The sequence below is a fragment of the Aethalodelphis obliquidens genome, unplaced genomic scaffold (genome assembly GCF_003676395.1).
Source record: "Aethalodelphis obliquidens isolate GAN/ISIS:26980383/991018 unplaced genomic scaffold, ASM367639v1 scaffold37, whole genome shotgun sequence".
NCBI lineage: Eukaryota > Metazoa > Chordata > Mammalia > Artiodactyla > Delphinidae > Aethalodelphis > Aethalodelphis obliquidens.
In genome coordinates, this window is record NW_020837981.1 from 526,650 (window position 1) to 815,007 (window position 288,358).

Below are 288,358 nucleotides of genomic sequence, written 5' to 3' on the forward strand. Positions count from 1 at the left end.
TAACATTTCTATTAAATTTCTCTTGCATTTCTACCATTATAGTTTTAATTTCCAAGGGTTCTTTTTTGTTCTCTCAGTGAGAGAACAAAAAGAAGCCACTTTTTAAAGTGGCTTCTTTTTCTTGTTTCTGGAACGCAGTAAGTTCTCTTATCAGTCTGGGAATATTAATGCAAATCTGGGGGGAAGTTCTTTTCTCCCTGCACAGTCTTGGTTTTCTTCAAGTTGATTTTCTTACATTTGCTCGTTTTGACCTCCCACTTTTGTAAGAGATTTTCCTCAGGGGTCATTCTTGGATGTCTGGCCGCTTAAGAGAAGAGAGGCTGGGAAGCTGATTGGAAGCTGGGTGGATGGGTGATCTGTTTTGTTATAGGATGCTCTGCTGGGCTAGTTCATTGAGGGGAACCCCTGGTGTCAGTGTCTTTAAGTCTTTCCCCTCAAGTGGGGTCAATTTTCTGAGAAGCTTTTTCAGTCTGCTGCCAAGAGGGTAAAGGCCAGCTGCCAGGCTTCTGGGAGCCAAGTGGGAAGGCAGGCTGCGTGGTCTCAGCACTCAAAATAGATAGAGTCACTCAATCCCCCTCAACTCACCCCACTGCCGTCCCCAGCAGTATCCCTGTGTGATGGTGCCTGGTGGGCCCGGGGCAGAGATCAGCTCCAGAGAATTAAATCGCAGCCTGAGAGCCACTCCATCACCAAGGGCCCTGAACGTTGCCTCCCAACATCTCACAAATGTGGTCCTTTCTCCTGAAATCCACCACCATGGTCCAGTCAGTCCACGCTGCCATTATCTCCCACCTGACACCACCACCTACATCTTGCCCCCTCCCATCCTTTCTGTACCCAGGAACCAGGGTGGCTCTTTCATGTCACCTCCCTGCTTAAGCTCCTCCACGGCTCCGCATGCCTTCAGGATGGAGCCCTGTCCTCAGGGGGCCCTCAAGCCCTCCACGGTCTGGCTTCTCCTTACCCCCATCGCCTCTCCTTGGCAGCCTCCTCTGCGCTCCCAGCCTCCGCAACTCAGTGGGGCCACATACCTCTGTCACAGCTCCCGGTGCTTCACCTCATTCCCTCCACGTAAGATGCAGCCTAATCATCCCCTCCTCCCCAAAGTCTCCCCAGGTCCTAGCACCTATCACACCATCTGAGATCACCCACTCTCCCTTGGGACCCTGAAGAGAAGGTCTGAGCCTCCACATTGGCGCTGAGCCGGAGCCCAGCACCCGCTCTCACCAGGTGCTACATCGAACAGAGCCATGGAGGTCATTACCACTTGCAACGCTGGAGAGCTCTGCTCCGAGAGCTGACTGCGTGGAGAAGGGCCCTCTGACCTCTTGCTGAGGGCATCAGCTCTGCCACCAGATCTGTGAGCTGGGGCTCTGCTAGCAGTGAGCAGCCCTCCACCCTGGATGCACGGCAGCACACGCTGGTGGAGGGCACAGGAGGCAGGGTGACCTCCCGGGTGTTCAGGATGCCGCGTGTGACCCCCACACCACTCGTTACAACCTCAGTGTGGGTGGCCTTTTCCACAGAAGGAACTGCTCGGCCTGGCTACCTTCCCCTACAACTGTTTGAAAGTCCATTTCCACAATGGCCATGGTGGGGCACGACCAGAGCAGGCGCCCTCCCCGCAGCCGGGTCTCCGGTGAGGAAGGATGTGGGTGGTAATGGGAATGGGGCAGGCTGCCAGGGCCGCCAGAGCGGGCAGGACAGCAGTGTTCACTGGGCACTCGGGAAGAGCCAGGCACTTGATACTCCTTTGCCCACTTGGAGGAGAGTATTATGATCTCCATCGTGTAGACGGGAAACGAAAACTCCCTAAGTGCCTCACTCAAGGTCACACAACCAGAAAATATGAAGGATTCGAACCCAGGACTCTCCAGCCCCAGCAGCGCCATGCTGCCTCCCTGGCACCAGAAGAAACAGAGATCCCTTCCTGACTCTGGTGGTAACTCTGTGATTGGGGGGGCGGGGCTCCTGAGCCTCTCTGTGCTGACCCGGGAGTGAGGGGCGCTTCCTGGAAGGCCACGGAGCAGGTGCCCTTGCAGGCGGGGTCTGTGGGGCTTTTGCTCTGGAGCAGAGGAATGGATAATGCAGAGCGCTCCCTTCTCAGGCTAATGGATTCCAGAATCCCCCAGACTGGGTAGGGCAGAGAGGCAGGGGCGGTGGAGGGGGCGGGGCGCTCGGCACTGGCTCCCTGCTGACCTCTAGAAGTGGGGGGCCTGGGTGTGGCTCAGCAGCCCTCTCTTCTGGCTTTTTTCCAGTAACTGGTGTCCCTACCAGAAGTCCAGGCTGGTCACCTTCGTAGCTGCTTGCAAAACAGAGAAATTCCTCGTCCACTCACAGCAGCCATGTCCACACGGGGCTCCAGACTGCCAGAAAGTGAAAGTCATGTGAGTCGGGGTGCAGCAGGGTGGGCTATTCGTCCAGGCCCTGTGCCGGCTCCCCCTAGAGTCGCTGAGCCAGCCGTCTTCCCGCAGGTACCGCGTGGCCCACAAGCCGGTGTACCAGGTCAAGCAGAAGGTGCTGGCCTCCGTGGCATGGAGGTGCTGCCCGGGCTTTGTGGGACCCGACTGCCAGCACCACGGTAGGGTTCCCTGTGATCCCCCTTCCCCCTTGACCTCTGACCCCAGAGGTCATGCAGCCCCTCTGACCTCTGGTGTCAACATCTGATGCTTCTCTGCAGATCCCAGGGCGATTCCTGAGCCTGAAGATCCAGGTGATAGCCTCCAGGAGCCTTGGGATGGGCCAGTTGACTTTGAACCTGGTATGCTGCTTTCCTGGAAGGAACAGGACGGACAGGCGGGAAGAAAGAACCCATGTGCCCAGGGCTCTTCTCCTCTGACAGGGTAGTGCCATTTCAGAGAAGCTATGTCCCCAGAATCAGCAGGGGTCCCTCTGTGGCCCTGTGTCACCCTGCCCCCACACCAAGGCAGCCAGGTTCCAGGGCCCTCAGTGACTTGCCTGCTGGCCAAGCACACGCACCCTTTCCCTTGACCCCATTTTCTGGGAAGGACAGCTTCATCTGGCACCCTCCTTGCCCCCTGAACTGCATAAGCTCCCATGTCCTGGGAGAAGCCTCCCCACAGTCCCCCTAACCAGGGCCAGGAAGTCATGCTGTCCCTGGTGATGATCAGCACAGCAGAACCACCAAGTGACACCACTGGTGAGGCTTTCAAGGCCGGGCCATAGTTGGGATGGGGAATAAGTTCCATCATGCGGTGAACTCCTATCTATTGACAAGGGCTGACTAGAATGATGTCGAGAAGCCGTGCCCCTGTGACTGAGGAGGAAAGTGTGCCACGGTGGATTAGTCATGTCTGCTGTGGGTTTAGGGGGCAGGGTGAGGGCCCACTTGTCATGCATTTGCCCTTCTGGAGTTAAAGGCTTCTAAGCTCCTGCTCAGAGGACATCAGGACACAGCTCCCTGTTTCAATCCCCAAATTTCCTCTCTGCACCTCATGTTCTGCCCAGGCCTGGGAAGTTAGACACTTATGTCTCATGTGTATTCAGGCCACCGGGATGCAGACATCAGCGACATGGTGGAGCAGCAGGAACGCCGGCTGGGAGATCTCCAGAATGACATTCACCAGGTGGCAGACAGCCTCCCAGGCCTATGGAAGGCCCTGGCAAGCAACCTCACAGTGGCAATAACTGAGGCAAATCAGACAGAGCTTGGTGAGTGGCAGGTTCCATGGGCTGAGGAAGAGCCCAGTCACATCCTAGGGGATGAGTGGGAGGGCAAGCAGGAAGGCCCATACCTCAGAGCCCCCGCCCCCCCCGCCTCCTCAGTTGCCCCCTGGGGAGGCTGTCTGCTCCCAAAGGGCTTGTGGAAACACGTGCATCTGTTGTAGAGTTTCCCGGCAGATCCTTGGAGCAAGTGCTACTGCCCCACATCAACACCTTCCTGCAAGGACATCTCAGCCCCATGTGGAGAAGCTTCAACCAAAGCCTGCACAGCCTCTCCCAGGCCATAAGAAACTTATCTCTTGATGTGGAGGCCAACCGACAGGCCCTCAAGAGGATCCAGGAGAGCTCTGTGGCCAGAGCTGACTTCCAGGATCTTGGTGCCAAATTTGAGACCAAGGTCCAGGAGAACACCCAGAGGGTGGGCCAGCTACGGCAGGATGTGGAGGGCCACCTGCATGCCCAGCACCTGTCCCTGCACCAGTCCCTCTTGGAGGTCCAGGCCGATGTGGACACCAAGCTGAAGAAGCTCCTTAAGGCCCAGGAGTCCCCGGGGGTAAATGGCAGCCTGGTCCTGGTGGCAGCAGGGGCAGCAGCGAGGCCGGAACCAGAGAGCCTACAGGCCAGGCTGGGTCAGCTGCAGAGGAACCTCTCTGCACTGCATGTGACCACTGCCCACAGGGAAGAGGAGTTACAGAGCACCCTCGCAGACATGAAGGCCACCCTCGCCCAGCACGTGGATGAGATCAAGGAGCTGTATTTGGAATCCGATGACACCTACGAACAGATCAGCAAGGTAGAGCGGCAGGTGCAGGAGCTTCAGGTGAACCACACAGCTCTGCGCGAGCTGCGGGTGATCCTGATGGAGAAGTCACTGATCATGGAGGAGAACAAGGAAGACATGGAGCGGCAGCTCCTGGAGCTCAACCTCACCCTCCAGCACCTGCAGGGCGGCCACGCGGACCTCATCAAGTACGTCAAGGACTGCAACTGCCAGAAACTCTACTTTGACCTGGATGTCATCCGGGAGGGCCAGCGGGACACCACGCGTGCCCTGGAAGAGACCCAGGTGAGCCTGGACGAGCGGCGCCAGCGGGACGGCTCCTCCCTGCAGGCCCTGAGCGGCACGGTGGCTGCCCTGTCGCTGGCGGTGGATGCGCACCAGGCGGCGGCCGAGCGGGCGCGGGCCGACGCGGCACGGCTCCGGAGTCAGCTGCGCACGCTGGGCAGCGAGGTGAGCGCGCTGCGGGCCGCCGAGGGCGAGATGCGACGCGAGATCCGCCGGCTGCACGGATCCTTCGCGGCCCTGCTGGAGGACGCGCTGCGGCACGAGGCCGTGCTGGCCGCCCTCTTCGGGGAGGAAGTGATGGAAGACATGTCCGAGGAGGCGCCCAGCCCGCTGCCCCTGCGCTACGAGCAGATCCGCACCGCCCTGCTGGACGCGGCCAGCGGGCTGCAGGAGCAGGCCCTCGGCTGGGACGCGCTGGCCGCCCGGGTGACAGCCCTGGAACGGGCCTCGGGGACCAGCGGGCAGGCCGAGCGCCTGGAGCCCAATCGGGACGCGTCGCCAGCGGCGGCCGGCGGGCCGGATCTGGCTGGGCTAGCGCAGGAGCTCCAGCGCCTGAGCTCCCACATGGAGAGCATGGGCGAGTGCTGCGAGGCTTCCTGGGCCTCCTCCTTCAACAGCTCCCTCGAGGGTCTTCGCGGGAAGCTCTCCACCACCGAGCACGGCTTGCAGCGGCACCAGCGCCTCTTCCACAGCCTCTTTGGGAACTTTCAAGAACTCTTGGTAGCCAACATCAGCCTGGACCTGGGGAAGCTGCAGGCCATACTGAGCAGGAAAGGGAAGAAGCAGCAGAAAGGTCTGGAAGCTCCCAGGAGGAGGGAACAGAAGCAAGTGGAGTCTTTGGAGGATGCGCATGTCAAAGGGCCGGTGCTCTGGGACGCAGGTGAGTTGTCCAGCCTGGGAAGGAGGCTGGGGGAGTCTAAGACTGTGCTCTCTGCCAACAGCGCTTCTGCCTCAGAGGGGGCCGGGGTGAAAGACAGCAGGATGGCCATCAGTCACCACTACTCAGGACTGGCTTTGCCCTTAACCCACCTTCTATTTAGGACTAGGGAGGGGCCCCTTAAGCCACCTGGAGTATTAGGAGGCAGAAGTCACATGACTGAACTGTCAGCGAGCAGGCAGAGCCCCAGCACGGAGATGCTTGAGGCTCCTATATACACCAGTGGTTGCCCGCCACTCTTAACTGTAGAGCAGGGAGGGGGGATGCCTCTCTCTCCTCCATAACGACACCCTCAAATCCCTCCAGCTCAGCTCTTTGCCCGACCCCACTTCACCCCCCATGTTTCTTTAAGCTTTCCCCTGTATACAAGTGAGTGTGTGGATAGGGGCTGGTGTCCTCTGCCATGGGCAGCACCCCACAAGAGGTGAATACAGGGGAAAGCCATGGGCCCCAAAAGGAGCTCGTTCTGCTAACATAGTGGACCCGTGCTGCTGCTCTGAGCCAGGTCCCCCACAATGCCTTTCTTGGGCTTTGCCATGTTGAATTATCACAACAGCTCAATGACGCGTTATCACTGCTGCCATCTTACCTGAAACAGGGTTAGTCAGGCAACTGTCCTGCTCACACATCTAGTAAGCGGCACAGAGGAACCCAGTCTGGCTGTCTCTAGGGAGCTGGCTCTTCGCCCGTGAAAGGCCCTTGACTGGCCTCTGCAGGGCCCTGGGAAGCTGCCTCTGAGGCTGAAGGGATGAGCAGCTAGCCTTCCCAGCCCCTCCCCGAGTATGGCCCTGAAAAGTGGACCCCTACACTCTGTGCCTCAAGTGACTCTACCCTGCCGGAGAGGCTGGCCTTGGAGCTACGGCCGCCTTCTCACCCAGACCTGGGGCTAAGGTACAAGGCCACCATCTGGGCCGTCTATATCCTCGTGTAGCCTGGCACGTGGGCAGTCCGAGGCCTTGCTGAGGATCCCGCCGCAAGCCTGCCCTGCTCCCACTCACTCCTCACTATGGCCCTGAGGCCAGTGTCTCCCTGGGAGCAGTGGACATGGCACAGGCTCTAGCACCACTTACGTGTCTCAATTTCTTCCTCTGTAAAATGGAGAACCACTACCTTCATCAAAGGGTTGTCAGGAAGACTAGCAGATAAATTTACCAAAAACCTAGCACAAGGCTTAACATTTGGTAGAAACCAGTCAATGTTTCCCCATTTCTCCAGCATTTTCAGGGCTGAGGCTGTATCTACCTACACTCTTACATCTTTTTCTCCCTTGTGAGTGGTGCAAGGCCTCAACTGCCTGATAGTTTAGGTATCTGGATTTACCACTGCAATATTTTGTTACTTAAAAAAATTTTTTTCCTTAAAAGTAAAAATCCCCCCTTATTTGTCTTATGGGAAGGCCAAAGGGCTTGACTCTGCGCCCTGCAGGGAAGACCACTCTCAGTCCGCCTGCTGGCAAATCAGTGAAGCACAACCCTTCCACCAAGGAGCACGTCGGGCCCCTGGCTGGCCGTGACGCTCCACAGAGGGCACGCTAGGCCGGCCTTGCTTCGGCAGGGTGAGCGCGCCATCTCCTGGGTGCTGGGGTAACTGCAGAGCCAGTCTTTCTCACACAGATGGGAATCCCAGCTATTCGGAACTAACTCTCAGAAAATCTTCCAGAACTAGAGAAAAGCAAAATTTTGTCATTCACGAGGATGCTGTTGGACCGGGAGCCAAAGAGCGGGGGCTCTAGTTCTGGGACCGAGGTCACTCACTGCTATGCAAATTGCTCCTCTTTTAGGCCTTGGTTTCATCCCGAGAAGTGGGGAGCTTGGTCTCAACAGAGAGGGGTGTGTGTGTGGGGGGGGCACAGAGAGCCCGCAGCTTGAGGGAGCAACAAGGGAGCACGTGAGGAACATGACCTCATCAATGCCAAGGCCAGGGTCGTGGCCGGAGCCCAGCAGGACTCAGCCTTCCCATCCCATCTCCTGGCCAGGCAGCCCGGCTGGCTCCTTCCTCTACACTGAGTGTCTTCTCTCGCTCCAGGCCTGTGCGTGGGCCTGGCGGGCCGCTCGCCTGTGTTCTCTGTTTCATCCTCCTTAGATTGGCTAAAGTGCTTCAAGTGGGAAGAGTACCAGAGGTCAGGAGATCCACAGCTCCCAGCTTGGTCATGTGTGTCGTCTGGGGCAAGCTTTCCCTTTCTGGGCCTGTTTCCCCCTCTGTAATCCCAGGGCTCTGAGCAACATTTTGAAAACATTAAAATGACCAGCTTGAAAAGACTTTTCTTCCCTGGTCCCACCTGCATTTTCCTTCTCTCTCTAGGGTCCTGTGCTAAACATCCAGTAGGAGCTACCCTTCATTCCTTAACTATCTCACCAGGGTTAGCATTACTACTTTGCAGATAGGTAATATTTTCTCTCTTTCCCCTGGTATCTCAAGATCCCTAGCAGGTGGCAGGAATCTGGGAGTCAGAGACCTGGGTTCCAGTCCCCGCCTGCCACTGATAAGCCATCTAGCCTCGGACGCAAGTCAACCATGCAAGACTCAAAGTCTCCTCAATCAGGGTACTTATCTCTCAAGGATGTTGGAAAGAAGGATCAAACAAGAAAGTGCTTTGTTAAAATGTGCACCAGTAGAGACAACAGACTTGTATTTTCCTTTCTCTCAACTAGTGAAATACTGAGAATTGGCCAGTTAGCTCCCAAGATACATTGCTATTAGGAATATCTGGGTTATCTAGAAATGGGACCTATTTCTAATGTTAAGAAGGTGAGGAAGGCAGGTATAATTTTCCACCTGAGGGAGTGAGGGGCTGAGCCACTAACACTTTCCTCCTGCATTCCAGGCTCCCCTGTGGCCTTCTACGCCAGCTTTTCAGAAGGGACAGACGCTCTGCAGACAGTGAAGTTCAACACTACTTACATCAACATCGGCAGCAGCTACTTCCCTGAACATGGCTATTTTCGAGCCTCTGAGCGTGGGGTCTATCTGTTTGCAGTGAGCATTGAATTCGGCCCAGGGCCAGGCACCGGGCAGCTGGTGTTTGGAGGTCACCGTCGGACCCCTGTCTATACCACCAAGGAGCAGAGGCGTGGGAGCCCAGCAACGACCTTTGCCATGGCTGAGCTGCAAAAGGGTGAGAGAGTATGGTTTGAGCTAACCCAGGGATCAATAATGAAGAGAAGCCCTCCAGGCACTGCATTCGGGGGCTTCCTGATATTCAAGACCTGAGTACAAGGCACAGCTCTGACCAGACATTGTGGACTTATCCAGCTCACCTTGGCCTGGGGCTCAGGCCAGGGTTGGTCTGGAGACCATGCAGTTGGTCTAGCTCTTCCCTGGAAACCTTCTGCAAAGACAACGTGGTATTTGTGACCTCCCTCTAGACGCACTGGGTCTGGCTGTTTTTTAACGATGAGAAGGACTGGAATGCTTCTCTCCGGGCAAGACTTGGTCCGGGGACATGTGAACCTTGGGTTGGCGTGCCTTCCGAGGCGGCATGGCTTGGATTCCAGCTCTTGGCCGTACCCTGTGTTCTATAGCTTCTTTGGTGTTTTGCTCCTCCTGTGGTTGGAAACTTCCATATAACACTTTAAACCTTTCTCCTGCTTCCTCTTCTCCTTCATCTTATGCTAGAAAATCATTCTTTCCTAGAAAGAATATGTTTAAATGGAAGTGACATTTTGGCCAATACTGGAAGCCAGTCTCCACGCACTGCAGGGCAGTAGGAGAAAACCAACCTGTTTTGGTATCTGTCAGTCAACAATGGAGACAAAGACCTGGTTGAGCTAACCAAGCGAAACAAACTTAGTATCTTTTCCTTAGTTTCAGTCCTTCCTTGAATTTATCTGTAACTTTAATTTGACTTCTTTTTCTCCTTGCCTCATGCTGGGTAAAGGCCAAGACATGCCAAACACGAACTAAAATGTGTATAGCCTTCACCTTTTTTGCTTCCTCCAATAGCTTATGACCACCCTAGTTCTTATTAGCATTTCTAACCAGGAAGGGAGCTGAGGGAAGAGAAGACAGACTAAAAATCTCCCTCAACAATTATCAACTTTGGAGTAAAGTGAAGTCCTTCAGATCTCTGCCTGGTTTGCAGAGCAAACCAGGATGGCGAGCAAAAGGATTTGGTAAAGTAGCTAGAAATTTGGGACAAAATCAAACTATTTGGTATGTGATTTTCATTACTCCAGGCCATATGTGACTTCACAATTCCAGTTAATCCGACATAAAACACTCAGAGGCTTCCCCAGTATCCACAAGAATACTGGATTAGACAGTACGGCTTACAGTGGTGGTTATTCCTACAATACCAGTACATGGTTTTCAAAAACTTACAGGTCCTGATGCAAACAGGCTTGAGAAAGCAGTCATCTACTTGTCAGGAAACATTTTTATTTTGGTAGTAGGTATTCAGTATTTGTTGAATATACCTCTCTCCATACGAAAATCAGATTGGTCTGGGTGACGAAAAAGGACAGAGTTGGTTGTCAGGGTTCCCAGCCCTTCTCATTGTTTCCCTGGGCTCACGGATTCAAAGAATTGTCCCTTAGAATTTATTTACCACTAAGCTTGGTGTGCTTGAGGTGCTGAAATATTCGTGTTAAAAGGAACAATATGCCGGGCCACTCTGCCATTGATGGTTGACCTTGGGGTAAATCACGACCTCTCTTGAACATCTCCATCTGTAGTATGAGGTGGTTAGTCTGACAGCTCTAAGTATCCTGGTATTTTATTTTCTTGACCACAGGTTTGGCTCTTGCCTACCTGCCCTTCCCTCTGGCTAGGGCCTCCTGCCCGGTACAGCTCAGCTACAAGACCAATCCTGACCCAAGGCGTGATGTATCTGGGCCACTCCTGACCAAAGGCTGGAAAGCCAGTACCAGGTCACCCTTGCTGCTAGAAAGACAACGCTGTGTCTTCTGCTCAGTCCTGCTATTACTGGTCAGGCTGTGCTGATGACTAAATGGAAACATGCGGGTAAATACAGTCTTAGCATTTAAGACTTTCATTTGGAATTTACTGCATATAATAAGCAGAGTGAACTGATCTCCTCTATAAGGGGCACATGTCTTGCAACCCTCATATGGCTAGTGTTATTCAATAGGGAGGTTATAAATGAAAATGCTAACTGGTAAACTGGCCAGCAGCGTGGATAAGTCACTCCAGAATTTTCCGGGGTGAGAACTAGAGAGACAACGGTTCTTTTAAATAGGGTGCTTTCACTGCAAATTTTACAAAACCTTAATATCAAGTTTAAGTGTAAATTTTCTGTTTAAACACTTCAATAACTAGGACCCCAGATTAACAAGAATTCTGAAGTTCATTTGATAGATTTCTTATCTCCATTAATATCTCTGGGTGGAGAATCTGTTTGAGTGCGCCGTTACCCAGGTGTCCAGAACAAGACAATGACTGAGCACAGAGTGGTATCAGACTTTCCCAAACCCAATGGAAAAAAAATACACACAAAAATACTCCAAAATATCATTGGAAAACAACAAAGAGTACCATAAGCAGGTCAGGAAATTTTAGTAATTCCTGGAAAATAGGAAGTAGAAAGGAACAAGCAGAAAATGAAACAGCAATAGGAAATCATAACTCAAAACATCTGAGAGATGGGAGTGATTTCAGGGGAGCTCAAACTCAAACTCAGCCCCTAACACACCCGGAGGGGTCCGTGGAGGAGAGGCAGTCAAGGCAGTGGGCAGTCAGTCCCAGCTGCCCCTTGTCTGAGCTAAGCAGCAGGCAGCAGTGGCCTCTGTTTTGAGCTAGAGCGGTGCCCGTCAATCCCGAGCTCTCAGTTACAGGGCAGCTACTGACACTTGGAGGCAAGAACCTCCCACACCCAGAAGACACATGTAACCTTATCACAATCAAGACTCCCAGGAGTGAATCTAGAGCTGTGCCTCCACAAACTAGTACATGTCAAAATAACTCCCTATTTCAGAAACACCGTGAAGAGGATATATGGTCTATAAAAAATGCTTCTCAAAACTCCCCTTTCCTCTCATACTCTGAAGCTCCTCTGGTCTCCCATGATGTTTCTCTCGAAAACATCACCAACTCCTCTCCCAGCTCTAGCCTAAGCACCATTCCTCTATCCTCCTTCATCAAGGAAGTTCCCCCAAACCTAGCCCAACAATGACAAAACTCTTTTCTGGGGAAGGGGAAAGGTACACAAGCAGAGTGAGGAAAGCCTGAATCCTCTCGAGTAGGTAAGAAGAGAGCAAAGGATTACTTATTTTTGCTCTAACAGCTAGTCCCATCACTCCTTGATAAAAACAGGAAGCTGAGGAACACAGAATTGGGGTGAGCAGGGGTTGACGAATACACAGATGAGCAACTACTCCAAACTGCTAAACGTCTGTGGAAAACTAGTCTCATGGACAAGAGGTTCCAAACTGAAAACTTTGGAATATATAAATCTCTAGAAAAAATACAGGAAACTGGAAATGTAAATTGATTATTTGCCACCCAGATCCTGGTTTCCAAATATCATCCTCCCTAAAAGGAACCAAAGTGCCTTGGAGAAATGGCTGACTCAATGGCAGGGGCAAGGAAAGTACCAGATGAGCTTGGAACACCTTCATGTGCCCCAAAGTGAGAAGTGCTCAAAAATGATGGGCACGCGTCAAAAGGACTCAGGCGCCACCTTGATGAACTCCCAGTAGCCAAGTCTAGGTCAATTTGAGCCTCAAAACAAAAAATGACCTAATTGACTATAACTTATTGAATAAGAGTCCATACTGATAATAAAAAATAAACGAGAACAGAAGACTTACTCCTTGTAGCAGAATGCCAATTAATAAATGTAAATGTAATAACGGAATCAGAAAATCACCACTTTGTAACCACTGATTCAGGTAGAAGTTATCAATGGATGTTAAAACAGTCTCAAAGTATCTCTGGTAACATATTAATTACAAAGGGAAAACAGTAACTTCACAGTAGGGAAACTAGGTGAGTATCACCTTAAACAAACAATCGACAATGACACCATCAGTAATGAGACACACTGCCGCTGTGGCCTCCTGGTGGGATGCCCTGAGGACACAAACATCATGTCCCCCAAATCACTGGCCTTTACTCTAGAAAATGTTGGTACCGAAAGAGACAAAGCTGGAGAACTGTTTCAGATTAAAGGAGAATAAGGAGACAGGACACCTAAATGCAATGCGAGATTCTAGGCAGACTCTGGACCAGGAAAATGTGCTCAAGGACTTTACTGGAACAACTAGCAAAACTTGAATAAGGTCTTCAGACTATGGTATTGCTGATAATTGTTATGGTATATTAACTTTCCTGATTTTGAAAATTGTACATAATTGGTTATATTAACTACCTGAAGTATTCAGAGATAAAGAGGCCTGAGCTCTGTAATTTACTCCAACTAGTTCAGAAAAAGGTATGTGTATGTATGTGTTTGTACACAGACATTCCAAGATGAGCTTTTGTAATTCTTGAATACACACAGAATGACAAAGCAATTATGAAAAATGTAAGTTTATGAATCTGGATGAAGGGTAAATGGCATTCTTTATACTATTTTTGCAACTTTTCTGGAAGTTTGAAGTTTTTTCAAAATACAAATAAAGTTAAAATAAAATCTGGTTGTTGAAATAAAAACACTCAGTAGGTGGGCTGAAAAGCACAAGGCAGGATGAAACAAACATATGAAAGACATGTTAAGAAATATGGAAGCAACATCCACTGGACCTAATATTTGTCTAATAGCAGTTCTAGAAAGAGGAAAGTAAAAAGGGAAGGGAAGAGAGTAGAGAAGTGATGGAAGAAAAGTTCCCAGATCTAAGGAACGATTAAAAGGACCCAATTAGTACTAAGTAACAGAATGAATGTATCTAGACATGGCAAAACTTCAAAACATCAAAAACAAAATTTAAATTCTATGTTCCTTGAATTAAAAAAATAAGTTAAACTAAAAAGGACTGAATTAGTCACATATCAGACTTCTTACTGGCCACAGGGATGCTGGAAGATCACAGAGTAGAATCTTCAGTTAGATTCTCTCTTCAACCTAACTACTAGCCAAGTATGAAGACAGAATCAAATAATAAAAATTACTTTTAAAGTGCTCAATTGAAATGCTTTTCCCAACAGCGTTGGTCTTTTTTTTTTTTTTTTTTTTGCCAGAGCCTTTCCATTCTTTCTTTTAGTGTTTTTCAACACTTATTTGGACTTCAGTCATACAGGAGAGCAACACAGAACAGAGCAGCAGCTGTGCTTCAACCTGATTCTAAAGTTGCTTTCAAAAAAGATTCCTCCCCTAAAAAAAACGCCCAAGTTCTTTCTTTGTCTAGCTTAAAAATACTTTCAATATAAGAATTTCACATTGACTTCTAAACAATGGTAACATTTCAGGTTCCCTGGATAAAACCTAGGCCATGACATTTTTCACAGAACTAGAACAAAAAATTTCACAACTTGTATGGAAACACAAAAGACCTCGAATAGGCAAAGCAATCTTGAGAAAGAAAAACGGAGCTGGAGGAATCAGGCTCCCAGACTTCAGACTATACTACAAAGCTACAGTAATCAAGACAGTATGGTACTAGCACAAAAATAGAAATATAGATCAAGGGAAGAGGACAGAAAGCCCAGAGATAAACCCATGCACATATGTCACCTTATCTTTGATAAAGGAGGCAAGAATATACAATGGAGAAAAGACAGCCTCTTCAATAAGTGGTGCTGAGAAAATTGGACAGCTACATGTTAAAGAATGAAATTAGAACACTCCCTAAACAAAAATAAACTCAAAATGGATTAAAGACCTAAATGTAAGGCCAGACACTATAAAACTCTTAGAGGAAAACTTAGGAGGAACACTCTATGACATAAATCACAGCAAGATCCTTTTTGACCCATTTCCTAGAGAAATGGAAATAAAAACAAAAGTAAATGGGACCTAATGAAACTTACAACCTTTTGCACAGCAAAGGAAACCATAACCAAGACAAAAAGACAATCCTCAGAACGGGAGAAAATATTTGCAAACGAAGCAACTGACAAAGGATTAATCTCCAAAACACACAAGCAGCTCACGCAGCTCAACATCAAAAAAAAAAAACCAAAAAACAACCCAATCCAAAAATGGGCAGAAGACCCAAATAGACATTTCTCCAAAGAAGATATACAGATTGCCAACAAACACATGAAAGAATGCTCAACATCACTAATCATTAGAGAAATGCAAATCAAAACTACAATGAGGTATCACCTCATACCGGTCAGAATGGCCACCATCAAAAAATCTACAAACAATTAATGCTGGAGATGGTGTGGAGAAAAGGGAACCCTCTTGCACTGTTGGTGGGAATGTAAATTGATACAGCCACTATGGAGAACAGTATGAAGGTTCCTTAAAAAACTAAAAATAGAACTACCATATGACCCAGCAATCCCACTACTGGGTGTATACTCTGAGAAAACCATAATTCAAAATGAGTCATGTACCACAATGTTCATTGCAGCTCTATTTACAATAGCCAGGACATGGAAGCAACCTAAGTTCCATCAACAGATGAATGGATAAAGAAGATGTGGCACATATATACAATGGAGTATTACACAGCCATAAAAAAAGAACGAAATTGAGTTATTTGTAGTGAGGTGGCTGGACCTAGAGTCTGTCATACAGAGTGAAGTAACTCAGAAAGAGAAAAACAAATACCATATGCTAACACATATATATGGAATCTAAAAAAAAAAAAAGGTTCTGAAAAACCTAGGGGCAGGACAGGAATAAAGATGCAGACATAGAGAATGGACTTTAGGACACAGGGAGAGGGGTAAGCTGGGACCAAGTGAGAGAGTGGCATGGACATATATACACTACCAAATGTAAAATAGTTAGCTAGTGGGAAGCAGATGCATAGCACTGGGAAATCAGCTCGGTGCTCTGTGACCACCTAGAGGGGTGGGATAGGGAGGATGGGAGGGCGACACAAGAGGGAGGGGATATGGGGATATTTGTATACGTATAGCTGATTCACTTTGTTATACATCAGCAACTAACACAACAATGTAAAGCAATTATACTCCAATAAAGATGTTTAAAAAAAAAATCTAGGCCATGAATAGTGAGGTGGGTGCAGGGAGCACTGGGGTATCTGGAATTTCATTCTGAGCAAGTAACCGGACAAAGACCAGAAAGATAAAGTTCAGAGAAGTAACAGGTAGGCCACATATATTGCATCTAAAAAAGAGAACAATTCAGCAACAATTCAATAACCTTTCAGCCCTAGTCTCTGCTTCTATCTGAAATATTTCTTCATGTACCTTTGCACTTGAACTAAGTTTCCTTTTACTGATTCCCAGCTTCAGGGTGACTTGCCCATTTGCTCTCACCCTGAGCTCACAGTGTTTAACTCCCCATGACTAGAACAGTGCCACTGCCATTAGGTGACCTCTGCCTACACTCCTGGCCAGTCACCTGCAGTGGACTGTGTCCACTTAGGCTGTACTGCTCCAGGGCTGAAGCCAGGCTTTCTTAGGAATATGCATCCAACTGAAGTATGAAGTGCAAGAAATGGTCCATGCATTAGCAACAGGCAGATAAATATTTCTCCAAGAGAATGAAGACTTAATGACTGAATCAGCAGCTGCTTAAAATTACCTACAAGGATTAGACTATTCTGGAAGAACAGTATCTCATTTCTTAATGTCTACTCTATTAATGCTACTAATAATGTTAAAGAAACCTTGGAAATAGTCACTTCCAACTAAACAGGGAGAGTAACATTATGCTGAGAAGGAAGAATTAATATATTTACCCAGTTTTTGAGTCAGCTTTTTATAGATGGAAAAAAAGCTAGGAAGTATTTGATAGGCCCAAGAAATCCCTGAGTCTTCTTTATCAAGCTGCACAAGAGTACATGCTATTGTTTCAAGAAACTGTCTTACAGTGACACTAAATGCGGATTCCAGTAAGGAATCTATAATAGGCTATCTCCAAACGTTTTTTTTGGCGGGGTGGGGTGGGGTGGGGGTGGGGAGACATCAACTAGTAACAAATCTTTTATAAGGATTTAACATGTTCAAATGCCTACAAAAAGGCATCACAAGGCACACTGAGTGAATTTACACACAACTGAAAACAGCTCTGACAGGTGGTGAGAACCATATTGCTACAGAACCGAAGGAAAGTTACCTTTACTTCCATGAAGTTTAAGCTTTTAAAACAGCATTTGTTGCAGCAGGAACACCATAAGGCCAAATAAATGGATTACACTACTCTAACTAAAAGAAGCCAGTTACAGGCAAGAAATCAGGCACTCTATTAGCAGAAAGAGAAAAAACTTCGAAGAAATTACCTGGCCAGGTAGTGAGATGAGCACTCTCTTACACTGCTCTTAGGAGTGTAAATGAGAAACCCTTCTTGGCAGCAAGATTGCAATATTTAAAGAATCTCAGATTTTTTTTTTTTCATCTTAAAGAATCTTTAAAAAGTTCATATCCACTGGTTCCATTTTTAGGAGTGTAATCTAAGAAAATAAATATATGAAGATTTATGTACAAGGATGTTCAACATATTGGTTATATTCTCCCAAACAATGAAAATAACCCAAATATTCAACAGGGAATTATAAAAATAAATTGTTCCATCTACTTAGTGGAATGTTATGTAGTCAATTTTTAAAAAAATGTTTTCAACGGATATATAATGACATGCTCTATCTTAACATTTAAAAAAAATATGCAGCAGCAAAAAAGATCAAAAAGAAACATTCAACTGTAAATAGTTGTACTATCTGCCAATAGGATTTTGAATGATTTCATTTGCTTCTTTATTCTTTCCTATGTTTTCCAAAATTTCTGCAATGAGTACATATTTTTAGAATTAGAAAAAATGTTTTGTTCTTTTTTTTTTTTTAAAGGAAAATAACCCTTGGCTATAATAGGCTTATATAACTATTATAACTTCTCTATCTACACAAAGGAAAGAGTGTGTGGCCACTTACCCGCCCTGTGTCCACACTGGGTTTCTGGTGGCTGAAATGCACATCTGAGGGACATCTGTATGTACACTAACTTATTTGTTATAAAATTTCACTGGATAGGTGACTTCTAATACACAATACAGTCCAAGCACAGTATCACAAAACACATCACTAAAGTATACTAAAATAAGGTTATTTACTTAAAAATGATACACTGGATGTAATCTATATATAGAACAAAGCAATTAATGGTAAACTTAATAAGGCACCTTTTAAACCAGATGCTGTACAAAATACATTTAGTGTGTTACATATCAAAGATGAATCTATATTTTTGGTGTTTTACAAATGCATAATAAAACTGCTTGTTTTTAACCTTCTTTCAGCGTATATGTACAACTTTCCTAATTAAGCTATAATGATACTTTCATTTTATACAATATATACTACATTTTAGTTTTTAAATGGGCAAAGACAACAGTCACTAAAAGGGCTTAAATAATTCCATTGAAAGCATAGTACAGAGCACAAGGTAAAATTACAATATATTTAATCCTTGGCAAAAGCAGTATTCACATACCTTCCTTATAGGATGATTACACACAGCTTCATGTGATGCTGCCCTAGATTTAATCTGCTCTTTATGAATGTATTAGCTCTCTGCAGTTTTCACTGTGACTCTCATAACAGCACTGAGGCAAGAAGATGAACTGCTACACTGCTATTTTAACATCTGACCCAAGCAAATAATAAATATTACCACTTTTAAACAGTACAAGAGCTGCAACAATCTTTTAAAAAAAAAATCAATTCGTATTTCTGCTGTTGAAATTATTTTAGATATTTAGAAACATTTCAAAACATGTATGAAAAGAAAAATAAATAATTTAATTTATAAAATCTTGCCTGGAATAAATTATTCAATATCAAATTTGATCTTGGGCCAACTTAGAGATGCATGCTTCTTTAAACATTGTATTGCATTTTTGTTCTAAACAGAAGCAAAGCATCTGGGGAAAAAAAGGTACTGAATAGAGCGAATAAATAAAAAATCTGGCACATTCTAGGAAAACATAATTTTCAAAAACTATAGGTCACTTTCTAAGCTCAAAAAACACTCCTGAAATTGGAAAGGCAACACAAAATGTTGATTGAAATATCTTTTGTGAAAACATTTCCAGAGAAACCAGATTTGAATTTTATGCTTCAGAAACTTGTCCAATAAGAAAGCACAGGGAAAGTTTAGACTAGACACACTGAAGCCAATTCCTAGCATGCATGCCCTTAATTCTAAAGATATTGATATTTACCAGTATAAAGACAACTCATAAGGAGAATTTTCTTTGAGGGAGGATTAACTTCTGTTATATTCAGGTAGTTTTGGTTTTTTGTTTGTTTTGATGTTTTAATTATTTAAAGGGATGACAGACAGAAGCTACACATTTTTAAGATGCTAAGTTGTAAGCAGGACCAAATAATGGCTTCCAGGGTTTTACAAATTATTATTTATGGTACTATGTAATACTTCCTCTTTTACTCTTTAAATATTTAAATATGAACTTAGAAATTTAAGAGTAAGAATAAAAGGAGAGAAAAAATAGATTTCATGCAACTTTTTTTCGACTTTAGGATTTCAAAAATGGAATCATTTGCTTTGTAAAGAACATGTAATATTAGAAAATTTTTTATTGAACAAGTTTCTTGGTATCACTTTTAATAGACCAATTTAATTAAAAAATCATTATAATGCTCTTGTACTTACATATTATCTGCAATTGTCTGCTTCCACATACTATTTTAACATTTCTAAGAATAGAGTTTGCCTTTCCTTACATTTTTTTATTATTAAGATGACAAATTATTTTCAAGATTTACAGTTTATCAAATAAAAAATAAATCAAGGTTAACCTTACACTAAGTAGAGCTCATAAGTATTCTTAAATCACTTGGAAATTTAGATAAAAATACCTGTACTTCTCAGTTCAGAGATGGGGAAAACATTCTCAAACAGGAAGTTATTGGGTACTATATATATCAATATATAAATTTACTTATCTTGATAAACACTTCAAGCTTTAGTTATGTAAGATGAAAATTATTAAACTTGGTCAAAACTGTTAAAGCAAGTCTCAAATTTGTGATTGATGTATAGACAAATATGTAAGCATTTCATCCTTAAATGTCAGTCGCATTTTTGGCAATGGATGGATACATGCTCTGATTCCTCCCCTTCAAAGATTTTTTTAACTATGTTGCGATATAATCACATTTATTTTATGCTATATTCAAGAAAACTGTCTCACTTTACGCACCCATGAGTTGTTTGTTCAGAATAAGATATTAATATTTAAAAGGCATTACAGAAGTATAGTTAGTTTAAGTAGATCAGAATTACTCCTTGGGGAAACAAGGCATCCATAAATATGTAGCATTTTATTGAATGACAGCTATATGGTATAGATATAGGTACTGACTAGATATTGAACTTTTTGCCTGATTCTTCACTGTCTTCACAAACTTACGGAACAGAAATCATAAAACCAAAAATCTCAAATGATTTAAATGTCTAAAACAGTTGTTGACAAATGTATATTAACTCTGTGACAGAAATTTCTAATTGGAGGATCATTTCATAAAGGAGAACTGAGATGATGGCATCTTAATGAAAGTCTATACCTATGGTTAGTTCTTGATATTTAAACAAAGTCCTAGACTTGATATACTACTTTGAATTAATTCTGAAAATTTACATGTAGTTCTTCTACTTTACGTTTTTTTTCTGAAGATCTTTTAATTTTTTTTCCCTTAAGGATGGGATATGAGGTACACATGAGCTGGTTTCTATAGTATGAATGTATGTACATATATAAAATATGGTTGTAAAGGAGCAGGTGTTTTGCAAGTAAAGCATATTACACGCAAAATATAAATAACTTCCCTTTTAAAAGTTACTGAGAATAAAGAATACAGAACATAGTTATAGGCACTTAAATTGCTATCAAATGCAGTAATTAGTATTCACTTCAATAAGAAGTGTTTTCTTTAGAAGGTTCATGGCATTGGAAGTTCCAACTTTGGATAGGATGCTTTTCATGACAAAAATAATAATTACAAAAAAAAAAAAAAGAGTTTGTGGTGGGAGGAAAACAGTCCAAATTTACATACACTTTAAACTCCTTTTGGCCTTTATATCAACTTTAATGTTAAAAAATAAAGTTGGTGGAGAAGCTAGCTCACTTGCAAGGTAAATGGCTTTTATGTGATTGGCAAATCTTGGTCAGATAATGCATTTTTAAAGCACAAAACCAACAGCCACCAATATCTTCCTGTGCATTCATAAATTATTTTCTTCTAATTCAAATGGCAGCAGAGGAATTCTGGTATGCATGTATGTACACAGACACACACACACACACACACCATTATCAAGGCATGACAAACTATCATAAACTAAGCAGTATCCCAAACAGATCATGATCCATAGGCTGTTTACAAAGGTAGAATACAAATAGATTAAATTTTCTCAGGTAGAAGGTAAAAGTGTACATTTCTCCATCTCTGCTGAATTCATTTATCTTCTTAAGGCTTTCACAGAAAGCACCATTTTATGAACAGGTAATTCAGTACCCAGAGTTTGACTGGAGACATTAATCAGGATTGAAGTCTTGATGCAGTTCATAAAAACCCAATAAAAAAAAGGCATCAAAAACCACATTTATAATAAAGCTGTCCACATATAAAGAACGAAGTGTTTAGAAGTTCCCAGCTTGTATTCTACAGAGTACTGAAAGGTTTAATATTAGCAGCCTGTGAAGGTGTAGTGAGGAAAGAGTCTGAGAACCAAGTTAACATCCTTATTCTATTCTAATTCCACCCGTTCCTTGGGTGAAAACAGTTCTTGCAGTCTACAATTTCTCCTCATGATTATTTGTCTGTCAAATCTTTACATCTTGAGATTCAACCATCTTGGCAAGTGTCTTCTTGATTCTCAGAGCTGTAAGTCTGGAGGCTGGATTGTGAGCCCAGCATTCTGACATTAGCTTCAAAACTGCTCGTAGACACTGAAAAGTAAAGAGAATGTAGTGAGTAGGTAAATATCGTTGGCAACACTCAGCAATCACTTCCTAAGGGGACTGAATTCCACTTACTTCATCACTGTTCCATCGATTAGACACAATTGGCCGCAAACGTTTGACACACACAACCTCACGCATATCTTCATATGATGGATCATTGGGTACCATGTTATAATATGGCAATTGGTACTCTTCTACAATTCCTGTAGTGAGTTAGAAGGTATAGTGGGCACAAAAATGGTGGCTGGACAAAATACATCAATCCATTCAGTACCTTCTACTGAACTATGGAACTGAAACAAATCCCTCCACAAAGAAGAAAAGACTACAGAGTGGATGATTCACTTTTAATAGTAAATGTATGTTCTCTTTTTTTTATGTCTAATTATCTTCTCTACCCCCACCATAGCTGTCCATATTGGACATACCAATATCCCTTAAAATAAGCAAGGTGAACCACTCACTTACCCTAAATTTTCAGTCTAATTATTTATGTACACAATTGTTTCTACTAATGAATGAGGTTTTAATTTTTTTAATTATTTTTTTTTCTGCAGTAGAAAGACAACATATATGCAGAAAAGAGTTAATAAAGCAGACCTGAAACTGCTATTCTTAAAAGGCCTGCTTGCAAGACTGGCACTTGACTGGTGTCTGAGAACTTGCCTGGTAAACAGCTCCCTACACTCATATAAAACTAATGAAAAGGTGAGTCACTGTGCCTAGACTGTTTGTGCCAACAATATGGTTTATGCTGGTCAACTGGCTTTCTTTCTAGAAGTTTGGAATTTTGATACATACTAGACAGAGAATGCCCACGGGACCAGCCTCCAAAAAAATCTTTGGGTATTAAATCTCTAATGAACTTCCCTGGATGACAATATTTTACACAGTATCACAATTCATTGCTGGAGTAACTTAAAGCAAATCCCAAGCGACTCCACTGGGAAAAGACTTTTGGAAGCTTTTACCTGATTTTCTCTAAACTTTCTGCCCCATGCACCTTTTCCCCTTTGCTAATTTTGATGTGTAGCCTTTCAGTGTAACAAATTTTAGCTGTGAAGACAACTATATGCTGAGTCCTGGGAGTCCTAATGAAATCACAGACCCGGGGAGGGGTTGATCTTGGGGATCCCTGACACACACGACATCTAAATTATACAACTGGAGCTGTTATTTTTTGAATGATGAGTATACAAACATAACCAGAAACATGCTACCTAAACTCCTACCTCCTGTGATACAACGACGAGCCATTTCCCAAATAATCAGGCCAAAGCTATAGATGTCAGCCATTATGTAGGGCTGGAAATGGTTTTTATTCAGGCTTTCATCTAGCACTTCTGGAGCCATGTAGCGTTTGGTACCCACCCTAGTATTCAAAGGTACATCAACTTCATTTGTATCACTGAAACAGAAGACAGACAACGTCCAGGTTGAGGGCCAAGAACAAAATCGTTTCTCATCTATTTTTGTCTCATATTGTAAAAGTCAGGGTCTCTCTCTGTATGTATATAACAAAATAAAATAAAGATCTATCTATCTATCTAATATGTCTACATCCCCTTAACAGAAATCCTTGGGGTCAGATGTATTTTGAAATTCAGCATCTTTCAGATTTAAAGAAGTAATATACCCTTTAAATATATACTATATATTATATAAATCTCCAGCAGGGTCTGCAGCAGTACTCAATCAAAATCATTAGTAAGTACACAGTGAAAAACTAAGTATGAATGTTCATACTAAGCTGGATAAATAAAGACAGTAAATACCTCACATCAGTTCAGGTCAATTTTTGTCACCAAACAAGTTTTGTGCCTCTCTAAGAAAGAGAACAATACTGAATATAAAAAAAGTGGTACATAATTATATCCCAGAACAAGTGAATGTGAAAATTAATTGAGAGGAATCATTTGCTTTTATCATTCTCATGTGATCCTTTGTGACTTAGGATTACATTTTTTTTCTTTATGGATCCAACCAACTTAGTTCTACTGTGAGTAATGTTTACATAATCATATTGAAATGATGTTTATTGTTTTTTTCAATTTTTGGAGTAAATTTTAGAGTTAGAAGACATGAATGGTTTGTTTTTAGGTCTCCAGATCTATTAGGTTCTGAAAACTACTCTGAGGCAGAGATTAATATAATGTATTTTATATTTTCTTAAATTAGCATCTGATGAATATTTGAGCCAATAAACACTCCACTGATTAAAAACAACAGGATTAGAATACTGTAAAAATGATGGAAGAAGATTAAAAATTTTTAATGTTTGCTTTATTATGGACTAGTACTTCTATTTTATGGCCTGAAATGAGTTTTGAAATGTGAAATGGCTGCTGTATTCCAGAATTATAACATTAAAACAATTTAAATGGTTTTCTAAAAATCTGATATTCTCATTGTTTAAAAATATTGACAATATCAAGTAGTGATGAAGAAATGGCATACTTATATCTTGTTTATGGGAGTGTAAACTGATGCATGCTTTCTAAAGGGACAACCTACAACATACTATTAATAACTTAATATGTACATACTCTGTTTAGCCCCTTCTCTAGCAATCCATCATGAAGAAATACTTGTACAAGTATTCAAGGATATTATATATGGATAAAATACAATATTCATTAAAGCATTTATAAAATAATAGAGATAAACTGGAGGTAACTTTAATGCTCGTCAGTTGAGTCACAGATGAAATAAATTATAGTACATCTATAAAACGGAAAACTTTCCTTAACACTGTTAAAAAGAATGAAGTAGATCTATATATACTGAAATGGAAGGATGTCTAAGACAATAAAAAGTAGGAAATCAAGAATTATGTAGAATAGGATGTAATTTTTGTTAAAAACAGAAAACACAATGACAACAAAACACGAAGACAGGGCTTCCCTGGTGGCACAGTGGTTGGGAGTCCGTCTGCCGGTGCAGGGGACACGGGTTCGTGCCCCGGTCTGGGAGGATCCCACATGCCACGGAGCGGCTAGGCCCGTGACCCATGGCCGCTAAGCCTGCGCGTCCGGAGCCTGTGCTCCGCAACGGGAGAGGCCACAACAGTGAGAGGCCCGCGTACTGCAAAAAAAACAAAACAAAACAAAAAAAACCCCACGAAGACAAACCCCCCCCAAACCCAATTTATATAATTATATAAGCACAAATACATGTTTGGAAATCCACTGTCCTGAATACAAATACAAACAAGTAAATATCTTTAGGAGATTACAATAATTTCAAAACAATAGGTAAAGAACCACTCACCTGTTGAATTTAACAGCAAGGCCCAGGTCAGCAATACAGCAACTTCCATTTTTCTTGATGAGGATGTTTTTGCTCTTTAGGTCGCGATGAGCAATTGCAGGCTTTCCTTGAGTGCCATAAATTTCTGTGTGGAGATGGCACAGACCACAGGCAGCTGAATAAGCCAACTTAAGCAGGGCTCTGGTGTCTAGTGTAGCACATTTCAGGAAATCATAGAGAGATCCGTTTTCATGGTAATCGGTAATCAAATAGAGCTGAGTCCAGGAACCTGTACCTTTAATATCTGCTGCTATAAAACCTGTTCAATTAATGAATTTAAAAGGTTAGTTATCAGATGTAGCTAGGAAGAATAATGAATGCTCATTTAGGATACTGAGAATAACTTAGGTATAATCTACAGGTAATAAAAATTTAACTTGTCTGACAAAATCTCTTGAATATATTACCAAAACTTTTATTTCTGTCATTTACATATAAAAGTCTATAATTTTGTAATTAATTTAAAGTAATCTTAATAATCATAAAAATGATAATATGACTAAGAAAAAGATCATATATATAATAACCTAGGGAAATGCTATTAATCTACATGATTCTGTAAGGATGAAGAACTATAAAGAAGGAATGTGGAAAAGGCTCTTCATTTCAAACCGAAAAGTGGACCCATTAAAATAATAAAGTTAGTGCTTCCCTGGTGGTGCACTGGTTAAGAATCTGCCTGCCAATTCAGGGGGCATGGGTTCGATCCCTGGTCCGGGAATATCCCACATGCCTCGGAGCATCTAAGCCCGTGCACCATAACTACTGAGCCCGTGCTCTACAGCCGGAGAGCCACAACTACTGAAGCCCACGCGCCACAAGTACTGAAGCCCGTGTGCCTAGAGCCCGTGCTCTGTAACAAGAGAAGCCACTGCAATGAGAAGCCCGCACACTGCAATGAAGAGTAGCCCCCGCTCGCCGCAACTAGAGAAAGTCCGCGTGCAGCAACGAAGACCCAACACAGCCAAAAATAAATAAAATTAAAAAAAAATAATAATAAAGTTAAATATGTTCAACTAAGAGTTCGCTCCTAACTAAGCCAACTCCCACTTGCCCATCAATGCCTTATCACATTTTCCTTTTCAGCCTGGCTCACTGACAAGCAAGTTCACAATACTGGCCTCCTTTCTTTCTCCTTTCTCTTCTCCCTCTCTTCAGAAAAAGGTGAGTGCTGAGTTGAATAATGTCCCCCCCCCGCATTCATGTCCACCTGGTACCTATAAATGTGACCTTATTTGGAAACAAGGTCTTTGTAGGTATAATCAAGTTCAGATGAGGTGATACTAGGTTAGAGTGGGCCCTAAATCAACGACTGGTATCCTTATAGGAAGAGGGAAATATGGATACAGACACACAGGAAGAAGGCCATGTGCCAACAAAGACAGAGACAGGAGTGTGGTCTCCCAAGCCAAGGAATGCCGAAGATAGCTGGCAATCACCAGAATCTGGAAGAGGCAAGGAAGGGTCCTCCCCTAAAGCCTTCAGAGAGCATGGCCCTGTCAACACCTTGATTTTAAACTTCTGGCCTCCATAACTCTGAGAGAATTAAGTTTCTGTTGTTTTAAGCCACCTAGTTTGTGGTACTCTGTTACGGACAGTCCTAGGAAACGAATATAATTAGTATAGGAAACTATACTCTTAGCAACATGTTATGCACTCTCTAAATTAAAGGGCAAGGAAATAGTACCTGAATAGAAAGTCAGGGAAGGTAGATGAGTTTATGTACCCTACTGATCAGATCATACCTAGGTTATTTTGCTACTGTGTGAATGGGGGTGAGGAGAGAGACCTACTAAGCATAGAACATAATAAATGAAGCTACATCTTATGAGGGAGGGGGGTGATTTAATCTACAACAGGCAAAGGTACATATAGTTCAAGTTACCCTAGAAAATTGCTTAAATTACCTTTAAAAGACTTGTTTTTTGTTACTATATGACTAAGTCCAATAAACTATATTACTTCCACTTTGAAACTCACTGCTGTTTCTCCTCAGCTGGGTAGTAAATATAGACATACTTTGTTTAACCGAGCTTCACAGATACTGGGTTTTTAACAAATTGAAAGTCTGTGGCAACTCCTGCCACAAGTCTATAGGAGCCGTTTTTCAAACAGCATTTGCTCACTTCACGTGCCACATTTTGGTAATTCTCACAAACCTTCAAACTTTTTCATTATATTTGTTATGGTGATCTGTGATCAGTGGTCTTTCATGTTACTATTGTAATTGTTTGGCATTTTTTAGCAGTAAAGTATTTTTAAATTAAGGTATGTACATTGTTTACTAGACATAATGCTACTGCACACTTAATAGAGTATAGTACAGCTTAAACATAACTTTTATATGCACTTGGAAACCAAAATATTTGTGGGACGTGCTTTATTGCAGTGGTCTGGAACCCAACCCCAAAACATCTCTGAGCCTTGTCTGGAAAGTGGTTGGTTGCCATTCAGGACTGGGTTGTATTTAAACTGTATATTCCACTAGATTTCCTTTAGCCAAATGCACACAACTGAACTCACATATGTTTTCAAAACCCATGTGCCAGGCTTCCACCGGCATCCCACTAACCTTGAAGAATATGGAACTGACTAAAATCAAACGTGTACTCACCGAGTATGTTTTCATGGCGCATTAGCACGGTTTGATAGATTTCCGTTTCTCGAAACCAGCTAGCTTCTTCAGTGGTAAAAAACACTTTGACTGCCACTTTCTCACCACGCCATTTACCCATCCACACTTCTCCATATCGGCCTTTACCAACTTGCCGAACCATCTGAATCTGTTTGGCAATAGTTCGCTGAACCTTCATAGTAAAAAGTAAAATGAGAAGAACATATTAAGATTGAAAAAGTGGTTTAATAGGCCATCCCATCAAAAAGGATGGTATGGGGCTTCCCTGGTAGCGCAGTGGTTAAGAGTCTGCCTGCTGATGCAGGGGACACGGGTTCGTGCCCCAGTCCGGGAAGATCCCACATGCCACGGAGCGGCTGGGCCCGTGAGCCATGGCCGCTGAGCCTGCGCGTCCGGAGCCTGTGCTCCGCAACGGGAGAGGCCACAACAGTGAGAGGCCCGCATACCACAAAAAACAAAAAAAAAGGATGGTATATACAACCAACCAACTCAAAGATTAACATATATACAGTCAGCCTCAATATCTGTTCCGCATCCTTGGATGTGGAAGGCCGACTGTAAGGGACCCGAGCATCTGTACGTTTTTGTATCTACAAGGGGTCCTGGAACCAACCCCTGAGGTCTATCCTGAGGGAGGACTGTACTGTAATTCAAAAGGAGATGAAACAATGTACAATATATTCTAAAATCACAAAATAACAGGTTAGTCAATGTGGCAGACTGTTTGCAAAAATGGACTATATAATTCCCCTCCCAGTACACACACCCTTGGGTAGTCTCCTCCAGACTCTGGGCTTGGCTACGTGTCTTGCTTTGGGCAAAAGAACAATAGCAATTGTAAAACAAGTGAAAAGTCTTTGTGCACAGGGGCTTGCCCTTTCTTGCCATTCTAGGGCACCCTGTGACCCAAATGAGCAAAACCATACCAACTGTTGGCCATGTACATAAACTATACCATTTGGCTCTAGCTGAGCAAATTCAGAAAAAGAACTGCCCAGAAGACCCACAGAATCGTGAAAAATAACAAATGTTTGTTGTTTCAAGCCACTGAGCTTTGGGATGGTTTATCATGTAGCAAAATCTAAATGACAGTTAAAAATACTCAACTCAGTCTGTAAGACCCTACATGATCTGGTCCCTGCCTAACTCTCCTGCCTGATCATTGACTCTAATCCCCTCTTATTTACCTTGTTTCAATTTTTAGAATTCACTCAAGCTCATTCCTGTCTCAATCTTTTTGCATGTGCAGTTCCCTTTACTTAAAAGTGTTGTTTCTCTCTTAAACACCTTCATAGCATACATATTCTCAGTTGCTGCACTTATCACAATTATAATTTTATTATTATTTATATACATATTTGTTTGAATTCCATCCCCCACTACTCACAGAATACAGATATTTATTTAGGACAATATTTGAAGTACAATGCTGCTTTCATTAATATTTGTTGGATGAAACAGGCAGGTAAATTGCTACCTTTCATTTTCAGAAGCATTAGCAGCCATTCTAAATTAAAAAAACAACACTAAGGTCCCGGTTGGAAATGTAGTTAAAATGGGCTAGATTTTATGAGCATCTAAACTGACTTACTTTATGTATCACTTATTACAAATTCCTTTTGTGATTTCATTTTAGAAAGCCAGAATTATTGAGGTCTAATTTACATATACTAAAATGCACTCTTTTCGAGAACTGTGTTTTGACAAATGTATACAGTTATGTAACCACCAACATCACAATTAAGATACAGAACATTTCTATAACCCAGAAAAGTTCCCTTTACCGCTTGAAAGTCAATCACCTCCCCACCTACCTTGAGTCCCTGGCATGACTGATCTCTTTTCTTTCCCTACAGTTTTGAACATGACATAAATGGAAACATACAATAGGTAGCCTCTGTATCTAGCTTCTTTCATTCAGCATAAAATACTTTGAAATTAAAAAAAAAATACTTTGAAATTTACCTGTGTTGCTATTGCATGCATCAGTAGTTTGTTCCATTTTACTGACAAGCAGTATTCTACTCAATGAATGTACCACAATTTGTTTATCCATTTACCAACTGATGGACTTTTGGGTTGTTTACAATTTATTATGAATAAAGCTGCTATGAACATTCACAGTCAGTCTTTGCATAGACATGTTTGCATATTCCTTCTGTAAACAATTAGCAGAAGAACTGCTTCACTGTATAAAAAGTATACGCTTAACGTTTTAGTCAGCTATCAACCTGTTCCCCAAAGTAGCTGTATTCTGCATTTCAATCAGCAATATATGAGATTTCCAGTTGATTTATTTTATTTATTTATTTATTTATTTATTTATTTATGGCTGCATTGGGTCTTTGTTGCTGCATGCGGGCTTTTCTCTAGTTGCGGTGAGTGCGGGCTACTCTTCGTTGTGGTGCGTGGGCTTCTCTTGCTGCGGATCACGGGCTCTAGGTGTGCGGCCTTCGGTAGTTGTGGCACACAGGCTCAGTAGTTGTGGCTTGCGGGCTCTAGAGCGCAGGCTCAGCAGCTGCAGTGCACGGGCTTAGGTGCTCCGAAGCATGTGGGATCTTCCCGGACCAGGGCTCGAACTCGTGTCCTCTGCATCGGCAGGCAGATTCTTAACCACTGTGCCACCAGGGAAACCCTGATTTATATTCTTTTCCACACTTAATATTCTCAGTTTTTGTCATACTAGTGAACGTGTAGTATCTCACTGTGTTTAATCTGCATTTCCCTGATGATGCTGAGCATCTTTTCATGTGCTTATCTGCCATTCTTACATCTTCTCTGGGCAAGTGTCTGTTCAAATCATTTGTCCATTTTTAAACAATTGGGTTGTCTCATTCCTGAGTTGTAAAAATTCTTCATATATTCTGCAACACAAATTCTTTACCTGAATTTGTGTTGCCAGTCTGTGACTTGTTTTTTCACTTTCTTAACAGTGTCTTCTGAATAGGAAAAGTTTTAAATTTTAAGAAAGACCAATTTATCATTCTTTAAAGTGACTCTTGCCTTTTGTGTCCTAAGAAATCTTTACTCAAAGTCACAATAATTTTCTAAAACATTTTCTTTTAAAGGTTTTATACTTTAATTTTTACATTTAGGTCTATAATCCATTTCAAGGTAATTTTGTATATGGAGTAAGATAAGGGTCAAGATTCACCTTTTGGCAAATGGATGCCCAATTTTTCCTGCACCATTTGTTGAATGGACTCTTTCCCCCACTGAATTACTCTGGCATCCAAATCAACTGATCACACATGTGTGCGTCCATCTCTAGACTGTATTCTGTTCCACTGATGTACATACCTATCCTTATGCCAGGATCACATAGTGTTGGCTACTGTAGCTGTACAATAAGCCCAGAAATCAGGTAGAGAATCCTCTTTATTCTTCTTCTTCAAAATTGTTTTGGCTCTTCTAGGTCCTCTGCACTTCCAAATAATTGTTAGAATAAGCTCATCAATTTCTACAAAAGTTTGCTCTGATTTTGATTTGGATTGAATTGAAACTATAAATCAGTTTTAGGATAACTGAAATCTAATACTGAGTCTTCTGATTCAAAAACAGGTTAAAAACCTTAACGCTTATTAGGGGTTTTGTTCATTTCTTTTGGCAATGTTTTCTGATTTTTTTTTTTTTTGCGGTATGCGGGCCTCTCACTGCTGTGGTCTCTCCCGTTGCGGAGCACAGGCTCCGGACGCGCAGGCTCAGCAGCCATGGCTTCACAGGCCTAGCCGCTCTGCGGCACGTGGGATCTTCCCGGACCAGGGCATGAACCTGTGTCCCCTGCATCGGCAGGTGGACTCTCAACCACTGCACCACCAGGGAAGCCCCATGTTTTCTGATTTTAAGTGTACAGGTCTTACATAAATTTTAAGTTTATTCCAAAATATTTCACGTTTTTGATGGTATTTTAAATGATAGTGCTTTTAAAATTTTAATCCCTAATTGTTTATAGCCAGTGTACATAAATTCAATGATTTTTGTACAATGACCTTGATAAACTCACTTATTGGTTGTTGTAGCTTTATGTTATCATCTTTGAGATTTTCTACGTAGACAATCATGTTGTCTGCACTGTCCTTTCCAGTTCAATTACAGAATTACCTGATTCAATGAATTTTATAATTAGAGACCAATGTATTTACTTTAAACAAACCAACTAAACACAGAATTTAAAATCTATCTAGATATCTAGTATTTATCATAAGGGTCCCCTTGACCCCTAAGTCTGAATATTTCTATACATGTAATTCTCTTAGAATTATATACAACTCGCTTTAACATCAGTTTTATGAATTGTGTTTTGGTAACATAGTATTATATTGAGGGAAGTATCCTCTCTATGAAGATGATCTGTGGGAGTAACTTCCTTTTGATTTCAGAATCTGAAATAGTTATACTTCTCCCAACCAATCAGTTTAACCTTACAGATGCAAGGTATTTTACACCTGATTCCTCAAGTTGGCTGTTAAAAACCTGTGAGCTGGGCTTCCCTGGTGGCACAGTGGTTGAGAGTCTGCCTACCTAATGCAGGGGAGGCGGGTTCGTGTCCCAGTCTGGGAAGATCCCACATGCCGCGTAGTGGCTGGGCCTGTGAGCCATGGCCGTTGAGCCTGCACGTCCAGAGCCTGTGCTCCGCAATGGGAGAGGCCACAACAGTGAGAGGCCCGCGTACCACAAAAAAAAAAAAAAACAAAAAAAACCTGTGAGCTTATGTTAACACTTACATAGCACTTCATGACCACATTTTCTCTCTTAACCTTGCTTGTGACTCTACCTTATTCAATTTTTCTTATTTCATATTTTAACTAATTTCATCTTGCATTACTGTAACCATCTTTCTAAATAAGAAGGGAAAAAAGTGTGTCTAGTAAAGTTCCCTAATATGTAATTATTAAGCCGTCTACCATCATATGACAACACATTCTGTATTAATAAACCATTCATGTTTATATGACATTTCAGCTTACCAATAAGGGTAGTCCAGATCCACTACCAGAACTTTGTGACTGGTCAATAAGGTCTTTTAATGATTCCCCAACTGGAATAAATGCTTCATCCTGTTCCAAGTCACGATTGTAACGGCGTCTGCTTGAGATGCTCTTGCAATAATGTCTTTCAAAAAAGCAGAAAATAATCTACATTAACATTCTAAAACTATAAAATTCTAAGGTAAGAAAAATCTTGAGGTTGTTGACACTATTATCCTTCCTTCATCACATGGGTTCATATCCAAATTAGTCTTATCATAGAAAAATATATCCTCTGTTAAAATAATGTCCAGAAATGGAGTTTATGAGGTAGAGAGATATATACTATCTTAAAACGGAAAGACGTCCATGGTACATTGGCAAGTGAAAAAAACAGATTAAAAAACAGCATGTAAAGTATGATCCTAGCTATAAACATTTAAAAATTATATGTATCTATACTTGTCTAAAAGGATCACAAATATATCAAGTTGTATATAAGAGTTATTGCTGGGAATGTAGGAATATTTACTTTCTACTTTACATATGTATTTTCATCTGAATTTGTAAGCATGTAGTTTTATATCAAAATGAACAATAAATATACTTCCATTTTAAAAAAGTTTATGGAAAAGAAATCAAATAAGTTCACTTAATTCATTCTAATATTTTCAAAGGCTTTTTAAAAATTTTTCAAATTATGAAATGTTTCACACATGTAGGAAGGTAGAGATTAATTTATTTGGCACCCATGTGTAAGCCATTTAAATTTAATAAATATTGACATTATGCTATGTTTATTTTAGATATATTTTAAATAAATAAACATTAAAATATTTGCAGCTGCAGCCATTTCCCTCATAATTCCATTTCCCTCATTTACTCCTAAGAGACAAACACTATCCTGAAGGTGGTTATATCCTTCCTATCTATGTATTTATACCTTTACCATATAAGTATATACACATAAACAACATCGTTCCTCTGGACACAAATGGCATATGTTGTATTAATATTTTACATCATGCTTTAAAAAACTCCTTATGTATTACTTATTTACCCATGTTGATACATGTTAAAAACAACAACAGCTCATTTTTATTGATCTTGAGTGTGTGTCAGGCACTGTTCTATGACTTACTTCATCTTTATTAAACTCGTAAGAGGTAAGTACTATTGTTTCCATTTTACAAAAGAGAAAACCATGGCCCAGAGGCTCATCATTTGTCCCAAGTCAGACAGCTGGCTAATTATTCTCCAATACTGAGGCAAGACCCTTCTGGGTACTATCACCAAAACCCCATGAATTATGAGGTTTTCAAGTCACATAGCTGGTGGGAACAGATACTATCCCCAGCCTTGTGTGAGCACTGAATACTGCTTCCTTCAATCTTTTCAGCCGTTCTTTCCCAGCCTTAGGTGGTTTCCTCACTTTAACGCACTGATCACGATTCAGCTGAATATTCTATGGGAACGTTCTGAAGATGTCTGGAGTTCTTTCTCTGTGAAACTCTCCTTTCCAGTACTCTGTACCTATGAACTATAGCTGCTGCTCTCTCCCCAGACTCTCAGCTGTATCTCCTCGATTCAGTGTCTGCTGGGCTACACCTGAGTTCTTCCTGTGTCCCGCAGCCAGAAACTCTCTTCAGGGAGTAAGCTGGGCAATCACAAGACTCACCTCATTTGTTTCCTGCTTCTCAGGGATCAGTGCCCTTCACTGGCTGATTGGCAGCTACTAGTATGCGACTGGGGCTTACTGATTACAGGTTTCACTGTAAGACAATCTGCTTGGGCCATTTCACTGGACTTACTAGAGACAGAATACTCAGGTCTTTTTTCTTGGGCTAGATGGATTTTCCCCTAGAACAATCTTCTTATATGTTATCTAGAGGGAACATGCTTGGTTAGCAGGGTTCTGGAGGGTAGGGGGGCCCACAAATTAGTATGTAAATATTCACTTTACCTCCTTATTTTTATTATAATACCTCACCCTCAATAATGGGATACCATAGCTAAGAACATTTTTGTTCTTTTCAGAGACTACACTTCTAGCCTTCTGTTAGAGAGATGGTGGAAAGTCACATCATTATTCAGAAAAAGAGTAGGGATCTCAACATCTGTGGTACTTGGCATCCAAAATGGCGCACAAAATTTCTCAACTCCTGGTATGCCTGCCTTGTTTACTTCCCTTCCATAAGCAGAGCTCACCTCTGTGACCAACAGAATATGGTAGAAGTGATGGTGTCACTTCTGAGTCTAGATCATAAACAGCACTGCAGCTTCCACCTTGGTCTCCTGGATCACTCACTCTGGGGGTGCGGGGGAGCCAGGCCTCATGCTGTGAGGAAGCTCATGCAGGCAGCTCAGTAGAGAGCCTCACATCAGAGGAACTAAGGTCTCCTGCCAACTTGTGAGCCTCCGAAGCGAGTTATCTTGGAAGGGGATCTACCAGCTCCACTCAAGCCTCCAGGTGAGCGCAGCCTCTGCTGACATCTGAGCCACTCAGTCAAGTCACTCCTGAAGTCCTGACCCACAGAAACAATGAGAGATAATAACTGCTGTTTCAAGCCACTAAGTTTGGGAGTGATTTCTTAATGCAGTATTGCACAACTAATACAGCATCTGACTTTCTAAAAACAGACTTTCAAGCAATCCTCTTGGTTTTACTGCCCCCCTCAACTGTACTACCATAGATAACTGCTACTGCCAATTGAGCTTCTTGGGGAATTTTATAGTATAAACTGGTTGCTGTTTGTCTTTCTCATTTTCTAGCCTGGGATTCAGATTTCTTAGGTCTACAAAGTCACTACTCATCCATAAGCTTCACAGGTTCTACAGCTTTTTTGCTGTTATCTTGTCTCCTTGTCCTAGTTGGACAAAAAAGTTAAAAACTCTTTATTGCTGTTTTAGTGGGGCACAACAAAAGTAAGTATGCTCAATCTACTTCTTTATCTAAAAAGTCTATTATCAAACATTTGTATCTTTGCCAGTATAATGGGTAAAAAATATCTCAGTACGATTCTAATTTATATTTTTCATATTATGAGTATTCTTAAGTCATCTTTTTATTTTTCTTTTAAGAGCCATATGTATTTCTCTTTAGGTAAAATATATGCTCATTTTTTGGGGCCTAATTTCCCACTGAATTGATTTTTTCTTTTTGATTTATAGAAGCTCTTTATATTTGAGAAATCAGCTCTTTGTAATATAAGCTGCAGATATTTTTCACTGTTGGTCTGTCTTCTGACCATTTATGGTGGTTTCTACCACATAGTAAAGTTTTATTTTTATGTAGTTGACACCATCAATCTTTTCTTTTTTAAGGTTTTTGGTTTTTTTGCTTGTAAGTTTTGTGTCAGACTCAGATTATTTAAAAAAATTCTTCCAAGGTTTGTTCTAGTATTTTAATCAATTCAGTTTATATATATAGTTTATATATATATATATATATATAGAGAGAGAGAGAGAGAGAGAGAGAGAGAGGGAGAGAGAGAGAGGGAGAGAGAGAGAGCGAGAGAGGGAGAGAAAGGGAGAGCGAGCACCCCAACCTGGCTAAAATTTATTTCAGTGTACGGAATTGATTCAACTTCATTTTCTGCCATATAGCTATCCACTCCCAAATCCATCTACTGAATAAGCCAACTTTTCCTCAGAGATCTGAAATGTTACCTTTATCATATACTAACTTTCTTTATATACTTGGGTCTACTTATGGGTCTAGTAACAAATTCCACTGATCTCTCTGTTTATTCATATGCCAGTAAGATAATATTTTATTATTGAAGTTTATGCCCTCCTCTTATTGCTCTTCTGGCAAATGTCTTCTGAAATCATGACTAAATGCAAACAATTCTGAACTGCCAAATAACTAAAGAATGATAATGCATACAGTTGATTTCTTGGGACAGGTTTTTAAATTTAGATATAAGGAAGTTCAATATTCTATAAATAAGAAAATCTTAAGTACTCATGAACATAACAAGAAGTATAATGTTGTGTCCAATTAATTGATTAGTAGTAAGGTCTTCTGTTCCCTTAAGAAAACTATAATATAGTTAATTAAAGGAGATAACCAGAAAATACAAGTTAATGGTTCCTGAAATACATTCAGTGTCAACGGTTTCTGCCTACTGGCTTTAAGAACAACTGTTTATATCTAATAGTCAACAAAATATTTTGCATCAAAATAATTATCTTACTTGTAACAAAAGCAGCTGGAGAAGATGATCATAGCAATTATGCAGACAGCCATAGAAATGAGCAAAGCCAGCCATCGAATGTTGCCATCGAAAAATGGACCTGATAATGGAAGTAAACAATGAAAAAGACATTATCTTTCGATCACATCTTAAAAGGAAAAAATAACTTGTAGTGTTGAACTCTAGAAAGCTTGCTTATTGTTAAAACCAGAGAAAATATTTTACTGAGAATCATGATTGCACTATTCTCTGCTAACCTACCTATAACAACAGGGGGCAGTGTAGGTTGTAAATACTGGTTACATAAGTTGGTCCGACAACATTCTATTGTCCGGCGTAGCTGGGCTTTTGGTGAATCCTAAAGGAAGAAAGTTAGAAAAAATTGATACACGAAACTGATAATTAATTTTTAAAATATTGATAAAATACAGTTTATAATTCAGTGAGTGAAAAGGACCTGCTAAGTTTGTGTGAAAGTGATTATTGAAAAATTTAAATCTATGGTGAAATAGTGTTGTAAAGACTCTAAAATGTTTTTTCTTAAGGAGAATGTATGTATATGGATGGTGTGTTAGAACACTAAACTATAACTTAATTACAGATAAACAAAGGTTTATATATATTTTTCACCCAAAATGTGGCATATCTTAAGATATGACTATTCATTTGTTTTTAGTAAAAAAGTATTTAAAATCATGAGATCTTTTCCTAAAAAACATGGGTAATACATTTTATTACAGTGATAAACTAGCAGGGTAAATATAATCTCATAGGAGTATTGAGACTTAGTTGGATGAAACTTAAGATCTGACTAAAAAGTGGAGCGTGTCCTAGGCCAAAGAAATGACAGGTTAGAAAAGGTAGTCAAGTAGGCAGAAGATACAGTTGATGCTGCCTATAACAACAATGTGGAAACTAATGAACCTGATACGGAAGCAAGTTGAAGTGTACGTGGTGAGGATAAGGTCAAAATATAGAAACAATATTTCTGAGAGTTTTTGGGAGACCACCAACCAGATATGTGTCCCTAATACATCAGAAAATGAGCACAGGGAAAGACTGTAGTCATGGGAACAGATACCAAAAATTATATGTGAAGTTTTATTTGATTAAAAGTACAGTATTTGAGAAGTTCTTAACTTGAATGCTGACATTTCAGCACTACCTGCAAGAAGTGCCATTCTAGACCAAAACAGTAACAGAAAGGAATTGTTTGTCATCACAGAAGTAGCAAGAATATAAGCAGAAATCAACCTTCTTATTCTTAAATATCAGATGGGCAGAAAGGAGAAACCTCGGTATAATCAGGTATTCCTTTAAAAATGTGAAAATGAGATTCCATAGGGGAATCTATATGGGATTCTATAAGGGACTTGAGATTATATAAGAGAAGAGAAGATGGGTCAAGAGTACTTGGAAACCTCCAAAAGCACAAGTTTTACATTTTACCTAAATTTTTAACTTTCTAACAATTGTTTTTACTTTTAAATGATCATAAAAAGAAAGAGAAAAGAGAGACATGTCAGAAGTTACACAGGTGACTCTGAAAAAAATATCCCAGATCTAGAGAAAACTTACATGAAGGATGGAATGAAGAGTATACAACTAAGATGAATAAAAGAAGCTGAAGCATCCAAGAATAGTCCAGTATGGCTAAAGTTCAAAATGAGCTCAGCCTTGCAGGACAGAAAATGGAAAGAAAAATCAGGAAGGGGTTTTTGGCAGTGCTAGAAGGAAGACCACCAAGCAATGGATGTAGTATTGCCGACAAAATACTAGGTAATGGAGGACAAAGAAAATGAACACTTCCTTAACTCTCGTTTTGTTCCAGTCTTCTCTATCAAGGATGATTGCAGGAATGAAGAAGGCAGACCAAACGCTAGTAAGTGGGATTGGTATCCCAGAAGTATGCAGAGACCCTACAATGTTTCTGTGTTCTGTCTGAATTCCCATCTTCTCAGCTAGGTGAATTACATCACAGGAAGTTGAGAGCACTTGGGAGAAGGCTGAAGGTGGTATGATTTAAAGATTTTAAAAACGAGGAGTGCTGTAAACTAGATAGCTAAATGTTGTATTACTTTTAAAAGGGAAAGAAAGACTTTGCCAACAACAGATTGGGGGCAGCACAGTATTATGGAAACAACAAAGATTTGGGAATCAAATAGCTTAAATCATAGCTTTGTCATTTATTAACTTTGTGACCCTGAGCAATGAACTTACTTCTCTCTGGGCTTTAGTTTCCTCTGCTATAAGACGGAGGATAAAAAATACCTGCCTTATAGGGTAACTGGGGGAAAATGAGGTAAAATATACCAAGCACTCAGCATATTAAATGCAAATAGTAAATGTTCAATAAATTAATTCTTCTTCCTCTAGTGAATGTGACACAGATCCCAGTTGACATTCTAGAATAAGCCACAAATGTTTGTAATCTCCTGGAAGACTCAATGTGGCTTCACTGAGAACAAGCAACATGAAACTCACATCTTTCTTATGTAGGTTAACTACGTATCTGGGTAGGCAAAAGTTACGTGTGTCTAGATTACGAAGTTGGGTGACACAACCTTTCCGGTTCCTGCACTCCCTACTCCCATGCTCCACCCAAGTCCATTTGTATCTCTGGATTTAGGTGGGCAATAAAAATCCTTGTGGGGAAAAAACTCACTTGGCATTCACAAAATAGGAGATTCTAACTTATTTAGTGAGCTTGAATGGGGGGGTTGCAGGTGAGGGGGAGTGGTACACGATAAAGGAACTGAAACCAAATTACTACAAGAGATGGCAGTGCGGTTTCTGAGAAATAATTCATCCTACTGGAAGAAACAGAATAAGCCAGATTTACCTACAGAGACTGGACTGTGTGAGGGAAAATCAAGGTCTGGGTGAAGCATGGTGATTATCACTTGAACTCGTTTTGATTCAAACCTGACAGTATGTGAAAGCACTGGGAGGAAAAAGCTTAGGTAAAAGTAGCAGAGCTGTTCTGCTCAGATGAGGTGCCAGGTAAATTAAGAGCGAGGTAGAGCAAGATACACAGAAAGTGAGATAAGTGGTGGTCAACATGTTTTGTCTGTGTAACCCCTAAATGAATTCTGAAAAACAATGTATCCCCTCATACATTTTTAGACTGACACCTAAAATTTTTCATCATAAATAGCTGCAAAGAACGTATTGATAATTCCTTGCATATTGCACATGATATTTTAAAATAAAATTAAAATAACTCTTAAATCTATTCAGTAGAATCTAAATAATATAGCAATTCAATACCCATTATCATTATTTAAAAAAATAAATGGTCAAAATGCTTCTTTAACAATTGAAAATTTTATAGTGTTCCTTTTGCTCCTTGAGCTCCTATTCCGTTTCCACATTTTCCACAATAATTACGTCCTAATGTTCATGGAGAGGGGGAAGGGTAAGCCGGGCCGAAGTGAGAGGGTGGCATAGACATATATATACTACCAAATGTAAAACAGATAGCTAGTGGGAAGCAGCCGCACAGCACAGGGAGATCAGCTCGGTGCTTTGTGACCACCTAGAGGGTGGGATAGGGAGGGTGGGAGGGAGACGCAAGAGGGAAGAGATATGGGAACATATGTATATGTATAGCTGATTCACTTTGTTATAAAGCAGAAACTAACACAACATTGTAAAGCAATAATACTCCAATAAAGATGTTAAAAAAATTGTCCTAATGTAATATGTATCTTGATAAATAATTCTCCACATGAAAAATAAACATATATAATCTATTTTATTTCCTGTGATAGTATGTCTTTAAGTCAAAAAATTATTTTGGTTTGATTTATCATCACAATTATTATTAGTATAAAATTAATCAAAACTGTATATATATTATAATCTTTATTAAAATACTAATATAAAAAGAAAATTTTATTGGAGAGGCATGAGATGAATGACACTTTTAAAAAAACTACTTCATAAATTCATGGATAATTACTTATTGCTAGAATGCGAAAGTCTGGCATTAACTTTAATCCTATTTTTATCTTTTCCTTTTTTGGGATCAGTACTAAGATTCTTTGTTCACATAAACAAAAAGATGATAATGGAAGGAACTAGTTATACCATTGTCCCATAATTCTTTAGAGACCTTCCAATCGTATGCTAAAACTCCTATAATGATCCTATTAGGAAAAATTATTTTACATGATCTAGCAAATTGGTTGAAAGCAAAAAATGAAAAACGACCAGATACGCAAATATATCTGCTATCCCCGAGTTCCCCACACTGATACTTAGATTTCGAATTATAATACTGTTTGGAAACTTGAGTATTTACATTCCAGGCCACTAATCTGGAAACTGTGACAAGGCTGATGGTGAAAAGGAAGGAAGGAAAAGAGAAACTGCTTAAGAAGCTCTGGTCTCAGGCAGATCAATATTAAGCAATAGGACCTGTGGAAGTTCATGATAGGTAAACCGATCCCCTTAAAACTATCCATGTGCCTATGCGATCCTTGTGTAATGTAGTCTGTGTGCACCCAGGTATATGCGTAACCCAGTTTAAAGCCTGCTTGGTTACATCATCAATATGGTAAAAGCTAACATTTACTAAGTCCTTACTATGTGCCAGTTGTGCTAAACTCTCTGCATATATGCTACCTCTCATTTGACCCTTACAAGAACTCCTTTGCTGATGAGAAAACAACTTAAGAGAGTAAAGCTCCCGGCTCAAAGTTCCACAGCTAGCAAGAGGCAGCACGTCTATCTGAACACAGATTGTCAAGCTTAACAACTAAATTACATTGATAAATTCATTTGGGACACATCTAGTTGAGGGGGCCTGCGAGACACTGGTTACTACTGTCGAGCTCAGTGCTTTAACCACAGAGAGGTCTTTCTTCAACATTTTAAAGTGATTAAACAGTGTACTGTAGTGCGGTTGATAAATATGCAGAGAGCATAAAACTGGAAGAGACAAACAAATCAGCATCCCCCAAATCCTGACAAATTAGAGCAAAGGATTAATTTTAATACAATGAAATTTAACTTAGACAAGTATGTGACAATTGTGTAACAAAACTCATTCCATTCCCACCTACTTGTTTGTGTCAAGAAACCAACAGCACCAATAAAGAATGGAAGAGAGAAGGATGAGTAGAAGCATGAGTGAAAGACATGGGGACTTCAGCTGACAGAAAACTCCATATATTTCAAGAATATGGTATGACAATCAAACCTCTAACATGAGATTTGGCTGCATTTAGGAAAAGGGAAAGGAGTTACTAATTCTTGTTTTTTCTTCTTTTCTTCTGGCCAGACCACAGTCAATTCTGCATCTTACATTGAGAAACTGAAGAGTGAGTAACTCTAAAGCTGATGATTATAAGGGGCCGTCGAAGTCATTTTGAACTACTATTTTCACTGGGCAAAGACTATAGGGTATGGGGAGTAAAGCGGTACAAAAAAAAATTTCTTCACATAGTAAAGGGCTACCATATTAAAAAGGGAATCAATTTGTTCTCTATGGTCCAAGGAAGTACAAAGGAAGAGAGACTTGCAGTCATTCAGAGGAAAAGCTTTCTAAGGATAAGGTCAGGTCATTACTACAGATGAAAAAGGTGGGCTTGGGAGGTAATGAGCCCCTGTCACTAGAGGTGTAGCAAACAGATGGGATGCAATATGTGTGAGCGTGTATGTATGTGTGTGTGTGTGTGTTCGCGTGCGTGCATGTGTGGTTTCTATCAACCCTGAGAACTTCTCATTAATTGGAATAATTTTCTAAAATAGCTGAGGCTTAAATTTGTTAACAAACAGCTCTCTCTGGAGCTGTTTTCAAAAACATTGGAAGGATCCCCTGGGGCAAAATTACTATACAGGATTTTGAAGAGATTAGGTTTATAACCCAAAGCCATCAATATGTTCATAAACTATTACTGATCCTCTGATTCCTTTGCTGTGCTGTTAAAGTAACTCCACTGAGATCTCCTTACAAGGACTTAAGGTCTCTAAGTTGTCTCAGAGAGATGTAAAGGTTATTAACCTGTCACCTTAAAGTCTTTCCAGTCACTTTTATAATCCAGAAATAAGTGTGACAGTATCATTTTTTACAGGCTTGACAATTAAAAAAAAAAGATGATTTAAAACTTATTTTAAAGTAAAATAATCCGTAATTTCAATTGGCACAATCATATAACGTGAAGCAAGAGCTAAGCTTCCTCCAATATATTTGCTTCCAGAACACATAGCAATGTGCAGACCAGGCATACTTCTCCTTGGGGAATCAACGTTTTTCTTTTCCTGTGGTCCCTCCCTTCTTTATTTCATAGGCCTCAAATTAGGTCTTACCTTGCACTGAAAATCAGATCCTTCATATTTCATACACCCTGAAGCCAATGTGGTTTCTCCCTGGTCATCTTCTTCTATGATGGCAAAGCAATGTCCATTAGTTCTAAAAGAAAAAAAGCCAAAAAACCAAAAACCAACTTCACATTGGAAAGTACTAATTAAATCTCAGTATGAATGTGACCAGTTACTGATCTGATGGCTTTTAGTTCTGAATTAGAATTACATTCACATTTGACTTACTGGCAAAACCGTACGTGTTTTAAGGCAAATGAAAATTGTCATATCTGAACTAAAACCTAAAGGTCTAATAAAAATCCTGTGTTAGGTAGAAAAGGATTTTCTATTAAACAAGTCCCACCAAATATGAAATACTATGTAACTTCTCTTTGCTAATCATAGTCATGTGATCACAGAAAGATGATTTATACAACTTTATAAAGTAAATAATCTTAACGTTTAAAAATATACTTAGGGGCTTCCCTGGTGGCACAGTGGTTGAGAATCTGCCTGCTAATGCAGGGGACACGGGTTCGAGCCCTGGTCTGGGAGGATCCCACATGCCGCGGAGCAACTAGGTCCGTGAGCCACAACTACTGAGCCTGCACGTCTGGAGCCTGTGCTCTGCAACAAGAGAGGCCGCGATACTGAGAGGCCCGTGCACCGCGATGAAGAGTGGCCCCCGCTTGCCACAACTAGAGAAAACCCTCGCACAGAAATGAAGACCCAACACAGCAAAAATAAATAAATTAATAAAAAAATATATATATATACTTAAAAATAACTATCTCTTTTCATCCATAAGATTTTCAGTATTCCCATACTGTACACAATAATAAATAAAAACAAACTTTACTGTGAAACATAAAAATAGATTCAATGACAAAGAAAAGTATATTTGGGAAGATCAGACTAACTAAGATCCTGAGAGGCACTTTTTATTTAACATGATAGGAAAAAAGGGAGAACTTTTGAATAGCTGAATTTTCAAGAAATTTATATAAATGGATTTGTATTTAATAAAATGTTATCGGGACTTCCCTGGTGGCGCAGTGGTTAAGAAACAGACTGCCAATGCAGGGGACATGGGTTTGAACCCTGGTCCGGGAAGATCCCACATGCCGCGGAGCAACTAAGCCTGTGCGCCACAACTACTGAGCCTGCGCTCTAAAGCCCGCGAGCCACAGCTACTGAAGCCCGTGCACCTAGAGCCTGCACTCCGCAACAAGTGAAACCACTGCAATGAGAAACCTGTGCACCACAACAAAGAGTAGCCCCCGCTCGCCACAACTAGAGAAAGCCCACATGCAGCAACGACTACCCAATGCAACCAAAAATAAATTAAAATAAAATAAAATAAAATAAAAAATTGGAAAACCCCAGAGGGGAGTATCTTTAAAAAAAAAAGTTATCATTTTAGTACTAGTATGCCAGAATTTTCTCCTAATATATTCATTAGGCTTTCATGGGTAGGAAGAAACATCTAAAAGATTTTTTTGTGTCCCTCCTTACTGTTCATATCAGTAAGTATACTGCTTACAGTTAAAAGAATATTGCATAATTATTCATTTTCTGAAATGAGAAAATGTTAAGTGTGAGGTGAAACTCTGTTAAAATTGATGATTCCCAGTTTTACTCTGGGTTACTAAGCCTCTAACAAGTAGCCCACACAGATCAAGCAAGAACTACAGACAAGAAGTCTGGCAAGAAGTCTCTTGGTGACAAAGGGAACACTCCCCTAACAACAGATCACCCAGTCTGCCACAGTAAAGTCAACCACCACCAGCACAAACAACAAATCTAAGACATGGTGAACCATCATATAATTTCAGTGTTTTATATGTATACATTTTGGCTTTATAGCTGGTCACATTCAAAGAGCATAAAATTATTAGGGAAATACAAATCAATAATTATTGGTTATTACACCTTTATAACAGGGGAACAACTGACTGATGAGATTGAGTCGTTCAGGGAATTTTTTTGGCTAGTAAGTCAATTCTTCAATGTCCCCCAAGAATATGGAATAGAATTACATGATCATATATAAATATTAATTAGTTAACATGAAATTAAGTAGAAAAATTAAAGTGGTTATATAAATCAGATTTGGATTTGGGAGTTCACATAAGAAAATAACACAAAATTAATTAAATATCACAATATCATTCTTATAGACCTGCAAAATATTTCAACCAATTTATTTATTTAATAGGAAGGTTTTTTAAAAAAAATAACTTATTTATTTATTTATGGCTGCATTGGGTCTTTGTTGCTGTGCACAGGCTTTCTTTAGTTGAGGTGAGCGGGGGCTACTCTTCGTTGCGGTGCGTGGGCTTCTCATTACGGTGGCTTCTCTTGTGGAGCATGGGCTCTAGGCATGCGAGCTTCAGTAATTGTGGCACGTGGGCTCAGTAGTTGTGGCTCAGGGGCTCTAGAGCACAGGCTCAGTAGTTGTGGTGCATGGGCTTAGCTGCTCCGTGGCATGTGGGATCTTCCCAGACCAGGGCTCGAACCTGTGTCCCCTGCACTGGCAGGTGGATTCTCAACCACTGCACCACCAGGGAAGCCCCTATTTCAACCAATTTAGAATTACACGGTTTTAGGTGAATTTTCAAGGTTTATTTCTGGTAATCTCTAAGTTTTCTACAATGACTATCAATCACTTTATGATAAAAAGATCACTAAATAAACCCAAAATGCTAGACAAATACCAGATTTCTTTTAGCTCTTTAAAACCCATATTACTCTAAGGAAATAACCATCAATCACTTAATAGTAATAAATGTTCCTATATAAAAAACAAGAAGCTTTTGGCTCTTTGGAAAAACCATATAAAGTTAAAGAAACAAAATTCAGACAAAGTAAACGATTCTTAAAATAGTACCAATAGTACTAATAGTACTATTCTCGTAACTTTAAGAAGAACTGCATAAAATACTTACATGCATGTGTTATTAATAGCATCATCCGGGCAGTGTCCTGAGCAATAGCACTTTAAAAAAGGCAAGGTATCCTCTGGTGCTAAGGTTACTCCATTTTCTGACTTTTTCTGGTCGGAGTCTGATTTCATCCCAGTACCATGGAGCATACTGTCTAGATTCTGCCCTGCATTCAAACATGAAGTTGTAAATAAACCATTCTGAAAAGCTAATTCTTTTATTCCAATTTTCAGTGAGAAGTTTCTAAGCTTTCTTATTGTATTAACTGCAGCTAATGTGTGTTTTAATTAAAAATAAATTTCATTCATATGATTAACATTTATTAACAGCCTAAAATGCACGGAAAAACTATCCCAGGTATTGTGGGATATATGGAGATGATTATGCCACAATTTTTGCACTAGTGAAAGACAAACAAGAGTGGCACAAGGTAGAATATGGTCATAACTTGTAAGAAAGGTACAAAATGGAAAGCAGTTTCAGAGAAGAGCGAGATTACTTCCAATCATTAAAAAATATGTATAGCTGATTCACTTTGTTATACAGCAGAAATAACACACCATTGTAAAGCAGTTATACTCCAATAAGGAGGTTTAAAAAAAAAAAAGGCAAATTACAGTTCTTTTTTTAGACTCTGGTTCAAAACTTGTGACTAGTTTAAAAAAAGTAAAGTCCTTTATTTGTACCTCTATGTGGAAGTGAAACTACTAAGCATCTTGCTCTGGATTTTAATTGCTTAAGTAAGGGAATTATGAGAGCATGGGGACTAATCATATTATCTGGTGCCTTTTATCTCAAGGTCATTGGTTCAAATCCAGACTACGCTGCCAGAAAATGAAGGTCACTGTAGGGCAGTAGTTGGCACATGGAAACAGAACTGTGTTCTTGCATTAGAGTCTCGTAGCCTCAAATGACAGATACTGTCATATTTGATACTGATTCTTTCAGGCTGAAAGCAGAACAGAACTAAAACAACGTTTTAGTAATTCCTTTCTCCCTCTGAATCAGTTGAAATCAGCTAGGCTACTCCTTGTAGAGTTGATCTTCATGGAATGAAATGTAGAGCTAAAACAGGTATAAAATATTAAGAGAACTGTGTATGTATTTCATTATAGATGTTAAATAAGTGGTTCAAGGCATAATGTGAACTTGACTTAAAATTTAGCCGTACTGGTGAGATGAACTTGAAAAAAGTAAAAGTAATACATACACCACACATTGATAACAGGAAAAGAATGTGCTGCTAAATAAATTTTAGTGATTCCATGCCATAAATTTCAATAATGTTCACTTAATCCTCTAAATTGCTACAAAACGTAGACTTCATTTATGTTAAGAGCATCAACGAAAAAAAAGGGGCGGGGAAGAGTTTCAGGAAGGGAAGAAATCCACTGGGCTAGAAATGAGGAAATCTAGATTCTGGTCTACTATGTTCCTCCACCATATATCTAGCTGGATGATCGTGGACAAGCCATGTCATTTCAAGCCTCATTTACTCAATAAGACCATAGGACTAAAGCATATCTGAGGTCTCTTAACCAGTTTTAAAATCATATTACAACAACAGAAGGAAGCATCAATTTAACTATGGAGACCAAATGGCAAACAATATATTTACGCACGCAATTAGTTTTTCAAAAATCTAATGATACATAGAAAAAGCAGTATAGTGTGGCAGAAATAACACTGAAATAACAGTGAGAAGTCAAGGATTCAAGTCTTGAATATCTCCATTGATACGTTAGTCTCTGAACCTCAGGTCTCTATCTATAAAAAATGATGATAATAATTTCTGCCCAATTCAAGAGATTATATATAGATCAAATGAATGTATAATAAAGGGCTTAAATATAAAAGTGTATAAATGAAGATATTACTAATAACAAAGATCATACTAAAAGATCACCAATACCTGGAAAATTCAAAGTTACAGATGGTTAATACACATAACTTCCTAGAACACTGTTTGAATTTAAGAGATAGAAATATTTTAATTATAATAATTTGCATCTGAAGTTTATATTATCTCAAATATTAATTAACAAAACACTGATTAGAGGCCAACTATGTGCAGGCAAGTTACTGAATGTTGGAAACTGATGTGGTCCTTGAGAAACTTGGAAGGAGACAAAGGTGTATGTGTGTGGAGGGGATAAGCACATAAATAAACACAATTCAAAGAGTGATATAATACAAAGGTGCTATGTAAACAAAGGAAGGAGCCAATAACACAAACTCATCCTAGGGTGTCAAACGCAAAGAAACCTGAGCTATAAGTTGTAAAATTTCACTAAATAGAGGCATGGATACAAAGAAAAATAGCTAGCAACAGCCTCTCTGTACTCTCTCCCTAGATGACAGCACTTATTCCCATGGTTTAAATAAATCTCTTCGTTGATGGTTCCTAGATTTACCCCTTCAGCCTTGACTTGCTTAAGTAACTCAAAACTAACTCGTCTGAAATGGAATGCTTGACTTTTCTCCTCAAACCTGGTCCTCCCCAGGTCTTTGGCTCACCCTCCAAGATATATCTCACTTTTTCTCATTTTGGTCTAGTTCCTGCTATTACCCAGGCCCATCATACCATGTCACTTCCAAGACAAGACACTGATCTCCCTACTTCTGTTTTTGCCCCCTCCAACCCACTTCCCACATAGCACAGAGTTATCTTATAAACCTAAATCTGATCCTGTCATTCCCTGCTTAAAACCAATTAATGGCTTCACATACACTCAGAATAAAATCCAACCTCCTTCACCAGGCCTATTGAAGACCCGCAGGATTTGGACCCGGTGGACCTCTCTCTCCATCATGCCCAAACATACAGCCCTGTGTCAGTTCCTAGAACATGCCAATCTCTTTCTACACACAAGTCCTGTGTTTACAAAGCATAAAATTATGAGTCCTGGTGTGGGCTGGAGCTATGGGTTATATATATAACACCACTCTAGCAATCCATAGTAATCTCTAAGAAATAACTTTTTTTTTTGGCTGCTCTTCGCGGCATGTGGAATTTCCCGACCAAAGATTGAACCCGTGCCCCCTGCAGTGGAAGCAGGGAGTCTTAACCACTGGACCACCGGGCAAGTCTGAAATACCATTTTTTCGACATTGGTTTTAGTTCTTTTCCTTAAGAGCAAATACTTCTATCTTATTATTTGAAGGGAACTATCAAACTAATCTTCTTTGAAAGGAAATGGAACAAATTTTGCTTATATTTCAGAGAAATATAATGCTTACTAAGATTTTTCACTTATGCCTGATAACTAATTACCAATTTATTTCATCTAACAAAAGTTTATCGGGACTTCCCAGGCGGTCAGCTGGTTAAGATTCTGTGCTTCCACTGCAGGGGGCACAGGTTCGATCCTTGGTCGGGGAACTAGGATCCCACATGCTGTGCAGTGTGGGCAAAAAAAAAAAAAAAGTTTATTATATAACAACTTAGGATGGGGAATGAGAATTTTGTATCATATTGTCTCTATGTGATCTATATAGATTAAAAAAATTTTAATACTAAATACTGATTACCTGGGAGTAAGGTAGCAAATACAAATGTTACTATTAATTTAAGTCATCTTCAAAACTATGATAGCTTTGGTCGATACTGATCAACAAGGCATCTAACAAAAGACGTTAAAATAAAGATGTTTTATTAAATAATGTGGTGTTTCACACAAAAATGTAGCTTTTGCAAGAGTGCTTTTATATTCTCAGTATGGGTACTAAACAAGGGTACTAAACCTAAGACAAAATACAAAGAAGCTACAGATTTCATTATTCTGTTCACTCAAATGAAAATGTCAAAAGATTTATGCTGTTAATCATAATTCTTATTAGCAGATTTTAATCATCACTCTGAACAAAACATGAAGAACAATCTGTGAAGGTATAAACTTAAAGAGAACGGAGATGTTCAGTAAGTTCTATATAAAATCATTTTGCCAAATACCACTATCTCTTCAGTTTAAAACATTGTCCTAATTAAACCATACAGGGAAAAAGCTCATATGCAAATATATAGCCCATCTGATCCTAAAAGTCATCAAAATAACTTCCTGTTTGGGAGTTCTAAGCTGTGAATGCATAGTGTAAAATTACAATATTAGTCATAAATAAAACTTTGAGTACTCTGAAGAAATTTTAACATTTGGCACACAGAAATTCCATTTATGTTTCTCAACTCTTAACAACAATAAAATGTTTTTTAAAAATTGACATTTATTCCTTATTGTATTTTAAAGGGGAGAGGTATTTTAAAACTAAGTCTTGAGTACCTATTATCCTTAGGCACTAGGTCACCTACTTTATTTTATATTTTATCTCATTTAATCCTCATAAGACCTGGTGTTGTACATCATAATGCCTATGTTACAGATCATACACAAAGTTCAAAGAGGCTGAGATTTTATACAGACTTGAAAATGTTTCTATCATAGTGAAGTTCAAAAATTATTTGGCATGTGTTTGTTCTTTGCCTCTATACTTAAAAGCTATTGGCATACTGGGCCTAACTGTTCAAAACGGGACATGAGTTGAAAGAGCGGTCCTAAGAATGAGTGTTTTTTATATACAGAAATAAATTACTAAAAAAGAGATAAGATTGCTTAAATGAACACTGATTTACCTTGAACATGAGAAATGATGAACAGATAGGCTCCCAATAATCTGATGTAAATATACAGCTGAGTCATTGTTCAATTTTAACGTACTCTGTACACTGTCACCTTTAATAACTAGTCTTGTTATGTCACTAATTTAAAAGACTTTCATTCAATGAGATTTTCTTATAAAAGGTCTCGATCACTTGACAATGACTCCAGCTTCCACTGCTTTCTCTTGATTCCTGAAAGATAAAAATATTAAGAAGGAAATGAATATAACTGAATTCTGGAATGTTTTCAAAAACTAGGAGAGGAAAAACAAATGCCCAAACATACCTTTAAACAATGTAATACATTATTAAAGATTAATGTTATCATTGTTAAAAAAAAAAGTCACTGTAATTTAAAAGCTTAAATAATTTATTAATAGGTTGCCACCTCTCCTGACCTTAGATTAACCATATGTAAAATAAGATAAGAACACTAATAATCTTAACAGTCTTTTCTGGCTGCTCTAAAGTAATTATTTTATTGCTATTAAGAAAATTTCTAAATATATTAAGAATAAAACAGGAAGAGCTGAATTTAGAACACTAAGCTAGGACTTCCCTGGTAGTGCAGTGGTTAAGCATCTGCCTGCCAATGTAGGGGACATGGGTTCGAGCCCTTGTCCGGGAAGATGCCACATGCCACAGAGCAACTAAGTCAGTGCGCCACAACTACTGAGCCTGCACTCTAGAGCCCGCGAGCCACAACTACTGAGCCCACATGCCACAACTACTGAAGCCCACGTGCCTAGAGCCTGTGCTCCTGAACAAGAGAAGCAACCACAATGAGAAGCCCCCGCACCACAATGAAGAGTAGCCCCTGCTCGCTGCAACTAGAGAAAGCCTGAGCACAGCAACAAAGACCCAAAACAAACCAGCCAAAAATAATAAATAAGTAAATTAATTAATTAAAAAATAAAACAGTAAGCTACTCATAAAAAATTTTTCAATCCTAGTAGATATGATAAATAAAAACAACTTGAATCTTTCTAATAAATAATGTATTCTATAGATAGAAGGCCGACCTAGAAAAACATTTAAATATGCAGCATGCTTCCTCATTAAAGCAAAAACATTAGAAATGTATCTTAAATGAAATTATTTACCTAAAATACTACAAATCTGAATTCATTAGGATAAAACTGAGCTTTTCATATGGATCACATGAAACATAACCTCCCCAATTAAGGTTTGGCAATTATAAGATAGTTAAAGAGGTAACAGAAAAAAAGGTTAGTTTGTGTAAAGATGAATATGCTTCTGTTTCTTCTCTCATCCTGCTGGTTCAGGCAACTGATTTTACTGACGTCAGCCTGAATTATTCCTCAATGAAAATGATATTATTTATTTGTAACACAATTATCCTGGCATGATTTCTACCATAAATATCCCAAGCTTTCTATGTTAACTAAGAATTTTTCACTTTAACTAGCTCTCCAAAGGCACTTAAGAGTATTGAGGAAATAAGATATACAGTGAGATGTCATTTATATTGTACATTTTATATATGGCTTATTCTAAAATCTCTAATTTCTCTACTATGAAATTAATTTGATTTCCATCTACATAATGTTGAGAGAGTAAGATGTAAAGTCTAAAATTATTACAGAATAACATCTGTAATATGAGTTAACAGTATTTGAGAAAACTCACTTCTTGAAATTATGGGATACTTGTTCCAGGTTTCAAATTCAAAAGAAGTTTCCAGTATATTTCCAACATTGAACTCTCTCCTTATTTCTATTTGCCTATTAAATATCTCCACTAGGATTACATCCCACCTGTCCAAATCAAACTCACTAACTTTTCTTCTCATTGCTCTAGACCTGCCTCCTCCTCCTCCACTTGCTATCACAGAGGAGGGTGGTGTCATCCCTCCAGTCACCCGTGCCAAAAACTCTGGTATCATTTCTGCCTCTCTTCCTAGCTCTCACTCTCTCCCCATACCTTCACTCATTTATTCGTTCACTCACTTATTCACCAACAGTGTTTTCTGAGTATGTATTATACATCAATGCAAGGGGCTAGAAATAAAAATATGAGTATGACAGATTCTACTTCAAGGGCCTCATATTCTTGGTCAGGAAACGGACTGCTATGACTGGTTCCATCTTTCAGTGTCACTGCTTCTTCATCAGTTTATTTAAGCTAATATGTGGTCCTGTCTCATTACAGGTACAGCCAAGGCATCCTGCAGTACAGTCGATGAGACCCTAAGCACCTGCCACACTCACAGTCCCTTTCAGAGGAAAGGGATCATGTGTGATTCCTTCTACACAAACATCTGTGACTCTACCACTCTCCGCACAAGTTTAAATCCTGGATCTGCCTTAAATAAGTAACTTCACCTCTCTGGATGAGTTTCCTCATCTGTAGAACTGGAATTACATTAACTCACAATTATTTTGAGAACTACATGAGGTAATAGCTAACATATATTCACCTCTATGTGGCAGACCATTACAATGCTTTGAATATATTAATATTAATTTACAGAATCATCACAACCACCTTGTAAGATAGGCACAATTTATTATTTTAACTTTACAGATGAGGAAACTAAGGCAAGTGGAGTTTAAGGAATTTATCGAAGATCACACAGCTGGTAAGTGTCAGGGCCATAATTCTAATCAAGAGGATCTGATTCTCGAGCCCATGTGTTAACTGCTACCCTATGCTGCCTTGCTGGATATTTTACATACATTACATAATGTAAACTATACATTATAAAGTATTTAGAAAAGCCTGGTACAGAGTAGGTACTTAATAAAAGTTTCCTCCTCTCAGACATGTTTATAACATACTTGCCAACCTGGCACAGGAAGTAACAGGTGCTCTCCACGACAATCCCATCTGCAAGACATTTTTATACACTAAAAACCCTGCAACAACTTGTATGGAGAACAGCTATCAGCCAAGAGAAGGCTAAAGGTAAAATGGCTTCAAGTGCCTCATTTGTAATCTAACAATGGAAGCCCCTAATCTTTAAAAGAAAAATGTTAGGTTTTAGTTGACTACAAGCTCAATAAGCATCAGTGCTTATGACAATTCTAAGACATGAAGGCAATCTAATCAAGCATTGATAGAAGCACACTGCCATAATCAAAGAGGGTAACCATCTTACTTTATCCCACCTGGTCAGGCCTCAAATACTTTAGAGAAGAATGACAAGAATGCAAAGGATAGAGAAATGACTACACTTGAGATACAACTGAAAGGACCAGGGATCTTTGCTCACAGAGTATCAAAGGAATAAAGTGTGAATGTACCTCTGCCAAGGACATGACAGGCATGATGCAAACAAGACTAGACCAATTAAATGACTTATCAGATTCCCTCCAGCTCTGAATTCCTGAGTGAATAGTGTTCTCGCTATTGAATGTTAATTTATTTCCCAAATATTTATTAAGTGCCTATTATATACATGATTCTGTATGAGACACTGAGAATATAGTGAGAGAGCAAAACAGACTGAGCCTTCATGGAGTTCACAGTCAAATAAGATAATTAAGATATTTAGACATCAAACAAGACAATACAAATGATACGTGATCACAACTTGAGGTGAGTGCAAAAAAGAAAAGTGCCAGGTCCTTGAGGGACATGGGGAGTGACCTAATCTAATTCAGATAGAGTGTTCAAGGGAAGCAATGTAGAAAAGTGACATTTAAGGTGTAATCTGAAGAATAAAAGAGTTATTTAGTCAGGTAAAGACACGAGGTTGGGGAGGGGGCTTGTTCTAGGCATAAGGAACAGCCTGCTCAAAGATCTTGAGGCAGAGAAGAGCAAAGGAGAACACAATGTTTCTGAAATGTTGAGAACAAGGGTTAATGTAGTGGAAGATGAGGTTGAAGAGACAGAAAAGTCAAGGACCAGGTCAGGCAAGATCATATGAAGGATTTGGGATTTAAATGTAAGTGGGATGGGAAGGCAATTATCTGGTTTCTCTGTAATGAACTGGAGGGGACAAAAGCAGAAGGAAACAGACCATTAAGAAGGATATTGTAGCAGTTTAGGAGAGGGACAATAGTGGTTAAGCTTAGGGTGGTGGTGGTACAGTGGATGGAGTCAAGATATATTTCACAGATTCAGTAAGCCTTGGTAATGGATTAAATGTGGGGGTAAGGGAGAGTGAGGGGGTCAAAAAAGATCCCTACATTTCCGGCATGAGCAATTACCGAAAATGGGGACAAATGGATTTTGAAAAAAGTGGGGAGAAGAGATCAATGGTTCAATTTTTAGACATTTGAAATTACTCAAAGGGAATGTCTAATGGGCATTTTTTTTTTTTTTTTTTTTTTGCGGTACGCGGGCCTCTGTTGTGGCCCCTCCCGTTGTGGAGCACAGGCTTCGGACGCGCAGGCACAGCGACCATGGCTCACAGGCCCAGCCGCTCCGCAGCATGTGGGATCTTCCCGGACCGGGGCACGAACCCGTGTCCCCTGCATCGGCAGGCGGACTCTCAACCACTGCGCCACCAGGGAGGCCCTGTCTAATGGGCATTTGGTTCTGAAACTTAAAGGAAACTTTTGAGACTGAAGATATAAATCTGTTATGTCAACAGCATAGAGATATTTAAAGCTACAGTTCTGTATGAGATGGCCTTCTAGAATGAAAAGAGAAGAAGGCACTAGAACACCAATGTTCATTTAAAAATTAGATTAATAAAAGCATTAACATCATATGTATTTACTTGGCATTCACTGATAAAAATAAGTTCATGGTCCAGGATCCATCATGTACAATATTAATATAGTATACATTACCACAGCTGGAATATAAACTAATATTCATAAGTGATATTTTTCACAGTTAAAAAAACCCCACCAATCTACCAAAAGATCATTACGGTGATCTAAAATATGTCCACAAATGCTCTGACACTATCTTCAAAAGGTGAAGCCTAATTTCCTCCCTTGAATTCCCACTGGACTTAATGACTCACTTCTAACAAAATAAAATAAGGTGGAAACGACGGCTTGTCTTCTGAAACTAGATCATAAAAGGCACTTCAGATTCCTCCTTGCTCACTCTTAGGGAAGCTAGCTGCCATGTCAATAAGGACACCCACGCAGCCTTATGAAGAGGCCCATGTGGCAAAGAACTCAGGCCTCCTGCCAACAGCCATGTGAGTGAGCCACCTTGGCCGTGGATCCATCGGTGCCAGGGAAGCTTTCCAGTAACTGTAGCTTCATAGACATCTTAACCACAATTTATGAGACTTTAAACTAGAACCATCCAACTAAGCCTCTGGTGGACTCCTGATGGTCAGAATGAGATGATAAATGCTGGATGTTTTAAGCTGCTAAGTTTTTTGGTAATCTGTTGGGCAGCAGTAGATAACATTCATTGCTATAATAGAGTCAATTCCAAGAAATTTGTTGAAATAATAAAAGCCTAATCACTATAAGTTATTGCACAGTCAACCAAAAGACAGAAGTCTGGAAGGCATAGTCAAGTCAGAGTATAACAATACAAGTATAACATATATAGGGAATTCCCTGGCAGTCCAGTGGTTAGGACTCCACGCTTTCACTGCCAAGGGCCCGGGTTCAATCCCTAGTAGGGGAACTAAGATCCCGCAAGATGCGTGGTGTGGCCAAAAAAAAAAAAAAAGTATAACATAAATAGTCACAATGCTCAAAGAACTAACTGGATAATACAACTAACATCTTTCTTTCAAAGGAGTAACCAGAGTATATTCTTTGTTTTTAAATTACCTCAATAAGTAAGGCTCATTTTTTTGTGGGGGAAAACCTGTCCCTAGTTCCACACTATACACGGTTACATTTGCCCTTTTAAACTATGGATTCCATAACGATGACATCACTTCTGTGTTCTAGGTAAAGGCACTTTTCATATAATATCCTGGCAAATTTAAGAAAGTTAAGTTCTGATGTCAGTCTATTGGTTTCAAAAATCAGCTCCAGTATTTATTTGCTATGTAATTTTGGGGAAGCTACGTAAGCTATCTAGGTCTTGGTTTCCTTAGCCACAAAATGGGGACAATATTACTAACCTAAATGAGTTAGCGCCTTGCATCTCGGTATTGAGCACTCAATAAATAACAGATGTTAGTTGTTATTGTTGTAACTGTTGTTATTCATAACAGAAGTACTGATGATTTCCCCTTTATTTGTCCTAGCATATTAACTATTTCTAAAATTATGATATAGCAAAAATAGTAACCTTATTTTGCAACCATTCTTGAAACTGAGTATTTTATAATTCTAACATCTGAAAATAAAAAATATTTTAAATTCCTAGAATAATTCACTGGAATTTTTATATGAAAATTAAAAATATCTGATCATGCAATGTTAAGAATATAAGGAAATGCAGACATTTGAAATGCCACATGATCAAAATTTTTAAATTTTAAATAGCTTTTAAAATTTCATATTTAAAAGCTATTATTAAGTAGTCCAAAAAGGCATCTAAATACATTTACTTTCCTTTGCTATATACACAGGTTGGTGGCTTCTTTTTCAGGATAATAAGACTACAACATTACTCAATAAAATATAAATTATTTTTAAATAAAAAAATTTAAAGCTTTGCAAACAGCAAGAAAGTTAAACCAATAGTTCAATCAGGATTTAAAAAAAAAACAAAACAAAACAGGAAAAGGCTGAAGTCAGCTGAAAAAACAGACTAAAGTCATTCTTTCCTCTTTCCGTTAAGCCCCCCACCCTTAATTTTTACTTTCTAGTAGTGAGGTTTGGGAATTTTCAACAAGCTGGCTAACTGCCAACTCCATAAAGTAGTAAGGAGAAAACTCTCCCTTCCAGGGGTCCCTCCCCCTAGGCAGCTCCAGGCGCCTTGTCTGACAAGCTTTCTGAGGACTAGACTCACTGCAGACTTTCTGGCTCCACAGCCATTGTTTGCACGGCTGCTTTGCTCCTGATCCAGAGTTTGGATTAGCATAAGAATATTGTCTTTTCCCTTAACAAGCAACTCATCCATCCCCTCCCCATTTCTAACCTCCAACCCCATCAATTCCTAAACTAATATATACACATACAAATGGAGAAGCACTACTCAGGTTATTTTTATATCAGTGTAAAAAAGGTCACCCAAATCTAAACATAAACCCTTAAAAAATAACATGCTTAAATAAATAGTTATGAGTGTATCTGTGGTAATACACAGGAATCTCACCAAAAAGCCTGCCTTGGAGTCCATGCTGTGAGAACTTGTGATGGGTGAGACATTCATAATGAGAACTTTTGTACAGTCTGAAAAAGGAGCTAAGAGAACCAACCATCTAGCTAAATTCTGACCTACAGTAGGGATGGGGAAGTTCCACTTCATAAAGACATTTCTAACTGTGATGCCTTCATCTACCCTGAGGTCACTAATTTCATCATCACCCTTGAAATAACCTTCTGACTAGACCTTCCTTTCCCCAATGCTCAATTATTTATTCAAAGCAAATTTAACAACTTTTAACCTCTGTATTTCTGCTCAATTGTCCTCTCTTCATTCAAAACCTTTCACTTTCCTTCAGTGCCAAGAAACTGTTCTCCCCAACACAAGTAAAATTCTTCCAGGAACAGAGAGGTAAGACAAACTAGTATGGCATTATTATAGTTGATGCACTTAGATGTTTTATATCCCTCAGTGGGGGCCTCAATATTAGATGCACAATAAATGCTTCTTTGTTTATGAACTATTTTAAAAAACGGGATAATCTATTTTCAAAACACCATTCAACTTTGTACTACAAATTCACTAACCTAGTTTCTCCAAAGCTTTTTTGTTTGTTTCATCTTATTAAACAAAAAAACCTCACAAATAATTAGAACTAGATTATGCTATATACCAATCTTTGGTACATCAGTGCTCAGAAGAAATTCTTAATGCCAGCAGTTAATTGAGGGGGTCTGGGTGTTATTCTTCTGTCTCTCCTCTGGAATAGCACAAATGACAAAAAAACAGGTAAAGTGAATCAGTAGTTGCAGAAATGCCTAGGAGGCAACAGAATTTGGTCATCCCTATAGGTATATTATGAGTAATGGTAAACAATACTGTCTTTGTTTCTGCACAATATTTTTATAGAGATAAAATCAGTATAATGTGGTTACTGAATAGTTCAGGGTCTAGCATAATACAGATCTAGGTCTTCTGTGCCAATTAAGTGAGAGAAAATCATATATAGTGTTTAGTGGCAACTTTATGTTAGCACATCACCATCTTAATAATTTGCAAGTTAGTTTCACATGCCTTATACCATACGTATATGACCCTTACAGTAAGTAAAATTATTCCTACTTTTACAGAGAAGAGACAGGTTCAGGAAGCTAAAGTGACCTGCTGAATTCTATACAGCTAGTAACTTGAAGCAAAAACTAAAACCCAGGTCTTTTATTCCCAAGTGCAGTGTTTTATCCAGTAAGTACATCAAAAGGGAAATAGGAAGTTATTCTTTATTGAGCCACATAAGATTTTATTTCATCTTCACAACTCTGCAAGGAAAAAGTGAAGCTCAGCAAAGTTAAGAAACTTGCTCAAGTTCACACAACCAATAAGTAGCAAGTCTGCTGCTGAGAAAGCTCAAATTCCATTCACTATTGCATAGTCAGGAGCGACAGGTAATGAGAAAAAAATGGAAACTACTGTGCCCCTTATTACACTATTGCTTTTCAGCAAAAACAAAGCAATAACAAGCCCCCCCCCCACGGCCCCCAAATAAAACCTAACCATTCTGCTTTGTGATGCTGACCTGGGATACCACTAACAAGTCTTTTACCAGCTGGTTCCTTGATAGGTTCTGCCAAAAGGGGAGGGAAGAAGGGACTTTCATCTTTCTGACTTTGTTTGTTGTTCCTGTCAGAGTTATCTGAACTACAGCCTTTGCCATAGCAGCAGCAGCAGATTCCATTTCCAGCTTCCTTCCACACTCCCAGAACCAGCCTCATGGCCCCTGTTCAGACCCAACTGTGCCTACACCTCAGGGTCTGAGTGCCAGTGCCTCAAGACCCCAGAGCAGGTCCTCGGGATCCGGCAGTAGCTGGGCTCTGAGCTCCCTCAACAGAGGACTGGGTCAGGGCTCCACAGGGGCACTCCTCCAAGCTTCTAGGTTCTGAAACCTCAGCCTCTTAAGGGTGGTATTTCCTTCCCACAATTAGTATTTCAGTTTAATCCCAGTGTTCCTTTAGCTTTTTCAATCCTCCAATACCTGTGTAGTCAACTCCCTACACCAAATTCTCTCTGTTAAAATAACCAGTGTGGTTTCAGCTTTCCTGACAGGGCCCTGATTGATACAAATACTTTCAGACAACAGATCTCAGAGGGTAACTGACTGACTATATCCACACATACTACATAAACATTTTTTAATATATTCACTTCATCAAAGAGGTCTAACATTTCCTAAGTGCTTACAAAGTATGTTTTAATATATATTCAAAGAGTATTCTAAGATATTCTGACTTTAGGAATGAATTCTTCTAGACTCAGTACCTATTTCACTTTTCCCACCACAAATAATTTTAACCTATCAAAGTTAGAAATTTGTTCAAGATTGGGTGGTCTTTCTGTTCTAACCTATGTGACCCAAGTCAAAATGCTTGAAAGAGCACCAAAATTTGGCTATCAAAACATTTCTCTTTTCCTTAGCGATACATTTAATCAAAAACTTCTGGAATTAACTCAGTAAATCCCTGTGGCCAAAAAATTAATCCAAATGCTAAATCAATTTTTAAGGAGACTATATCTAACTTCTAGAACTGGGGGAAAAAAGTCAAAGCAGAACTTCAAGAATAACAAAAAACAAACCCATTTTTCACTCAGGAAACCAAATCAAAGTATATCTGTATTTATGTCCTCAATATGAAACACCCTTTCAAAAAGAGTCACAAGTTTCTGCAAGTTTGTACCTCCCTAAGAAGATATGGAAATATACAGGTGATTTTTCGGTTGGAACAATGACTGGGGTAGGACAGGACACACAGTGACCAGGGCCCAAAATGGAAAATGCAATGCAATGTGCAAGGACAATCCCTCAAAACAAAGAATTGTCTCAACCAAATGCCAATAGGGATCTCCTCGTGGAGAAACAACTATTCTTGACGAGAACGACCTATCAGATTCCATTTTGTTTTGGCCACGCCACAAGGCTTGCGGGATCTTAGTTCCCTGACCAGGGATCGAACCTTGGTCCTCAGCAGTGAAAGCACAGAGCCTTAACTGCTGGACTGTCAGGGAATTTCCTCTTACGTTCTAGATATTCAAAAAGCAATAGTGTTAGGCCTCTAAGAAGAAAAATTATCTTAATCAAACTAATGTCTGAATGCAACTTTACTTTTACTTTACTTTTTTTCCTTCTCATTTGACCACTTTACAAAAGGAATCATATTCTTGCTGTGTTAACCACAGTGCTTGTACAATGCAAAAGTAATTTAAAAATCAACCATTTTTCTCCACTTTTTTTCCTCTATCTACAACTTTAAAAAATTCATTGTACACAGGTTTCCCTGAAGCACCAGAAGTAGAGGCTCTGTCCTAGGCCAAGCCAATCAGCATATTCTATCTCCTATGCCACAATGAAAAGTTCAGGGGTGAGCCGTACTAACATGGTCTAAGGACTTCAGCTGGCCCTGCAGAGATAAAGTCACTCTTTCAGATTGAACATGAATAAGAAAATAGCTGCTGGCAGCTACGTTGGGACCAGAAGGGGAACCAGAGGCAGAGCTGGGAGAGTAAAAGAAGCCAGATCCTTGGAGCTACCAATGAGCTGCTCAAACAACCCTGCCTGACACCTGGATTGCTTAAGGACTTTTCAGTTAACAGCCAATAAATTCTCCTTATATTTTAGGTCAGAGAGAGATAATTTTTCTGATATAACCAAATATTAAAGGAAAAGGTACACTTGAGTATTCTGGGTTAGATCAGCATAAAATTAGTACTTCTGAGTAATGTCAAATATCTCAGAAAAAGATACTCAATAACACATATGCAACAACAACAAAAAAGACTGGTACAAGATAGAATTACTTTTAAGATAGCTCAAATAGTATAAAAATTTACTTAATAATGTAATCAGCAGCTATATAATTTATCATTCCTGGTCTTCCTCCTCTTACCCCCTAAATCTGCTAGACCCTTGGTCTTTCTCACCATAACTAACAGCCCCTCTACTTCTAGTTTCCCAGGCCAAAAGTCTTGGAGTCATTCTGGGCAACTCCCTTCTTCCCTCTCATACTCCACAGGCTATGGTCAGCAAATCCTGTTGGTTCTACCTTCAAAATATATCCAGAACCTATGCATTTCTCACCACATCCACTATTATCTCTCTGGTCCAAGTCACTAACTAACCTTTTGCCTGGATTACTGAAAAAGCCTCCTAGAACTGGACTCTTTGCTTCTGCCCTTATCCACCTACAATATATTCTCAACACAGCAGCCAAAGTGGTGATAAAAAGCATATTAGATCACATCACTCCCCTTTTCAAAACCCTCCAATGGTTCTCCAACTCACTCAGAGTAAAAGCTGAAATCTACCATGGCCAACAAGACTCCAACTCCTCTACTTCAGCAGCATGGGCCTCCTGGTTCCTCAAACATTTCAGGGATGGCCCTGCTGCAGGACCTCTGCAAGTTCCTCTGTCTATAATATTCCTCCCCAAGACATCTATCCATATGACTTGCTACCTGACCTCTTCCAAGTGCTTACTCAGTACCCCTTTCTTATTTAGTGTTCCTGCTCATCCTATTTAAAACTGTAATCCCATCCACATCGCTGGCACTCCCATCTTCCATCCCTGATATTTTTTTTTCTCTTTAGCACTTGTCACCTGTAATTTTACATATAATTTACTATTTGTTTTGTTTATTGCCTGCCACCTGCTCCAGAATGTATGCTCCATAAGGGCAGGTGTATAAGTCTACTTTTTCACTCTGTATTTGTAGCACCTAGGATGGTGCTTGGCACATATTTGGTACTAAATAAATATTTGCTGAGGGAATGATTGAGTATAGCAGAAGGAATTAAAACGTTATGCCAATTCCTTTTACTTTCACATACAAATGAGACTTTCCCATAAGGGCTATGCTATGGATAAACTATGCCATTTCCTTTTCTCAACACAACTGAAATGATACAAAAACCACACTACTTCCTTTTGCTCACTTTGAGCCCTGACTTGTGTCAAGATCCAGTAAAAAAAACTTTTTTCCACTGTTTTCACTGGATATACTCAAGTTTGAGTATATGTGAGTAAATTAAAAGGTCTTGAGTATGTCTTGAGACTCAATGTCTTGAGTATATTTGAGTAAATTAAAAGGTCTTTAAGAAAGACATGTATCAGTAAACATTATTTCCCAAGACCTAAAATATTGCTTAAGGCAAACAATGGCTTGGGTTATATTCTGACAGTACCACATAGTTACAGCAAGTTAAATAATTGTGGAAATAACCACAGACAAAAAGAAAATACAGTCCTTTGGTACAAACAATGTGGTCTGACAAAGGGAACTTCAAAGCACTATCTAAACTCAACTGTAATCTTTCAATTAAGTAAAGGTTCAAAGGTAGTATTTATATGTAAATTGTAAGTAACCAAAGGCCCTGAATAAGACCAGAGGGTGTTAAAATCAGATTGTTAAACAGTTCTGCCCTGACAAGCATGAACCACAAACTATAGGAAACGAAACCTGCAAACCTATAGGTCTGAGAAACAACACTCAAGATGACAAATTCGGGCTTATTAATGTGAAGAGCTTGGAAATCCAGAAAGAGTTTTCCCCGTTTTGGATGAAACATCTCCATTTTATTTTCTTTACTCTGTCAGAACATGTCTTAGGTTAGAATGTGCTGGTTTAGAGTGTTTTCATGAAGAAATTCTGTGGCAGACTTGACATTAACTTGTCCTTTTTTCCCTTTTAGTATCTTTCTTTCAGCTCCTAGTTTAAATACTTATCAACTTATATTTTTATTAAATATAAAAATATTTTTATTAAATATAAAACTTATATTTTTATTAAATACTTATCAACTTATATTTTTATTAGATATAAAAATATACTGTGTTAAGTAACACAGTCTTAGAGTCAGGAGACCTAGGATTCAGTTGCAAATTCTGCCTAATTGGCTAGCTGACCTTGGCCCACTCACTTCCCTCTCCAGGCCTTAGTTTCCTCATCTGTAAAATAAATAATACTATGAAGACTTCTACCTCTCATATCCTATGAGTCTATGAACTACACTCCTGAATATAGTGCCTCAAAGACTTCACCTAATTATATAGGTACTGAGTAAAGCAGGGCAAATACCACTGAAGCGCCACCCTTTCCCTGGTTCTGAGGGAACCACTATTCTGATTATGGTATTTAACACTCATGTCTTTACATGCTTTTATACTATATGTGGTATATATCCCAAATATGGGATATATAATATTGTTTTGCATACCGTTAAATATTATTGTTTTGCATACCGTTAAATTTGCTATAGATGTATAAAAATTGTATCTTCCTATATGTATATTTTTATAATTTGCTTATTTTTCACTCAACGTTGTGATTACCATCATAGATACATATAGTTCCTTTTAATTCGTTTTCATTGTTATATAGTATTCCATTTTATGATTATTTTATACCTGTATTTATCCATTCTTATGTTGATGGACATTTTAGGTTGTTCCTAGGTTTTGGTATTATGAGCAATGCTGCAATAAATAAACTTGAATAGATGCTTTTGTTATTGTTGTTTGGGTAAATAATTCTGAAGGATAGATTTCTAGAAGTGGGATTCTGGGTCTGATAGTACTTTTGGTAGATATTTTGGTAACCCCCTCTGGGACTGTACCATTTTGTACTTCCAAGTGTACAACACTGATACAAGGACAATTTTAAAATACTGCTGAAGGATACAGAATAAACTTTAACACATGGAAAAACATACCACATTATGTACAGAAAACTTCAAGATCATGTACATCAACTGTTCCTAAATTAATTATAAACTTAATGATATTCTTTATCACATTACAGTTCCCTTCTATTCTTCATTTGCTAATAAGAGTTTTCATCATAAATGGGGTTGAATTACATCACGTACTTTTTCTCCATCTATTGATATAATCACAGTGGCTTCCTCCTTCAATGTGTTAATGTATAAATTAATTAGTAATAATCCGTATTAAGAGCTCTCTTTGTTTTTAAGATTTTTTTTTGATGTAGACCATTTTTAAAGTCTTTATTGAATTTGTTACAATATTGCTTCTGTTTTATGTTTTGGTTTTTTTGGCTGCAAGGCATGTGGGATCTTAGCTCCCCAACCAGAGATCAAACCCGCATTCCCTGCATTGGAAGGCAAAATCTTACCCACTGGACCGCCAGGGAAGTCCCTGAGAGCTCTCTCAAAGAGTAAGCTATCTGTGGTAGCTTTAAAATATGTCCACAAATTCTTTCATTTTCCTCTTTTCAAGAGGTGGAACCTAATTACTTTGAGAGTGGGCCAGACTGAGAGATTCCCTCCTAACAAACGGAATAAAGTGAAAGTGACAAAGTATGACTTCTGAGACTAGGTCTTGAAAGGTAATGCAGCTTTCTCCTTGCTCTCTTTCTTGGATATCTATTCTGGGGAAACCCAGCTGCCATGGTGTTAGTATGTTCAAGGAATCTGTGGAGAGGCTCATACGGTGAGGAACAGAGGCCTCCTGCCAACTGCCATGAGAATTTGTCATCTTGGAAGTGGATTCTCCTCCAGTCAAGCTTTTAAATGAATGTAGCCCCTGTTGACAAAACTACAATCTCACAAAATATCCTGAATCAAAACCACCCCGTAAATTGCTCCTGAATTTCTGTAAGTTAATTTCAGCTTTCATTATTTCAAGTCCTTACGTTTTGGAATGAATTGTTATGCAGCAACAATAACTAACACATTAACATCCTCGGATTTCTGGGATAAATTCTGTTTTGTCATCGTTAAATAAATATTTTGTCTGGTCTCTGTGCCTGGCTCCTGGGTGACAGAAGTGTCTTTGTTATTCACAAGCCTCATGGACCACACCTGAGTTTATGCTAATGAATGACTCAGGATGGGGGATGGTCACCAAAATGACCAGTGATATGACTAGAAGAGGGTTTGGGGGCTTCCCTGGTGGCACAGTGGTTGAGAGTCCGCCTGCCAATGCAGGGTACAAGGGTTCGTGCCCCAGTCCGGGAGGATCCCACATGCCGCGGAGCGGCTGGGCCCATGAGCCATGGCCGCTGAGCCTGTGCTTCCAGAGCCTGTGCTCCGCAGTGGGAGAGGCCACAACAGTGAGAGGCCCTGGTACGGCAAAAAAAAAAAAAAAAAAAAAAAAGAGGGTTTGGGGCTTGAAGCCAGCCCAGCCTCCAGGGAGTATGGATAGGGAGGGCAGAAGATTGAGTTCAGTCACGTGGCCAATTATTCAATCATGCCTACATAATGAAACTCCAGTAAGAACTGAACACCATGTCTCAGATAAGCTTCCTAGGACAACACACCCTAATTCCAGGGGAAGAGGGCATGGAAGCTCCACAGTTGGAAGCCTCCCTGGCCTCACCCTGTGTGTCTTTCATTTGGCTGGTCCCAATCTGTATCCTTTATATTGATAAAACTATCATAAGTATACCACTTGGGACTTCCCTAGTGGCACAGTGGTTAAGAATCCATCTGCCAATGCAGGGGACATGGGTTCAAGCCCTGGTCCAGGGAGATCCCACATGCCTCGGAGCAACTAAGCCCGTGCACCACAACTACTGAGCCTGCGCTCTAGAGCCCACGAGCCACAACTACTGAGCCCGCGTGCCACAACTACTGAGCCCGCGTGCCACAACTACTGAAGCCCATGCACCTAGAGCCTGTGCTCTGCAACAAGAGAAGCCACGGCAACATGAAGCCCGCGCACTGCAAAAGAGAGTAGCTCCTGCTCACCACAACTAGAGAAGGCCTGCACGCAGCTTTCTCTAGAAAGACCCAACGCAGCCAAATATAAATAAATAAAATAAATTTATTTTAAAAAATAAGTCTACCACTTTCTTAAATTCTTTGAGTCATATAAATGAATTGTCAAATGTGGGGGGCGGTCACGGGAATCCTCCTGGATTTGTAGCCAGTTAGTCAGAAGTGTGAGTAGCCTGGGGACCTCCAAACTTGTGACTGGCATCTCAAGTGAGGGCAGTCTTGTTGGGGACTGTGCCCTTAAAACTGTGGAGTCTGACACTAACAGTGGGTAGGCAGTGTCAGAACTGTATTGCAGTGCTGTAGACATGATCTCATTTAGATACACCACTGGATTTGTTTTGCTAACAATTTTGTTAGGTTTTACATCTACGTTCATAAGAAAGACTGACCTATAATTTTTTTCTCATATTATCCATGTCTGGTTTCGGTATCAAGGTTATACTACTCACGCAGAATAAGCTGAGGAACTTTCCTGATTTTGCTATTCTCTCAAACAGTCTTTGTATATCTGGACATATCTACCACTTGAATAGTTTCATAGAACTCACCTTTAAAATCATCTGAGCCAAGGGCTTATCTGTGAGTATATGGGAGGAAGCAGATCTTTCACTAAAAATTAAAATTCTCTAATAATTACAGAAATATCTAGGTTTTTTATTTCACCTTAATCAATTTTATTGTCACGTTTTAAAAATTGTTGTTTTATTTAAATTGTAAAATGTAGGAGTTCCCTGGTGGCACAGTGGTTAAGAATCCTCCTGCCAATCCAGGGGACATGGGTTCAAGCCCTGGTCTGGGGAGATCCCACATGCCACGGAGCAACTAAGCCCATGTGCCACAACTACTGAGCCTGTGCTCTAGAGCCTGCTAGCCACAACTACTGAGCCCGCATGCTGCAACTACTGAAGCCCGTGTACCTAGAGCCCGTGCTCTGCAAGAAGAGAAGCCACTGCAATGAGAAGCCCGTGCACCGCAACAAAGAGTAGCCCCCGCTCACCACAACTACAGAAAGGCTGCACTCAGCAACAAAGACCCAATGCAGCCATAAATAAATAGATTTTAAAAAAAGTATAGGCATAAACTTATTCAAGGTATCTTTTATTTTTAAAAAATCTCTGCTATATCTGAAGTTATGTCCTCCTTTCCATTCCCAATACTACTTGTGCTTTCTGGGTTTTTCTTGATCAGTTATTCAAATCGTTTGTCTGTTTTATCAGCCTTTTCAAGAAACCAACTTTTGGCTATGTTAACTCTCTCCATCGTATCTTAAAAAAACAAAACAAAACAAAACAAACTTTTCCAATTAGCCCCAATTCTATCACTTATTAACTAGAAGTGTAGATAAGTTTTTCTCTGTGCCTCAGTTTTCCCATCTGTAAAGTGGGAATAATAAGAGCACCTACCTCACAGGGTTGTTGCAAAGATTAAATGAGATAATCCTTGTAAAGCACATGGAACAGTGCCTGGTAAATATAACAAGTGCTCTACAAGTGTTAGCTTTTATTTTTATCACCTATTTTACTTCACTTGAATTTATTCTGTTGTTCTTTTCCTAATTTAAATTAGGTGCTTATCTTATTAATATTTTTAATCTTTTAATATGAGTATGTAAGGCTTCAACATGTCACACAAGTTTAATAAGTCCTAATTTTCTTTATTGTTTAGTTCTAGGTGTTTTCTGACTTGCATTATCATTTTATTTTTGACCTGTGGGATTTACGGAGGTAGGTTTTTAAATTTCCAAATGTGTGCCTGTATATACTGTTTGTTACTCAGTTTTAACTTAAGTGTATGCTGACAAAAAGTATGGCTGATATGATCATTTGAACTGTATAAGAACTTGCTGTACAGCCTAGTACATGATCACTTTTAATAAAATGCTAACTTCTAAACCAAACCTAACTTCTAAAACTAAATGACCTTGTCATGCTCTCTGCTTAAAAAAATCTATAAATATTCTCATTTCATAGGATGGAATTACCAAGACATAAGAAGAATTGTTATGATCTGGCCTCCGCCAGGCTTTCTAACACCATCTTCCCATTCACTCCTCATACCTTTACAATGATCCAACTATGCTGAAATCACCGAAGCCTCTATATTTACAGGCATCCCTTTTAGACTCCCATCCTTTGCACATCCTTTTTGTTCTTCCCTTTGTTTCTCACCAAGTGAACTACAGTTCACTCTTCAGACTTGATCTATGCATCATCTGTGTAAGCAATCCCTGACCCCTACATATCAGGTTGAGTGAGCTGGCCCATCTCTGTACTTCTAGTGTACCCAGAACATGAACCATAGCTGCGCCTTAGCTCTTGACTAACACTCATTCATAAAGTATTTATTAATTACTTGGTATGTGCATCACACTTATACAACAGTCAATGAAACAGACGTGATCCCTCCTCTCATAACGCTTATTTAGTCAGGTGATTCTTCTGACTTATCTTGCAGCACTTGTAGCCTCTATTTTCTAGCATGTTACTAAGCAAAACAATAAATGTTCAATAGGTGAATGAAATGAATAAAAATAATATTAATATCTTAAGGGAAACATAACTGGGGAGTTAAATCAACTATAAAATCATATAATAAACTCTAATAGTTCTTTGTAAGTATACTAACATCCACAAATGTATCTCCAAACCTTACAGTTATAGCCAGCTACTACTAGCCCAACAATCCAAGTACTAGCTCAATAACTTTGCTCCCCAAATCACCACCCCTCTGGTGATTTCTAGATGTTAGAGAAAAGAAATTTATATCCAAGTCATGAAACGGGGAACCTTAGTATATGCAAAAGCCCTTTCCCCCCAAATATTTCTGCCTTATTTCATATTTTGAATGATCTTTGCTCTAAGTTTATTAGTTTTTTCTTATAATACTGTTTTTTATACTATGAAGTAAGAATTCTAACATGTTATACATACTTGACATGTACTAACTCATTTAATCCTCACACTAACTATATAAGGCAAGTATTCTCATTATGCATAATTTTATAAAAATAAATCCCCCAAATCAATAACCTGTAATGTAAAGGTCGGTGAGGTGCAAATGGGGTGGAGGGGACTGTGGTAAGGAGGGCAGTGGGGTGAGGGTAGTGAAGAGGGCTTTAGGTTTCGGTGCATACTGTCAAAATTGATTGCAAGAACTTATTCATGCCTCATTTATGTAGTCTTTTTAAAATTAAAAAAAATTGTTCTGCAAAGAGACAATTAAGCCTCCTCTAGCCCTTAACCCACAAAAAAATGGACGGGAGGGAGGAAAGGAAGAAAGGACGAACAGGTAGGAAGTAGGTGAGCTGAGAAGTTAAACTAGAATTTCTATCTGAGACACCCAGAAAGAAACTATTGAAAATATAAGATAGTAGAACAGGAGAGAAGTATTAGGATGGAGGATAAAGACAGGAATTGAAATGTCACTATAGATTATGAAAAGATGCTACTGGAAATCTTGTGGCACGCTCTTCCTACAGTACCATATGCAGTTGCAATAACACAAACCACCACCAGAATCTAAAAGCATCCAAACTGGAGAATGATCAAATAAGTAAGCAAGGAGAATACCCACCAAACTTAAATTAAGAAAAGAATAAAGATATCTGAGTTATGAGGAGGTAGTTTGAATTGAAGAGAATGGGAATAGACTTTCTCTGTCTCCCTTTCAGGAGTAGCACAATAACCAAAGAGCCTGAGAGGCCTGTAGGATGTTTCTGAGACCATAAGTTCTAGGTTTCTCTACAGAAGACAGTAGGTGTGGGAATACATTTTCAATGGAGTCCAAGGAGAGACCAATAGGAAAGATGAAGCTCATCTTCAAGCCTGGCACTATAACTGCGTTCTGCAATGCTGGACCCTCAAAAGGCTGCTCCAGCTAACAGATCTCAGCAGACGTAGAAGCAACTCTCATCTGCCACACTGCTAATAGATCTTGCAGTCGGGAGGGCCTGAGGACTGCTCCCAGAGCTTCAAGAAATGGGCAACAATTTGTCGGCCCCCTTGTTATCAGTCCACAGGACAGAAACAACTCTGACTTTCGTGCCTATTGGTTTGCCACTGAATAATAGATCCTATAGCCAGAACTAAATGAGTGCTTAGGGAACCCAGAGCCCCGGAATGGGCATAAAAAAATACAATTCATTTAAAGGGAATTCAGCAAACGGAGGGAAGGCTAAGCTGAAAATCAGAACAGCGGCTTCTAGTTAAACGGAACTATTAGCAAAGATTGAGTGACAGTGAATATCCAAGACAGTGTTAGTTGTACCAGTGGAGAAGAAACTCATGGATGTCAAAATAAAGGATCTGCCAAACTGGATACTGACGCAAGATTTCACCCCCAAAGGCACCATCAGAGCGTTTCAAAGAGGTTACTACCAGTATGACAACAAGTATGTCAATATAAACAAAGGGAGCACCCTTGGGGTTTCTATGGTGCTGGAAGCTGACGTGCTTTTCAACTACTGCGTTTCTTACAAGGAACTCAAACATGAACAGCTACGCAAGAACCACTGATGAGGGTCCCACGTGAAGGGTGCTCTCTGCAGTCCTTACCATGACCATCTTTGCCCTGAACCTCTCTTTGAAGAACTTGATCTTTGCTGAATCCTATTACACCCTGAGAATTAATGCCCAATGAAAGATGACTGGTACATTTTTTAAATTTTTTAAATTAAAAAAAAGAAGACACTGGGTGACTCAGAAGGCTGCCAGTTTTGATTAGGATCTAGAGGAGAAGAGGCTCTCAGCAGGTCAAGCTCTGATGCAAGCTGCCCTGATGCTCAGATGCAAAGGTATTAGAGACATCTGTGGTAAATGGACGCCATGTCAATTCTCTGGCAAGTTCCAGTAGGAGAGTTGCAGCACAGCCCTCCAGATTTTCTGAAGCAAGCACATAACTTCTACAACACTGCATGAAAAGTGTAGCTCCTGGCATGATATTGGGCCCTAGCAGAGTTCCCAACCATGAAACATTAAGGTTTAGTGACCAGAGCTACCCATCATGATCCACCAAGTCACAAGGTTAGGCACAGCAGCAATCCACTGTGTGATGTAATAGGACCTAGGCAGGTCCAGAAGGCACTACTAAACTACAAGAGGTGGCCCAGAGCTTCACGTCACCTACCTCTACCATATTGGTATCTTGACTTTATGGTAGGTTACTGGTGGCCAATGACAAACAAACAAACAAACAAAAACACCTGGGGCCTGGTTAACAGAAACAAATAAAAAATGGATTACTACTGCTCTACAGCCCTATTTGGATGGCTCTGAAAGACAATGATGAGGTAGAAATTCTCTCAGTGGGTACGGCGCAGGGAGAAGTGACCAGAGAAGGGAAAACATGGACTCCCTGGGAGTGGCAAATGGTATGGCTGACTGGTTAGGGGGATAGAAGGGGCAAAACTGGAAAATAAGAGGGACTTCCCTGGTGGCGCAGTGGTTGAGAGTCCGCCTGCCGATGCAGGGGACACAGGTTTGTGCCCTGGTCCGGGAGGATCCCACATGCTGCGGAGCGGCTGGGCCCGTGAGCCATGGCCGCTGAACCTGTGCGTCCGGAGCCTGTGCTCCGCAACGGGAGAGGCCACAACAGTGAGAGGCCCACATACCACAAAAACAAAAAAACAAACAAACAAAAAAAAAAAACACTGGAAAATAAGAGAAAGAATTTGGAGAAGAGGCATGTTGATGGTTCTGTGGGAGTCGGCACAAAGTGCCAATCTTCTATGTCTTATGTTAATGCCCACCACAAAGCACCAAGAGGGAAGGTGCATTGAACTGCATCCCAACTACAGATGGAGTGACTTGTCAGTGGACATCAGCCAGCTTCTGCTCTCGACCACCTCAATGCTTAAGCAATAGGGCTGTGAATGGAGGAGCCCTAGTGACAGAAAGGAAGGCTTTACAAAGGCCCAGCAGCATGGTTTCCTTCTCATGAAGGTGACCTAATTACTGCTGCTGTGGAATGCCAACTAACACATGCAGGTGCAGAACTGACACTGACTCCAGATGTGGGTTTGCCTTTCCTGCCCACAATATACCCATGGACAGCACCACTATCCCACAGATTACAGGATCAATTATGGCCTCAGGACCAGCTGCAGTAGAGGGACTACAGCATGTTCCCCTAACCCTCCTGTTTTAGAGACTGCTTTTAGCAATTACAACCAGCCACCACTCTGAAGGGTCAGTGACAGAGTGGACTTAACAGAACACGAGGTAATCTGCATAATAAAAGGGGTGGCAGACACTTGCAGTGCTCAGATCTATGCACTGTCCAACAGCATCTGACATCAAGTGTGAGCCAAGGCACTGCTCTGTTTTGCTCCTCAGGGCTTCCTCCAAACCCAAAGACGACTGCTCAGCAGTATACAGGCACAAACTACACAAGTGCTAGAGTTAGAGCTCCAGGAGCCATCCTCAATTAACAGAAGATGAAAGTCAGTGGATAAATGTCCCAAGTTCCTGTCCGTCCTTTGGTGGGACAATGCTGAGGTGCATTCAGAAGGTACCCAAGGAAATTGAATCCCAGTTGCTCACAGTGATAACTAGCTCATGAACAAATTTTATGTAACTTTACTTTCTTCTCTCTCTCACTTTTCCCATTCTCTCATTTCTGCTTCTCTAGATCATCTCCCAAATAAACTACCCAAGCCATAAATCCCTTTCTCAGGCTCTACTTTCAAAGAAACCCAAACTAAGACGTGGTGCAGTTCGAACTCAAACTGAAGAAACTTTGCTCCACTGCCTGTGCTTTGAAGAAGAGTGTGTTGCCTCTAAGTAGAAGAATGTAGTGCAGTACACTATGGGAAACTAAACATAAGTTAGAAGCAACGAGTAAGAATGTACACAGCAACATGAAGAGATATAACTTTCTGGTGCTAAAGAAAATAGTGGGGAAAAAAAAGGGCAGAATATCTGTAACAAAGCCTAATTAAGTCAATTAAACACATACACACCAACAACACTATGTTTTATAAAGATACATTCACTCAAAGATATAGAGCAAACAAATTAGAATGGTTTCCTATGGCAGAAGGAAAGGAAAATGGGAGTGGAAGTCAAGAATAAAGAAGACAAAATAAAATATATCAACTCAAGGGCCTTGTAAAGAACAAAGATAGTAATTTTACTGCCATAAATTGAAGGTATGATTAACTCTAATTTCTGAACCAGAATTCAAAACAGAGAGAAAATAAAGGTGAACATAATTGTCACTATGTTAAATATTACTTGTCACAATAAATATATAACTGGAAAAGTTTACAGATTCATCTGTGTGCCACCTAAAATCATTCTGAATATTACCAGTGATACACACTCAACACTCTGGGAAACACTGTTGTGACTATCCTGAGATAAGAATGATAGAGGAGGGCTTCCCTGGTGGCGCGGTGGTTGGGAGTCCGCCTGCCAATGCAGGGGACACGGGTTCGTGCCCCGGTCCGGGAAGATCCCACGTGCCGCGGAGCGGCTGGGCCCGTGAGCCATGGCCGCTGAGCCTGTGCGTCCGGAGCCTGTGCTCCGCAGCGGGAGAGGCCACAGCAGTGAGAGGCCTGCGTACCGCAAAAAAAAAAAAAAAAAAAAAAAAGAATGATAGAGGAATCTTAAAATATATATACATATATATTTATACACACACATACATACACAATATATATAGTATAAATATTAATTAATTTGAGGGCTTAACCAAATTTATGTTAGAGAGGAAATAACTTGAAAATATAGTTTAATCATAAAGCCTTTTCTTAATGTGGTGTTTCCTTCCTCAATAATGTGATGTTTTCCAATTTTACACAATGCGTAATTACAAAACAAATAGTGACTACTTTATTTTCAACATACAGTGTTGAAATATTTCTGAATATGGCAAAGCCCTAAATCAATCATCAATTAAGAGTTGAAAAGAACTTTAATAAAAGCATTAAAAGTAGTTAGTTTTATAAGGTAATATTACCTCACTATAAGGTATTTCTCTAAGGACGTTATCATACTAATGTTTATTTGTTAAAGTGGAATCATCAAATTCTGCTTAATGAGCGTCTTCACAGGTCTCCATTCATTTAGCAATAATTCTATTAAATGAGATACCATCTTTCAGTAAGTGTCAGAATTATACCTGCAGAAATACTTTAAACATTCTTAAATTTTACTAAATCTTATATAGCATTTAAAATAATAACGAAAGAGATAAATGAGCAGAATAGTATTTATTTCTCTAAAAACTACTCTTCTAAAGAGACAATACTTTGCTTTTTTCACAATACCTCCTTTTCAGTATGCTAAGGCTTGAACAACAATGTGCAAAAATATTTGTTGTATGTAAACAAATGAGGAGACCAACAATACAGCAGAACATCAATTTTAGTGTTTCTTTAAACTTAGAAAACTCGGATTTAACTAGATTTGAAGAATTACTTATGTTTGCTATTAACGATGCCCAATATTATCCCTGCTTTCCAGATAAAAAATGTGGGCATCATCATCTCTTTTCAACATCTAGTCACAAATCAGTGTCCCTTCTTCCTTCACAACATACCCTACTCCATTTAGTCCTTCTTTTCTATTTCCACTATCACCACTCTGACTGAATTCTGATTACCTCATGCCTAACTACTCCTACAGCCTTCCAAGATCCCTGACTCCTCATTCCATTTCTCTAATGATGTTTGTTCATACATCACTGCTAGAGTAATTCCCCTAAAATATAGTTTTCTCTATGTCATACTTCCTACCCTCTCCAAGATCTCTTCTACACTCCTATGGAAATATCCATTTTCTATCAATCAGCTTTTCCAGAAACATCTTTTAATTCTTTCTTTACCTACCAAATTCTACTCATCTTTCAAAGCCCAGATCAAATAACCTCTTCTATGTTCTATCTGTACTTCTCAGTGCTACAGAACTCTGACTGGAAGTAATAAATGACTCCTTTGACATTTATCACTTTCACCTGGCGATGCTGGTTATCATTACTTGTATTACTTATATACATACTTCACTGATATGACTATAAGCAGAGGTTGGGGACCATGTTTTTTATTTTCTGATTCCTCCTTTGTGACTTGTTGTTACATAATTTAGGAGGGACCCAAAAAAGTAATATTCTGAAGGACAAAAATAAGTGCTCTGGGACCTTAAACTAGATAAAGAGGGAAAAACATGCCTAGAGAAAAAATAATATGAGCAGAAGGGAGAAAAAACAGGACAATTTCAAATCATCGGCTGAAGAGCATCATACATGCAAGGGGTATAGAAGAAGAAAATTAAACATTTGCTAAATAATCAATGCTTAAAGTTTTTCATAATTTCAGGTAAGTTGATCCCTACCTTGATCAAGATTCTCATTACTTGCTTGCAACAATTAAGAGTATCCTAATTGTCTCTCTGCTTTTGGTATCTCCCCCTTCCAAACTATCATTCACATTATTGCCATGTTAATTGTAATAAAACAAGATTATGATGCAAAATACCTCTGTTAAAATTTTTCAGAGACTGCCAACTACTCACAAAATGAAGTCTAAACTCCTTATCATGGCATCCAGAGTTCTTCACAAACAAGCTCTCTTCCAGCCTTGTCCCTCAAACCCTCTCTCCCGTCCTGAATTCAAACCATACAAAATGATTTCTTCTGTCTTTTGCACACTCTATACATTTCAAGTTTCCCCTGCTTACACTGGGCTCTATGCATGAAATTCTATTGCCTCCAAATTACACTCAGCAATCTTCTACTTATCCTTTAAAACTCTACTCAAATGCCATTCCCTATGTGAAGCCTCCCTGACAATTCTCGCCTCTAACAATGTTGGTGGAGCCTCTCTAGATGATACCAATACACTTTTCCAATTTCATATAGCACTTTTCAAGTTGCACTCGCATTAACTCTTTGTATACTCATCTCTAAACGGATTATTTTTTGAGAGTAAAGTAAGGAACTCATTTTACCGAATGTTGCATATTCTCGGCACCTAACACAGTACCTGCAGTAGAGCAGGTGTTTAGTTAAGTGTTTAAAGGGAGAAAGAAATGGATGGATGCAGGCAAAGCTGTCACTCACTTAATGCTACACTGTTGAGAGACTTTATTACCAGAGGAGTTTGTCCTTACTTTGGTAGGCTAACAAAGAGTTACTGACAGTACATACAGAATTACCTCTGAGAAAATTTAAGCTGGTAGCAACACACAGATGGAAAAGAGAGTGAGGAGAGGCACAAAGTGGGAAAAGTCCTGCAATATTTCAGGTGAAATGTGATATAAGAACTTAAACTTGGATGATGATGAGGAGATTAGAAAGGAGATGATGAAAACATTCATGATATATTATAGAGGTAAAACTGATAGGACTGATCTCTTATTAAGAGTAGGAAAGAAAAGATGAAGAATCAGATTTGGCACTGAGACTTTGAGCGTGGGTGACAAAGAGGTCCAGTAATAGAAGTGGGAACACTGAGTGTGAAGCAAGCAGTTGAAAATACGTGTCAAAGCTTAGAAAAGTGTCACAGCAGAGATATGATGTTGAGAGAGATCATTTTAGAGGTAATTGCTGAAATCAAGAGATTAGGAAAGACATAAAAAGGAAAAACAAGAATCTCAATTATAAAACCTTAGGGACAGTCATTATTTAATCATAGGAGGACAACTATTCTTTAATTAAAAAAATAATAGGAGAAGAAAGAAAAAAATTTTGAAGGAGTAATTAAAGAAGTAGAACTAGAAGAGCACAGGGTCATAGAAGCCAGCAGCATTTCATGAAAGGAAAAATGGCAACTACTACAGTGATTAAAGAGCATGAAACCTAAAAACAGACAATTAGAAAGTCATGAATATTTCTCAAAAGAACTAACAGACCAGCTTGGAAGGGACAGAAGGATGATGAATGAATGCTATAAGGAAGCAGAACCTACTATTTAAAGAGGAAAAAGTATAGACCACTTCACAAAAGTGTATGTTCTGGTTTTTATTTTTTATTTTTTTATTTTTTATTTTTTTGTGCGGTACGTGGGCCTCTCACTGTTGTGGCCTCTCCCACTGCGGAGCACAGGCTCCGGACGTGCAAGCTCAGCGGCCATGGCTCACGGGCCCAGCCGCTCCGCGGCATGTGGGATCCTCCCAGACTGGGGTACGAACCCATGTCCCCTGCATCGGCAGGCAGACTCCCAACCACTGCGCCACCAGGGAAGCCCCCTGGTTTTTATTTTTTTAAAGTACAGATCCCTGAAGGATTAAACCTTTTACCTGATAATCTGTCTCTATGGATTTGAAAATAATGAACTTGATTTCTCTGCACATGTTGTCTTAGAATGACTTCTTCTCCCCTGTCCCTTATGTTACTGCAGTTCCCATTTCTTTGAATAAATTCTACCTCCAAAGATCTATTATTCAAAGTAACAATTTTATCCTAAATGCTAAATATGTGAAAGTTTCAGAATAATGTAAACATTCATCTTAATATAATCTTCCATTCTAACCTGTTTTGTCATCATGAGAGGAAAGAAATTATTACATACATCATTTAATGCTTATTTGCTACAATTAAAGAAAGTTGTATTAGTAATAAATACTTTTTACTCCTGAAGAGGTTCAACATTTATAAGGAGAGAAAAATATGTTATAACTATTGATACTTATGAACTCATAAGGAAGGTGATTAAAGAATAAAGAAGCTAACATAAAGCTGCAGTGGTAATACAGAAGGACTATTTTCAATTGTTAAGAAATAAGAATTTTCATATTATTCTAATTATTTTCTTAAAAGTCTTTTTCTTACCTCAGAGATGTGGCTAGATAAAACTGTACTTCCAATTTCCTCCAAACAGCTTTGACCTATGCTTCCATCTCATGAATTCCAAGACAGTATTAAACTGATGCATATTTTCATAAATCTGTTTAGAAAAAAGGAACATATTCAAGACTGAAAGAATGTTTATTTGTCAGAATAACACATGTAGAAGAAATACCAAAATTTTATCATGCATAAAACTATACATTTTCAATGTAAAGTCAACGAAAACTTCTACAGTACTTTAGAAATCTATCACTTTACAAACTTCTGCCCAAAGAAGTTTCACATTTTGAGTATTTTCAACTTTACAACATAGTAGTTCTGCAGAAAAAATTACTCACATGTAAAATTTCTGTCATCGGCCTAAGCTTTTGAAGAAAAAAAAATCACATCTCAAATTGAAAAATGATAACAGCCAGAAGCAAGCACTAAAATTTACAATTCTACAATATTCAGATTCCTACTTGAACAAAAATTGGACCACCCAGCCAGTATTTCACTTTCTATCACAAAGTCTCAGTAAGCAGTTTTAATTTCAAACTTCAGCCTAGAACATTAGGAATTGTGAGGGTCAAGAATTAATTGCACTGCTTGGTCTAAGTCCATGGCATAGGTTTCAACTGTGTTACTACTGCATTAGTACCCTACTGCTTTAAATCTAAACGAGGAAAAACGTTAAAAATTTTAATTTACTGAAAGGCAGGTGTGCTGTTTACTTACAGATCATAAAAATGATTTCATTGAATGTATCTTTTAACTGAAATGTCAAATAGTACAGTATTCTGTTTCATATTTTAAAAAGAAAAATTTTAAGCTGTATGAATATTACTTATGTCCCACTGCAAGGTCAAAATGCCTTTGTCTTCAAGCCCATTTCGAAGTATCACTTGTGTCACACTGAGGTTTAGTAGTCTTGGCAATAATGACTAAATTCATGTAAACTGGGGCAACCTGAAACGGTCTAGCATATCAGATAGCCTTTCTTAAGGACAAGAGTCTCCACTCAGCAGACAGGCTGCCATAGGGCCATGCTAAATCTTTCATGGTCCAACTAAAGACAGACTGACCCTGAAAGCAATTAGTAATGCTTTGTCTGCATTTAGAAGCCTTTTAACAGTCTTCTCAATGCACTAGTTACCTACAACTTCACCAGGCCCCTGACATTTTTCAGGGTATTCATATGACTATAAAACTCTTAGACCATCACTCAGAGAAATCAGGGAGAGCAGTAATGGAGACCTGGTATTTAGGTGTTTTTTTTTTTCTCTGAGATGATCAGAGTCTTAAAAAATCTACCTTATACTAATCAAAAAATAAATGCATTGTGCTTCCACTTTAGAAATGGCATAAAGATTTTCCTCCAAAGCCATTCTTTGCCAATAACTCCGTTCTTCCCTAAGGGTGTATGGAAGAGAGGGGAGGCAATCAGTACATTAAACAAAGCTCAGATTAACCTAGTCTCATAAAGTTTTAAATAGTCCATCAAAGTGACTATGTTTAAAAATATATGGCCTATATTCGTACTTCCCTGGTGGCGCAGTGGTTAAGAATCCGCCTGCCAATGCAGGGGACATGGGTTTGAGCCCTGGTCTGGGAAGATCCCCACATGCTGCGGAGTAACTATGCCCGTGCGCCCTAGAGCCCATGAGTCACAACTACTGAGCCCGTGCTCCACAACTACTGAAGCCCGTGTGCCTACAGCCCACGCTCTGCAACAAGAGATGCCAACCGCAATGAGAAGCCCACGCACCGCAACGAAGAATAGCCCCCAATCGCCACAACTATACAAAGCCCGCGTGCAGCTTTGAAGATGAAGATCCAACACAGCCAAAAATAAATAAATTTATTAAAAAAAAATATGGCCTGATTCTAATTCTACCAGATATTTACAATGGATCAAACAATAAATAAAATTAGCATGTAAACCACTTATCAACCATTGTTTATTATAGCACTATTTATTACAACACTGCTTCCTTGGTGTGAAAAAAAAGCTACAAGCTTTACGCTAAATCTAAAGTTAATTAAAAAAAAAAGGAAAATACATAATCACAAAGAATCTTCAAATATACCATCTGCAAAGTCCAAGACCCTGAATTATCTATCCTCCCTCAATTCTCTCATATGTACAAATACATGACAAATTATACACTTCAGAAAACCTTTTCTAAGGATTGAATTTAAGACTGGCTAAGGAAAACCAAGTAAGATTTCACTTCATTACTAAGAGGAAAATAAAAGGCAATCAAAGGACAGGATGTGCTTCACGATTCAGGTCTGCAAGTCACTTTTTACATACTAGAAATTGTGTGAGTCAAAGTAAACCGTTTCCTAACCTTTGCAACTACAGTCCTTTAAGCAGAGATCTATAAATATGTATAGGCACAGAAATAGGATTTACATAGGCAAAATGCCTGCAACAACTTTAATCACTCCATTTATAAGGTAATTTGCCACAGGCTTTCAGCACTATAAACTGTGTTTAACAGTGACAAGGGATCCAGTCAGAACCAAACACTAAACAATTGTAAGGATTAATATTTTCACCAAAGATTTTGTGCCTGGGCTTCCCTGGTGACACAGTGGTTGAGAGTCCGCCTGCCGATGCAGGGGACACCAGTTCGTGCCCCGGTCGGGAAGATCCCACATGCTGCGGAGCGGCTGGGCCCGTGAGCCATGGCCACTGAGCCTGCGCGTCCGGAGCCTGTGCTCCGCAACGGGAGAGACCACAGCAGTGAGAGGCCCGCGTACCGCAAAAAAAAAAAAAAAAAAGATTCTGTGCCTGAAATTTTCAAGCTTCTTAGTTCTAGAAAACATATTAAGGAAAGGTAATTCTTTTAAAAACACATTAGAGCTTCTTAATGACTCATAATAAATGAAAGGTGAATCTTTCTGGATATATTCTAGTACTTTGTAATTCAGAGCGAACATTGGAATTTCCTCAAAGTTAATAAGCATTTGCAAACATGGGAAAAGTTCATTTTAATCCCATATTGCCTTTACAAAAATCTTTTTTTGCCATAAAAATGTACACATCCCTCTCGGTTTTCAAAATTATTAAAGTGGTTAAATCTTAAAGCACTGGGATACTTTGAAGATCACTAACCATACAGAATCCATCAGTGACAAACATCAATTGTGGATATTCTAGTTATCTTTGCGATGTTAGACATTACCTATTAACTCCTATATTAGTAAGATTTGCAAAGGAACTAGTATAAATATGCTTTTGATAAATACTCAGTCTAAGACAAAATTTAAGATTGCTTTTCTATTTGTACCAGATGTCAAAAAGTAGATTTCTTAGTATTCACAAAATCAGCAATACTGATTGTACATTTTTCCTTCCACCACTCCAAATCCCCTTTCTTCATTTCCCCTCTCTTAGCATTCATAAAAAGCACCCCACATACTGTATAAGTACTGCTGTAAACATCATAGCTGCAATTATAGAACCATTTTTAAAAATAGCAAATTACAAAATAATCATTTTACAAAACATTTCAGTTGGGCTCTTAAACTATAGGTATTACTATTAAAACTTTCAGTACATTAGCTAAAAAACTCAAACATTATGCTTCAGAAAAACATAATACAGTTTTAGCTGTAACTCAAATGAACAGTATAATTTAGATTAGTTTATCATGCATTTCTATAATAAAGGATGTAATCCACTTAATACAGAAAGGGGGGTCAAACGTATTAACAAGTTATATTCTAAATGTTCCAAAAGTTCATTTATAAATTGAATATAAGCTTGATTTTGAAACTCAAGATGCCTTTTCTCATAAAACTAAAGATATAAACAGTGGCATTAAACCCCAAATACAAATGAACTTTAGTGTATAATTCTATGATAGCACTCTTCTGCTTAAGCATATTTCCGTATCAAACTGTAACTTTCTTATTCATTGCTATATCCTAGAACTTAGCACAGCTAATGACACAGAGTAGGATTTCAACAAATATTAGCTGATCTGAAGTACTGAATAGCAAAAACTCAGTGATGTGAAACTTAGTTGTCTAGAGAACAGAGAACCAAAAGGCATGGGGAAAAAAGCTTCTTCCAAAGAGATATGACAAAAGGATGCCTAACACCAGGGTTAGAAAGCTCTAGTCTAAGCCAAAAGTGTCAATTTCCATCCCCCCTGCCAATGAGAGGGTTAGCAATAAGCATCTGATGCAATTCTGGACAACAAGACAAGACACTAAGTTTGCTGGGGAGCTTCTGGGAAAGGTTTTCCCAGGCTGATGAAAAAGAGACACCCAGGTGAAAACACGTACTTTTTGCAGGTAACTTTGGGTTTGAATTGTTAAGCAGAACAATGGCAGCCATCTTAGGACCATGAGGAGAGAAATTGCCTAAGAGGACAACCCAACAGAAAAAGAATGGCAGTGTTAAAAGACGGAAAAAACCTGGGTGGTCCTTGGTGATGCTGCTATGCTTGAATGAAATAATCCTAGAATCATTTTACTAACTTGGATCTTTTTATTATAGTATATTCAACCCTTTTATTATTTACGTAATTTTCAATTACCAAAAGTAACCCAGTGGATACAGCCATTTAGGGATAGATACACTATTTCAATGAATTCAACTGTTATTTATACAGTGGTAACTCTCTTAAATTTATATCTTTTTTTTTTTTTTGCGGTACGCGGGCCTCTCACTGTTGTGGCCTCTCCCGTTGCGGAGCACAGGCTCCGGACGCGCAGGCTCAGCAGCCGTGGCTCACGGGCCCAGCCGCTCCACGGCATGTGCGATCTTCCCAGACTGGGGCACGACCCCGTGTCTCCTGCATCGGCAGATGGACGCTCAACCACTGCGCCACCAGGGAAACCCTAAATTTATATTTTAATCCAGATCCTTCTTTTGAACTAGATACATATTTCCAAACTATATTATAATATATACGATATACTATACAAACTATATACTATAATACAGCTGTATTAAATATTTATTCCAGTGACACATCAAGAGAACAGAATATAACAGCCATCATCTACCAGCACAAAAACTGTTTATGCACCCATATTCACTTTTCTGGCTAATAACAGCACCGGCTACCTGTCAAAGGTTAAAATCTCTGGGTCACTAGTCCCACATCCCACTGCTTTATTTACTATATTGGGCACTTATTAATTGCTGCCTGTTCTAACTCTGATATATCTTTGAAATCTGTCTCTCTCAACTCTATACACATCTAGTGCAGCCTTCCATCTCTTGTGGAACACACCTCCATTCTTGCCTCTGCACTGCACTCATGTTTCTAAAATACAACTGTGCATCATGAAAAGATTATAAACATCATAAGTCATTAGGAAATACAAATTAAAACTATAATGAGATACCACTACAGAATGGCCATCATCAAAAAGACAGACAACACCAAATGTTGGTAAGGACGTGGAGAAACTGAAATTTCCACACATTGCTGTAAAATGATGCAGCCACTTTGGACAACAGTTTGGTAATTTCTTAAGAAGTTAAATATAAACATAAACTCACCAAAATTCCAAAATTCCCTTCATAGGAACCTATCCAAGAGAGATGAAAATATGTGTCTATATAAAGACTTATATTCAGGGACTTCCCTGGCGGTCCAGTGGTTAAGACTCCACATTTCCAATGCAGGGGGCATGGGTTTGATCCCTGGTGGGGGAACTAAGATCCCACATGTCGCCCGGAGTGGCCACCCACCCTCCACCAAAAAAAAAAGACTTACATACAAATGTTCTCAGCAGCATTACTCAATAGCAAAGAACTGGAAACAATCCAAGCATCCATCAGCTGATGAATGGATAAACAAAGGGTAGTATCATCAAACAATGGAATATTATCAGGTAATAAAAAGGAACAAAATACTGATACGTGTTATAACATGAACGCACCTCAATAATATGCTAAATAAAAGAAGCCAAATGCAAAACACTACATGTATGATTCCATGTATATGAAATACTCAGAAAAGGCAAATTGAAAGAGAGAGAAAGCAAAGCAGTGGTTGCCTAGAGCAAGCGGTAGAAGTGGGAAATTTGGGGCGGTGATGAAATGTTCTGAAATATTCATAGCACAACCCTAAAATTTTATTAGAAATAATAAAAATACAAGTGTGTTTTAAAATTTTTCAGTGATTTCCAATTATGTACAAAATGAAGTCCAAATTCTTTAGGAAGACATTCACAGAATGCTATAATCTGCTTTCAATCTATTTAACCTGCTTTATCTTCTGCTACAATCTCTGCCAAAAAGCCTCTTGCTGGCCTTATTAAACTATTTGCTGTTCCTAAATATGCCAGGCTATTTAATGCTTCTACCTTTCTTCAAACTTGCTATTCTAATTCATAAATCAAAATGTTCTTATCTTTATCTTTTGTCAAGTGAAGTTCCATTTGTCCTCACAAAGATCCATCTCAAATAACTCCTCTGTTGAACCTTCTTCACTCCTTATGTAGCTAGCTGTTCCACAGGAGTCTGGTAATAACACATTATAGCACTTTTCATACTGAATTACGATTGTCTATTTATAGGTATATCTTCTTTATTAAGACAACCCCTGAGTACAGCTGTGTCCCCCTATGTTTTAATAAGCACAGTCCAGTGACTAGCACACAGGAGGTAATCTATATATTTTTGAATAAGCGACTGATGAAGAGTGACAGGGAAGAGAAAAATCCAAAAGCAGGTAAAATGAGCTCTGTATCACAGATAGTTGTATAAGGATGGTTATTGTCAATGTTATTTAAGAAAGAAAAACAGAAGTCACCCAATGTCACCTAAATGTTTTTCAGTGTACTATCAGTTAAATAGCCCGACTGAACAATCTATGGTCATTAAAAAAAATGAAATACATCTTATCTGTCTGTACTGACTTGGAAAGCTATCCCAAATACTCTTAAGTTTAAAGATGCAGACGTAGAGAACAGATTAGAGGACACGGAGCAGGGGGGAAGGGGAAGCTGGGACCAAGTGAGAGAGTAGCATTGACATGTATACACTACCAAATGTAAAATGGATGGCTAGTGGGAAGCTGCTGCATAGCACAGGGAGATCAGCTCGATGCTTTGTGACGACCTAGAGGGGTGGGAGGGAGGGAGGCGATATGGAGATATATGTATACACATACCTGATTCACTTTGTTGTACAGCAAAAACTAATACAACATTGTAAAGCAATTATACTCCAATAAGGATACTAAAAAAAACATAAAATAGTCACTTCTCCACTATTAAAAAGAAAACTATACACACATATAGTAGTATGTGCATGCACACACGCATGCAATAAATGTGAGGAAGGTAAGGGGCTGAAAGGGCACACACCAACTGTTCTGAGTACAGCCAAGAAAGTGGAAACAACCTAAATGTCTATCAGTTCATGGACAGAGAAACAAAAGGTGGAATATCCAGCCAATGGAGTATTGTTCAGCCATAAAAAAAGCCATAATAAGAACCAATTCAGATATAACAGGGATGAACCTTGAAAATATTTTGTTAAGTGAAAGAAAGAAGCCAGACATAAAAGACCTCATATTATATGATTCCATTTATATGAAATTCCAGAATATGCAAGTCCATAGAAACAGAAAATATATTAATGGCTGTCTGGGATTGGGGGTAGAGGGTGGGACTGGAGAAAAACACCAAAAGGATGATCCCTAAAAGAAAAAAAATGGATAAATTGGACTTCATCAAAATTTTAAATGTTTGCTCTGCAAAAAACCCTGTTAAGAAGATGAAGACACAGGTACAGACTGGGAAAATATATTTGCAATCCATATATACAACAAAGGACTCATCTAGAATACATAAAGAAATCTCAAAACTCAACATTAAAAAAATTCACCTAGAAAATGGGCAAAGAATATGAAGAAGTATTTCACTGAAGAAGGTATCTGGATAGCACATGAAAAGATACGGCCAACAACACTAGCCATCAGGGAAATGCAAATTAAGACTATGCTGAGATATTACTACACACCTAATAGAACAGCTAAAATAAAAAACAGTGACAATACCAAGTGCTGACAAGAATGTGAAGAAAATGGATCTTTCATACATTGCTGTTGAGACTATAAAACGGCATAGCCACTTAGAAAAAGGTTTGAAAGTTTCTTTAAAAACTAAATATACACTCACATGTAACCAACTGCACTCCTGGGCACCTGTCCCAAAGAAACGAACATGAATGTTCACAGCAGCCTTATTTTTAATAGCCAAAACCTGGAAAAAATAGAATGCCCTTCAAAAGATGAATGGTTAAACAAACTATGGTACATTCATACCATGGAATCCTACTCAGCAATAAAAAAGAATAAACTATTGATTCATACAACTTGGATGGATCTCAAAGGATTAGGCTGAGTGAAAAAAGGTCATGTACTGTATGATTCCATTTAAAAAACACTCTCGAAATGACAAAATCATAGAGATGAAAAAGAGATTAATGGTTGCCACAGGGGGCAAGTGTGTGGGTAGCTTAAGGGAGATCTTTGTGGGGACAGAACCCATGTCTTGATGCTGCAGTGGTTACACACATCTACCACCACAGTGTTTAAATGGGTCAGAACTATATATACAAAATGTACCAGTGTCAACTTCTGGATTATACTGCACTACATGTATGAAGTAACCACTGGGGGAAGGTGAAGGATACAAGGGCCTCACCTTACTATTATTTTTTCAATTTCCTATGAATCTATAATTATTTTAAAATTTAAAATGTAAAAAACTCTACCTTCTAAAAATATTTTTACCTCTGCTTTAGATTTGGAATAGCAAAATAACTGTTCAAAGATTATTTAAGATACATTATTTTTTTCAAATCAGCTAGACAACTTCAATTCTCCAGTGGTTTCCAGTACCCTGTGGGAATGATGAATCCCCATAATAAAAGTCTAAAGAAACCAGCAATTCCTAGACCAAATTCTGGGTCTTCAGTCCCCTCTGTACCCCTCACCCTCTGGTTCTGGGAAAAAGCAGTTACTCCTAGGTGATGTCAGATCTGTTTTAGGGGTAGCAAATGTAGCAAGTATGATATAACCACCTACAGCAGAACGAACCCCCAAATAATCATCTCCCTGTATGCTCTTTTTCAATTTATTATTCTGACAATGGAGCATAAAAACCTCTACTATATTTTCATTTTAATTTTCTCTATAATTTATTAAGGTAATATTCACAGTAAAAGACATTTAAATGATTTGATACATCTTCTTTTCCTTTCCAAATATATCTAGTTCAGTCAGTAGAGAAATATGTATCACCCATTTTTTTCCTGTAGAGTTTTGAGAAATTATCCATAGATCATTTGTTTTATTAGCTGATAGGTAAACACACCATACTACATATAAACAATAAAATTTCTGCTATTAGGAATCATCAGGAATTTATTCTAGAGTGCTAAGGGTTCACCAGTTCTTCTAAAATGTGCATTGTTGCACCTTCTCAAATGAGGAATAAAGATTATTTAGAATTAACGTTATGAACACCAATTACAGAGTTATGCTACAACATACTGAAATTATCAGGGACTATTAATACATAGTGCTGTTGGCCCCAGTTCTAAATGGTCCCAAGAGTGCTGTGTTTATTTAGATTAAGTCCCCTACATACGAACGAGTTCCCTTCCAAGAGAGCTTTAAGTCCAATTTGTTCGTAAGTCCAACAAAGTTAGCCTAGGTACCCAACTAACACAATCGGCTATATAGTATACTGTAAATAAGTTTATAATACTTTTCAGACAAATAATACATAAAAAACAAACACAAAAAAAAAGAAAACATTTTTAATCTTTCAGTACCTTGAAAAGTACAGTAGTACAGTACAACAGCTGGCATACAAGGGCACGTCTGCATCCTTGAAAGTTTGCAACTTGAAGATTCGCATGTACGGGACTCACTGTACTTATTTACTTGCTTGTCTGCTTATTTGTTTTAGCTTGCATCCCCATTTTTTCTTGTTAAGTTTTCTTTCCCTTGCTAACAGCTACCTAGAATGCATGTTTGCTCATAATAACAGTATCCTCTCCCCACTTTTCATTTACATCATCCCTGTACTAGCTTAATATAGCTCTATGTTTTGAAGTCTATAAAAATAAAAAGGCTGGGGCTTCCCTGGTGGCGCAGTGGTTGGGCATCTGTCTGCCAATGCAGGGGACACGGGTTCGAGCCCTGGTCTGGGAAGATCCCACATGCCGCGGAGCAACTAGGCCCATGAGCCACAACTACTGAGCCTGCGCGTCTGGAGCTTGTGCTCCACAACAAGAGAGGCCGCGACAGTGAGAGACCCGCGCACCACGATCAAGAGTGGCCCCCGCTCGCTGCAACTAGAGAAAGCCCACACACAGAAACGAAGACCCAACACAGCCAAAAATAAAAATAAATAAATAAAATTTTATAAATAAATAAAAAGGCTGCATATGACAGCCTGAGACTGAGGGTATAAAAAGTGAACACATCTTCTATTATGATCAAATAATGTTTATGCTGTGATATTATAACAATTTTTATAAGACCACTCAAGGAGAAGGGATAGATGAGACACCTGAATGAGACAACCAAGGAAAAAAACAAAGATGAGTGGAGCTAAGAACTATAAACACACCTCAAATCCCTACTCAACATTTCTAACAAGACGCTAAGTTCAAAATACATGAAACAGAACTCATTATTTTGTTTTTCCATCTTCTCACAAACCTGTTTCTCTTTAATTCCTTATTTGGCTTAATGTACAACTGTTTACAAGAAGGTTTTTTTTGCCACTACCTAGTAAAGTTGACATTTTACATACCCAAAGACCCCAAAATTCTAGCTCAAGGTATATAATCTGGGGAACCTTTTGCACATATCTACCAGAAAGCATGTACAAGAATATTTACAGCAGCATTTTCTTAACAGCAAACACTAGAGGAAACCCAAGTGTCCAACAACAGTAAAATGGATAAACTGTAGTATATTCATATAATGGAATTACCACATAGTAGTATAAATGAATGTACCTCAGATAAGTGTGTCAACATGAATGAAATCTCGAAACCATAATGTTAAACAACAAGTCCAGGGCTTTCCTGGTGGCGCAGTGGTTAAGAATCTGCCTTCCAATGCAGGGGACATGGGTTCGAGCCCTGGTCTGGGAAGATCCCACAAGCTGTGGAGCAACTAAGCCCGTGCACCACAACTACTGAGCCTGTGCTCTAGAGCCTGAAAGCCACAACTACTGAGCCCACATGCCACAGCTACTGAAGCCTGCGTGCTCTGCAACAAGAGAAGCCACCACAATGAGAAGCCTGCACACCGCAATGAAGAGTAGCTCCTGCTCGCTGCAACTAGAGAAAAGCCCGAGCGCAGCAACGAAGACCCAACACAGCCAAAATAAATAAATAAAATTAAATAATAAAATAAATAAATTAAAAAAAAAAACGAAGGTTGGAGAGAGAGCCAGAGGGGGGGAAGAAAACCAAAAAAGCCCAACAAGTCCAAGAAGAACACATATATACAGTATGACTCCATTCACACAAAACTCAAAAATAGTAAACACTAGGAAAATGTATGTTAAAGGAAAAAATACAAAAGTGGAAAAACTTAAGGAAAAGTAACAGAATAACATTTAATAATTTAGGATGATGGTTTCTTCTGGGAAGGAAGAAGCCATTGTCCTGAGGCCTGGAGAGCTTCTAAGATGCCATTACATTTATTGAGATAGGAGGTTGGGACAGACATATTCATTTATTATTAAAACTTTGTAAAATGTACATCCACATCATATGTACCCTTGTATATAGGATAGATTTTAGAATAAAAATTTTAGTTTAAGCTGGTTAAATGTTAGTATTTTTAAAGTCTGGGTATCAGGTACACAAATGTCTATTATATCACTTCCTATATTTTGGAATCTATCATAAATTAATTAAAGAAATTAAGACATAAGCATTACAAAATTGTATTTTGAAATTTAAGGACATGATATGACAAATCTTTAGAAGCAATAAAACAAATACTAAGCTAAATACTAGATCCAAACAAATACTATTATAAAATGAAAAAGAAAAAAAATTACTTCATCTCCTGAGATAATGCAACAGAAAATACACAACACTACCTATATATTATTCATTCCAAAAAATTTTATCTTTAGTCATGAAATACAAAAATGCAAACAGTAAATGTAGGGTATCCTATTAAAAAAAAACTAGATGAGATTTCATAAAAGACCATGAGGGTAAGGGTGAGGGGTGGTGGAAACAGTGGCTATTGCAGCTTTCAAATGGCTCAGAAAAAAAAAGTGTGGGTATTTTTATAAACAAAGAGAGAGAGAGCAGATGAGGCAAAATGTTAGCAAGTGAACTGGTAAATATAGCTGAAATGGGTATTTACTATCTGTTCAAATATTATACCAATTTAAAAGTTTTTAAGGTAAAAAAGTTGGGGAAAAAGAGGTACTTTATCCGTTATGAGTTATAATTTTACACATAGCTTTTAGTAAACAATGTCAGTATGACAGAGATTATTAAAATCAAATATTGAGGGCTTCCCTGGTGGCGCAGTGGTTGAGCGTCCACCTGCCGATGCAGGGGACGCGGGTTTGTACCCCGGTCCAGGAGGATCCCACGTGCCGCGGAGCGCCTGGGCCCGTGAGCCATGGCCGCTGGGCCTGCGCGTCCGGAGCCTGTGCTGCGCAACGGGAGAGGCCACAGCAGTGAGAGGCCTGCGTACCGCAAAAAAAAAAAAAAAAAAAAAAAAAAAATCAAATATTGACAGATCTACACAGAAGTCCCAGAGATCTTTCCTCCATCAGCAAATTTTTAAATTTATTTCCTATAAATTATAAATTGTAAGTTGTTCAAAAGGATGAAAAATACATTTATCTTAACAGGTTGAGAATTACAGCTGTGCTTCAGAAACAGAGTATCATAATCAATTTAAAGGCATATGGGCTTAAAAAAAACGGTTTAGCAAGTCAACTGTACTATAATATAAAAGACTTAAAAATTTTTATAATTAATTTATTTTTATTATTTATTTTTGGCTGCACTGGGTCTTCATTGCTGTGCACGGGCTTTCTCTAGTCGCGGTGAGCAGGGGCTACTCTTTGTTGCGGTGCGTAGGCTTCTCATTGTGGTCGCTTCTCCTGTTGCACAGCCATGGGCTCTAGGCGCTCGGGCTTCAGTAGTTGTGGCACATGGGCTTAGTTGCTCCTCAGCATGTGGGATCTTCCTGGACCAGGGCTCGAACTTGTGTCCCCTGCATTGGTAGGCAGATTCTTAACCACTGGACCACCAGGGAAGTCCCTACAAAGATTTTATTTGATACTGCCTAAATACATATAGCAATACCAATGTATTAGAACACAGTACTTTTAAATGTCCTATTTAGCAAATAGAAGAATGTTTTAAAATTTCTTTCTCAGAACAGATTTACTTCCTAATGAGGCATACCCATATTTTTCAGGATTGCTAAGGCAAGGCAGTAAGGATGGAATGAATTTCTTTAAACATGGGTAGTTTCCATAAAAAAAAAAATTATACATCATTAAAATGGATAACCATCCTATTACCTAAGGATGTACTGATGGTCAGAATTTAATCCAGTTAACCTGTGTTCAATATTTGGCTTTCTTTTTATTGAAAACTAAAAACTACCTTCATTAAATATTCAACTGTCATTCATCCAGACGTATGCATCAATGAAACTAAACAACATTCTAGAAATTATAGAAATACAATTTTCAATTAAGAGCACTCATATAAAATTCATCACTTGCACAGGCACATGCAAACTAATCATTTCCGACAGGAGTGGGATATGGACCACAGATATTTCCTCCAAAAGGACAGTGTTGCTTCATGTTCACAGATAGGTAAACACATAGGGAAGAAAGTTTTAGGTGGGAAGGCTGCATTTAAGTTCTCATTTCTATGTGATGAGAGGCAGGTAGTTAATTACTGAACAACGCTGTCTTTTAAATCAGTGAGTCACATGCCTAAGGGAGGGGCTTGTAAGCAGGATGAGCAACAACCAGGGCAATCAAGTAAGAGTTCAAAGAGAAGCAACATCAGGTTTTGAAGAGTTTCAGACAGACAATTAGAAGCAACTACCCCAATATAATGCACATAATACAACAGCCTGACTATGGACTACCCACCTTCTTCAAAACACACCTGTACTTTAGGGACTAAGTTTGTGAAGCTAGATATGTTTGAATGTCAGAGAACAGCTCTATTATCAATAAGCAAGTGAAGTTGAAAGAGAGAGAAAAAAAGATTACTGGATAATACTTCTGAGGGCACTACAGTAAATTTTAAAACATTTTAGACATAGTTCCCTGCTGGCAAGCAACATTTAATCAACTTGAGGAGTCAAGCCATAATATATTAAAGCTTAAACAACAGCACCAGATGACACTACATATACTGTTGTACCACCACACACGACAATTGAGAAATAAAAAAGACTTGCTTCACAGGTGGAGAGATCACTGTGGGCTGGATTTAAAGTGGCCCTTCTAAAGACTGGCAGGGTTTGATAGTATGCAAGGAGGGAGGCATACAGGTTCAGATGGGCTTTTTACTGGGAGGGCTGGGGTGTTGGGGGCTGGGAGGGTGCACTGTGCCTGGCTACTGTTCCACCTGGGGCCCAGATTCTAGAGTGATGGAACATAATAATCAATGCATGGTCTGAACCAGATGATAAATTCCCAGCCACCCTGAAGCCCACGTCCATAGCAGATTATCAATACTTGTTTTAGTTCTCCTTACAATCAAGCATCCAAGATTTCACAGTCCTTCTTAATATAGAACTCCCCAAAGCCAAGATGCCAAGATGTTTGAAATCCACCTACCATTCTTTTAAGAAGGAGAGAATAAAGAGAAGAACACAGGGTTAAGAGCATGGGCTTTGTAGCCAGACTGAGTACCAAGGTTAGAATCCTGGCTCCACCACTAACCTGTTGTAATACTTTAGACCAAGCTGCTTAACCTCCTTGGTATCCAGTCTATAAAGCAGGGAGAATAACTGCATGTATCTGAAGGGTGAGGATCAAAGGAGTTAATGCAGGTATAGCACTTAGAACAGTGCCAGGCAAATGTAAGTACTTTCTAACTGTAAGCTACTATTACTGTTTTCTATCAACAGGAAATCAACTGTATTCTCAGAGAGTAATGAGAGTTTTACATGAGGGAAAATAATATAAAATGTATAAAAATGTTGCTTAGGTACAGAAAACATTCTGAATCATTGACAGAAACAACATTCAGTACTTAACAATGCCTAATAGCATCAAATATTTGCTAGTTGATTTAAGAACAGAAGTGCAACATCAAACATATCATTCTTTATATTTACTGAACATTTACTATGTGCCAGTTACTGTACTAAATTCTATACATTTATTATCTTGTTTAACCTTTAAAATAAACTCTTGAGGCAGGTACCTCTACTAATTCCATATTATAAGAAAACTGAGGCTCAGAGTGGTTGAGTAACCTGACCAAAGTCACACAGTTAATATATAAAGTAGGGCTGGGATTTAACCCAGGTCAGTCAGACTCCAGAGACTGTACTTTTAATCTAAACTATACTTTCTCTTTCCAAATCCTGAACCAACAGGCTTTGATATAACAAAATAAATATAAAATACTATTTTAAAATAATAAAATTCTGGGAGGGTGATAGCTACAGGGTATGAAGGTTTCATTTTAAAATTTTTTTAATTGAAGTATAGTTGTACAACATTATACAAGTTACAGGTGTACAATATAGTGATTCACAATTTTTAAATGAAGGTTTCATTCTGAGGTAATGAAAATGTTCTAAAATTGACTACACTGATGCTGCACATATCTGTGAATATGTACACAAACTGTACACTTTAAATGGGTTAATTGTATGTTATGTGAATTGTAGCTCAATAAAGCTGGTTTAAAATATTCTTAATGGACTTCCCTGGTGGCGCAGTGATCAAGAATCTGCCTGCCAATGCAGAGGACACAGGTTCGAGCCCTGGTCTGGGAAGATCCCACAAGCTGTGGAGCAAGTAAGCCCGTGCACCACAACTACTGAGCCTGAGCTCTAGAGTCCACAAGCCACAACTATTGAGCCCATGTGCCACAACTACTGAAGCCCACGTGCCTAGAGCCCATGCTCTGCAACAAGAGAAGCGACCATAAAGAGAAGCATGCACACCACAATGAGGGTAGCCCCTGCTCGCCGCCAACTAGAGAAAGCCTGCGCACAGCAATGAAGACCCAACGCAGCCAAAAATAAATAAAATAAATTTATTTAAGAAAATATTCTTAGTAAAATTAGGGTAGATGGTAATTAGGGTTTTACCCACACAAAAACTGATACAGATTAAGAGAGAGAGACTTGAATTTATTTAGGACAGAAAAATAATTATTTTCAGTACCGAAAGATTTATAATCAATAAGAAAAAAATTAAATATATACCTATACTTAAATTAGACCTAAATAATGAATGAAATACCTGTGGGTAACCATGATGTAACAGTGATCCCCTTCTAAACAAGCCCAACATTTTGACGAGAGGGAAAATAACACATTCATCACATAGATACTCACTTTTAGCAAGGGGTGCAGTACAAAATGTAGGCAATAACATGAAGTTTTTGAAAAATGTAATGAAGCTAATGATCTCTTACACCACCCTCGAGTATAAATGAGGATAACCTCTATAGAGGGCAGTTTAGCAACAGGCATAATGTACCCACTAGCCCAGCAATTTTAGTTAACAGAGATTTTTATATTTCACTAATAAAAATCTACCAAAAAAATCATGACATTCATTTAGCTATATGAATGGTCCTACAACAGTCTTAATGATAGCAAAAGAAATAAAACAGAAATAATTTAAACAAACTATAGTAAACTCACATACTATTATCATGATAGTTAACATTTATTAAGTGCCAAGAATTATTTTTTATGTACTATCTCATTTATTACTTACAGCAACCCTAGGAATTAGATAAGAATTAGATAGGAGTGCCATCTTCATTTTCCAGATGAGGAAACTAAAACCCAGAGTAGCAACTTGCTCAAAGTCACACAGCTAGTGAGTATTTGCAGCCAGGATTTCTACCTGGGCAGTTTCAACGCTGCCAATTTGTGTGGCTACTATATTGTACTACAGAAGAATAAGGACTTGGAAATATACTCATAATATACTAAAACAGAAAAAAATCAGATATCAAAAGAACAGGCATAGTTTGATCCTTCTTTTGTTTAATGCATTAAAAAAAAAAAAAAGATGAAACAGATATGGCCCCAAATTTAACAGTGAGTATCTCTGAGAGGTGACATTACAGTGGATTATGACCTTTCTTATATTTTTCTGTATTTTCCACATTTTGTAATGCAAGGTAAATTTTTTAAAGTGAGGTTCTTAAAAAAAAAGTAAGGGCTTCCCTGGTGGCGCAGTGGTTGAGAGTCCGCCTGCCGATGCAGGGGACACGGGTTCGTGCCCCAATCCGGGAAGATCCCACATGCCACGGAACGGCTAGGCCTGTGAGCCATGGCCGCTGAGCCCGCGCGTCCAGAGCCTGTGCTCCGCAACAGGAGAGGCCACAACAGTGAGAGGCCCGCGTACTGGAAAAAAAAAAAAAAAGTAAAAAGATAATGACAATTTCAAATACTGCAGAAAGCACAAGTAATTTAAAAACATGGAAAAAGCTGTTAAACTTGCTAAATGGGTTGCTGACGAATTCAAGGGAAGTGGTAGAGGCAAAATGGCAATGGCAAGGAAGTATGTTTAAAAAGTGACAGGAGTGGGGCTTCCCAGGTGGCGCAGTGGTTGAGAGTCCGCCTGCCGATGCAGGGGACACAGGTTCGTGCCCCGGTCCGGGAAGATCCCACATGCCGTGGAGCCATGGCCGCTGAGCCTGCGCGTCCGGAGCCTGTGCTCTGCAACGGGAGAGGCCACAGCAGTGAGAGGCCTGCGTACCGCAAAAAAAAAAAAAAAAAAAGTGACAGGAGCTATTCAGGTATAGACTACCATTTTGAGAAGTTCAAAGAAGAATGGTATATAGCCTCAAGGTAATAACAATGTCAAAGGAAGGTTTTGCTGGTTTATTTTCAATTTCAAGGAAATTTGATCAGGCGTTGTAATCTAACTGGAAATAGCCTGTCAAGGATTCATGTCAAAACAGACAAGGAGCGGGAGGTCTCAACGAAGGCAAGGATCTAGGCTTAGAAAAGGGGAAACTTCTTGTGAGACAGGAGAGAGAGAAGAGAAAGACACATAAAAAGGGATCTTTGAGATGAGGAGAAGAAATTTGCAGAACTTATATTTGGTACCTTCAAACTTCTCTAAGAAAGAGAATGAAGTCATCTTCAATAACTGGAAGGGTGGGGATTAGGCACAGGGAGAGATGTACCGAGTAGTGGGAAAAAATGTTGGAAAGTTACTGGATACTTATGAATTTGCCAGAACTAACAGAAACCATCTACCTAATTATCACATGACCATAAAAGAAAGTACTGAAGGAAGGTAGGAAAATCATTTCTTTTTCAGTTAGCATGCACGTTAAACTGCACCATTCAAAACCAGGAGAATCTGTGGTATACCTAGAGACAATACCCTATGATTAATCTCTAGGATAACAACCACTATAATAATCTATGAAGTTGATGTCATAAAGTGCCATCACTTTTAGGAGACGACATGCATTGTCAAAGGACGCACCAGAGTTCAAGCATAAATTTCTAATTTGACAATAAGAAGGTAGATTTCTAGGAAAAATCAAGTTGCAAAGATCTGAAACTTGGTATAACTGAAAAGTTTCCCCAAGACAGGCAAATTGTACATATACACAGACCTTTCTGAAGCAGCTTAAAAAAAAATAAGTAGCAATCAAGCTCTTCATTTTATTTGAGGATGGAATAAAAGAAAATCTATGAGGTAGGGACTCTTTTCATACAATGAATATTTAATGAGTGCTAACTATGTGTCACATGAACGATTCTAGCCTAGGGATATAGCGATGAACAAAAAGAATGAAAAAAGCCCTGCCTTCTTGGAAATTACATTCTGTTTTACTGTCTGTGTCTTATGAGGTTAAGTAATTTCTCTTTGTAGCCACATCTAGTAGGTGGCAGAGACAGGATTCAAATTCAGATATGTTAGATCACAAGAACATGCTCTTGCACTCAGGTATGATTCCAGCATATATAAACCACTGCTTGACATAAGAAAAAAAAACACTTCTACATTTATCTATACTTTTCAATAATAACATTTATTTTAAGAAGAATTTCGAACACTGTACCATTTTGCTTGTACTACTTCTCTCACTATAGGCACACTTTTCCTTCCATCAACTTGTAAATTTTAAAATAAAGGAAAACTGAGCTAGCTGAAAGTAGTAAGATCTCCTCACCTGCTCTCTTAAATTACTAACCGAAGAACTATTCATACTTCAGCACACTTCTTAAAATATACTGGGGTAGGGCTTCCCTGGTGGCACAGTGGTTGAGAGTCTGCCTGCCGATGCAGGGGACACGGGTTCGTGCCCCAGTCCGGGAAGATCCCACATGCCACGGAGCGACTGGGCCCGTGAGACATGGCCAATGACCTGCGCGTCCGGAGCCTGTGCCCCGCAATGGGAGAGGCCACAGCAGTAAGGGGCCCGCATACCGCAAAAAAAAAAGTCTCCTGGGCTTCCCTGGTGGCGCAGTGGTTGAGAGTCCGCCTGCCGATGTAGGGAACATGGGTTCGTGCCCCGGTCCGGGAAGATCCCACATGTCGTGGAACGGCTGGGCCCATGAGCCATGGCCGCTGAGCCTGCGCATCCGGAGCCTGTGCTCCGCAACGGGAGAGGCCACAACAGTGAGAGGCCCGTGTACAGCAAAGGAAAAAAAAAAAAAAAAAAATATATATATATATATACACACACACATATATAGGGGTAATGTGGAATAGGGGAATATTAGAGATGAGCCTCATCGCGAAGAGTATATGCTAATCTTTTCCTTTTATTTGTATTATTATCTGCATTATCTTAATATGCAAACAACTCACTGCTACTATTATTATTCTCTTTCCCTTAAGGAGTTGCTTTCCTATTAGAAATTTCCAGCAAATACCTGGTGATCCTTGGGTACTGTTCATGTAACAGTGAAGCACAGGAACTCTGACTGGACAATGCTGTGGGTATAGGAGGGCTTGTAAACTAGTGGGCTTCACTGTAGGGTAACTGGGCAATCACCTGCCTGTGCAGATATGGAGACCCTCGAATGTCAGGCTCTGCTGCTCTTTTCCCTGGAGTCAGTTTCTTAGAAGAGTCCTCCAGTCTCCTAGATGGAGTATACACTTCTGACTGCCACTGCTCTGCAAACAAGTGGGAAAAGTAACATGGGACAAAAAGTAAGGGCACATCTTCTGATCCAGTAACTAGACTTTTGCTTAACCATCATTTACAGTGTTTTCCTATTCTGTATTCTCTCCAAATCTAGGGTCTCACTGGTTTAGCTTCTCTGAACACTCAAACATCCAACTTCTGCCAGGACTACTGAATTTGTCCAGGTTGGGTTCAGCACTGTCCAAGATAAATATAATACTGCAAATGCGACTACATGTGTTAATTTAAAATTTTCTAGTGTCCCCATGAAAAAAACTAGAGAAGAAGCTGAAATTAATAGATTTTGTTTCACCCAATGGATCCAAAATGTTATTTCAATATAATAAATATAAAAATTATTAATAAGATATTTTCTTTTCTTTCTTCATAGTTAAACTTCCAAACCTGGTATGTACATTACCATTAAAGCACATCTCAGTCAGGGCTTGCCACATGTTAAGTGCTCAGTAGCCACTGAATAACTCCAAGATTTCAGTGGCTCAACACAACAAAAGTCTACTTCTGTCTCATGTAAAATGCCCAACATAACAAGCAGGATCTGTTTCACAGTCATCCAAGGACCCAGGCTGACTATCTTGTTCTTGTATCAAATGAAACATATGGCTAGGTACTTCCAGATAAAGAAAAAGACCAGCAACTCTTCATGGACTTTTCACTATGTCAACACAGAAATAACACACACCTCCCCTCAAAGTCCACTGGCCAGAATCAGTCACATGATACCACCTAACTTCAAGGAAACAAAGGAATTAAATGTTCCCATATGCCTGGAATGAAAGGAGAACTGAATGTGGAAGAGCACTAAGAAGTCATTACCACAGGCAGGCACCTGGCTGTGAGGACAAGTGTTAGAAGATGATATAAGCCCTAGATCCTACGGTATAACTGTTTCTTATAAAGATTTTTAAACCTGTTTTCAAAGTGCCTTTGATGAACTTCTTAGTAGACTACTACACACGGCTGAGGAAAGACCTTTGGAGCTTGAGGATATGTCAGGGAAAATCTCCAAAATTGAAAAGCAAACCAAAAAAACACCAAAAAAGAACAGAATATCAAAGAACTGTGGAACAAGTAGAAAAGATGTAACATATGCGTAATGAGAAGGAGAAGTAATACAAAAAGGAGAAGAAAAAGAAAAAGAGAAAGGAACAGGAAACATACTTGAAACACTGATTGAAAATTTCTCCAAATTAATGTTAGACACCAAACCACAGATCCAGGAAGTTCAGAGAACACCAAGCAGGTTAAATGACCAAAAAACTACACCTATATAGATCATTTTCAAACTACAGAAAGTAAAAGATTAAGAAAAAATCTTGAAAGCAAATAGAGGGAAAAAACACCTTACCTATAGAGGGGCAAAGATAAGAATTACATCTGACTTCTCTTTAGAAACCATGCAAGCAAGAAGAGAGTGCAATGAAATATTTAAAGTGTCAAGAGAAAAAAAAAACCAACCTAGAATTCTGTACCGTTACATGGACTATTCATCAAGACAGACCACATTATGGTGGTATATAAAATATACCTTACGGTGGTATATAAAATATACCTTAACAAATTTAAAACAATAGAAATCATACAATATCTCCTCTCAGACCATCACAGAATTAAACTAGAATCAAAAATAGAAAGATAGTTGAAAAATCTCAAAATACTTAAACAATGCACTTCTAAAGGAAATGGGCCAAAGAAGAATTTTCAAGAGACATTTAAGAATAATTTGAACTAAATGGAAATGAAAGCATAAATTTTCAGAATCGATGGGATGCAGTGAAAGCAGTGCTTAGAGGGAAATTTACAGCATTCAATGCATGTATTAGAAAAGAAGAGAGATCTAAAATCAATAACGTAAGGTGCCATCTAAAGAAACTAGGAAAAGAAGGGCAAATTAAATCCAAGAAGAGCAGATGAAAAGTAATAAAAATCAGAGCAGAAAATAATAAAACTGAAAACAGGAAATCAATAGAGAAAAATCAATGAAACCAAAGGTTCTTTGAAAAGGTTCTTTGCAAAGATTCTTTGAAAAGATAAATAAAATTGATAAAAAAGAAAAATGACACAGATTACTAATATCAGAAATGAAAGCGGAGACACCACTACAGATCCCATGGTCATTAAAAGGTTAATCAAGGAATACCATGAGCTCTATGCCAACAAATTAGATAACTTAGATGAAATGGCCCTATTCCTTGAAAGATACAATTTGCTAAAACTCACACATGAATAAACAGACTATCCAAATAGGTCTACATTTTTAGAGAAATTGAATCATAATTAATAATCTTCCAAACCAGAAAGCACCAGGCCCAGATGGGTTCTCTAGTGAATTCTAGCAAACACTTAAGAAGATATTATAACAATTCTCTATAATCTTACTCAGAAGATAGAAACAAAGGGAATACTTCCTAACTCATTCTATGAGGCCAGCATTACCCTAATACCAAAACCAGATAAAGACATTACAAGAAAACTAGAGACCAATCTCTCATAAACATATATACAAAAATCCTGAACAGAATATTAGCACATCAGGAATTCCCTGGTGGTCCAGTGGTTAGGACTCAGTGCACTCACTGCTGGGGCACAGGTTCAATCCCTGGTTGGGGAACTAAGATCCTGCAAACTGTGCAGTGTGGCCAAAAATGAAAAAGAATATTAGCACATCAAATCCAACAATGTATAAAAAGAATTTATACCATGACCAACTGGCATTTAATCCAGGTACACAAGGCTGGTTCAACATTCAAGAAATCAACTAATTCAATCCATCACATCAGAAGACTAAAGAAGAAAAACCACTAAGATGCTATCATTAGATGCAGAAAAAGCATTTGAGACTATTTTACGCTCATTCACGATTAAAAGAAAAATCTCAGCAAACTAGGGATAGAGGGGAATTTCCTCAATTTGAAGAACACCTACCAAAAACCTATAGCTAACATCACATTTAATAGTGAGACACTCAAAGCTTTCCCACTAAGATCAGGAACAAGGCAACATATCCCTTCTTACCACTCCTTTTCAAATCACACTGGAAATCCAAGCTAATGGAATAAGACAAGAGAAAGAAATAAATGGTATAAAGATTGGAAAGAAAGAACTGTCTTCGTTCACAGATGATGTAATCATCTATATAGAAAATCTACATGAATCAACGACAAAAAAACTCCTAGAATTAATAATCAATTACAGTTGCAAGATACAAGGTTAATATACAAAAGTCAATTGCTCTCCTATATGCCAGTAATACGCTTGTGGAATTTGAAATTAAAGACATATCATTTACATCAGCACCCCCAAAATGAAATACTTAGGTATAAATCTAATAAAATACATATAAGATCTATATGAGGAAAATTACAAAACTAATGAAAAAAGTCAAAGAACTAAATAAATGGACAGTCCATGTTAATGAATAGGAAGACTCAATACTGCCAAGATATCTGTTCTTCCCTATTATCTATTAAGTCAATACAATCCCAGCCAACATCATATGTCACTAAGGAATTATAAATTAAAACAACAATCAGGTAAATGTTACCACACATTTATTAAAATGGTCAAAATCTAAAGCACTGACAACATAAAATGCTGATAAGGATACAGAGCAAAGGGACCCTCATTCATTGCTGATGGTAATGCAAAATGACAGAGCCACACTGGAAGAATCTGGCAGTTTCTTACAAAACTAAACATACTATTAGCATACAATCCAGAAATCCTGCTACTTGGTATCCCAAATGAGTTGAAAACTTGTGTCCACACAAAAACCTGCCCAAAGATGTTTAAAAGAACTTTATTCATAACTGTCAAAACTTGGAAGCAATCAAGATGTCCTTCAGTAGGTAAATGCATAAATAAGCTGTGGTATATCCAGACAGTGGACTATTATTCATTGATTAATATAATTCATCAACACATTTTAAACATTTTAACAACTGTGAAATCAGAATGTGTCTTAAAATTGATATAATATCATTGTTTAATAGGCATCATTTTTCTTTCTTAATGGATCTTTTCACATTTTAACAACTGTAAAATCAAGATACGTCTTAAGATTAATATCACATCATTGTTTAATAGGTATCATTTATTTTCTTTCTTAATGGTACACAAAATAACAGTACATCAGTGCCTAGGAATTACACAGATATATATTTTAGGGTTGATGTAATACATTCCAGAATGTATACCTCAACTTCAGAACAAACTGGACGAGTTTGCTAGTACTAACAACCAAATATTTCTCACATATATATATAAAACTTGTCAGGTTTATACTGTTATTAACACAACGTAAGTACTAGCAAAACCGGCTTTTTATTAACTACTGTTCTTTCTACCATAATTACTAATTTTTTGCCAATTTTCTTTTTATCTTTTTGGTAACATCACCAGTCCTGCAAAATCTTCCTGATCTGGCTTTACAGAGTCAACTGTAAAATTAACTCCAAGAGCCAAACGAATTCTCCACTCTAGAAATATCCTTTTAAAATAAAACTCATCGGGACTTCCCTGGTGACATAGTGGTTAAAATCCGCCTGCCAATGCAGGGGACACGGGTTTGAGCTCTTGTCTGGGAAGATCCCACATGCCACAGAGTAACTAAGCCCGTGAGCCACAACTACTGAGCCTGTGTTCTAGAGCCCGCGAGCCACAACTAGTGAAGCCCATGCACCTAGAGCCCGTGCTCCACAACAAGAGAAACCACCACAATGAGAAGTCTGCGCACTACAACAAAGAGTAGCCCCCGCTCACTGCAGCAAGAGAGAGCCTGTGTGCAGCAACGAAGACCCAATGCAGCCAAAAATAAATAAATAAAAAATAAAACTCATCAATTCTGTTCATTCCTATTCCACTAGTTAATAAAAGACTGCTGTTGCAAATTATAAATTTCTGTGGACAGTGCCACCAACTGACAGAAGGGTTCAAGAAAAACCTGACCAAACTCCAGGAACTACAATGTACTTCACCCACTCATAAGGAAATACACACTTTGCTTTCTTTACCATCACAATTTGCAATTAGAAAAATGTAGTGATACAATCCTTGAAGAAACATCAACATTTTTTCAGCCCAATTCTAACAAAATAAAATGCAAATGACTAGTGAGAAATAATTGTATCTGCATTAACCCACAGAATACAGAAGACCCTTTTTTTGTTTGTCTGCTTCGTTGGTGAAATACCAGTAAACTTACTTTGGCTTATGGCTGTTCAACTGAAGTGCAAATGAATTTGTGAATGGGCACATTCAAGGATCAAGTATCTAAAAGTAAACAAATCAATATTATCCACAATGAGAAACAGTTTTAAAAAATTATAATCAGTATCTTGATAGGGGTATGGATTACAAAGGTGTATGCATTTTCCAAAACTGATTGAACTGTATACATAAGATCTGCACACTTCACTTTATATATATGTTTACATATATATACATATTATACTTCAATTTTTAAAACTTAATAAATTAGAACATGGAATGGGGAAAAGCAAAAAAAAAAAAAAAAAATCCTGTGGGGTTGGATGAGAATTGAGGGTGTTAGTATAAACTAAAATTATTTTTTAAAAATATAGTTCCTAACTATGTTCACTGGAAGGGACTGGAAACAATGACACCAGTACTAATGACAATACCTAATGCCCAGATCTTGGTTTCTATATATTGTTTCTCCACTAAGAGAAACCTGGCCTCCTTAAAATCATGACTGATTCTGCCCCATAGATGGGGCACAAAAGGTCCAACATGAGCCTGGAACATCACTGTATCAGAAAGTGATAGGGCCACACCCAAAGGACACCAGAGCCAGGATGAAGGGACTCCCACTGTCAGAACCTGGGACAATATGAACATCAAAAAACATAAAGGTTGTAAATGAAAGGATAAAGAGGATGTGGTATATATATATATACCCCCACACACACAAATGGAATACCACTCAGCCATAAAAAAGAACAAAATTTTGCCATGTGCAGCAACATGACTTGGAGGGCATTATGCTAAGTGAAATAAGTCAGACAGAGGACATATACTGTCCGATACCACTTTTTTGTGGAATCTTAAAAAAGTACAACAAACTAGCGAATATGACAAACAAGAAGCAGACTCACAGAGAGAGAGCAAACCAGTGGTTACCAATGGGAGGAGGGGAGGCAATATAGGAGTGGGAGAGTGGGAGGTACAAACTACTGGGTGTAAGATAAACTCAAGGATGTATTGTACAACACAGGAAATATAGTCAATATTTTGTTATAACTGTAAATGGAAAAGTAACCTTTTAAAATTGTGTAAAAATTTTTAAATACAAATAACAACAACAAAAAATAAGGGCTGTAATGGATTATAACCCACTGGATAAAGTAGAAGGCCATCAGTCCATATTGATGATAGCTAGATAAAGAGAATAAATAAAGACTAAGATATTCAAGTATCTCCCCACAGTTTGTTTATTAGTTGTAAAGGGGGAAACAGTGACTATACAATGAAGAAACTGGACAACACCCTAGCCAGGTGATCAAAACCAATATTACTAATGCCAAGTAAGGTCAGACACATCATGCTTCTGAATGTGATAGCCTGAGAAAGGACACATCATCATTTATGTAGAATTCTCGCCAGAGATGCATCACCTAAATCTAACAATGAGAAAATGTCAGATAACTCCAAACTGAGGAACACTGTATAAAATAACTGGCCTATATGCTTTTTTTTAAATTTCTAGCACTATTTTATTTGTTTATTTTTAATTTATTTATTTTATTCATTCATTTTTGGCTGTGTTGGGTCTTCGTTGCTGCATGCGGGCTTTCTCTAGCTGCAGCGAGCGGGGGCTACTCTTCACTGCGGTGCGCAGGCTTCTCATTGCGGTGCTTCTCTTGTTGTGGAGCACGGGCTCTAGGCGTGCAGGCTTCAGTAGTTGTGGCATGCAGGCTCAACAGCTGTGACTCGCGGGCTCTAGAGCGCAGGCTCACTAGTTGTGGCGCACAGGTCTAGCTGCTCCACAGCATGTGGGATCCTCCCAGACCAGGGATCGAACCCGTGTCCCCTGCACTGACAGACTGGTTCTCAATCACTGTGCCACCAGGGAAGCCCATGGCCTATATTCTTAAAACATGTTACTGTCATGAAAGACAAAGGACAGCTAAGGAACTGTTCCAGATTAAAGAGACATGACAACTAATAACAGTATGTGATCCCAGACTAAATCCTCTGCTGGGAGGAGGCGGAGTCTAAAAAAGACTTGAGATAGTTGAGATAACAGACAAAAGTGTGTAATAGGTTAAAGTACTGTATCAATGTAAAATTTCCTGAATTTGATAACCTAAGTGTGATTACATATGAGAAAACCCTTGTTTTTAGAAAACAGAAACAAATAGTAAGGATAAAATACATACAACTTAATTCTCTCAAAGAGTTCATCAAAAATAAATTGTGGGTGGCCAGAGGGGAAGATGGTGGAAGAGTAAGACACGGAGATCACCTTCCTCCTCACAGATACACCAGAAATACATCTACACGTGGAACAACTCCTACAGAACACCTACTGAATGCTGGCAGAAGACCTCAGACCTCCCAAAAGGCAAGAAAGTCCCCACGTACCTGGGTAGGGCAAAAGAAAAAAGAATAAACAGAGACAAAAGGATAGGGACGGGACCTGCACCAGTGGGAGGGAGCTGTGAAGGAGGAAAGGTTTCCACACACTAATAAGCCCCTTCGAGGGCGGAGACTGCGGGTGGCAGAGGGGGAAAGCTTCGGGGCCGCGGAGGAGAGCACAACAACAGGGCTGCAGAGGGCAAAGCAGAGAGATCACGCACAGAGAATCGATGCTGACCGGCACTCACCAGCCCGAGAGGCTTGTCTGCTCACCCGACGGGGTGGGCGGGGCTGGGAGCTGAGGCTCCAGCTTCCGTCGGAGCGCAGGGAGAGGACTGGGGTTGGCGGCGTGAACACAGCCTGCAGGGGGTTACTGCACCAGGGCTAGCCGGGAGGGAGTCCGGGGAAAAGTCTGGACCTGTCGAAGAGGCAAGAGACTTTTTCTTCCCTCTGTTTCCTGGTGCGTGAGGAGAGGGGATTAAGAGCGCTGCTTAAAGGAGCTCCAGAGACGGGCACGAGCCGTGGCTAACAGCGCGGACCCCAGAGACGGGCATGAGACGCTAAGGCTGCTGCTGTCACCACCAAGAAGCCTGTGTGCAAGCACAGGTCACTATCCACACCTCCCTTCTGGGGAGCCTGTGCAGCCCGCCACTGCCAGGGTCCGGGATCCAGGGACAACTTCCCCAGGAGAGCGCACGGTGTGCCTCAGGCTGGTGCAACGTCCCGCCGGCCTCTGCCGCCACAGGCTGGCCCCGCACTCTGTACCCCTCCCTCCCCCAGGCCTGGGTGAGCCAGAACCCCCAAAACAGCGGCTCCTTTAACCCCGTCCTGTCTGAGGGAAGAATAGACGCCCTCTGGTCCAAAGATGAGCCCCGGGAGCTGTGAGAACAAAGAAGAGAAAGGGAAATCTCTCCTAGCAGCCTCAGAAGCAGCGGATTAAAGCTCCACAATCAACTAGATGTACCCTGCATCTGTGGAATACATGAATAGACAACGAATCATCCCAAATTAAGGAGGTGGACTTTGAGAGCAAGATTTATTATTTTTTCCCCTTTTCCTCTTTTTGTCAGTGTGGATGTGTATGCCTCTGTGTGAGATTTTGTCTGTATACCTTTGCCTTCACCATTTGTCCTAGGGTTCTATCCATCCGTTTTTTTAAAATTTTTTTCTTAATAATTATTTTTATTTTAATAACTTTATCTTACCTTCGTTTCTTTTCTTTCTTTCTTTCTTTCTTTCCTTCCTTTCTCTCTCTCTCTCTCTCTCTCTCTCTCTCTCTCTCTCTCTCTCTCTTCTTTTTCTCCCTTTTATTCTGAGGTGGGAGAGCCAACTTCAGGACACTGGTCCACAAGAGACCTCCCAGCTCCACATAATATCAAACGCTGAAAATCTCCCAGAGATCGCCATCTCAACACCAACACCCAGCTTCACTCAACGACCAGCAAGCTACAGTACTGGACACCCTATGCCAAACAAATAGCAAGACAGGAACACAACCCCACCCATTAGCAGAGAGGCTGCCTAAAATCATAAGTCCACAGACACCCCAAAACACACCACCAGACGTGTACCTGCCCACCAGAAAGACAAGATCCAGCCTCATCCACCAGAACACAGGCACTAGTCCCCTCTACCAGGAAGCCCACACAACCCACCGAACCAACTTTAGCCACTGGGAAAAGACACCAAAAGCAACGGGAACTACGAACCTGCAGCCAGCAAAAAACAGACCCCAAACACAGTAAGACAAGCAACGTGAGAAGACAGAAAAACACACAGCAGGTGAAGGAGCAAGATAAAAACCAACCAGACCTAACAAATGAAGAGGAAATAGGCAATCTACCTGAAAAAGAATTCAGAATAATGATAGTAAAGATGATCCAAAATCTTGGAAATAGAATACACAAAATGCAAGAAACATTTAACAAGGACCTAGAAGAACTAAAGATGAAACAAGCAATGATGAACAACACAATAGATGAATTTAAAAATACTCTAGATGGGGCTTCCCTGGTGGTGCATTGGTTGAGAGTCCGCCTGCCGATGCAGGGGACACGGGTTCGTGCCCTGGTCCGGGAAGATCCCACATGCCGCGAAGCGGCTAGGCCCGTGAGCCATGGCCGCTGAGCCTGTGTGTCCAGAGCCTGTGCTCCGCAACGGGAGACACCACAACAGTGAGAGGCCCGCGTACCGCAAAAAAACAAAACAAAGCAAACAAAAAAACAAAACAAAACAAAACAATACTCTAGATGGGATCAATAGCAGAATAACTGAGGCAGAAGAACAGATAAGTGACCTGGAAGATAAAATAGTGGAAATAACTACTGCAGAGCAGAATAAAGAAAAAAGAATGAAAAGAACTGAGGACAGTCTAAGAGACCTCTGGGACAACATTAAACACACCAACATTTGAATTATAGGGGTTCCAGAAGAAGAAGAGAAAAAGAAAGGGACTGAGAAAATATTTGAAGACATTATAGTTGAAAACTTCCCTAATATGGGAAAAGAAATAGTGAAGTCCAGAAGCACAGAGAGTCCCATACAGGATAAATCCAAGGAGAAACACGCCAACACACATATTAATCAAACTGTCAAAAATTAAATACAAAGAAAACATTAAAAGCAGCAAGGGAAAAACAACAAATAACACACAGGGGAATCCCCATAAGATTAACACCTGATCTTTCAGCAGAAACTCTGCACGCCAGAAGGGACTGGCAGGACATATGTAAAATGATGAAGGAGAAAAACCTACAACCAAGATTACTCTACCCAGCAAGGATCTCATTCAGATTTGATGGAGAAATTAAAAGCTTTACAGACAAGCAAAAGCTGAGAGAGTTCAGCACCACCAAACCAGGTTTACAACAAATGCTAAAGGAACTTCTCTAGGCAAGAAACACAAGAGAAGGAAAAGACCTACAATAACAAACCCAAAACAATTAAGAAAATGGGAATAGGAACATACATATCGATAATTACCTTAAATGTAAATGGATTAAATGCTCCCACCAAAGGACACGGACTGGCTGAATGGATACAAAAACAAGACTCATATATATGCTGTCTACAAGAGACCCACTTCAGACCTAGAGACACATACAGACTGAAAGTAAGGGGATGGAAAAAGATATTCCATGCAAATGGTAACCAAAAGAAAGCTGGAGTAGCAATTCTCATATCAGACAAAATAGACTTTAAAATAAAGACCATTACAAGAGACAAAGAAGGACACTACATAATGATCAAGGGATCGATCCAAGAAGAAGGTATAACAATTGTAAATATTTATGCACCCAACATAGGAGCACCTCAATACATAAGGCAAATACTAACAGCCATAAAAAGGGAAATCGACAGTAACACATTCATAGTAGGGGACTTTAACACCCCACTTTCACCAATGGACAGATCAACCAAAATGAAAATAAATAAGGAAACACAAGCTTTAAATGATACATTAAACAAGATGGACGTAATTGATATTTATAAGACATTCCATCCAAAAACAACAGAACACACATTTTTCTCAAATGCTCATGGAATATTCTCCAGGATAGATCATATCTTACGTCACAAATCAAGCCTTGGTAAATTTAAGAAAACTGAAATTGTATCAAGCATCTTTTCTGAACACAACGCTATGAGACTAGATATCAATTACAGGAAAAGATCTGTAAAACATACAAACACATGGAGGCTAAACAATACACTACTTAATAACGAAGTGATCACTGAAGAAATCAAAGAGGAAATCAAAAATTACCTAGAAACAAATGACAATGGAGACACGATGACCCAAAACCTATGGGATGCAGCAAAAGCAGTTCTAAGAGGGAAGATTATAGCAATACAATCCTACCTTAAGAAACAGGAAACATCTCGAATAAACAACCTAACCTTGCACCTAAAGCAAATACAGAAAGAAGAACAAAAAAACCCCAAAGTTAGCAGAAGGAAAGAAATCATAAAGTACAGATCAGAAATAAATGAAAAAGAAATGAAGGGAACGATAGCAAAGATCAATAAAACTAAAAGCTGGTTCTTTGGGAAGATAAACAAAATGGATAAACCATTAGCCAGACTCATCAAGAAAAAAAGGGAGAAGACTCAAATCAATAGAATTAGAAATGAAAAAGGAGAAGTAACAACTGACACTGCGGAAATACAAAAGATCATGAGAGATTACTACAAGCAACTCTATGCCAATAAAATGGACAACCTGGAAGAAATGGACAAATTCTTAGAAAGGCACAACCTGCCAAGACTGAATCAGGAAGAAATAGAAAATATGAACAGACCAATCACAAGCACTGAAATTGAAACTGTGATTAAAAATCTTCCAACAAACAAAAGCCCAGGACCAGATGGCTTCCCAGGCGAGTTCTATCAAACATTTAGAGAAGAGCTAACACCTACCCTTCTCAAAGTCTTCCAAAATATAGCAGAGGGAGGAACACTCCCAAACTGATTCTACGAGGCCACCATCAATCACCCTGATACCAAAACCAGACAAGGATGTCACAAAGAAAGAAAACTACAGGCCAATATCACTGATGAACATAGATGCAAAAATCCTCAAGAAAATACTAGCAAACAGAATCCAACAACACATTAAAAGGATCATACACCACGATCAAGTGGGGTTTATTCCAGAAATGCAAGGATTCTTCAATATACGCAAATCAATCAACACAATACACCACATTAACAAATTGAAGGGGAAAAAACATATGATCATCTCAACAGATGCAGAGAAAGCTTTCGACAAAATTCAACACCCAGTTATGATAAAAACCCTGCAGAAAGCAGGCATAGAGGGAACTTTCCTCAACATAATAAAGGCCATATATGACAAACCCACAGCCAACATCATCCTCCATGGTGAAAAACTGGAAACATTTCCACTAAGATCAGGAACAAGACAAGGTTGCCCAGTCTCACCACTCTTATTCAACATAGTTTTGGAAGTTTTAGGTACAGCAATCAGAGAAGAAAAGGAAATAAAAGGAATCCAAATTGGAAAAGAAGAAGTAAAGCTGTCACTGTTTGCAGATGACATAATACTATACATAGACAATCCTAAAGATGCTACCAGAAAACTACTAGAGCTAATCAATGAATTTGGTAAAGTAGCAGGATACAAAATTAATGCACAGAAATCTCTGGCATTCCTATACACTAATGATGAAAAATCTGAAAGTGAAATCAAGAAAACACTCCCATTTACCATTGCAACAAAAAGAATAAAATATCTAGGAATAAACCTACCTAAGGAGACAAAAGACCTGTATGCAGAAAATTATAAGACACTGATGAAAGAAATTAAAGATGATACAAATAGATGGAGAGATATACCATGTTCTTGGTTGGAAGAATCAACATTGTGAAAATGACTCCACTACCCAAAGCAATCTACAGATTCAATGCAATCTCTATCAAACTTCCACTGGCATTTTCACAGAACTAGAACAAAAAATTTCACAATTTGTATGGAAACACAAATGACCCCGAATAGCCAAAGCAATCTTGAGAAAGAAAAACGGAGCTGGAGGAATCAGGCTCCCTGACTTCAGACTATACTACAAAGCTACAGTAATCAAGACAGTATGGTACTGGCACAAAAACAGAAAGATAGATCAATGGAACAGGATAGAAAGCCCAGAGAGAAACCCACGCACATATGGTCACCTTATCTTTGATAAAGGAGGCAGGAATGTACAGTGGAGAAAGGACAGCCTGTTCAATAAGTGGTGCTGGGAAAACTGGACAGCTACATGTAAAAGTATGAGATTAGATCGCTCCCTAACAGCATACACAAAAATAAGCTCAAAATGGATTAAAGACCTAAATGTAAAGCCAGAAACTATCAAACGCTTAGAGGAAAACATAGGCAGGACACTCTATGACATAAATCACAGCAAGATCCTTTTTGACCCACCTCCTAGAGAAATGGAAATAAAAACAAAAATAAACAAATGGGACCTAATGAAACTTTAAAGCTTTTGTACAGCAAAGGAAACCATAAACAGGACCAAAAGACAACCCTCAGAATGGGAGAAAATATTTGCAAATGAAGCAACTGCCAAAGGATTCATCTCCAAAATTTACAAGCAGCTCAATAACAAAAAAACAAACAAACCAATCCAAAAATGGGCAGAAGACTTAAACAGACATTTCTCCAAAGAAGATATACACACTGCCAACAAACACATGAAAGAATGCTCAACATCAAGAATCATTAGAGAAATGCAAATCAAAACTACAATGAGATATCATCTCACACCAGTCAGAATGGCCATCATCAAAAAATCTAGAAACCATAAATGCTGGAGAGGGTGTGGAGAAAAGGGAACACTCTTGCACTGCTGGTGGGAATGTGAATTGGTACAGCCACTGTGGAGAACAGTATGGAGGGTCCTTAAAAAACTACAAATAGAACTACCATATGACCCAGCAATCCCACTGCTGGGCATATACCCTGAGAAAGCCATAATTCAAAAAGAGTCATGTACCAAAATGTTCACTGCAGCTCTATTTATAATAGCCCAGACATGGAAACAACCTAAGTGTCCATCATCGGATGAATGGATAAAGAAGATGTGGCACATATATACAATGGAATATTACTCAGCCATAAAAAGAAATGAAATTGAGCTATTTGTAATGAGGTGGATGAACCTACAGTCTGTCATACAGAGTGAACTAAGTCAGAAAGAGAAAGACAAATACCGTATGCTAACACATATATATGTAATTTAAGAAAAAAAAATGTCATGAAGAACCTAGGGGTAAGACAGGAATAAAGTCACAGACCTACTAGCGAATGGACTTGAGGATATGGGGAGGGGGAAGGGCAAGCTGTGACAAAGCGAGAGAGAGGCATGGACATATATACACTACCAAACGTGAAATAGATAGCTAGTGGGAAGCAGCCGCAAAGCACAGGGAGATCAGTTCGGTGCTTTGTGATCACCTAAAAGGGTGGGATAGGGAGGATGGGAGGGAGGCAGATGCAAGAGGGAAGAGATATGGGAACACATGTATATGTATAACTGATTCACTTCATTATAAAGCAGAAACTAACACACCATTGTAAAGCAATTATACTCCAGTAAGGATGTAAAAAAAAAATAAAATTGTGTACGTGAAGATTAGGTAAAGGAAAGAAGTAGAGACCCAGAGAACAATGCAAATGTGGGAAAATGTTAAAAATTGATGAGTCACAGATAAAGAGTATATGGGAGTTTTACTGTGCTTTTGTTTTTTAAGGTTTTATTTTTTTAAATACATCTTTATTGGAGTATAATTTCTTCACGATGCTGTTAAGTTTCTGCTATACAACAAAGTGAATCAGCCATATGCATACATATATCCCCATATCCCCTCCCTCTTGAGCCTCCCCCCACCCTCCCTATTTCACCCCTCTAGGTCGTCACAAAACACGGAGCTGATCTCCCTGTGCTATGCTGCTGCTTCCCACTAGCTATGTGTTTTACATTTGGTAGTGTATATATGTTGATGCTACTCTCACTTCGCCCCAGCTTCACCCTCCACCCCATGTCCTCAAGTCCATTCTCTACGTCTATGTCTTTACTCCTGCCCTGCTGCTAGGTTCATCAGTATCTTGTTTTTTTTTAGGTTCTATATAGCCAGGACATGGAAGCAACCTAAATGTCCATCGACAGGTGAATGGATACTATGCTATTCTTGCATCTTTTCTAAGTATGAAGTAATTTCAAAATAAAAAGTAAAAATAAAAACATAAATGAATTACGTTCATGTGTTGTAGTCCTAACCTCCAGTATCTCAGAATGTGACCTTGATTTGAAGATATTGTCTTTACAGAGGTCATCATATTAAAATGAGATCATTAGAGTGGGCCCTAATCGAATATGGCTGGTGTCCTTATAAAAGGGGGAAATTTGTATAAAGACATGTCAAGAGAGACAGGGAGAAGATGGCCATCTACAGTCCAATGAATGCTTGAGGCTATGAGAAGTTAGGAAAGAGGCCTGGAACAGATCCTTTCCTAGCACCCTCAGAGGGAGCATGGCTCAGGCAACAACCTGATTTTGGATGTTTAGCCTCCAGAGCTGGGAGAAAATAATTTTCTGCTCTCCTAAGCAGAAATAAACAAAAGAATTAAAATAGTCAAACAAACAAAACACACCTACAGGACATTATGCTAAAATAAATTAAATAATTTTTACAGACATCTGAGATATACTTTCACCAAATAAAGATGTTTAAAAAGCACAAATATTTTAATTACTCACTACTATTCACCAAATAAAGAAGAAATCATCAAACACCAATCTTGCACTGTAAAGAAAATCACGTGATATAAAGAACCAAAAAAAAAAAAACAAAAGAACTAACCAAACTCAATGCACTATCCTATTGATATAAGTGCTTTTAACGTAAACTAAATCCCATATGAGAATAAGTATACTAAAATTCATTTAACAGGTATCATTATTTAAAGACATATTTTTAAAAAATCTCCCATTAGAATCAACCAAAAAATTATTAAAACTAAAAGAAGAGTTAAACATGTGAAGTTAATTAAATATACACGTTTTTCATATATTAACAAAAGTTTACAAAATATAATGAAAAAATAATCTCACTCACAGCAGCATCTAAAAATATACTAAAAATTTTACTGAAAGTCAAAGAAGATTAATAAAAGAAGGGGTACCACTTTATGAGTTAGAATACTATATACTGTAAAGACATCAGTTCTATCCAAATCTATCAACAAATGTTAACAGGGTTTTGAATGGAATCAGACAAAAAGGACTCTAAAGATATTTGGAAAAATAAACTTTGGAGTATCCAAAACTTTTGGAAAAGTAACAAAGAAGTATCTGCCTTACCATGTATTAAAATATACTGGAAGCTACATCAATATAAACACTGTGTTCTACTGTCAAGAGACACATTATAAGAGGAGGCCAAAAGTAGATCCATATATATATATAAGAATGTAATAAAAGCAGCATCTCAAATAAATAAAGGTGTTGAATGTGCTGCCCATTTGAGGAAAAACTGAACTGGATCCTTATCTCATACAACAAAATTAATTCCAGATAAATAAAAGGTTAAGATGTAAAATGTGAAACTATAAAAGAACTTGAAAATACTATTGCAACGGGAAAGTAATTTCTAAATTTGACATTAAAAGCAGAAACCATAAAGAAAATGGCTGGTGTAAACTGTCATTAAAGACAACACTGAATATATTTTTTGTAGCAATTTTAATAAACCTATAACATTATTACACTTATTATTATGCTTTTAGAGTTGTGGCTAGGGCAGTAAAATCAGAGTATGTTATTCTACCCATGTGATTTCATTTTAAAGGGAACAATTTTCTACTTTGATTTGACAACTGGCTTTTCCTGTAATGCTTAGGAGTTATTTGAGTAACAAAAAGTACTTAACTCCTATTTTTTCACACTTCTGTGTTTGTTATCTTTAGTTAGAATTTTTAAAAAATCTAAAATTTGGGTGAGTTCCTATAATTTGACACCAAGTTATTAAAATGTTATGTTTTTTAAATTGACTGAAGTTAATATTCTAGGTGAAGAAATAATAAGTACCTACAAGGACTTTTTTTTCAGCTTCAGACCCACTGGATCTAAGTGCTACTTGCACCTCAACTTATGTTATAAGCAAATGTTTGTTCTGCAAGGGAAAAAAATGCTTATTTAAATGTGATATTTCATGTCAAATTCCTAGATTCTTCTCCCTTCCCTTTACATCACAGTCATTCAAACATTTGCATTTGCAATACAGAGGCAAGAAGTATTCATAATGGAGTTCAGATTCTTTTTTTTTTTTGCGGTACGCGGGCCTCTCACTGTTGTGACCTCTCCCGTTGCGGAGCACAGGCTCCGGACACGCAGGCTCAGCAGCCATCGCTCACAGGCCCAGCCACTCCACAGCATGTGGGATCTTCCCGGACCGGGGCACGAACCCGTGTCCCCTGCATGGGCAGGTGGACTCTCAACCACTGCGCCACCAGAGAAGCCCTGGAGTTCAGATTCTTTAACATGATTATTTTTACTTTCGAAATCCTCTTTTTTGTCCTTTCATAAATTAGCCTAAAGTGCAGGATAAAAGGTATAAAACCTGAGTTATGATACAGAATTTACACAGGATTTCAGGGCTTAGGTGTAAAGGCTTAAACCAGCAAGAGTCCATTCCTCAGCCCTGACTTATTAGCATGTTCCTCAGCCACCATTTGGACTTCGCTGAAAGACCTGGAAGGCAACAGATTACTACAGCAGATAAGAGTTCCATGCAGAGGAGTCAGTTGTGTCAAATACCACTGAGCAGCTCACGATGAGTACAGAAAATCTGGCACATGGAAGCCATCAATGACACTGACAAGAATGGTTTTTGAGACATTACTCATGGCAAACAGGTAGATGGATGATAAGAGCAGGCTAAATAGTCAAGGGAAGGTGAGGGAGAGAAGGTGCTGCAAGTAAACAACTCCCCGATGCATGTGGCTACTAAGCAGGAGGCTGGTAGATAACTGTTTTCTTACTAAGTCTATACTAGAGATTATTTGCTGATGGAAGTAAACCAACGAAGAGGCAAAGACTAGAAAAAAGAGAGGAGAAATAGTCAAAATTCTCACTGATATCAAAACCAAATAGAGTTAACGAGGTGATATTTATCTCTGTGCTTACATCAACCTCAACAGAAATAATTTAGCATTTTTGTAGAAGCTGCCCTGTAAATTTCGTGGTCATATTTTTTTAAGTTTTTTTTGAAAAGATTTATTTACTATTTATTTTATTTTTATTTACTAAGACTATGTTGGGTCTTAGTTGCGGCATGCAGGATCTTCGTTGAGGCATGCAGGATCTTTTGTTGTGGCGTGCGGGCTTCTCTCCAGTTGTGGCATGCGGGTTTTTCTCTCTCTAGTTGTGGCACACAGGCTCCAGGGCACGTGGGCTCTGCAGTTTGCAGCACGCAGGCTCTCTAGTTGAGGCATGTGAGATCAGTAGTTGTGGTGTGCTGGCTTAGTTGCCCTGCGGCATGTGGGACCTTAGTTCCCTGACCAGGGATCGAACCTGAGTTCCCTGCATTGTAAGGCAGATTCTTTACCACTGGACCACCAGGGAAGTCCCTCTTGGTCATATTTTCAACACTTAAGCAGTATTTCCATATGAACTCATGTCTCCAAATTATTGGTACTAAAGCATACTAATTTCTTTGCTCTCTAAACACTCTAAGTAACTCAACATACGTAAGAGATTTTATGCCCAGGAAATTTCTCTTAATAATATGAGTTTTTCCTTCATAGCAGCTTCACTAATTTTATTTTATTCTCATTTTTTAAAAACTCCCTGTTGATGTTTGAGTTCGTATTCTAGTAAAAGTTTTTCATTACACATATTTTCCACACATCATATTAAACACAGTTCCTACTATGATTTTTTCTTAAGTCCTAAACTGTGACCTTTGACAGATATATGTAAAAATGTTCTTTATTTTCACAAAGAATTAGAAGCTTTCCTATTTTTCTTAAAACACAAACGGCTCTATTTTAGGCTTCCCTTTTCCGATAGAGTCAAAAAAGCACTGTCACTTTAGGATTGGGGAGACAACACAGAGTGCCAGATTAGAGCATCCTCTACTTAGCTCCACTGATTGTTGCAATTGGGGAACGTAGGTCCTATGCTGCCATATTCCAGTTTTTCAAAATAAGCCAGAGAGCTGGATTTTCTTTTTGGGAAATCTCCCAACTTTTAATTGCTTGTAACTAATTAAAGAAATACAGCGTAAGCCAAATACAGCATGCCCGCAGGCCAAATCCAGCTAAGAGGCCACCAGTTCACAACTTCAAGGTTAAAGAATCATAGTAGGTCTGCTTATTTTTCTTTCACATTTTTCTTGTTTTTAGGTAATTCTTCCCTCCAAAAAGGGATATCACAAGTTTTTCTATAATATAGCCATTCAGAGATTCAAAGCAAGGTTAAATAAGCTCCACCGTCACCAAGTGCCATTTAACATCTGTCTTTTTTAAAGTAATATATCAAATTTGCATTTTGATACTAGTTTGCAATGGGAAAGAAATTCATCTTTAAATTTTCAGTTGCTTTTGTGAAGGGCAGTTTTCTTACACCTACAAGATAATTAACATTTATAGCACACCTAATTAACATTTATAGCACACCTACAGTGTGCAAGGGACACTACTAAACACTCACATTTAGGTATTTCATTAAAGCCTAAATTACCTTGTGAAGTAGATTTTATTATCTCATTTTAGAGACAACTTGCAACAGTTCACAAACTTCTCAGTTTTTGTTTCTCAGCACTCAGAATCCAGCAGAAATAGTTGGTTAGGCTTGTTTTTTGACAGGTATCATCAATCAAAAATAATTACAACCATCTTAAATCACAGTAACAAAAATGCAAAGCAAAAGTATTGAAGGATGATATCCTTTGAAAATACAGCTAAACCTTAATTTCAACTCCTAATAAATTCTTCACTTTCATTGATCTTACAATCATTGAAATGGCCAGCTATTTTCAAGACAAGTAAAATTGAAGTCAGCTCTGCTTTTTGGTTAATACGTTTCTTTCCAGGGTCTCTAAAAAGACTAAAAGTTTTATAGAATCAAAGCTTTTTTCATTAATTAAAGAGGACTAAAAAAAAGAACACTGGCTGCTGCCACAAAGAAGTTACTGAACACGTGTGGTGGGCAAGGCACTGTGCTCAGCCCAGTAACACACGGAACCAAGTAAGATTCCCTCCTCACATAGAGCCTTACAGTTTCTAAGAATGGAAACACAACAGATCCTGTTAAAAATGTTCATACAAATTATAATTACAATGATGATAAGTGCCAAAAAAGAAATGTAAAACAAGGTATTATGAGAGCTTTGACAAAGATGTGTAAGTTTAAGTAAAAAGACAAAATCTTTTTGGTAAAAAAAAGTAAAAGTAAAGTAAAAGTAAAAAGACATTAAGTAAAAAGACAAAATCTCAATATAATAAGGGGGATAAAAAGACAACTGCTCTGTTACAGTGATGTGGCTCCTTTAAAACTATTACAGTCTGGGCCCAGAAGGACCAGGGGCTCCCCTGGGTCCCCAGCTGCCCCAGGAGAGAGAAGGGTCATGCTGAGAGCACTCTGGGACCCAGGGCCACCTGCAGGTTTGGCTCAACTTCACAGCAGCCAGGCCCTGGACACCCTCAACCACAGCAGAACATCTGCCTGTGCCTTCTTCCCTAAAGTCATTTTGATTCCTCTTTTTAGCTTAGCTCCTGTTACTTAATTGATGCTGCAAAAGTTCTTATTAAAGTTTCATATAGTATTATAATTGTAAAATAGTGTTTTTAAAATTAAAAAATTGTTTAATATAATTCATATGAATACATAGCTCCAGGTCGTGAGACCCTCTAGAAATACATAGGTCTTTATTAAATTTTAATAAAGAATTGCTATTTACTACAACCATCAGTGAAATCTGACATGGTAGAAATGTTTAAACAATAAAACCAATTTGTATGTTAATAGCTGTTACTATAAATGTATATATAAATTTACCTGAATAAATTTCTTTTTGGCCATGCCAAAAAAAAAAATTACAGTCTGAAGGCTTACATTAAAATACTATTAGTACATAATTCTATTTATATTTCATATATGCTAGTGTTAAGTTTCTATGTGTAAGTTTCTACTTACACTTCTAAGTGTAAGTCTTCACTTTGATGTTTTTAAAGCCATTCTTTTCCCTACAAGACACACACACATAACCTCAATATTTAAAAAGTAAAACCCTTATCAGGATTTAATTCCAAAGCTCAATGAACAAAAAATAATTAATACATTATGTATTTATAAAAATTAAAAACAGACAAAACCAATAACATTTATCAAATAATGTGGAGAAAATGGTTAAAATGCTTTTATTGATAATGTGTTAAACAATATTAAGTTTTGAAGTATGGATATTGTAATAAATTTGTCAATTACTTGGTTTTTGCAAAGATATAAAAATAACATGGGTTAGGAAGCTACAAAAGTAAAGCACTAAAATGGGGCACAGGGCCTCCCTGGTGGCGCGGTGGTTGAGAGTCTGCCTGCTAATGCAGGGGACACGGGTTCGAGCCCTGGTCTGGGAGGATCCCACATGCCGCGGAGCGACTAGGCCCGTGAGCCACAATTGCTGAGCCTGCGCGTCTGGAGCCTGTGCTCCGCAACAAGAGAGGCCGCGACAGTGAGAGGCCCGCGCACCGTGATGAAGAGTGGCCCCCGCTTGCCGCAGCTGCAGAAAGCCCTTGCACAGAAGCAAAGACCCAGCACAGCCAAAAATAAATATAAAAAAATAAATAAATAAAATGGGCCACAGTTTTCTAGTAAAAAATTGGCACCATAGGAATAAATACAAAAATTTAAAAAATATGCTTAAGAAAATGTGTCCAGGGACTTCCCTGGTGGTCCAGTGGTTAAGAATCTGCCTTTCAATGCAGGGGACATGCGTTTGATCCCTGGTCAGGGAACTAAGATTCCATATGCCGGAGGGCAACTAAGCCTGCATGCTGCAACAAAGAGTCCATGTGCTGCAATGAAAGATCCCGCAGGTGCAACAAAGATCCCATGTGCCGCAACTAAGACTTGATGCAACCAAATTAATTAAATAATTAATTTTTTAAAAAAAGAAAGTGTGTCCAAAATGTCTCAACTCTCACTAGCAATTAATGATTTTTATGTCAAAATAACAAACAGCAAATGTACAAAGTGTTCAAATACAATAAAAGATTCAAAACTCAAAAATATCTCATGAGATTTATCTCCATTCTACATCCAGTTTTTTAAATATATAAATATATTCACTTAATGATTTAAATAACAAGATCCTACAGCAGCATACTCTATATTCTCACAGGTTACTTTCAAACATCTTCCCTGCTTCATGCAGTCATAGATTTTTAAGCAATGTAGGGAACCACACGTCAATTGTTTTGGAACACGTTCTATTTTTGAACACATGGAAGTTTAGAAGAAAAACTCATGATGGTGCTGGACATGCCATGCAACTCAAAGAACGATAAATTCACAAATCCTAATAGACTCAGCTTTTCTCGCCCTTTCCAAAAACCATCTTTAAAAGGAAGAGGGAACCAAAATATCAGTCATCTAATCACCCCATATTTATTAAGAACCTAATATGTTTAAGGTTCCCAATATGCATGATAGGAGCCAAAGACAAAAGACGTGACTAAACTTCCAGCACAGCATAACTGTTCACTTTCCTCGTGTAAGTAGGTCAATACTTACCTTACCAGCTATTTTTAAGATTAACAATAATGGCACAGCATACCGTAGAAACACAAATGGTAGCTAGTATAATTATTTTAAATCAGAGACAGAGGACAAATACTTAGAAAGAAAAATAGTACAAACTGTCATTAAAAGCCCTACAGAAGCACAGAAAAGGAAGAAATGATCAAGAGCTCAGATGAAATTAAGGCTTCACTGAAAAGGTAAGATTTAGGTTGAGCCTACTGAGAAGGCTTGGATTTATTAGATAAGAAGAGAAGGAGGGGATTAACAGAGAAGCAAAGATAAGACTACAGAATTAGGGCCACAGAGTATAAAGCCAATCCGACATCTTATTATTGAGCAAAAATATGTAAACAAATTAGAACTTAATCATGAGCTAAAGAGAACAAAACCTGTATGAACAGTACACAACAGAACATCAAGTCCCAATGCCCAGCCACAAATTTTTATCAGTTTTATCTTTCCTCTTTTGGAAAAAGTGTGAGGGGACAATAGTCTTGTTTAGAAAATATGACACCTACTCTCAAAATACTAAAAAGATTGATATAAATGGGACTATATTTCTATGACACAATCTGATTACTAATAATGACTTTTTTCTGAAGAGTATTAAGTAGATTGACGCACGTTATTAATACTTAAAATGACCTAGATATGGGGGAAAAAATCAATACTTTTTAATGGACTGATAATGTTTAACAGAGGTATAATTAGTTTACAAATAATGCTTAAGTTTCTTAAACCCTCAGAAATGGGACCAGTTACATATAAACATATACTTATGAAATATATTCAAATTTTTTAAGTGATTCCTTAAAAGTTAAAAAAAAGTTTATATATATTCTAACTAAAACTTAGAACTTGAAAAATTGTAACATAAAACAGTCAAATTAACATTCAGAATATGACACTGGGAATTTTATGACAGTTTTTATGTGAAAAATCTTTTTGAAGTCTTCATTTATCTAAGAGCAGCAAGGAAATAGAACAAAAGAAATATTGTAACTGCTTTCAGGTCTTTTTCCCATCACATTTGTGAAATATAATAACAGTCCAATTCATGACATTTTATGCCAGGAAGGTTATTTTTTTTCTCAAAATAAAATACTTTTTAAGTTTAACTCAATATTAATTTGAGTTAAATTTGTGTTTAACTGTAATATTAAAATATAATTTGTAGGCCTCTCAAAAAATTACCATTTTTTAAATACCTTTGACTAGACAAAGAAATAATCTTCAGGCTCACTTGGAAGCTAAACTATATAAAAGACTGTAAAAGAAAAAACTAAGTAGCAATTTTTACAAATTTTTAAGTTAAAATGGTTCTCTTTTGGGGGCCCCACCAGGGAAAATGTCTAAGTCTCTGGCTCCCTACGTGGGGGTGGGACTGAAGATACTGTGGCAAATGCATATTCTAGCCTCACCACTGTGGCTCCAAACTTCAAGTGCAGTGGTAGGCTCTGGAACAAAGAATGTGTAACCTGATCTCTTTTCCTTCTCTCCTCCTTCACAGCAACATTTAGAAAGTAATTTAACCTCTCAAAATGGCATCTTTGTGCTGCTTAGGGGAAAAACATCTATTCACTATTACAGTGTAAGGGAAAAACTAAGAAATCAAATCACTTTTTAAAAATGGTTTTTGCTTAATATACAGTGATATTTTTGTATCAAACATCGAGTACAAAGATAACCCAATTATAAATGAAGACTTCATTTCTATTACTTGAATGTCTACTACCCAAGATTAACAAATGCAGCTCAGGTTTTAAGAACAATTAGTTTTATTAATACAAGGTGGAGTTAGTATTTATTTTGCTTCTATAACAAAGGCAGTAATTAGCTCCTAAGAAGTTTTGAAGAGAAAATTATTTTAAATTAATACAAATAATCTAGATAAATTTGAGTTTTAAATCTTAGTGACTAAAAAAAAATGCAGCTTATGTACTTTTAATTCCCATATTATCTTTTCATTTATCATTATTTAAAAAAAGGAGACAAGTTAAGTCCGAAAATATGGGAAAGAACAATAAAAAATTTGCTACCCAGAGATCAAAGAATATTAATATATTGGGAATGTTTAATAACATTCCCACCATTGACAAAAAAATTTTTAAGGTATTCTAAAATTAATACCACAGAAATTTTATATAATTTTTATACATTTCAAAGCAATTCTATAGTCATAAGTTATTTGACCCTCGCAACAACCTTGTGAGTTAGGAGATCACAAATTTGCTTAGTTGAGACAGTCACAAAAAAATTGGTATAAGTCTCCTGACTCCAGGCTATAGCCCTAAACTGTTATTTGTATTTCAATATATACTAGTAAGCACTATTATGCCCCTTTTACCAGAGAGGAAACAGGTTCAGAAGCGAATAACTTGCCTATGGTCACAACTCCAAAGTCTTACCACTTAACCACTACTGTAGTCCTCACGTTTATCAAAATAAATAGATAAAATTAAGTTTAATGTTATATAACTGACTAAAAACCAACTGTGGTAGCAGAACAGTGGTCCCCTCAAAGACATACACATCCTAATCCCTGGAACATATGAATGTTAGCTCGCATGACAAAAGGGATTTTGCAGATGTGATTAAGGGTACAAATCTTGAGATGGGGAGGTTATCCTGTTGGGCTCAACCCAATCACAAGTCCCTAAAAGCAGAGAACCCTTCCCAGTTGTGGTGAGAGAGAGAAAGAGAAGACAAAGGGTCTGAGGGATGAGATCTTGTTGGCTTTGAAGATGATGAGGAAGGAGGCTACAAGCCAAGGATACTGGTTGGCCTATAGAAGCTGAAAAAGACAAAGAATCAGATTCTCCCCTAGAGCCTCCAGAAAGGAACGCAGTCCAGCAGACAGTTTGATTTTAGTCTGATACCTGTGTTGGACTTCTGACCTACAAAAGTGTAAGATAATAATTTTTTCTGTTTAAAACAGTAAGTCTGTGGTAATTTATTACAGCAGCAATCGAAAACCAACTGTACTGTAAAATACCAACTGTACTGTATAATTGACATACAGACTGAATGTTCATGTCCCTCCAAAATTCATATGTTAAATCCTAATGCCCAATGTGATGATATTTGGAGGTAGAGCCTCTGGAAGGTAATTAGGTTATAAGGGTGGAGCCCTCATGAATGGAATTAGAGCCTTATAAAAGGGAACCCAGAGACTTCCCTTGATCCTTCTGCCATGTGAGGATACAGAGAAAAGATGGCCTTCTATGAACCAGGAAGTGGACTCTCATCAGACTCTGAATCTGTCAGCAGCTTGATCTTGGACTTCTCAGCCTCTGGACTGTGAGAAATGTTGTTGTTTATAAGCCACCCAGTTTTATGGTATTGTGTAATGGCAGCCCGAATGGACTAAGACAATTGACCATTTTGTATTTTAAATTAACTGAACACTATTTTACAATACCAAAAGACATTCTGTCAGTGAGTAAATATGTAATCAGAAATCCTGCCCACCCTGTGTAGATGAAATAAAAATACAGGTACCCATCACTATACAACTGAATGTGATTTGGTTGCCAATGACATTCTGGCCCAATGCTATACCTTTTAATTTTCCTTCCTCCTTCCCTCACAAGTTAAATGTAAATACTAAACTCTGAAATCCCAAAACACAGATCCAACTAACTTTCCTTTGCCTTGTCCACATCAGCATGCGTACACACGTACAGAAGTCAAGAAAATGATCAAAAGGCACAGAGTAATTGGGGAAAAGACTGTAGTGACGACCAAAAAAGAATGGGATCAATTTATTAAGCACAGGTGGCAGAAGAGTTTTCAGAAAGGAACAAGGCAGTGAGCTACTGAACAGAGTAGGGAGCTGAATACAGTTCAAAGAATATTTGACAATGAATAGTTATAGATATAGTAATAAATAAGTTAGTCCTTGACTTAGGTGCTTTTATTATCCCATTGTACAGGTGGGAAAACAGAGCATAGAATATTATGTATATATTAGCAAAGTCACACTGCTAATAAGTGGCAAAGGCAGGATTCAAACGCAAATAAGTGGAGCTTCAGAGCTGGTACATTTAATTAGTGAATTATGTTGCTCTCCAGAGCATAAGCCTCTCATCTAACCCCTTATGCAAAACAGGAATAACTTCTACCTCAAAGATTTGTGGAAGATTAAAGTGATAACATGTATAAAGCACTTTGAAAAGTACTTGGTATGTAGTAACTGTCGAATAAATGTTAGTGACTAGTGCTAAGTGCCAGGTGCTGTGCTAAACATTTTCCTTACCTAATCTTTTTTTTTTTAAATAAATTTATTTATTTTTGGCTGCGTGGGATGTTTGTTGCTGAGTGCGGGCTTTTTCTAGTTGCGGCGAGAGAGGGCTACTCTTTGTCGCCGTGCCCGGGCTTCTCATTGCGGTGGCTTCTCTTGTTGCGGAGCACAGGCTCTAGGCACGTGGGCTTCAGTAGTTGTGGCTCGCGGGCTCTAGAGCACAGGCTCGGTAGTTGTGGCGCACAGGCTTAGTTGCTCCATGGCATGTGGGATCTTCCCGGACCAGGGCTCAAACCCGAGTCCCCTGCATTGGCAGGTGGATTCTTAACCACTACGCCACCAGGGTAGCCCTACCTGGTCTTATTTAATCTTCACAACACCCCAGGAAGCTGCATCTTTGTTTTTGGTTATGGGAAGACTGCTTAGAGAGATTAAGGTTACACAACCAATAAGCGACAGAGACGTTTCGAACTTGGGACTTACCTAACATACAAAATCTAATCATTTGAGCACTGGCCTTCAATTACTGGTTAATAGTTTTTCTGGCTTGTGTGTCCCCAAATATAACTGTAAAACCCTACATAATCCCTCACACGTTTTAAAGTTGACATCTAAAATCTTTCACAAGTCAGATAACTGCAAAGAATATGATTTCTGGCCTATTGTAAATACCGACATTTTACATAAATCTGTGACATCACTCTTAAATCTGTTCAACAGAATCCAAACACCACTGTGATCTGACACCCAGTATGATCCACTTGAAAATAAAATTTTCACATCATCTTTTTCCCCTCCTTGAATTCATATCATCTTATTCCATTCACCCTGCATGTAATAATTTTTATACTTGAAAGTCTATTATTAATCACTCATACATATCTGCAGTTTGATGGAAATTTCTTTACAATTTCCTTTGATCATAAATAATCCTCTAAGAGTTTTAAAAATTATTTGAGATTCAATTACCATTACTATTAGCATGCATAATTGATTTAAATAAAAAACAATACAGATGTGATAGCAATTAACAACATTAAAAGTAAAAATTTTACTGGAAATGTATCTGTTAATGGGCTGGATGGGGCTTTTTTTTCAATTAGTTCATCTGTTCGCATAATTATTGCTAAAATGAGATGATTCAGTGTATCCCTACTTCTCTGTTTTTGATTTTTTTTTTTTAAGAAGGTACTGAGAAATTTTGTTCATATTAATAGGTGACTGGAATGGAAGGAATTTTATCAGTAGAGTCACACAATTTTTTAGAGTCGCACAAATTTGCAAAATTCCTTCCTAGTTATTTACTGAAATTGTCATTTACCACCAAAAATATTTTTAATGACTTAGCAGCTAACAAATTATTTTTGAACATTGGAATTGAAAAATCCTTCAAATTTGTTCAAAGCAAAAAACTGGAAACCATTAAAGAATTTGTTCCCCAAAGATTAAAGCTACTTACTTTCACAATACTAACACCAATATCTGGAAACTGCCACTTTAGGAGTCCCTGAAGTTTTGCTTCGTTTTTGGAGACATAATTCACATATAAAATTTACTCTTTTAAAGCATACAATTCAGTAGTTATCAGCATATTCACAAAACTGTAAAAGCATCACCACTATCTAATTCCAGAACACTTCATCACCCTAAAGAAGAACCTTGTAACCATGAGCAATCACATGCAACTCCCCCCCCGCCCCGGCCGCCCAACCTTGTCCACTTTCTCTATGTATTTGCCTATTCTGGATTTTCATATAAATGGAAGCATACAATATGTGGTCCTTTATGACTGGCTTCTTTCACTTAGCATCATGTTTTCAAGGTTAATCCATGTTGTATGCAGCATGAGTCAGTATTTCACTTCTTTTCAAGGGTGAATATTCCATTGTATAGGTAAACCACATTTTATCTATTTATCAGGTAATGGACATTTGGGTTATTTCCACTTCTTGGCTATTATGAATAATGCTGCAATGAACTTTCATATACAAGTTTTTGAGTTAACATATTTTTAATTCTTTTGGGTATATACCTAAGAGTAGAATTACTGGATCGTATGGTAACTCTAACTTTTTGAGGAACTGTTAAACTACTTTTCGAAGCAGCTGAATCATTTTACATTCTCACAGCAGCATATAAAGGTTCCCATTTCTCCATATGCTTACCAACACTTGTTTTTATCTGTCTTTTTGATTACAGCCATCCTCATGGGTGTGAAGTGGTATCTCACTGTGGATTTGATTTGCCTTTCTCTGATGACTAATGCTATTGAGCATCTATTTATTTTCTTACCTATCTTACTGGCCACTTCTACATCTTCTTTGGAGAAATGTCTGTTCAAATCCTTTGCTCATTTTTAAATTGAGTTTTTTGTTGTTGTTAGTTACAAATGTTCTTTACGTATCCTGGACACAAGTCAATTATCAGACATGATTTGCATATGAATCTCCCATTCTGTGGGTGGTTTTCTCAACTCTCTTGAAAGTGTTCTTTGAGGTACACCGGTTTTTAAAATTTTGATGAAGTCCAATTTATCTGTTTTTTCCTTTGATGTCGTATCTAAGAAATCACTGCCTAATCCAAAGCCACAAAATTTACACCTATGTTTTCTTCTAAGAGTTTCATACTTCTAGCTCTTACATTTAGGTCTTTACTTTGAGTTATTTTTGTATATGGTATGAGGTAGGGGTCCAACTTCATTCTTTTACAGTTGGATATCCAGTTGCCCCAGCACCTCTGTTTTGGTGTCTTGGAATTGTCTTTTATTCCCTGAGGTATTTCCACCACAGAGCAAATGCATCATGGTAAAAAGTAGCAACAGGAGAAGAGTTATGCCATTATTTTGTAAATGGAAAAGGGGAATGGTAGAAAGGAATGTGGGAAAGAAGAAACCGCTTGAAAGACTGATTCACAAGAAGGTCAATTTTAGGAAAGAGCACATGTGGAAGTTTAGGGTCTATAAATTAATTCACTTGAAATTACCCATGTGTGTGGGTACCTCAAGGAGTTTGTGTCCCCATCCTATGCCCAAGACCAACATTTAAATACTGCTCTAGGGCTTCCCTGGTGGCACAGTGGTTGAGAGTCCGCCTGCCGATGCAGGGGACACGGGTTCGTGCCCCGGTCCGGGAAGATCCCACATGCCACGGAGCGGCTAGGCCCGTGAGCCATGGCCGCTGAGCCTGCGCATCCGGAGCCTGTGCTCCGCAACGGGAGAGGCCACAACAGTGAGAGGCCTGCGTACCGGAAAAAAAAAAAAAAAAAAAAACCCAAAAAACTCATCTTATGAGCCCAGCATTACCCTGATACCAAAGCCAGAAAAAGATACTACTGGAAAAGAAAAATACAGACTAATACCACTAATGAATACAGATGGAAAATCCTCAAAAAAAGAACAGTAGGAAACCAAATTCAACAGCACAGTTAAAGTGTAATACACCATGACCAAGTGGAATTTATCCCTGTAATTCAAGGATTATTCAACATGAGAAAATCAATAAATGAGATACATCACATTAACACAACTTAGAAAAAAACCCACATGATTATCCAGCAGGTGCAGAAAAAGCATTTGACAGAATTCCACAAACTTTCATGAGAAAAACACTCAAACTAGGAATAGAAGGAAATTATTTCAACATAATAAAGATCATATAGTTGACCCTTGAACAATGTGGGTTTGAACTGCACAGGTCCACTTATACTTTATTTTTGTTAATAAATATATACTGCAGTACGACATAATCCTCAGATGCAGAACCATGAATGCAGAACCACTAACTTATTAACACTGTTAAAATAACCATACTGCCCAAAACGATCTACAGATTCAATGCAATCCTTATGAAAATCCTAATGGCACTTTTTGCATGTATAGTAAAGGCCATCTTAAAATTCATACAGAATCTCAAGAACCCCTAATATTCAAAACGATCTTGAGAAAGAAGAACAAAGCTAGAGGCCTTACGCTTCCTGATTTCAAAACATATTACATAGAGCTACAGTAATAAAAACCATGGTGCTGCCATACATTCAGATGAAATATAAAGACAAACGTACAGATCAATGGAACAGAACTGATATCCTAGAAATAAACCCTTGCATATATGATCAAATGATCTTCAACAAGGCTGCCAACACTGCACAATGAGAAAGGACAGCCTCTTAAACAAATACTGCTAGGAAAACTGGATATGCACACGCAATAGAATGAAGAAGGATCCTTATCTTACACAGTATACAAAAATTAACTCAAAATGGTTTAAGAAGTTAAACATAAGACCTGAAACTATAAAACTCTAGAAGAAAATATAGGGGAAAACCTTCATGACATTGTAATGAACAACGATTTCTTGAATATGACATCAAAAGCACAAGCAACAAAAACTCAAACCTCTAGCCAGGCTCACCAAGAAGAAAAGAGAAAACACCCAAATATACGCAATAAGAAATGAAAGAGGAGGGACTTTCCTGGTGGGGCAGTGGATAAGAATCCACCTACCAATGCAGGCAACACGGGTTCGATTCCTGGTCCGGAAAGATCCCACATACGGTGGAGCAACTAAGCCCGTGCACCACAACTACTAAGCCAGTGCTCTAGAGCCCGCAAGCCACAACTACTGAAGCCCAAGTGCCACAACTATTGAAACCCGTGCACCTAGAGTCCATGCTCTGCAAAAAAAGAAGCCACCGCAATGAGAAACCTGCGCACCTCAACAAAGAGGAGCCCCCACTTGCCACAACTAGAGAAAGCCTGCATGTAGCAACAAAGACCAAACTCAGCTAAAAAAATAAAAATTAAATTAAATCTTTTTTTTTTTTGCGGTACGCGGGCCTCTCACTGTTGTGGCCTCTCCTGTTGCGGAGCACAGGCTCTGGACGCGCAGGCTCAGCGGCTATGGCTCACGGGCCCAGCCGCTCTGCGGCATGTGGGATCCTCCCGGACTGGGGCACGAACCTGTGTCCCCTGCACCGGCAGGCAGACTCTCAACCACTGCGCCACCAGGGAAGCCCCAAAATTAAATCTTAAAAAAAAAAAAAGAAATGCAAGAGGAGAAATAACAACCGATACCACAAAAACACAAAAAATCATAAGAGAATACTATGAACGGTTATATGCAAACATATTGGACAACCTAGAAGAAATAGATGCATTTCTAGAAACATACAGCCTGCCAATACTGAGTCAAGAAGAAACAGATTATTTGACCAATCACTAGAAGTGAATTAGAATCTGTAATAAAAAAAAACCTCCCTGTAAACAAAAATTCAGAATCAGATGGCCTCAATGGGGAATTCTACTAAATACACAAAGAACTTATACCCATCCTTCACAAACTATACCAAAAAATTGAAGAGGAGGGAACACTCCCAAATTCATTCTATGAAGTCACCATCACCCTGATACCAAAACCAGACAAACACACCACCAAAAAAAAAAAAAAAAAAATACAGGCCAGTATCTTTGATGAATGTAAATGCAGAACTCCTCAGCAAAATATTAGCAAACCAAGTCCAACAGTACATGAAAAGGATCATACACCATGATCAAGCTGGATTCATTCCAGGGTTGCCAAGGATGGTTCAACATACACAAATCAATTAATGTGATACAACAGATAAACAAAAGGAAAGACAAAAACCACATGATCATCTCAATAGGCACAGAAAAAGAATCTGACAAAATTCAACATCCATTTATGATAAACATTCTCACCAAAGCAGGTACAGAGGGAACATATCTCAACATAATAAAAGCCATTTATGACAAACCCACAGCCAATATAATACTCAAAGGTGAAAAGCTGAAAGCCTTCATGCTAAATTCAGGAACAAGACAAAGATGTTCACTCCCACCACTTCTATTCAACATAGTATTCGAAGTCCTAGCCACAGCAATCACACAAGAAAAAGAAATTAAAGGTATCCAAAATTGGAAGGGAAAAGGTAAAACTGTCACTATTTGCAGATGACATGATACTATATAGAGAGAACCCTATAGCCTCAACACAAAAACTACTACAACTAATAAATGAATTCAGCAAGGTAGCAGGATACAAGTCTCATATACAGAAATCTGTTGCATTTCTTTACACTAACCATGATATGTCAGAAAGATAAAGTTAAAAAAAAATTCCATTTAAAAACGCATCAAAAAAATAAATAAAATACCTAGGGATAAACTTAACCAAGGAGGTGAAAGACCTATACACTGAAAACTATACAACACTGATATAGGAAACTGAAGATGATTCAAAGAAATGGAAAGATATCCCATTCTCTTAGACTGGAAGAGTTAAAATGTTAAAATGTCCATACTACTTAAAGCAATCTACAGATTTAATGCAATCCCTATGAAAATACCCATGACATTTTTCATGGAACTAGAACAAAACATTCTAAAACGTATACGGAACCACAAAAACCCAGAATTGCCAAGGCTATCCTGAACAAGAAGAACAAAGCTGGAGGCATAACCCTTCCAGACTTCAGACAATACCACAAAGCTACAATAATCGAAACAGCATGGTACTGGCACAAAAGCAGACATATAGATCAATGGAACAGAACAGAAAGCCCAGAAATAAACCCACACACCTATGGTCAATCTACAACAAAGGACGCAAGAATATAAAATGGAGAAAAGACCGTCTTTTCAACAAGTTGTGTTGGGTAAGCTGGACAGCTACATGTAAATCAATGAAATTAAAACACTCCCTCACAATATATACAAAAATAAACTCAAAATGGTTTCAAGACCTAAATATAAGAGAGGACACCATAAAACTCCTAGAAGAGAACATAGGGAAAACATTCTTGGCCGTAAATTGTAGCAACATTTTCTTAGATCAGTCTCCCAAGGCAAAAGAAATAAAAGCAAAAATAAACAAGTAGGGCCTAATCAAATTTAAAAGCTTTTGCACAGCAAAGAAAACCATCAACAAAACGAAAAAACCTATGGAATGAGAGAAAATATTTGCAAACGATGTGACTGACTGAGAAGGGATTATTCTCCAAAATATACAAACAGCTCATAAAACTCAATAGCAAAAAAAAAAAACAAAACCCAATCAAAAAATGGGCAGAAGACCTAAACAGACATTTCTCCAAAGAAGACATACAGATAGCCAACAGGCACATGAAAAAATGCTCAACATTGCTAATCATCAGAGAAATGCAAATCAAAACCACAATGAGGTATCACGTCACACCAGTCAGAATGGCTATCATCAAAAAGTCTACAAATAAATACTAGAGAGGGTGTGGAGAAAAGGGAACCTTCTTATACTGTTAGTGGGAACGTAAATTGGTGCAGCCACTGTGGAAAACAGTACAGAAGCTTCTCAAAAAATTAAAAATAGAACTATTGTATGATCCAGCTATCCCACTTCTGGGTATATATTCAAAAGAATTGAAAAGAGGATCTTGAAGAGATATTTGCACAACAATGTTCATTACAGCATTATTCACAATAGCCAAGAAGTGGATGCAACCAAAATGTCCATCAGCAGGTGAGTGGATAAAGAAAATGTAGTATATAAACACAATGGAATATTATTCAACCTTTGAAAATAAGGAAATCCTGCCATACGTTACAAACATGAATGAACCATGAGGACATCATGTTAAGTTAAATAAGCCAATCACAAAAAGACAAATACTACATGATTTTAGTGACATGTGGTATCTAAAGTAATCAAATTCATAGAAGCAGAAAGTAGAATGGTGGTTGCCAGGGCTGGGGAAAGGGGGAAACAGGACGTTGTTGTTCACTGGGTAAAGTTTCAGTAGGGCAAGATAAAAAGTTCTAGTATAACAATGTACACATAAGTAACAATACTGTACTGTACACTTAAAAATAGTTAAGGGAGTAAATATACGTTCTGGTTTTTTTACAACAATAACAAACAATAACAACAAAAGTGAAGAGCAGGCACAACTGGATTTATCTAGCAGTGGAGTTTCTCAACTAAGCAATGTAGCAAGTGAGGGCAAGGGTGTTGAGAGTATTTGCAACTGAACAATTGTGACTGACCATAGAATTTAAAATGAATAAGGAGAAGGGATGGGACATAAGGGGGGCTACGGTAAGAAATGACTAAAAGCTAAAAGGGTCAATGGTCCCAGTGAGGTAAAAGGATAGTTTATACTAGAAGGCATGAGCTGAAAAGGTGAGAAGTGAAAATCAGAGAGTACAATACTTGAAACTGAAACAATGGGGGGGGGGGTATAATTATAAGCACATTATTATTGAATAACAGATCTGAGCTATGACCACAGGTGGCTGAAGTACAGTGGAAGACACTGGAAGAGGTCAAGAAACCAAGAGACCAGGAAGGTAGTGGAAGAATACCCACCTAGATGTTGAGATCCTCAAGAATTAGAATAAAGTAGTACTGGAGATAGTGAGCTACATAAGATAAAATCTTCACAGAATAAGGGGCAATAAGTGGGAAGTAAGCCAAGGTTCAACAGAACACTGCAAGGAGCAGCAGTAGCTGGTATTTTCTGATGAGACGATTCAAAACCACCTCTTTTGTTTGACGTTAAGACTGGAGGGAGAGTGGTGTAGAAGTAGCAAAGAGGGGCAAGGAGGATGACCCATCTCCAGGCCCAAAGGAGAGGTGGTGTGGAAGAGAAACTTCCAACACTTTAGTGGGCTGCAAAAAAATCAGTGTCCTCCAGTGTGAATCAAGTTTCAGTTGCTAGCATTCTTAGTCGGAGGCCCATGACCTCAAAAAATTCAGGAGGTCCATAAACTTAGATGAGAAAAAAATTACATCTTTAGTTTCACTAACTCCTAACTGAAATTTAAATGTAATTATTTAATTATGAGAGTAGGCAAAGCCCACAGTAGTGTTAGCAGTACCTGTAACTTTGTTACCAAAAGAATCATAGTCTCATCAAATTACACTGTTGCAGATAACTCAGAGTATTATTTATGTTCATCATTATTTAAAAATTAGGGCAGTTATTAAAACCCATCTCTGGGTTATTTAATGAGTTAATAAAAGAAAATACACATTACTGTATCTTAAAATTTTTTTAATTACTTTAATAGTGGTATTTCAATATAATTGGTTTCCTTTGTAATCCAATGTATTTTATTTTACACACATTTAAAAACATTAGTCTGTCCAAAAAACATAAGAATGCTTGAGAGCAAGAAGATGAATAGAAAGGTCAGAAAAAGAGGCACCATGAAAAGGCTTCAGGGATTGGAGAGCAGCAGGAAGAACGGGTCTGCCAAAGAGATTATACAGAGCCTTAGAGAATAAAGGTCAATGTGAGGTTAAAAACAATGAGGGAGCTACAGAGAATGTTTCACGAAAAAGTCAAGCTGCAACACAAAATGCATACCACCTGTACAAAACACAAGAAATGGAAATATATTTTTGTAAATGGAGAGGAAATTTTAGGATACATAAAGTAGCACCAGCGGTTACCAATGAAAAGTAAACTGAGAAAGGGCAGAGCAGAAAGAGAGAAGTAAAGAGGAAACTTCACTTTTCTGTATTGTTTGAATTATTTACTACGAGCATGTATTACACTAAAAACAAAACTACAAAAAAAACAAACAAACAGAAAAACAAAACTAGTTGTTTTTAGGGGAATCCCTTTTCTGTTTTCCTTACTAGTTTCTTTGGTATTCTTGCAGGACACTAGTAGGAGGCTAGGCCTCCAGGCTCTCCAGGGAACTCAGTGATACATTCTTCGAGGGAATGTTGTCCAGAAACATTTTTTACGGCAGGGTGAGATGGGCATCATAGGGAATAGTTTTAGCTGTTTGGGGCTGTCATGAAACAATCAGCCTTGTGTTAGCCCTTCAAACATTTGACTTTTGTGCTGAAGCAAGCAGGAAATTGGAAGCTTCATCTCCTGCAGCTCTTTCTTCATGATTCAAAGCATTCTGGGACAGGTAACTGCCAAGCAGGCTGGGACTAATAGGTGCTTCTTATCAAACAAAGCAAACACTGATAGCACTTTCAAGCTGAACTGCTACTGCTGGTATATAAGGAGCCTGATTTTTTTGTTCATCGTGTGTTCAGGAACCTTACTGAACTCATTTATTAGTTTTCCAACTTTATCAATTGATTCTCTTGGTTTTTCTAGGTAGATTATACGCTCTGTAAAGGGAATATGCAGAATACAAGTTTTGACTTTCCCTTTCAAATATTTACAGGCATACCTTTGTTTCGTTGCAGTGTGTTTTTCACAAATCAAAGGTTTGTGGCAGCCTTGTGTCAAGTAAGTCTATTGATGCCATTTTTCCAACAGTATTTTTGCTCATTTCATGTCTCTGTATCACATTTTGGTAACTCTCACAAAATGACAAACTTTTTCATTATTATTATTTTTGTTATGGTGATCTGTGATCTCTGATGTTACCACTGTACGTGTTTTGGGGCACCATGGACCGTGCCTACATAAGACAGCAAATTTAATCGATAAGTGTTGTGTGTGTTCTGACTGCTCCACCAACCAGCCATTCCCCCATCTCTCTCTCTCTCTCCTTGGGCCTCCCTATTTCCTGAGACACAACAATACTGAAATTAGGCCAATTAAATACCCTACAGTGGCCTCTAAGTGTTCAAGTGAAAGAAAGGTCGCACGTCTCTCACTTTAAATCAAAAGTTAGAAATGATTAAGCTTAGTGAGGGAGGCATGTCGAAAGCCAAGACAGGCCAAAAACTAGGCCTCTTGCACCAAACAGTTAGCCAAGTTGTGCGTGCAAAGGAAAAGTTCTTGAAGGAAATTAAAAGCGCGGCTCCAGTGAACACATAAATGGTAAGAAAGCAAAACAGCCTTACTGCTGGTGGAGAAACTTTTAGTGGTCTGAACCGAAGATCAAAGCAGTCACAACATCCCCTTAAGCCAAAGCCTAATCTAGAGCAAGGTCCTAACTCTCTTCAATTCTCGGAAGGCTGAGAGAGATGAGGAAGTTACAGAAAAACGTCTGAAGCTAACAAAGGCTGGTTCATGAGGTTTAAGGAAAGAAGCCATCTCCATAATATAAAAGTGCAAGGTGAAACAGCAAGTGCTGATGAAGAAGCTGCAGTAAATTAGCCAAAAGATCTAACTAACATAATTAATGAAAGTGACTAAACAACAGATCTTCAATGTATGTAGATGAGACAGCTTTTTTTTTTTGGCCACGCCTCGTGGCCTATGGGATCTTAGTTCCCCGACCAGAGATGGAACCCGTGCCCCTTGCACTGGAAGCACAGAGTCTTAACCACTGGACCACCAGTGAAGTCCCGAAACAGCCTTATCTTGGAAGAAGACGCCATCTAGGACTTGCTTAACTAGAGAGGAGAAATCCATGCCTGACTTCAAAGCTTCAAAGCACGAACTGACTCTCCTATTAGAGGCTAATGCAGCTGGTGACTTTAAGTTGAAGCCAATGCTCATGTACCATCCCGAAAATCCTAGGGCCTTAAGAATTATGCTAAATCTACTCTGCCTATGCTCTCTAAATGAAACAACAAAGCCGGGGTGACAGCACATCTGTTTACAATGTGGTCTACTGAATATTTTAAACCCACTGTTGAGACCTACAGCTCAGAAAAAAAGATTCCTTTTAAAATATTACTGCTCGGGCTTCCCTGGTGGCACAGTGGTTGAGAGTCCGCCTGCCGATGCAGGGGACACGGGTTCGTGCCCTGGTCAGGGAAGATCCCACATGCCATGGAGCACCTAGGCCTGTGAGCCATGGCCACTGAGCCTATGCGTCCGGAGCCTGTGCTCCGCAACGGGAGAGGCCACAGCAGTGAGAGGCCCACGTACCGCAAAAAAAAAAATTACTGCTCATTGAAAATATCTGCAGATGATGCAACAGACAGGGGTTTAATCTCCAAAATATACAAACAGCTAACACAACTCAACAACAAAAAACCAAAGAACCCAATCAAAAAATGGACAGAAGACCTTAATAGACATTTCTCCAAAAAAGACATACAGATGGCCAGTAGGCACATGAAAAGATGCTCAACATCACTAATCATTAGAGAAATGCAAATCAAAACCACAGTGAGAAAAAAAAAAAAAAAAACCACAGTGAGATACCACCTCACACCAGTCAGAACGGCCATCACTAAAAAGTCTACAAACAAATGCTGGAGAGGGTATGGAGAAAAGGGAACCCTCCTACACTGTGGGTGGGAATGTAAGAAGACCCATGCACCCCTATGTTCATAGCAGCACTATTCACAATAACCAAAACATGGAAACAACCTAAGTGTCCATCAACAGATGAATGGATAAAGAAGATGTGGTACATATAGACAATGAAATATTACCCAGCCATTAAAAACGAATGAAATAATGCTGTTTGCAGCAACATGGATGCAACTAGAGATGATCATACTAAGTGAAGTCAGAAAGAGAAAGACAAATACCATATGATATCACTTATATGTGGAATCTAAAATATGGCACAAATTAACCTATCTACAAAACAGAAACAGACTCACAGACAAAGAGAACAGATTTGTGGTTGCCAAGGGAGAGAGGGATGGGAGAGGGAAGGACTGAGAGTTTGGGACTAGCAGATGTAAACTATTATATATAGGATGGATAAACAACAAGGTCCTACTGTATAGCACAGGGAACTATATTCAATATCCTGTGATAAACCATAATGGAAAATAATATAAAAAAAAAGAATACCTCTAAGTGTATAACTGGGTCACTCTGCTGTACAGCAGAGATTGGCACAACACTGTAAAGCAACTAGACTTCAATAAAAAAAATAAAATTAAGGGCTTCCCTGGTGGCGCAGTGGTTGAGAGTCCGCCTGCCGATGCAGGGGACACGGGTTCGTGCCCCGGTCCGGGAAGATCTCACATGCCGCGGAGTGGCTGGGCCCGTGAGCCATGACCGCTGAGCCTGCGCATCCGGAGCCTGTGCTCCACAACGGGAGAGGCCGCAACAGTGAGAGGCCCGCGTACAGCAAAAAAATAATAAAATAAAATTAAATTAAATTAAAAATATTAAAAAGTAAAAAAATAAAATATTACTGCTCATTGACAATGCACCTGGTTACCCAAGAGCTCTGATGGAGATGTACAATAAGATTAGTGTTGTTTTCATGCCTGCTAACACAACATCCATTATGCAGCCCATAGATCAAGGAGTCACTTCAAAGTGTGAATTGAGTATCTTGTTCATTCAGGGTTTTTTTCTTGAATTTTAACATTTTTTACACAGCAGGTTCTTATTAGTCATCCATTTTATACACATCAGTGTATACCTGTCAATCCCAATCTCCCAATTCATCACACCACCACCGCTTCACCCGCCACGTTCCCCCCTTGGTGTCCATACATTTGTTCTCTACATCTGTGTCTCAATTTCTGTCCTGCAAACCAGTTCATCTGTACCATTTTTCTAGGTTCCACATATATGCGTTAATATACGATATTTGTTTTTCTCTTTCTGACTTACTTCACTCTGTATGACAGTCTCTGGATCCATTCATGCCTCTACAAATGACTCAATTTCATTCCTTTTTATGGCTGAGTAATATTCCATTGTATATATGTACCACATCTTCTTTATCCATTCATCTGTCAATGGGCATTTAGGTTGTTTCCATGTCCTGGCTATTGTAAATAACGCTGCAAAGAACACTGGGGTACATCTGTCTTTCTGAATTATGGTTTTCTCTGGGTATACTGCCCAGTAGTGGGATTGCTGGGTCATATGGTAATTCTATCTTTAGTTTTTTAAGGGACCTCCATACTGTTCTCCACAGTGGCTGTATCAATTTACATTCCCACCAACAGTGCAAGAGGGTTCCCTCTTCTCCACACCCTCTCCAGCATTTGTTGTTTGTACATTTTCTGATGATGCCCATTCTAACTGGTGTGAGGTGATACCTCATTGTACTTTTTTTTTTTTTTTTTTTTTTTTTGCGGTACGCAGGCCTCTCACTGCTGTGGCCTCTCCCGTTGCGGAGCACAGGCTCCGGACGCACAGGCTCAGCGGCCATGGCTCACGGGTCCAGCCGCCCCGTGGCATGTGGGATCTTCCTGGACCGGGGCACGAACCCGCATCCCCTGCATCGGCAGGCGTACTCTCAACCACTGCACCACCAGGGAAGCCCCCTCATTGTACTTTTGATCTGCATGATGTTCAGCAGCTTTTCATGTGCTTCTTGGCCATCTGTATGTCTACTTTGGAGAAATGTCTATTTAGCTCTTCTGTTCATTTTTGGATTGGGTTGTTTGTTATTTTAATATTGAGCTGCATCAGCTGTTTATATATTTTGGAGATTAATACTTTGTCCATTAATTCGTTTGCAAATACTTTCTCCCATTATGAGAGTTTGTCTTCTCGTCTTGTTTGTAGTTTCCTTTGCAAAAGCTCTGAAGGTTCATTAGGTCCCATTTGTTTATTTTTGTTTTTATTTCCATTACTCTAGGAGGTGGATCAAAAAAGATCTTGCTGTGATTTATGTCAAAGAGTGTTCTTCCTATGTTTTCCTCTTAGAGTTTTATGGTGTCCGGTCTTACACTTAGGTCTCTAATCCACTTTGAGTTTATTTTTGTGTATGGTGTTAGGGAGTGTTCTAATTTCATTCTTTTGCATGTAGCTGTCCAGTTTTCCCAGCACCACTTACTGAAGAGACTGTCTTTTCTCCATTGTATATCCTTGCCTCCTTTGTCAGATTAGTTGACCATAGGTACGTGGGTTTATCTCTGGGCCTTCTATCCTGTTCCACTGATCTATATTTCTGTTTTTCTGCCAGTACCATATTGTCTTGATTACTGCAGCTCTGTAGTATAGTCTGAAGTCAGGGAGTCTGATTCCTCCAGATCTGTGTTTTTCCCTCAAAACTGCTTTGGCTATTCAGGGTCTTCTGTGTCTCCATACAAATTTTAAGATTTCTTGTTCTAGTTCCATAAAAAATGCCGTTGGTAATTTGATAGGGATTGTATTGAACCTGTAGATTACTTTGGGTAGTATAGTCATTTTCACCATATTGATTCTTCCAATCCAAGAACATGGTATATCTCTCCATCTGTTGGTATCATCTTTAATTTCTTTCATCAGTGTCTTATAGCTTTCTGCATACAGGTCTTTTGTCTCCCTAGGTAGGTTTATTCCTAGGTACTTTATTCATTTTGCTGCAGTGGTAAATGGGAGTGTTTCCTTAATTTCTCTTTCAGATTTTTCTTCATTAGTGTATAGGAATGCAAGAGATTTCTGTGCATTAATTTTGTATTCTGCAACTTTACCAAATTCACTGATTAGCTCTAGTAGTTTTCTGGTGGCATCTTTAGGATTCCCTATGTCATGTCATCTGCAAACAGTGACAGCTTTATTTCTTTTCCAATTTGAATTCCTTTTATTTCTTTTTCTTCTCTGATTGCTGTGGCTAAAAATTCCAAAACCATGTTGAATAATAGTGGTGACAGTGGACATCCTTGTCTTGTTCCTCATCTTAGAGGAAATGCTTTCAGTTTTTCACCACTGAGAATGATGTTTGCTGTGGGTTTGTCATATATGGCCTTTATTATGTTGGGGTAGGTTCCCTCTATGCCCACTTTCTGGAGAGTTATCATAAATGGGTGTTGAATTTTGTCAAAAGCTTTTTATGTATCTATTGAGATGATCATATGGTTTTTCTTCTTCAGTTTGTTAATATGGTGTATCACATTGACTGATTTGCGTATACTGAAGAATCCTTGCATCCCTGGGATAAATCCCACTTGATCATGGTGTGTGATCCTTTTAATGTGTTGTTGGATTCTGTTTGCTAGTATTTTCTTGATTTTTGCATCTATATTCATCAGTGATACTGGTCTGTAATTTCCTTTTTTGTAGTATCTTTGTCTGGTTTTGGTATCAGGGTGATGGTGGCCTCATAGAATGAGTTTGGGAGTCTTCCTTCCTCTGCAATTTTTTGGAAGAGTTTGAGAAGGACAGGTGTTAGCTCTTCTCTAAATGTTTGATAGAATTCACCTGTGAAGCCATCTGGTCCTGGACTTTGGAAGATTTTTAATCACAGTTTCAATTTCATTGCTTGTGATTGGTGTGTTCATATTTCTATTTCTTCCTGGTTCAGTCCTGGAAGGTTATACCTTTCCAAGAATTTGTCCATTTCTTCCAGGTTGTCCATTTTATTGGCATACAGTTGCTTGTAGTAGTCTCTTAGGATGCTTTGTACTTCTGCAGTCCTGTTGTAACATCTCCTTTTTCATTTCTAACTTTATTGATTTTGAGTCCTCTCCATCTTTTTCTTGATGAGGCTGGCTAATGGTTTGTCAATTTTGTTTATCTTCTCAAAGAACCAGCTTTTAGTTTTACTGATCTTTGCTATTGTCTTCTTTGTTTCTATTTCATTTATTTCTGCTCTGATCGTTATGATTTCTTTCCTTCTACTAACTTTGCGTTGTTTGTTCTTCTTTCTCTAGTTCCTTTAGGGGTAAGGTTAGGTTGTTTATTTGAGATGTTGGTTGTTTCTTGAGGTAGGATTGTATCGCTGTAAACTTCCCTCTTAAACTGACTTTGCTGCATTCCATAGGTTTTGGATCATCCTGTTTTCATTGTCATTTGTCTCTAGGTATTTTTTGATTTCCTCTTTGATTTCTTCAGTGATCTCTTGGTTATTTAGTAACGTATTGTTTAGCCTCCTTGTGTTTGTGTTTTTTATGTTTTTTTCCCTGTAATTCATTTCCAATCTCATAGCATCGTGGTCAGAAAAGAATCTTGATATGATTTCAAATTTCTTAAATTTACTGAGCCTTGATTTGTGACCCAAGATGTGATCTATCCTGGAGAATGTTCCATGTGCACTTGAGTAGAAAGTGTAATCTGCTGTTTTTGGATGGAATGTCCTATAAATATCAACTAAATCTATCTGGTCTAATGTGTCATTTAAAGCTTGGGTTTCCTTATTAATTTTCTGTCTGGATGATCTGTCCATTGGGGTAAGTGAGGTGTTAAAGTCCCCCACTGTTATTGTGTTACTGTCGATTTCCTCTTTTACAGCTGTTAGCAGTTGCCTTATGTATTGAGGTGCTCCTATGTTGGGTGCATATATAATTGTTATATCTTCTTCTTGGATTCATCCCTTGATCATTATGTAGTGTCCTTCCTTGTCTCTTGTAACATTCTTTATTTTGAAGTCTATTTTATCCGATGTGAGTATTGCTACTCCAGCTTTCTCTTGATCTCCATTTGCATGGAATATCTTTTCCCATCCCCTCACTTTCAGTCTGTACGTGTCCCTAGGTCTGAAGTGGGTCTCTTGTAGACAGCATATACATGGGTCTTGTTTTTGTATCCATTCAGCGAGCCTGTGTCTTTTGGTTGGAGCATTTAATCCATTCACGTTTAAGGTAATTATCAATATGTATGTTCTTATTACCATTTTCTTAATTCTTTTGGGTTTGTTTTTTTTTTGGGGGGGGGTTGTTTTTGTAGGTCCTTTTCTTCTCTTGTGTTTCCCACTTAGAGAAGTTCCTTTAGTATTTGTTGTAGAGTTGGTTTAGTGGTGCTGAATTCTCTTAGCTTTGGCTTGTCTGTAAAGCTTTTGATTTCTCCATCGAATGTGAATGAGATCCTTGCCAGGTAGAGTAATCTTGGTTGTAGGTTCTTCCCTTTCATCACTTTAAATATGTCATGCCACTCCCTTCTGGCTTGTAGAGTTTTTGCTGAGAAATCAGCTGTTAACCTTATGGGAATTCCCTTGTATGTTATTTGTCATTTCACCCTTGCTGCTTTCAATAATTTTTCTTTGTCTTTAATTTTTGCCAATTTGATTACTATGTGTCTTGGCATGTTTCTCTTTGGGTTTATCCTGTATGGGACTCTCTGCACTTCCTGGACTTGGGTGGCTATTTCCTTTCCCATGTTAGGGAAGTTTTCGACTGTAATCTCTTCAAATATTTTCTCAGGCCCTTTCTCTCTCTCTTCTTCTGGGACCCCTATAATGCGAATGTTGTTGCGTTTAATGTTGTCCCAGAGGTCTCTTAGGCTGTCTTCTTTTCATTCTTTTTTCTTTATTCTGTTCCGCAGCAGTGAATTCCACCATTCTGTCTTCCAGGTCACTTACCCATTCTTCTGCCTCAGTTATTCTGCTATTGATTCCTTCTAGTGTAGTTTTCATTTCAGTTATTGTATTCTTCATCTGTTTGTTTGTTCTTTAATTCTTCCAGGTCTTTGTTAAACATTTCTTGCACCTTCTCGCTCTCTGTCTCCATTCTTTTTCTGAGGTCCTGGATCATCTTCACTAACATTATTTTAAATTCTTTTTCTGGAAGGTTGCCTATCTCCACTTCATTTAGTTGTTTTTCTGGGGTTTTATCTTGTTCCCTCATCTGGTACATAGCTCTCAGCCTTCTCATCTTGTCTTTCTGTGAATGTGGTTTTTGTTCCACAGGCTGCACGATTGTGGTTCTTCTTGCTTCTGCTGTCTGCCCTCTGGTGCATGGGGCTATCTAAGAGGCTTGTGCAAGTTTCCTGATGGGAGGGACTGGTGGTGGGTAGAGCTGGCTGTTGATCTGGTGGGCAGAGCTCATTAAAACTTTAATCCACTTGTCTGCTGATGGGTGAGGCTGGGTTCCCTCCCTGTTGGTTGCTTGGCCTGAGGTGACCCAATATTGGAGCCTACCCAGCCTCTTTGGTGGGGCTAATGGCAGACTCTGGGAGGGCTCACACCAAGGAATACTTCCCAGAACTTCTGCTGCCAGTGTCCTTGTCCTCATGGTGAGACACAGCCACCCCAAGCCTCTGCAGGAGACCCTCCAACACTAGCAGGTAGGTCTGGTTCAGTCTCCCCTGGGGTCACTGCTCCTTCCCCTGGGTCCCGACGCGCACACTACTTTGTGTGTGCCCTGCAAGCACGGAGTCTCTGCTTCCCCCAGTCCTGTTGAAGTCCTGCAATCAAATCCCACTAGCCTTCAAAGTCTGATTCTCTAGGAATTCCTCCTCCCGTTGCCAGACCCCCAGGTTGGGAAGCCTGACGTGGGGCTCAGAACCTTCCCTCCAGTGGGTGGACTTCTGTGGTATAAGTGTTCTCCAGTTTGTGAGTCACCCACCCAGTAGTTATGGGGTTTGATTTTATTGTGATTGCGCCCCTCCTACCGTCTCATTGTGGCTTCTCCTTTGTCTTTGGATGTGGGGTATCTTTTTTGGTGAGTTCCAGTGTCTTCCTGTCGATGACTGTTCAGCAGTTAGTTGTGATTCCGGTGCTCTCGCAAGAGGGAGTGAGAGCACATCCTTCTACTCCACCATCTTGAACCAATACACCTCGTTCAATCAGTTTTAATCTTTCTTATTTACTAATTAATATTTAATTGCCATGAATTTCCCATAAAGTTTCACATTGGCTACACTGGTATTACAGTGTGGTCTCACTGTAATTTACTTCTAAATTGTGTGACTTCAGTTATGATTGTCCCTTTAAGCTATCTAAAAGCTATTTAAAAGCTATGTCTCTTCCCCCCTGCCAAGAATGTAGGTGTTTTTGTTTTAGATTTTTTGTTTGTTCTGTATGTTTTTGTTTTTTGGGGAAGGTAAAGCATCCTCTTGCTGTTCATTTCTATAGGCACCGTGGTCAGAAAATATAACCTGTTTGTTTTTTGCTTTCTGAAAAATCTACTGATTTTCTTTGTGGAACAAAAGATGCTCACTTTTGGGGACTATTCCGTGTGTTCCAAAAGCATATATATTCTCAAGAAATCTATGTGTAGGGGGCTTCCCTAGTGGCGCAGTGGTTAAGAATCCACCTGCCAATGCAGGGGACATGGGTTCAAGTCCTGGTCCAGGAAGATCCCACATGCTGCGGAGCAACTAAGCCCCTGTGCCACAACTACTGAGCCCTCGTGCCACAACTACTGAAGCCTGCGTACCCTAGAGCCTGTGCTCCGCAACAAAGAGAAGCCTCTGCAATGAGAAGGCTGCGCACCACAACAGAGAGTAGTCCCCCCCTCACCGCAACTAGAGAAAGCCCACGCGCAGCAACGAAGACCCAACACAGCCAAAAATAAATTAATTAATTAGTTTAAAAAAAATGAATCTATGTGTAGGAACTACAGCCAGTCTTCATTAAGGATCTAGAACTGAGAAACGGAAAGCCACTGAATACCAATAGTTATTTTTTCTCCCCAAATAAGGTACACAACACCTTATTTGTTCAATGTATTTGATTCATTCTTCTCTCTACAGATAAATTTCTGATTGCTTAGGTATTTGAATCCCACCACCCTGACTAGGAGCAAACCCTCTGTGTCTAATGGCCTGAACACTCCAGTCACCAATGGCCCAAAAGCAAACTCCTAGGCAAAACAATCCAACTGGCCCCACTTGAATTAGAGGTCCATCTTCAGTCTACTCAACTATGGCCAGGAAGAGCAAGGTCGTTATTGTAAAGACTTTTTAAAGCTCACCCACAGCCAGGTCTCCTCTACTTCCAGGGACATGGAAGAACTACAATTCTTTACCCCCTTGCAGTTAGGTAAGGCCAAATGACTAGTTCCTACTACTAAAGTTACATACATAATTGCTGGTTACAAGATCCTCCAACGTTCTCCTTCCTTCCATAGCAACCAAGAAAGCCATGTATTCCAGAGGAACAGCTACAAGATGGCAGAGCCTCTGACAGGCTTTCTCTCAACTGCTTACTTGACCCAAGCTGAATATGGAATAAGAAACGAACTTTTCACTCTGTCAAGCCACTGAAATTTGAGAAATTTTTTCCTTAATGTGGCATAATTTAGCCTATTCTGATTAATACTGTCCTGTTAACCAATACCTCCGAAAGCTGCAAGGAGGTCAAATTCTCTCTATATTCTCTATTTATAATAAAATTGACATCACCAGTACAAATGAAATTTGGGGACAGAGTCTTTCTTTTCTATAGTCTCCAAATTTTTCTTAAAATAGTATATATATTTTTTCACAATCAGAGAAAAATACTCTTTAAAGAGCTAATAAAATTTCAATGGAATTAGCACTTTGGAACTAGAAACTTAGCCATTATCTCATCTAGTCCTGACCGCTTCCATTCTACATAACAGAGAACTGAGACCTAAAGCATGTCCTGAATGAGACTATCCAACAGTCAATACTGGACTAAGGATAACCACTCAGGCCTCTGGATTGTTGAAATCAGTTAAGATAACACATTTTAAGATTTATTCTCTTATCTTTTAAAAATATACTTTCTACGATTTTCCATGGGTCTTTTCCCCCGCTTTATTCTAATTTTTACATATCTCACCACATTCTCAACCTAAATAAGGTTAGGTCCCCTACTAACCACTCTCCTAGTACTCTACACTTTTCTTTCCTAGCACCAATACTGCATTGTCATGACATAACTGGGTGAGTTTGTGTTTTTTTAATCTGGTCTCCCCCACTAGAGCATAAGCTCTATGAAAGCAGAACTCAGGGCTATTTTTATTCACTATTGTATAACCAAGTCTGAACAGTCTCTAGTCTGTAACAGGTGCTCATTACACACTTATCAAGTTGAATTATACTTTCCAAGTCTTAAAGACTTAGAAATAATTACCAACACTAAACTGATCATCTCAGAATTCTTGTCTCTGCTTCCTCAAAAAGACTTTCTTTCTCCTTAGAAAAGTTAAGGGCTCTATGCAAGTGCCAAGAAAATAGGAGGTTTTCATAAAGGGTACTGAAGCCTCCTAGAAATCAAGTAAATTAGGAATCAAGCTTTGCGAGGGAGATGGAGTTCAAATGTACTAACAGGAAAACAAAATACACCTATTTTGGTCAATCACACCTTTCCTCCTGTCTTATTAAAAAGGGAATTTGATGTAAAACATGAAACTAAAATTCCCCCACAATCCATCCAATCAAACTTGACAAAGAGGAAATCCCAATCATTTTAATTTCTTGAGACGGACACTTAAATCGTTTATTTTTAGGCTTTCTACTTTTCTAACATATATTTTTAAAGCTATAACATTTCCTCTAAGTATGGAATTAACTGTATCCCAAATTTTGATATGACATGTATTTTCATTATTCTTGAATCCCAAATAATTCCTAATTCTTTTGTAACTTATTTGACCCATGTGTGGTTATTCAGAAGTGCACTGTTTAATTTCAAAGATTTTCTCATTATCTTTTGTTATTCGTTTCTAATTTAATTCCATTATCATCAGAGGACATTGTGAATGATTTCAATCCTTTGATATTTGTTGAGGCTTGCTTTAATGACCCAGCAAATGGGTCACACTCTATCCTTACTGGGTGTGATGTTCACTATATATTATGTTTTTTTGTTGCATCACCTGACCTTCCGTATCTTTACTAATGTTCTGTCTGCCAGTTTGATCAGCAGTCAGTGTGGTCATGGTCCCAACCTAAAAGTTTAGGTAATGTACACAGTGCTTACAATGGGTCAAATACAGTTCTAAGATATAAAATACATTTATATTATATACATATGTTTTATGTATACATATGACATATATATATATATATATATATATATAAACTTACAACCACTCCATGAGGTAGGAGCCGTTATTCCCATTTTACAGATGAGGAAACAGACACAGAGATGTTACTCAATTTATCAAAACTGCTGATGGCCCAGCTAGGAAGAAGCTGAGCTGGGATTTAAACCCAACCAGAGTCCATGCTCTTAACCACTATATATTTATAACACATGATCCTAGGATAAAATGTTTTCCCTCAAGTAGAAAAAAATTTTACTGAAACACTACCCCCCCCAAATGGTTAAGAACTATTTTTTTATTAGAAATGCTTAAGATGTGAATTTTAAAAGGATACAAACATTGCATCCTCAGAATCAGGCAAACTACACAAAAACTATGAGTAGAAAAAGAAGACTGAAAATAATTATACTGAATGTCAACAATGGTTGTTATGAGATGCTGGGGATGTGTTTCCTTTTTGTTCTACTTTTCCATGTTTTCTGAGTCCTGAATATGTATCATCCCTATAGTAAGTAAAAACTAAAGAGCATTCTATAAGCACTGACTTAACTGACAGTGTTCTGCCTTAATTTTCAAGAGGTAAAAAATGTTAGCAAAACAATGAATCACCAGAGATAATGGATACTAAAAAGTGCTTTGTAAACTATAAAGCTATTCAAATATTAGTAATTTAAGCATCCCAAAACCAAATAAAAGCTTTTTTATGTCTTTCCCTTTTTAAATTTCAACTGTTTTATTTTTTTTTTTAGTTTTTCTAGTTTTTGGCTGCACCACGCTGGTATGTAGGATCTTAGCTACCTGACCAGGGATCGAACGCACACCTCCTGCACTGGAAGGCAGCCTTAACCACTGGACTGCCAGGGAAGTCCCTCAACTGTTTTTAAATGCCTGATTATTTTAAAACTTAAATATTTTGTCTAAACAAATTCCTAAGAGCTGATTTTTGAAGGGCAGAACATTAAAGTACCACACATCCCTGAATACTAACAAAAACGAAAGCAACCAACAAATTTACAACAGATCACACTCTTTTAGTATCACTGAAAATCCCCTGATCTGTAATCTAATAAAATGTTGATTCAGTGCTGAAGATTTCAATAGGAAACCCACATTTAATCCCCCAAAGTGATCTGTTACTTTTGGAAAAGAATTTTTATAACTCCTTAAGAAAAGGGAGTAATTCGTTTAAAGATGACTTAATACACACTGTAACACTAAAATTGTCCATATCATAATTAGTTGTAAGAATATCAGCTCAGTCTATTTAGGATATGTTTCTCTTTCAAAGTTTCTTCTGCTATTTCTGCAACAGAACCTATGAACAAAGAACACACAGCTGCCTCGCAGATGTATAATTTCAGTGTTTAGATTCCATTCTTCCTAGCTTCATTCTGCAAGAGATTTTGGATTTTCTATTTCCATATGGTTTTTGACCTTCCTCAGTTTAGGTTCTACCTCCTTACATCTTACTCTATTTTAGTCCATTATTATAGAAAAACACTTCAAATTTGAAACACCTTAATTTTTTTAAAACTTGCACAGCTGAAAAGAGGAGAATATACACGAAAAAAAGATGAACAGATAACTAGAACAAGACAGCCAAATTTCCAAAACTTTCTATTTCTATTTAGATAACTCCCCCCCACCCCATCCTCTTAATTCTAAGTTTCTTATATTTCAGGTTCAGACATAAAAGTTTAATGTATGCACAGAATTTCAGCTTTACTCACCTAATTTCATCAAATTCTTAAGTTATGGCAGAAACATTAAGCAGTAAGATTTTTTTAAATGTACACTGTATATACCAAAATGTTTACAGATGTCACCTTTGAGTAGCATGAATATGACAGATTTTTACTTTCTTCTCGGGGCTTTTCTGTGTTTTAAATTTGTTCAGTGAGCACCACTTCTGTAATAAGGAGGCAAAAAAGGCTTTTGTTTTGTTTTAAAGAGAAACCTGCGAGGAAAAGGATTCTTTTTAAATGTCTACATGCCATAACCACTTATGTTTAAAAATTTTTTATGGAACAACATAAGCAATTTACTAATATTCCAGAGGACAGTCTCAGCATCATTAACAGGTAAAAATCAGGTTTCATTTCTCAACCTATTTTACTCCCAAAACTGCCCCCTAGATGAGCTTATTCACTTTCATTTTCAATTGATGTGGCAGTATTTTTAAATTTTTTTCTTCCTGTTCTCTCACAGGATTTTAAGTGTATTCTAAGAAACAATACAAATAACATAATTATGTTTTACAAATATCTACCCAATTTCAACTACTTTAAGAGTAAAAGCCATGGTAAAGCTGTGAAAAAGGCTTGTCTTTGTGATCATCATCAACAATTAAACTGATATATGTCTCAGAAATGAGATATACAACACTAATTTTATTTATTTTAATTAATTAATAAATTAATTATGGCTGCGTTGGGTCTTCCTTGCTGCACACAGGCTTTCTCTAGTTACGGCGAGTGGCAGCTACTCTTTGTTGCAGTGTTCAGGCTTTGCATTGCCGTGGCTTCTCTTGTTGTGGAGCACGGGCTCTAGGCGCACGGGCTTCAGTAGTTGCAGTGCGCAGGCTCAGTAGTTGTGGCTCACAGGCTCTAGTGCACAGGCTCAGTAGTGTGGCACACGGGCTTAGTTGCTCCACAGCATGTGGGATCTTCCTGGACCAGAGCTCGAACCCGTGTCCCCTGCACTGGCAGGCGGATTCTTAACCACTGCAACACCAGGGAAGTCCCAGTATACTCATTTTAAAAAATATTTACGAGAAGGGTTCTGGATGTTTAAAAAGTAACTGTATTCCACTGACCTTTTAATATCCTTTTTTCTACAATGCACAGGAAACATTAGGAAAGTCAAAGAATGCCAGTCAAAAAGTTACCCATGAAAAGTTTCTAACAAATCTTAAATATTAAAAAGAGGGGCTTCCCTGGTGGCGCAGTGTTAAGAATCCGCCTGTCAATGCAGGGGACAAGGCATATTACTGAAATGTAGACAATAAAAGTTATCTGTTATCAAGTGACCATATTTTGTTGATTTGGTGTATATTTAAGATACTTCTGGATACTGTTGAAACATTTTTATTTCATGACATTTTTAAATGATTTTTTGAAAAATATATAAGTTTAACAACCTCACCAAATTTTAACAGCCTTTACTTTAACATTTCCCATCAGGAGCTCCTTTCAGCTAGAAATCTAAAATATTCTTAGTTAAATACAAATTTAAGACATTCAAGATCTTATATTCCTAAAATATATTAAAAAAATTTTAATTTCGAATAAGAAAACTACCTAAAAATTTCAATATACACAAAACAGTATGACAACCACGCCAAGTCTCCTCCAGACTTAACTTCAAAATTGAGAGTCTGTAACATTGCAGATAATTTACTTAAAGGCTATGCTCAAAAGAGGAGATAAGAAAGCTGAGCATGGAAGAATACCACTGGTCACACGCTATTCCCTTCATTACCTGAAATGACTGCCAGGACAGGAAGAGTGACTTTTCAGCCAAAAGTCAGAAATCCAGTGCTGTCATCAGGACCCAAAGCATTATAAGACCTGCAATTTCTGTGACTAACTGCTCTACATTGAAGTCATGGAATTTTCTTTCTTTTTTTCTTTAAGCATAAAATAACCTTAAGGGTTATCAAGTCTTTTCACTTTTTAAGATAAGAAACAGAGATCAGATAGTTAATGCAGTATCCAAGACCGCACAGTTAGCTCAGTGGTAGTACCAGTACTAGATGTTAGTTTATAAAAAATTAGAAGCCAATACTTAAGTGTTCCACTGCTTCTTTAAAATTTTTCATATTTCCCAAATTATCCACAGTAGGTGTACTGCTTTTATAATTTAAAAAAATCTATTTATTTATTTATTTTTGGCTGTGTTGGGTCTTCCTTGCTGCGCTCAGGCTTTCTCTAGTTGCGGCGAGCGGGGGCTACTCTTCGTTGTGGTGCGCAGGCTTCTCATTGCGGTGGCTTCTCTTGTTGTGGAGCACGGGCTCTAGGCACACAGGCTTCAGTAGTTGTGGCGCATGGGCTCGGTAGTTGTGGCTCATGGGCTCTAGAGCACAGGCTCGGTAGTTGTGGTGCATGGGTTTAGTAGCTCCGCGGCACGTGGGATCTTCCCGGACCAGGGCTCAAATGCGTGTTCCCTGCATTGGCAGGCGGATTCTTAACCACAGTGCCACCAGTGAAGTCCTGCTTTTATAATTTTTTTTTTCGCGGTACACGGGCCTCCCACTGCCGCGGCCTCTCCCGTTGCGGAGCACAGGCTCCAGACGCGCAGGCTCAGCGGCCATGGCTCACGGGCCCAGCCGCTCCACGGCATGTGGGATCTTCCCGGACCGGGGCACGAACCCGCGTCCCCTGCATCGGCAGGCGGACTCTCAACCACTGCGCCACCAGGGAAGCCCTATAATTTTTAAAAGAGCAAAAAATGTTTGCTTTAAAAACTACTAAATACTTCCGGGAGCCCTCTCCCTCTCCTTTCTGGTCCAAGGTCTCACTCTATATAGGCCACTTTCTCAGGAAGGCCTTCCAAAGCACCTGCACCCTAAACAGACCAGGTTCCCTTATTACACACTCTTATAAGCTCCCTGTGATTGTGTTTTGTATATCTTAATATAACTATAATTAGATAATTATTTGTGAAATTATTTAATGTCTATCTTCTCTACCTAGGTCTTAAATTGCTGTTTCTCAGGGCTGTTCTAGGCTCTCTGCTGTTATATACCAGGAGTTCCTGAAATGAGGTCCATAACATAACCGTGAAATTATACACTTGTTACATTAGTGTATTTTTCTTCAGATACTCAAAAAATGACCTTTAAAAGGGTTAAGAACCAAAAGTAGTAGATTTATGTTGTGTACCTACCCAGAGCCATCCTTTCTTTGGGGAAACAACCACTTGCCCATCTCACGTGGTTCCAAGAAAGCTATTCGTCCCTGACTGCTCCAGTGGGCATATAAGCCAGTTCTGGCCAATGATGGTACCCCAGACTCCATGTAGACCCGATAACAATCTCCCCATGAGACAGAATACATGCACCTGGGAAAGAAGTGCTTTTTCCCTCTCTTGAATCCATAGCAATAAGGCCCATTATAAGCCTAGAGTTACCAGTGGTCCTCTCTGCCAGATGAGGCCAAAAAAGAGGTAAGCAGAGGGCTTCCCTGGTGGCGCAGTGGTTGAGAGTCCACCTGCCGATGCAGGGGATGTGGGTTCATGCCCCGGTCCGGGAAGATCCCACATGCCGCGGAGCGGCTGGGCCCGTGAGCCATGGCCGCTGGGCCTGCGTGTCCGGAGCCTGTGCTCCGCAACGGTGAGAGGCCCACGTATCGCAAAAAAAAAAAAAAAAAAAAGGTAAACAGAGAAGAGAGACCCCCGATTACATCATCTGAACACTTAGATCCAGCCATACCTACTTCCAGTCTTTTCAAAAACGTGACGGGCGGGGTAGGAGGGGAGCCTTTTTCCCCTTTAAACTATGAGTTAGGTTTGTCACTTGCAAGCATAAGTCACCTGAGAGAGCCACCCAATTCCCACTGTTGAAATATACAACTTATATAGTAATCACTCCCAAATGTCTACCTCCAGCCCAAATCACTGTCAAACTCCAGACCAATATATGCAAGCAACTGCCAAGTAAAGCTCTCTACCTGGTGTTTCAGAGGATCAAAACTATTTTCCTCCAGAAGCCAGCTCTCCCTCCACTTTTTTCATCTCAGCCAACAACACACATCTACCCTACCAGGTTTCCGATCTAGAAACCTGGGAATCATTCTTGACAATCCCACTCCTCCTCTCTCCCCCAGCTAATTACCAAGTCCTGTCCATTCTACGCCCTAACTACCTGCCACTATCCTAGTCTGAGCCAGGATGGAACAGCTTCCCTACAGTTTCAGTGTCTTCAGTCTTCTTTTCTTCAAACTGATTCTCCGCTATGTAACTAATCTCACAAAACTGCAAATTTGACTATTTTATCCCCACACTTGACATACCACTATCCTCCTTAAGTGAACACCCAATTATATACAGATAGAGCAACAACCAAGCTCCACAGCTTCAGATGTTATTAGTGGTAGGTATAAAAAATGTATACAGTAAGAAAACAAGGTTCATCAGAAACATAAAAGTATAGAAGAGTAACAATGTCCATAATATCAGGGTAGCTCAAATTCACCAGTTTTTAATAAAAGATACTCAAGAATATCTTTCCTTATCTAGTTTGTGCCTATTCATTAGTTCTATATTTAACTGCCCCTATGAACTTGGTTTAGGGACCCCCCCTGAGTCCACAAGATGGATTCCACTAATCATCTGATCTCCTTAAGACCCTACTCTAGTGCTTTCTTCAAAAAACATTACTGGGATCTTTGAGCATGTCATTTTGTTTCTATCAATATTTTTATTTATTTATTTATTCATTTATTTTTGGCTGTGTTGGGTCTTCATTTCTGTGCACGGGCTTTCTCTAGTTGCGGCGAGCGGGGGCCACTCTTCATCGCGGTGTGCAGGCCTCTCACTGTCGCGGCCTCTCTTGTTGCGGAGCACAGGCTCCAGACGCACAGGCTCAGTAGTTGTGGCTCACGGGCTTTGCTGCTCTGCGGCATGTGGGATCTTCCCAGACCAGGGCTCGAACCCGTGTCCCCTGTATTGGCAGGCAGACTCTCAACCAATGCGCCACCAGGGAAGCCCCATCAGTATTTTTTTTAGCACTGACAGCCTTTAAAATATTGGCTATACAGCACTATTTACAATAGCCAAGACATGGAAACAACCTAAATATCCATCTACAGATGAATGGATCAGATGTGGTATATATATACAATGGAATATTACTCAGCCATAAAAATGAATGAAATAATGCCACTTGCAGCAACATGGACGGACCTAGAAATTATCATACTAAGCGAAGTAAATAAGACACAGAAAGATAAATATCAAAGATATTTGATATCATATCAAATATCATTTATATGTGGAATCTAAAGTATGACACAGATGAACTTATCTACAAAACAGAAACAGACTCACAGACATAGAGAACAGACTTCTTGTTGCCAAGGGGTAGGGCAATGAGGGAGGGAAGTATTGGGAGTTTGGGATTAGCAGATGCAAACTATTATATATAGGATGGATAAACAACAAGGTCCTACTGTATAGCACAGGGAACTATATTCAATATCCTGAATCAACTTTGCTATCCAGCAGAAATTAATACAACATTGTAAATCAACTATACTTCAATAAAATTTATTAAAAGTTGGCTATAAGGACTTCCCTGGTGGCACAGCAGTTAAGAATCTGCCTGCCAGCTGATTCACTTTGCTATAAAGCAGAAACTAACACACCATTGTAAAGCAATTATACTCCAATAAAGATGTTAAGAAAAAAAAAAAAAGAATCCTGCCAATGCAGGGGACACGAGTTCAATCCCTGGTCCGGGAAGATCCCACATGCTGCAGAGCAACTAAGCCCATGCACCACAACTACTGAGCCTGCGCTCTAGAGCCCGCGCACCACAACTACTGAAGCCTGCGTGCCTAGAGCCTGCGCTCCGCAACAAGAGAAGCCACTGCAACGAGAAGCCCATGTGCAGCAATGAAGACCCGATGCAGTCAAAAATAAATAAATATATAAATTTATTTATTTTTTTAAAAAAAAGAAAATCCCTTTCTTCAGAAGGGGTTCCATCCAGAATTAGAAAATGGAGAAGACTTCAAAAAGAGATGGAATTTGAAATGGAGCTTGACGGAGGCAGAACTTGTACATACGACAATTAACTATTTATGCAGTCCCAGTAGAGAGAGAGTTATAAGCAACAGCAGAAGAAGGGTGGAAAGAACTTGTGCAGGAAGCAAAAATAGTGGAAGATAAGAATCTGGCAAATCTGAGGCAAATCCCAAGGAAACAATTTCATTTAATAGAAGACACTGGAAACTTCTAAGTGAGGAAGTGACAAGAATGGGATTCAAGATTAATTTAGGCAGAAATGCATAAGTTAACCTGGATAAAGGTGGAAGTAAAGGCAAGAAGATCATAACATTAGGCCAGGTGGGATGAGAACCTGATTCAGCTAGCAGGAAAAAAAAAAAAAAAAAAAGATTGAAGAGGGAAAATTATCAAATATACAAATATATACACAGGACATAATATTGTATACAAGTATATCGAGTCAAAGAAATTTAAAGAAAAAAGAATTATGTGAAAACCAAATAACATTAGACTTGAAAACTCAATAAATAAATTTCTGGAAAAAATATTAAACACTAAAATTCACACAAGAAATAGAAAACCTACACAGATCAACAGCTATTAAATAAACTGAAATGGTACTCAAATTCCTCTCCAGGAAAAAAAAATATATATATAAGCCTGAATGCTCTTACAGGTGAGTTCTGCCAAACTCTCAAGTAAAAGATAATCCCAGGGGCTTCCCTGGTGGTGCAGTGGTTGAGAGTCCGCCTGCCGATGCAGGGGACGCGGATTCGTGCCCCGGTCCGGGAAGATCCCACATGCCGCGGAGCGGCTGGGCCCGTGAGTCATGGCCGCTGAGCCTGCGCGTCCGGAGCCTGTGCTCCGCAACGGGAGAGACCACAACAGTGACAGGCCCGCGTACCGCAAAAAAAAAAAGATAATCCCAGTCTAAACTGTTCCTGAAAAGAGAAAAAAAGAAGGAAAGCGGCCCAACTCACTTTGCAATCTATTATAACCTTGTTACCAACATGTATTAAGAACTGTACCAGAGCTGGCATGAACAGATAGAAGAGTGACAATACCATGAAAGCAGAACCAATAGATGTTGGCTACAGACAACACGTGATGGGATGGGGAAAGGACTAGGTTTGGGATAACATCAACAAAAATAAGGAACACCAGGGAAACAAGTTTGGTAAGAAGGACGAGTTCACTTTGAACCTGAATAATCAGGTAGAGGTACGCATAAAACAATTTGAAAAACCAGAATTCAAGGGCAGAAGGGTAATAAAGAATAGAGATTTGAGAATTATTCAGACAGAAGGGTCTGAAACAATGTCAAAGGACCAGAGATGTATGAAAAATGATCTGAAAAGTGAAACTTGGAGAACACTTACATTAATGAGGAAGAAGGAAGAACAGAAAGTGAAAAGGGGCAAAGAGTAACGAGGTCAGTATAATGTCACAGAAGCCCTGTTTTCATCTAGTTAATTCATACTTATCCTTCAGAACTGTCACAGGGTTCCAATGTAACATTTTTAAGAAGGCCTTCTGAGATTCTTCCAACATACACCAGCACCAGGTCAGGCCCCCATTTTAAGCTCTCATAAATACTCTGTACTTTATCTAAACAATTATATTTAATTATAGAATTCATTCTTCAATATACGTCTCCTTCAGTAGACTTTAAGCTCCATGAAGGCAAGGCGCCGTATCTGTTGTTGCCTCCTACTGACTCGTGTGTTACGTTAGAATACAGTAAGTATTCGTTGAATGAAATGGACAGGTGAATGGTGGACAAGGAAAAGTATTTCAAGAATGATGGGTCGATGTTAAATGCTAAAAAAACGCTCAAGCTGACTTGGAAAGGGGGCTTTAAAAGTGTTTATTAGGTTACAGGTGACCTTTGTGAAGGTGAAATCCAGATAATAAGGGGTTAAGAAGTGAATGGATCGCCAGGAAATAAAGGCAGGAAAAGTAAACTGTTCTTGGCAATGTCTAGAGTTGGGATTATGAAGGAGTGAATTGTAATTTTACTTCATTTTGCTCTATTTTTCTTAACAAACATGTATCACTTTTATAAGGACCTAATTTATTTTTATTGTTAATATGATTTGAAAAGGAAAGGCAGCAACAAGACAGGTTGAGGGAGTAGCAGACTCAAGGGAAGGTTTTTGTAAATTGAAGCAACCTTAAGCACATTCGTACTTGTAAGAACTCTAAGACAAAAGAGTAACTTATACTCCATTAAGTAGGAAAGAAGAGAAAAATGAAATAAGGTGTTAACCAGGAGGAAGGACAAAAAATATTCTTCCACTAAGATGGAAGGAAAGAAGATGATAAAAGGAATCCAGTAAATTCTGGAAGGAGCTCCCATTGGATGCCTCAATGTTTTCTGGAAAGGATGTGAAGTGAAGAAAGCAGAAAAAGTTTGAAATGAGTTCTACGGAGAATGTGCGGGGGGGGGGGCGGGGGGGGGGGCAGGTTGGTGGTGCAAAACAGGAGTGGAACACTGATTCTGTTAAGAGGTCATTCTAAATTTCAACTGGCCTTTTGTAAACTGCAACCCATTTCTAGCTCAGAACTGCCCGTATTTTAGCTTTAATTTTAAATATTTAAATAAAATTCTAGTTCAGAAACTTTCTATTTCAACAACTTAAAAGTTATAAGCATTGATACATTCTACTTTAATTCAGACTTGAACTCCTCTTTTGAAATAAATACAATAAAGGAGTTGTTTTCAACTCAAGCAACAAATGAGCGATCATTTCAAGTATGAGTTTACTGAAAAGCACTCCTAAACGTCAGAGTGTCTGCAGAGAAAGGCTTTTTGTAGTTGTTGTTTAACTCTTCGCATGCCTCACTTTAACAGATCCTGAATAATAGAGAAAATCTTGGGTTCAAATCCCAGCTCATTTAGACAAGTCATACAACCTCTTAGCGTCTCGGTTTCCTCTTCTAAAAAATGAGGAATATACTAACCAGGATTATCATAGGGATTAAATGACGTAACACAGGTGAACGTGCCAAGTTCGTACTATGTACTCGGAACAGTTTGCTAACCGTCTGAAAGACAAAACCTGCAGCACTTTGACCAAATTAAAACATCCGAGAGCCTGAAAGAGCACAAGTCACAAAACGCCAGATCCTAGCACACAGCACATTATGTTTCTTCCCTGACGCAAGCTTTTTTTTTTTTTTTTCCTTGCCAAACCTTTCCACTAGGAGTCTGGAAAGAGAAAAAAAGGGTTATATTCAATCCAGCAGAAAGTTTTCAGAAACTGAAGTGCAGAATCACAACAGACATGGCAGCGGAGGCAGCGCAGGACAACAGGTGAACCTCCGAGAAACCTGGCACCTTCCCGCGGGCAAGTTTTGCGGGAGGGCTGGCAGTTCCTCCTGGCTCTACCGCCCCACGAAACAGACATTCGTTTTCTCTTTCTTTTTTTTTTTTTTTTTTTGCAGAAACATAATGGACAAATCGCGAATATCACCCTCGCAGCTCCCGGGCGGGGAGGTGAGCGCCTTTCCCATTTAAGGATTCAAGAATCGTCCTTGGTGGCGGCTTTCGCCCACACAGCCTCCCCAAACTCGGCCTGAAACCCGGGGGTGGGGAACAAAGAGGGGCCCAGAGGCGGGGACGTCGCGGGGGGCAGCCAGGGGGCCCGGGTCTCCGGCAGGGCCAGGCCCGGGGCGGCAGGGCCCAGTCGGCCGCGGCCTGACACAGCCGGGGCAGCGGGGACCCTGCTGAGCGGCCAGGCCCGCCGGCCCCCAGCTCGGGCCTCCCTCGCACTCCCGGCTCCCCCCGAAACTTCGCCCCGAGCCCGCGCCAGCTTCCCTGCCGCGGCCGGCCTCTTCCGACGCGCACACGCACTCTCCGGACGAGCCAACTCACCCGGACCCTGGGGAACTCATCCTGCAGCCCTCGGCGCGGAGCGGGGTGGGCGCGGCGAGCCGCCGGGGCAAGGCGGGGGCCCGGCTCGGCCTCCGCCCTGGGCGTGCAGCGGCCCCAGCCCGGTCGCCCCTCGCGCGGCCGTACGATTCTCGTCTCGCGCGGACGGACGCGGCGCAGCCCGAGCCTTCCTGCCCGCCCTCCTCCCTCCTCCTTTGCCGAGCGCCAGCAGGCGGATTCCAATCTCGGCAGCCGTCGCCGCCGCCGCCGACACTCGCCTAGGAGGGAGGAGTGGAGGCGGGGGGGCCGGCACGGGAGCGGGGTCTGGGGGGAGGGGCGGGCCTCCGCGAGACTGGTTGCAGCGCGCGCGCACTGGGAGGGCGCCCGCCCCGCCCGGCCGGGGACGCGAAAGGAGCCGAGCGCGCGGCGGAAGTGACCGAAGGGTCTGAGGTGCTCGGCGCCCCACTGCCGGGGAGGACGGCTGGCAGCCGGCAAGGGGGCGCCGGGCTGCCGTAGGGGAGGGGGGGTTCTCCTCCGCGCGGCCCCGTCGGCCCCTCCTCACCGAGATGCCCCATTGCCGCTGTGGCGGGGCTGGCCAGTGTCCGGAAGCCGTGTCGAGCAGACGCAGTGCTCGCGCCGTACACGACTGAGCGCCGTGGAACGGCGCGGACATCGTAGCCCCTTGCTGCGCGCTGGCCGGGCCCCCCGGCACTGCCAGTGTTCCGGGGTTCCTTCGTGTGGACCCCTCACCCCGACAAACTCTAACTCAACAAAAATTCTGACACGTGAGGGCAGGTCAGCGCTTGCGGAATAAGCCTAATCGCTGAGAATTCACACGCCACGGCGGGGAAGTGCCCGATCGTGGTAGTAGTGGTTGCGACAAAGAAAAGAATAATGTAGCCACAGTACAACCATTATTCACCCACAGCTCCCCGGCTTCTCTTTCTGGGCTCTTTGCCAGCGTGCCGAGGCGCAGGTAGGGAGGTGGAGGTGGACAGGCTCCGAGTGAGCTGCAGGGGAAAGGAGCATTTCCGCGTCGGTCCTGGAGCTCCGAGGCCTGGCCCGCCCGCGGACCCTGTGATGGAGCCCGTGAATTCCAAAGGCATAAGATGAGGAGCGGCGTTAACCCAACAGAACTGAAGTCAGCGGACTGTAAATATTGCTCCCTTCTCTACCTTTGGCTCACTCCAGGGACCTCGGGTACACTCCGGAGTCTCATTCCCTCCATTTGGAAAACATAAATAATTGTCACTACCTCTTTTCTTCCATTTGTCCTCATTCTTTGGAAAATGCCGTTAAAAGTATTCAATGTCCTGGATGTGAAGAAAGAGTCTAGGTCCCTTTTTAACAACCAAATGTGACCTTGATCTCTTTGGTAAGTCTTTCAACGAATGTATGGTGTTAAGTCTCTTTACAAAAGATACTCTTTTTTAAAGTTACCTTTATAAAATCACTTTTTAAACTGTGGGTAAAAAGAGGCAAGGGAAAGAATGTGCCAGGCCCTGATGTTTGTGTTTTACACACATTCTCCCTTGAGAGACATTTAGATTCCAGGCCTTTAGATTCCATTTATATTCTTCTTTAAATAGCTAAATTCCCTTACATTCTTGTTTAATGGGTTTTCTTGGTCCATCTTTTATTCTGTCCCCCTTTTATACATCCACCTTTGCCCTTAATTCCTCAGATACCTTCCATAATTCCAAGTTATTTTTCAATTCTATTTATTCTTGAATTTTTTTCCTGAACTCTATACCTGTCAGGTTTGAGAGTCATGGATCTTGCTATGCAGGATGAATGTATGATACATGAGTTTCCCTGCATCTCCTAAAATTTGTCACTTTTTCAAGTTTTCTACATAGGACACTGCTTTGATATCAAGGGAAAGGGTGGACCTTTTGCTTGAGGAGATTCAGACTGATCGACTAAAGAACTCATTGATGTAAGCTGAGCAATGTGTCATGGCAGATAAAACTATGAGAAGTGTGTTAATATACCCTCTAGAGCCTAGTTCAATTTTCAGACATATGAATCAGTCTATAAAATAGACAACCTCAGGTTGGCAGTTTAGTACATCAAGTTTCCGAAATGTACAAATCTGTGTTGCCTAGGTTGTGTTATATGCCACTGTAGAAATAAAAGCAAAACTGAAGCATAAAATTTTAAGTCATGACATCTTTGCTTCTCTACAAAAGGATCTCCTTTTCAAGTTTTCGGAAATTTTACTAGACATCCTTTTGCTCTCCTTGGATAAGGCCCACCTTAGTGCCCAGGCTGAAATCCTTAGCTTTATCACAGCAGGCAACCTACCTACTGACAACTGAGCAGGGCATGGTGTTTTCTCTGGTTCCTGGCACATGTATGCATGCTGGCCTGTTTCTCTGGTTTGCCTGCCCACTAAATGAACAAGAGCAGCCAGGAAGCCCAAGGAGACATCTGGACACGTATAGTCTGGCCCCCAAACTCAAAGGCAACACCTCAAGGTCCAAATTCAACATTCTCTAATGTGATGGTTTTCCTTTAAGTAGCTTAATAGAATGCTCTGGAAATGGGCCCTTTTTCTCTGCATAGTCTGTTTGAGGTACAGGTCTCAAGAGTGGTAGTTGCATGCCCAAATCACATAGCATTAGTTTGGAATGCAAAATCACCTTTCTCCTACAGTTCTCAGGACCTCAGGGACATTTTCCCTGATCACCTGTCTTAAATTAGCACCTCAACACAGCCAATTTTATTTTCTTTATGCCACTTTTTACTATATGAATTTACCTTGTTCATTTAGTTATTTGTTTATGGTCTGAGTTTCTCTGACCCTCTAGAATGTAAACTCTGTGAGAGCAAAGACTTTGTCAATCTTGTTCTCAACTGTTTCCTCAGAGCCTAGTTCCTGGCACATATCTAGTGCTCAATATTTGTTAAATGAATGAGTGAGATAAGGATAGAATTTCCTGTAAGCATTTCTGAACCTTGTCATCAAGACCCAGGTTTTTATTTATTTATTTATTTATTTATTTTCTATTTTCTTTTAGCCGAGCCACGTAGCTTGCAGGATCCTAGTTCCTTGACCAGGGATCAAACCCGGGTCCCCTGCAGTGGATGCGTGGAGCCTTAACCATTGGACTGCCAGGGAATCCCAAGACCAAGTTTTAGAGGGTGGCTTGGACTATGTTGAAAAGGTGAGGATGGATCAGGGAAGCTATGGATTATACCATCTTCAGTGAAAAGGAGACATCTGCTTTCAGGGAAGGCATTAGTTCGATAGAATCATCCAAGTTAATCCATCCAAAGTCATTTTCCTGCTGTAAAGACTTTATGAGGCAAAGTCAGCACTAAGTCATCGTGGGTATGGAGATAAATTAGAGTCCACTAAGGAGGGAATAGTGAAGGGATGCCCTTGACAGAGTGATGCTTTAGGTTGGTTTCAAACCCAATATTAATGGACAAGAGTGCTGTGAAGAGTAGAGGAAACAGCTACATTTTTCAGCATTGACACTACTACATCATTTTATTGGTTAATAATACCTTGTCATGGTTTAGAAGGACCAAGCCAAAACAGAAATTGTGTTTGAGAAAAAAAGATGGTTATATATAAATATAACTCAGTGCACAAGATAGAGAAAAGTTTAAAGATCTGAATTTGTTTTTTCTTTGTAATGGTATAATACTTGATTTCCCATTCTATTTTCACTTATAAATAACTTGCTCCTTTTCCCATTTCCGTTTTCACTTCTCCTTGTTTCAAAGGACTTGTTTCCTATGATTAAAAGATGGTTTAGTGAGGCTCTTGCTACAAAGTAGTCACCACTTGGTCCTGCCTAGTCCATGGTCTCTGTAGACCTCTCCCTACTATCGGTACACCTTTTACCATAGAGCCCAATCCTCTCCTGGCCCTGTGACAGGAAGACTTCCCAGAGCTCCAGTCCCAAGCCCAGGACTCAGCCTCCTGCTGCTTCTGCTGCCTACCTGGGAAGCCCTAACCTTGGCTCCGTCTAAGCACTGACTTATAGCCCTTTACTTGCTCTTGAAGCCATGGCCTTTTAGCCTGTGTGGAACTTGATTTTCTCTGCTTGTTGTCTGGACTTTGCTCTCTGGAGTCTGCCCCAGCCCTATAACACAGACTCTTCTGTGCACTGATAGCAATGCTTGTTTGCCTTCAGCTTTTTTCCTAGATTCTCTGAGTCTGTATTATATCCATCTATCAGGCCTCCTTTCCCCCGTTACCTCAAGTTGGACATCCTGATGCCTGCTGCTCTCCTGGACTACCACCTGTTGTTTGCTTACTGCTCTCTGGCTATCAGGTACTGCCTAGAGGGCTGGAGTTCCTCCCACCCAACACCTGGAGCTGGGGCCTCCCTACCCCAGCTCCACTCAGCCCTCGGTAAATCTGTCCTTCCCTGTCCTGTAGCAGTTCACCTCCCTGCCTTTCTCTGTCCTGAGAGCAGTGGGTTTATAACCTATTACACTTTATCTTTTAACCGGATATAAATAAAGACAGAAAGTATATGTGTGTGTATATATATATATATATATATATAAACATATATATAGTTGGTTTTTGTCTGGTTAAAAAATGAAGTGTAATAAGTGCTTGTAATATGTGTATATGTGTATGTGTATATATGTATATATATGTATATTTATATTACACGTATGTACATGTATAACCCATATCTGACTGTACTTACTACTCCTAAACACTGATTCTACTCAAGAATTCCTTTGGAAAAATAAATAAATAAATAAAAAGAATTCCTTTGGCACTAGTAGTCCAGAAATCCCAGCATCTGGAGCTGAGTAAGATTACCTTGTGAATGATCAGTCAAAGAAAGACAAGGTGTCATGATAAAGATTCAAGCTGAGATAACTGAGGAGATAACAATCCTGGATCAGGAATGCTATGTCATTAACAGCCATACTGTATCAACTGTACATGCTGTACCTGGTTATCCAAATGTATTCCTTGGTGTAGTGCGGTGCTACCAATGTGCATAGGCATACTAGTTTATCCACCACATATGTTGGGGTACCTGTCCCTGTGTGGGACACAAAATTCTAGGGGACAGAAACTGTCTTTTTCTCACTCCATTGTTTCCCTAGGATCTAGCACGCTGCCTGGCACACCAGTAGGTGTTCAATAAATACTGAATGAATGAATGACTAAGTGTACTAGGCATTATAGTAGACTCCTGTCCCCTAAAAGCTTAAAATGTAGTAAAATAAGATGTGTACATAATTCCTTTATTTGATGTTTGTTTCTGAGGCAGGATTTATTGCCCTTAAAATAGCTGCTAATTCATTTTGTCCTCTACTGATAGTTTGCCCTCACTCATTTCTTCTATTTTTATCAACAAAGGCAGGGTTGGTTTCTTGGCTTTTGTTTTTAATATTTTTGAGGCTTAGTGTTAAAGCACTTACCTTGAGGGAATGAGAGTCTAAGAAATGCTGTAATGATAGCACGGAACTATCACTGACTATCACTTTTTTTTTTTTTTTTTTTGCCACGCCATGAGGCTTCATACCAGGGATCAAACCTGAGACCACGGCAGTGAAAGCCCAGAATCCTAACCACTAGGCCACCAGGGAGCTCCCTATCACTGACTTTAAATTTACCAACTCTTCAACAAACAGTGCTTGAGTTCTGAAGTTCCATGTGCTCTTTAAAAAACAACTTCCTCAGATCTCTCATGGGGAAACATCATCAAATATCCAATCAGTAATCAGTAGCTGTCAGTGTTTCTTTTAAAATGTAGGTTTTACCTTTGGTTTGCTACCCACCTTAAAATCTGTCTTCCTCGCTGTATACCTGAATTATACCAGCTCTCCTAATTGGTCATTCCCTCTTTCAACCGATCTTGCTGAGTTTTTCCAGATTTCACTTAATGAAATGCCACTGTCATCGAAATCTGAGAACCACTGCTGTATGGCAGTGTTCTGTTAGACTGGTCACTCCACTTCCTGCAGAATGGGCCACATTCATTCTCCTTTTAATGCCATTCTCCTGCCTGCAATGCCCAAGTACCACCTCTTGCAGGAAGTCATCTTTCACGGCTCCATCCTAAACCCCTTAGGCTTTTCTCTCTATGGTCTATATCACTGATGTTTTTGCATAGTTTAGCTGTTCCTATGTCTTTCTCCCAAATATGATTTCATACCTTTATTCACTTACATATGAATAGGGGCTATCTAGCCTCCCAGCCTGGGGAAGGACAGTGTAGAGGGTATCAAAATACACAAGGTATCAAAATAGCAGCCCCAGGCTGGAGCCTACCATTGTGGTAGTCAAAATTCTTGCCTCTTAGTTTTCAAGGTCCAATTGGAGGTGGAGGGGTGGTCACATACTTTTCAATGCATCTGCTGTGCTGCTCTGTCCCTCAAGGTCAAAGAGGGTACTCCTGTTCCTCCTTCCTTTCTACCCTCCCCTGCCCCGATTGTTAGCACAGTTGCTGTAGTCACTGCACTGAGCACCTCGGGCGGCTACGTTGCAAGACTCCAAGGGGTGCCATCCTGCTTTTTGTGAAAGATGCTCCCTGGAGTTGTGCGGTGCACGACTTGCACCTGGCCCCACTGAACACCATGAAAGAGCCACTCCAAGTGCAGGCAGGGAGCCTAGTCCCTAGCTTGCTTAAAGAACCAGCTTTTTAAAATTATTATTAACATTATATATCTATATGTAACATTATATATTACGTAGATATAGATATAACACTGTATTTTATTATATAACATTATATACCTTTCAGGGCATTTGGGGGAAATGAAAGTGGCAAGATGAATATTTTTTAGAATTAAGTCAATTAGAATCTCATATAAGATGCGTAATTAATCAAAATGTTCATTTATTTGATCAATGTAAATGCTCAATAACAAAACTTATTCTGTTGTTATACTTGCAATAATGCATCATGCTAATCAAATTTTATATATATACCATATTTCATCAAAACTAAGATACCATTAATTATAAGCACTGTTATTTTATGTACAACTAGGAAAGAAAAGCACTGCCAATTAAACTATGTTACATCATTAATTGTAAGACATCTTAATTTCAGAGGAGATAGAATGTCAAAAAATGTGCATGTAAGAATTGATGAAATACAGTGTGTATTAATGCATCTAAAAGGCAAAACAACACCATGCAGTCCAATAGTTTGAAACGTTAGGTTTCTGGGTTTTTGACGTGTAACTTATTTGTTTATTATGCATGATCCTCGAATAGCCACACTATGAATGTTAACCACAAGAGCAGAGACAGTACAGTTCAACTGCATATAGACACGTAAAACAAAAGTGAATAACTTATGATTCAGTCACATAAAGTTTAGAAGAAATACTAGCATCAAGTCACAAGCTTGGATTACATTACAAATTAAAAATTAACTTTTTGACATCTGCTTATACTGAAAACGTGCAATGACAAGAGGAATGGACATGTTTTTATCTTTGGAAAAAGTCAAACTAAACAATCAGAAAAATCTCAGCGGTGCAGTAGAATGACTTTACATTTATCCTGGAAGCTGAACAATAGTGCTTGCTGCTTATGGGGCCATCAGGAAAAGCCAGCTGTGGATTTCTTTCTAGTACAATTAATTGCTTCCGTTGTATATAAAATCGAAAGAATTGGGTGCTTTAGTGCGGAAAAAGGATATCCTGCTACACTGCTCCTATTTCCTCACAAAAGCTATTATTGAGCCTTTTGCCATTAATTCACATGCATTGGATTATCCTGTGATGAAAGACCAAGTGGCTTTTCATTTTTATAGTCTCTTATCTCCTATTTATTTGGCACCTCTCTGGAGATACCCGCTCTTCTCCCAAGACTGGTTAATTGCTAGGATGTCAGAAGGTAGCTAATGACTGACTTCCTTTTCTGAGACTAATTGTGAGCCCATCTCTGTACGTTTTCTTGGAGTGGCCTTTCTCACTTTTGAGAGATATTCCGAGTTCTGTTATTACTTGAAATGACAGAGGCATTTTCAGTGCCAGCTTTCAATCCCTGCCCACCGTTTACTCTGAGACCAGCAAGTGACTCTTTTATAAATCCTCTGTATAGACCTGCACTGTCCAGTATGCAATAGCCACTTGCCATGTGTGGCTATGTAAATTCTGAATCAGTTAAAATGAAATTAAAATTTTAAATTCAGTTTCTCTGTCTCAGCCCACTAAGAGCTCAACAGCCACATGAGGTTAGTGGCTACCATATGGGAAGAGTGCAGTGATAGAACATGTCCATTTTCATAGAAGGTTCTTTTGGACAGTGTTGCTATAAACTGACTTGCTCTGTTCAGGCCTCCTGAACAGTATCTGAGCCCATCTTCTGAATTGATATTTCTGTGCTCACCATTCAAGACAAGTGGTAGAAAGGCTACTTTCAGGATCATCTCTACAGTTTGTTACTTGACAAGTTTCTCTGAACATGTAGAGCACCAGAAATAGGGGGGTTGCTGTTCAACAGGTATAAGGTTACAGTTATGTAAGATGCGTTCTTACCACAATAAAATAAATAGATATATATGTATATTTCTTAACGGTAGAAAACTGACCAAAATGTTAATAGTGTTTGTGGCATCTCCAGGTAGTGGGACCATGATTACTTTTTTCTTCTTCCTATTTATTTGTGTTTTGGGGGGGGGGTTATTCAATAAGCACATATTCCTTTCTTAATTAGTAAAAATCACATTTAAGATACTTAAACCCATTCATTTTTTTTGTCACCAGTTTCAAACTAAGGTGGTTTTATCCAGCCCCTGCCTTTAAAGAGAGGAAGTAGTCATTTTGAGCAACTGTTTCTTTAAAAATTAAACTCAGCCAACAGCTTTTAGTTGCGAGATCTGTATTCCCTTCTATCCTAGCATGAAAAGCATCAGAGAACCTGTCCTAGAATCCTGCCAAATAGAATCACAGAACATCCATCTGGAAGAGATGGTTCACGATCACTAGCAATTGTCTCACCCAGGCATTTCTTGGGCATTTTGCCAGGATCCATGCATTTCTAGACTATAGTTCAGAGTCTCAGAATCAAGGCCCAACAGGTTAAGGAGGCTCATGGAGCTGAGGAGAGCTCTATTTTTACCACCGAAAAGAGAACCATAAAAAAGAAATCCTTGTTTCCTAAAAGTTCAGGCATGATCATACAGGTTTAATTAGGAACAGCAAGCTGTTTACAGCAAATTATAAACTGTATAAAGCAGACCTCAGTGCACACTCCCAAAGGATGTCCCATGAACCCTTACTTCTCCAAGTCCAGATTCAGCAGATCTGGCTTGGTGAGGTAGGGTGCCGCAATGCCAGCCAAAGGAGTATCCCAAAAGTCCCCTTCCAGAACTTTCCATGACCAAAGGAGAGGGTCAAGAGATCTTGGAAAGCCTCTGTTTTTCTTTCCTTTTGTCCTTGAAACTTGAAGCCAATCCACAATTTCCTTGACTGCTACTGCACCTGCCAAGTAGAGAGACACTTCAGATACAAGCTAAGCAACATTAAATGGTGGGAAGAACACCAACTCTGGAGTCAAAATTCTGGCTGAACTTCCTAATTTTTGACCTTGGGCAGTTTGTCACCCTCTCTGAATCCCAGTTTCTTCATCTATAAAATGAGGATAAATAATACCAATCTAATGAGGCAGATGTGAGAATTAACTGAGAGTATTTGGAAAACAGTTGGCACAGAATCCACACTCAATTAATTTCACTTACCTTTCCTTTTCGTTCTAGGAAGTGATTGGTCCATTGGTGTTCTATTGAAGGGGAAGGAAAACAAACTGTAAAACTCTTAATGAGCCTTACTTCAAACACAGCCCAGTGCAGTTCAGTAATTAGTATATGAGTTTTGCTTCAGCTTGGGGTGGGCTCCAGTTCTTCGTTCCAGCCCTGGCTCAAGAATTTCCTTCTCTAGAAAGCCTTTGCTGCCCACTCCCAAGCTGATTAAGTGTCCCTCCCGAGCAGTCCCGTGGCACCCCAAGCTTGTTTCTGTCCTATCATTTACCTTGCATTCTACTTCTCAAACCAGGGTACCCAGCATTGGGCATGGAGTGTGGGATGTTATAAGGCATCTTCTCCACAGCATCAATTTTATCTAATAATAAATAAAACAAAGGGCATATATATATATATTTTTTTAAAGGCAAAATATTAGATTACATAAGAAATTTCAGGGAATTCTCTGGTGGTCCACTGGTTAGGACTCTGTGCTTCCACTGCAAGGGGCACGGGTTGGATCCCTGGTTGGGGAACAAAGATCCCGCAAGCTGTGCAGTGCGGCCAAAAAAAAAAATTCACAATTGTAGAGGGTTCCTAGAAGACATATGTTCATTGTCCTTTGCTTTTAGATCTGCTTTTCAGAGAAGTTGGAGAAACATTTATTGCCATATGATAGTGAAATCACACGGTAACTAGTCTGTTTCTTCCAGCAGACCGTGAGCTCTGTTAGGGCAGGGATTGTGCCTTATTTGCCTCTGAATCACAAAATTTAGCTACTTAGCATGAGGCCTGGCTCAGAGTAGAGGCTCCATGCAAGTTTATGGAGCTGAACCCAACTCTCTGTCTTCCTCCAGTACTTTGGGGAAACTATAGTATTTCCACCAAGGAGAGGAACTTTGAAATTGTTTAACTGACAGGACTTCACATCGAGTGCCTGTTAGATCACAATCTTAGCTGTACTTTTGGGAAAGGTATTAAACTATCTGACCTTTGTCTTCCCAACCTGGTAGGGTTGTGAAGACTCAATGAGAAAAGATTCACAAAGTGAATTGCGCTTGGCACATAGAAGGTGCATGGAAAAAAGCTTCTTTACTTTTCTCTAAAGTCACATTCTAGTCATTAATCTACAAGCTAAGAGATGATTCTGGTCATTTCAGTCATTCCAAGTAACCTAAAATGGACATGGTACCCACGGCTCAAGTCTCAGCCACTGCCTGGAGCTTCTTCTGCAGCACCCTGGTCCTTCCTCCTAAACCTCCAACCTAATATTACCATACCATCCAACGGCTTCCTTACTGTCTTGGTGACCTTCCCATTACACCTGGGCTTATAAGATAGAGATAATTCAACTAGAAGGTGGAGAAAGATAACCACCTGTTAGGAGTGTGAGCTGCAGAGTCAGGACCCATTTCAAGTCTTGCTTCACTGAGTAATCTGATTTGTTCTCCCAACTCTGAGGCATGTCTTGATCCTGGTTCTGGAGACAGAACCTGGTCCCGGACAAATGTTGCCAATCCCTAACTTAGAGCATGAGCCAGGGAATCGGGATCCCCAAATGGCTGTGTCCTTCGTTCTGTTGGCCTGGGTCTGGAGTATATTTACTGGGAAACTAATGAAGCTTAAGTTTCAGGGTCCCGCACTTTCAAAGGCCCCTCTTTATGCTGAGAGTTCCTTGAAATGTTCTAGGTTGAGAGGGGAAGTCAGGTTGCAATCGGAGCATTCCTTTGTAAGCTTTTCTGATAAGTTTGCCCAAGAGATTTCAGAAGAAAGACACAGAGAGCCATGATTCCAGGAATTTGTTGTGATTCTTTCTTGTCCTTCTAAATAAATACTCAGTTTTGTAGTTAATTTTGTGTTTGAAATTTTATATTCTTTTTCTTAAAGATGGCTTCACAAAACCTGTGCCTACCTTTCTCCAATATCTCCCTACCCTACAGCTCACCAGAAAGTCACAAGTATGAGAGGAGAGTCCGCAGGGGTCTCTGTAGTGATGACTCCATGCGAGGTAGACTCACCCTCACTACCTGCGTTCCATCCTCTCCTACAGGCACATGCTGGGCACCTTGTACCAATTTCCTTCCACAAATGCTAGGACCCTTTAGCATTCCCAAGTACTTCTTTAGAAGTAAAAGAGAAAACCTCTGTTAGCTGACTTCTCCCCTGAATCTAAAAACTATTTTGAAATAGTCTCTTTATACCTATTTTTATGCATCAGTAGACTTTGAACTAGAGAGAGGTAAGGGGATAACTGACTTGCAAATGGAAAGGTAGTCTGTAAGAACTTTTGCTTTTTTTTTACATTAAAAATTTTTTTGAATTGAAGTATAGTTGATTTGCAGTGTTACAGGTGTAGAGCAAAGTGATTCAGTTATATGTATTTATATTCTTTTTCAGATTCTTTTCCATTATAGATTATTACAAGATATTGAATATAGTTCCCTGTACTATACAGTAGGTCCTTGAAGAATTTTCTTAATAAGATGTTTTGTTTTTTTTTAATAGAATTAGTTCATGAAAAAAGGAACACAGATCCCAGCTAAGCGATAACAAGGATGGCATCCTTTTGTCATTTCGGTTCTAAATCTCTCCAATCTAATGCCTAACTGTAGATGGAACCCTCATGATCATTATTACTCAGATAACCTTTAAAATATATTTTAGAGAGGTTTAAGTAGGATCAAACAGTGAAGTTCATAGTTTAAAAAATACACTGTTTTAAAAAGAAGGCAAGTCTCAGAACAGTATATATGGTATGATTCCAATTAAGTAAACACAAAGTGTGTGTGCAGTTTGTGTGAGTGTATATACAAGAATAGGTCTGTGTTTCCCAGATTTCAGAAAACAACACTGTGCTGTATCCACACAGAACTAATGTTTCCCAGACTTTAGACAACTGCATAACACCGTTTTTTTTTTTCTTGGCCGTGCGTCGCGGCTTGCGGGATTTGAGGGATCTGCGGGATCTTAATTCCCCCACCAGGGATCAAACTTTGTCCCCCTGTAGTGGAAGTACAGAGTCCTAACCACTGGACTGCCAGGGAATTCCCTGCATACAACCTTTGCCCGTATTCATCCAGAACTGCTTAATGAACAGCTTTGACATTTTTTTTCAAAAGTCTTATAGGAAAAACAAAATGTATTCTTCTACCAAAAGTGAAGTCCTTCACTTACAGTCAAATATTTATTTCATCTCTTTGCAACTGGCAGGCATTAGAAGGCATCATCTGGCCTGCCTTACCACAGGCTCCAAGGACCTCTGTGCTCTCTCCCTCCTCTCCTGCTGCCCTCTCCTCACCTCTGCTCTCAAGCCTCGTGCCTTCACTGTGCCCAAACTGTACCCTGAAAGCCTCCACATTTCTCTTACCCTCCACTTCAAATTTTGGTGTGGTTGGTTCTTCTCAACATTCAGACCTCAGCCCAAATGTCACCTCCTCAGCAGGGTCTTCACTGACTGACCACCCGAGCAAAAGTAGCTTACTCCAGCCCCCAACACACCTCTCCGTAGCACTCACTAACTTACAGTGTATTCATTATATACTACTTGTTTATTGCTTGTCTCTTTCCTTTAGAGGGTAAGCTTTATGAAAGCAGGAACCTTGTCTGTATTGTCATCTTCTATCCCTACAACAAAGCCTAGCCATTTAGTGAGTGTTTGTGGAATGAAAAGTTATACTTCTGTAATGTTATTCAATGCTAAAAAGAAATGAGCTATCAAGCCATGGAAAAATAGGGAGGAGAATGAAATGTATATTGCTAAGTCAAAGAAGCCAATCTGAAAAGGCTACATACTGTAGGATTCCTACTATATGACATTTTGGAAAAGGAAAAACTATGGAGACAGTAAAAAGATCTGTGGTTGTCAGGGGTTAAGGTGGAGGGAGAGATGAGCAAGTGGAGCACAGTGAATTCTTAAGCAACTTTATATGATATTATAATGGTGGATACATGCCATAATACATTGGTTCAAATCTACAGAATGTGCAACTCCAAGAGTGAACCCTAATATAAACTACTGACTCTGAGTGATAAGATGTGTCCATGTAGGTTCACTGATTATAACAAATGCACCACTCTGGTGGGGGATGTTAATAATGCAGAAAGCCGTGCATGTCGGGGGCAGGGGGTATATGGGAAATCTGTTTACCTTCTGCTCAGTTTTGCTATGAACCTAAAACTGCTCTCAAAATAAAGTCTATTAAAAAAAAATGGTATATTGCCCAAGCTGTTGATGGTTTAACTAAGTGTGTAAGTGGAACGTTGAGAAAGATTATTTGACATTAGGATTGTCCTGGGAAAGTCAGAGCTCAGGAAAGCCTAAACCAAAACTTTACGCAACGTTTCCCAAATTGGAGTTCCATACTCTGTTCTCAAATAAGTTAAACAGGTTTCTTTATCGAGGGACTCAGTACCCATACAGCTCCCATGTGTGCTGTGAATCTCTAGGGTGAATAGCATATGCAGCTATTTCCTAACATTTGATCCAGAACCCATTCTTCATGCCATGTTATCATTCACGAGCTTAAGTCCAGCTGAATGCCAGTGCCACTGGGCAGAGCCACTTTAAACAGTCAAAATATTTCTCCTCAGAACTAACCCCAAATAATTTAGTCATTTACCTAAATTATTAGATACATAATTTGGCTGATTCCATTCCATGAGAGCAATGTTTTCTGTCTATTTTATTCACTATCACGTTCTTAGTGTCCAGAGCAGTGCCTGGCACACATTCAGTGTTCAATAAATATTTGTTGAAAGAATGAATGAATAAGCAAATGAATAAACATTTTTATTATTTAAGCTTCAGGTGTACAGCATGATGATTCAACATCTGTACACACTACAAAGTGATCAATATCACAAGTCTAGTTGCCATCCATCACCATACAGTTGACCCCCTTCACTCCTTTCACCCAGCCCCCCAATCCCCTTCCCCTCTGGTAACCACTTATCTGTTCTCTGTGTCTATGAGTTTATTTTCTTTGTTCATTTTTTTTTTTATATTCCACATATGAGTGAAATCATATGGTATTTGTCTTTCTCTGTCTAGCTTATTTCACTTAGCATATATCTTCAAGTTCCATCTATGCTGTTACAAATTGCAGGATTTCATTCTTTTTTATGGCTGAGAGTATTCCATTGTGTGTGTGTGTATATACAAACACGCACATATATATGTGCATATATATCACATCTTCTTTATCCATTCATCCATTGATGGACACTTGGGACACTTAGATTGTTTCTATATTTTGGCTATTATAAATAATGCTGCTCTGGCACTATTTACAATAGCCAAGGCACAGAAATAACCTAAATGTCCATTGACGAATGGATAAAGAATATACGGTATATATATATATATATACACACACACACACACACACACACAGTGGAATATTACTCAGCCATAGAAAAGAATGAAATAATGCCATTTTCAGCAATATGGATGGACCTACAGATTATCATACTAAGTGAAGTAAGTCAGAAAGAGAAAGACAAACACTGTATGATATCACTTATATGTGGAATCTAAAATGCAACACAAATGAACATATCTACGAAACAGACACAGACTCGCAGATATAACGAACAGACTTGTGGTTGCCAAGGGGCGGGGAGGGAAGGATTGGGATTTAGGGATTAACAGATGCAAACTATTGTGTATAGCATGGATAAAAAACAAGGTCCTACCGTATAGCATAGGGAACGATATTCAATATACTGTGATAAACCATAATGGAAAAGAATATGAAAAAGAACATATATCTATGTGTGTGTGTGTGTATGTGTGTGTGTGTGTGTGTGTGTGTGTGTGTGTGTGTGTGTGTATGTATATATATATATATATATAAAATAACTGAATCACTTTGCTATACACCAGAAACATAACATTGTAAATCAACTGCACTTCAATAAAATTTTTTTAAAAAGCTGCAGTAGGGGCTTCCCTGGTGGCACAGTGGTTAAGAATCTGCCTGCCAATGCAGGGGACACGGGTTCAATCCCTGGTCCAGGAAGATCCCACATACCGCGAAGCAACTAAGCCCGTGCGCCACAACTACTGAGCCTATGCTCTAGAGCCCACGAGCCACAACTACTGAGCCTACATGCCTAGAGCCCGTGCTCCACAACGAGAAGCCACCACAATGAGAAGCCCACGCACCGCAACAAAGAGGAGCTCCCCTCGCTGCAGCTAGAGAAAGCCCGCGAACAGTAACAAAGACGCAACGCAGTCAAAAATAAATTTAAAAAAAAAAAAAGCTGCATAATGAAAAAAAATAATGCTGCTGTGAACATAGGTGTGCATATATCTTTTTGGATTAGTTGTGTTCTTTGGATACATACCCAGAAGTAGAATAGCTGGTTCATATGGTGGTTCTATTTTTAATTTTTTGAGGAATCTCCATACTGTTTTCCACAGTGGCTGCACCAATTTACAGTCCTACCAATGGTGTACACGGGTTTCCTTTTTTCCACATTCTTGCCAGCATGTTATTTCCTGTCTTTCCCATGATGGCCATTCTCACAAGTGTGAGGTGATACCTCATTGTGGTTTTGAGTTGTATTTTCTTAATAATTAGTGATGAATGTCTTTTCATGTGTCTGTTGGCCAGCCGTATGTCTTCTTTGGAAAAATATCTATTCAGATCCTCTGCCCATTTTTAAAATGGGTTGTCTGGCTTCTTATTGTTGAGTTGTATGAGTTCTTTATGCATTTTGGATATTAACCCCTTATGAGACATACAATTTGCCAGGTATGGCCTTTATTATGTTGAGGTATCTTCCCTCTATACCCACTTTGCTGACAATTTTTCTTATAAATGGATGTTGAATTTTGTCAGATGCCTTTTCTGCATCTATTGAGAGGATCACATGATTTTTAGCCTTCCTTTTATCAATGGATTTATCATGTTGATTGATTTGTGGATGTTGTAACATCCTTGTATCCCTCAAATAAATCCCACTTGATTGTGGTGTATGATCCTTTTAATGTGTTGTTGGATTTGTTTTGCTAATGTTTTGTTGAGGATTTTTGCATCTATGTTCATCAAAGATATTGGCCTATAGTTTTCTTTTTCTGTGGTGTCCTTGTCTAGTTTTGGTACCAGGGTAATGCTGGCTTTGTAAAGTATTGAACAAGCAATTTTTATTTGGTCCACAGTTCCTCGGTGAAGAGGGCAGAAATTTTGGTACCAGGTAATTATGCCAAATTCTGATTCACATGGCTCATACTTCTGGGATATTTGTGGAATATTTATTCTTGCTGCTGGTTTTCCCAATGTACTTTTTCTGAATGGACAAGTTGAAGGCATTAAGAAAATGAAGCAGGAGTGAGGAGTTCTGAGCCCACTCTATTGGTGATAATAACAAGGAACATTTGCATTGCAATTTTCTTCCAAAAGTTATTACATTTGGTTCTCAAAACAAAATGCAGGTGTTATTACCTTCATTTTCAGGTAGATATGCAGGCTTAGAGAGACTCTTCTGCAGGTGGTATTAGATCAGCCTTGATCTAGGCTTGATAAGACACTGGTCTTATCATGTCAAAGTCTATGTTCATTTCATGGCACCTGGCTGCCTCCCTGCTGGTTGTGTATATGCCGGGAAGCCACTTCCCCTTTCTGGGCCTCGGTTCATACATCTGGAAAATGCCCAGGTGATCTCTTAGGTTCCAACTTTAAGTTCTGTGACAATGAGCCTTTTTTTCTCCATCATCTCTGTGAAAAATTGCTATAGCTTTACAAAGTACTAAAATAAAAAGATTTTATTTCTCTTTGAAAATCTGATTCGGGTACTAAAAAATCAAATAAATTATGAAAAATATCCCTTTCTTTTAAAGTAATGCCTAGAAATAGAATACCTTGAAAAAGAATGAATTGGTTGTGTTAAACACAGTACCCTCCGAGGGGTCTTCATTATTTTAAAAAAATGCCGTGAGAGGATTTTACTCTAGCTTATTTCAAGACAAAAGATATGGAAGAAAATATAGCAACTTTTCTAGAAATCAAGTCATTTAGAACAGAAAAAAAAAAACAAACTGAACTATCTAAATGAATCTAAAGTAGCTAAATAAATAAATCTTTCCAAAGGAAAAGGCCAAGCCTGGTCTTCAGGTTATTATTTACTTGGTAAATTCATTTTGTATGCAAAACATTTGTATTATCCGCATATCCTTGTCTGTTTAAACAAGACGATTAAACTGCTGTTGGGCCACATAGCCAAAAGAGCAAGTGAGTTATATGTTTCTTCTCCTTAGGGCATTTTGTTTTGTCTCAAACTTTTATTTGCAGCCATATAGAAATAACCTACTTTTGGTTGTCACATGAAGAAACTTTACACAGAAAAATCTGTATTTGCACATCCGTTTTAGGGTTTTATTTTGCTAAAAAGAATTCACACAGGCCAAAAAAAAAAAAAACATGCAAAATATTTTTGCGCACACTTCTAACACACTATATTCCACTTCTGAAATGTTAAAAATTTAAAAAAATATCCCAAAGCAAGAGTACTTCGGTTGAAAAGTTAACATTATAAAAGCTAGATTCCTAACACAAACACTGCAGACATAAGTCACTCAGTTGCAAAAAGTTAATGTTTATAAATGTTAAATAAATGTCAACAATGAGGAGACAAGAACTGTAGATCCAAAGTGTACTCCCCACCATGAACTATTAAAAATTGTGTTTGGTGTTGTAGGACAGCCACGATGTTAACTTGAAATAGACACAACCTTAACCCAACGCTACGCCAAACTTACAAACATCGAGGGAACCATATTCAGAACTACCTCCTTTTCCTGCTACCTTTAAAATGTTTGTTGCCGTTGTTGTTGATTTTGTGTTTTGGTAAATAAAAGAGTCCCTCAGAATCTACACTAGCTCTGAAATGCAGAAAAAACGATTCAATAAATGACGATGACGAAGTTCTCCTTTGAGATTTTACTTTTCTTTTCCATGATCATACACGTTTTAACGGGCACACTTGTGTGTGTGTGTGTGTAAGATCTTTTAAACGATATTTTTGGAAACAACTCTAGGGAAATTTTTTCCCTTTCCTTGAGACCAGTCCCTGATAATTTAAAAGCTGTGGGGTTTTTTTTGTTATTTTTGTTTTTTAAGAGAAAACCTGCCTAGAGCCTTTCTGTACAGTCAGCAACCTCCTTGTTCCTGTGTATTTGAACTTTCCAAAAATAAAAGAATGCTTGTTTGCAACTCTTGAAAAATCTCCAGGCACTCCCTGCAGATTTTACCCTGCCTGGTGCTTTATATTGACTTTTTCCCTGCACCAGAAGTAAAGAAGGGTCCTGTGGTAGGAGCACGCTTATGTCCCTCCTGGTGCTCCCTGGGGGATGTTGGTGACTTCACCCTTGGGAAAAACACCTCGGGCCTTTTGTTAGAGACACATCTAGCTGCTTCCTTCTCCCTCAGGTAGAAAGGCAGTCCCCTGGAAGCCTCAGTTCTCAGAAGAAAAAGTATTCTAATGCATTCTCATAAAACATTTCAAACATGCAAAGAGAAAATCCAAAACAGGAGTGAGGAGAGAGTAGCAGTGATTTGGAAGACAGCCTAAATATTGTGCTCAAGGGAGAAACATCCACTCAAACCACCTGCTTCAAGGCCATGTTCAATGAGCATAATAACAGCGCTTCCTAAAAGGGAAAGAGACTATACCACTTCCAACCTCAAAAACTAAGCTTCTCTCTTTATCACCAAACAGCTTTAAAATGCTTGCTTAACTCAAACTATCACTAATACTTTAAGGAAGTTTGAAGACCCAAGTCTATTTCAATAAATGCTTAAATAATTGCTAGATCAACTCAGCTCATACTTTTTCAAAATATTGGCCAAAATGGCAAACGTGTATATATCATATATCATCTTTCCCTTCCAGCAGTCAACACAATTGTATATAATCAGTGTACTGCGTTTAAAGGAAAATATGAGAAGGATGGAGCAGCTCTGAAGTGGGAGGTCCTGCCAGCTCGTGCGTTCTTACTGAGGTTGGCAGAAAGGAAGCTTCCTCTTCCCCACCCAGAGTTTGGGCATGTTCTCAGCCTCTTCTGCCATCCTGTTTCAGACACTGTCTCTCTCTTCTTTTCCACAGGTCACTAAGCCTGTTGGGGGGAGGGGTGCTGAGGAAGACTTCAGCAGTGAGCAGTCATAGTATTGGGAATGAAACACATGCACAAGACTAGACGTTCATGCTAATGAACCTCGTAAAGCCAAACAGAGGCCAAACACAGCCCAGAGTCGTTTTAAAATCTCCTCTCACAAACAGCAAAGCAAAACTGGAAAAACCCAATTCCACCTTCCCACCACAACTCAAAAAGAAGCTAAGCTTTCTGGGGACATTGGATGTTTCAGACTGAAAGAGGGTAGCTGAAGAGCCCTTCTTTCTTCAGCTGTCTGTGGTGGGAGCCCGACCCTTTCCTGAAGCCCTGTCGATTGCCCAGAGGCTCCCAGAAGACATCCCTCCGAGGTCTGGGCTCCCTTGAGAATGTTCAAGCCTGTGCAAGGTCTGAAGTCTGATGCGCAGAGGTAGCTCCGTGACGCGAGTAATGGAATAACACTTCCTTTTTTGGTGAGGAAAGCCCAATCAGTCTTAGCTAACAAGCGCTCAGCTATGGCTCTAAAAATACCCTGCAGCGAGGGCTGTTTGGCACTTCATTTTGTTTGCTGGAGGAGCTCTAAAGAACTCCGCAGAATGCTTCAGATTCTCCATGACTGCTCTGAGCTCTGTCCCTGCTCTGGTGACCTCAGGGAAGTGTATCGCGTGGGGAAAGTTACTTTTTCTTTTTCACTTTTGAGTTCTTGGAACTCTGTCCTCAGTGTTTGGAGTACAATTCCAGTCTTGGATTAATTACTAGCTTGGTTCAGGAATCTTCATTTGGCTTCTAGTCTGAACTATGCAAATACACAATCTGTGTGCAGAAGAAAGGACTAAAATTATACTTCAAAAGGGCTCAGTCACTTCCTGTCTTCTCCCTTTTCCCCCCCAAAAAGAAACATCAGCCTCCTTGAATCCTTCGTTGCCAGCAGACACCCTGGGCTCCCTACACGTTGATGGCGTGTGCATGCTTCTTGCACAAGGGTTTGTCCTTCTTGGAGTAGAATGGCTGCCCCTCCAGGTTCACGTGGCAGACCTGGGACAGAGAACAGATAGGCATGAGACAGCCCATGAGGCAGGGGGACACAAACAAAAGATTTCAGCCACCCCTTTAAGACAAAGTGCTGTCACAGGCAGATGGGAGAAAAGGCAACAGCCTGCTTCTCCCTACCACAAGTGCTTGACAGCTAAAGCAGTGTAGATGCGTTGAGCTATCTAAAAATCAAGACTTCCAAAGAGGAACATGGAATAAACTCAAGTTAAATTAAATTTAATTAATGGAATACGGAACATATACACAATAAGGTGATCAACTGATGCTATCCAAAATTTATAAGGAACCAATACAAATTCGTAAGTCAATATCCACAGAAGTGATTAACACCTAAAGAAATATAAAATGTCAGAAAAATGATCCTCACTAATAATTAAAGGAAAAAGTAATTAAAACCTCCATGAGATATCACTAGACACCTGTTAATCTAGCAAAATAAATAAAACAAAAAGCCTCAATAGCTTGTCACCTTTAACCTTATATGACTGGAGCCAGAAAATGAAAAAAAAAAGTAATCAGTCAAAAGTCAGCAATGCCAAAAGGGGATCAGGCCTACTTGTCACTGCTAGGGACACATGAATCAGCGCAGCCTTCTGCAGGGGATGTGGCAACACTGGAGAGAAGCCATGAAGATGTGCCTGCCCTGTACCCCAGTAACACCACTCTGGAGAATTTCATCTTGCAGCAACTATTGCACAGAACAGGAAAGCAACATATGCTCAACTACAAACTGAAAAACTACTAATATTTCTCTCAATGGGGAGATGATTAAGTTAATTTTTAAGGTGCATTTTTCCAATGACAGGCCACCACAAAAAAATAAATCAAACATGGCAAAGTGTGTGCAGGAAAACACTGACTGAAAAAAAAAGAGGCAAAATTATATATCCCCATGATGACAACATATGAGTGCAGTCTGAAGATGCTGACAAAACAAAAAGAAGGGAGATCAGTAATATTTGTTGAGACTACTGCGGGTCGAGTATGATGCCAGACACTCTGTATACATGGTCTCATTTTTTTTTTTTAATCTTATTTTATTTTTGACTGTGTTGGGTCTTTGTTGCTGCATGCGGGCTTTCTCTAGTTGCAGTGAGCAGGGGCTACTCTTCGTTGTGGTGCACGGGCTTCTCATTGTGGTGGCTTCTTTTTGTTGCAGAGCACAGGCTCTAGGTGCACGAGCTTCTGTAGTTGTAGCATGCGGGCTCAGAAGTTGTGGCAAGTGGGCTCTATAGCACAGGCTCAGTAGTTGTGGCACACAGGTCCAGTCACCCCGCAGCATGTGGGACCTTCCCGGACCAGGGATCGAACCTGTGTCCCTTGCATTGGCAGGCAGATTCTTAACCACTGCACCGCCAGGGAGGTCCCTACATGGTCTCATTTAATTCCCACAAAAACAATGGGATAGGTATGACTGTTCCCCATTTCACAATTGAAAGCTGAGGCTCAAAGAGCCCAAGTGTCTTGCTCAAGTCACAGACCTAGAAAGTTGTAGAACCTGGGCATCCATATTCAGGTCTGCGAGACTCCAGTTCTAAGCTCATTCTCCCCACACCTCATAGCAGAGAGGGGCTATGTTTACTTGAAATTGTTCTGGGTTTACGGACTTGTATCGAGGTAGTTCACTAAGCTTGCTGGACTACCAGTATGAGGTCTGGTCCTGGGTGGGCAATCTGCCAGTTGCCAGTCAGCTGGGAAGTCACATAGGCTGGGACAGGCCCTAGCCTCAGAGAGGGCACTGAAGATCCCTAGTGGGGAGCAGAATTGGGGACCACATCCAGGACGTTGACATGAGAGGAAGTGCAGGTGGAATTCCCAGGTAGAGGTAAGCATGAGGATACAGAAATCACCCTTCCGAGATGACCTTGGGCCACTGAGCATGTGTCTGCTCCAAGAAAGCTGGAAAGAAAAGTGGCATCATGGTGGTCCCAAGTGTGAGGCCCTGATGGCCCAGTTGAGGACGTTATACCTGAGATCACACAGGGCTGCCAATGGGCTCTGGAAGCCAATGACCTGAGAAAGTGTCTCAAAACATCCCAGGTAGATGCAGTGATATTGAGTGTAACCAGGCTCCTGTGGTGGCCTCAAGCTGTGGTGACAACTTGGAGACAAGTCTAAGATGGTGGCACCCAAGATCCAACTGGTGAGGATGGGTTTTGGGAGAGACAGGAAGGCAGCTCTGGAATGAGTTGGCAAGGAGCTGCTGGTCAACAGCCGGTGCTCTGGCTAGGAGACCCTGCCTGGTCTGAGACAGTGCTGGTTGCTTGTGAAAACTCTGGATGAGTCAGGCTGGAGAGGGTGTTGGGAGACCGAGGACCAAGGAGTGAGGAAAGGCCAGAGCCTCAGAGGTGGCTCACTGATAAGATGAGACTGAGGGAAAGAGCTGTCATAGAGAGGTTGTACTCAGTGCCTTGGGCCAGGAGCCTGCAGGTGGGATGCAATGGGGCTCCATGGTGGAGGAGGCCTCCAACCTACCCATCACAGCGGCACAGCAGGGATGGTCCAACCCCCAGGCTCTGTGGTCAAGTGGCAGCAGGGCCTGGCTGGGAAGGAGTGGTGGCCATAGAGTGCTGACGACAGAGTGGAAGGCGATGAAATAGGCCAGCTGCAGAGGCCCCTCGACTGCCCACAAAAGTTACACCACATCACATCCCTTCCTGGTACCCACACCAACTAGATACCAACTAGACTTAAAGGAGAAGAAAGGCCAGTAAGACATGTTTCCCCAACTAAGGTAGGACTCACGTCCTTTCCATTAGGACTCAAGTGCCAAAACCAGACAGGAGGTAAACCCTCACCCTGACCCGCACTGTCCTTCTCAGCCTTCATTTTATGTGCTTGGGACTTTAGAGATGTTGTCTTGTTCTGTTCATTAATTGCTCATACACGTCAGCTTTGTTTTCCTTTCAAGATTCTAAATTCCTTGAAGGTAGAGACTTGTTCTGGGAGACTTATGTATTCCAAAAACTCAACTGAATTAGTCTGAAGTATGTGCTCCCCTGAGATCTAACTGAGGGGAAAACAGTATGTCAGCTGCAAGAGCTAGTCCTGATCTTCCTTTCTTACTAGTTTTTTTTTTTTTAAGTTACAGGAAAATATATGCTCATTAAAAGTGATTTGGAAATACAAAGTGATGGAAAAAGGACAAAAGAAAACAAAACCCTGAAAGTTTTCCAATCAAAATATTGCTTTCCAAAAATTAAACCATATTCCACTTTGATATAGCTTCATGGGGCAGTGAGTACTACGCAGGGCTAGTTTGGGGGAAGGCGTAACGATTCTCTGTGCTGATTCTCCAGAGGACGGGATCTGACTGGTTTCTTTGGGCAGACCCTCTGGGCAGTGCTGTGGGTCTTTCACACCTGACTGGAACTTATCTGTAATCTCAGCCTGAACAACCCCAGGCTTTACCGCTTCTTCTTGTCTCTCTCTGGGACTTGTGCCATCATGACTCAGCCAAACACGGCAAGCTTGAGGGAGCAGACCCATGCTCACCTCTGCATGATTCCTTCTCCATGTGACACAGACCTCTCATCAGCCTGCCTTTGGAGGCCTTCTACGCCTCTGTCTTCCCTGGACCTCCTCCAAGTCTCTTAGATCTTTCTAGAAGCTGGGTAACCAGATTTGCAGGCAGCATCTTAGGATCAGACAAGCCATGGCTTGAAGGTAAGGGTCAGAAAGCCCTGTACGGTGCCTCGCTGAGCTGTGGCTCTTCAGGGGACAACCCCAAAGCCGGTATATTTATATTGTTGTCCCTTTTTGGAGGGGAGGTCCTGATATAGTTTAAGGACCCTAAAAGGCAATTAGAGAATCTGTTCAAAGGGCTGGAAAAAGTGTTATGGATTGAACTGTGCCGCCCTAAATTCACATGTTAAAATCCCAACCCCAAGTACCTCCAGCCTATCCAGCACAGGGACATAGCAGTGACCTTATTTGGAAATAGGGTCTTTGCAGACTAAATTAAAACTGAGGTTAAGATGACGTCATATGGAGTACGGTGGGCCCTTAATCCAATATGACTAGTGTCCTTATAAGAAGGGAAGAGACACAGAGACAGACACCTGCACAGAGGAGAGTGTCATGTGAAGACACAGACACACAGAGGGAAGGCAGCCTCGTGACAATGGAGGCAGAGATTGCAGTTATGCAGCTACAATTCAAGAAACACCAAGCATGGCTGGCAACCACCAGCAGCTAGGAGAGAGAGCAGGTCCCTGCTGACATCTTGAATTTGGACTTCTAGCCCCCAGAACTGTGAGAGAGTAAGCGTCTGTTGTTTAAGCTATTCAATTGTGGTACTTTGTCACGGCAGCCCTAGCAAACTAATATGTGGAGTGAATACAATGCACCCCACAGATGGGAGGGGATATAGAAATGAAGTATAAAAGCTGAAGTGAATTGCAGTAAACATTATGACTATGGTTGTCCTATGTCATAAGTCTATAATAATTGTTCAAGTTTAAACTATGTAGACCTTTCACACATTCCCAAAATTTACCTTGAGCAACTCTGGTTAAAAAAAAAAAAAAGCAGTAGTAGTACACTGATTTTCCCAAATAAAGTTTAGTCAATTATAGATTCACATTACGGGGCTTTATCAGGGACGACTGTTTTCTAATTCTAACGCAGACTCTAAATGTCGGCAGGCTCATTGCCCTGTCCCTTCCCCAGCCCAAAGCCCTTGGAAGGAAAACGTCAATCTCACGGTAAAAATGACCTGGCTGTTCAGCAGAAATAAACTGCACATGGTTAATACTTAATCTAGGGCTTATCTCCTGGCAACTATATATCGAGAACAGGACCATTTAGGAAAATGCAATGATACTCAGCCCTGATTTCTAAAGGTTCAGTCAAAAGAAAACTTATCTCAGCTTTTCATAGGATTAGTCAATAAGCTCCAATCTAGTGTTCATGGTGAAAATTTAGGGGAAAACCGTTGAATCACGTCATCATATCTTAAATGACCTATAACCATGGGAAGCCACCTGCCCCTATTAAATCCCAACATCATTCACTCCTCCCACCTATTGAGAGCATCACTGCTGAGGAAAGCTGCTAGTTTGCCAGATCCTAAGACACTCTTCTGTCCTTAATGAAGTGGAGAGTAACAAAGCCATATTGGTTAATAAATCATTATTAGTAATAAAACTTTGCTCAGCTGTGACATATCAAGGCATCATGGTATTTGCCGGCTTTTAAAAATGACAGAACATTAGAATGCCAGGGTTGAAAGGGATGTAAAGGGCTGGTCATCTGGCCCCACTTGGTCCCTCCTGCCTCTTCTCAGAAAGTCAGAACCCCAAGCAAAAAACATACTGCGCAAATGAAGCAGGTGTCGTGCCAAGTATGCCCCAGGGCTTCGATAAACTTGTCACCAGCCTCCACGGGGAAATCGCAACCGTGACACTTGGTGCTGAACAGATTGATATAGTCTGAAATGAAAGGCAGAGTAAGGACCAGGCATCCAGGCAGGCTGGGAGGAGTGTCCCAGCCACATCGACCCAATGTCAGAACAACCCCCCAAATCACTGGGCTGGAGGCAGTGGATGAAACCTAATTGGTTACTTGTCATCTTGCAGACAAAATACTGAGTTACATGATTGGCTTTTTCCTTTTCCAATAATTTGCACTGGTGTGGTGCAGATTCAGGCTTAGTCACCACCCTGTGCTGGTTTGATCTGCAAACACTTTCTGGAACTGTCATTAACTTTCTGCAGGGTGATTTTCTCCTCTGCTCTGTCACCTCTTACGGTCCAAACAGACCAATCCCAAAAAAGAAAAAAAAATCCTATTTCCCAGCAGCTCTGCTTATTTTGGAAGAGTGAGAGCCTTTAACATTTCTTAGAGTTGTAGCATGTTCTTTGCTTGGTCATTCTTCTGTCATTGGGCATCTGTGTTGATAATAAATTTTCACTACTAGAAACAATACCTGAGCTTTTTTGTTGGGATATGTTCCCCTCCCCCAGCCAAAGAGATAATAATACCAAATATTATTTACATAATGCTTTACAGTTTACCAAGCATCCTCACATAGATTGTATTATTTGCTAGTATCTCAATGTCAAGGTCTATGTATTAGTTTTCTTTTTTTTCTTTTTCTTTTTTTTTTTGTGGTATGCGGGCCTCTCACTGTTGTGGCCTTTCCTGTCGTGGAGCACAGGCTCTGGACGCGCAGGCTCAGCGGCCATGGCTCACGGGGCCAGCCGCTCCGTGGCATGTGGGATCCTCCCAGACCGGGGCACGAACCCATGTCCCCTGCATCGGCAGGCAGACTCTCAACCACTGCACCACCAGGGAAGCCCTATGTATTAGTTTTCTTTGTACTCCCAGCACAGTGCCTGGCACACAAGTCAGTACCCAACACATATGTCAAATGAATGAGTGAATGGATGAATCACTGAATCAATAAATTAATGAATAAACTTAGTCTTGGCGAAATTGTTTTTGTTCTGTTTTGTGGATGAGGCTGGAAGAGGTGAAGGGCCTAGCCAGAGACACACAGGTGAGACAGCGGGCCAGGCCTGTGCTTCTCAGCCCCAGTTGTCTGGGCCTGGTAGTGGGCAGCACTCCCACTGCACTCACTGTAGAACTCTCCCAGATTCTTCTAGAAGAATCTTGATGCCTTTTACAAAGCCTTCATTCTCCTAGAAGTATACTTGTCTCTCCACAGCTCTGCCACAGTTGGCTTTTTCTTACAGAGGTTTTCTGCTCAGATCTCCTTGTGGACAGTATGCCTAGTCACTGTCTCAGACCACCTGCTGAGAGTCAACATGAAGTGGGGGCTGTGAACTATGAATTTGGTATCACAGGTGTGACCCTAGTACATTTTTTAAAAGTAATTAATTTATTTATTGGCCGCACCCCACGGCCTGTGGGATCTTAGCTCCCCAACCAGGGATTGAAGCCACGCCCCCTGCATTGGAAGCACAGAGTCTTAACCACTGGACTGCCAGGGAAGTCCCCTAATACATTTTTTTAAAAAGCTGGTATTTTCCTCATTTATTCTACAAAAGGGGAATGTAATTGGTATTAAATAAAGTTTGTTCATGGGCCTTTCCCACCAGGAAAATAATCTAGTTTCTCATTTACGTATTCCTTCCTTTATTTCTCCTATTAGGTCTTTATAATTTTCTTTGGGACTGGAGGGAGAGGGGAAAAGGGGAGTTGTTTAATTGGTACAGAGCTTCATATTTTGCAAGATGAAAAAATTCTGGAGATCTGTTTCAGATCAATCAACAGTGTGAATACACTTAACACTACGGTACTGTACACTTAAAAATGGTTAGGATGGATACATGTATATGTATGGCTGAGTCCCTTTGCTATGCACCAGAAACTATCACAACATTGTTAATCGGTGATACTCCAATACAAAATAAAAAGTGAAAAGCCAAAAAAAAAAAGAAAAACGTTAGGATGGTAAATTTTATATGTGTATTTTTTCCCCCACGATAATTAAAAAAAAAAAAGACAAGGTCAGAACCAAACACAGTGTCCCATGGTACAGGGACAGGGGCTGACTCTGATATTTTATCTCTAGGGCAGGTTAACCAACAGGCTTGACTTTACCTCACTATTGGATCATCTAGCTCTCCTTTCTTTACTTTGTTTATAAGAATATCACCCTTTATCACATTCAACAAGCATATTAAATTTCTAATGCTCTTTCTAAAATAAAAATTAAATTGTGTTATTTCTTTACTTAAAACATCACAGTGACTCCCATTGCTTAAGGAAGTAGTTTCAAACTGTGCTTCTTGGAGAGCTGTGGGTCTCCCAGAGCCATTACAGAGCTGTGCATCCATTATCTCAGTTAATCCTCACAACAGCCTCTGAGAGTTAAGTGAAGAAGGAGAGACTCAGAAAGGGCAAGCATCCTGTCCATGGTCACACAGCCTGGAAGTGGCCCCTGTGGGCCTTCAGTCAGGGTCTCTCAGGGTGCCTAAGGCTGAGGCTAAACCTGCTTCTTTGCTGTCTTTTCTTAACAGTAGACGATCCCTTTCCTGGGTCTTCTTAATCAAAACATCATTTTTGAAAATCTTTTTTGGGGGGGTGCTAGGGAGAGGAGCACTGGTAATAGTGTTAATCTATCACTCTTTCACAAGCCTCACGCATAAATTGTGGCTTATCACACATTATGAAAGTTATAACGCTTTTAGTCGACTAACAATAGCAATTTGTATTGGTACCACAGCACTTTTATTAATTACCCATCATCACCATTTCCTCCTAAGAAGGGAAAAGACAGGTGTTATCTTCTCCCTTTTACCGATACGAACTCTGAGGCCAGAATGACTGAGTGACTTATTTAAAGTCATTCAGTGAGCCTCAGAGCTGGAAGGAGAATTCACCAGTACCTCAGAACCCAAGAAGTTTCTTTTATAATTTATTGTCAGGGGGAAAAAAATTTTGATTTTGGTTTCCTTTTCCCCTTGAAGAACTGGAATGTTTTCTCCTTTCTGGTTTTAAAGTAAACTAACTTACCGTGTTTCTCTTTTTGCTCTCACATTTGCTACCCAGTCAGTGCAGCTCTGTTATTCTTCATAATCAGCATGTTTCCTTTTCCCTCTTCTTCTTGGTGCTGCTTTGCTAGTTCTATTGTCTTAACTCTCATGTTTTTGTTACCTTTGTTGGAACCTGCCTCAAATCCTTATCTGAAAGAGGCAGGCTATGAATAAATGAGTGTGTGAATGTGTGAGTGACTGAATGGTTAGTTAGCCAGGATGCCCAACTCTAACAGATGGCTTTATCTTCAGAATTTACCGTAATTGACTCCAAGTTGTAAGATAACATATAGCGTTAAGGGGAGAACAGAGAAACTCCGAATTCAGACAGGGAGTTGGCTGGACGCTGAAGGAATATCAAAGTCTGGTAAACATCACAGGAGCTGGGAGGGGACCTGCATGTACTTGACTAGTTCCGAAGTTTCTTTGGTTTAATCCTCACCACAACTCTGGGAGGCAGGTGTTGATCTCCCCCTCTTACAGATGGGGAGAGTGAGGCTCAGAGAAGTTTAGTAACTCAATCAGGGTTACAAAGCCAGCCTGAAACAGGAGCCTGGAACAGAACCTAGGACAAAGGCCGGCGCCAAAGCCTTTTCAGACTAGACCTTGTGGTCTTCAAATCAAAATCATCTGAAAGGTTTCCTAAGCGGCCACAAGATGCCGACCTGTGGTCCACGTATTTGGTGCAGGGAAAACAGCACAGATTGAATGTGTGTGAAAGGGAACTCCTACCCCTTTTTCCCAGACTGTGGGGCCTCCCCACAGCACAGAGGTCCTACCTTTCTCACAGTAGGGCTCCCCATCTTCCATGTGGAAGAGGCTGTTCCCGAAGGGCTTCTTGCAGGCTGCACAGACAAAGCAGGTGGTGTGCCACGTCTGTCTCAAGGCATGCATCACTTCCTGGGGAAAAGAGCCTCAGCTCAGGACAGAAAGGTCCAGGAGGAGAAGAAGGCAGGCTTAACTTCCACACCAGCCCCGGTCACTGCCGGAGCATCCCATCAGGGAGCAGGGCAGGAGAGCCCAAGAAGCGGGCCTTGGACACGCCGCAGAAGGCTAGGGGCGGCAGAGGAGAGGCTCCTACTCGTGCAGCACTTGCTGGGTGCCAGGTTCTGTGTGTGCTTCCATAAGCTGTGACGCTTCACCCTCCCGCCCAACCTGGGAGGGAAGTACTATGTGTTATCGCCATTTAACCAAAGGGGCATCGAGGGTCAAAGCCACATGCAGGTGCACGGTGAGGTCAGGCTAGGAAGCAGTAACTTGCTTTGCAGAAGCTCTGCCACCACTTCAAGCTGTGTGGCCAGGGATGTGGCCCACGGATCTCTTGCTTCAAGTTCATTTACTCCCTAGTTCATTAGTGGCAAACCAACTCCCTTCTAGGACAGAAACGGAGTTGTTCTTGCTCTGTTAGCACAGCAACTTCTTGGCTTCCAAATAGGACCCCACAACCTTGTGGAGGAGGAGAGATTGGTTGGAAAAGAGACAAGGGTCAGAGGAGAGGAATGCAGCCCACTTACCCCCATGATTTTGGTGTTGCACTTGGCACAGACCGGGGCAAAGAACTGCTCATAACACCGCTCACAGTAAACGTTGTTCTGCTCCTCCACAAAGCACACGTCTGCCAGGGAGGTCTTGCAGTAGGCACAGTTGAACTCTTCTGGGTGCCAGGAGCGGCCCATGGCTACCAGAAAGGGGCCCCTGGGGAAGCAGAGAATAGTACCCCCTCTAAGGCAGCCCCCAAAGCTTAACACCAGATATTTCAAAACGCTCAACAATATTCACACTTTGACCCTAGAACGCTATAACTTCTGTGACTGTTCTAATGAAATAACAGGAAATTCAGATAAAGCTCCAGGCAAAAAGATGTTGTTTCATCACTTGCAACAAGCAGAGATGGGGAAGCGACTTGCACATCCACTAGCAGGGGACTGGGTAAGTATGTTATGGAATATCCATTAGGTTGACTACTGATAATTGTAGTAAGAAGAGCAATGATGACGGTGCTAATGGCTAGCATTTATTAAGTGCTTACTCTGCGCCAGGTACCATTCAAGAAGAAATTTGCATTATTTAACGTGTTTAATTCTCACAACAATCCTATGAAGCAGGTACTATTATGATACGCATTTTCAGATAAGGAAGCTGAGGTACAGGGATGTTAAGTAAGTTGTTCAAGGCTATAGGGCTAGTATGGTAGACCCGGGACACAAACCTGGCTCCAGATTAGTAGTCAGACAGTGGCACTGAAGAAACGCTTCATGTTTTAATTTTTACTTTTCTGAATTTTCTAATTCTTCTCTAATGAGTATATTTTTTCTAATGATACTTTATTTTTAAATAAAAGTGTATTTTTCATATACACAAGCCCACCCCCCACACACATATGCACATACTATAAACATACTATATTCAAACAAGTACCACCCATGATCCTTGGCCTCTAAGCATGAAATGACTTGTTTTCCTTTTAGTGTGGCAGATGCCCACCAAAGCCCTGAGCAGCACGGGCTTGTCTGTGGACAGACCCAGGAGCACCTCGAAAGGAAGGAAAGCTGGGTCAAAACTAGCACTGTCAGCCAGCTTGCAACAGGCCCAATAAATCTACCATCCAGACCTGCAATTCCCAGAACCCAGCCTTAGCCCAAGGGGGCGGTGCTGGCACGGGCACCGTGCTGGGAGCTTCACCCACTCACCTCGTGGAATCCTCCCAACTCCCCAGGGAAGTGGGTATCACACAGGTATGGAAGCTAAAGCTCAGAGAGGGTCAGACCAGATGGCAAGCCAGAGGGACCTGAGGCTGTCCTGCATGCGGCCTTCTCCCTACATCTGCCCTCCCGTCCCCCTCTCGTCCCAGCACCCCAGCACAGAGGCACAGCTGGCCCTTACCGGATGATGCTGTTGCAGTGGCCACAGAGCGGAGTCCTGCTGCTGGCTGGGAAGCGCTCCGCCCTCTGCACGGTACCCCTGGCAAGGGGGGACACCTGCGGAGCCGGTGGTGCGCTGTAGGCAGGGGCCCCTCGGGGCAGGCCTTGCTTGCTGACAGTGGTGGTGCTCTTGCCAGGGGCAAACTTCTGAGAGAAGCTGTCGTCTGTCACCCATGGGGGACGGCTGGCAGACTCCGCAGGGCCCCCGCTGTAGGGTGCAGGATTATAGCTTGGGGCTGGCGAGGGGGTATAGGCTGGTGCTGGGGAGGGGGAGTAGGCGGGGGCAGGGGAAGGGGTGTAGGCGGGGGCAGGGGAGGAGGTGTAGGGGGCTGGACTGTAATTGGCCCCTGGGGATGGGCTGTAGGTAGATGCAGGCACTGCAAGCCAAAAATACCCAAAGAAAAATGTGTCAGGAATTCATTTCTCCCAGCTTCCCCCGCCCCCAGCCAGAGAACTGGAAAAGACAACTTTAATATTAGAGCAGCACAATGCCAGTTTTTACAGGAGACGCGTCCCTGAACTTCTTGATGGCCTCGATTTGAAGTTGCAGCAGGGAGCCAAGGGAGATAAACAGCCGTCGGAGCAGAGCCCTCGGGAGCTTCGGAGCTTGGACAGGGCTGGGAAGGGACAGGGCTATAAATATCTGCAGCTGTGCGGGGTGCGGCTCTGCCAGGCCTTGGCTGCCAGAGGCCTGCAGGAGACAGGGACGGGGGCAGGGGTGGCCGGGCCAGGCTCATATCTGGATCCCCTGGGCCAGGAAGAGGGTGGGAGTGGGTCAGCTTGGCCTTGACTGGAAGATGCCTTTGTTTGCACTCTGACCAGTGATTTGACATCTGAAATGCCTCAATCACAAGCGTTTGCTGAACTGGACCTAGTCCAGCCTTTGGGACAAAGCAGATGACAGGACAGTTAGGTTTTCAGGTTCAGGTTTCAGGTTTAGCTACAATCGTTTTCTTGAAAAACAGCGTGGCTTGATTTGTACTGGGGGGAAATTCCATTTCGGTTTCATTTGGGTGGTGGGTCTTGAAGGCAGTATTCGGAGGGAAGCTGGGCAGAGATGCTGGGGCGACACAGCCTAGGTGTAGCTGCTCCCTCAGCCTGCGGCTGCCTCTGGGGGGACACATGCTCCCCCTCATCACTTTGGTGGAAACTGATTTAGGGCGGCAACACGAAGGAGCATAGCAGCTGCTCACCCAAAGCCCTCCGAGGCCTGGGCCCTCAAAACCCAGCTTTCTAAGTTTTGCTGCCCCCCATTGTAAAGCCAGCCGGGGCAGACCCAGCTGTGTCCGGCACACATGGTCTCACCAGCTTCCCCTCCTAGGGAGGGAGGTTCCAGAAGCCTCACCTCAGCTTACAGTCTGTTCCTCTGGAAAGAGGCCTCATTCCCCCTACCCCAGGAAGTGTGTCGGGGCAGCCTCCCTCCCCATTCCTGAGTCTGGCCTGGTGAATGGACTGTGCTGATAGATGCTGAGGCAGCCCCCGTCAGGCCCCAGCCTGGAAAGGAAGGACATTCTCAGGGCTAATGTTCCCGGCCTGGCCTTTGGTCTCTCCCCACCTGGTTCCCCTAGATTACCTTAGGTGGCCTGTAGCCTGCTGCTCCAACCCCATACCTTCTACTCCCATATGCTTGGCCCTTCAGAGGTGGGTGACATGGAAACCCCCGTGCTGGGAACGGATAGGGACCAGGCCTGTGTTATTGAAAACAGAAGGGGTAAAACCCTCCCAGCCCTGCCCTAGAGCCATCCTGGGAGTGACGCTGGCTTCCAAAGGTAAAACTTTCTCCGTAAGGAAATCTTCTTCCCACTTACTAAGAGGGTAGGCTAGGCACCTAACAGGTCATCTGGGTTAATCCCTTTTACAGTTGAGGTCACTGAGGCTCAGACAGAGCTAGTAAGTGGCAGAGTGAATTTCCAAAACCATTCTTTCTATCACCCCAAGCTGCCTCTGTAAAAAACGTGAGTCCAAGTTCCAGAATATTTGGGCGCACCGCATTGTGCAGGAGTACCTATCAACCTGGAGGAGGCTGCATGGGCTGGCAGGTAGCACAGCCATCAAGAGCCCTGGGTTCAGGTCCCAGCTCTACAACATCCTGGCTGTGTGTCCTTGGGCAAGTTCCGTAACGTCTCTAGGCCCAAATTTCCTCGTCTAAAAATGGCTATAATAATTCTTAGTACCTCACAGGGTTGCTATAAGGATGATGGGAGATAAGAACTATAAAGGCTTAGCCTTGTACCTGGCACTGTGTATGTGTCATTAAATGTTAGTGAAGACGGTGAGGAGAGTGACTCCTGGGTCTCATGGTCCAGATGAACTGTCAGCTCGTCTCACAGCTTGATGGTCACCTGAGGGATCCCAGCCCAGGTAGACTGTGGGATGTAGGCGGTGGGAGATGTGGCACCCCTGAAGTCAGTAACCTGGGACTGAGTCTAATCATCAGTGGTGGTAGGTGTGACATCCCTGCCTGCCTCACAGGGTGGGGACCTACTGGAGTGACATGCTGCATGCACTAGTAAACCTGTGAAGCCCATATTTGAGGTGTTGTCACCCTCCCTAACAAGCTTGCACAGCTCCCAAGTGCCTGGAACAGAGGGTCTCAAAATGCTAGAGCAGCTTCAGCCCTCTCTCAATAATGGAGTTCTGTGCAAGATCTTATTTCTTTTTTTTTTTTTTTGTAAAGTGGGAGGGGGGATCTCTGCTAAAAGGGATTAAGAATGAAAGCCCTAATCCTGTGTTATCCAATACATAGCCCTATGTGGCCATTAAGCACTTGAAATGCGGCTAGTCCAAACTGAAACATGCTATAAATATACACACCAATTCTTAAAGACTTAGTACAAGAAAAGAAAGTAAAATATCTCACTAATAATCTTATATTGATTGTTCATTGAAATGATATTTTGAATATACTGAGTTAAATAAAATATATTAAAATTAATCTCATCTGCTTCCTTTTAAAAAGTGTGGCTACTAGAAAATGTATTGTTATTAGACAGTGCTGTCCTAATCAGAACAACGGTTACCAAGTACTGACTTCTTCCACACACCAGGGCCCTTATGTGCACTATTTCATGTAATACTCGCTGCAATGCAACCAGGCAGATAGTACTTTCAAGTCCATTTTATAGAAGAGGAGTTGAGGCTTGGAGAATTTAAGAAACGCTGAGCTGAAACTGGCACTCAGGCAGCAGGTCTCAACTCCAGATTCCCTGCTTAACCACTCCCTAGGCAGCAAAACAAGGTTTAGCACGCCCCTTCCAAATCGGGCCCTTGCCCACTTCCAGCTTCCCTCCAGCAACACTAACCCTATTCCCTTTGCCTGGCAGCCATTCTCTTCCCTCCTCGGAAGGGCTTCCAGACTCCATGATCCACCCCCCCTTTTCTAAATCCCCACCACACGAAGGTCTCAGCAGGTCAGAGGCACCCGGCATCTGGGCCCGGGTGGGCTGCTTCCTTGCCCAAGACTACACCCTCCCAGAGCTAGGGCCCTTCCCTTCTTCGAGGCGCAGGCCGGCAGCTTCCCTCAGCCATCAGGTCCCCGGTGAGGAGCAGCTGCTTCCCAGGTCCCTTCCCTCTGCGCCCTTCAGCCTGGCTGGCCCCACCATCCCCGACGTGCCAGGAGAGAGACTTGATATCCCATCTGCGAGCCCTGGGCTGTTGCTATTTCTGCTTGACGGAATAAAGCCCGTCCAAATTAGAAGGTGATATTTCATCTCTAATTGGCAAGTTCAAAAGCCCCTATCGCACTCGTTGGCTCGGGAATGGTGTAATTAAACAAGGTGATTTCTGACTCACTCCAGGTCGGGCCCGGCTCCTGCCAGCGCACAGCCCCCGCGGGGGTGGGGTTCGGGGTGGAAGTGGGGGGCCCTCTGCCCACGGCCCTCTCCCGGGCCCCAGGTGCTCCGGGGAGCGGCCACCCAGCCTCGGCACAGGCGATAAGATCTGGGCTGCGAACTCCACCCTGGACCCGGAGGACCCCTCGCGGGGAGCTGCAGCTCGGACGGCACACGGGCTCCCCGCTCTCCCCGGGCCCGGTGTCGGCGGTGGAGAGGAGGGGAGGGGCCCGGGTCCACGATCCTCGTTTCTCCCCACACCACCTGCCAGCCTCCCTGGGACCCCACCCTCAGGAGAGGGGGCAGAGCCAGGCCGGCTCAGGCGCGCGCCGCCCGGCGGCCTCCTTCCCTCTGGGCAGGAATGAGTTAACGTCTGCAAGGCCTGGGAACTCCGCAGAGGCCGGCAGCTCCAGGGCTCCAGCACGTCTCGCCCCGCCCCGGGCTCCAGTGCCGGAAGGAGGAGGAGACAGACGCCAGGGGGTGGCCCGGCGGTGCGCGCCCCCGGAGCCGTGCCGCCTCCTGGCGGGCCTGCAGAGGAGAGCCGGCGGCCGGGGCGGGGGCGCCGAAACCCGGGGCCCGCCCCGGAAGATGCCCAGAAGGACCTGCCTGGGAGCGGAGCCCGCACCCGGGCGGAAATACTCTCCCTGCGCCCCCTCCATCCGCCGCTGCTCCTCCCAGCTCCTTATCACCCTCCCTCCTGTGCCCCCCATCTCCGCAGAGCAGCTGCTTCCTCTACCTCCATAGGAGATTTTTCACCACAGCAGCCCGCTGCAAACTGCTTCCTAATCCTGTGGACTTTTAACCTCAGAACTTTGTGTTCTTGCTTCTGAAGAGTCAGAGAAGGGCACCTCCTGTGTGCCAAGCACTGTGCTGGGTGCTTCATTTCATCCCCAGAGCACCAGGTGTACATAATATGCCTATTTTTAAAACGAGGAAATAACAGGACTGGGAGATGAAGTACTTTGCCTTAGATAGCAGAGCGGAGCCTGGCACCGGAGTCTGATGCTAAAGCCACGTCTACACACTGAGCACTAATGTCAGAGTATACTTCATAGAACAGAGGGCTGATTGTGGCTCCTCTGCCCTGCACATCAAGTCAACTCCCCCAAGCAAGGTGCTTCCTGCCTCACTCCCTGTCTTATCTTCCCTTAAGTTCACTGAGCAGGGGCATGCAGGGGAAGGAGGGGTCTAAGCCAGCCTGAGAACCGCCCTGGAACTCTGGGGAGAGGCCCAACTTTGCCTAGGAAAAGGGAAGACAGAGGCTGAGCCCTGGTCCCCGCAGTGACGAGAATGGGGACCAGAGCGATGGAACAGCCAGCCAGTGAGGCCAGCCACCTGGAGACCCTGTGTGGGCCACTCTCCCGCCTGTCACATGTGCTCTCCATGCCTCTAGTTAGCCTGTCCCAGCTGAAGAAACCAAAGACCAGATAGGTGAGCAGTTTGCCCAGCATCACATTATGCAGTAGGCCTGTTCAAAGCCCGTAGCATTTTTGTTACAGCTGCCTATCCTCTGCCTTGAGCCAGATCCAGACTCCTGGAGGAACAAGCCCCTCCCCTCTAAACCCTCCCTTCCTCACCTGGAGCCTGGAAATCCCCAGGCAGGAATGTCCTCTTCCCAAGAGCTGGGAGGCCCCATCCCTGCCTGGCACTGGCCACCTGTCTCCCCAGCACCAGAGGCAGCTTCCATAAGATTCTGGCCCACAATTGGAGAAAGGAAGGCTGAAACCTCATCAGCAGCGCCTCTATAACCACAATCTTTCAGGGGGACGTGGCTTTGGAGCTGACCCCTGGAGCCCACGCCCAGCCTAGACAGCCTCCCTTCCCACTCTGCCTCTCACCTGGCTGGTAGACAGAAGGCCGGATACTGGCAGTGGTGACAACCCGGGGCTTGGGTGCAGGGGCAGCTGGGGCCTCGCTGTATGTATGGGCGGCAGGTGCTGGAGAGGTGGCCACAGCGGGACTGTAGGCAGAGGCCTGGGGCCTGGAACCAAGGGGTTAAGAGTTAACAGCCAGAAGGACAGCCCCACCCGGGCCCTGGGGCCTGGAGACACAGCAGGCTGGCTCCCAGATCTTTAAGGAGCCTCTCAGGAGGAAACCTGACAAAGATATCCCTGGGGAGCTGCCAGAGGCTGAGAAGGAAAGACCATGGAGGTCTCTGGGGAGGAAGCTGCTCCTTGGGTGCTGAGTCTTGGTGAGTCTGGTTAGAGCAGCAGAGACACCTTGAGAAATACAGCCCATCGCTGGTGCCACCACCTTAGGAGAGAGGGAGTAGAGGCACCAGCCAGATAGGAGCAGTGAAAACCCTTCAACCCCTGGGTAGAGACTGTGGAATGGGGGCTGGGGCAGGGAAGGGGGCAGAGGAAGGAGAGAGGGGAGATGGAGATGTTCAGAGCTACCCTACTCCCTCCACCTCCTGACCTTTTGGGGCACCTCACAGCCTCAGACCACCTGGCCTCCTCCCCCTCCCCCTTTCTATTGTTGCTGGAGGGAGCAGCAAAGTCTCAGGTTTCTGGGCAAGAGTGCTCCGGGGAGGTCTCATGGGAGGCCAGGAGACCCCCCCCCCCCGGCCCCCCCTACACACACTCAGAGGCTCCTCTTCCATACAGGATTCCTGTTGCCCTCCTCCCAGTGGAACATCTGCCGAGAAGCTTAAAGCAGCCTTTTCCCACTTGTGACCCAGGGACCATGGGACCAAAGAGATGGGAAAACAAAAAAGTTCCAGTTCATTGCCCTCAGGAAATGCTGCGCTTGGCCTCTCCTCTTAGAGAACTGAAGGCTCCTACAGCTAAGCAGTCTGTTTAACTTTGTCTGATCCAGTGTTTCTCAATTCCAATAGTCAGTGAACCCCCCCCCTTTTTTTTTTCATTTACAACTAATGAAACCTTATAGAACATGTCCCTGGTCTCTCCCTGCATCTTTCACATCCTAAGGGGGATGACATGACCACCCCCAGGGCAAATGGGGCATTGATGGGAGCGCTGGAGAAGTGAGCCCCTTAAAATATACTGACCCCTGCCCACCCATGGCTTCCTGCCTGCCTTTGGGCAGAGTCACAGGATAAGGGAATACCTTCTTCTCTAGGGCTCTGGGAGTGGGTTGCGCTGAGCTAGGAACCCACCGCCAGGCTCCTAAATAGATTCAGAAGGGTCTGTGGTGATGTCCCAGACAAATGGAGGTAGAATGAGTCTCAGAGAGCCAGTGTCCCAGACCTGGGGGCTTGCCACGCCAAGCTGCCGTGTTTCTGGCTGAATGAGGGTACTGTCTCCCCTCCCTGGGCTTGCCCTTCTCTGATATACCCCTGTTAAGACCAGTGGAGTAGGAGCCTCAGTGGAAGAGAAAGAGGCCGTGTCCAAGAGGTGCCCAGCTTCCACTGTGGCAGGAGAAGGCCAGACTCTCCCACCAGTGGAGGATGCTTTCCCAGCATCCCAGGAACTACAGGTCCTCTGCCAGAGACTGGTGTTGGGGCCGCAAGCAGAGACTTAAGATACCCAGCAAGAATTCTGAGGCCACGTTGGGCGTCCATTTGTCTCCCATTGGCTCCCTCTAGCTCCATCCCAGCCCGTGTGCAAGGAGGGCCCAGAGCGTGGTCCCCTGGCCCCCTCTGCTCCAGCCTGATGCAGGGAGCCCTCCAGGTCCTTCTCCAGCCTCCGCCCAGGCCTCACATCTCTTTGCAAGGCAAAGTAGAGGAAGGGTTTGTCCTGTTGAGGGAGTCCCGAGGGCCCCCAGACACAGAGGCCTGGAGCGGGCGCTGGAGCTTGCCCTTGAACAGGGCTGAGGCCCCAGGGATGAGGCTAGACCATCCATGGGGCCGCAGCATCTAAAGCCCCCCCTTCAAACTGGGGAGGCATCTTCTCACTAGACAGCAGGGATATATCTTATCCTTCTCAAGGTTTCTTCTTTGTGCAGGGAGCAAGGCCTGAAGAGATTACCTGAAGAGATTCCGGTGTGCAGAAGGGAAGCGGCTTGCTACGTGTCCCCAGGAAGCTGGGATATGAGGAGCCCTGGAAGCCTGGGCCAGGCTCACCCTTGATGCTTGAGTTGGGATGGGGAAAGGCTGGGCTCAGCACCACCTGGGTCACTGTGGAGCCCAGGGGCAGGGGCGCAGCACACAGGCCACTTTGCTGACCCTTCATGGGCCTCAGGCTGCACCAGGGAACTATGCACCCTGACCTAGAGCCGTGTCTTTCCAGCAAAACCCTGGGAGGGGAGTGTGGCGACTGGGAAAGCTGGCTCTGACCCCAAACACCAACTTGGCAGCTCCACACAGCCCAGAAAGAGCTGGGCCTGCCTGGACTGTTACACTGCCTGGCGGCTCCAGAATGACCTGTCCAGCCCACCCCCTCTGCCTCCCCACACCCTTCAACACACCCTTCAACACACCCCTCCCCCGACTTGCCTGAGTACCCATGAGGGCAAGCAGGGATGCAGTAACCTGCAATACTTGAGAGCATATTATGTGCTAGGTGTTTTATGTACACTTTTTCTATCCTGACCTTATAAAATAGGCTTTGCATTAATGCCTTAGCAGATGAGGAAACTGAGGTTCAGAGGAGTTACATCACTTTCTGAAGGTTAGAGACAGTAAGTGGTAGAGCAGAGATGTAAATCCCACTCCATCAGGTGCCTCTGGAGTTAGCATGCTTCTCCATCAAAAGAAGGCAAGGTAGTTGCTAAATATCTGCCCAAATCTGACCCGCATTCAGTGGGTTACCGCAGCCTCCTCCACGGAGGCCTCCTTGATTTCCTTTCTTTCTCTGTAATCCCAGCTCCAGGAACACGGACTTTCCACACAGTCTCCCTTCGTTATTTAACTTTGTATGTGTGTGTGTGACTTTCACCTTTCTCCCTAGAGCATGTGCCCCTGGGGCAGGGTGACACGTCCCAGTGAGCTTCCCTGAAATGCACCTCCAGTTTCCCCTTCTCTCTCAGCACCAAGCAGTGCAGAGCCTTGGCGTCCCCAGGGCCCTGGGGTCCTAACCACTTTGGATGGACCTTTCTGAGGGCCCAACACAGCTGCCAACAGATGGACCCGGGGGAGGCCTTTCCTGCCTCCCTTCCCCGCAGTCAGGGCTGGCACCTGTGGGCCAGTTACCTTGGACTGTCCTCAGGGCTTGAGGCAGGGGCTGCAGCAGAGGCGGTGGCAGCGTGGGCAGCGGCTGTGGCCAGGGGTGGCGAGGCTGCGCTGGGAGAGGCAGCAGCAGGCGGCTGGGCAGAAGCGGGCAGCAGCGGGGTGGTGGCCTGGCTGGTGCACACTGGAGCATGCTCAATGGGGGTGCTGATGAGGCGGACCGAGAAAGACAACAGGTCAAGGACGCCCCTCTGCTGGGGGGCGGTGGCTGCAGAAGAGGCAGGCTGGGCGGAAGGTACCAGCCTTACTGCCAACAGAGCAGGATCTTCCAGAAGTCCTGTCCCCAGGCTCAGGGAAAGAATACCCCCACCCAGGACCCCAAGACGGAAGGGCTCAGACCACAGGGAGATCACAGTAACGTCAAAAATATTTTCAAGCCTAGTGAGATTCCCCTGCCTCCCATTTTTGTGTACTTCCTAATTTGTCTTTCTCAACGTGTACTATAAAAACAGTGCGGTCAAAAAGTAGTCTAAATTATCAACCAAGGTTTCTCGCCCATCCTGTTTTCCTTTCTTTCACCCTTCCTCATTTAGTCAGAGGCACGCTTTGCCTTTGAGAAGGGATGATATAATGAAAAAAGCAGAGGTAAGGTATTTTGTTGTCAAGGGCTTAAGCTCTGAAGTTGTGATAGCCTGGGCTTTAGGTTGCGAAGCACTCAGGGCACTGATGATACATTTGGAAGATGGGTGAAAGCTACCATGCCGGACAGATCAAGGTCATCTGGACCAGAAAGGGGGCAACGTGGCGTGAGGGATTCGAGAATAGAGGCAGCTGTGCCCGTTTTCTGGGCAAACCCTGGGGAAGTGGCAGGACGCCAGGGTCCCCTATGCCTAGGCCCATGGTGAAGGGGCAGGCAGGCCTGAGGCAGCCCAAAGACCTGTAGGCCATCCTGTGGCCTGGGGGTTGTAGACAGTTTCCCACACACCTGAGAGTGACACTGACGTGGCCCTGAGCGCCTGCACATCTGAAAGTCCCTGTACTTGGGAACATGAGAGGTGACTGCTCTGCCAGTGTGGACCAGTGTGACCAGACGGATGGAGATACCCCAGCAGATGCCAGCACAGGTAGACCATGATCAAGGACTAGGTGCCCAGACTCCCCACCCCACCCTCCTTGGCATTCTGCAAGCCCCTCTTTCCCAAAACCACCCCAGACAAGAGGAACATCAGAGCCTGGGTCGATGAGATTAGATTTCGGCCACCTGTGAAATGAGGGAGGGAATAAAAATTAAATTATAGGAAAGCAAAGAAATGTACATGGGTTGTTGGACTAAGATATGTCTGTACTTGTTACAATGGCAACAGGATACTGCAACTCCTATAGGTGGAAATGATTTTCCTTATGCTATGAAATTCAATTATTGACCTCCTACTATGCGCCAGGCCTATGTCTTTAATTCTCACAAAAACCCTCTGGTGTGGGTATTATCAATTCTTTTTAATAAGTGAAGGAATGGAGACTGAGAGAATTGAATTGCTCGAGCTCCTAGAACTTTCCGGCAGTGACAGCAGGCTCTGACTGAGGCATGTGGATTTGAAGCCTTACCTAGTACCTCAAGGGGTCCCTCATACAGGAACAAAGAACCTTCTTCATGCAATCAGTTAAATAGAATCTTTCCCCAACAAAAGGCTCTATTCTTATTTGAAATAATTAGAATAATCCTCTTCCCTCTCTGAGTGCTTACCATATGCCAGGCCTTGCCCTAAACAGCTGTATAAGCGGCACCCCATTACTCCATTTGATCCTTTCAACCTCACTGGGCGATTGGTATCAAGATCCTCATTTTACAGATGAGGAACCTGAGGTCCAGAAAGATTGAATCTCTGCTAAAACATCACATTGCTACCAACTGGCAGAGATAGGCGTGATCGCTAACCACTATACCACTTCTCAGACTTTAATATGCAGGCAAATTGCCTGGGAGTCTTGTTAAAAGGCAGCTTCTGGCCCAGTAGGTATGGGGTGGGGCTGAGAGTCTACATTTCTGACAAGCTTTCAGGTGATGCTGATGCTGCTGGTCTGTGGACCACACTTTGAGTACCAAGGTACTACAAAGGTCTGTCCCAGGTAGGGATCCCAGGGGGCCATGAGCTATTGACCAAAGCGTCACGACGTGCTCTCCTCCATCCAGTGAAGTGTATGGTAGAGAAAGGCATGAAATAGCACGAGAGGGTCAGGGAAGAAGAGGACTGGAGAAGAGGCAAGGCTGAGCTGACTGCCTCAGGGGAGGGCGCACCATTCTTCTCTGTGACTGCATAGGAAGCATCCAGGCTGGACAAGGGCAGTGGCCATGCCCTGTCCAGCTCTTTCCCAGCTTAGTGGTTCAGAGAGGAAGCCTTGGACAGCCCAGCTCTTAGGCCTGTGGTGGTACCCAGCCCTGGCCCTTCCATGAGTCACTTCCTCACCCTTCATGAAAGAACCTGGCTTCTGGAAGCCATGCCTGTGAAGCGGCCGCCTCAGAGAAACAGTTGCAGGTCCTGACACCACACTGCTGAACTGGCTGCTCAGAGCCCCGTGGCATGGACATGTATGGCCTGGGAAGGCTCCGCCTGATAGAGGACACCCCTCTCCTTTATCTGTTTCTCCCTGACACGGCCACGTGCTTCCAGTGGGCTTCTGGGAATCGAGGACAGCAGTGATGAAAATACCCAGGCTGGGGAAAGTATTCTGCAGGGCAAATAGGAAACTGGCTTTGCCTGTCCCCTGTGCTCCAATTCCCTGTCAGACCAGCTTACCTGCGGCTCTCCCCAGGCATAGCTCCATGTGAACCCTGGATTCTGTGGGGTGAAGTTGGGGCTGGATATGACCCTAGGAAAACTCATCATCTACCACAGGGCAGGACCAAGGACATGCACGTGAGCCTGCTGCTTGGGGCTCTGGCTGAGGGGCATCCTATCTAGGACCACTGTCTGCAGACACCAAGCAACCAGGGCCTCGAGGAGGTAGGAGTGGCATTGAAGAGCATCCTGAAGGATCTTGGGTTCTTTTCCAGGTCAGTTCCTGCCTGAAGTTCCCTGAGCCCCCAGAAACCCCAAGGAGGGGGGGGGGTGTCTCAGAAAGCAAGCACTGCAGAGAACTTGCTAGACCCTGGCTTCAGTCCTAAAGACAGTACCCGTCAGATCACCCCAGCCTGGTCTAGGACTCTATAGCTGCCTCCTGCCTTGGTCATAATTCACCTTAAACATCTAAGCAAAAAACAACCCAACCCAACTATATTGACTGCTGGTGGCTGCATGGGGAGGGTGTGGCCAAAGGAGAAACACAGCCTGGCTCCAGTCCCCTTTTCAGCCCATCCCTCTACCCAGCTGGCATCCGGGTGCAGTGTGCTAACCCTGCACCCTGCTCTGTTGTGGTAGCCTTTGGTTATGCTCTTACTGATGACAATGGTACTAGGTATGGAAAGGATAGGGATGGTGTTGATGGTGGTGGTGCTGGGCCTGGGGGTTTGTAGTCATTGGGCTCAGGCTGGAAATGTTGACGATGGTGGAGGTGCTGTGACTGATGGTTCTGGGCGCGGTTTGCCATTACTGGGGTGATGATGGAGAATGGAATATGAACATCTCTGTTGATTGGATGATGATAGAATGCCAGTCAAGTGGTTGGTCTTGAAATTGTTCATGCTGCCACCTGCCTACCTAGCATTCCACCTTGCAGCCTGATGACTACTGCTCAGGGCAGCCCTGACCATGTCACTCTGCAGCTGGGCTGTTGCCCTGCATGACTCCAGGGGCCACACTGACACTGTAGTCTAGGTGATGACACCCCTCAAGAACTGTGCAGTCCGCAACGATCCCCACAGGCTGTAGTGTGACTGGTGCCCTGCAGCTTTCACTCGTTCCACATTGTGTTGGAATACAGTCAAAACCCAGAGCCTGGCATTTCAGCTCCAGACCGCTACTAACCATAACATCCTCTGCACGCCCTCCATTCCAGCCAAAATGATTAAGTCAGGTTTCTGGGACACTGACCCAGCACCTCTGCTCTGTCTGCTTAGAGTACCTGTGCAGCCTTCCATAACTGCACATGCCCCACTCCTAACTGTTCCCGAAGATCAAACACACAGACCCCTTCTTCCAGGAAGCCTTCTCTGATCCTCCAGTCGGAGGAGCGCCCCCTGTCTCTGGACCTCACATGATCAGCCTTGCATTACGGTCAGCCACAATCACATCAGCTCTTTCTGATTCCTTCTGTACCTACAGCAGCTAGGCACAGTGCCTTGACTAATGCCCAAGGACACAGAATGCTGAATGAGGACATCTCTCCCATTTACTCCAGAGGGCTTTACACAGATCCCTGGCCTGGGGCCACCCAAGGTGCTGCATGCAGTGGCCTGGGGTCACTGGGGAGGCACCAGGCAGGCTGGAAAGCAAACCATCAGGTGGATCCAGGAGGGCTCTGACAGGCCGGGGGGATGGGGACGGGGGATGGGGAGGCCACCAGCTCTGATGGATTGGCTCAGGTCCTCTGCCAGCCTTAGGACACCCACTACCTGGGGCCTCTCTCTGTCTGGCAGCCCCCAACCCCCAACCTACCCTTGGCCTCGGAAGTCCTCAGTAAAAGGTCAGCTAAGTATGAGTGTGCTCCAGGATGCCTAGATGCAGGCAGAAGCACCACCACCCTCCCCCCACCTCCCCAGTTGATCCCCTAGCCAGCCTGCCTCGCCTGGTCTTCGCCTTGGCCCTGGAGTCAGACTGCTAGAGGCAGGAAGAGACGGGAGGCCAAGGTGGAACAGGTTGGTGGGGGGCTTTGGGGAGCATCTCAAGGTGGTAGGCAGGACAGAACAGTCTCCCTGGCCAGCTCTTCTAGACCGGATTGCCAAGGTCCCCAGGGTGAGAAAGAGAGCCTGTGCCCAGGCAGCGGGGGTGGGCACGAGACTGTGGCCCAGTCTAGCCCCAGGGGTGGTGAGGGAGCCCTGAGGGATGGGCCTCAGCACCTGTCATTATTTGCCAAGTGCCAACGATCTCATGTTCTCAGCTTGTGGTTCCGCCAGTCAGGGGTGAGGCTGATGGGCAGACGGGTGGGTGGGGAGGACATAAGCCTGCCAGCCCGGCCCTTCCCAAATGCTCAGGACCAGGACAAGGCCATAGGTGTGTGGAGGCCAGGAGCAAGGGCCTTCCCCTCCTTCCTGCCACCTGAGCAAGTCTCCACCAGGCATACCTCCCAGCTCCTCTCCCCTGAGCCGGGGCCCAGCCCACGGGGGACCCCCAGCATTTCCCCTGTGAGCCGCTCCTTAGTTCAGGTGTGTCTCCCTCCTGGACCAGGGCTGAGCGTGAGCAGTGCCTTCCCGGGCCAGGGGCTGTGGCACGCTTTCTGATGGGAGGGGGGGGTAGCTCGGCCTGCTGGCTGTGGCTGGGTATGGGAGGAGAGCCGCGGGCATTCCGATCCCGCTCCTCTGTCCACGCACACGCTACCCCGAAGGAGGCTAAGGCTGCCCACCAGCCCGCAGCACAGATTCTCACCTGCCGTCCTCTCTGTCTGCGCCCTGCAGCCCTGGGCAGGGCCCTAGGGGCAGGAAAACAGTGGTGGGCAGAGCTCACCAGGTCCCAGCCCTGGCGGGCACTGCCCCTGCACCTCTTCTGTAGGTACCTATCCTCTCCCCGTCTCAGACCTGCCCCCTTTGGTGACATGCACACAGGCACAGCAGGACTGGGGCTGGTTTGGTTCATTTCAAATCCTCTTTATTTCAGAATGAGCATGCTTATATGTACAGGAGAGAGAACTAGGGAGCAGCACACACAGCACAGAGAGGAGAACACTTGCTCCAATCTCACCATGACCAGGAAGGGCCTCTACCTCATCCACCCTGGGGCCTCCTCTTCCTCTATAGGGAGCCCTGTCCTGGGCTGCCTGGGCTCCAGAGGGCACAAAGGAGTGAGGGGGGCCGGGGAATTGGCCTCTTCTCAGGACCCTGATCTATGGGCAGCTTGTTCCAGGATGGCACTAGGCCAGGCTGCCCCTCCCAGGAGCTGAGGTTGGTGGGAAATGGACCAGTGACACATTCTGTTTCCCTTGGTTCTGGGGTGTTCTGCCAGCAAACCCCATCACGTTCTCTCTGATCTACAGGAAGGTCCTGTACAGGGGAGCAGACGCTTGGGCTATCTGGGGGGTGGTGAGGGTTGCACTGAAGGGTGGGAGTAGAGTGGGTGCAGTGCTGCGTGGGGCTGGGCCTCGGCCATCAGCTCTAGGGCGGGCAGAGAGCACAACTGCTGCAGGTGACTAGCGAAGGTGCCCCCCAGCACAGCTATACATTCTCAAGCATCACCGTGGGGCTCACATGCCAGATCTGTGTGGGGGGAAGGAGGGAGGGGGTCCGGCCTGAGAGGGGTGAGGGGCTCCAGACAGCCTTTTAGCTTTTAACATTAAGGATTTGGGCTGAAAGGCCATGGTGCCAGTTGCGCAATTTGGCAAAACGTGGGCTGTTACGTTCCGTTTCAAACCTTTCCCTGTGGCACAAAGAGAGAAACAGAGAGACAGAGACAGAGAGAGAGAAAGGAAGAAAGAAAGGGGTTAGGGGGTGTGTCCGCCATCACCCTGTCTGAGAGCCGGGGCAGAGGGCATGGGAGGGAGGAAGGGATTCAGCTTGGAGAAGCTTTGCCACCCAGGGGGTACTTTCCAGGGGGTCAGGCAGAGTCGCAAGGACCAGGACGGAGGGACAGATGTTCCCGACTTGAGTGAGCCGTGCAGAAGGGGCCTGGCTGAAGAGTCTGAGGGCAGGCTGGGCAAATGGGGGGGTCTCTGGGTTCTCCCTGGCCCATGTGGTTAGAGCTGGGCAGGGCTGCTTTGGCTGTGGGCTCTCAGGACTGAACCCCATAGGCAGGTGAGCCTTGCATGGTCTCTGTCCCCTAGCTGGGCATCAAGAAGGAAGAACGCCTGTCCCCGTGATGAGGCTTGGTGAGCAGACCTGCCATCTCCCTGTGCTGCCCCAGTCTCTCCCAACTCTTTTCTGTCCCCAGAGAGAAGCCTTCAAACACCACTGACTGCCCCGCCCACCTAGGGCTGAGCATAGCCAGGCACACACGTGCAAATGCATACTCACAAGGCCGCTGGCACACATACTGAGGGCCAGGACTTCCCACCAGCAGGGCCTCTGGGGCTCAGCCCACAGCCTGCTCAGCTGAGGGCATAGGACAAAGCAGGTAAGGAACAGCCAGAAATGGAGAAATGGAGGAGACAGTGTGCCTGGGAAAGGCCAGGGCCGCAGATGCCAGAACCCTAGATCCTCCAGGCCAGAGGGGCCTCTAACATCCCCCAGAACAGAGGTGCCAATTGGTGGCCCAGGGGCCACATCTAGCCACAAACGCAGTGTGTTTAACCTGGACAGTTTTGAAAACTCATTTAAAAAATTAATTGCTATATCCAGATGATGGAATACTACTTGGCAATAAAAAGACATGCATGAACCATTGGTACACTCCAAAACTTGGATGAACCCCCAGAGAATTAGGCGGACTGAAAAAGCCCATCCCATACAGTCTCAGGCTGTACGATTCCATTTGCATAACATCCTTGAAATGACAAAATTATAGAAACAGAGAACGGATAACGGGTTAGTGGCTGCTGTGGGTTAAGGACAGGGCGTGCACAGTAGAGAGGTGGGTGTGGCCCAGGGCAACATGGGGGGATCCCGAGGTGATGGAAGTATTCTGCATTCGACTGTATCAGTGTCAACACCCTGGTAGGGATATATCGTACTATCGTTTTGCCAAGACGCTACCAGTGGGGGTAAAGGCTACACAGGATCTCTCTGTATTATTTCTTATAACTACATGCCAATCTGCAATTGTCTCAAGATGAATAGTTTAACCAATGAATCGCCAGCATGTAAAGATCAGGAAGATCGGCTTTAGGTCTTTAAAAGTCAGAGGATGGGGCAATGCTGGTCTTACGTTTCCGTATGGTAACAGTCCTGTGTCCCCACGTGTACACCTGGCCACCTTCCCACATCTGTATTACCTGACAGACTCTCCCCTATACCTTAAGTCCTGCATATGGGTCTCTGTGTAAGAGCCTGTTTGACAAGAGGGGCCCCCTGCTAACATATTTGAAAACCACTGGTCCAAACTTGCCTAATACCAAGAAGAAGCCAAGGCCCAAACACATCACATGGATAGCCTAAAGCCACACGGAAACTCAGAGGCAGAACCACGATCTAAGTGCCAGGCATCCCCTGCTACTGCCTCTCCTAGGTTGGGGAGAAGGGGCAATGACAGCAGAAGCCCAGGCCCTGCGGCGGAGCCCACATACCCCTGCAGACAGCACCACAGGCGGCAACAATGGACCAGCCCATAGAGACCACCCAGGACACAGACGCGGCCAGTTTGCCCAGCCAGGCCCAAGACTTTTTCATCAATGCTCAGTGACAGGGTCAGGAACAGTCCTGGAGAATCGGCGAGGGTAGTGAGTCTGCTCTGCTTGGAGCGGTTGGGAAATTCACAGCTAGCCAAAGAGAGAAGAAGAGGGAGGACGAGAAGAGACGGGAAGAGATTGGAGAGCGGGTGAAAGAGAAAGGGAGGGAGGTCCCAGGACAAAAAGGAGGGCTCAGGTGACACCCGGGTGTGTCCTGGTCTCTCCAGTTGTGAATTTTGAACTTGCTAGGCTGGCAGAACACCGAAGACTGAAAATCCACGAAACTCTCGCTACCAGCCCTGAGCTGCGCCAGCACCAGGAGAGTCTGCCCGTGAGCCGGGACAGAGCTGAGCGTGCACGGGGAAGAAGGAGGACACTGACATGCCCAGGGAGGCTGCAGCAGGAGGAGGGGGAAACCAGTGAGTCCTGGTGCTCTGTTAGAAGTGGGGGTGGGGTGGAGAGGAAACAGAACCTTGGACGGTGGCACGTCGGAGAAGGGACTTCAGAGGGTGTTTGCATTGTTTGCAGACGCACTGTTGTACAACGCAACCCTCACCTTCAACTCCTCTGGGAACTGGTCACTAAAATCAACATTTTTCTTAATGCTTGGGGACCAGGAAGAGATGCGGAGGTCTTTACTGAGGGGAGCATTTATGTAGACACAGAGACTGAACGTGTAGACAGCGGCACCACAAGGTGGGGACCAGGAGATGCCTGAGTTACACACCGGGGCCCTCCAGGATGGCTACGCCCAAGCAGTGGGATCCAGATGCCTTGCAGATTCAAGCCCTGCCTAGGATGAAGCTAGGCTTGCCTGTATTCCCACCCCTGTCAGGGCTGCCCAACGTGGACCCAACCTTCTGAGCCATCCGGAAGTCAGACAGAAGCTGTGGTGACCTCTCTGAGATTAGAGGCTCAGCTTTGGATGGGGCTCTGCTACTTCAGATGAAGGCTGGGAGCCATCTTGTACCCATGTTGAACCTGGCAGTATGCTGGTGTTTAAGCCCACCCGGACAGTTTGCTGAGGTGCTGGGTCTTTCCTGGGAGGTGAGCCAAGTCTGCAGCTGATGCCTGGACTGTTCAGGGCCTCCCCTGCCTCCCTTGTAAAGATAGAGTCCCTGGAGATTAGGCCAGCAGGTGGGCACTAGAGCCTCGGAGGGAAGCTACTTGCTACCAGATACAGAGACAGCGTCACAGTGCCGGGAGCCAGGGCCAGAGACGAGAGGAGGGGAGGTCAGGGCAGGGCTCTGAGCTGCTCTGGGACTCTGCGGGGGCAGGCCTCGGAGGTGGAGCAGTGACAGATGAGGGGCAAGTTTGCAGGGTCCTCTAACTTGCAGATTACTACTGCCCTTGAGGCCACCAGTGCCCTTCCTGGTACAGAACACCTGGCATCCCTGCCAGCTTTTCCAGGACACAGCAACAGGGAGGAAAAAGCACCCCAGCAGATGTATAAGCCTGTATAGGCTGCCACAGTGCCCAGGTTGCTGGGCACTGGGTTTGGCAAACTCAGGCTGTGCCGGAGTGAGCTACCTGGAAGCGGGGTGCAGTGAAGCTTCTCTGGGGAGGTGCAGCCTTCGTGAGAGACCCTCAGATTCCCCACTGCGAGTCAGGCTAAACTGGGAGGGGGAAAGGCAGAGGCCGTGTCTGTCCTCAGCCAACAAGATGGATCTGGGGGTGCAGATTCCAACTTGGAGGGGGAACAGATATCAGTGGGGCTCAGATCCCCAGGGAGCAAGATGCCTAACCAGCCTGGACCCAGGGCGGGGGTAAGTGTGTTCCCTTCTGCTCAGATGGCCACTCGGATGAGTCTGTGACCTCACCCGTGACCAGTGGTCAGTTACTACTTCAGGCATTAATCACAAACAGAACTGAACCACTGTACCCACTGGACCCCCCGCCTCTCACTTCTGGGCCACAGGCTGCTTGGGATTCAGGGAAATAAAAACACCTACCTTCCTCCTGTGGCCGTGGAAAGAATGGGCATTTTAGGGGAGGCCCTGAAGACAGCCTTCCAGAAATTAAAGTCAGAAAAAAAGGAGAAGGGCAGCAGGCTTAGGCCCCTCCAGTCCTGGGCAGAAGGCTTGCTGGTTGCCTCAGAGCCTACACTGCAGGGCCAGAGACCCCAGAGGGAGGGGCTGACAGTGGCACAGGGCCTTGGGGGGGCAGGGGGTGGGGGCTGCTTTCTCAGGATGGGGGCCTGAACTGAGGGAGGGAGCAGGCTAGAGTTTCTTCTTGGCACCCCCTTTCCAGCTCTCCCTCCAGCAAAACCCTGCAGGGGCTGAGGGAGAGACTCCAAGACCTGCAGCAGAGTTCTCAAGAGCCCCTGCCTTCTGCTGGGATCTGAATGGAGCTAGTGGGCAGTTAGGCCCCAGGGAGAAAGGGCCTACAGGACCAGGCCGAACAAGCCCCAAGAGATGCTTCTGAAAGGAGGGAAGGGGAAGGCCAACGCCAAGGCCTGCAGACCACCCTTGATACTGCCTTTTGTGTTCTCACTCAATAACTTCACAGAGCCTGCAAATATTCCAGGGAAAATACGAAAGACAAAGGTTCCTTGTAAGTTACCTCCACCAGTACCCTTCCACCTTCTAAACAGTGTCCGGTTACTGAGATGCAACCTTAGATTGACGGGTGGGAGAAACATAAAGTAACCAGAAGGACTGAGAGGGGGTGACGGCGGCTGGAAAAAAAGTGCAGGTCCCTGCTGGTTTCCTGATGGAAGGGACCTGGAGATTTCTAAGCGGTTTGCTGTGGGGTATGTACTGTAAAGCCCTCCATCAAATCTTCAGTAAAGACTACATTGCCCACTGGAGCACCTCTGTGAGTGGCTCCGAAGAGGAGGTGAGACAAACACAGAAATGGCGCAGGAGCAGAGGAGCACAGGATGGGGAGAGCCGACAGCTTAGTCACGCCTCCAATAGCTCCGTACTACCATTTGCACTAAATCAAACACCATCGCATTTCAGGCTTTTTACAGACACACTGCAGGCACCGACAGGTTAAGAACCACCACTGGAACCGCATGCCACTATTAGCAGGCCAGGGAGAACCACACTTCAGGACCGGATGCCCCAGCCAAAGAGTGGGAGCAACTTCAGCTGGCAGAAATAGGGGTTCGAAAAGAAACTCCACATCAACTCAAGCTGACCCCAGAGTCCCACTCTCCACACAGTCCTGTGGCCACTACACACTGGTTAGCAAGAACAGAAAGCTTGGCCCAGGGTGGAAAGGCACCTCTGGGCCCCAGCCCCTCACACGGAGGCCACCACAGGATGTGCTGGCCCAAGGCAGACTCTCCCAGGAAGGACATGCAGATGACACATTTGCTTCCAGAAGTGTAAGCACAATCACACCGGGCCTCATGCCTCCCCATGGAAGGCCCTAGCGGGTTCCAATGGGTTCCAGGGCAGTGTGCTCCCATCATGCACAGGGCCATGAGCACCTGACAGGCCAAAGGTGTCAGGCCAGTGGCTGGGGCCTCAGGCCTGCCACCATCGGGGAGACCATACTCAGAGACACCTAGCCCTGCACAAGCCACTCCTCATACCCAGGGCTTTGCTTCCTTGCAGCAGCTGTGGTGCTTTGAGCAATTTGTGGAACTGATACCTCAACATGGGTCTGGAGAGTTGAGTCCAAGGGTCAGTCACCCCCGCCCAGCACGGCCCTCTGCGTGCCTGCTTCCCAGTGCCTACCCTTCAGACTCACAGGGGACAGGCCCTGAGATGAGTGGGCAGGCCAGGCAGCCTGCCCGGTGCCTCACAGGGAGAGATGCCCTCATTCTCAACAGCCCAGCAAAGGCCAAAGCAGCCCTGCCCGCTGCCCAGGGACAGAGCCGGGAGAGCCCAGAGTCCTCGTTCGTGCAGCCCGGGCCCAGGGGATAGAGACTCAGCTCCAGACACCCACCTCACTGACCCGGGATGCACGCCCCAAGCCAGCATCTGCCGGAGCCCTTCAGGGGTTGGGAATTTCCAAGTGCATTAACTTGAGACGTTCCTTCCATGAGTCGTTTGACCTAGGGGCTGCCCTGGGAGGGAGGGGATTAGAACGGGCAAGGCCACAGAGCCTGAGTCCAGGCACTTACCTTGACCTTCGCAAAGCTTCTTCATCAGGGTCTTGCACTGTGGGTAGAAGTTGCAGGTCAGGAGGAATCACAGGCAACATCAGAAAGAAAAGCTACTAGAGCTCGGTGGGCACGGAGTCCCCACCCATGATGGGACAGTTATTGCTCCCTACCTGTGACCTCTGGGCACAGGGCAGGGGGAGAAAGGGGGCACGAGAGGAAGAGGCGCAGGTGGGAGGGAGTAGCCAGAGGTGTGCAAAGTCCTGCAAAGTCCTCTCATCCCAATCCGGAAAGCACCACAGCCAGTCCGCTGCCCACCGCTGGAGTCCAGGAGCCGAGCAGCAGGCTGATGTCACTGTGCCTGCCCCAGGGACCCAGCAGGGGCGCAGCAGGCTGCTAACTATCTATCGAGGCCAGCTCATCTTCAAGGGTGGGGGGCTCGACTCCCCGGCTTCCGTGGGACTGTGGAGTAGGGCCCAGGACCCTCGCTGGCCCTTCATCGTCGCCCCTTCCTGCCACCCCACAGCCCTCCCTTACTATATTCTGTCCCCGTCATCTGGGCCAGGATGCGGAAGGAGCGAGACTGCAGGCTGGAGGAGCGGCGGGCCCAGTCGTCAGCCTCGTCTTCCGGCTTGTTCTGGTTCTTAATCACAGCCTGATACACGGGAGAGGTGCTGTCTACGGTGAGGTCTTTGACAGGAAGGCTCCTGAAATGCAGAGAGAGGCCATGGGCAAGGGCAGGGCTGGAACCCTGCCCCCGACCTCTGCGCCTCCCCCTGGCGCACCCCCCCATGCATGTGGGTAACCCCTACTTGTCTAGATCCACCACGCCCTTATTGCAGGTCAAGCCTGCAATAAGGGCTTGACCTGGGTCCTCAGTGCTCAGGGTGGTCACAGCGAGACAGTGAATTCCGGTCACGGAGGGTCAGGAGGCTCAGACCCTCCTGCCAGTACCCCCCACCCCCCAGGCTAACGCTAGACACAGGCCTGAAGACACCCGCCCCCAGGAGCTGTATCTCCTTTAAGGAAACAAGAGGCAGAAGAGGTCTTCTGGAAGTAATTTCAACCTCCCTGAGCAGGTCCTGCGTTTGGGGCTGGGTGAGGACAGGCCATTTGGGGGGCTCAGAGGCTTCCTCACGGTCAGTCCCTTGGCCTCCTCAAAGCTTGGGATCCAAACAGGGAGCCACCAATGTCATGACTGCCCTGGAGGAGGACTGTGGGCTCCCACTCTGCAAAGACAGGGAAGCTCGGTGAGGAGGCAGCTGGAGAAACAAGGCAATCAGGCCCCTACAGCCTGGCATCACCCACAGACAGCGCAGTTTCCCGCCCGAGGGAACTGGGCGTAGAGCTGCAGGGAGGGGCACTCGTCCTCTGCCCCAGGGCAGCACAGCTTTTTGAGGGGGACCTGGTGACCTTCCCTTAGACTCCCAAGGTCTGGCACACGGTAGGTGCTCAAAACGTAGTTGAATGAACAAATCCTAGATCAGAATCAGAAGGGACCCCAGAGCCCCTTGAGTCCAGGGTCTCTCAGCCCAGATCAGACTTCAGGGCAAGATACATTAAAAGCTTATGGATGGCCATTCATCCCAACCAGGGAGGGCTGGGTAATCTAGGCTGCCCAGCCGGCCCTCTCAGCAGTCAGGGTGGGCTCAGGAGAAGCTCACAGCAATAACAGCATGTCTCCCCAGCCTGTGGACCGGTGGCCCAGCCATCTCCTCTTACACATGCCAAAACTGAGGTCCAGAGAGGCTAGCCGACTAGCTCCAGGTTACGTCATGTAGGGGCCCCACTGAGTTAGAACCCAGGCTTCCCAGCTCCCAGCTCAGTGTCCTTTCCATCAGACCCTCTGCAGTGACAGGGCTCAGGAAGGCCACTTATGCCCACTGGGGACTTGCACACCCCAGATGTTCCACATCTGGAGACATGGCCCAGCACAGACACTCCCCCTGTCCAGCATCGCCCTGCCTGCTGCTATGACTGCCTCTACCTGCCCTTGCTCCCTCGAGGGCTGGCTAGCTGGAGAGGGGACCTCCCCAGTGCCCCTGTCTTCTACCCTCTCTGCAAGGAGCTGGACAGAAGAATTGGCCTAGTCTCCCAGGATTGGTCCCCTAAGTCAGCTCAGGGTGGGCTATGAGAGCAGAGGTGGAGAAAGGTGATGGAAGGTGACTGACCAAGGTTGGGTGGAGCTACCCCTACTTTTCTCAAGGCTCTGCCCTGGCCTGGAAAGCTACAGGTCTGTCAGCCTGTGGTTGGGATCAGACAGGGAAGACCAGGGAGTGGAGGAGAAGCTGGGATCTCGCTGGAGAGGTCATTTCTGGCATAGGGAGGAGTCTTAAGGGGTCCTGAGACAGATGGAAGGCACTGGCTGCCACTTCCCTGGAACATGCCCTTGACGTGCTCCCTGCTCCTTCCACATCTCCAAGGGCTCAAGAAAGTGAACCCCAGGAGTGAGTCCCTTGGGAGTCACATTGTCGGCTTCCCTTCCCACAATGCTGTGCAAAGACCAGGGACTTGTGGTGCTGCCGCAACAGACACTGGGAACCAGACGAAGCAACTGCTGTGCCTTTTGAGAATCTGGGGCTCAGGAAGAATACCTACAGAGAGGGGATAGAACAGGCCCTCCAGTTCTGGGACCCTGGGTCCGAGGCCACTCTCTGGAGCCACTCCAGCATGAACTTCTTGCCAACAAAAACACTCCAAGATCCCCGCAACATCAAGATCACCGGTGGGCATTTACTCCACTGTACACTGCCCCCAAGTCTGACTAATCTTTCGCCTCTTATGGGTGGTCCTGGCAGGCGCTGGGTCCTCCAGATCCATCTTCCATGAGGATTTGGGGGATGGCCTCCAACAGACCCCCTTAGCATCCTCTCCCTGAATAATGGCCCCATGTGGATTCTGACATTAAGATCTCCGCTGTCCCAGTGCAGACAAGAAAGGCTGGGGGGAGCCCCTGCAAAGCACAGCAAGGAGAACACGGGATACACCCCCAGCCAGTGTGGTGTCATTACTCTGATTTCTATGTCCATAGTGACATTATTTGGGGGAAAACCCCAAAAGACAAGCACTTGCCTGTAGAGGCCGCGGGGCATGTCATTTACCTGTGAGGTGGGTGTGAGGAGGAACGTGGACAGAACCACTGTCCTCAGGCACATCCCACCAAACCCACACACCATCCCGCAACCAGACAGACGGACGACGGAACAGATACTGTGGGGTCTACTTACGCCAGTGGTGACGCCCTGCCATGCAGAGGAAAACCCAGCAGTGAGTGCATGTCCATCATGGGAGGGCGGGGGGAGGCGCATACACAAGGGAGCAGGGTTAGGATCAGAAATGAGTTATGGGGGAGTGGGGTGGATAAAGGAGGAAGAGAGAGAGAGACAAAAAGAAAACTGTCAGTGAGGAAGGAATCATGGAAATTAACAGCAGAAATGGAACACCTCATGGCAGACAAGGGCAGCTTTTACCCACTGGCACCACGACAGCATCAACCCAGCAGGGCTGAGTTAGAAGGAAAAGGAAGAATGTTGCTTCCCAGGCACGCAAGGGAGGGGAAAAGGATGGGAGGGGAGGGGAAAGGAAGGAGAAGCCTAGATTAGATTAACAGTGCATCATGTTAAAAAAATATATCATGGGCGACCTAGAGGTAAAACCAAATGATTTGTAGTCTTTTTCCCAAGGTGCAGAAAACATAAAGTTAGTGAACAGCAGTTCTTCCATTATCTTCCACTGTGCTTCCCTTTGGCCAATGCTACCGCTTTTAAGAGCACACCAAGGACACACGTGGCAAACAAATGTTAACAGGAAATCCCCGTTAAACTCTTTGGCTTAATCGGGCAGCCCTGCCTTCCTGGGTACACATGAGCAACAGTTATGTTTTTAAACTTGCATGGTCATATTTTCTGCTTGGAACGATGGGATTAAGTAAGTCAACCCTGCCCAGAGAATTCCGCAAAGAACTGCAGACCTGAGCCTGGCGGGTTTGACTCACGGCTCCAGGGCAAGCAACCATCCACCCCCTGGTGGCCCGAAGGAAGTACTGCGCGCCTGAGAGGGCCAGGCTCCTTTTAACCAGGAGCGCCAGTAAGTCCACACCACGTTCCATCCTTTGGCCTCTGGAACCTGCACTTTATAACCTGCACACTCGTCATGGCCACAAGGGTTGGGCTCTACAAAGGCCAAACGCTATAGGAGTTCTCCGGGACTTTTGAACGCCTCTATCCCTCTTACAACATCTGTTTTTCCTAGTTTTGGAAAAAAGGACAACCATCATTTTAAGATTTCTTGCCTTCGATTGCTGGAGATCCTGACTCAGGGATAAGATGTTACCACAGAGATAATCAGTTCTGAAAGTCAATACTAACAGTATTTCCAAGTAGAATACAGTAAGGGACTCTGCGTGTGTGTGTGTGTGTGTGTGTGTGTGTGTGTGTGTGTGAAAGGAAGGAAGAGACACACAGAAACAGAAAAAGAGACAGAGAGATAGAGACAGAAAGAGAGACATACACAGTAAGAAAGAAATACAGAGAAGAAACAGACTAAGAGAAACAGAGACAGAAAGAAATTCTGAAAGAGGGAGAGAGGTCCACATTAATGTTTGTACTATTACCCATTTCATCCACAAATGATTTTCAGCCAACTCTTTCCCTACTCAGCCCTCAAGTTCTTCAACCATTGCTACCAAGCAAAGTCAGGAACCAAGGACGTCCTAAGTCCCACCGCCCTGAGGCTGGGCTTCCCTGGGGCAAACAGGAGGAGGCGAGTGCTGGGTGCCCCCCGGCTCTGTGGCGGGGCTGACTGTCAACAGCACTGTGGATGGCTGGTCCGGAGGCCCCTTCCCAAACAAGAAACCCACTCATGAACCTGAATTGCCCTCATCATTGGAAGAACACAGCAACTTCCCCCCAAAGAATGGCTTAGCTGTGAGAAGCTGAGGTATCCAGAATGTGACCCTGGTTAACAGGATTCCAGAAGTCTCTTTCTAAACCAGCCCCCTCATGGAGCCTGGGAAAATGCAGAGGCTGTGAAAAGCACATGCTGCATTTCTCCACCCTTCTCCTAAAGCTGACCATGAGATTGACTCTGAAGAGAGAACACCACGTTCTGGGAGGCCCGGGCGAAGGCTGGCTCTCCTGCAAGGGCTGTACCCTGGGAGGATCAAGACGATGGAGGACAGCTGGTCCCGATGCCCAAAGTCTCCGATGGCGCCCAGTGGCCCGGTGCCCTCCTCGGTGATGACGAGGCGGAGGCATCGAGCGCCAGTGGAGGAGGGGAGGCGCTTACCCACTGAAGTCACTGCCCTGGGCCTGGGCCTGCCCGGCGATGGCGTCCATGATGGCGTCCTGGGAGTACATGCTGATGGGCGTGTTGTACTGCGCGTGGATGATGGTGGCCTTGCCGCCCAGCCCCTTCACCTCGATGGGCTTGTGGGTCGACAGGGCCGAGTCCTTCAGGGCGCTGGGGTTGAAGCGTTCCTGGTAGTCGGCGCTGGGGGAGGGGAGCATGGAGCAGGGGAGCGAGGGAGGGGGGTGGAAGGAGAGAAGGGGCAACAGGTGGTGTTACACGGTTCAAGGTGAGGGCTGGTGGTGTAGGGTGTGGAGAGAGACCTCCCTAAGCCTGATCCCAGGAAGGCTACCCAACTCCCCCCAACCGACGTGGGCGGGCTGGGTCTGGTCGGGAAAATCCTCTCACCCTCCCCAGAGCCCTTTGCGGAAGGTTCTTCTTGCCCGTCTCCGCTTTCCCAGATCCCTGGAGGCCCCGGCTCAGCCTGAGCTACCGCCCAGGGTCAGCAGGGGGCGCCAGGCATTGAAAGCTCTCTCACCACACCCGCAGGGAAGCAGAAACGGAAGGGGGTGCGGAGTGGCGGTTGGGATTAGGAGACAGGAGCTGGGCCACGCGTGAGAGGCAGCGGCAGCCCAAGCGGAGTCCAGAACGTCCAAAGGCAAAAAGCAGCCCCAGTGGGCACCCGCAGGGATTCTGAGCTTGGTTCCTCCACGAAGGGACTCATCCTGGGTGGCCCGGGGCTCTGCTCCGCCAGACTCTTCAGTGCCTGTGCTTCTTCCTCGGAGCAGGGCTTGGGTTCTCAGGCGCCCCCACCCCCATGTCCAACTTGCTGGGTGGCCCACCAGCTTCTACCCATGGAGGCTTTTCCCTTCAACAGTCAAGCGTGCTCCCCAGGCAAAGACAAGGTCAGGTACAGCCCTTCTGAGTGGTCCGGCCGGGCTACAAATGTCTTCAGGCTCTCCCAGAACCGGCGTCAGCACGCGCTCCACCCACCGCCCACCGGAGCCAGCCTGCGGTCTAAGCAGCTGCAGCAGCTAATTGGGAACACGGTGGTCCGGGGCATCTGCCGGAGCCCCAGCGCCCCTCCCCACTGCCTCCACTCCATACTCGCAGCTCCACACACATGCAGGCTCACTCAGGGACACAAATGCACCCCCATTCACGCATGCACATACACGTACACATGCCGCTGACACAGACGCACGCTGCCCAGTCCCCCAGACACGCGGTCGCATGCTGGGATATGCAGGCAAGCACACACACGTGCTTTCCTTTGATACTAACTTGGCTGGAGAGTTGGCTACCACCTGGGGGTGGGGGAGAGAAAAAGCAAAGAAAACAGGGCTATCAGAGTGAGGGTCCTGCCAGAGGGTTTGAGCGTAGGGACCTAGGGATGGTCCTCAGACTGGCCATAGTGGAGGCAGAGGCAGCCCAGACTGGCACTGGGTGAGGAGAGTGCAGAGTGAGGAGGGGGAAGAGCTCAGAGTCCCGATCACAGCCGCTCAGTTTGGGTCAGAGATGCCAGCTGCAGCATAGGTCCACAGTACCTGAAGCTTTGCCAGGGAGAAAGGTTTTTTTGTCCATCTTCATAGGCGCTCATTTACCATATACATGAATGTCCTACATACACCTTGTCTGTAGACCCCGGCGAGGAAGCTGGAGATGGAGACCGGACTAGTGATGGCTGCTCCAGGAACGGCCAAGGCCCCAGGTGCCTCCTGGCCAGATAGTAGCTCTGGACTTACCCTTGTTTAATGGGGGACAGCTCCAGGAGTTCTGTTCCCTGAGCAGGAGTTGCAGTGGTACTGGGGTTTGTGTGCAGTGGGGTTTCACACAGCCCCGGGAGCATGCTCTCTTTCCCAGAGGAGGGTCAGGCAGCCCTGGACACTCCTCCCGGGGCACAGTAATAAGGGGTCTGTGCAGTTCCCAGTAACTGCCCTTAAAGTCCCTGTGGATGGGCAGTGAGGCAGGATGGAGGAGTGAGGAGGCTTGGGAGAAGTGCAGGTCCTGTATCGCAGGAAAACCGCCGGACAAGGCAGCCCAGCTTGGACCCTACAAGAGGGACCCCACCCTTATCTGAGAGCCAGCCTCCTGGAGTATCGTCTCCTTGAGGGAGGCATTGCCTGCGTTATGTTTCTTTAAATGCAAATTCCTTGCAGTGGCAGACCCTTGTCAGAAACCTGAGGGGAGGAGAGTGCAGAAAGTGGTGTCCCTTTCCCCACACCCTGCCACATTCCCATATCTGACCACTCTGGGCTCTGGCTGGGAGAGCCTGGGCCTCAGCTGGCCTGGCCCTGGTCACCCCTTGGCCATGACCCTGGGGATCCAGACCAAAACCAGGGAGACCCCCCATCCCCACCCCCACCAGTCCCAGGCGGCCCAACTCCGTCTCAGGGCTGATAAAATTCCCTCTGTCCTCCCAGGCTCAAAATAGCTGTAAGTGGAGCTATGTTAGGAAAGGACCATCACAGATCTCCAATTCCTTCTCCATTTTTGGCCAGTGCTGACAACCGCAGGATCAGCTCTTGCCCGGACCAGCCCAATGCCCCCTGTAGAGGGCAGTGCTGGCCTCAGGGGCTGCCTATGCCCTTCCCTGCCTAGGTAGCCAGCTCCTTCTTTGGCATTGATTCCTGCCCCCTGCTTAGCTTCTGCCTGAGGACCCAGAGGCTGAGATGCCTGCAACAGACAGAACTCAGAGAGGGGCAGCCAGGTCTTGGGGAGAATGAGACAAAGATGTAAAAACGCCCCGGGGGCCCTCGCACCAACTGGCCTGAGGGACACTGCCCTTCAGTACCAGCCCCAGAGAGGACAAGGATCAGGGGGTGCAGGCCCGGCTGTTCTTTTGCCCCCTCTGTTCCTCTCCACTCCTCCCAAGGGCATACGATCTGCCAAGGGATCCCCTTGAAGCTCCCCAGAGAGAGAGTCTGGGAAGGAGCTTCCTTTTGCAGCCAGACAGGACAGAGTTCAAATCCTGACCCTACCTCTTCCTAGAGCTGTGACTCTGGACAAGTTACCCACCTGTCTTAGCCTCAGTCCCCTCCTTCATAATACCGAGAGGGTGGTGCCCTCCACAGACTGTACAGAATCCTGAGTGTAAAGCCCTCAGCATGGGTTAAGTGTGTGATGAACACACACGGGGAGTAGCATTTGCCAACCCTGTCTCCTGTGAGGCGGCGGCCTCAGCCCTCGGCTAGCCCAGGTCAGAGGCTCTGCCCTTCCTGCTGGGACCGCAGCATCAGCCTTCACTCTGAATGAAGCACGCACCACATTCCCTCCCTAGCCCGTCTTCCCTTTGAAGAAACTGTTGGACCCTGCTGCTCTGAGTGTCAAGTAATAATCTAACACTTGTCAGGTTCTGAGCAGCCCTTGTGCCAGTGGGAGGGCTTGTCGGGAGTCGGGAGAAACGGGGGTGGGACAGGCAGGTAGGTCCCTGGCTCCATGCAGGGAGAAGTCAGACTGACCTGAGTGCCAGTCCTATCTACCACTCGTTAACTGTGTGACCTTGGGCAAATTACTTGCTCTCTCTGGGTTTCTATTTCCCAGCTATAAAATGAGGGAATGGTGCCCCCCTCCGAAGTTGCTGAGAGAGTTGTGTTAGATAAAGCATGTGGATTGTTAACTTGCCCCCAGCCTCTACGGAGGCCTCCGTGAGGGAAGACCTTACCCTCACTGCAGGTGGGCCCCATGGAAGTCCAGGTCCACCAGAGCATGACCTCCCTGCTGGGGGCCGGCCCAAAGAGAACCAGGAAGAGCTATCAGCCCACCCAAGGCAGGAGAAAGAGTCCATTTCTACTCTGTCTTTCCCTGAGCTTTCTGGCAGAAGCCCCTTGCTGGAAAAAGCCTGGGGGTAGAAAGCTTTGCCATCTTGGGCCAGGGAAGCCAGGGTCCAAGTGCTCACACCGTAGAGCGCCCAGCTTCACTCGGGATCCCAGAAAGAGCTATGGGATCTGGGGGAGCTGGGGATCCCCAGGGGAGCAGTGAACGGGCAGAGCACAGATACCATGTGTGGCTAGGTCAAAGGAAGGGTGTGGGCTTGGATCACACCGACCTGGACTGCAATGCTGACTCATCTGCGTACCTGTTGTGTGAGTCCAGGCAGTGATGGCAGGTAGCACGTAGTGAGTGTGCCAGGACAGAGCTCAGCACTATGCACGTGTTATCTCCTTCAATCCTCCCCATAGTCCTGAGATACGGACAGTCTCACGGAAGAGCCCTGAACCCCTAGCCGCTGGGCCATATGCCTTGACTCAGCCTGCTTCGCCTCCAGCCCAGAGACGATTATATCAACTGCATGGGGCTATGGAAGAAGTTACAATGAGATAACAGACCTTCAGGACTTGGAAGCTAATATGTGCTCTGCTGGGAGCCTCCCTCCCCTCAGCCCCTCCACAATGCCCACCCTGGCTCTGGCTCTAGTTCTTTTAACTCCTGTGCTCCAAGAGTACCATGAACTAGACCTCGGGGAGCAGGGGGTGGCCTGCTGTTCTCCTGCAGGGCCCCTTTCTCCTCAGGGTCCTGCTCCCTTGCTTCCCCACCCTAGCCAGGGTCAGTCCTGCCAACCCACTCCCCTCACCCTATTGCCCAGTCTCTCTGTACCCAGCTCAGGTGCTCCCTCCTCCAGGCAGCCTTCCCAGACCACTGCCAGACCTAGAGAACTTGCTCTCCCATCTCTCAGGACTCCCAAAGGGGTGGCAACTAGCCTGTCCCTTTGCCCCAGAGCTCCTGGAGTTATTAGGCTTTGTCCTGTCTTGGTGGGTGACCTGATGTGAAAGTTTTAGGAGTCAGAGTCTCTTGCATTCAGGCCCAGCTTGGCCACTTAGTAGCTGGACAGCTGGACCTCGACTTAACCTTCTCTGAGCCTCAGTTTCCCTCTCTGCAAAATCCGACACATCGCCCCAGGTTGTGTAAAGCAATGATGGGCCCGGCTCATGGCAAATGTCAATAGGATGATTGATTTCACTGCTCTTAGCCTGCACTGCCTCATGGGCTTGGGGCTGGCCAGAATGAGGCCAGTTCCTCGCTCTGACTACCTGACCAGGCCTCTACGAGCACTGAGGACCCAGATGGCCCCTGACCACCAGTGGAGAGCTGTGAGCCCATTACCTACCCTCCTAGGAGTCCAGCACCTGAGGCCTTCCCTCGGAGGCTCATCTGATACAGCTGAGCCATCTCCCTCAGGGTCTCTGCCGAGTACAGGCCAACGGGGTTGTTATACTGCCTTGGCTGGCTCGAACCCCACGGGGCTTTCGGGCTTAGAGAGTCGAGGGCCCCCTCCAGGTTGACCTTGGCCCCCGGGCTGCCCCATGGAGGGCCAGCGTCAGAGGCCTCCGTGTGTGAGGAGAAGACGGAGGTCTGAGAGAAGGAGGAGCTAAGGGTCTGCCCGAGCTCCAGGTTGCCTGGGGTGCCCGGGACGGCCCTCGCCTCGGGGTTGGGGCTGGGTGCTGCCAGGCTGCTGTTCGTGTCCAGAGCAGGGTCCTGGCCCAGGGCAGCACCATGCAGGGGAGAGAGAAGAGAGCAGTTAGAGGCCACGCCCATCCCAGCGCTTCTGCGTGAACCTGAAACAGAGGGGTTAGTGCGAGCGCCTAGCAGCCCACCACCCTGGAGCCTGCAGCCCACTGCACCGAGGTCAGGGTAGGGGGACAGAAAGGACACCTGGAAGAGAAGGGTTTTGTCAAAAAGAGCGGGGTGAAGCTCCTGGCCCTGAAGCTGTCATCCACCTGGACAAAATGCAAAGCCCCACACAGAAAGCTAGGCCAAGCCAGCCTGCCGGCAGGGCTGGAAGAAAGGGAGTGTGGTCTCAGGGAATTGTGGGGAGACCCCTCCATCCTACACCTGTTCCCCCTTCCCCTGAATGGGGGCACCTGGTGAGCACAGCCCTGCCTCCTGCTCTGCTGACCCCACTCTGCAATGTCCCACATGGCCGGTGAGAGGGGGCCTTCTGGGCTGGTGGTAAACAGGCAGAGTAGAGGTGCAGAGGGGAAACTGAGGAAGGAGGGGGGCTGACATTTGCTTCCCTCAGTCTGCCTCTGCAGCTTCTCCCCAACAGCCCTCTGCCCATTTCCTCAATCTGTCACCCACCCCAGACCCCCCGTCATCTTCTTCTTGTCCCCTCTCCCCACCCTGCCCATCACCCACTCTGCCCCACTGGACAGGGAGGGTCAGTATGAGGTCCTGCAAGGAGGGGTGGAGAGTGGTGGGAGTGTGTAGTCCTGTAGGAGCGGTGGGGTAGGCCTCCCATGCTCCGGGTCCCTCAGAGTTGAGCTGCTTAGAGGGAGCTGGGAAGGGGCCTGGTACCTGCTGGCTGCACCAGCACTTCTGAGTGTGGTATAGGAGCGTGCAACTGGGAGGAGAAAGGGAAACAGGAGGGAGAGAGCCTGTGACACAGGAGAAACCCTGAGGGCCAGCAGGCCCCCCACGCCTGGGAGCTCCTCCTGGGGTGACCAGCTCAAACTGGGGCCTCGGCTTTCATGCCACGGTCACCCCCCTCCCCAGTGCCCTCAGGAGGATGTGGGTCAGAGCCTTGTGGGCACTTGTCCCTACTTGGCTGGGAGAATGGGACCTTTCCTGAAAACACCGCTGCCTAAGTGGATTTCCTGTCAGCCCGCCCACGAGGCCCAGGGTGTTGGCTAGGCACCCAGGCGGGCACCCCTACATGCAGCATTTTACGGGGCTTGAACGCTTCTCCCCAGGGGGTCTGCGCCACCTCCCCGGCATCAGCCGAGGCAGGGCAGGGCTGGGGCCGGGCTGATCCCCCCACCTTGCCAGAGTCAGGCCAGCCGAGGGGCAGGCAGGCAGACCAGGGGCTGCACTCTGGGAACCACGGCCCAGAGTGGAGCCTGCCACCCACAGTCAGCACCTACCTTTTGGTGGGGGATCACAGGCAGAGGGGACTGGATCGGGGGCGCTGCCGTGGAGATGAGAATGGGACGCTTTGACCTGGAAAAACCAGAAATGAAGACAGTTGCCATTGGGTCCGGGAGCTCCTGCCTGAGAAGGACTGGAGAGGGGAGAACATCCGGAACCCAGGGAGCCAGGGCAGAGGACCTGGGTGTCCCCTGGGCCTGACCAGCATGGAGACGTCACGGCTCTGGGGTACTTGCAGCCACGGGCCTCTGCTAGGTCTCAGGGAGGCTGCCTGTGCACAGAGGAAGCAGGGAAGACCCTGGCTTCCAGGCCCGGCCGCCCACATACCAGCAGCACCGTTATCCACCCTCTCTGAGGCTCATCTGTAAAGTGAGGCACAGACATGGCAGGTGCTTGATGACTTGGGCCTGTCCTTCTTCTGGTCCAGAGGCTGTCCTCACTTCCCTGTGCGGTCCGGTAGCACAAGGCTGGGTCCATGCTGGACAGCTCCTCTCCCAGGCCCTTGGTGCCCACACCCAACCTCTGCCCCCTGCTCTGGAGAGCTCCCACCTACTTCTGCAGCGTGAGACTCAGGTTGTAGCTGGCAGACTTGATCTTGTTCTGGGCCTCCAGGTGGGTCATGGTATCTGTGTTGACGCCGTCAATGGCCACCACAAGGTCACCCGGGCTGAGCTGGGACTGGGCGGCCTTGCTGCCCGGTGTGATCTGAGAGGGTAGCAGATGGGAGGTGAACGTAAGAAGGGTGACCTGAGGATGGGCCTGTCCTCAGGGAAGAATCACCAGGAGTCATCCAGTAGAGGCTTGCCATTTTGTCTTTCATTCACTATGACCACCAAGCCTGCTTCCTTTTCCTGGCGCAGAGCTACCACATTTCCTGGTGCTTTGTATCTGAGCGCAGCCATGAGATTAGCTCTGAAATCAATGCACACCACTTCCAGGCCTGCCCCTAGCAACCATCTTGCCATCCTGCACTCTCTCTGCTTGTCAGCTGACTGGATGCAGAGGACCCAGAGGAGGACAGCCAAGCCACTGTCTGCAAGGGACCTGGATCATGGAGTCACTGCTTGGAGGGGAGATGACTAAGGAGCACTGCATTGGATGTTGCATGAATGAGAAATAAACTTCCACTGTGCTAAGAGAACTGGGGGTTGTTTGTTACACCAATCAGCCTACTATAACATCTGCACCTTGAAAACCCATGGCACACTTTCCAGGCTCCAGAAGAGTTCAGCAGCTGCTAAGACTCCGCACCACCATAGAGATGCTGCCAGGCCAGTAGGCCGGCCAAACGTACCCTCACAAAAGCATCCTAGCGTAAGTGTGTTGTACTCTACTGTGGCAGGTGTGCAGAGAGGGCTGGCAGGGCTGTCGGGCCTGCTTGCGGGAGCGAGGTCAGCTGGGACATGGAGCTCAGTGCTTTGTGGTTGGCTTCATGTTTCCCAAAGGGGAGGTGCAGATGTGGAGGCCAGTTCCCAAATCTTGCACTCTAGTGACATTACAGAACGCTAGAGTCTGGGGGCCCTACCCCCAGTGTGATCACATAGAATGTCATGGATATGCCACCCCACCAACCCCCCATGCAATGTCCGGAAGACCACACTCCCAGTGACCACACTCCCAGTGACATGCACAATGCCAAATTCTACATGTCCAGCCCCCAGTAATAGCACCCTGAATGCCATGGTGGCCTCCTACGCAGTGACATCCCATGAAATGCAAAATTCTGGAAGGCCCAGTGACATCATCTAAAATAGCTTGCGGGCCGGCCCCTAGTGACATTACATGGAGTGTGGTAAGCTTCACCCCTGAAGGCGTCTCGTGGGATGTCGTGGAGACTTTGGCTGCACCCCCTCCTGACATCACACAGAATGATTTTATAAGCTGACCCCCACGACATAATGTGGAAGCACGCTGTGACATCACATGGGGTGCCGGGCAGGGCTTGCCTCCAGTGACATCATAGGAAAGGGGAGCCCCTGGGAGTCACCCCCCCACCGAGCTGTGCCTAGAGGGTGTCCCTTGGCTTTTCCTCCCCAACATGCCCACCAGCCAGTCCTCCTGGCTTCTCTGGGCACATCCCAGTCACCTTCCTGGCTATACCCCAAGGACAAGGCTGGCTCCTAATGCTGGCAGAGGCCATTTTCTGGCCCAGGCTTGGGGACCATCCTAGAAGGAGCCCAAAGAGGTCCTGGGGACAGTCCCATACCCTGGGTGCCAGGCCTCATTGGGCCTCTGGCCAGATTCTGGGCTCTCAGACATGGATGGAAACTTCCTGCCAGGCCCCTCAGAGGGAACTCTCATCGTAACCAGAGCCCTGCAGTCGCCAGCCTTCAGCCCATTCCCAGACAGGCTCTACAGGGTGGGCCAGGAACCATGTGTGTTAACCCAGTGATTATAGCAAGACCAGGAGAACTCTTGCCAGTTGCCGTTGACCCGCCATTTCAGACCCAGGAACTGTGGTACCTTCTTAAACACTGGCCACCTTGTGCCCTGAGCAGCCTCCCCACCGCCCCTGGAATCTGCTGGGATGAGGCCAGGACAATAGAGAAACAAATGCCTTGATTGTCAGGAAGCCACATTGTCCGGTTTGCCAAGTCCCGCCTACTCTCCAGGCTCCCATAGGGGCATCGTGGAAGCGCTCGGGCCATCTCAAAACACACGTCGCCTTTATCCCCAAATCAATGGCCGTACAGAGCCTCTACTAGTGACAGGAGTGTGGTGTTTCCTTTGATTTAAGCGGTTAAGCAAAGGGTAAAAAACAACAACAAAGAAAAGCAAAACATTTTCTAGGCTGAGAGGGGACTCCTGAGGGCAAACTGAGTTGCCCAGCCAGGCCTGTCCTGCAAGAAAATCACCTTTCCCTACACCTTCTAGCTTCATGTTCAGGCCTCTGCTCTTCGGGTATTTTATTATAGATACCTTCAAACACAGTAGGGCAGAACTAATTCTACGGGGAGCACCCGAATACCCACCACTGAGGTTCTACTGTAGCATTTCACTCAACCTGCTGGTCAAGTGTCCATCCCTCTCTCCATCCATCAGTCCATATTATGTTTGAAGCATTTCAGAGAAAGTGCAGATGCCAGGATGCTCCCATTCAGGGTGAATTGCGCCATGCCTCTGCTGTCTTAGTGGACTGCCCACAGGGCTTCCCCACAGCAGGACACCCCCATGCCAGGGCTCCCTGACCCAGGGCTCCCCCAGATGCTTCTAAGCATCCGCAGGGAAGGGGGCCATCAGCCTGCAGCAGGGACCTCCCAGGCAGGACAGCCACAGACCCCAGACAGAGTGGAGGGCCTCATGCCTGCAGAGGTGACCAGAGCTGTGTCCAGGAGATCATGGGTTAAGTGTGAACAAGGACACCAGAATGACATCCAAGAGAGGCTGGGGCCAGACCAGCTAGGGCAAACCACAGGGCCATCTGGAATGCCCTCCCTTCCAGGCTGCCTCGAGGACTTATTTCTCCCTCAGGCATGGGTTAGCTAACATCATACCTTCCCACAGGGCTCCCACCTTCCCCTTGCCTGGCCCTGGCCGGCTCCCCTTCACCCTCAGGTATAGACTGAGCTGATCCTTTGCCCAGGGAAGAGCCCAGGCTCCCCCAGGCTTGGTCAACAGCCAAACCCCCTGAGGAATTTGCCACCAGGCTGGCTCCAGCCTGCCCCTGGCGCCTCTCCTTGCACCTGTGTGTGCTTGTCAGGGCTCAGCTGGCCTGACCTTTGGCTGCCCTGAGCAGGGTTCAAGACCCCTCGGGCTGGTGGGGTGGAGGATGCTATAATCCTCTTGTAGAGAGGTGCTCTGCTAGTTCTGCCCAGGTCTCCCTAGAGAAGGAGGCAGGGACTCTGAGGAAGTTGCCCCTCAGCTCTGGCCAAGGGCCGTCAGATCCCTCCTCGCTCTGCAGGAGCAGCCTGTGTGGCAGAAGGGTGTGGCCACCCTTGAACACTTGCCCAGAGCCCAGCGCTTGTGAAGAGTGCAGTCCAGGTGTGAGGTACCCATGTACCTCTTGTCTGACTCCCTAGCCCCCTCCCTCTGCTTTCCTTGTCCCAGAAAAGACCCAAAGCTCCTAAATCCTTGGAGGATTTCTTTTTCTTTTCTTTAAAGTCTTTCTAGCCCCTCTGTAGCATTTGAAAAATTCTTTGTAATGATTGTTTCATTCCCATTTCACTTTTCACCTTTTCTAGTCACCAGCCACCTCTCCACAGGGAACCCAGCCATGGGCAGAGCTCCAGGACCGAGGTCCTGTCTCGGAAGCCCCTAAGGCAGGCTCTAGGTGTTTGGGGGCCAAGATTGCCACCTAGCCCACCCTCCTTGCTGGGCCATGGTTTCGGGCACCCCAGAGGGGGCACAGGGATAGCCGGTGCCAGGGAGCAGCTGTGGCCCCCGTGACCTTCGGGTGCCTTGGGGGGAAGCAGTAGAGCAAAGACCATGGACTGTAGTCTGAGCCAGACCTGAGGTTGCAGTGCCAGCCTCCAGGACCTCTGCATAAAGACAGCCATGATGCCTTTCTCCCGGGATTGTGGAGAGGATTTCATCACTAAATAGGGCATTATACAAAGACAGTGCAGAGCTGAGACAATTTCAGGGAAGCTCCCAACCGAGGAGGTGCCAGTGCTGTCCCTGACCCCTTCCCCTGGGAGGTGCCAGGGGTTGGAGTCTGGGAGGCTGCAGCCCCTGCCTCCAGAGGACACAAGATCGGGGGCTGGCAGCGGGTGGTGTGCGAAGGGCCAGCCCTGACCGATCAGTCCTGAGCCAGCGTCCTGTCCCTAGAGGGGCCTGCGCATCAGCTGGAGGGGAGAGAAGTTCTGTCCAGGGTCCCAGGGAAGCAAGGCACCGGCTGGGGCTCAGGCACACCCATGCCCTTGGCTCCCATTTCCCCGGCTCCCTGGCAGCAGAGGGGGCCACTGGGCTCCGCAGAAGGTCCCGGCCATCACTCCTAGTGCTTAAAGGCAGACAGGTCCCTGACTTCCTTTCCCTCTAGACCTGCCAGTGTAGGTGCGGCAAGGGATGGGAGCCAAGGGCAGGCAGTGGGTGCTGTGGACTGTGCAGCTTCCAGCATCTCCTCCTGACTTTCCCAGGCTGACATCCCAGGGGATTTCCAGGGAGTCCTAAGTGCATTTTACATTGTGTGATTAAATTACTGTCATGCCATGCTCTGTTCCCTTCCCATCTGGCCTCCCCTGGGGCCTTGCTCCGTCCCTTGCCCTCTCACTGGAAGCTTCTGTCTTCCCATGGCCCCTCTCTCCAACCCCACCCTGGCTGATAAGAAAGCCAGAGTCTTATCTGTGCTCAAAAAGCCTCTCCTTACACAGAGGACTTTTAGGGCGGTGAAAATACTCTCTGTGATACTATAATGGTGGATACACGTCATAATACATTGGTTCAAAACCATAGAACGTACACACCAAGCATGAACGCTAATGTAAGCTATGGGCTCTGGGTAGTAATGGTGCGCCAGTATAGTTTCATCAGTTATAACAAATGTACACTCTGGAGGGGGACGTTGGTAATGCGGGTGGCTGTGCATGCATGGGGGCAGAGGGGTTATGAGAAATCCCTTTATCTTCCTCTCAACGTTGCAGTGAACCTAAAACTGCTCCCAAAAAGTTGTCTTGGAAAAAAAAGCCTTAGCTGCTCCAGCTGGCTCCTGCCATGTTTCTCTCCCTTTCTTCACCACCAGGCATTTCCAAGAAGTGACCAGCAGGTCTGGTCTCTACAGTCTCCCATCCCTCTCACATCAGCCATCTGACGTTGGCCCCCACCACTCCACATACCAATGACTTCCCTGTGCCAAAGCTAGGGGTCACTGGCCCCCTCTCTAGCTGACCACACCCTTTCCTGGCCTTCTGAGTCTCTTTCTTCTCCTCTTGTCCCCCAGTTCTAGGTCCTGGATGGCAAAGTCTGCTTCATGCCACTTAGAATGGTTCCTGGGAAGAGGTGGATCCTGGCTTCAAAGGGGTGGAGAAGCTGTGTTTGGGAATGGAAGGGCCCTGGGTGGGGGGCCTTTCAATCATGGCTAGCCCCTGGACAAGAGGGAGATTCAGGGAACTGGGGAGATATCTCCCAGGCAGGACAGCTGCCCCAGCAGGCCCAGCAGACATCACCCAGGAAGCCCTGCCCTCCTCGCACTTGCTGCCGTCTCACAACGTCTTCAGCCCGAGGAGCCCCCAGGGGGCCTGCCAGTGAAGTTGCTCTTGTCCTATGTCCCGGCCCAGGACCTCAGAAGGCCCTCTCCCCAGGACCCAGCCAGCCTCATGCCCACTCACTTCAGGGACCTCCCGGGGTCAGGAACAGCTCTGTGCAGCAGGGAGAAGCAGCATACTGGGAGAGGGCCTGGCCTGGGAACCTCTAAGGATGTATTCCCCAGCGGTGGGCCACTGTCTGGTTATCTTCCGCATTCGTTCATTCGGGAGCCAGCCCCGCAGCAGCCCTCCAGAGGCTTGCCTGACCTTCAGCATGGCTATAAACAGCACTTGCTGTCAGCACTGCTAGGCGCTGCCCAAGAAACAGCACCATGGCCTCAAAATTCCAGGAATCACCAGTGCAGCTGCCCCAGAAAAATCTCAGCCTGTCCCCCTTCCCCTCTCGGGGACCCTCTGTCCTCTGTGTCGCCACCATAGCCAGAAGAGTCTGACAAATACTGGAACCGAGAACAGCAAAGGGGCAGAGGTGAGCCTGCTGGGCCTGTGGGTAAGGCCGTAAGGAGCGGAGGCCTTGGAGCAGAAAGGCAGGACCCCCCCCCGGGGCCAGGCTCAGTTCCACCACTCCCCCATCCTCACAAGCAGCCCATGTGGAAAAATAGGTGTATTTTCATAAGTGCACATTAGAAAGAACTCTCACGTGTACTTTTACCGACGTACCATCCCCATTTTACAGATGAGAAAACTGAGGCTGAGCAGGTGAACTGACTTTTCTAAGGTGACACAGCTGTGAGTACCAGAGCCAAACAAAAGCATACGTCGCTGCCATAAAATCAAGGGCTGCAACTCGTGCGCCAAGAGGCAAGGCCCCAGACCATGGCCCCGGCCTCAGGCCTAGCTGCCCCGACAGGGGTGGGGGCTGGGCCTTTGGAACTGTTCCCTCTTGGCTGCTCCCACCCCTTCCCCACTTCCTGGAGGACTGGTTGGGATTGGGGGAGGGTGGGGGTGGGAGGGCAGCTCATGTTGCAGGCCCAGCCACACCTGTCCAAGATAAATAAAGGCATTTCCCCTCCACCCTCCGAGTCTCCCTCCTGAACTCATTTCTCTGTGGGTCCTCAGGCTGAGACCCACCGAAGGGAGGACTTGAGGGGCTGTTACTGCCCCAAGGTTGAATCTGTAGGGCTGGTGGGCAGGGTGGGGTGGGTACAGGGGCTACCACCCAGGCTGCATGTGGCCAGCCTTCTTACAGGAGGAGCTGCAGCACACAGGGGACGGCCCCACGCAGTGCTTTCCTACTAACCCCTAGCCAGAGGGTGAGGAAGCAGGCATGGGGTTACCAAGGTCACAGGAGCGCATGAGCAAGTTGGAGCCTCAGTTTGCCCGGCTCTGAAGTGAGATGTCAATCCCAGACCTGCCTGCCTGACCACCTACCTCAGGGTTACAGTGCGTGTGCCCAGGGGTGCCGGCCCCTGCTGAGAACGAGCCGGCCCCGCCTTTGCGAGTCCCCCCACCACAATACGTCACTACTGCCGTGTCGCAAAGACTCAGGCCAGGACATCTACTGGCCCTCTGTGGGAAGCAGATCAGGGCTGCAGTGGAAATAGGATTCTTCCAGGGAGCTCTGGCCTTGCATCCCCTTAGGGGAGAAGTTCCTGGTGCAGAAGGACCTGGAGCGCCCCAGCAGGAAATACCACAGCCCTGTTGGGAGGGCAGGGCTAGTGCCCCAAGGCCTGCCTGGCCAGCAACGCTGAGCCTGGGACGCCCGAGCCCAGGGCATCAGCAGCACACCAGAGGACTTATCAAGAAGCTCCAAGCCCTGGGAAGGCCCCAGCGCCCAGTCCAGCTGGTTCCATGGCCTCAGTGATTTGGGGGCACACCTCTGAAGGGAACTGAGAGACCCATCCCCTGATGCCCTGCCTGAGCTGCGGGTTCTATTTTTAAAAGTCCCCCCTAGTCGTTGGCTCTAGTACATCCCAATACACCCCCTGCCTACAGTGAGGACATTCTTCCTGCTGTCTATCTAGCTTAAGGCCTCTGTGCTGCAATTTAAGCCCTGGGCCGGCTGGGGCCAGGTGGCGCATAGACCCCGGATGAGGTCATCGGCTATCCTGGGTGCCACTGAGCCAGGAGGCTAATTTCCACCAGGTGGAGGCCTTGAGGATAGTGGGGCTGGGGGAGATCTAGGCTCAGTCCCAGGCGTGGGAAGCTGGTGGACCCATGAGAGTGACGGTGGAGGGTCCTGCCTTGTACAAGGAGGAGACCTGTAACCAGGGGTGTAGGGAGCTGTGCAGGGTCCTGGGGGCAGAGGGGGTGTGTCTGCTGGGGCTCAAATGCCCCTGTGTCACCATATCATCAGACTGAGTGTGTAAGTCTCTGGGTGCCCTTCTAATATGGGACCCTGGGGTCTCCAGGGCAGTGGGTCTGGAGACGCAGGTTGGAATAAGCCAGACCTCCCGCAGGATGGCGGCCAAGGCCTTCTCCCTGGACTAGAGCCAGGCCAGCACCCCAGAGGAGTTGTGAGGCTGTCGTGAGGCTCCCATAACACCCCTGAGTGGAGCTTTCCATCTTAGGGTCCCCCCAAGTGTCCACATGTGGTTGCATAGCCAGGACTGTGCCTCCAGTGGGGACATTGGCTCCCTGCCCCCTCTGCCAAGCACCTTTCAGGCCTTCCCTGGCTGCCCACTTCAGTGCCTCCCCACCACCCTCCCCGTCCCACCCTCAGGCCCAAGGCAAGTCTCCATGCCCTGGAGAAGAAACTGTCTCCCTGTCTTCAGGTGAGCAGTGACCCAGACACCCCTGCCCATCCATCACCCTCCAGTGACAGCCTGGGGCCTCAGCCTGCCCCCTTGTGCCCACGCCAGCACTGCTGGGGCTCAGTCTCAGCAGACCCCACCAGGCAGGGGCTGTGATTGCCCTGGCACCTTTCACAGTCCACCCTGAGCCTTGGGGCCTTCAGCGCCCCTCTGCTGGACTTCCCTTTACTTGATAAGTGTTGCCTGAGCACCTACTATGTCCTAGGTACTGGTCTAGGTGCCAGGGACACAGCAGTGTTTAAAACAAAGTCCCTTCTCACAGACCGCTTCCTCTCAAGCAGATCTAGCTTCTTGCTTCTCTGTACTTCAGTGTCTCCAGCTGGGCAATAGAGTTACTCAGACAATCTCCAAAGATCTGTGACCTTCCCCTCAGGCAGTGCCATTCCCTGATCACAGACACTGCAGAACACACAGGCCATTTCCCCAGGTGAGCATGGCGAACCAGACTTGAGACGGGCGGGCAGAGCAGCTGTAGGTGAATGGCTAGGACCTCCAGCAAGCGAGGAAGGCCCAGCTCCACGAAGCCAGCCAGTGTGAGGTCCCACAGCAGCCCCAGGAAGGCGGGGGTAGAAGGTGACTGTTATCTCAGGGCTGGGATGGAGTGGATGCAGGAGACCGGTTACCAGCCCAGCCCAGCTCCCAGCCCTGATAGCAGGGCAGCCGAGGTCAGCAGTCTGTACATCTAACCGTCTGCCCGCCTGTCACCTGACCTCTCCATGCTAGGAGTGCTCTTTCCCCAAAGCAGCTGCCCTCTTCCAGGCTTGGGGGGTACCCTGAGCCCACCCTCCCGGAGAAAGGCTTTGGAAGGCCCTGTACTTTCTGTCCACCTGCCTGCCTGGCCTGCAAACTTGGCATTTCTTTCTCTGCTCAAAACACCAGCCGCTTGCCCATGTTTCATACTCATAATAGGCCAGCCAACGAGGGTGGGCAACAGCTGTGGCCAAGACCAGGGGCCTGTGGCCGGCAGTATCCAGTTGGGTCCAGCCCCACCCCCAGACCAGGAAAGCGTGCTCTGCTTTCCAAGAGCCTCAGGGAGGACAGACAGATGGAGGGATGGACGCACACACCCTCCTTTGAGCATGCCCCGCCCCTGTGGGTTCTAGGCTGTGGGCCGTGCACACTCACCCGGGATATGGTGAGTGGCATGTTGAAGTCCTTGCCCCCCTGCAGACGGAAGCCCCAGGGCCCAGGCCCGGTCAGGGTCACGCTGTAAGACATGCCGGTGCTGACAGCGGCGGCCTCTGCGGATGAAGGGAGAAGAGTAGAGTGAGAGGACCCTCACGCACCCTGCCTCCCCAGCCCGTACCTCGGCCCCTGCCCCCGACCCCCCGGCCTTGCCTGCTCCGTCCCTTTCTGCCTGGCCGGGCTGTGTGCAGCTCCTGAGAGGCTCCTAAGAATAGCTGGGAACGAATGCCATCGACACTGATATCTGCCCTCTGCTGCTCCCATAAATGGACTGTAACCCTACACTGTGCCCGCCCGCCCTCGGCCTCCCAGCGGGTCCACTGTGACTCACAAGGCTAATATAGCCCCTGGGGAGGGGTGTCCGGCACCCAGCACCCCCCAGGGGGCAGAAGAGGGGCCTGGCCAGGGTAGTGATAATGCTCTGCCCCCCTGTTCGCCTCTCCTTGCTCCCTCCACCCCCTGGAGAGCCCAGACTGCCCAGCTGCCCCCTCTGCCTGGCTGTACCCACCCCCTTGCCCAGAAGACCGTGGCTGAGCTCCCTTGGCCAGGGGCTTTGTGACTTGGGTCTTTGCTGCCCTGTGTTCTCTGGTGAGGACCCTGAAGTTGCCTCTTATCCTCATGGTGGCCCAAGATAAGGGACAACATCAGGGCCCAGAGTTGTCCAACCATAAAAACAATCATCATAATAGCAGCAGCTCTGGGCATGGCCAAGCTCAGCTCTGGACCCTCCACGCCATCATCTCCTCAGATCCTGAGAGGCTGCCACTTGTCCTGCTCAGAGAGGTTAAGTAACTTCCCCAAGGTCACACAGGTAGTAGATCCAAGCCATACTGGAGTCTGAGCTCATTCCTATGGGGACTCGTGCCAGATAACGGGCTGCCGGTGGTGGCAGGCACCTCCTGATACCCAAAGCTGGCAGTGGGGGCCCCCTGCTTGCACCCTCAGCGCAGGGTCTGAAAGCAGGTCTGGGGCAGGCCCCCACCCTCCAGACCCTCTGGGGCCCAGCAGTTATTCCTGGCTCTCCTGTCTCATTTGTGCTCTGAAAACTTGACAGCAGCATGGAAAGCTCCAGCTGCCAGCATTGCATGCCAGGCCCCCGTGCCCTTTGCACCGGAATGGCGGGGGGCAGGGAGGAGAGGCCATTTGCTCAGCTGCTGGGACAAGGGGCCAGAAGGGGCCGGGAGGGGAAAATGTGTGTGTTGTGGTCAGTCCATAACCCAGAGACAGTATGTTCTGGATGGGGGCCTAGGCCCCTCGGGACTCCTGCCACTGTGGTCTTTGAGCCAAGATACCTCCAGAAGCCCTTTCTCAGAGGAGACCTCAGGCTCTGTGTGGTCTGGGGGTAGATCAAGGCCCACACTGCTCAGGAAACTGAGGCTCAGGGAAGGCAACTGGGCCCTCTGTTCTCTGCCCTCCTGGAGGGCTCTGGCCTGAGCTGGGCCCTGAGGACTCAGTACTGGCCTGGGTGTGAGAAATTTCCCAGCTGCCAACACCCCACCTCAAACTCTGGGCCTAGCACATACAACATGCATGACAAGAAGGAATCCCCACTTCACAGGGGCATTTGGTAACTTGCCCAAGGTCACAGAAATATCAAGTGGAAAAGCCAGGGAGGGACCTGTGTTCTTTCCCCCACTTCACCACCTCCTCTGCCCTGTGTCATGCAGCCCAGCTGTCCTGCCTGCCTAGGTCTGGCCCAGGAGGCCAGCAGCTCATGGCCAGCACCCTGACCTCCCCCATCCCATCCCCTGCCCCTCCCCCAGGCCCCACCCCATCCATCCCTGACTCCAGCTTTATCTCCTCTCCAGGGGAGGAGGGTGTTTGTCCTGCCAGGCTGGTGAGGATCCAGCAGCAGTGCATGACCAGTGTGGGGAAAGGAAGGAGCTGATCCTGCACAGGGATGGGGAATCCTGGGCTAGGCCGTACCTGGAGCTGCAGGCTCTTTCTCTGGACTCAAGCCCCCGCCTGATGCCTGATGCTGCCTCCAGCGAAAGGGAGGGGTAGCAAGAAGGATGCTCTTAAAGGGGAAGGCCAGCCTCCCTCCATCTGCCTCCCCTGGGAGATCCAAAGCCAGCCAGAGAGCAGCTGGTACTCACAAGCCGGGCGTGAGCTGCTTCCCAGTAACAGCAGCTCATCGGGGAGTAGGGATGGGGGCAAGGCTGGTCTTTGCCCCTCCTCCACTCTGCTCCCTGCAGTTTGAGATGGGGTTTTAGGAGTGAAAGTCACGAGGTGGGGGACAGAGGGAGAGGAGGAAGAGAGGCTGCTGTCGGCATCAGAGGCCAGGCCTTGGGTCTCTCTCCCACGGTGGCACCAATAGGTAGAGACTGTGCTTGTCGGAGACCTTCTCCGCTTTTTATTTTTCTACATCCTGCCAGAGCCACGCACCCTGGGGTGAATTAGACACTGATTTGAAACAATCCACAGGTGCAGTGAGTGCACTCGAGCACTTGGTGCGCATGCAAATATGTACACACAGGAGAGCGTGCCCAAGAATGCACATGTGCAGAAGAGGGTGGTCCACGGTGGAAATAGCACTCTGGGGGGAAAGCCAGAGGTGAGTAACGGGTTCCAGCGAGGGAAGGTCTGTGTTCCGGGCCGCGAGAGGGCCTAGGTGCCCACTCTTCAGGCTGAGCCTGGGGCACAGGCTCTTGAGCTGAGAAGTGGGTGCAGACCACTTTGCAGAGCAGGAGTTTTGCAGTTACAGGGCCGCGAAGGAGTTACAGGAGTTACAGTTACAGCACAGCTTGGGTGACAGGGCCACTTCCAAAGCCCGCAGGCCCACAGGGTAATCCTGGGTCTGTGTGTGTGTGAGGGGGAGGTGAAGGGGTTGGACATGTCCCAGGAGACATGGGCATGTCCCAGAAAGACAAACTGATGGGCACCCTACATCCTGGGGTCCAGGCTGGGGAGCAGCCCTTTGGTCTGAAAGCAAACAGCAGACATTTGTTTAGCTCAAGGAGTATCCCACTGGGAGTAGTCTCCCAGGGACCCTCTGTGTTTAGGGGCACCGCGTAACAGAGGGGCGTTGTGTGGCCAGGTTTCGTCCTGGCTGGGGGCTGGGCCTTCTCCAGGCGATGTCCGAGGCCACCTTCAGGCCGTCCCTCTGGGATGTCCCCAGGCTCTCGGACTCCTGGGGTCAGGACTGAGCTCTCCTCACCCCCACCATCCGATTCCCCCCTTCCCTGCAGTCCTCTTCCACATGCTCCGGTGTCTCCTCTCTCCCTGCGGTCTTAAATGCCTCATTCCTTGCCTGTCCTACCGACTTCCTCCCATCTTCTCTCTGCTGGCCCATTCCACTCAACCTGTCCTTCCGCAGCCACTGCGGGGAGGCCCAGCTAATTTGCTAAGTTGACCAAGCCCCTCAGTGCCCCGCGAAGCCCTCCAAGGGCTCCCTGTCCCCCAGACTCGTGACTGGAGACCCCTCATGACAGCACCTAGTGGGCCTCCCCATGGCTCCTACCACCTCCTGCCCCCTTCCCTCCTCCATCCCCACCGCCAGCTCCCAGAGCCCCTTGTCTGCCCCTGGGGTCACAGAGAGACATTCTGTCCCGGGACACCCTGCTATGTTTGTACAGGCTGTTTCCTCAGCCTGAACCGCCCAATCCCCGCTCCTCGGCCCCATCCTGCCTGGCAATCCCTGCTTTACCTCCACCTTTCCTGGGAGCCCTTGGGGACTTGCCTCTGCTCTCAGCACCCTGTGTGCTGATACCTCGTTGGCAGTGCTTATCACACGTGTTAGGTGACGGCTGATGTGCTGTGCCTCTCTGCCCGGCGCCCCACCCCAGCCCGGTATTCTCTCCAGGAGAGGCACAGTGCCTTTCATCATTGCCCGGCCAGCCTGGGGGACGCTGCCGGCCTCTGCCCTGGCCTCTGTGGTCATGAACAGTTCCCGGGCTCAGGGCTGGGGCACCTGGGGTGTGGTGCTCCCTGGGGTGGGAACGCTGGAAGAGGCAGGGGCCCCACAACTGCAGGGAGCAGCCCAGGGCTCCCCCTCTCTGGGACAGGCAGGGGAGCAGCCTGGGGGAAGGAAGGCAGGAGCTGGGGGTGTGGTGTGGGTGTGAGTGGAGGGGCAGGGTGGGGAGCTGTCAGCAGAGGGGCAGGGCAGCCTCAGGACCTGTGCGCACGGCGTTTCCAGCGTTCCAGAATACAGCCTTCTCTAATCACCATCAACATTCCGTTCCATAGGCACTTGGGCTGACAGCTGGCCTTCTTTTAATAGCCACAAGTATTCTGGGCGATACCCTAATCTCAGGGCATTCGCAGTGAGCACATACACCGATTGCAGCCCCACGCCCCCAGGTACACCCAGTTTCCAAACACAGAGAGGTACGTGCCACCCACACTTGGTCACATGCACAGCTTAGAGCAGACACATTGGGGCACACTCAATCCCATGCCCCACGGTGCCACAGGGACAGAATGTGTGTGCCAGGCACATGGTCACACACATTTACATACATGCCGTACATTCATCGTAGTGCGGTAGAGCCACCACCACCTGCTGTGTACATGCACAGTCAAGGTCACACAAACACACACAGACACTCTCGGGCACAGTCACACTCAGGCCTGCTTAGAACACCTTGGAGTCATGGAGACACCCAGGGCCCCCAGGTGAGCAAGGGAAAGCTGGGAGGTGCAGGGAGGGGGTGATTCCCAGAGGGCATTGGGCCTGCTCCCCTTTCCTGGCCGCTCCCTGGGCTACTTGCTCCTTATCCCCGCCCTTTTATAGATTGGCAGGTGCCGGGCCCAGTTACCTTTCCGGAAGCCTCTGCTTTCTGTCCCTGGGACTTGGGAGGGGCCTTGGCTTCCACATCCTCCAGGCCCTGACTGCAGGGGGACCATCCGCTCATTTGCTGGGCAGTCCCCCAAGCAGCTGTTACCTCCGTGTCTGTCCAGCCCTGGGGGAGTGGGAGAGTCCCTGTGAGGTGAGGGGGACATTCTGCATCCCTGCTTCTGCCCCCTCCCTGACCAGGCCTTTCTCCATCCTCTCTACACTTATTCACTGGGGTGAAGCCCACAATACTGTTTACAGGGTTGCTGGTCACCAAACCCTTGCAAACTGTGCGTGCATGTGCTGGGATGTGTGGGGGGGGGTGTGTGTGCTGGTGTGCTTTCTTAAGCATGTAGGATGGGTATGTCTTCATGAGGATCTAGGGCCTCTTAATGGATAAGATTCACTCCTTGATGTTTACTACATTAGTTCAGGGATGGGTCCTCTGGCAGCTCCTCCCTCAGCCCCTCCACTGAGACCCTCAGGGATGGGGGCAGTGGGAGGAGGTAAGTGGAAGCACTTGGTGAGGCCCAGAGTGGGCCCTGTAGGCACAATGATGGAGGAGCTGGGGACAGGGGCTCGGGTTATAGGGAACTCTCCTGGTGACATCAGGGGGCATCAGAGCTCCAGGCCCCAAGTAGGGGCTGGAAGACTGGTAGCTCCCATGGCTGACCACAGTGGTGGGGGCAGCATCCATGGGCACCCCATCTAGTCTTAGATGTGGACATGATGATTTTCCCTTTCAGAGGAGGACAAAGAGGCTCAGAGAGGGTGAGTGACCTGCACAAACTCACACAGTAAGGACTTGAACTCAGGCTTGAACATAGGTCCCCCGACTCCAGAGTCAGTGCTCCTTCCACTGTATCCCGTGAGCTCCAGGAGGAGGGCGCTTAATGCTGAGGATGAAGGGTCCTGAGCTAGCTCCTGCCTGTCTCTCTAGAGGCCCATCTAGGGTCAGAAATGCTAGTCTTTTCAGTCTGAGGCTCTAAGGCCCTGGGATAGCGCTGGCATGGAAAAGAGGTGGCCTGGAGTTGGAAGACCCATGTTTCGTCCTGGCCCTGCTGCTGGGTGACCTTGTGTCAACATGTTGCCTCTCTGACCCCAGTGCCCCTGTCTGGCAGGGACGATGGTGTGTGGGAAGGCCGTGTGGGGGGGGTGAGGGGCTCTTCCTGTCAGCGTCCCAGGTTCCTGAGGGTCCCTGAGTCTCAGAGGCAGCCCCGCCCAGAGGAAAGGATGGCGAGGTGCCAGTCAGTGAGAGCCCAGCCTCCTTACCACCTCACTCTCAGAGCCCAGGGACACCTGGCGCCTCCGTCCAGTGATCCAGCTGAGGTCTGAGGCCTGGCTGCTCAGTGTGGAGCGGTGGGTGAAGCGGTAGCTGGTGTACAGGCCAGTGCGCTGGCCTGACACGCCCAGCAGCACCCCGAGGCAGGGCAGGTGCTGGGCGATGGCCATTCTGCAAGGACAGCAGGTTAGGGGGCTGGACAGACAGACTTGAGGAGATGGGGGTGGATGGATAGACTGATACTGGGCTAATGGGAGTGGACAAAGAGCCTCTGGGGAATTGGGGACGTAAAGACATTGGGGTTATGAGGATGGGCAGACAGACACTGGGTCCGTGGGCAGGGAGGGAGAGCCTTAGGGTGGCAGGTTTAGCCAGATGCTTGCTTTCAGTTCTCGAGTGGCTGACCTAAGCCACATTTCTGCAAATGGGGACCAAGAGCCCTCCTGAGCCGCCTCTGAGCTGGATGGGCTAAGGCCTACAGCTGGCCTCAGCGGGGTGCTGAGTTACTGACACCACCAGGCAAAAGGAAGCACTGAAGGCCCCCTCGTGGAAGAGGTCAGCTGTGCTGGGATTCTGTCAGCAGAGAGCACTGTGGGCCAGAACAAGCCCCAGGCCTCTGCCGGGGCCCCCGAAGTGCAGTGGAGCTCTCCCTGCTGCGATCTCTCCAGGCTGCCTCTGTCTGGGGGCCTCTCTCTGTAGCAAGCAGCACTGCTGATCGGCCATCCTGGCTGCCTTTTGGCCTCAGCTCTGAAAATCCCAGTTAGTATTGGACACTGCCCAGGGAACTCTGATGTCCCTCCAAGCTGAGCCTCCTAGGAAGCTGGGACAGCAGAGAGGGTCACACCTGCTCCAGATCCCATCCAGTGTCACTGGCTGCTCTCAGCTGTTAGTTCCCCACCCAATGCATGTACACAAGGGACAGGAAAGATGGCTGGCCTCTGCCCCCATTTATAGGCCCAGGCCCTCTATGCCCATGAGGGTGGGACTGGGTATCTGGGGCTGGGTTCTGGCAGAGGGCCACACCTGTACTTGGGGTGGGTGATGGCATAAATGATGGGGTTGTAGATGGCAGAGGCCTTGGCGATGACAGCTGGCACCGAGTTCATGTAGGGCGTCAGGACATGTGCGTACCTAGGACAGAGAAGCTGTGGTCCCTCTGCCAGCTGGCCCTCCCTGGGGACTCCACAACCCACCAGCCCTCTCAGGAACCTTCTCCATAGGCCAAAAAAGCCCTGCCAGGGCATAGCCCAGCCTGGTCCAAACCAGCATGACCAAGTCATCCCCGGGGGAGGGACTGCAATGCCAGGGAGAACCCTGATCTGAGGGGAGTGGGAACCCAGGGAGCACTGGAGGGAGGGATGCTGAGAAGATGTGCCAGGCTAGGGATTTCGCCAGGTCCCACTGTCCCTTGGAGCCTGTGCTGCTGGCAGTAAACCCTCCCCACCCCCAAAGACTCTGGACCTCTGCCCAGCTCTCCCCATGCCCCGCCGAACCCTGATGCCTGCTGCGACCCTGGCTCCTTGAGAGTAACGGCACAGGAGGGCCCCAGAGGGGACCAGGCCGTTCCTGCACAAGGAGAAGGTCTCATACCCAAGCACCTGCAAGGACTCATAGTTCTCACTGTCTCAAAGTGCTCCTGAAGTCTGGCCTGGCTCCACGCTGCTGCAGGTAGCAAAGTCCGCAGACTCTAGCCACAAAGGACTAGAGGGCGGGAGGTGAGTAGCACCCTGGCTGTGTGCCCACAGTCTGGGTGAAGAGGAAACCAGAACCTCAGGCAAAGTTGCATATTCCCAAGGGATCTTGCAGGACCTGGCAGCCGTTGCAGGCCCTCAAACCAAACCCAGTGTGGCCCAGAACTCCCCCAGCATGTCTCCTAGTGCCTCCAGGAATGAGACAGGCCTGGCTCCCGTGGGGCATCTCATAGCAGGGGGCGAATAAGCCTGTGAGGCTGGACCTAGGGTGTGAGGACGGCTGGCTTGGGCTTGGGCTGGGGAGGGAGAGGCTGCCCCAGGGTCCCCTTACCCTTCTCCCACCCTTCCAGCCCCTGCCCCGGCCCCTCACCCAGCAAAGCCCATCAGGGCTACAGTGGAGTAGGGGGCCCAGGAGAGCACGAAGAGAAGGATGACCAACAGCTCGATCTTGGCCATTTTCCACTCGTTCTGCAGACGCTGCCGTTGCCAGGGGCACTCACCACCACCCTCGCTGGCCCCGAAAGTCTGGAGAGCTCTAGGAAGCATGCAGAGTCTGGGTCTGAGCCCACTCGGGTTGCAGTGAGTGCCAGGGTCATGGCTGCTGTCAGGGAGCCTTCTTGGACCCAGCCATCCCTTCCAGTGCAGGCAGCCCTGACTCCCAGAAAGTTCCCCAATATATCCAGCCTAAGCTGCCTCCCTGCACTTCTACCTGTCGTGTCTTCTCTTTCCCCCATGCCCGCTGACCAAGGCTGAAGGCCCACGCTTCAGAAGACCGTGTCTCCTGAGACTCTTCTAAGCACCCAGGTTGTACTGGCCTTTCGGCACCCCATCCCATAAGCACATGTAGTGAGCTGGTCTTTGCCCATCTGGGGCTGGGAGTGCCCTGGGGTGTGGGTACAGATGTGAGTCACGGGCAGCCCTGGCCAAGGGGCACAGCCCCCATCCCATGGAGCCCCTCCTTCACGCCCAGCTCTTACTGGCCCGTCTCCCGGATGGCCTTGAAGATGAAGATGTAGCAGTAGATGATGACGAGCAGGGGGAGGAAGAACACAAAGCAGAAGAGCAGCATGGTGTAGGCGCGGACCGATGGCGTGAAGCTCACGTAGTCCCAGGAGCAAGAGGTCAGCAGCCCCTCGGGCACATAGGCACCTGGGAACCAGGGGCGGGTGCTCAGCCTGCAGGGCAGTGCTGACTTAGGCTCCTCATCCAGCAGGGACTTTGGATGTGGGGTCTGAGCTTCTCAGACACTGGCCCCGGCCCCAGCCCTGCCCAGTGGAGTGAGGAAGCCGGGGCACGTGGAGGGCAGCTTTCCAAGCTGGTTCTAGCAGGAGACAGCTGGCAAAGTCCACTGCTGCCAAATCTTGCCAGTTTGGAAGAGAGACCTCACCATAGACTCCCCCAAGACTTCAGCCAGCTTCCTGGTCCTGCCTCAGAAGGGCGGGTGCCTTGCTGCTGACCCTCCTACCTGCTGAGGCCTCACACCCCAACTCCTGCCTGTCTGACTCATTGCAAACTCAGCATCAGATGCACCTGACACTTCCCGCCAGCCAGGAACCACATGGTCTTCCCCTCTGTATCTGGGGATGGGAGCCCAGGTTATCCTCTGATTGTTGACGGTACAGCCTCAGTTCCCCCTGCTGCTAGCCATGCCCCCTGAATGTCCATTTGCTCTGAGACTTAAGCAGTCCCTCGGCCCCTCCTGCCAGCTGGTCAACCCAAGTCCACCTACCTGCCCCTTGAACGTACCCCTCCCAGCCTATCTTCCCTTCCCCTGATTCCCTGAGCCCACTTACTCCAGCCAAAGAAGGGCGGCAGACTCCAAGCCAGGGCATAGAGCCAGACGCCCAGCAGGACAAGCGCCGCCCGCCTCTTGGACACCATCCCGACGGTGGCCAGTGGGCGTGTGATCACCAGGTAGCGGTCCAGGGCGATGGCCGTCAGGGTAATCATGGAGGTGATGCCAAAGACAGCCCCACAGAAGGCATAGAGTTCACAGCCTGTGGGCAGAGCTGCCTGACCTCAGTCCTTGGCAGGGAGCCCATCAGATACCCCAGGGGAAGGAGGGTCTGTGGATTGCGTGTACTCAGCTCATACGCTCGCCTCTCAAGGAAAGCAGGCCTAGTTCCTCTCCACGCCGCCTACATGCATCTGACAGAGGCTCACGGAAACCTCTTGCTAACTCATGAGACTGAGGGTGACTACCCAGTCTTTGCCCAGGAAGAGCACATCGCCTTCACATCTGGGCCACCCTCCACCGTGGACATCCCCTGTCCCAACCCTCCTCCTCCCTCCAGCGAAAGGGAGTCCCAAGTGTCTACCTGTCTCTCCAAAGAGCCACTGCTTATAGACGCTGCTGGCGAAGAAGACGGGGGCCTGGGTGAAGGACATGAGGAAGTCGCTGACTGCGAGGTTGATGATGAACATGTTGGCAGGAGTCCTGAGCCCTCTGCTCCTGTGAGGGGTCAGAAACTGTCAGGAGGCGCTTCTGCTGGGGAGCTTCCCTCAAACACATGTGCACACACGTGTATGCTTGCACACAGGCACGAGCTGCTGGCCCACAGGCCCATCCCGCTGCCCAGCAAGTACCAGCCGAACAGCTCTGGAGCCTGGCATTGTGGGCTAAGAAGTGAAACCCTTCAAGGCAGCAACTCATGTCTCTCCTGTTCCCCTTCTCCAGTGTTCCTGCAGTCCTCACCTTCGGGGCTGGCAAAGGGGAGAGGAGTTGACGATGGTGCCCACAGGCCAGGTACTTTCACAAACCTCATCTCCCATAATCATCCGTCTTCACATCTACCCCCTCACCCCATTTCATGTTGCAGATAAGAACCCTGAGCTCCCACCTGTGAAGTGGCTTGCGGTCACAAGACTCAGTAAGTGACACAGCCAGGATTCACTCGTTTGCTGGGCACCGCACATATAAAAACCTACTTAATCATCACATTGACTCCATGAAGTAAATCACAACTTCATTTTGCAGACAAGAAAAGTGGACTCAAAGAAGATAAGTAACCTGCTCAAGTCGTTTCAGCTAATTGATGGTAGAGCCAGGAGTTTACTTCTCCACGTGCCCGTCTCAGCCATTCAGGCGGTGAGTGGGGCAGGTAGGGAAGGAAGCCAAGGGTGGTGGCCAGGGCTGGTTGCTGAAGGGCTTGAGGACTCAGGATCCTGGTACCAGGGCTGCTCTTTGAGGCAGAGGGAAGGTGCCCACTGGGACAGGTGTTGGAGGTGAGCCGAGAGGAGGGCAGAATAGGCAGAGACGTGTTTGTCATAGGGACACACACCCTACACAGACGGTGTGCCTGGGCCCAATTGAATGTGCCATTCAAGCTGCCCTGGATTACATTTGGGCCCCTTTCCTGGGTTTGAAGATGGAGGCCTGAGCCTGAGACCATTGGCCCTGGCCTCCCCACCCAGACTCAACAGTGCCCTGGCAGAGCTGGCACCAGAATTTCCACCCTGTGTTCTGCCCTGTCTCTGCGTGGCTGGCTGCCCTCAGTGCCCAGGCCCCCATCCTGCCAACCAGGCACCTGCAGAAGGTATAGATGACCGTCAGATTTCCCAGCATCCCTGTGAGCCCCACCAGCAGGATCACCGTGCCCAGGGCGTAGTGGGCGGAGTCTGGAACGTCGACCGTGGGAAAGGGGACCCAGGCAGCAGCCTGAGCCCTGGCTGCCTGTGAAGAGACAGAGAAACAAGGGCATCGCATGACTCCATCACCTTCAAATAGTCCTGAGAAGAAGAGTTAGGGTTCCCAATGGGGCAGGTAAAAAACGCTGCAGGCGGGCAGGCTCAGAGCGGCAAAGCCGTTTGCCCACACAGCTAGCAAGCGGCTGAGCTGGAATGGAAACACCGGTCTCCAAAAGTTGAGCCCAAGTTCCTATACCATGGCCCAGATGCAAAAGTCTTCTAGAAGTGTGCTCAGATCACCTTTGGAGGCTGGTAGGACAGACAGACACATGTTTGGCAAGCAGGGACATGGCTGGAGTGACTTTATCTTTCCTTGGGGAGAAGGCAGAGCCATCTCCTGGGTGCGTTCCTCTCCTCTGTATGGGCCCCATCCCAAGTGCCCGAGACAGCCAGCAATGGTATTCCAGTCCCCTTTCACTCTGGGGAGGTAGAGTGGGGTGGAGCCCCTCTTCTCAGGAGTCCCACATCCTTCCCAGCCTCAGAGAAGGAGGTTGTACTCTCCCACTATATAACTGGGTAGGGCTGACTTTGACACCTGGTGTGAGAGTGAGAAAAAGAATAGTCTTTTAAAAAGAAAATTCAGGCCTCCTAGGTCACTGTAGGGAGGTCCTGCTCCTATGAGTCCAGTACAAAAGGCTTTAAAGACTCCTCCCACCCCAGCTCCTTGCCAGGGAAGGGAGTGGTTTAATTTCTGTCCTGCCCTGGCTCCTGTAGCTACTGGAGCCTTCCCATCCTGTCCAGAACTTAGGCCAGCATCCCATGGTCTTGAGGGTCCCTCGTCCCTCCCCAGTTAACGGTGGGGTTGCTGGGGTATGGCCCTGGGCCCTGGCTAGGATGATGGAAGCGACAGCAGGCACCAAATACCTCGCTCTGGGCTGGGACAAACCCAGAGGCCCAGGGCAGGCCTTCCTCTCTGGAAGGCTCTGGGGGGCATCCTACTACGCTCAGAAAGAAATGGACATGACATTCCAGCCCTTTGTCCCACAGGGCTGGCCTTTTTGTCCCTTGGAGGCTCTCCACAAGGAAGGAAAACTTGCCACACTCCCCTCTATTGATCTCTTTGCATAGGACAGGCTCAGAGAAGTTCAGTAACATGCCCAAGGTCCCACAGCAGAGCTGTGGAACCTTGTCAAAGCCCCCGCGTGCCCCTAGGAAGAGCAGCAGGGAGCGGAAGGGAGGCTCTGCGTGCACACGCTCGCCCCAGGCTTACCGTGGGGCTGACGGGCGGAGGGTGGTCCAGGCTGGAGGTGCTGCTCCAGGAGCTGTCCCACCTGCTGCGGGAAGCTGATGTGGCTATGCCGTTGGATTCCTGGGCCGGGTCCAGTGGGGCTCTTGTCCCCGAAGGAGAGTTCATCCTGATGTGGGGTGGCCCTTCTCAAGCCCACAGAGAAGTCAAGGGCACGGGGAGCTCAGGATATTAGCTGTGCCCAGCCTCCCAACGTTCCTCCATCCTCAGCACCCCTTCACGGTCCACCAGCTGCCTGCTCCTGTGTCCGGCGTAGACCCAGCCTGGAGCTGTTCTTGGGGCTGGTGGCTGCTCTGTGTCCAGCGCAGCACAAAGGAGAGAGTGTCACAGTTATGGCGACTCACAGTCACAGGGTCTGTCCCCACCTTTAAGTAGTGGAGCTGGGGGTGTACATGCCCGATCGCTCGGTGCCTCAGCTCCCTCTGACACAGGTCCCTGATGATGGCAGCACGCATGTGTGAATGTGTGGGCGAGTGAGTGTGCATGTGTGTGTGTGAGTATGAGAGTGTGTGTCCATGTGAATGCGTATGTATGTGTATATTTCAGAAGAGATTGCCAGTCTCCGGCCCTTGCACTTTGTCCTCCCCTCTGGCCAGGCTCTCTTTCTTCCCTGAGCTCATCAAGAACAGCCTCTGCTGCCCCGAAGACCCCCCCCCCTCAGCCTTTCCACAGGGCGCCCTCCCTTCGTGTCTGCCCACATAACCCATCACACCTTCACGACCATCCCATCGAGAACCAAGGCTGGTCCCCGCATGTCACAGATGCAGAAGCTAAGAGGATACACCAGGATATTGCACAATCGGGGGGAGATCAGATCACGAGGCATCTTTTGTTTGTTGGGTTTTGATCACAAACTTTTTAATGAAATTGAAAGATTGAAAAAAAAGAAAAAAAAAAACCCCACAAAGCTGGTAGAGACCTGGGAGCTCACCCAGGCCTGCAGGCCTGGCGTGAGTTGAGTATCAGAGAGGTGGAGGGGACCCCCAGGCCACGCCTACCTCTTGGGGGAGGACGGCAGGAGGAGGGTGGGATTCCAGGGGCTGGGGCTGCACAGCAGGGTGTCACAGAGAGAGGGCGCTCACAGGTGCGAGCGGGAGGCTGAGTGGGGATGCGACTGCTGGCAGAAGTGTCACAGTGAGCAGAAAGCAGGTATGAACACCCACCACTCTCCTGATCTCCTGTCCTTCTCAGGTGCCTTGCAATGGCCAAACCTACCTGGAAACCAGAGGTAGGGGGGCTTGAGAGATGTGGTTCCCTCTGACAGAGAGCAGAGCAGGGAAGGGTTACGGAGCCCACATGCGTCATTCCTCCACACCACTCCCGCCTGCCACTGTTGCCAGTAGACAGTGTGGGTCCCCTCCACTCCCACTACTGGCCAGGAGGTCAGCCCTCCCACTTCACCTGTGGATGTTCTCGCTCTTTAATTTTCTCACCCCACCCCAGGGGCTGCTCATGGAGAAATGTCCTATGCCCTGGGTGGGCAGTGGTACCAGCTCTCTGCCTGGCCAGTCTCCATAGCTCCCTTGGACCAGCCTGAGCCACCCTTCTGCTCAGCCTGGTCTAGGAGTTTACAGGTGATCACACCCATTCCTCACACCATCCCACTCGCCATGCCAGGGAGATCCGAAAATGACCAGTGTGCCTTGTGGTACCCGGAGCCCTCGCCCACAGCTCTGCACTGACTCACTGTCTGTTCTTCACGCTTTGCTGGCGTGGCTGGAGTTGGGAAAAGCTTTCCAGGTCCCTCACCCACAGGGGAGTACTAGGGGCATAGGAAGGGAGAGGCCTGAAAGTTGCCCTGGGGTGATGTAGAAGGCCTGGGCATCTGCACGGTGGGGGGGCTCGGGAGGCAGGGGTATGATGTTTGATGTTAGATCAGTGGGCCCTCAGCAGGTATGTAACCACACTTGTTGAGGGACTGTGATCAACCAGCCTCATGACACTGTCCACAGACCCCCAATGCCGACTTTACATACAGGTTTCCTGAGCCCCAGAATTCCTGTCCTTTGCAGAGAAGTCGTGAAAGTCCTTGTAAGAAAAGCCCCCGGGCCCTGCATTTTCTGTTGTCTGGTGGTAGCACCCAGCATCTGGGGAGGGAGGCGATCTTTCTGCCCTCCAGCATGGCCTAGCAGGCAGCACAGTAATGCCATTCCCATCCTGTCCACTCCTGGGGATCAATTTCCTCAACCTGGGGCTGGCCGGGGCTATCTGGTTACCCAGAGACTCCTGGGAAACTCCCTGGAGCTGTTGCCAGGGGAATATTAAATGTCTCAGTGAATGTGTTCCTGTAGGCACCTGGCCAGCAGCTCACCTGGACCCTCCCTCACCTGGATCCTGCTGGGTTCTAGGCAAACCCTCTCAGGATAGGGCCCTTCCTTCTTCCTGTGGCCTGAGGGAGGGACCATAAAAGCAGAAACTGAGAAAATCCTTGCTTTTCTGCTGCCTTACATCGTATAGCAGCAGGTGTAGCTCTGCCCTTTTACCTGCCCTGGACTTAGAAGTGCCACCCATTCCCTCCCTCTCCAATCAAGTGCATGCGTGCCCATCGGGAGCCAATGGACCCGGTGCACGCGTGCCCATCGGGAGCCAATGGACCTGGTGCACGTGTGCCCATCGGGAGCCAGCCAATGGACCCAGTGCACGCGTGCCCATCGGGAGCCAATGGACCCGGTGCACGCGTGCCCATCGGGAGCCAATGGACCCGGTACACGCGTGCCCATCGGGAGCCAGCCAATGGACCCAGTGCACGCGTGCCCATCGGGAGCCAATGGACCCGGTGCATGCGTGCCCATCGGGAGCCAGCCTATTGACCCAGTGCGCGCGTGCCCATCGGGAGCCAGCCAATGGACCCAGTGCACGCGTGCCCATCGGGAGCCTATTGACCCAGTGGTCCTGTTAACGTCTCTGTGGCCAGCCTCTCTCTCTGTTTCTCTTTCCCCCCTTACTCCCCTTCTGGGGTGCTCCCACTGAGTTCTCTCCTACGCAGCCTATGCTAGCCAAAGGGGGGAAGGCAGGGGGAGAGTCATGGGGCAGAGTCTACACAGCACTGTGGCACTGTATTCTGTGGCTGGCTCCTGGGCTTGACACCGCTTGGTGTTCACACTCCTGGCCTAGGGTCCTGACCCAGGCGCTTAGAGCTGTCCCCTATGCCATTCCTACTGGTCCATGTGTGTCATTTCAGCGAGCCCAGCCTGGTGGTCTTCAACTTCATACCCATCCAAGTACCGTGCATTCATCAAACGACTACAACAGTGTGCCATGCCCTGGGCTGGCATCCGTCACAGAGGCTGTCCCGGGCGAGCTTGCTAAGTCATAGTCACCCTTCAGAAAGGGGCCTCTTCCTCCCTCCACCCCTTAGCTGGAGGCTTCTGTTGAGGGGGTCAGGGCCAGTTAATAGGTGTGAGAGAGGACTTAGAAAACAAAAAGTCGAGGAAAACATGAGTAAGGCCAAAAGAATAAACTTTTAAGTAGAGAACTGATTACATACCCTAGAGGGGCATGTTGGTGTAAAACAACCCATGAAGTGGGCGATCTTGTATTTCACATACCTTGGGCACACCCAGCAGCCCACCAAAAGCAAGAATTTGCTACCGGACTTAAAAAATGAAATTTAGAGGGGCTTCCCTGGTGGCGCAGTGGTTGAGAGTCCGCCTGCCGATGCAGGGGACACGGGTTCATGCCCCGGTCCGGGAAGATCCCACATGCCGCAGAGCGGCTGGGCCTGTGAGCCATGGCCGCTGAGCCTGCGCGTCCGGAGCCTGTGCTCCGCAACGGGAGAGGCCACAGCAGTGAGAGGCCCGCGTACCGCAAAAAACAAACAAACAAAAAAAATGAAATTTAGAGTGAGCGACGTGGTGAAGGCAGTTGAAAAATACAAACTTCCAGTTATAAAATAACGACTTCCTAAGATGTAGTGTTCAGCATAGTTGATAATACTGTATTGTATATTTGGAAGTCGCTAAGAAACTAGATCTTAAAAGTTCTCATCACAAGAAAAAAGTTTCTGTAACTAGGTGTGGTGATGGATGTTAACTAGATTTATTGTGGTGATCATTCTGCAATATTTATACAAATACTGAACTATGTCGTGTACTTGAGAATAATATAATGTTATGTGCCAATTGTATCTCAATTTTAAAAAAACATGAAATTCATTCCTTAGTGCCTTTGACATCTCCTAGTTGGCACACAGAGCACTCTGACTGGGGCACACAGAGAGGCTCCATCTACCCTAGGAATTACTATATACTTTTTCTGACCTCTTGGCGATATGCTGGAACAGCAGGAGAAACAGTTTTCTTCTTTAAAATATTCTAGCGGATCTAGAATATCTTCTTTAAAATATTCTAGCAGTTTCCCATGAAGTGGAGCATTTGTCTGAGGGAGAGAGGAAGGGAGGAACGTACCCACTTTGATTTATGACATCCTAGAGCAATTTCTGCTGCTCAGAGAGCACAGGTATAGAAGATACATAGGGCAGAATGGAAATCTACACGAAACACAAAGATGTTCTTAGTGAAGAGCGATTCTGGCATCTAATGTGTGTCTGGGTCTGTTCCCAGTGACCCCCCACGAGCCCTCGTTTATCTGAGCATGGCATGAGTGGCACTGGAAGATTTCTGAACAAAAACCTTGCAGTGGAATTGGCTTTGTCTTTTGATGTGACTATAGGCATGTCGGTTTTGCCGGCAGAATTCCAAAGCTGTAAACACTGTGAATTCCCTCTCACACCAGCCCAGTGCTGCCCCTATCTGCCGTGAGGGTCTGGGAAGTGACAAAGAACGTCTCTGAGACTTAGTTTCCTCACCCATAGATTGAGGTACGAAAACTGCTTCATTCGTAAGAAAGTGCGTAGAGCACACTAGCGTGCCTCCCCGAGGCTCGCAGGGGCTGCCTTGCCTGGGGGGGAGGCAAATTCTGTACAGCACTAATGTCTGCATCATCACCAGAGGACACTGGGGTCAGCCCGGCCTGCATCACCGTGTGGAACCACGTGATCTTGGCTGACTCTTGCCCCCTGAGCCTCCTTTCTTACCTATAAAAGGGAGATCGCAATGGCAGCCTCATTGGCGGCAATGATCAAATTTGACAAGAAACTTGAATCACCTGGCACAGTGCCTGGATCACCGCAGCCTTCGGCAGTGTCAGCCCCCAGGTCTTTCGCCCGGTTGCTGAGGCTGGGGGTGGTTACGGGGCCTTCCCTTCTCCCTCGGGGGCCCAGGCAGCTCTTGTCATGGGCCATTTTGTGGCAGAGGGAGCCCCTCCCAGACCCTCTGGGAGGGGGCAGAGGAGCAGCAGGAGGTAAGGCAGGTATGTGGGCCACAGCCTTTTCCCAGAGAGGGGAAGTGAGCTGGCATGAATGGGAGTTCATGGCCAAGCACGGCCAGCCCCACAGCATCCAGAGGTCCCAGCTTCCCCACCTTCAGGGACCACAGGAGTTAGTTATTTGCAGGGCGGTGACCGGATTGGTAGGGAAGGTGCTCGTTCCCTCCTTTTGGAAGACCAGCTAATTCCAGGAGCTGCTAGCAGTTTTCAGGCAGCCAAAGTTAGTGGCTGGTGATGGCTGGCACCCTCCACATTAGGGTTGTCAAACTCGGCAGAAACCTTCAGGGAGCCCCAGTCCTCTGTCCTGTCTTTTCTTCCCTACTCGGGCCAGTTCTGGCTCCAGGCTGAGCTCCCCCTCAGCACACAGATGTACATCTGGGAGGCCTTTGAGGCCTCTCTCCTCTCCTCCTGCTTGCTACCCTGCCCTCTGCCTTCCCATCCAGCCCCCAAGGCACACTGGAGTCACTTGGGAGTTTAACAAATTGTGACACCTGGAGCCCAACTCTAGGGACTGGGTTAGCTGGCCTGGGGTGGGGTCTAGGCATTGGGATTTTTTAAAACGCTGCCTAACACAGAGTGGTAGGCACGGACTCACATCTTTATGCCAGTCCATCCATGCACACACCTGGATTCACAGGTGGCCCCGCCCTGGCCCTCCCACCCACCTTGGCTCTCTGCTCTGTCTGCTCTGCACGTTGCTGCTGCTTTGCAAACTCTCTGTATGGTCAGGCCACTCAAGATGGCTGTTCTCTTGCTCTCCATCCATCCCCTGCCCGACCAGTGCCCGACCAGTGCCTGCTTCATCTATATTCTACGCATACGACTGACCTTCTTCGTACTCGCCCCAGGCCCCAGCTGGTGATTGTTCTCATCAAAGGGGCAGTGAGGGGCGTGCCCCTCAGCTTGTTTTCTCTGGTAACTAGTGAGCCCAGCTGACCTCAATTCCCCTATAACCGGTAATCTCCCCTTCCCCCCCTAGGAGCGAAGACTGCCACCATGTCTTGCCCACTGTGTGCTGCACTTGGTGGGGTGTTGCTCCAGGACCTTGCTTCAGACATGTAAGATACCCCCATCCTTTAAACCACTGATGTCTCTATTGCTGACCCCAGGCTCTTTCTTTGGTCTTAAAGCTGGGCGAGTGCAGGCTTACAAGGGGTGCGGCCCAACACTCTCCAACCTGCAACCGCTCAGGGCAAGGTCTGGATTCAGACCTCAACCGCCTGTCTGAGCCCCTGAAAGGTGGGGAAAAGAGGTGGTGCAGGGGCGTCCAGTGCCTGACACCGAGGGGCAGAGGAGCCCAGGAGAGGAGTCTGGCGGCAGGGAACGTGAGGAGTAGAAGCTATGAGGTCGGGGCCGGGAGGAGGGGGCAGGGTTCTGAGCCCGGGGTCTGCGGGTAGAGTTCAGGGTACCCATTAACTCGGGTGAGAAAAAAAAGGATATTGTTGTTTGCACTAACCTCTAGCTGAAATTTAGCAGTTCCCTTCATTACGAACGTGGACAAAACCCCAAGTAATAGTGCCCATGACTTTGTCACCGTTGGAAATCACTGCTCCTTTTCTATGACCGTAGAGTTGTTGCAGACAATGGCGTGATATTGGGCTTACTCATCACTACTTCCTAATTATGGGTCTGCTTAAAGTCCCCACCAGGTCTTTTGGATGATTCGTTAAGAAGCACACATATTACTCCATCACAAGTTTATTATTTAATATTTTAGTAACAGTATCTCACTGTAATCGGTTTCTTTTGTAATTCTGTGTATTTTATTTCATGCATTGAAAACATTCTGGGGAACTCCCTGGCGGTCCAGTGGTTAGGATTCGGCGCTTTCACTGCCATGGCCCGGGTTCATTTCCCCAGTCCTGGAACTGAGATCCTGCAAGCACGGCCAAAAAAAAAAATCTGGAAGAGGGCTCCTTTTAAGGCTGCACAGAACCCCAAAGGGGTCCCTGGCACAGTAAAGTAGAAGTGGAGTAGAAGATGGAGTAGAAGATGGAGTAGAAGATGGAGTAGAAGTGGAGTAGAAGATGAGGCGGGGGGTATTCCGAGACCAGGAGATGGGGGCCATAATTCCGGGGGCTGGAAGTGGCCTCCCTTGGGTCACCCCCCACAAGGGCTGCCTGGGAGTCTTAAGAACTAGCCATTCTGCTGGGAGACTTGGTCTGTGACAGGCCCGGTTGTTTAGCTTTGCCTGGGTCCCCTGAGCCAGCCGAGCCAGCCAGAGTCTGACAAGAACCTCCTGGCCTTGAGCCCCCATTATCCGTCCCAAACCCTGAGCCCTGGTGCCTGGCTGCAGAGCCTGACTTCCCCTTTCCTCCGGTAAACTGCGGTCCTTGCAGCCAGCAGAGCTGATGAACACTGTGAGGGTGCAGAGTCTGCAGGAAGCCTGGGCCACCCAGAGCCTCGGGGTGTGCCAGTTGCCCCGAGACAGAGTCTGAGCAGGTGAGCTGCACTCAGGGCAGCGCCTCACTGGAGAGACAGGAGCTGCCGGGCCTTCCAGGGAGGGCTGGACAGAGCACGGAGCTGGAGGCAGAGGCTAAGAGTTGGGAACCAGGTGCAGGGCTGACTTCCAGTGCCTGGGGCTCCCCCATCCCTTGCCATTTGACACAGAAGAGGTTTCCACTCACAGCATGGACATATATACACTACCAAATGTAAAATGGATGGCTAGTGGGAAGCAGCCGCATAGCACAGGGAGATCAGCTCGGTGCTTTGTAACCACCTAGAGGGGTGGGAAAGGAAGGGTGGGAGGGAGACACAAGAAGGAGGGGATATGGGGATATTTGTATATGTATAGCTGATTCACTTTGTTATACAGCAGAAACTAACACACCACTGTAAAGCAATTATACTCCAATAAAGATGTTAAAAAAATAAAATAAAATTGGAGAATTTTAAACCTTGAAAAACAAAAAAAGAGGCTCCCACTCACGCCCTGTAGCTTGGACCCTCCAGCCAGGCCTGCACCTCTGCTCTTTTCACTCCAAGAGGCTGTCATCTCCACCACGAGCCTCAGTCTTTTCCTGATCATCTAAAAGCTTCTCGGCATCCTAGTTCTAAGAGCAAAACCTTCACACCTTCTCCCACAGGACTGTGAAGGCTGTGATTTCACACCAGCCTGAAGGGCAGCTGCTCCCATCACCCTGCCCAGGAGTTCCGGCTCCAGGACTCGGCATCTGCAGCAGTGGGCAGGGGTGAGTAACAAGTGATGGGATTAAAGAGTGAGAGCTCACGGCCTCCTCCCACCACCCACGCCCCTCTCTGCCCCCCATGAATCCCCGAGAACGGGTCAGGGCAAGGGAATTCCTAGACTTGTTTTATAGTTTTTATTTGTGTGATCTAATTAATACCAGCACTTCCTTTAGAACTGAAATCATACTAAAAAAACAAAAAAATGAAATCTTACTGAAAGGCTTATACAAAAATAGTGCCCAGTCCAGTCGCTTCTACTCCCCTGTTCTCCTTCCTGGAAGCAACCATTTTCAACCCTTTAGTATTTTTTTTTTTTGCTGTTATTTATCTCCATATTAATAAATAAAAGGCTTACGCGCTGAATCTTGTTCAGAAGGATGGGGAAACATTACTTGGATTTTACAGAACCCTGAGCATAAAAACCTAAAAGGTTTTAAAGCGCATCCACCCTCTCCCTGCCCCCGACTCCCTCCTCAAGCCCCAGGTCTAATTAAAAAGCACCATCGGGGCTTCCCTGGTGGCGCAGTGGTTGAGAATCTGCCTGCCAATGCAGGGGACACGGGTTCGAGCCCTGGTCTGGGAAGATCCCACATGCCACGGAGCAACTGGGACCATGAGCCACAACTACTGAGCCTGCGCGTCTGGAGCCTGTGCTCTGCAACAAGAGAGGCCGCAATAGTGAGAGGCCCGCGCACCACGATGAAGAGTGGCCTCTGCTTGCCACAACTAGAGAAAGCCCTCGCACAGAAACGAAGACCCAACACAGCAAAAAAAAAAACAAAACCAAAAAAAACCCAACAAAGCACCATCAGAGCTTCAGACCCCTCCCCCAAACAGACAAGCCCTGAATTAGCATTTCCTCATGTTCAGTTTTCTGACCTTTAGACCTGTTGCACAGAAATGATGTTTCCCCATGAGAAAGAATCCAGGCATGGGGATCCCTGAGTATATTGTTTTCAAACTCACGGAAGAAAGTTGAGCTGCATTTCTCTCCATCACAGGTTTTGCTACCCCTGCGTCTGGTTAGTGTCCCTGGAGAGGCCGGAATCCAGGAGGCCTGGGTGTGAGGCTTCGGATACCTCTGAGCCCCCTGGCATAGGCATAGCTCCATCCTGGGTTCAGCACCTGCTGAGGACACAAAGACAGATGTTTGCAGGAGGTGAGGGCAGGGCTAGGCCTTGAGGAAGAAACTGGCACCGGGAGTGACAAAGCCTCCCCTTGGAACAGGGCCTCATGCGCCCCTGAGAAGGCAGTATGTGCCTCACTGAAGGCCACATCAGGAGGAGTATATCCCATCCAGGACAGCTCCCTGCCTCCCCCTCGGCCCTGCTCTTGCACCTGGCCTCCCATCCTGTGCTCAGATCTGGTTCCCAACCAGACCATGCGCCAGTGCTGTTTGACTGGGGCTGACCTGAGAGAGGCCCAGGAAAGACTTCCTGCCTGTGCCCCTCCAGCTTTACAAGGTGAGGGACTGTGGCTGGAGCTCTGCAGGCCCTGACTGCACCCTGCCAGCCACTAGGACCTGCTCCCTGCCCATTTGCACAGAGCCCCAGGGGCAGGGGCATTCTTCTTGGCCAGCTCTCGAGGGCCTACCCAGACGACCCTATTGCCACTTTTGATTTGAAATTTTTGGTACTTCAGATTCAAGAACACTGAAATATCAGGGTGGAAAGAGCTCAACCAGACCTGGGAGTAGGGTCCGCAGAATGGCAGTCAAAGGTGCCATTTCAGGCAAAGTCCTAGACTCTGCCTGATTCTGCTGGGAATTCTGGTGTGTAAATTACCTTTGCGAGTTGACCCAGAATCAAGGCAAGGAAGTTTAGTGTTCCTTCCCTAGCAGTTCTTGGCTACAGGCTACCCTGGAAGGACATAAACTCTCAAGCACTCCCAGCTCACTCCAGAGCCCCAGGGACGAGGAAACCCAGATGCCAGTCCTTAGAAGGGGGTGGGTTCACAGGACCGGTGAATGCGGGCCACAGGACCTGGGCAGAGCACCAAAAATTTCTGCTACATTGAGCAAGTAATTGGAACGAAATTCTCCAAAAGATAACTGGTGCTCAGTGAAGCACCGGATCCTAGAGTGGGAAGGAGGGCCAGAGATCATTACAGGTAGACTCCCAGCTTCTGCTCCACCCTCTGGAGGAGAGGCCCTTCCTCTCGAAGGTTTAACATTCCAGATTTGTCATCTTCTCTTGAGTCCACCAGAGTGTCCTCTCCTCCAGCCTGTGTGGTCGAACTGAACCATAAGCTGCTGGAAGAGTCTTTGGCCAATGTCTTCTCAGACGACTACCATGACCCAAGCACTCACCTCACCAGCCCCCCTGCCCAACCACTCTAGTCGACTTTCAGGAAAGACATTATCTGGCCTGCAGTCTTCCTATAAATCTAGCCACTGCTCCCTTTCTCCATGCTCGCAGGTTTTAGAACTGACCAGCCATAAGTGTGAAGGCTTCTAGAATTTGCTTTTCCTGCTTCCTATATAATGGGAAATTTGTCCCCCTAGTCTCCCTTGGCGCCTCCCACCAAAGGCTCTGGGGGAAGGACTGTACCTGTTGTATCACCGAGGTCTCTCCTGGTGCCCAGAAAACAGGAGGAGGTGCTAAGTGCCTGTGTGTTGAGCAGAACTGATGTCACAGGGCGATTTTTGTAAAACAAAGTGAGAAGAATGAACTTTACCTCAGCCTCGATTCCCTGGAAAAGTCTGAGGCAAAAGTTTAGATGTTAACACTTCTTGGGGGGAGCGAATCCCAGGGAAGCAGGAGTGAGGCGGGCAAAGAGGGAGGGAAGGCATGACTGAGTTGGCCCACGGCGCTGTGATAAGCACAGCAATCACTCAGCTGTGTAAGCCATCTTCAGAGGGGCCACAGGAACCACCACGACGCCAAAAAGTCTGCCTCGGGGTTACGGAGTTGGGGAGAAGAACTGACCCACAAACTCCCACCCCCTGGTTGCTGTGTTTACTGGGTGGCCTTGCCAGGAGCTCTCCAGCCCTGCACTTGTGTGTGCTGCCCCCTGCGGCCCCAGCAGGCGTTGGAAGAGCTGTATCCCAAGGCCATGGTGGTGCACCTTCAGCACCTGCTACAGCTTGTGGGGTAAGCCAGGCAGTAGGCAGGAGCCAGTGGCGCTCCCCACCTGCCATCCTGTAGCCCGTGACTCCACAGGCTGCCTGGAAGGCCAATAAGCGTGCAGAGGTGCCAAGTGGACCTTCAGCTGCTTGTGTCTCTCTGGGGACAAGCTTCAGGACAGGAGGAAGAGACATGCAGCATGAATTGGGGGGACAGGTGTGCTGCAGGCTCAGGTGGCTGGACAGGGCGGCACTAGGCAGACACAGCCTGTACCACAGGGCTGTGCCCAGCTCAGGAAGCTCCCTCCAATGAGGGTCCAAGCATTCCCTGTGCCTCAGGGATGTGGGTGTGTCAGGCTGCAGTCAACACTGACCAACACCTGCTATTAACATTTTGTTTGCTAGTCTCCCTCTCCTGGAGCTACAAGCTTACTTGGTTCATCGTCTACCTTCCAAGTTATTGTAGGTGATGATTTTGTCAAATGTACCCATGTAAAATCGCTTCCAAAATCATCTTCCTTGCCCCATTAATCAATGTCACAAAAGTCAGATTTTGTAAAGACACCCTCAGTCTTTCAGCATCAGTTTTTGTATCAATCAGAGTATGCTAGATTATGTCAAAATCTGAATGACATAAAATAATGAAAGTTTATTTTACTTTTTTTAAAGATTTTTTTTGATATGGACCGTTTTTAAAGTCTTTATTGAATTTGTTACAATATCGCTTCCGTCTTATATTTTGGTTTTTTGGCTGCGAGGCAGGTGGGATCTTAGCTTCCCGACTAGGGATTGAACCCACACCCCCGCACTGGAAGTCGAAGTCTTAACCATTGGACCTCCAGGGAAGTCCCTACGAAGGTTTATTTCTTGTTCATGCTGTATATCTATTGCCAGTTGCTAGGTCCTCTTCACTTTACACCTTCTCACTCTAGGATATAGGCTGATGGAGCAGTCATGATCTTGAATGTTGCCAGACTCAAAAGCAGAGGGATTGTTCTAGAGGGTGACAAATCAGCAATTAGCTGTTCTGTCCCTGAAGTGACACACATCGGCTCAGAGCAGATTGGCCAGAACTAGTCATGTAGTACCCCACCCAACCACAAGGTGGCCGGGAAGCGCAAACCACCAGGACCCCCAAAGGTGGAGAGCAGGAAATATTTGGTCAACAGCACAATTTAGCTGCAGATGAGCTGTATAATTGAATGTACTCTGGGTCTGGGGAATAGAGGCCCAATTTTACTCGAGTTGCAGCCCCTCATGAGCCCATTTCCAGACTTAAGAGGCCCCTGACCAGCTTTAACAGCACAAGCACATACTGTGCACTTTTCCCTAGTCTTCCACTGAGGAACCTGTGGTGATTTTGCCAGGTAACTCTACCAGGTAAAGAGCAACCGCCCCCCTCCAAACTTTCAGTTACAACTGACCCTGGCTCTGAGATAAAACCAATTCCTTGATACGTAGACCACCAGCTTGCTCCACCACTCAGGGCTTTAAGAGCATCAGAGGATAACTGAAATTTTGGCTAGTCAACAGCAGGCCCTATGAAGCAGCAATCATCAGGGTCTTTCCCCAGTTTCTGAATGGTCAGATGGTCTGATTGCCATGGAACTGCTCTCTGACTTAAAGAGTAGGTCTATTGGGCTTCCCTGGTGGCGCAGTGGTTGAGAGTCCGCCTGCCGATGCAGGGGACACGGGTGTGTCCTGGTCCGGGAAGATCCCACGTGCCACGGAGCGGCTGGGCCCGTGAGCCATGGCCGCTGAGCCTGCGCATCTGGAGCCTGTGCTCCGCAACGGGAGAGACCACAACAGTGAGAGGCCCGCGTACCGCAAAAAGAAAAAAAAGAGTAGGTCTATTGTAACAGGAAAAGCCAAGTAGAAGTCGCTGGAGTATCCCTCCTGGCCACAGAGGAAACATAAAGGAACTTAACTCCTTCTTCCTAAGGCTTGAGGTTGTTGAGACTGTGTTTGCCTTATCCCCTGCACTTGAGCGATTGCTACCAGCTGGCATGAAGGGTGTGTGCAGCTAGGGGAAGTGAATCGGTGAGAACCCAGCAGAGACTCAGATAAAAGGGGACAGGGCTGGTGGTATCCAAGGATGGCCAATAACTAGGGACCACATCCAGAGCATATTCAGAGTTCTTTGTGTGGAGGAAGTGAGATACCTGATCAAGGGCAGTGGAAGAAGTAACTTCACAAAATAAAAAAATGTAGAGGGACAAGGGGAGGCAGTCTTCTTAGGAAATGAGTCTGTTGTTCTGTAACTGGAAAAGCACCTTATACAACCCAACGCATGACAACTCTTCATCAAAATACCTCAATTTTTCCAATTTTTGTTCATCATGAATATATAAAACTTTTGAAATATAGAGGAAATAGTTACATCTGCATTCATTTAGTTTATTAATTTAGTTACTCATGCTTTAAACCATATTTTAAAGTGATACTTCAATCTATAAATGTTTCTTTGTTCCATTCCACATTTTGTGAAACAACCCAGTGTCTTTATCACCCGAAAGCCTCCTGTTGAGTCATCCAACAGGTTTCTTGAAAAAGTCATTTCTTGAGAACAGAAAACCAAAAAGCCTGAGAATTACAGCTCCCCACTTACCATCAAAAAGGTCTCAAGGAAATAAGTTTTCAGATGGTGCACTTATTGTAGGTGGAAATGGGGACCCACTTGACCACTCAGTGGAGGTGTGAGACTGGTGTAACACCAAGAGAACACCCAAAGCACTGTCTACTAAAGGGTGGGAAAAGCAAATGACCCTGGGACCTGTGACATGATCACAGCAGGTTAGGTTATGAACAAAGGATCCAAAAGGGTTCCTTAGATTTAAAAAAAAGGAGGGGGAACTTCAATAGATTAAAGGAAATATGTCATGTCAACAGAATGCAGTGTGTGACTCAAACCAACATTTGGAGACAATCAGGGAAATTTTATCCGTGACTGGATATTAGACGTTTTTAAGAAATGATTATTTGCTTTAAAGATGAAGTAATGGAATGGTGTTTATGTTGAAAGAGTCTTTTTTATTTTTTGGCCGTGCCACGTGGCTTGTGGGAATCTTAGTTCCCTGACCAGGGATTGAACCCGGCCCTCGGCAGTGAAAGTGTGGAGTCCTAACCACTGGACCAACAGGAAATTCCTGAGTGCTTTTCTTAAAGATACATAACATCTGGAATTTACTTTAAAATAACCCAGCAGCAGAGGTTGGGGAGGAGACAGAGAGGAAGTGTGTGTGTGTGTGTGTGTGTGTGTGTTGAAGGGGAAAGTAAAGAGGAAACAAGATTAGCCACAATTGATAATTGGTTGCTGAGTACTTGGGGGATGACTACACTATTCTCTTTGCTTTTAAGTATGACATCCTCCAGGGACTCCACTTTCTGGATCTCTTGCTGGTGCTTCCTGTTGGCCAAACCCAACTGGAAGTTAGAGGGCCAGGGCACCCGTGATGCAGTGCATTCGGATCTGCTTCCAAGAAACAGAGCAAGGTGAAGTGTCAGAGGTCCATCTGGGGAGGCAGATTGAAGGATATGCAGCAGAATTCCCTTGGGTAGCATTTTAGAAGCTGATAATGATGTTGAAGCTGTGCATAGAATGTAACTTAGCACTTCTTTATACAAGGCAGGACTTCCCTGGGAAAAGAGATGAGGGGTCAATAACACCTGACCGACCCAGAGACCTTGCAGGCTCAGGTGCTGAGTTCCAGTAATTCTCCCAGTTGATTCAGTCCTGGAGTCACTTGGCTCATGGTTCGAAGTCCTGAAAAGAATGAGTCCTTCCATTGGACAGTCAAGCCTGGGCTGGTGAAGAATAGAAATCCTGACTTCCAGGTCCACATGGCAGGCACAAAATCACGTGCTCACCAAACTGATTTGTTTTTCTCCTGGGCACACAGTAAAGAAAGCTACATTTTCCAAGCCCCTGGTATCAAGATGTCTAATTCTGGCCAATCAAATGTGGGTAGACGTGATGTGTGCCTTTTCCAGGGCTGGCCCTTAAACTTCTCATGCAACCCTCCACGTTCCCCCATTACACATCAGCTGGCCAGATGCAGGAGGAGAGTTCAAGAGCCCTGGGGACCATTGAGTCACTGGATGCAGAGAGCCTGGCTCCCTGTCTGCTTGCAGGAGAGTCACCCAACTGGACACCTCTGGCATGAATCAGAAAGAGACCTTCGCTGGGTTGAGACTGAGTTTTGGAGGTTGTTTTTACAGTGGCTAGCATACCCAGACTATCACAGCCACCAAAACTGCACACAAGGAGAGAGAAGCAATTTTACAAAAGAAAACCAGGAAGCTATATATATATTTAAAAAGAGAGAAATGAAGTATTGGTCATGTCTTTTACCATACTGTAGATAAAATGATCAATATTTCTTTTTCGCCTTCTGGATTTATTGACATGCTTAGCTACCAAGATTATAAAACTATTTTTCTATCTATTTTTAAGGAGTCTGTGTGGTAGGCAGCCTCCGAAATGACCCCTGTGATCCCTGCCCCTAGTATTCACACCATGGCATAGTCCCTCCTCCAGTATATCCTAACTTATTCATAAGGAAACTGAGGCCCAGGGAGGGGCATGGCATGTGCAAGGATACACAATGATAAAGTGTCACAGCCAGGACTAGGATGAAGGTCTTCCCGCATCTCCACTGCTCACTATGACCAAAGTCAACGGCTGACTGTTCCCATGCATCTGGCAGGTGCAGCAGCTGTTGAGTTCCTGCCATATGCCATGCCAGCCCTGTGAGGATGCAATGGATTAGACCTGGTCCTTGTCTCCAGGCAGTGAAACTGACTGAGGAATAGTAGCACCAACTAAACAGGCACAACACTTGCACAGACTTTACCTGTAAGGACTCATTTATTCTTTACAATCCAGCAGGGCCAGTACTATTATTATTCTCCATTTTGTAGATAAACAAACTGAAGCCAGTGAAATGAAGTAACTTGCTTGTAGTCTCACAACAGATAATGGGCAAAGCGGGGATGTGAATATAGGCTGAATAAGCTAGATTCTTGTGGTTGTATGCATACGAGGGGCAAAGGAAGAAGGCGGTGTCTGAGCTGAGCCTGGAAGTGCATTTTGGTAGAGTGGGAAGGGAGGAAGGACAGCAGGGAGGGAAGAACAACGTTAGCCTCAGGCAGATACAGCAACCTAGAGCTGAGTCTCTGTGCCCATGGATCCCAAAGGCACTGGCCTGCTTCTCTGACATTCCACCCCCATTTTAACCTTGGCTGTGGAGTGCTGGAGGGCCCTGCCGAGAAGGTGACCCATCGATCACCTTCAACCCCTGCAGTAACCGGCCTCCACCAGCAGGGGATGGAGCGGAAGAGCCCTCGGCCGGCATCCTCAGTACAGCCAGCCCGCCACTGGGTGGCGTTGCGGCTCCTCAAGAAAGGTAAAGGCCCGCCGGGATACCAGCCACAAAAAGAAGTGGGAGCAATGCTGGGCCCTCCTGTGCTGGGCCCTGGGGTTACAAGAGGGACAAGAAATAGTTCCTGCCTTCCAGGATCCCATGGTGAGACAGAGAGACACACGGATAACTAATTAACTGTTCTGACGAGTGGTTCCAACTGAAGGGCCCGAGGGGGAGGAGGTGTTTGAATGCTGATACAGGATTCCTTGTAGGCCATGCTGGGACAGGATGGCTGTGATGGTGCTGGCTCCCACGGCACAGTGTGCAGACGTGGCGTGGGGGGAGAGGATTCTGCAGGGCGCTTAGAAGGGCAGCTGGCGGCGGGAGGCCTCCGTCAGCAGCGGTGTGCCTCTGTGCACAGGAGCCTCAGTGCCGCAACCCCGTACCCCCCTCCCACCCCGCAGTGCTCTTTACTTCCATGAAGCACTTAATTCAGGGACATGGAGAGGCCCCTGGTGTTAGGACAACTAGAAAATGCTGGAAACCCCTGGAAGGGATGGAAGACTAGCGGCCCCCTGTCCTCTCGCTTCCTGGCCCTCCTGGAGCTCGGCCTCCAGTCCCAGCTCTGGTGCCACCTTGCTGCAGGACCTGGGCCCAGATGCCACAGCTCTTGGGGCTCAGTGACTGCATCTGTAAAAGGGGTCTTTCATGTGCACAAATATGTTGAAAATGCAAAACGTTAGTCAGAAGCCACAGGGTGGGGGAAAATAAGTCAAATAGCAACAGAGCAGCCCATGTGGTTTCCTGCTGACCTGAAGGTGCGCCCCAGTCTTCTTTCGGGAGGTGGGGCAGCTGGGGGCAGCAGACTCCCTGTGCTCACTTCAGGACTGGCCAGGGCCCACTGGAAAACCAGAATATGTCTTTGTCCTTGGAGCACAGTTGATCTCCACAGAGTCTGTAAAATTTGATAGGCCCAGCCTTGCAGCAGGGAAATAAATGGTTTAATATCTGCTGGATATATTTTCATCAAGTTTTTAAAGATGGAACAAAGACTCTCTGTTTTCAAATTTTCTATTCAGAAATTAATGCATCATGATGTTGAAACCCACATTCCAAAGGCTGAACTAAAATCGACTTCCTAAAGAGAAGCACAAGTGAAGATGGACTGGCGGAGGTTAGTGATTGGAGACTTCAAACCCGTGCATCGCAGGTGGTCAGCGTCGGGGTCGGCGGGCTCTTACCACGCACACCCATCACTTGAAGGGGCCACCTGTTTTTGCCCCCAATCCTACCACAGGCACAGGAGGGACAGGGTGGGTCAGAGGCTGCAGGCCAGGACCCAGTGTATCATTTTGAGCAGATACTCTGTGCCTCTTTTTTTCATTTACAAGCGACGCTGGTGAGAGGTGATAAGGGTGCTTGGAGGTGCCCAGGGTTTGCCAGGGAGGGGGCTTTTCCTCACACTCCCCTCCACCAGTTTCCAGCCCCAGAGCCAGACTTGCCCACCCCAGCTGGGGAGTCCAGGTCACCTTTTAGAGACTCCAGAAGAGGCACAAGGGGCTTTGCTGCAAGAAACATATGTATAGGGCTGCACAACCTTTTCATTTAAATAGTGTATTACAGATCAATACAAATTGCAGTTTTCCAAAGTTGCTTTTAATTACACATTTCTGTTGTTCTGCAAAGAAACAGAAAATTTATATATTGTAACCATCTATTTGAGTAATGAGGGGAGGGGAGGAGGATGGCCTGAGGGGAGCTGATAGGGATTAAGGGAGATAAAGCCCTCTGGTCCTGCCCTCTCCTCTGCCTTTGCCCGTTTGCTCCTAAACAATTACCTTTTAATGTTACAAAGAGTCATGCAGCAAGAAGGTCAAGAAATGCACTTGGCCCAGGCTTTGTGGTACCACACTCTGTGGTCAGATTGTATGTAATTTCATCCCCAAATCGATGAGGAGCTTTCAGGTCAGACCGGACTAGGTGCAGAAATGCTTCAGCACAGAAGCTGGCCTTGGAGGAGGGGCAACTGAGTTTCCAGAGGCATGATGCAACCCCCAGGAACAGATTTTGTTTTCTGCAACTGTGGGCTCCAGGAGAGGATATGGGGAAGCTGGGAATTTATCCTATTCCTCACCTCTTCTGCAGAATGCTTCTAATCCCTTTATGGGGTATCCTGACACCACTGAGTCTTTTTATAAATTTTAGATATGTAGATTTAAGCAAGTGATGTTGCATCTGGTCACTTCATCAGTAAGAGCTTACTGTTGACTTTGTCAGTATCTTGGTGATGTATTATCCTTAATACATAAAGAGCTCATATAAATCAAATAAAAAATGAGAACCCCAATTGAAACATGGGCAAAAGGGATGAAAAATACAATTCACAAAAGGTTAAAAATGCCCAGTTTTAGATGAAACTGGCCCTCACTTTCTATGACTAGGCGTGTAATTTTATACAGTCTTTCAATTGAGAATAGTTTAAAAATTGTTGAATGTGTATACTCTTTTTTTCTTAATCAGTTAATTTATTTATTTTTATTTTTGGCTGTGTTGGGTCTTCGTTGCTGCACGCAGGCTTTCTCTAGTTGTGGGGAGCGGGGGCTACTCTTCGTTGTGGCATGTGGGCGTCTCATTGCGGTGGCTTCTCTTGTCACAGAGCACGGGCTCTAGGCACGCGGGTTTCAGTAGTTGTGACATGTGGACTCAGTAGTTGTGGCTTGCAGGCTCTAGAGCACAGGCTCAGTAGTTGTGGTGCACGGGCTTAGTTGCTCCGTGGCATGTGGGATCTTCCCGGACCAGGGCTCGAACCCGTGTCCCCTGCATTGGCAGGCAGATTCTTAACCACTGTGCCACCAGTGAAGTCATAATGTGTATACTCGTTGATCAAGCAGTTCCAATTCTAGAAATTCATCCTGTGGAAACCCCTGCCCACCTAAGCAGAGACAGATATACAAGGATTTTCCTTGTAGTACTATTTTCTTTATAGGCAAATTGAAAAAATCATAAAAGTCCATCAAGAGTAGATTGGTTAAAAAAATAAAAGTATATTGGCTAAACTATGGTATAAGCACACAATGGAATACCGTATAACTATTAAAAAGGATACAGTAGATCCATACCTGGTTTTTTTTTTTTTTTGGCTGTGTTGGGTCTTTGTTGCTGCACACGGGCTTTGTCTAGTTGCAGCGAGCGGGGGCTACTCTTCGTTGTGGTGTGCGGGCTTCTCATTGCAGTGGCTTCTCTTGTTGAGGAACACAGGCTCTAGGCGCTGGCTTCAGTAGTTACGGCACACGGGCTCAGTAGTTGTGGCACACGGGCTTAGTTGCTCCATGGCATGTGGGATCCTTCCAGACAAGGGCTTGAACCCGTGTCCCCTGCATTGGCAGGCAGATTCTTAACTACTGTGCCACCAGGGAAGCCCAGATCCATACCTCTTAATGTATGCCAATAGATCTTCAATATATTGTCAAGTAAAAAAAAAAGCAGATTAAAAACTAGTATGTTCCTGTGAGTTCTTCTAAGTAAAAATAGAAATCTATATATACATAGAAAATCTGGAAAGTTATAGAGCACATTAAACTTTTGCGAGTAGCTAGCTTTGCGAAGGATTTAAAATTTCCTATTTCTACTCTTTTGGATTAAAAAAACTTTTGTAGTATTTCTTAGTATTATGGTCAGTAAAAATAATAGAGTTTCCATCTGGGGAGAAAACAAATATTCCAGCACTTTAATCCCTATATCTTTGGATGTTTCCTGAGTTATCTGCCTGTTGTGAATGGGTTTGATATGATTTCAAACCCACTTGTTTATGACTGAAGTGAAGTTGTTTTAATCTACTTGTTTATGGCAAAGACCAAAAAAAAGTTGTTTTTAGAGATAAAATTGTTTTGATATAAGAATGAAGTAAGTAGTGTCAGGCAGTCATCATCTGGTCTGTTGTCACTGGTAAGCACTCAGTAGCTCAGCTGCTGAGGGACCCCACTGGGAGCTTATTGATAAGAACATGTGAAGAACTGACACAGGCATACCCCAGAGATGACATTGCAGGTTCAGTTCCAGACCATTGCAATAAAGCGAGTCATACTTTTCTTTTGGTTTCCCAGTGCATATGAAAGTTATGTTTACACTAAGCTGTAGTCTATTAAGTGTGCAATAGCATTATATCTTAAAAATGTACATACCTTAACTTAAAAATACTCTATTGCTAGAAAATGCTAATCATCATTTGACAACAAAAGGTTGCCACAAACCTTCAATTTGTGAAAAAACACAATAAAGTGGAATGTGATAAAATGAGGTATGCCTGTAAATACGGAGTGTTTGTGGGGCTATCTGAGCGTCTGGGCAGGCAGCCCTTTGCTGAACTAAATAGTCTGGGGGACTGTTAGACATTCGCTCCTGTTAGATGAGGGTGAGTCTTTTACTGGCAGTAGGGAAAGCCTCTCGGCGGCTCCTCCAAGGAGGCCATCTCGCCCATCAACAACAGCGCCTTCATTCCCTAGCAATGTGCTCTAGCAACAAGGGACTTTGACTTTTGTCCTGGCAGCTGGACATCAGCTAGTAGTTGGCTAAGGCATCTGTCCCCTCCCAGCTTGTATAAAGGTACACCTCATGCTGAATTTGGACTTTATTCCTTTCCTCTCCCCTTGCCTGGAACAATAGTGTGATTAACCTGTCAGTGGTTTGGGGTATGTTATTTCGTTATTGGCTTATTAAGTGACATTATCCTGTATGCTCTTAGCTTGTGAAATTCCCACAGTGAACCTGTGTTAAATAAATTGCTGTGCACAAATTTTGCCAAAACAAAACACTGCCCCTCACCAAGTCAGGGAGGAGGTCAGTCAGTTCACCTCGGTCTTACAGGCGGGCCCCTTGAACCCCCAGAAGTGTAGGGAGCTTGGCCAGGATCACACAGTCAGAACTGAGTGCTCACTTCTCTTCAACTAGATGTTTCACAAGGAACGTTTTGTTTTTCTTTTTCTGAGAGCCAGCCCCTTTGCCCTGAGGATCTTCCGGCAGTCACCTTGGTATTCTGTATTTTCCTGTAGCAGATGCTACCTTACCTGCACCCTCTTAACTTTATCACTTCATTGTATGCTGGCCTGACTTCTGAATGCTGGCATGTGCACCTAATTGCCTGAGACCATTCTCTAGAGCCCACTGTGCTTCAAAAACAGTCCAGAAGTGACAGAGAGTTCATCCTTCCTGGTGGCAGCCCTCTACTTAATCATAGGCAGGAGCGGGTGTATAAACACCCCAGCTCCCTCACTCCTCAGCTGGCAGAACACTGAGCCAGCTGTTCTATACTGACTTCCAGAGTTCCATACCAGACTGACTTCCTGTTGCCCACAACAGTAATTTGCTTGATGACATAGTATATTGACTTCCTTCCCTAACTTACTTTCCCACACCCTTAATGGGGTTTCCAGGGAGCCCTTCCCAAATAAATTGCTTTCATTTAAATCCTTATGTCAGAATCTGCGCCTGGGTCTACTCAAACTAAGAGGCTCTGCTTCGTTAGCAAGTAGGAAATGGGAATCAGCCAGGATGGAGGAGCCGAGGGGTTTGAGGGCAATAATCACTCCCTGATGCCAAGTTAGGGCTCTGGAATAACCTAGAAAAAGGAGAATACCAAAATTCCCTCACAGTTCCAGTGTGCTAGGACAGGGTTTGGCCAGCTTTTTCTGTAAAGGGCCAGTAATGAAATATTTTAGTCTTTGTGGACTATATGGTCTATGTTGCAGTTGCCCAGCCCTGCCACTGTGGTATGAAAGCAGTCATAAACAATACGGCAAGAAACGGGTACGGCTGTGTTCCAATAACACTTTATTTGCAAAAAGGCAGCAGGCCAGATCTGGCCCACAGGCTGAGTTTCCTGACCCTTGCTCCAGGACAACAAAGAGAGGCTGGGCTATCAGCTGGCCAGAATGCGGCGCTAGGTGGGAGGTGAGACCTGTTCCTGCCTTGGACTCTATGAATCCAGCAGCAGGGCTCTCTGCCTGAGAGTCCCATGGCTATGCTGCCAAGTCAGGAAATACTCCTACAGCTCTGTCGACAGTGGGGCGCTCAGTGTCTTACTTTCCAAGCTCAGGATAAGCTTTCTGCTTCACTTTTATGCTAATAGGTCACTTTTCCTAATGGGAAGAGTCCTGCCCACTAGAAAAAAAAATCCAGCCCCCGCACCAGAAGGAAAAGCAGCTTAATATTTTAAAAGGCGTATAAAATGGTAAATTCAACTGATGTTTCAAATAAGACAGGGAATACAAAACTTGGTTGCAAATAATTTACGGAGCAAGAAATGGAGTCTTCTGTTGGAAGCTAAAGACATAATATTGATAGATGACTGTGAGAAAGGCCTTGTTTATGGTACTGAAAAGTACAGAACCAAGTTCACCAAAAGGGAGTTGATCCAAAGATGGGTGACAGCATTAATAAGAAAACTGTTCTAAATAATACAGGTCTCCTGCTCTGACGAATTACATTCTGGAAAACTTGCAAATAAGCTAACAAAACTAGTTGGTTACCATTTCCAGTTTCCAAAAAAGAATTCTCCATAGTGAACTTCCTGCAGACCCAAGGTCATATTGTAGACTGAGTTTTTGGAGAGGTTGGTTTGTGAGCTGACCTAAAAGGCAGTGAACCCCAGAATGAAGAAGAGACAGTATCAGGCTAACTTCATTTGCTCTTTTGATGGTGTTACTCTGCTGGTGTGTCAGAAAGTGCAGAAGACAGATGGTGTGGTAGAAACATATTTTGATATATTAATCTTTGTGCTTTTCCCTTTTCAATTCCTAGTGCCTTGTGGCCCTCCCCAGACCAATCAGCCAGGCACGTCTTCCAATTCTGTCTCAATAGAGGTCAATTACTTCAAATGGGCATAGGTATCAAAGAACTCTTTGAGTTCTAAAATAGGCTTTTAGAATTTGTGACAAAGACACCACTTTGATAGAAAGGGTTTTAGAATTCCCAAAGCTTTCCATTGCCTTGGATGTCAAAAATAAAGCCCAAAAGAACTCAGGGCATCTAACTTATGCCATAAATAACTGTTTTGAGGAACTGTAGGTAAAATGCCAAATTAACCCCACTTCACACATTTGAGATAAAATTTCCACTTCCCTGGGGACAGGCAGGACAAATATGACCTGGCAAAGAGATTAGAAGTGTTCAAGTGAATTGACATTCAACATGAATTGCATGGAAAACAAGGTTAGAATCAGCGTGAAGAAATGGCCTAGAATGCCTTCCTAAACTTGGAGTGGAGACATCCTTTTTAATTTCAAAGTTCTTCAAAATTCAGAAGTCATAGACTAAAGTTCAGTCAATTTGATTACATAAAATCTAGACATTTCTGCATGGAAAAAAATTAATAACAAAACGAAAACTCTAGAAACAAATTATCCAAAAAAATGGCAGGTTTTCACTTCAGGCTGTAACGGAATAAAAAGGACCAGATTTAGCATTCTGCCAAAAGACAAATTAAACAAAAAACTGGGCAGAATATGTGAAATTGATCTCAGACATCAAATAACAGGCAACACACACTGTGATACTTTTTTTTTTAAATTTATCTATTTTATTTACTTATTTTTGGCTGCATTGGGGCTTCGTTGCTGTGGGCTGGCTTTCTCTAGTTGCGGCGAGTGGCGGCTACTTTTGTTGCAGTGTGTGGGTTTCTCATTGTGGTGGCTTCTCTTGTTGTGGAGCACAGGCTCTAGGTGCGCAGGCTTCAGTAGTTGTGGCACATGGGCTCAGTAGCTGTGGCTCGCAGGCTCTAGAGCACAGCCTCAGTAATTGTGGCGCATGGCTTAGTTGCTCTGTGGCATGTGAGATCTTCCTGGACCAGGGCTCGAACCTGTGTCCCCTGCATTGGCAAGCAGATTCTTAACCACTGCGCCACCAGAGAAGTCCCACAACTGTGATACTTGAGAGAAAGGAAGCAAATGAGTTGAGCCCTATGATCTCCACAGCTTTCTGCCTGGAGGCGTATTTCAAACTATAGAGTAAGGAAGAGGAGTCCAAACATAGTCCAATAGTCTTGCTTAGATGAAGAGCCAGAGTTCAGGATTATCTGAGGTGGCTGGAAATTGCAGGGCAGAGTTCAGAGAGGAGTTGATTATGCAGAAAAAGAATTCCAGAAATCTCCATAGATACCTCCATGAATCTTTGCTGAATACTAACATGTGAATGTATGGGATAAAACTTCATGAGGCTGGATGGAGACCAACCAGGAAGCTATGAGCTGAACGGTTCCCCAAACGCACAAAAAACTGGAACACATTTGAGTTCTGACCAGCCAGAATAGAGAGATCTAATTGATTACTTGGGGCCCTAAGTGGGCCATGCCTTAGTAAAAAGGCTCAACTACCCCTAGAATATAGGCCTCTCTAAACACACTTTAATTACACTGTAGAGGAGCCTCAAAAGGATCAAGCTGTTCTCATTGACTATGAGAACAAAGCCCAACATCCCATAGAGGTAGAAAACAAAAATAAGACACACAACAATGTAAAACAATTGTTAACATCCAAATTTACTAGACATGGAAGAAGCCAGAAAATGTGATCTATAACTAGGAGAAAAATCAGTCAATACAAATAGACTCAATGATAGATTTGATAGAACTAGCAAATAAGAATATTAAAACAGCGATTATAGCTATTTCATGTATTTAAAAGAAAACATGAACATAATAAGGAGAGGAAGCATGAACACAATAAAGAAAGAGATGAAAGATAGGAAAAAAAGAACAAAATGAAACTCCTAGAGGTGAAAAACAATACCTATGATGAAAAAAAAATCACTGGATGGGATTAAAAGCATGTTAAACAATGAAGAAGACAATCAGTAAACCTGAAGATACAGGAATAGATTCTATTCAGAATGAAACAATGAGAGAAAAAGAAAGACTTAAAAAAGTGAACAGGGCTTCCCTGGTGGCGCAGCGGTTGAGAGTCCACCTGCTGATGCAGGGAACACGGGTTCGTGCCCTGGTCCGGGAAGATCCCACATGCCGCGGAACGGCTGGGCCCGTGAGCCATGGCCGCTGAGCCTGCGTGTCCGGAGCCTGTGCTCCGCAACGGGAGAGGCCACAACAGTGAGAGGCCCGTGTACCGCAAAAAAAAAAAAAAAAAGTGAACAGAGTCTAGTGACTTGTGGGACAGTATCCAATGGTCTAACATAGTTCTAATTGGAAACCCAGAAAGAAAGGAGTGATAATAATACAGAAAAGAATATTTGAAGAAATAGTGGTCAAAATTTTTTCCATTGGTGATAAATACTATCCAAAAACATCAACAAACACGAAACAGGATGACTACACACACGCACATCACCACCAGCACCAGCACCAGAATCAAGACATGTTATAATCAAATAGCTGAAAGCCAAAATATTATTAACAGAGAATCTTGAAATTAGCCAGAGGAAAAAAGAAACAAAGGAATAAAGATAAAAATTAATGAAAACTTTTCAGAAACTATGTAAGTCATAAGGCCATGGTACATTTTTAATGTGCTAAAAAAAATGATCAACCTGGAATACATATGTATCAAATATTGTTTACAAAAGAAGATAAAATAAAAATCTTTTCAGACAACAATAACAAAAGCTGAGTAAATTTGTCACCAGTTGGCCTGTACCACAAGAAATATTAAAGGAAGTTCTTTGGATGTAAGGAAAATGAAACACATGGAAACCTTGATCTATAGACAGGAAGGAATGGCACCATAAATGGTTCGGGGTCATGACAAATGCAGAAGTAAAATGTGTGAAAGTGGGTGGAACAAGGAAAATGGAAGTGTGCTGTTGTAAGATTCTTACAATTTACATTAGGTTATATAGTATTATTTGAAGGTAGACTGTGAAAAGTTAAAGGTGTATATTGTATGTGCTACAGCAACCACTAAAACTAATAAAACAAAGAGGTAGAGCTAGTAAGCCAATAGAAGATGTAAAATGGAAGCATAAAAAATTAATCAAGGGAATTCCCTGGCAGTCCAGTGGTTAGGACTCTGCACTTTCACTGCAAAGGGCCCGGGTTCAATCCCTGGTTTGGGAACTAAGATCCTGCAAGCCACGTGCATGGCAAAAGAAAAAGAAAATCCAAAATAAGCAGTAAGAAAAGAAAGAACAGTTGGAACAAGTAGAAAACAAACAGAAGATAGTAGACTTAAACCCAATCATAACAATAAGTACAATAAATGTACATGGCCTAAACATTCCAGTTAAAAGGCAGAAGTATCAGACTGGATAGAAAAGCAATACTTTACAATGTGCTGTATACAAGAAACCCACTTTAAACATAAAGACACAGACAAAATAAAGTAAAAGAATGTAGAAAGATATACTATGGAGACACCAATCATAAGAAAGCTAGAATGGCTAAACTAATATCACACAAAGAATATTACGAGGAATAAAGAGGGACGTTACAAAGACATAGAAATACTAAATACATACATACCCAATAACAAAGCTTCAAAATACATGAAAAAATAAACAGAAAAGCTAAAATAAATGAATAAATCGACAATTATATTTGGAAATACAAACATGCCTCTTTCGGTCATTGATTCAATAAATAGGAAGAAAATCAGTAAGAATGTAGAAAACCTAAAAACATTATCAACAGTTTAATTTAAATTCGTAGAACACTCTACTCAATATATAATTTTCATGTGCACATTTATTAAAATATACCAAATGCCATAAAACAAGCCTCAATAATATTAAAAGGATTGAAATTACATAAATACAAAATGAAGCAAAATGAGCAAAAGAAAGACTGAAAAAAGTGAATAGCACTCAATGAACTATGTGACAATATCAAGTAGTCTAACATTTGTATGAATGAGATTAAATTAAGAAATAGTAGTTGAATTGAATTAAAAGAGAAATCAATATTAGAAATGAATCTAGAAAAACCTCCAAATATTTGGAGGTTAAACACCACTTCTAAATAACCATTAATCAAAGAGAAAATCACAAGGAAAATCAGAAAATACATTCAACTGATTGAAAATGAAGACACAACGTTTCAAAATTTGTGGGATGAAGCTAAAGCAGTGCTTAAGGGAATATTATAACTTCAAATGTTTATATTTAAAAAGAAGAAAGGGGCTTCCCTGGTGGCACAGGGAAGGAATCCGCCTGCCAATGCAGGAGACATGGGTTCGAGCCCTGGTCTAGGAAGATTCCACATGCCACAGAGCAACTAAGCCCATGCACCACAACTACTGAGCCTGTACTCTAGAGCTGGTGAGCCACAACTACTGAGCCTGTGTGCCACAACTACTGAAGCCCGTGTGCCTAGAGCCCTTGCTCCGCAACAAGAGAAGCCACCACAATGAGAAGCCCATGCACCACAACAAAAAGTAGCCCCCACTTGTCACAACTAGAGAAAGCCTGTGCACAGCAACAAAGACCCAACACAGCCAAAAAATAAATAAATAAGAAAGGTCTAACATCGAAAATCCAATTTAGTACATTAAGAAGCTAGGAAAACAACAAATTAAATCTAAAATAAGTACATGAAAGGAAAAAATAAAGATAAGCGGCTAATATCCAAAATATATAAAGAACTCATACAACTCAACAGCAAAAAAAAAAAAAAAAAAAAAAGATTCAAACAATCCAATTACAAAATAGAAGAACAGAACAGATATGTTTCCAAAGAAGACATGCAAATGGCCAACAGGTATATGAAAAAGTGCTTGACATCAGCAACCATCAGGGAAATGCAAATCAAAACCACAATGAGAGGGACTCCCCTGGTGGTCCAGTGGTTAAGACACTGCGCTTCCATTTCAGGGGGCGTAGGTTCAATCCCTGGTCAGGGAACTAAGATCCCACATGCCACATGGTGCGGCCAAAAATAAAAAAATAAAAAAACACAATGAGATATTACTTCACACTTGGTAGAATGGCTGTCATCAAAAACACAAGAGATAGCAAGTGTTGGAGGATGTGGAGTAAAGGAAACTCTTGTGCACTATTGATGGGAATATAAATTGGTACATCCAAACAGTATGCTGGTTTCTCAAAAAATTAAATATAGGACTACCATATGATTCAGCAATTCTACTTCTGGGTATATATCTAAAGGAAACGAAAACAGACTCTTGAAGAGATATCTGCATTCCCATACTTATTGCAGCATTATTCACAATAGCCAAGATACAGAAACAACCTAAGTGTCTGTCAATGGATGAATGGATAAAGAAAATGTGGCACATATGTACAATGGAATATTACTCAGCCATAAAAAGGAACGACATTGAGTTATTTGTAGTGAGGTGGATGGACCTAGAGTCTGTCATACAGAGTGAAGTAAGTCAGAAAGAGAAAAACAAATACTGTATGCTAACACATATATGTGGAATCTAAAAAAAAAAAAAGGTTCTGAAGAACCTCGGGGCAGGACAGGAATAAAGACGCAGATGTAGAGAATGGACTTGAGGACGTGGGGAGGGGGAAGGGTAAGCTGGAACAAAGTGAGAGAGTGGCCTTGAAACATATACACTACCAAACATAAAATAGATAGCTAGTGGGAAGCAACTGCATAGCACAGGGAGATCAACTCGGTGCTTTGTGACCACCTAGAGGGGTGGGATAGGGAGGGTGGGAGGGAGATGCGAGAGGGAGGGGATATGGGGATATATGTATACGTATATTCACTTTGTTATACAGCAGAAACTAACACAACATTGTAAAGCAATTATACTCCAACGAAGATGTTAAAAATAAAAGATGTGGTGTACATATATATATATGTTTGTATATATATGTATGTACACACACACAATGGAATATTATTCAGCAATGAGAAAGAAGAAAGTAATGCCATTTGCAACAATGTGGATAGAACCTGAGGGCATTGTGCTAAGTGAAATAAATCAGACAGTAAAAGACAAATAGTGTGTGATATCATTTATATGTAGGATCTTAAAAAGCTGAACTCATAGAAACAAAGAGTAGAATGGTGGTTACCAGGGGCTCAGAAGTGAAAGAAATGTGGAGATGTTGTCAAAGGGTACAAACTTTCAGTTACAGTAAAAGATAAATAAGTTCTGGGGACCTAATACACAGCATGTCTCGGGATTATAGTTAATAATACTCTGTTATGTACTTGAAAGTTGCTAAGAGAGTAAATCTTAAGCGTTCTCACCACAAAAAAGAAATGGTCATTATGTGACATGATGGAGGTGTTAACTAAAGCTGTAGTGTTAATCGTTTTGCAATAGATAAGTGTATCAAATCAACACCTTGTACATCTTAAACTTACACAATGTTCTATGTCAATTATATCATAATACAGCTGGGAAAAAGAAAATAGGAAAAGAAGAGGAAACTGATCCCAAGGCAAGCAGAAGGAAGGAAATAATATAGATCAAAGCAGAAACTAATGAGATAGAGATTTTTTTTAAAAAATGGAGAAGCTCGGGCTTCCCTGGTGGCGCAGTGATTGAGAGTCCGCCTGCTGATGCAGGGGACACGGGTTCGTGCCCCGGTCTGGGAAGATCCCACATGCCGCGGAGCGGCTGGGCCCGTGAGCCATGGCCACTGAGCCTGCGCGTCCGGAGCCTGTGCTCCGCAACGGGAGAGGCCACAACAGTGAGAGGCCCGCGTAGCTCCCCCCCCCCAAAAAAATGGAGAGGCTCAACAAAACCAAAAATTGGTTCTTTGAAAATATTATCAAAATTGACAAATCTTTAGGTAAAATGAACAAGAAATAGAGAAGACTAAAATTACTAAGATCAAGAATGAAGGAAGAGACATCACTACTAACCTTACAAAAATAAAAAGTATTTTAAGGGAATACTATAAACACTAATACACCTTTTTTCTTTTTGTTTCTGGCCTTGCCACGCAGCTTGCAGGATCTTAGTTCCCTGACCAAGGACTGAACCCGGGCCCTTGGCAGTGAAAGCACAGAGTCCTAACCACAGGACTGCCAGTGAATTCCCTAATACATATTTAATAGAATAAAGGACAAAACCACACACTCACATGAATAGATGCAGAAAAGCAGTTGACAAAATTGAACACCCTTTTGTGACAAAAGCACTCAACAAATTAGGAATGGAAGGAGATTTCCTCAAGCTATAAAGGGCATTTATGAAAACCCCACAGGTAGCAAACATACTTAATAGTGGAAGACTATTTTTCCCTAAGATCAGAAACAAGAATGTTCTCTCTCCCCACTTATATTCAACATTGTATTGGAGGTTCTAGTCAGGGTAATTAGGTAACATAAAGAAATGAGTCATTCAGATTGGAAAGGAAGAAATTAAACTATATTTATGTGTAGATGACATGATCTTTTACGTAGAAAATCCTAAAAATTGCACTAAAAAACTGGTAAATAATAAACAAGTTAAGCAAATGTGCAGGATGTAAGGTCAATATACAAAAATCAATTGTATTTCTATGCACTCCTAATGAATAATCTGAAAATGAAATTAAGAAAATAATCACGGGACTTCCCATGTGGCCCAGTGGTTAAGAATCTGCGTGCCAATGCAGGGGACACGGGTTCGAGTCCTGGTCCGGGAACATCTCACATGCCACAGAGCAACTAAACCTGTGTGCCACAACTACTGAAGCCTGCATGCCTAGAGCCCATGCTCTGCAACAAGAGAAGCCACCGCAATGAGAAGCCCGGGCACTGCAACAAAGACCCAATGCAGCCATAAATAAATAAATAAATATAAATTTAAAAAAAAAGAAAGAAAGAAAGAAAAAATAATCCCATTTACAGTACCAGCAATAAGAATAAAATATCAGGAATAAATTTCACAGAAGTACGTGGTTTGTACATGGAGAACTACAAAACAGTAGTTTAAGGTAATTAATGAAGATCTAAATCAATGGAAAGACATTGCACTCTCATGGATTGGAAGACAATATTACGATGGCAGTACTCTTCAAATTGTTCTAAAGATTCAAAACAATCTCTATCAAAATCTCAGGTGCCCCCACTTTTTTGCAGTAATTTAGAAGATGATTCTAAAACTCATATGGAAATGAATGAGACTCAGAATAGCCAAAAAGTCCTGAAAAAGATGAACAAAGTTGGAAGACTTACACTTCTCAATTTTATTTATTTATTTATTTTTAAATAAATTTATTTATTTATGGCTGAGTTGGGTCTTTGTTGTTGCACACAGGCTTTCTCTAGTTGCAGTGAGTGGGGCTACTCTTCGTTGTGGTGCACAGACTTCTCATTGCAATGGCTTCTCTTATTGTGGCTCTAGGCACGCGGGCTTCAGTAGTTGTGGCACACAGGCTCAGCAGCTGTGGCACACGGGCTTAGTTGCTCCGCAGCATGTGGGATCTTCCTGGACCAGGGCTTGAACCTGTGTCCCCTGCATTGGCAGGCGGATTCTTAACCGCTGTGCCACCAGGGAAGTCCCACTTCTCAATTTTAAAACTCACTGTGCAGCTACAGGAATCAAGAGAGTGTAGTACTGGCATAAGAATAGCTAGAGAGATAAATAAAGTAGAACTGAGAGTCCAAGAATAAGCCCTTACATTTATGGTCAATTGAGAGACAAGATGCCAAGATAACTCAAAGAGAAAGAATAGTGTTTTCAACAAATGGTGCTGGGACAACTGGATATCCACATGCCATAGTGAACTAGCTCACATCATATGGAAAAAAACTAACTCAGAATGGATCGTATACCTAACTGTTGGAGCTAAAACTATAAACATTTAGAAGAAAACATAGAATGAAATCTTCATGACCTTAAGCTAGGTATGACCCCAGAAGCACAAGAAAACAAAGTGGGGGAGAATAAATTAGACATCATCAAAATTAAACACTTTGGGGACTCAAAGGACACCATCAAGAATGTGAAAAGACAACCATAGAGTGGGAGAAGATAATTGCAAATTATATGTCTGATAAAGGGCTGATTATATCCAGAATATATAAAGAACTCTTACAACTTAACAATTTAAAAAATCCATTTTAAACTTGAGCACAATACATTTTTCCAAAAAAAAAAAAAGATATACAAATGGCCAATAAGCACACGAAAAGATGCTCAACATCGTTAGCCAGCAGGGAAATGCAAATCAAAACCACAATGAGATACCACTTCGTATCTACTATGATGGGTTTAATTGTTTTAAATGGAAAATGACAAGTGTTGAAAAGAATGTAGAGAACCCTCATACATCACTGATGGGAATGTTAATGGTGCAGCCACTGTGGAAAAGTTTGGCAGTTCCTCAAAAAGAACTGAAAACATGTTCATACAAAAACTTGAACATGACTGTTTCATAGCATTATTCATAATTGTCAAAGGTAGAAACAACTCAAATGTCCATCAACTGATGAATGGATAAACAAGGTGTCCTATATACCTACAATGGCCTTTTTTTTTTTTTTTTTTTTGCGACACCGAGCAACTTACAGCATCTCAGTTCCCCAGCCAGAGACTGAACCCCAGCCCCAGCAGTGAAAGCCTGGAATCCTAAACACTAGGCCACCAGGGAACTCCCCCTACAACGGACTGTTATTCAGGAATAAAAAGGAGTGAAGTACTGATACATGTTACAACATGGCTAAACATCAAAAACATGATGCTAGATTTTAAAAGCCAGCCACAAAAAGCCACATATTGTATGATTCCATTTATATGACTTTCCTGGAATAGGAAAATCCAAAATAGAGAAAGTAGGTTAGTGATGGCAGGACCTGGGGAGGGGGAATTGGGAGTAACTGGTATTTATTGGTAGCAACTGCATATGGAGTTTATTTTGAAGGATGATAAAAATGTTCAAAAATTTTATAGTATATTCTTTGAATATACTAAAATTACTGAATTGCACACTTAAAGGGTGACATTTATGGTATGTGAATTATATCTTGATAAAGCTATAATTAAAAAATGGGTCGTAGACTAAATGTAAAAAGCTAACATTATGAAACATTTGGAGGAAAACATAAGAGAAAACCTTTGCAACCTTGGAGTAAACAAATACATTTTAGATAGGACACAAAGAGCACAAATCATAAAAGGAAAAATGATTAAATTTCAAAAATGTAAAACTGCTGCTTGAAAAACATCATGAAGAAAATGAAAAAGCAAACCACAGACTGGGGAAATATCTACAATACACAAAACTGAAAAAGGACTTGTTTCCAATATATATAAAGAACTCTTTCAATTAAGGAAAAAGAGAAAAGCCTGGTGAAATAGGAACAAAAACCTCACCACATGAGTGGCCAAAAAACAGAAAAAGATGCTCATCGTCTGTAATCATCAGAGAAATTCATAGTAAAACCATGATCAGATACCACTACACACCCACTAGATCAACTAAAGCTAAAAAGACTGACAAGTATTTATGATTATAAAGATAAACTAGAACTCTCATATATTTCTGGTAGGAGTATGAAATGTTAAAACCAATTAGGAAAACAGTTTGGTAGTTTTTTTAAAAAATGAAATGAAACATATTCTTACCATAAGAGACAGCAATTGTACTCCCTAGAGAAAGGAAATATATATTTAAATAAAGACTTGTACATGAATATTCATAGTAGCCTTATCCATAGTAGCCAGAATCTGGAAACAGTATAAATGTCCATCAACAGGTAAATGGATACATAAATGATTGTATATCCATACAGTGGTATATTATGCAGGAAAAGGAAGAAAAAAAAAAAAGAATGAACTGTTGATACACACAACAACATGGTTAAGTCTCAGAAACAATCTGCTGAGCAAAAGCAGCCAGACAGAGAAGGGTACATACTGTACATTCCATTTATACAAAATATAGGAAAAACAAATCTATAGTTAGAGAAAGAAGATACGTGATTTTTTGGATCTGAGAGTGGTGCATGTAGATCACCTGGGGATGGGCACAGGGAACATTTAGGGATGATAAAAATATTCTGTATCTTGATTGTGGTACTGGTTACAGGTTGTGTGTATGTTTTTCTAAACTCATCAAATTGTACTCAAAATGGGAACATTTTATTATATGTAAATTATGCTTCAATTGAGCTGATTTTTAAAATTTCAAATTGGTTTTTAAAATATATGCAATTCAGGGACTTCCCTGGTGGCACAGTGGTTAAGAATCCGCCTGCCAATGCAGGGGACACAGGTTTGATCCGTGGTCCGGGAAGATCCCACATGCCATGAAGCAACTAAGCCCATGTGCCACAACTACTGAGCCTGCGTGCTCTAGGGCCTGCATGCTGCAACTACTGAAGCCCGCGCGCCTAGAGCCCATGCTGCGCAACAAGAGAAGCCACCGCATTGAGAAGCCTGCACACTTCAATAAAGAGTAGCCCCTGCTCACTGCAACTAGAGGAAGCTCACACGCAGCAACAAAGACCCAATGCAGTGAAAATATATATGTGTGTGTGTGTGTGTGTGTGTGTGTGTGTGTGTGTGTGTGTGTGTATGTGTGTGTGTATATATATATATATATGCAATTCAGGGAGTTCCCTGGCAATCCAGTGGTTAGGACTCATGCTTTCACTGCTGGGGGCCCAGGGTTTGATCCCTGGTTGGGGAACTAAGATCCTGCAAGCCTCACAGTGTGGTTTTATATATATATATGCAATTCAGATCACAAAGGCCAATCTCTCTAATAATAAAGAACTTCTAAAAATCAAGAAGTCAAGGACCAACAATTTATGCAGAACATTTATGCAGAAAAATGTAGAAAGGCATGAATATAGTTTTCAGAAAAAGCAATACAAATATGAAAAAGATGTTTAGCTTCACTTATAAAAAGAGAATGCAAACATATACCACGATGGGGTTGCATTCTCACCTATCAGATTGGCAAAATTCAAAAGACTGACAACACACCCGCTGAGACTGTGGGAAAGCAGTCATGCATGAGACAGTCACATATGTATGCAGCTCATGCATAGCTGGTCCAGATGCAGAATGGCAGCTTCCCCAAAGAAGGAAATTTGGCAATAACCACCAAATTACAAATGCACATACATTTTGACCCAGCAATCTCACTTTTGAGAATGTATCTGACAGATATTCCTACATATGGACAAAAAGATGTGTATGCAAGTTTACTTACTTATAAGATAGTTTTTAATAGTAAATATTGGAAACTCAAGTGTCCCTCTGTGGGTTTTTGATTAAATAAACCATGTTTCATCCATATAGTGGCAGGTAGTTTTAAAAAAGAATAAATTCTGGGGCTTCCCTGGTGGCGCAGTGGTTGAGAGTCTGCCTGCCGATGCAGGGGACACGGGTTCGTGCCCCGGTCCGGGAGGATCCCACGTGCCGCGGACCGGCTGGGCCCGTGAGCCATGGCCGCTGAGCCTGCGCGTCCGGAGCCTGTGCTCCGTGACGGGAGAGGCCACAGCGGTGAGAGGCCCGTGTACCGCAAAAAAAAAAAAAAAAAAGAATAAGTTGTTTGTATACTGATATGGAAATTTCTCTAGAAAATAGTATTAAATGAAAAAGCAGGGCACAAAACAGTGTAAATAATGTACTATCTGTTTTTGTAAGAAAGAGAGAAAAAATGTGTATAAATAAACTACTTTATTGAGGTCTGATTGACCTACAAAAAACTCTATATATTTAATGATACAACTTGATGAGTAATATACACTTACCTGTATTTTCTTTTATTTGCATAAATAAACACTAAGTATTCACAATAAATGAAAAAATGTGGTTCTCTGCAGAGAGCAGATAGGGAGGTAATGGGGTGATGGGGATGTGAGTGCAAGCAACACTTCTGAGCATGAACATTTATATACTGTTTTTGTATTTGAACCAGGTAAATGTATTACCAATATTTTTAAAAATTTAAGAAAAACCCAACAAGAATGATATCATCAAATCTAGGAAGAATGTAATAAAATTATTTTACACATGTACACATATGCACACACACAAGCTCCATCTGCATCCAGGCAAGCTTCATTCATTGCCAGCATCAAAGATCATTTTTCAGTTGATTTTTTTTTTTGGCCGCACCGCACAGCTTGTGGGATCTTAGTTCCCAGACCAGGGATCCAACCGGGCCCTCGGCAGTGAAGGCGCAGAGTCTTAACCACTGGACTGCCAGGGAATTCCCTGGTTTTTCTTTAAATCTTCAGTAACTCTGCTCTGCACTACAGAGTAATGTGATGTCTGGGCAGTGATTAGCACAGTGACACAGGAGGCTTGGAAAAATCTAGCTGAAGATGGGAAGAATGGAGCTTTGACTTTCTTTTAAAGCTGCCAAGCATGAACGTATCTATGTCTCTTGGTGGGAGGCAGAGATCATTTTCCACTATGGAAGCCATAAGGGCCAGATACCCACTTTTGCAGCTTCCTTTACAAACAGGGCATGGGCACGTACGACACAGGCTTAGTCAATCAGCTGCATCCTCCCTAGAGCCTGAAGTGAGAGCCAGTGGTGTGAAGAATCCTTTCTAGGGTCATCAGCTGCAACAAGGGTACCACCCAGGTGCTGGGACAGTGTAGGCCAGAAACAATGGTAGTAGAGAGTCTAGGGCTGACAGTGGGTCCAGTGGTGATGTCCCAGATTCCATGTTAACAGACCAAGTAGATGCCGCAGCGGCCTCATTTTATATCACTGGTTTCGTTTTACAGCATAATATTTGCTGTGGCTCTGGCTACATAGCTTCCCTTGGACCTGTTCATTTTCCAGGCCTGGGTCTCCAAGTCTCCCCATATTCATGCTATACATTCCATTTTCCTTAAATCTGTCAGAGTTGGCTTCTGTTGTTTGCAACTAGTAACCCTGATTCAGGCATCTGGATTTTGTCAGAGTTTCTCTAGATAGAAATCAGAGCAAATAAGTGAACCCACAACCTAGCAGGGATCTCCAGGCATGCACTGCTGGTGGAAAAGTAAAAGAAGCTACAGAAGTCCCCTTAATCTTAAAATTGTGTGTGTGTGTGTGTGTGTGTGTTTCATAGGACAGCAGTGGGGGTAGGAGTCAGACATGAGAACACAAGAGGCTTTCCTGAGAAGAGGCTGCTGGACCAGGGTCCTGGCTTAAGCTGGAAGGCAAACTTTGACAGGTACACATGGGTGTTAATTTCAGCCAATTATCATTGGAAGTAAAAGCTTGAGAGTGGGGGTAGGATAGAGAATCTGTGAAAGTGAACCGTCATGTAGTTACCGTTTGAGGGTGTATAATTTTTAATAACAACCACGAATTCATATATTGCTCTTGAAATTTAAAAGACAGATGGGAAAAAGGGATTCAGCCATGAAGGTTTGTGTGTTTGCTCCTCTGTATATGTCCAACAACACTTCCATTAGATCTGATTCATTTATTCATTTAATACATATTCACTGAGCAGATAAAAAAGTGAATTAAACATGTGCGTCTAATTTTACGACTCTGGAAACCCCGATAAAATGACAACAAAGGAATTTATAATTACTTTTTTCTTCATTTGGATCTATCTTTTTTATTGTGGTAAAACACACATAATATAAATTTTATCATTTTAACCATTTTTACACATACAATTCAGTGGCATTAAATACATTCCTAATGTTGTTCAACCATCAGCACTATCCATTTCATCATTCGAAACAGAAACTCCACACCCATTACACAGTAACTCCACGTTCCTTCCTCCCTCCAACCCTGGTGTCTCTGTTCTGTTTTCGGTCTCTATGAATTTGCCTATTCTATGTACCTCATAAAATGGCATCGTACAATGTTTGACCTTTTGTGTCTGGCTCATTTAACTTAGCATAATGTTTTCAAGATTCAACCGTGTTGTAGCGTGTGTCAGAATCTCCTTACTTTTTAAGGCCAAATAATATTCCATTGTATAGATGTACCACCTTTTGTTTACTCATTCATCTGTTGATGGACACTTGGGTGTTTCCACCTTTTGGCTGTTGTGAATAATGCTGCTGTGAACGTTAGTGTACAGATATGTGTTCAAGTTCCTGCTCTAAGTTCTTTTGGGTATATGCCCAGAAGTGGGAAGTCTGGATCATATGGTAATTCTACATTTCACTTTTTGAGGAACTGCCATGCTGTTTTCCACAGTGACTGCATTGTTTTATATTTCTATCAGCAATATATGAGGGTTCCAAGTTCTTCACATCCTTACCCACACTTATTTTTCATTTTTTAAAACTAACAGCCATCTCCAAGTGGTATCTCGGTGTGGTATATTGGTTTTTAATGCATAGCCTCACAAAGCCAGGGATGTACACCCAAGCGTGCTTGACTGATCTTTCCATTACAAACCCTGGCCCTTCTGAGGCACAAACATGTTTGTTTTAACAAAGCAGAAGATTTCCCAACATTGCAGGACTTAGCTTAGACATGCAGTGTTTGGTGCTGATACCATGTATCTCATCTGTAGCCCCATACCCTGGAATCCTGTTTCGGGAACTGTGGGAAGATGAGCCTCAAGAACTAACTTTGATGTATAAAAGTGTCCATGACATTATTCTCTTATAAAAGTAAAAAAAAAAAACTAGAAAATATAAATGTACAACAGGTCAAATAAATTACAGTGTATCTTTTCAATGAATATTATGCAGTGATTAAAGAATGATAATTATGAAGTCTTTGTTGAACCATTGCACCACTGAAAAACACTTAAGTGGAGAAAATGGTCTATAGCTGTAGTAAAATAATATGAAGTTAAATGAACAAAGGCCAGAAAACACACTCCAAAAAAAAGTTGCTATGTTAGGTGATTTTCTTATATTATAGGTGATTTTCTTTTTTAAAAACATCACTCACGTCTTTTATTGCATTTCCAGTAAGAAAAGGGAAGGACAAAGTGAAC

General features: G+C 43.9%; 4 protein-coding genes and 1 pseudogene across 13 annotated transcripts in view; 2 read left to right on the forward strand and 3 right to left on the reverse strand.

Moving 5' to 3' along the window:
- Positions 1 to 11,052, forward strand: part of MMRN2 (multimerin 2) — an 18,260-nt gene extending 7,208 nt beyond the window's left edge. The window contains exons 2-7 of the mRNA XM_027129669.1: positions 2,259 to 2,387; positions 2,475 to 2,581; positions 2,681 to 2,761; positions 3,508 to 3,672; positions 3,849 to 5,630; positions 8,512 to 11,052. Of these exons, the coding sequence (XP_026985470.1) occupies positions 2,259 to 2,387; positions 2,475 to 2,581; positions 2,681 to 2,761; positions 3,508 to 3,672; positions 3,849 to 5,630; positions 8,512 to 8,897 (2,650 nt within the window). The 3' untranslated portion in view covers positions 8,898 to 11,052. The remainder of the gene's footprint in view (positions 1 to 2,258; positions 2,388 to 2,474; positions 2,582 to 2,680; positions 2,762 to 3,507; positions 3,673 to 3,848; positions 5,631 to 8,511) is intronic.
- Positions 11,053 to 17,809: 6,757 nt separating this feature from the next.
- On the reverse strand, positions 17,810 to 160,180 carry BMPR1A (bone morphogenetic protein receptor type 1A). 3 transcript variants are annotated; one of them, XM_027129671.1, is made up of 14 exons: positions 160,034 to 160,137; positions 104,025 to 104,092; positions 78,430 to 78,544; positions 50,700 to 50,918; positions 46,076 to 46,238; positions 43,134 to 43,236; positions 37,080 to 37,176; positions 36,819 to 36,918; positions 32,620 to 32,764; positions 27,632 to 27,824; positions 24,979 to 25,276; positions 22,941 to 23,116; positions 21,781 to 21,911; positions 17,810 to 21,693 (listed from the first exon to the last, which is right to left on the reverse strand). In XM_027129671.1, the coding sequence occupies exons 4-14, from the start codon at positions 50,764 to 50,766 to the stop codon at positions 21,568 to 21,570; spliced, it is 1,599 nt and encodes a 532-aa protein (XP_026985472.1). In that variant the 5' UTR covers positions 50,767 to 50,918; positions 78,430 to 78,544; positions 104,025 to 104,092; positions 160,034 to 160,137; the 3' UTR covers positions 17,810 to 21,567. The 3 variants fall into 3 exon arrangements, with proteins under 3 accessions (XP_026985472.1, XP_026985471.1, XP_026985473.1); XM_027129670.1 differs by lacking the exon at positions 104,025 to 104,092 and having other exon boundaries at positions 160,034 to 160,180; XM_027129672.1 differs by lacking the exon at positions 104,025 to 104,092 and having other exon boundaries at positions 160,040 to 160,133.
- Positions 70,905 to 71,794, forward strand: LOC113632506 (ATP synthase subunit f, mitochondrial pseudogene; annotated as a pseudogene).
- An 18,492-nt stretch (positions 160,181 to 178,672) lies between the features above and the next one.
- LDB3 (LIM domain binding 3) lies at positions 178,673 to 236,168 on the reverse strand. Of its 7 annotated transcripts, XM_027129675.1 has the most exons (14): positions 236,105 to 236,168; positions 235,892 to 236,007; positions 226,370 to 226,521; positions 225,813 to 225,888; positions 224,060 to 224,427; positions 218,953 to 219,156; positions 214,204 to 214,373; positions 213,688 to 213,724; positions 197,974 to 198,116; positions 192,268 to 192,682; positions 190,899 to 191,079; positions 190,164 to 190,284; positions 186,197 to 186,312; positions 178,673 to 180,862 (listed from the first exon to the last, which is right to left on the reverse strand). In XM_027129675.1, exons 2-14 carry the CDS (start codon positions 235,982 to 235,984, stop codon positions 180,773 to 180,775), a joined length of 2,166 nt encoding a protein of 721 aa, XP_026985476.1. In that variant the 5' UTR covers positions 235,985 to 236,007; positions 236,105 to 236,168; the 3' UTR covers positions 178,673 to 180,772. The 7 variants fall into 7 exon arrangements, with proteins under 7 accessions (XP_026985476.1, XP_026985479.1, XP_026985477.1 ...); XM_027129678.1 differs by lacking the exons at positions 224,060 to 224,427; positions 236,105 to 236,168 and adding an exon at positions 220,237 to 220,259 and having other exon boundaries at positions 235,892 to 235,984; XM_027129676.1 differs by lacking the exons at positions 218,953 to 219,156; positions 236,105 to 236,168 and adding an exon at positions 201,228 to 201,410 and having other exon boundaries at positions 235,892 to 235,984.
- Positions 236,169 to 238,834: 2,666 nt separating this feature from the next.
- On the reverse strand, positions 238,835 to 248,967 carry OPN4 (opsin 4). Of its 2 annotated transcripts, XM_027129620.1 has the most exons (11): positions 248,596 to 248,739; positions 247,226 to 247,371; positions 246,627 to 246,662; positions 246,017 to 246,150; positions 245,492 to 245,695; positions 244,676 to 244,847; positions 244,069 to 244,233; positions 243,031 to 243,138; positions 241,998 to 242,178; positions 240,709 to 240,852; positions 238,835 to 238,873 (listed from the first exon to the last, which is right to left on the reverse strand). In XM_027129620.1, exons 1-11 carry the CDS (start codon positions 248,737 to 248,739, stop codon positions 238,835 to 238,837), a joined length of 1,473 nt encoding a protein of 490 aa, XP_026985421.1. The 2 variants fall into 2 exon arrangements, with proteins under 2 accessions (XP_026985421.1, XP_026985422.1); XM_027129621.1 differs by lacking the exon at positions 246,627 to 246,662 and having other exon boundaries at positions 248,596 to 248,967.
- Between the last annotated feature and the right edge of the window lie 39,391 nt (positions 248,968 to 288,358).

What these genes read in the sequence shown, in the direction of transcription:
- BMPR1A (XM_027129670.1), bottom strand. Translation starts at nt 50,766, where the DNA reads ATGACTCAGCTGTATATTTACATCAGATTATTGGGAGCCTATCTGTTC. An exon ending in ACTGCCCCCTGTTGTTATAG is followed by an intron (nt 36,919 to 37,079) that starts GTAGGTTAGCAG and finishes TTCCATTATCAG; the next exon opens with GTCCATTTTTCGATGGCAAC. An exon ending in TCGTCGTTGTATCACAGGAG is followed by an intron (nt 21,912 to 22,940) that starts GTAGGAGTTTAG and finishes AACTCACTACAG; the next exon opens with GAATTGTAGAAGAGTACCAA.
- LDB3 (XM_027129675.1), bottom strand. Translation starts at nt 235,984, where the DNA reads ATGTCTTACAGCGTGACCCTGACCGGGCCTGGGCCCTGGGGCTTCCGT. An exon ending in GGAGCCCTACTGTGAGAAAG is followed by an intron (nt 186,313 to 190,163) that starts GTAGGACCTCTG and finishes CTTTCATTTCAG; the next exon opens with ACTATATCAATCTGTTCAGC. An exon ending in ACACCTGCTTCATTTGCGCA is followed by an intron (nt 180,863 to 186,196) that starts GTATGTTTTTTG and finishes TCTCTGTCCCAG; the next exon opens with GTCTGCCACGTGAACCTGGA.
- OPN4 (XM_027129620.1), bottom strand. Translation starts at nt 248,739, where the DNA reads ATGAACTCTCCTTCGGGGACAAGAGCCCCACTGGACCCGGCCCAGGAA. An exon ending in CTCCGCCCGTCAGCCCCACG is followed by an intron (nt 247,372 to 248,595) that starts GTAAGCCTGGGG and finishes GTCTCTTCACAG; the next exon opens with GCAGCCAGGGCTCAGGCTGC. An exon ending in GCCCTGATGGGCTTTGCTGG is followed by an intron (nt 243,139 to 244,068) that starts GTGAGGGGCCGG and finishes TCTCTGTCCTAG; the next exon opens with GTACGCACATGTCCTGACGC.